At 42.8% G+C, this 288,358-nt stretch overlaps 1 protein-coding gene across 1 annotated transcript; it reads right to left on the bottom strand.

Annotated features, from left to right (window-relative positions):
• Positions 1-50,141: 50,141 nt before the first annotated feature.
• Positions 50,142-262,341, bottom strand: FBXO47 (F-box protein 47). Its single transcript, XM_063456603.1, has 12 exons — positions 262,333-262,341; positions 255,648-255,828; positions 238,275-238,433; positions 140,956-141,032; positions 131,039-131,116; positions 103,606-103,714; positions 96,121-96,297; positions 90,671-90,817; positions 86,961-87,103; positions 69,220-69,379; positions 68,854-68,859; positions 50,142-50,251 (listed from the first exon to the last, which is right to left on the bottom strand). The coding sequence occupies exons 1-12, from the start codon at positions 262,339-262,341 to the stop codon at positions 50,142-50,144; spliced, it is 1,356 nt and encodes a 451-aa protein (XP_063312673.1).
• Positions 262,342-288,358: the final 26,017 nt, after the last annotated feature.

Below are 288,358 nucleotides of genomic sequence, written 5' to 3'. Positions count from 1 at the left end.
GTCCCCTTAACTCTGCAATGTAAAACATTGCAGTTTCACTTCCAGACAGCCACTAGAGGTGCTTCCTGTATTTTAATGGAGTTTAACTCTGTGAAACTACTTTGGACATCCTCACACTTTGCATAAGGACATTCAGCATCTTCAAAATCCCCACAGGAAAGCACAAATTCAATGATTTCCTATCTGGAAGTTCTAATGCTTGCCGCGCATGGGCATTTGGTCCTCTATCAGTCGCTGGAGGAGACTCAGCCAGTGCTGGGGGACCACTGCGTTAGAATTAAGGCAAGTAGTTAGGACAAGATGCGTATAGGTCATCTCTTGCATGGTTTTCAGGGATCCCCGAGCTGACTGTCATATGCTTAGTAATTGCTTTGTTAATCTATTAACTGTATAAATGTTTACACTTTGTACAAACTGGTTGAAAACGTCTTTGTATACAACTGTTGTGAATTCAAAGCAGATGTGATATATGCCGCTGTCCTCTCCCTCCACCTCCCTTTTTCTTTTCTGTACCCCCTTCATAATTGTGGTTTTTATGGTATTCTTTACTTATGCCAAATGTAAAAATAAAATACATTGGAAAAAGAATTAAGGCAAGTGCTAAATTGATTATTACCCTTTTCAACACCGGGGTAAGGCCAAGGAGGCAGAGAGACACCATAGCTTTAGTAATACAGTTTTGTATTTCTAATGCTTTTAATTTCCAATTCCTTTATTCCACCATAAAACTGTGAGGGAACAAAACAGCCCAATGAATTTTGTGCATTAGCACTGTTTCAAAGGTTGAACCTTATTTTTCCTGTGGGATAAAGAATTTGTGATATTGTATGATCTTTGGGTAAACTGGGATGAGTGATCAGTTTTTAAAAAAAATGTATGCTGTATCCTATGAAGAGGGGGCCCAGAATGTCTAATCTTTCTCTCCTGCAGCTGCATGTCCTCTTGCGACCCGCATGAGTGTTGCCGCGGGTTGCCATAGCAATGCTGCGCATGGCACATAATGCACTTTGGAGCATTGCCATGGCAACATTCTTGTGGCTCGCGAGACTAGAGGACATGAAGCCACAGAAGGGAATGATTAGACTTTCTGAGCCCCCTCTTCACAGGACATGGTAGCGGGGGCCTGGAACAGTAATGTATATTTATATATGCATATATATGCAAATAGGCGGTCCAGGCCCTACAGTAGGCACCTTAAAGTGTATAGGGTCATCAAAATGCCACCCCTGTTAAGGTGCCGCTTGGAGCCATGGTCCCATTGGACCAATGGATGGGCCCGTCCTTCTTGTCTATGCCTTTTCAGAAGTTAGTAGTGATGTGAAAATGTAGTTTTAATAATTAAAATAAAAAGATTTAAAGATATTAAAATTGTAAATGTGTTAGCCATTTTTTTATTTTAATATATTCCACTTTTTGGCACTAGTAATATATGTGAATATATTTTGTGGAAATGGGTCACCCTAAAGTTCACTGGTATTGATCATGTCCAGATTTTACAAAAGGGCGGAGATAGGGACTTGGAATTACTCAAAAAAGAAGCATATTGGAATTTTATGCTGGACATTGTGTCACTGAAAGGCCTCAAAGAGAGGAATTTGCTTCACTGTTTTGTTTTTTTACCTAAAAGATAAATGATTTGATCTCACGTTTATATGTATATTTCATGCCTGCGGTCTGTGTGTCACCATTCGCTGGTAATGTATGAATTTAGTTAACAGTTTAGATGCTTGCTTTAATGCCTTTACGTAGGCTGAAAAGTGACATGCGTCACTGAATGGCTGTCAGATATATCATTGGATCAAGAAGTTGTTACCCCACAAATTAATATGTTCCACCGTTACATAAAGCGTGGAGAAAGTAGGGGGCACATTCTCATTTTAATACAGTTTTCTGTAGGCGTGTGTGTGTGTGTGTGAGAGATAGAGATATATATACACACACACACACACCTCAAACTCAAGTCAAGGACAGGTAGGTAACTATAAAAACCCCAACCAAGCCTCTACTTGATGCAATGCAAACTAAAAAAAAATCCACATACTTGAAAAAGCAAATAATGGAAAAGACGAATACATATAAATTGTATAAAATTGTATAAAAAAAATACAAAATGGTAAAAGCGCTAAAAAAAGGTATTCAAAAGGAGAGAAAAAAATGTGAAAATGTGAAAAACATCTTCTTAAGAAGTGAACATACAGGTGTAATAATATACTTTAAGGCACACTATGGTAAAAAATATATTTAAAAAATGCGGCTACGGGGGCGGGGCCGGACCGCTGAGCTGGACGGTCGCAGGCTACAGGGGCTCCTGCTACACAGCTCGAAATACGCTGAAAAATGTGATTTTCTTCGAAACAATTGATCGTAAACCACACTGCCCATAGCAGAGGACCTGCTGGTGCCAGGGTGAGGCTGGCCTCTCCGGCTACAGTCCCCTGGAGGAGGAAACTCTGTCCCGACTGAGGCTTCTCCGGCGGTGAGCGGGGCGGACGGCCGCCGCTACGCTATCCTGCCACACAGCGCCCTGACTGGGGCTCAGGCTCGAGCGGACCCGGCCCTGTCCCCCCCCCTGTGGACCGGGGGGGTGATCCCGGTCCTCGCATGAGGGCATGGCAGCTGAAACACCAAGGCGCCGCCGGCACACTCGAGGGCCTCACAGCACCATGCAAGATGGCGGCTGCCACGCGCGCCACAGTAAGCAGATGGGTGCACATAACTGTGGAGCACTGAACACACAGCATCACGACCGGGTCAGAGAGGCCAGAGGAGTTGAAGGCTCCACCACACCGTTGCCCCTCAAACGAGCTCCTACAAGCGACAGTAACCTGCCACGAGATAGGCGGGCAACAATGGAGGCCTACCAGACCCAAAACGGCGGATACACCAACACGCGCCACACTCATAACCCTGCCGCCAAGCGAAGAGGGCAGCATGGGGAGGCGATGGACTCAACACTGCTCCTGGAAAACACCCTTACCTCAGTCCCCAACAGAGACTAACTTAAGAGCCACATCTGGAGAGACATTGCTAGCACCTAAGCCTAAAAGGACGTTTGCATCAACTCAAGCCGACAAGCTGGAGCAGGCATTGACCGACCATCTGTCCTTTAACATCCACGCAGCGTCGGACCCACCAAGACAGCGGTACCTGAAACATTTACAGACTTACGAACTATTGATCTATCTAGGTGACAGTATGCTATACATGTTGATCGATGTCTGGCCTGAACACACTTAAGTTTGTACACTGAGCCACGGACCACAGCGTATATCTCTCCCAATGCAGCCCGTAACTAAGCTAGCATAAAGGGCACACTAAAAATGCAGGGTTTGCCAACCCACTTTCACTCCTGCCTAGCTAACAAAGGGAAATCTCCAATCCAATGTGTAAACTGGGTGTATACCCACTGTAGCGGGCACCCTGCCCTCCCGGGCAAGCAACATAGGAGCAATCCCAGATAGGAGACGCCATCACACAAAATAGCACATGCCCTGGCTACCTCTTACAGCACTACACTAGGAATTGAGTTGCTTAGGGCACTAGTGAGGTTAACTAGCTATTGGGACACTGCTGTTAATCTTTAGTTAACTTGATATGTCATAGCAATGTTAACATGTCCACATTGCCCAGCGGATCTTTACATGTGTCCTTAAGACACACTAGCAAGGTTTAACAGCTTGAACTCAGCAAGCGTAACTTAATGTAAGAGACAACAGCTAGAAGTAGCCTGTATTACTCACTTTACATGTGTTGTTTTTATGTTTCACAAGCGTGATGGTCATGCAGACAAGTGGAAACTTACTGGCTTATATGCCCATATACCTTATATGATAAGCCTAAGTTTGAGTTTCCCTTAGCTACGCGTTTACTTTTTCTTTAATCTTTCTATTAATTGTTATAACATGCCCAGACCTATATCGGTATACTAGAACGTAGGCGGCTTATGTCTGTACATGTCTCAACTGATGGGCCTTATCTTTTCATGTCTTTCATTATTTCTTCCTATAAGCGAGGATATGCAATAGAAATGTTCACCATAATCTACTTTTAAGAAGCGAAGATGTAACTCAATATAATTAATGTGAAGAATCTACGTATGACTAGCCTGTTTTACTAATATAAAAATGTGCATGTTTCATCCAAATGCCACATAACGTTTAACAAATCTGTATGTACAAACGCTAGATTCTGCTGTTGTGGCATTGCTGACAAGCGGTTTTTCTTCATGCACAATAAAAATAAAGAATTAAAAAAAAAAAAAAAATGCGGCTACACACTCAAGTGCTGGAGCCCCCAATGGTGATCAGCACAAATAGAAGATAAAGAATATAAGTGGAGCGCATAAGTAGGTAGTGGTCATAGACCCATGGTGCAAGTAAAGTACAAATATAAATACTTAATATTGCTCAGAAGGGGTTCCATGTAGAGTAATGTACATAAAAGCAAAAGGAAGATAATAGTATAGTCTGTATAGCAAAACTGCAAATAAGTGTCATAAACATTTATTGCAGAAAAATAAACAAATAAAAGCATCGATAATACAGCAGCTGCTTACAAGATGAGAGTAAGTGAGCTTATGCGGTTTCCAAATACCGCTACTCACGCAAGCCGGTATGCCAAATAGCCAAATGCAGGGAGAGGTCTTTCACACTGCCAACCTGGTCCGAGCGTGGGTGAAGGATTCCGGTGACTTGGTGTTAGTCTATCAGCCCTCTCTGCTACTCAATAGGCCAACAGATGTAGTAAGTAACAAAAGCTCCCAGTGGAAAATTTGTGGGATTAAAGCTTCGCCCACAGCGTGACGTCAGTGCATTGTGCATCTACGTGCTTCGTCAGGACGTAGGTGAGTATTGGCCATTGAGAAACTGGAGGTATTTTAAGGGCAGATTGCATCCTACCCTTATAATTTAATTGGATAGTCATATAGTCTATCATTAACAAATATTACAGCCCACAACTCACAGTATATATTGATACAATAGAGATAAAAACAATTCTACACAGATTTAATAAGCAAATACAGACTATTGAATAATAAAAAGGTAATGACTAGACACATACACCCTAATAGAGCATACATTATAATAAGGACATAGTAGACAAGTAAAATCTCAGGCTAAAATAGGAAGAGAGAATAATATGAATATTGTATTATGGTCATAATAAACATTTAATAGAGAACAAAAAAACTGTATTACTAGATAAATAATTGGTAAGGAAATGTGTAAATACCATATATAATAATATAACAGCTGGGGCATTAAAGAGATAGAATATAAATTGGGGCTAGATAATATATAATAAACACAAAATCATGACTAAAAAAAAAAAAGATATAATTAGAAAAAATATATATAAATCCCAAAAATATAGAATTACTCTATAAAAATGGAGATAATAACCATCAGAAATAAATAGTAAATGATATAGCCTCTAATTCATAAAATGGCAAAGCTCAAAATCTTTATTGAGCCCATGTGGAAGTAGAGTGTTAAATTCAAAAATATATTTCATCTCTATCTGCCCCAGCTTGTTAATAAAATCGCCACCTCTCCAGTCATGGTTCACCTTTTTGAATGCACTTAAACTGCAGAAGCGAGGGATCAGCATTATGGTGATCCTTAAAGTGTAGGGATACCTGGTGTTGTTCAAATTTACGTTTTATGTTGTACACATGCTCCGCTATTCTCGTGCGTAACGGTTTAGTAGTGCGCCCAATGTAATTGAGGCCGCACGGGCATGTGAGTATGTAAACAACTCCGCTAGAGTGACAAGTAATGCACTCTCTGATAATGTCGTTCTGGCCATTAACTACATATTGTGTAATCTGGCACCTTTTGGAATTTGGACTCTTTTTACATTTTGTAGACCTCTGTGTACAATTTTAGGAGATGGTGGTAAAATCTCTTTCAATATTGGGTCATTCAACAGCAGATGCCAGTGTTTCTGAACAATGTTCCTAACTCTGGCATTGTCGTTGCCTGAAAATTGGCAGATGAAGGGCACTTGGTCAACTTGATTGTTAAGATCTTTAATTTTATATTTTAGTATATCATCCCCTTCAATATTATCTACAGAATTTAATGCCTTTCGTAAAAGATGATCATTGTAACCCATTTCTATAAACTCTTTTGTAATTTTTGTTCTTGGCTCATAAAGGTTTCTCTTTCTGTACAATTAAGTTTAAGTCTGATAAACTGACTCTTTCGTACGTTATTGAGCCATGGGCTAAAATGACAGCTGTTTTTTTTCAGTATAGCTATTTACAAATTGCAACCAAAGTGTGTCACATAAGGTTGCAAAAGGTTGTTAGAGAACATCACAGACTCATACAACCACAGTGACATGCAACAATATAACTGCACAGTGACATGCAACAATATAACCGCACAGAGACATGCAACAATAAAACCGCACAGTTAAGAGCATTCTACAGTATCCAAGTGCCATCTAACAACTGTATTAGGATTATGAAAATATGTGGGGCTCTAGGATCATGTGTATATATATATATATATATATATATATATATATATATTGTGACCTGGGACCATACAACGACACTGTCTTAATTATAGGAACACCACACAAATCGTATTTCTTGTAAATGCAGCCTTTTTCTTTATTAAGAGGTCTGGCAATTTAAACAAAAAGAAAAGCCTTGCTCTTCTGAGCACTAACTGACAGTTTTTTTCTCTAACTGCTATTGGGCGGCTTACCCGCTTCCAACAATACAAAATAAAAATTTAAAGGGAAACTCCAGTGCCAGGAAAACAATCTGTTTTCCTGGCACTGCAGGTCCCCTCTCCCTCCCACCCCCCAATCCCCGGTTACTGAAGGTGTGAAAACCCCTTCAGTAACTTACCTGAGGCAGCGACGATGTCCCACATCGCTGCTTCTTCCTCCGCCGCCGCTCCTCCCAGTGATTGCCTCGGCCGGTGGGCGAGACTGATCCCGCCCACCGGCCGGGGAGACCTAATGTGCATGCGCATTAGCGCTCCCCATAGGAAAGCATTGAAAATGCTTTCCTATGGGGAAATGAGCGACGCTGGAGGTCCTCACACAGAGTGAGGACGTCCAGCGACGTTCTAGCACAGGTTTCCTTGCTAGAAATCAGGAAGTGACCTCTAGTGGCTGTCTAGTAGACAGCCACTAGAGTTGGAGGTAACCCTGCAAGGTAATTATTGCAGTTTATAAAAAACTGCAATAATTACACTTACAGGGTTCAGAGTAGTGGGAGTTGGCACCCAGACCACTCCAATGGGCAGAAGTGGTCTGGGTGCCTGGAGTGACCTTTTTTTTTTTTCTTCTTCAAAATAAATGTTTTCTTTCTCCTTCAGAATATGAAGACTCTTGTAAGGAGCAATGCAGTCTCACACACTGCTTGCCCTTCTCCCTGTGAATCCCTGACAGGGAAATTTATAGCAGTCCTGTGCTAATCATTGCCAATAGGTGAGCAACTATCTGGGTGATCCAGAACTCCCCCTCCCTAGCTCACCTGCTATGCTGTATGTAAACTGTGGAATGGAGCACTGGCCCTTCCTTCACTCCAAATGCTCCACCCCAGGAATCCATATCAAATTGCAAAATTGCTCTGACTAAAACAGACAGACCTTCTTCATGGGGCTGTTAATTTACATATTCCAATACTTTTGGAGAAAGATACACTCTATCCATAACAATGCATTGCACTCTGTCACAATATATATATATATATATATATATAATATAAATCAATATATGTAGCGGAGCAGAAGTATTAAAATAATATATCTGCTGTTACACTGTAGAACATCAAAGAGAAGCGCAGTGTAGCAACGTAATCCCAATTTCCCCAGTAACCGGACAATACACAGTTCTGTGAGTCAACTGATTTTTATTCAGCCACAGCTGGCTTTTATGCAACTCCCCATGCAAGGTGTTTCTTAATTTACATTCCAGGGGTTTTCCCCTGGTGGACCTGAGTGGAGACATGGAACAAATAAACATTTCCCAAACTCCTCCTCTGTACCTGGGAGATGATTGAGTAAGAACAACTCTTTAATTACATTATCTCCCAGGTACAGAAAAAATATATATTTATACATGATAAAATATAAATTTTTTTACTTCAGAACTCCCCGAAAGTTACTTTGTCGAATAGCTGGGATATGAGCGCCCACTTTGTCAAAATATACCTGAGATGCGTTCGGTGGTTTCGGAACGCCATTCGAGTAAAGTTCAGACCGGTCGACCACGAGAAGAAGCCCCAAAACAGTTCCAGAGATTACTAGGTTTCAACCGGTCTTCTTTCAGGAGTATAAAACATAGAAAATAACAAATTAAACTATTCATATAGCAGGAGATTGTGTGCCCCTTGAATGCCGCTCTTTCCAAGTGAACTGAACCGAACACACAAAGGGGTGGTAGTTCAGCGGTGTTCGCGACGTTGAGTGTCCGATTATAGTTCCATGCACTCAACAGCTGTCTGTTTTCATGGACAAAAATGGCCTCCGCCACCTGTTCGGTCATACGAACGACAGCCACCCAGCAGACTGCCTAGAATCTTGCGGATTCTCGGTGTGAATAGAGTCAATTTGAGGCACATGACTCCCCTGGGTGGTCCAACTGTTCGGTCAATGGTTCGGTATATGAACAAAATACAGCTCCAGTCTGTTCGGGAAACCATAATTGTCGAACCAGATAAGCCACAATTATGAACATAACAGTCTCCTATACAAATAGGTGGCTGGTTCTGCCAGAATATATATGCCATGGCAGCAAGTTCCTTAATAAAGAGAAACTGCACTTGAACAACTGCAAAGCTACATAGCAGAAATGTGAAATATCTGCGCTCCTTAATGCACTGCAGCACTAGAACAAACATACGTTAACATACAATGGAGAACTCTTTCCTTAAGTGCCAAACAAAATGATTTATCTGTACCCTTTTAATCCCCATGTGATGTCCAATAACAAGGACTGTAATGAGGGCATTCATAATGAAAGTCCATACTATACTGCTCATACAGTACCTTGTTCTCTCGTTTCAGGAATTATTCCTCTTGGCAGCAATCCCAGTTCAATTTCTGAGCTTATCAGATAAATGTAACTGCCTGCTGGCATGTCTGTGTTTAATAGGTGTACGTTCACTCAGGAACATTGTCTTGATAAAACAGCAAAATAATGAATTCTGGCGAGTTGCGAACAAACTTAAATATGTTAATAATACTTTTTTTCTTTTACATTTTAAGGCACCCATTAAATGTATTAACCTAGGCTCCCTTGTGCAGCACGTCTAATAAAAAATAAACATTTATTACTAGATCAATTCTGTGGCCTTAATGTTGTTCGCACCTTTCACTAACCTAATTAGCTACCTGGGCATGAAATTAAATGGCACTGCGGCAAACCTTCAAACAGATTTTTTTTTAAGGGATACCCCGTCTTATTTTCAACATTTACAGGAGGTACTGAATGCATTGTTCTACTGGAGAAATATTTCTGAACACTGATCATTTGCTCTATTTTTATTATTGCACATCGACTACATAGCAGTGAATGGACTTTATTGTAAACTGTGGATCTGGCTATTTTGTTGCACTCTTTGCTGACAGATGTATAAAACGAAGCACAGACTCTATGGACAAACACTGACAGTACTGTGACCAGTTCATTGCACAGTCCCATGATGCCACCTTCCTATAAATTATTTGGAAATAATACGAAAGCTTCCAAAAGCCAAGACAGGGATTGCACATACAAATTGCGTGAAAGGATCAAACCTATGGGGCCTCATGGACTGGGGAGACTACATAACCCATAGGCATATTACGTAAAAACAAAAAGTGTCTAGGCTAAGTGTTGGCTGCGTGCGGAGTACTTAGAATATAAAACTTTGTCATCAGTTACAGTACTTACCATCAAGTTACTATTACTACTTCTGCAAGAAACATCTTGCCGTACCATAAGAACTAGTTTTTTAGCCTCATGAAATGAGTTTCCATGGCGGAGAGAGCTGTGCACAAGCCCAAGATCACCAAGCTCAGAGCTAAACGTTATCCAGAATGAGATAAATGCTGCACTCTAGAATAGGGTCAGAACATTCCCAGGGTTGTAAATAACTCTTTTTCACCTGGCAGTCTGGGCATGGTGGGTGTGAGGAGTATGCTACCTGTTTCAATGCATAGCACCAAATGTAAACTATGACCAGAGGTAGATAATTGTGTGGATTTTCTACCATGGTTCAATTTAAATCCACACTTTACAGCCCATTACCAATTATACCAATCCTCTTATGACACACAGACAGCCCATTACCAATATTACCCGTCCTCTTAAGACACACAGACAGCCCATTACCAATATTACCCATCCTCTTATGACATATAGACAGCCCATTACCAATATTACCCGTCCTCTTATGATACACACAGACAGCCCATTACCAATATTAACCATCTTCTTATGACACACAGACAGCCCATTACCAATATTACCCATCCTCTTATGACACACAGACAACCCATTACCAATATTACCCGTCCTCTTATGACATACAGACAGCCCATTACCAATATTACCCGTACTTTTATGGCACACGGACAGTCCTTTATCATATTACCTGTCCTTTTTAAAATATCAGGTACCGAGGCTTTGTCTATATTGAGAATAAAAACATAAACATGCATTTAAATACATGGTAATTTTTTAAAACTTAACTTGCATGAATACAGAAACAGATGGATTGATGACTGAATGGTTAATGTACAAAATAAAATGGAATTGTACTAAAACAATTAGCTATCACACGTTACTGATATTCAACAGATGACACTGGAATATATCCAATTAACCACTTGCTGTAAAATTGTAGATAGTCAGCATTAGTGTTTTATAATTATCATTGTCTAATGTGTATTATAATGTGTATAAATTATCAGTATTAACTTTTTTTTTTTAAAACCATAATAACTTTAATGTGATTTGTAAATAGCAACGAAAGCTCTCTAAAGTTCTATAAACTTTGTGTTAATTATTCCTTTGTTGATTACCATTTTATTTGTGCTGCCAAAGAATTTAAGGATTTTAAGATGCAGAATTAAATTTCAGTGGCTATTGAGGAAAACCAGTCAAAAGATAAAAGAAAGCAAAACACCCCTGTTGGTTCAAATTGCAATCAGACTAATCCAGTAACGCTTACTTCCCCACCGTCCACATAAATTGTACTGCTTTATAATCAAGGGGTGAAAATATATCTGGTTTCAATACTCGAACGCAAGGAATGTAACTACTTTAAAGAGCATTACCTTGCAATTTAATTTCTTTGCTCATATGCTGAATCACTTAGTGGTTTATCTTAAGCTGTTTAATGTTAGTGTGCGTCATTACTTGGTATAACACCTGGGTCTGTTTTATTATTACTTTCTGACTTTTCACCAGGTTTTTTTTTTTTTTTTTGGCTGCAGAAATATTATGCCATTTTTAACAATGATTTTTTTTCCAAAGCATTACTGCATACAGACTGCTATTATTATTAATGCTTGCAATCTTTATATTCAGTACCGTGCAAAACACAGGTGTGAAAAAATTTTTCTTTAAAAACTAAAAATGATAATAGTTGATTTTTATCAATTAAAATGCAAAGTTAGGGGCGGGGCTAAGCGGCCACGCTGAACGGTCGCACATGAAACGAGCTCCAGGCCAAAAAGCTCGAAATCTGCTAAAATCAGGGCAAAAACCCGACAAAAGATGAATAAACGACCTGGAGAAGGAAACCCTAAACTACGGAGCCAAGCACCAAGCATCCCGACCAAATTCAGAGGCTCCTAACCGGGGATCGACCTGAGGCCTACCAGAGGCCTACTCGGACACAGCAAGGGAGGCGGCCGACCCCTAAGCTGACCGCAGCCACTCACCTGGAGGTCTCCCCGGCACACTCCCCCCCCCCCCCCCCGCCGGTGAGGGTTATCCCGGCAACCACAGCTGGAGACACACACAGGAGCAAAATTGTAGCGATGACTGGCAAACGAGCAACCACGACTACACAGCCAGCAGAGACACGGAGCAGCCAGAGCTCAGCCAAGATGGCCGCCAAGCTAAGGCCACAGAGAGGGAGCACGGGCAGCCATTCACACACTCACTCCCTGAAGGCCCTTGACCGGCTCTGCGCGAGCCTATGCACGATACTGTGTGACGGCGGAATGCCATACCATCAAGCAGCCCGTGTAGTGGCTTCATGGATACGTCCGGTGACCCGCCGGCGCTACTATGGACTCCCTCTGCGGACCTTCAAGGCGGCCATTCAGCCACGCAAGCACCGACGACCGCAATGGCGGGACAGGGATCCAAGCAACCCGGGTGCTTGCACCCACTCCCACGCACACAGGAACGGGACCGCCGGGCAACCCCAAAGACCAAGCGAGGCACCCAAATACAGAATCTCAGGCCTGAGTGTAACCACTCTGCACTCCAGGGCTAAAGAGAACCGCCGGAAAACCAACGCCCCGACCCTCATCTTGACCTGGGGCAAACCGCATGGTGGGAAACAGAGGGGTCGTTACCTGCCGAGCACTACCACGCTGGACCACCCCCAGACGCACACCAGCGGCATCGGACTGACCAGCCACAAAGGAAAGGTCGAAGACGACAACGCCCGAGCTGAACCAACAAGGGGTATCGGATAAACTTGCTCGCTGCAACACACTGGTATTTATAGCACAGACTGCCCAGAGCTCTTGCACCAGCTAAATACCCAATCTCAGTAGCCTAAGACTTGCTCCACACGGACTATTCTGACTCCCTCTGCGCCTCTCATGCTGCCTGGTACACGGACTGACCTGAGACAAACCCCAAGTGAACCCTACCAGCATCGATCCAGCCTATGGTTTATATTTGACACCTCATAACCTAGATAGCAATGTTAGCTTGTTAATTATCCTTTGTGTCTTAGGCCTCATTGCGTTGTTTAGCCCAGCATGTTAGTAGTTAAAAATTCCTGTTACACATAGCCTGCCGACAAACCATGCCAAAGTATACAGCAAAACAAGCCCAGTTACAAAACTAGCTTGTAAAAATATAGCAGCTCCATTAGAAGCTAGAGAAATAATTTAGATGGTATGTAATCTGATGTAAAGTGCTAGCTGCATTGGAATGACCAATTCAGCAATATTAAGCTTTAAAAATCGTTGTTTTTTATTATTGTTTGCCTCCTATACTTTCACTTAGATGTTATAAATGTTTAGTTAAGCGGGACAAAAACTCAGAAAAATGTGCATATTCTCATGCCACTGTCTAACGTGTACTGATCTTGATATACGCTGTTGTGGCGTTAGTTCACTCCATCCCAATTGTGCAGACACATGTACTTAACATAACATACTGCAGTTTAAAATGTGTTGAGCAGAAAAACGTGTTAGACTATAGAACGGTCTCACCAGATAGTTTCTCTCCTGATATATATAGCCACCCACCTGGTTCAACTACTGTTTAATACTTATTATTTAGTTCAAGCTACTGTTTAAAACGTATTATTTAGTTCAAGCTACTGTTTAACACTTATTAGAGGAGCTCCACGCTAACCTTACATGTAACCCACTGTCATCTTCTACTTAACTAGATTTGTGGTTAGCATGGTTATTCTCCTTCGTACTGCAGACCTATGACAGTGACCCAGATCTGTGACTCCTCACTCATGCAACAATACTGCGTACAGCGACACTTTACTGAGACTTTACCCACATGCCTAGCTAGCCTCTTTAATTCATGTAAACGTGATTTCCTACCTAGACATGTGGAACTAGCCTGTTATATTAATTTTACTAACACACTTAAACTAAACGAGAACATACACTGTTAACATATAGATCTCATTTACTTAAAAATTTTGTGCTGTTTCACAACTGCCATGATGATGTCTTCCTCTACTGTCATTATTGTACTTGCCCATGCTGTCGTGGCTGTGCAAGCTCTTTTGTTATAACATGCACTACAAAAATAAAGAATTAAAAAAAAAAAAATGCAAAGTTAGTGAACAGAAGAAAAATCTAAATCAAATCAATATTTGTCTTTCATTTCAGGACTTCGGCAATTCGGCACTTCAACACTTCGGAACTTCGGCACATCAGCACTTCGGAAATTCGGAATTTCGAAACTTCGGCATTTCGGAACTTCTCTTGCAGGCGCTTAGTAGATAACTCCCTAATTCCCATGGTATTAGTATTAGTAAATCTTTCCCCTACTCTCTATACTGCGAGTAGGGGCATGTCTATTAAACAGTGAGCAGCCTGTGGCTGCTCACTGTTAAAAAAAAGAAAAATTCCAAAGAACTTTCCCACGCTGTGTAAAATGACACAGAGCACTCTGATTGGTGGATTTCAAGCCAACCAATCAGAGTGCTCTGACAGGTAAATAAAGAGACTGACAGGTAAGTCTCTACATTTACCTGTCACAACACTCTGATTGGTTGGCTTGAAATCCACCAATCAGAGTGCTCTGTGTCATTTTACACAGCGTGCGAAAGTTCTTTGGAATTTTCCCACGCTGTGTAATTTGACTCATAACACTCTGATTGGTGGATTAAGTAACGGTGGATTAAAAGAGTCAGTCTCTTCATTTACCTGTCAGAGCACTCTGATTGGATGGCTTAAAGCAAGGCTTTATAAGCCTTCCCCCGCCCTGCAGAGCTCAGTCTGCGTGGAGCCCTCCATGGGTGAAGACGGATTATTATTATTTTTGCGCTCGTTTTTTTTTTTTTTTTAAGTGCATCAGTTATTATAGATTTTTTATTTGGCCTTTTTTGGGGCTGAAAAAAAGAAGATTTTAGAAGAAAGAACACATCAAATGGTTTTATTTTTTTACAGGTACTTAGTTGAAGCTCCCCCCCTCATTATTTTTAGGGTGAGGGGGGTAGGTAGGGGTACATTTTTTTTGAGGGTGGAGGGGGTGACTAGGGGTTTGGGGACCCCTAGTCACCTGGGGGGTTAACATTTTTATTTAGGGCCCCCACCCACCGCTCAGGGGCGGGGGCTAGGGGGGAGGACATTAGGTTCCCCCTCTTATTAGTATTTAGGGTCCCCACCCACCACTCAGGGGTGGGGGCCAGGGGGGGGTACCTTAGGTCCCCTCCTTTTTTGTATTTAGGGCCCCCATCCGCCGTTTAGGGGTGGCGCCAGGGAGGAGGACATTAGGTCCCCCCCTTTATTAGTATTTAGGGCCCCCACCCACCGCTCAGGGGTGGGGGCCAGGACATTAGGTCTCCCTCCTTATTAGTATTTAGGGCCCCCACCCACTGCTCAGGGGTGGGGGCCAGGACATTAGGTCCCCCCCCTTTTCTAATTTAGGGCCCCCACCCACCGCTCAGGGTGGGTGGGGGCCCTCACCCCTTATTTCACTATAGGTCCCCCATCTGCTGTTCAGGGGTGGGGGCCGTAGGCTGCTCACTGTTTAATAGACATGCCCCTACTTGCGGTATAGCGAGTAGGGGCATAATTTACTAATACTAAGTAATCCTTACTTAGTATTAGTAAATTTGGCTGAAAGACCAATTTAGGTCTTTCAGCCTTTTAGTAGATAGCTCCCTAATACCGTGGGAATTAGGGAGTTATCTACTTATTCATTCCTGTCATTACACTGACTGGCTAAATAACTTACATTTTATATGAATGTATGTTACTTGATTGTTGTAAGTGTTGCAAATGCTTACAGCTGAATCCTGGCTATGTTTGTATACTTTTTATTTAAAATTGTATACAGTGTAACATTATTCATTCTTCCATTGGGTAAGTATATTAGTTCTCAATAATGTGCTTTGGAACTTCGGCAACTTCGAAACTTCGGCAATTCGACACTTCGGAAATTAGGTCATTTCTGGACTTCAACCATTCAGCAATTCATCTATTCGGACATTCGGAAGTACCTGAATGTCCGAATTGCCCACAATTCGTACGAATTCACATTAGGACCGATAAGAATTGCACATGTTTAACATTTTGTGCAATCAGATGCCTTCCTCATGGTATTGCGTGATGGATAAGTATTTGCCTGTACTTCTCAGCATTGAGCAAACCATTCATTATTACCAAATCCCAAACTCCATTTGCAGAGATCCAGCACCAAATTTGCAAGAAACCTACACCATGCTCGATGGTTGTCTGCAGACACTCATTCTTGTACGCTCCAGCCCATCAGTGACTATTTTGCAAACTATTTGAATATTTCAAACTTTGCATCAACAGTCCAGAGCACCTGCTATCATTTTTCTGCGGTCCAGTTCCTGTGTTTTAATGCATAACTGAATTGCTGGGCCTTGCTTCCACATTGGAGGTATGCCTTTTAAGCCGTATGTCTCACACGAAGACCACTTCTGACCAGACTTAACCGAGCCGTAGATGGATGTACCAAGGTCACGCTGGTTTCTGTCAATTGTGGCACTGCTGGACAACTTCCGATTATGAAAGGAAGTAAGGATGATGTGTCTTCCATCTGCCTCACTAGGTTTCCTTGGTTGGCCACTGCATCTATTATTCTCAATGTTGCCCGTTTCTTGTGCTTCTTCATGAGCTTGGATAGCACATCTGTAAATGTCTGCCTGGAGGAGACCTTGCTGATGCAGTATAACTACCATGTGTCTAGTTGATGTGCTCAATTTTGCATGATTCTTTTTACATTAAACAGTCTTTGGCAACCTCAACTTGCTTGCTAGAGTTTGGTTGCTCCTCACCCGGTTTTATTCCTCCTACATAACTGTTTGCTTTCCTTAATGATTGAGTTTCAACCTCCCTATTAAGTTGGTGATCATGCATGCCTGTTTGGTATAATTGTTAAATCACGCACCTGACTATATACATACAAAAACAATCCCTGTCTTCAAGTGTATTTATATATAATATGCATTGTGCATATCTGTCTGCCTGACACCATCAGGTACCAAATGGTGTATACACAAAGAGCTAATATAAAACCTTGTAACCATAATTTGTAAACATTAACAGGGGCTAAAAAAAAGTACTTGTCCATGGCAGTAATGATTTGCAATAAATTTGGTATAATGATACTTAGGCGTGCAAAGCATGTCAATATAGAAACATTCTGGTGGTCTAAATGCAATAGAATATCCTTTCCAAGTAGGGAACGGTAAAGAGTGTGAGAACTTGGAAATCATTGGGTCAGGGAAATGTCCACCTCATTGTGGGTAAAGCATAGCCAATAAGATGGGATACTGTCATCAGGATATTCATATATAAGTATTATATGTATTCTGAGGCCATGCACTGTGCCCAAACCTCCGCAGTGCAAGCTTGGGATTAATAAGGACATTAAAACTAAATGTATATCTTTCACCTTTTTGCTGTCTTGCTCATGTGTCAGAGGTGTAAGGTGTGCTGGGATATAGACTACAAAAACTAATGCTTGCAGGCTATGTCTGGTAGTGGATAAGATTGAATGGTCTGAACATAAGAGATGTTTGACCTTTGATAAAGCAAACAGTTCCTACTTATTTTGTTCTTGCCGACCTAGCCTAAGCCAAGGGGCAAAGCAGTTATAGTAGTTTGGTGACCGGCACCAGGAGACACAAAGAGACTTTGAGAAGCTATGCAAAGATTTGGGCGTTGGAGTATGATATTTGTCAGTTTTAGGATACATTAACCAGAACAGATGAGGATGCATGCATCTGTCTTTGCTCGACCGTTGCTCTTATTTTTTATGATGTCACAAGAACCCATAATAGCATTATTTTGCTAAAATTCGTAGTTCACCATCATATATATATCCTAGATTTAGTCGGCGACATTCAGACATCCACACACATGTATGTATGTATATTAAACTAGAAAATATTCTTTTATTATTAGGTATTATTTTATCTTTCATTAATTCAGTTATCATCTACTATTTTTAGTATGTCTTTTATGATTTGTCCTTTTCCTTTTCTTAGTGGAACAGTGCCACCATGTGTGAGATATGTAAAACTGCAGTGTGGATAACTATTTCACAGCATTTCTACACCAGCGTTTATTCAAAGAAGAGAATCCATAACAAAATAATAAATGGTAGTTTAGCGCTATAATAGGGAAGGGCATGACCCTATTTATAAACTAATAATATTCCCCTACTTAATTACACATAAGTATTCCTTCTATATAAGCTTTACATAATTCTGAACACATCTTTTTTAATTATAAGTAGCTTGTATACTGTAAGTAAAACGAACTTAGATAGCAATACTATTGTTTATAAAATGAACAAGCAAACTCAATGTAACTCCTAATCAGGGTTTTATAGGATTGGTTAATGGCTCCAATACAGTATACAGTATGACATTCACAGCTAAAATGGCAGACGGAAATACAAATTTAAAAAAAAATCTTATTTTCTCACCTTTTTTTTTATTTTATTCATAATAAATTATGTTCCATATATGAATAGTTAATGATAGATTAAAGCCCTGTTTCTCCTGAACAAAATGATATATAATAAGTGTGGGTGCATATAATTTGAAAGAGGGGAACTACGGTTGAACAGACATATAGCACAAATTCCAGTTTTTGTTTACGTTTTGTTTTGATCAGAACGTGCACTATTGACTCCGTCCTGAAGGGGTTAAGGACCAGAGCAGTTTTAACACTTTTGTGGTGTTTGTGTTTAGCTGTAATTTTCCGCTCTCTCATTTACGGTTCCCATACAAGTTATATATTGTTTTTTTCACGACAAGAAGGGCTTTCTTTACATACCATTATTTGTATTATGTCATATATTGTATTTTTTAAAAATAATAAAATATGGTGAAAAATAAAAAAAAAACATGTTTTTGGACTTTTACTTGAAAAATCTTTTACTTATCTACAAAAGCTAATGAAAAAAACTGCTAAATAGATTCAAAATTTTGTCCCGAGTTTAAAAACACCCAGTGTTTACATGCTTTATTGCTTTTTTTTGCAAGTTATAGGCCTATAAATACAAGTAGGAAATTGCTGTTTCAATATATATATATATTTTAAATGTATCAATAGTGACATTGTAACACCGTTATCTGTCATAAATCCCCGAAACACACCTAACATGTACATATTTTTTTAAAGTAGACAACCCAGGGTATTCAAAATGGGGTATGTCCAGTCTTTTTTAGTAGCCACCTAGTCACACACACTGGCCAAAGTTAGCATTTATATTTGTTTGTGTGTTAAAAATGCAAAAAAACGCTAACTTTGGCCGGTGTTTGTGACTAAGTGGCTACTAAAAAAGGCTGAACATACCCCATTTGCAATACCTTGGGTTATCTTCTTTTGCAAATGGAATGCCATCATGGGGCTAATTCTCATTCCTTGGCTACCATACGCTCTCAAAGGCAACCTAACCAATCTGACAAATTTCAATAAAAAAAAAAAGTAAAATCAAGCCTTATATTTGACCCTGTAACTTTCACAAACACTATAAAACCTCTACATGTGGGGTACTGTTATACTCAGGAGACTTCGCTGAACACAAATATTAGTGTATCAGAACAGTAAAATGTATCACAGCAATAATATCCTCAGTGAAAGTGCTGTTTGTGTGTGAAAAATGCAAATAACTTCACTTTCACTGACAATATCATCGCTGTGATATGTTTTACTGTTTTGAAACACTAATATTTGTGTTCAGCGAAGTCTCCCGAGGAAAACAGTACCCCCATGTACAGGATTTAGGGTGTCATAGAAAGTTACAGGGTTAAACACAGTGCTAGCAAATTAAATTATCTGGACTTTCGCCTGGGTTGGCAGGCAGGTCCCTCAAATTGCAATCATTAAAATTACTTAATTAGGTAAAAATATTACATAAATACGCACGTAGAATTTTAATATATACATATATAGATATATATATCATTACATTCTAAGGGTATTTTGATATAAATATATATATATCAACATCAAAATACTGCTAGAATAAAATTGCATATATATATATAAAAATGTTTTAATTATTAAAAATTATTTTTATTTTTTGTTATTTATTTTTATTAACATATTATTTGTATTTTATAATAATATATATATACCATATATATAGTTATTATATATATTGTATATATTCGTGTGTAATTTAAATATAAGTGTATTTTTATATTAATATACGTATATATAAATATAAAAATACACTTAGTATGACATTATATATATGATATATATACATATATTATATATAAGTATATATAGATATAATACATGTATATATATCATATATATATACACATATTATTATTATTTTTTACACTGATTGATTTTATTTCACTTTATTTTATGATTTTACAGATGCAGGGAGACTGCCTGTCAGCACAGACAGTCCCCCTGCAGGCAGATACACAGGCACCTATTGCGGTCATGTGATCGAGTGATCACATGGCCGTGGGGTCTTGATCTGCCGAGGGGAGACTGCCCGGGCAGACAGGCAACCCCCCTGGACCGGGAGGAGAGCTGATCGCCGCCGTGGGACCGACGGCAATCAGGTAAGTAGCCCCAGACCGTTATGACGGTTCAGGACCATCAGCGGTCCAAACGCACGTTTTACCGCTGACGGTCCTGAACCGTCAGCGGTCCTGAAAGGGTTAAAAAAAAATATCTTTATTTAAGACAATTAGCCATCATAAGAGAGTAATACATGGGTTGCATGTATAAACAGGCACAAGTGATGTATAATTTTACAATAATTCCTTATAATCTTGAAAAGCAAAGTCATCAAGGAGTGGTGTTAATTCCATTATGGATCTGATTGGAAACCTGTGGATCTTCTTCACTGAACGTTTTGATTTCAGTCTTTTTTAATATTAACAAATAACCTTATAACAACATAATAATAATAATAATAATAAGAGAATTCAGCTATGGTAGTGTTATGGGTCAATGGGTATGAATGGGCATTGGGGGAATCGATCTAGCAGTCTTAGTAGAGTGACCATACCACATTCCTAGGATCTTGTGCCATAAGGCGCCATTGGCTGGGCCATTTTAATCAATATCAAGGGCCAGCCACTGGCCAAGGGCCTAGCCCACCAGGGCATCCTAAATGCAGTGCCTGTGAAGTGTCCCACAGCCAAAATTCCTTTATGGGCGAAAGCTTTGACCTCAGCCATAGATCACCAGAGGCCCATGTCAGATACCAGCAGTGCACCCTCTCAGCCAGTGAATTAAGACAAGTGGTTTATCTGCAGTAAATGCAGAACATTGCTACGTGTCCGATCAAATGTAACTCTCCGGCATGTCCAGATTCATGCCGTGTGTCCCTCCGTGCCACGGTGTCAAGTGCAACCGGTATCACAGAAGAAAATCCTGGGCAGAATACAATCCAGCGTAGGGAAGGGGAGGATGGTAGGGGTGGAGCACGCTGCAACATGTCACCTTTAGAAAGATAATCTAGCCGATTTAGAGCCCTTCCTCAAAAAAGCTTAGTAACCTGCCCTTGGTTTCAGCAACCTCCACCTATTATACTTTGTGTTCTAACCACACAGTGAATTTCATATGAACTCTTACATATTCACCACCAAATGTGGAAATTAAAATGTATCATAACTTGAGGATGGTTTATGCCTCCTCCAAGATGGATGCCAGGCATTCCCAGTCACCTTTTCTTGTAGCTCTGCACCAGAACTGTACAGGTGGGTACACACATTGTATATGTTTATTTCTAGATTACCAGTGCAACAAACATGTAGAAAATGAGTTAAATGTATTTAACCTCTTCACTCAAAATTCCCTATACTCGTTTTTTAATGTTAATCGTCTAATCTTGCCATAGTAACAAAAAAAGAGAAAAGGTGGCGCTAAAATTCAATATACAAATGAGAATAAAACCCAGTGCAGCTATAAAATCACCTAAGCGCTTTGTCACTAAAAACACTTAATACGTAAGTAATATGTGAATAAGATGATTGCGCACACAATGGTATGTAGAGTTCTGGATATAAATAGTAGATAATTCCTATGCACTGTGAACATAAAAAAAAACATCATAGGGCAATATGTATATTGTAAAAACATTAATAAAATAACTTAGAACACAATATTTAGAGCCCATATAAGTCGGCTCTAAACTATGCAGGCACTCTCATCAGTTATCTGATGTTGAGATGAAGGTTTTGTCATCACCCTGTCCTCCAGAAAGCAGCCAAGACTCTTCTGTTTAGGAAATCAGGAACCAGGTGAGTATAAGAAAAACTTTTATTGACAAACCAAAATAAAGGAAAGCACAACGCGTTTCGACTGTAAACAGGTCTTCTTCAGGTACATGTAGCTGTTCATATGAACCAATGTCCTTATATACCCTTACATATTACTAAAAACAATACAGGTGTATTAATTTAATTAAAAACCTGCCCCTGTCCTGCAATTTTCCGCCCCACCAAACATGGAGAATAGACTATGCTTTCCTTCATAGACGCGTATGACCTTCCCTAGATGAATCTTGCCATGTCTACTTAAACTACAATTTGTTATAACTAATACTATAAAATGTACACTGGTCAACCACAACATTAACACCACCTGCCTAATGTCATGTAGGTCCCCCTAGTGCTGCCAAAATAGTTTTGATGCGTCAATGCATGGATTCCACAAGACCTCTGAATGCATGCGTGGGATAGGCATAAGGCTATCCTAGCTATAAGATAAGGCCACGGACTAATGAAAGTATTTCGCAAACTGGGCAAACTAGATGGGCCGAATGGTTCTTATCTGCTGTCACATTCTATGTTTCTGTACCTTGAACCCGTTTAGTGCATTCCTTGTTCTTGTCTGATTTTTTCATGTATTGACCGTGGCTAATTTTTTATTTATTTTTTCATTCCAAAGGTTTTTATTAAGCGTGCATGGACATTTTACAAGCATGTTTAAGTATGTCTTCAGTTGTTACAAAATATTCATAACATTTATAAAACATAGTAATCCAACGTTAATGGTCGGGTAGAGGAACATGTCATTATTTTGTCATTATGTTTTGTAGTAGCGTGTCATTGGAGAAGGTTGCACATTCCCAGGAGTTTTAAGCACAGCTTCTCTGTGGTCTCGGTTAATTTTTTACACTAGTTCTGTAACCCATAGTGACTCCAGCTAGATATTAGATTATTCTGTCTCTCGGTAACCATGACCTTGGCTTGTATTTGACTACGATTTCTCTCTTATGTACATTAAGCTAAGCCACTGTACAGTCCGCTATTGTTATTCTAGTCTCTGTGTGTTAGGATATCGTCCCATGATATCATTGTAGCTTAGTAAAACAGTCATAGATGACTAATTCTAAGCACACGTTGTTTGGAAGTTTATGTAAATGTAGCAGTGATAATGTATTGTGGTGCCACTAAGTGGTCATTTTATTAAAGGGCCACTGTAAGCACTGTAACAACTGCATTAAGTACTCTACACTCTCTCTCTACTATGAGAGTACTGCGGCTCTGACACACCCAGCCACGTGACCTACTAATGGCTTTTAATTGTATATTGAATGGTGAAGGCTTTGGGTGAGATGGGAAAGTGTGGTCAATATATCTTTTATGATTGCGGGTTGAACCTTCACCCTGTGGTACAGTAAAGTCGGCCTGTTGTGTGGACGTGACCCAGCTATCTCACGATTCAGCAGAGGGCTATGACAGTTGCCAAACTTCAGGCAGCATGCATTCATGCGTTCTAACCTGCAACAACACCATTATTCCCACGCAGGTAGAAGCCTGGATTGGACAGAGTTGTGTCTTGGCTCTTGGCTTATCTTGCAACCTGAGGGCTCTGTGGTGGTTGCCCCTACTTATCTACTGTACCCCCAAAAGCTGTTCCAGCTCCTTGGTTCTCGCTCGGTTATGGACTGAAACCTAAAACCTACACGTTTTCAGGTGCTAATTTTGAGAATAATGTGCTTGCTAGCGTTATCTCCCTTTAATTTGTGTGTTTATAGACACTCCTGTGGATGTTAGCTTTCACTGAGTCCTATATTATATCAGATTTAGTAGCACTGCTTGTGCTTTATATAATGTATATGTTGATGCACATATGCAGCTCCCATTACTTGCAGTCATCCGCTAGTTATCTTGAAATTCAGCATTGCATAGCAAGATATACAGATGGACAAAGACGTACAGGTGTCATCCTTATGCAGCTGCTATGTTAATCCTATGTTCTCTGTCCTATGAACGGTATTCTTAAATCAATTTACATCAGTATACCTTATAAAATATCCATCTGTTTGAGACATTACCTGTAATGAATTGTTGAATTTTGTAAAAAAACTCAAGGGCACTATGAAAAAAAAGTGTTAAGTAAATAAATGTGAGTATGCTGCACCCTGCAGGTGTAATTAGATTATAGCAGACCTCAGACTCAGAAAACCAAGGGTTGTGTCAGTTGTGTTCTGTACATAATTGAAAACAAGAGAAATCTCAATGTATCCATCTTGGTAAAATATTTCATAAATCAATCAATAAATACATATTAGTGACACTAGAATCAGTTGTGTAGGGGCTAATGAAATTGTTGGCATAGGGCATCATCTTTACATAACATCTGTCTTGTATTTATCTGGGCAAAAAGTGACATACAACTGGAATCTTTCTCGAAAAAGGGTCAAATAGGCTTCTTTAGAATTCAGGTTTCTGCCAAGTTATATATTCTCTTGAGGTACTTGTAGATAGTGGTCTTAGAGGTTTCTCACTCAGAAACATATAGGTCATTTACACCTACTTTCAAGTAATATAATTATTTTTTATGAAATGGGATTTCCAGAATAGATAATTTTTTTGTATTGTACTGCTCCTTTGAGCAATAACTGCAATATCTTAGTCTAATGCATTAACTTCAGAAATATAAGGTAAATTGTAATCTGTAATATTAGTGGAAAAGAGAATAATTCCTAAAAGCAAGCAAAGTTTTCTGAACAGTTTTAAATCTCCCCCAAATCCTTGTTGTACTAACAGTTAAATCAGTTAGAAGGAGCATTTTATTTTTAATCTGATGAATTTTCAGTGAAAATTTAAAAATACTAAAAATCAATGAGCTGTTTTATGAGTGAGTAAGCCAGTTTAGGACTTCATACGAAATCTTAGCTTCATTTAAACTTATACTCTATGGAACAGAATAGACACATCACAAAAAGTTAAAAGGTTACTTCAAGCACCATGACGCACTTTTGTGATTTGAAGTAGTCATGGTGCCTGGAGTCTGAATGTGCAGCATCTCGCTTTGAAATGCCGCACATACTGAGTTTAATCCCTCTTCCCAGAGGCAGGACCGGTGCAAGGATTTCTGCCGCCCTAGGCATAGATTCATGATGACGCTCCCTCATGTCACTCACTCACTGACAGACACACACTGGCAGTGGCGTAACTAGGGGGGTCCAGAGGGGGCCATGGCCCCCCTACATCATGCTGTACCCCCCCTTGTGCCCCTCCAAAGGCTGGCCATGTGCTTACATTATATTCCCTCGGACAGAGGAGCTGGAACGGTGCTGGGGCCGGAGGGAGCACTGACGAAGCCCCACCTTCCACACATAAGCCCCACCCCCGCTGTTAAGCAGCAGCAATTGCTGCTGCTGGAAAGGCCAGAAGATGGTTGTCTGACCGCCCAGCAACAGCCTCCAGTGACAGGTATGCTTGATGTGTGTGTGTGTGTCTGTCTGCTAGTGAGGAAGCTTGTGTGTGTGTGTGTGTGTGTGTATGGACTCAGCAGTGTATGTGTGTGTATGGACTCAGCAGTCTGTGTGTGTGTGTATGGACTCAGCAGTCTGTGTGTGTGTGTGTGTGTGTGTGTGGACTCAGCAGTCTGTGTGTGTGTGTGTGTGTATGGACTCAGCAGTCTGTGTGTGTGTGTATGGACTCAGCAGTCTGTGTGTGTGTAAGGACTCAGCAGTCTGTGTGTGTGTGTGTAAGGACTCAGCAGTCTGTGTGTGTATATGGACTCAGCAGCCTGTGTGTGTGTATAAGGACTCAGCAGTCTGTGTGTGTGTATATGGACTCAGCAGTCTGTGTGTGTGTATGGAGTCAGCAGTCTGTGTATGTGTATGGAGTCAGCAGTCTGTGTGTGTATGGACTCAGCAGTCTGTGTGTGTGTATGGAGTCAGCCGTCTGTGTGTGTCTGTGTGTATGGAGTCAGCAGTCTGTGTGTGTCTGTGTGTATGGACTCAGCTGTCTGTGCGTGTGTCTGTGTGTGTGTATGGACTCAGCAGTCTGTGTGTATGGACTCAGCAGTCTGTGTGTGTATGGACTTAGCAGTCTGTGTGTATATGGACTCAGCAGTCTGTGTGTGTGTTTGTGTATGGACTCAGCAGTCTGTGTGTGTTTGTGTATGGACTCAGCAGTCTGTGTGTAAGGACTCAGCAGTCTGTGTGTGTGCATGGACTCAGCAGTATGTGTGTGTGTGTATGGACTCAGCAGTCCGTGTGTGTGTGTGTGTGTGTGTATATGGACACAGTAGTCTGTGTGTGTGTGTATGGACTCAGCAGTCTGTGTGTGTGTGTATGGAGTCAGAAGTCTGTGTGTGTGTGTGTGTGTGTGTATGGAGTCAGCAGTCTGTGTGTGTGTGTGTATAAGGACTCAGCAGTCTGTGTGTGTGTATGGACTCAGCAGTATGTGTGTGTGTATGGACTCAGCAGTCTGTGTGTGTATGGACTCAGTAGTTTCTGTGTGTGTGTAAGGATTCAGCAGTCTGTGTGTGTATGAACTCAGCAGTCTTTGTGTGTATAGACTCAGCAGTCTGTGTGTGTGTGTGTATGGACTCAGCAGTGTGTGTGTGTGTATGGACTCAGCAGTGTGTGTGTGTGTATGGACTCAGCAGTCTGTGTGTGTGTATATGGACTCAGCAATCTGTGTGTGGGTCTGTGTGTATGGACGCAGCAGTCTGAATGTGTGTATGGACTCAGCAGTCTGTGTGTTTGTCGGTGTGTGTGTATGGATTCAGCAGTCTGTGTGTGTATGGACTCATCTGTCTGTGCATGTGTCTGTGTTAGTGTATGGACTCAGCAGTCTGTGTTTATGGACTCAGCAGTATGTGTGTCTGTGTGTGTATATGGACTCAGCAGCCTGTGTGTGTGTATGGACTCAGCAGTCTGTGTGTGTGTAAGGACTCAGCAGTATGTGTGTGTGTGTGTGTGTATGGGCTCAGCAGTATGTGTGTGTGTGTATGGACTCAGCAGTCTCTCTGTGTGTGTAAGGACTCAGCAGTCTGTGTGTGTAAGTACTCAGCAGTCTGTGTGTATGTCTGTGTGTGTGTGTGTGTGTACGGACTCAGCAGTTTGTGTGTGTGTAAGGACACAGCAGTCTGTGTGTATGTCTGTGTATGGACTCAGCAGTTTGTGTGTGTATGGACTCAGCAGTCTGTGTGTGTGTAAATGGACACAGCAGTTTGTGTGTGTGTATGGACTCAGCAGTCTGTGTGTGTCTGTGTGTATGGACGTAGCAGCCTGAATGTGTGTATGGACTCAGCACTCTGTGTGTGTGTATGCACTCGGCAGTCTGTGTGTGTGTATGGACTCGGCAGTCTGTGTGCATTCAGCAACGCCTGTGTGCATTCAGCAGTATCTCTGTGTTCGTATTCAGTGTACTGTGTGTATGTACTCAGCAGTCTATCAATAAGTAAAAATGTTATTCCTGTGAGTTGTTGTGTAGGAAGGGCCCCAGTGCACCGCTGTTAAGATGGTACTGCTTGTGCGTGTCAGTGAGCTTCTATTTAGTGAGCATTAGTGATGTCCCGAACGGTTCGCTGGCGAATAGTTCCTGGCGAACATAGCGTGTTTGCGTTCGCCACGGACGGCGAACATATGCGATGTTCGGTCCGCCCCCTATTCGTCATCATTGAGTAAACTTTGACCCTGTACCTCACAGTCAGCAGACACATTCCAGCCAATCAGCAGCAGACCCTCCCACCTCCTAGACAGCATACAATTTAGATTAATTCTGAAGCTGCATTCATTTTGTTTTGTTTGTGTTTATTATACATTATCCTCCATAGCCAGTAACCTGTGTTTATTATACATTATCCTCCCATAGCCAGTAACCTGTGTTTATTATAACCTGTGTTTATTATCCCCCCATAGCCAGTAACCTGTGTTTATTATACATTATCCCTCCCATAGCCAGTAACCTGTGTTTATTATACATTATCCCCCCATAGCCAGTAACCTGTGTTTATTATACATTATCCCTCCATAGCCAGTAACCTGTGTTTATTATACATTATCCTCCCATAGCCAGTAACCTGTGTTTATTATACATTATCCCTCCATAGCCAGTAACCTGTGTTTATTATACATTATCCTCCCCATAGCCAGTAACCTGTGTTTATTATACATTATCCTCCCATAGCCAGTAACCTGTGTTTATTATACATTATCCTCCCCATAGCCAGTAACCTGTGTTTATTATACATTATCCCTCGATAGCCAGTAACCTGTTTATTATACATTATCCCCCCCATAGCCAGTAACCTGTGTTTATAATACATTATCCTCCCATAGCCAGTAACCTGTGTTTATTATACATTATCCCCCATAGTCATTTATCGTTGGACCTAGGCAGCATGATGTCTTAGGCCGGCCCAGAGAGTGAGTGAGTGAGTGAATAATATAATATATATGTTCAGAAACATATTAGTAATATATGTAAATCGGGTTCATGCAAAGAGGGTGAAAAGGTATTAAAGAAAAACACACTTATTGCATCAAATTTACAAAGCCAAACTTTTAAAAGCTTTCCTCATTTCTTTCTCGGGATGAGGAATATATTGGTTGTAGACTGAGGATTTCCATCTGCCCAATCTTTAATAATATGCACTGGAGTGTCAGTGTTGAAGGAGACCGAAGCTGCCCCTATTCTAAATGAAAGACCCGAGACATGTAGTGTTCTGATGTAGAAGATGAATTTAGCCGTAGTCAGAGGGATTCAGTGAGAGTAGTGGTGAAATGAGTGCGGCATGACTGAGTGTGGGTAAGTAAGAGTCAAGTATTTTAACTGGGCACCAGTTCTAGGTGGGATAAACTGGTATAGCGGATGGATGAGTAGTTTGGTTCGTTTTAGAGGTTTGTAGAGAAAGTATATAGTGATCATGATTTTTAGCGATATCCAATATTTTTAAGGTGGTCCTAGTGCCACCACTGATATCTGGTGTCACAATAGCTTGCATTTAAAAAAAAACAAAAAACTTTTTTGACTGTAATATAATAGCAGTCAGTTTCCTTCACACGTGTGCGTTTCAGGGCCTGCCAGGGCACAGTGTCACACCAGTGCAACTCATATCTGGTGTAACAGTAGTGTACATTTAAAAAAAAAAAAATACAGGGGGCTTGTTGTCACCTCTCGGGGACCCTTGGTGTTGTACGTGGCTGGGTGGAGGAAGAGACCTTCAATGACATCAGTGAGGACAAGGAACGGGACATGGCTAGCTTGGTATACAACCTTGTGCAAATGGGGAGTTTGCAGTTGGGCAAATGGACTGCTTGCGGTTGTTTGCAGTGCGTTAAACTGGGAGTTTGGTCTGTCACTGTGAAGCGGGCGTAACCCTTACACTACCTGATCGATACAACATCATACCTGATGTTTTAAAGCACGTTATTCCAAACAATTTAGGAATGTTAGGTTATTTATGACAGGGGCCAATCAAATTAATTACTAGGGTATTTATACTTACCTCTCCCTTAACTCCCTGCCCTATCGTTGTTTCTGTTTCAGTTCCCTTTAGCGCTTGTCGTGTTCAGTTGCGTATTTTCGTACTTGACCTTGGCTTCGTTTCTGACTCCGTTTATCTCTTTATCCCTGTTTGTACTGTTTGCCGGCTTACTGATTACTGTGTACAAGACCTTGGCTCGTTCTTGTTTTCGCTGTCTCTTTGTACCCTTGACCTCGGATCGTTTCTGACTCTGTATTTCTCTCCTCTACGTCTAGTCCGGCCATTCTAAGGTCCGGTAAGACGTATATCTGCTCTATCTTGTCAATTGTTGGATTAAATCTTGCAAGTTGGGGTAAACTACCGTGACACACACACACAGAAACTCACTCACTGACAGACACACACACACACACACATTTACTGACATACATACACTCACTCACTAAAAAAACACACACAGACACTGACTGACACATACACTCACTCACTGACAGACACACACACACACACACACACACACACTGACAGACACACACAGGCAGACACTCACTAACATACTGTCACGATTATTATAATACCCAACATGCAGAACTATGTAATACACAATAAACAAGGATAACGTATACCGGGCCTTAGAATGGCTGGACTTAACGTAAATAAAGAATGGTCAAAATACTAGCCGAGGTCAGGGACACAGAAAGAGACACAGCGAGGAAACAACCAAAAGTCAAGGATAACTGAAATACGGGGAAGTCAAAATACAAGCCAAATTTAAATACCAAAAAGAACTAGAATAGGAACACACTCTCTGTTAATCAACTAGTGGAAACCACGACAGGGCACTGACCAAATGCTATTTTGAGTTTAAATAACCCTCCTAAGGCTATTATTGGTTGTACATAGCCTTTGACCCCAAAACTTACGGCACCATCTTTGTTGCGGACGGAGGAGGGGCTACATGGATGCATGAGACATTAGAACGCCGCACTGGTCGGGGATCGCTCCACAAGGGTGCTGAATGGCAAGCTGATTTGCCTTATGTAAGTTTTTATTATTTTTAACAGCATGACCGCATCAATCGGATGCGGCCACGCTGTATGGAAGCGCGGGGGACGTGACACACACTCACCGACACACAGTCTCAGACATCCAGCCTCCTTACCTCCCTGGGGCCCAGTGTGGGGCAGCTCCTCACTCTTCCAGCGCGTTGTTTAGTATGCCGGGGCCGGAATGACACCACCGGGCATCACAGAGGGCGCGCGAGGAAGGAGTGAAAAGCTGAGAAGAGCCTCCCTCGCCGCCCACACTGCCCTCGCCTGCCTCCTCCATTCATTGGCAGAGCAGACACCTGCCATCAGGATAAGTAGATGCCTGCTCTGCCATACTGAAGGACAGCTTCGGAGGTGCCCTGTCTTGGGCCCCATGTGACAGGGCTTCTCTCGGCATCCTCATTTTCAGGCACCTGGGGCCAAGGACAGGGGAAGCACACAAGGAAATATCCCGGTGGATGCCATCTTAAAACTAAAGTTCCAGGTTGGCTAATGTTAATTTTTTTTCTTTTTTTTATTCTTTATTTTTCTTGTGCATAGAGTAACAGGTTATTTTGCAGCGCCACTACAACATAGGAATGCAAATCAGGAACAAACCAACACATGGCAAATGAAATGGCACATTGTGCCAGTGTCCCGTTCCCCTCTGAGGATAAAAGGAGGTATGTTGTCAACATCCCAGACTCTTTAGGGTGGTGTCACCGGGTCCAGCATAGGGAGGCCCAGGGCCTGTAAGAATTGTGGGCCCTCGGATGGGTTGGTTGCTTTGAAGGATTTTCCCTCTTTGGTGCATACCAGTGCTCTTGAGCCAGTCCATCTGTAAGGAAGGCCAGCGCTTTGCAAGGGCTGTGTGATGGGGCGCATTGTTTTTCGTCACAGGAGTGTGGCCTTGCTGAGATCCTGATAGAATGTAAGTGAGTGAGTCTCAAACTGGAATGGGGTTTTCCCCCGCAGTGCCTGTAGCAATCATTGTTTGTCCGCGTAGGACCGGCAGCAGAGTACAATGTCCCTAGGCTGGGCGTTTGGCATTTGCAAAGGTGTTGCAACACGGTAGAGCCCGTCGTAGGTAAACTGTTTGGCGTGTTTGGTTGGGAGGATGGCTGCAGTGAGTTGCCTGATGAAATGAGGTAGCTCTTCTGCAGTTATGTTGTCATCAACGCCTCTGATCTAAATGTTATTTTGTCTGCTCTTGTCTTCCAGAGCATCCATTCTGGCTGCTAGTTGGCAGTGAGAGGTTTGTAAATGCTGTATAGAGTCCCCTTGGGAGTTCATACTGTGCTTTATGTCAGCAGTGCCCTCCTCAGATGCTCTGAGGCATTCTGTGATAGCTTGCATTTCGGTTTTAACCAGGTTGAGTTCTGCAAAGAACATGTCCTGGAAGTGTGCCAATAGATCATGGATGTCCCACTTTGTCACGGGTGGTTCTGTTCCAGGCATAGCCTGCGCTCCATTCTCAGGTACCTTTTCCACCTCTGGGTGTAGTCTCCTGCCGGGGTGATGATGACTCCCGCGTGCAGGGCGTCGAGGCCAGCATCTGGCTGATGTCGTGGTTGGATGCAGCAGTAGCCGGAGCGGGTTTCTGGGATTTTTGGCCCATTGTGGATTCTAGTATGTCCCAAGGTAGGTTGGCTGTTTGAGGGGCTGTGTCACAGTAGTCTCCTTCCCAGGATGTGATACGCGGCTGTCGCAATAGTCTCGCCCGGTAGGCCCGAGGCACTTTGCGCCGGGTTTTCATGCCTGATTGGCATAAAAAAGGCATCCACATGTCCGTTGTGTGGTCCCCAGTGTGAGGATCACTATTGCGACCCTGGTTGGTATACTCTTCGCCGGTCAAGGGTTATTTCTCGGGCGAAAATGCAGGAGCTGGGCGAAATGGCATCTGCTCTGAACGCCGTTAGCTCTGCCCCTCCGGCTAATGTTAATTCTGTGCAACATTTGTTGCACAGAATTGCATTCATTGGCTGAGAGTGGTAAGCTAACACTCTCAGCCAATGATTGCAGATGGCTGCGGCTTTTGAGGAAGCCGGAAGCACATAACACCAGGGAGCATAATAGCCTGGCAGAGACCTAGCTAACAGTTGCTACATTGTTTGTTTTACTGGTGGGGAACCGGGCCAGGGTGCTCTTGGCATAATAAACACTACAGTGGGCTGTGGTTATGATGCCTGTAGTAACTCTTTAAGTATTCTTACCTATAAAAGTAATTTTTCAGGCATTGCATGAAGTAGTTCTTTGTAGAAACCATGTGAAAACATAATTTATGAACTTCTCAAATTAGTAAGGGGAATTACACAACTGAATTGGCTTGACTGTATACACAGAGTTATAGTATTTAATACGCATGGGTTGTTTATAACACATCTGCCTCTTTGTTCCTATAGGAGTTGAAGCTAATGGCAGCTGATATCTTTCTTTCACAGAACAGTCTAAAAACCAAAACCACCTTATACGTATTAAAGTGGTGTTGATGCATGGATCATACACCTGCAGTGTCATTGCTCAGTTCTCTACTGTTTAGGAGTTAAATGACTTTATTTATGTAACCCTAGCCATGCCTCCCCTGACTATGGCTCACGCAACCTCTCTTATCACATCGTGAAAATAAGTGTTCAGTTTGGAACCTATTTAAAATTTGGTCACTGCACAGGAAGTAAGTGTCACGAATGCACCCTACTCCAAGAGTGTGTGTGACGTAGATGTGGTGGTGAAAGGGTTAAAGTTTACTATTTGTCTGAACTAGACCGTAAATAATGATAAAAATCCCCCTTAACACCACCCACACTTAACAATAATAATATAATAAATATTACTATTTTAACGCTGTCACCACTAAGACAATTTATAAATGGGGTGCCTTGGTCCCCCAGGTAACTTAATAATAAACAAAACACAAAAAAAACCAACTTAGCACAATATTTAAGCAATTACAAAACACGAAATAGTCTCTTCAGATAACGTGATTCTTTACCAGACAAAGGCAGAACTTAATAAAGGAATATTTATTATGAGCAAAAAATAGTCACAGAGCATACAAAAAAATAGATGATAAACAAATGATTTACACCAACAACAGATAAAAACAAAAAGGGATAAAATAACAGAAGTCCTAATCACTTACTCAGGTTTTCAAAGTAAAACTTCTGCCCAGGGGGTCTCCGGTAAGGAAGATGGTTACTCATTCAAAATTAGATTTTGGCCCCAAGTACAATACACATTTCAGTATCATTAGATATATACCCTGTGGATTACCAAGCCCGACCCAGAGGTGGAGATAAGGTGTACTTAGAGACAATAGGTGACCACCCCTTTGTGTTCCAGACCAACATCAATTCAAATGGAACCATTTGGTTCTTTCTCCTCTTATATACTTGCCCCAGAAATAACAATTGCTTATATGAATTTGTTACCATTTTGCCATTCCATAGAATGTCACACTTCTTACTTGTGACCCAATATAGGAGAACTTCACAATTCCTTTCAATATGGTTAAGTAACGCAAATCATGTTTAGGCTTGATTAGAAGATTGTGCTTGTCCCACTCTAAATATAATAAAAATTAGGCTTAATTATTCATCTGTGGGTAAGTATAAATGTTTCTTTTGGATATGATACTGGAACACAATGTGTTTTTTTTTTCTTGAAAGCTAATGACCATTTACATCAAAGGACTCCCTATCTCAGAGGGAATCAAAACATATGGCAAATTATAGAGTTAGTTTATACTGAAACCAGACTTCCAGGCCACTTATGTGTGACTTCTCACACCTTACAGAGTAGCTCTGCTGGGGTCACAGCTTTAAAGAGGAATTTAGGTTGTAAACCCTCTGCCCTCCCACACAATCAAATTAACCCCTTTTGGAACTGACAATACCACCTCTACCAAGCAGCTAGTTCATCTATGTACTACTCAAATTATATTAAATGACAATATTCCATAGTGCAAAAATTAATTATGCACCTTTGGCGTGACAGTACGTACTGAGCAAAAGAGTGGTGAGAAAGCTTATCTGGAAAAGGCAAGATTGGATTCAAAGAAAAGGTATTTTAAGCAAATAGTAAAGGCATTTTGGAAACTATTTTGGAAAACACTTAAGAAGTGAATTAAGCTTGAAAAGACATATAGCTCATATTCTAGGGTTTACATTTTAGTTTTGATCAGAACTTGTACAATTGTCTCCAACCTTCAGGGGTTAATTTAGTGTCAGAAACACTGACACTAATGCTGCACTACAAAACCAATGGTTAAAATGCACATTCCCAAAATAGAATGATTGATCATAGAAGCACCATGGTACTTCATGAAATTATATAACATATGTTGTACACCCAATATATATTACAGATCTTTTGTTAGGTTTAATGCCAAATCAAGTTTGCTAATGCAGACAGTGTTTTGGAATTCATTGCAATGAGATTGCTAGCACAAGGTTGGCAAACTGCATGGATGGTGTCAGTAATTGGGTTCTTTCCCACGGAAAGGCAAACACTTTTGTGACTTTTACAGTGTTTCCACAGTTCTCCAATAAAAGCCCTTCATTGACAACATCTGAAAACTACCTCAGCAGTCTGAATTATTGTCTTTTGAAAAGAGCAACAAAGACATAATTAAAAATGAAGTTTCCACAGACAGCTCTCTAAGGCTAATGTAATTTAGTGTTTGAGTAAAAGGCAATTTTTCTATAGCAAATGTCTAAGTGGTTTATTTTCTAAATGATGGAGAGTGGTGCATTGCAAAAGAAAGTCTAAAATAGCTGAGTTGGAAAAGTAACTTTTACAGTTTGGCTAATCTGGCCTTATTATGTAATGCCCTTGATAACTGTATTGATTAAACCTCTGTATCAAAATTGTATAACTTCACACGTGCGAGCAGTGTCGTCATGGTCTTCAATAGGGAATCATTGCATGGAATTATTCTCTATGGCAAAATTGTAGGTGTTACAGAGCCCAGTACTAAGGCTGAGTACCTCCGTCTATGGCTGAGTACCTCCGGGAGAAAGTCATGCTTCAGTGTATATAGCTCCCTACAGACACTAGATGACACATTGTGCTGAGGACAACAACTGGCTTTATTGTCACAAACCCCTGTAATTTTAGGGACAATAAAAGCAGTGGGTCACACACAAGAACAATGGATTACCACCCTGGCGAGTCTAGGAGATAAACTAATTAAGGAGTGTTAATTCTATTAAATGTCAGAATTACTAGTTGATCGAGAAAGTAGAATTGTGTCACACAGATGACTAATAGGTAACATATTACCGGGCCTTAGAATGGCCGGACTCAACGTACCAAAGAGTAGTCAGGATACTTGCCAAGGTCAGGAGATACAGAAAGAGACACAACGATAAGGGAAAGCCAGAAGTCAGGGATACCAGAATACAGGCAAGTCAAAATCAAAGCCAAAGTCAAAAACCAGAAGAAACTTGAATCAGGAACGCGCTCTCGGACAACCACTAGGGAAACCACGACAGGGCACTGGGCAGGATGAGTACTGAGCCTAAATACCCCTCCTCTGCATCTGATAGGCTGTAATCGGCCTTTGAACCCAAAGGCAGTTACCAGGTTCCCATTTGCATAATTGCTGCTCAGCACAAACCCTCCTGTGGATTTGATTACTGCTCGGCACAACTTTTCCTGTCAGAACAGTAAATGTCATTAATCACATTTTTATATGCGGATGAATACGTGACATTAAGTCCCCAAGGGCAGCCAAATAATAAAACATATAACATCATCCCTTAAACATAAGTTAACCTGAGAAATCGTCGACTTATGTTTGACCAAGCTATGGTGACATTCAGATCAGGTGCGGAGTTCCAGGCGGTCATGGGTAAGTGCTGGTCATCAAATTCAGGGCCTGCCTTAGGCCTTCATGCGCCTTGTGTAAAAAATCTTAACAGCGACCCCCCCATCCATGTGTATAGGGGATTTATTAAATTAATAATTATTTAAAAACAAACAAATATTCATCCCCTCTTCCCTGTCCTTACCTTGCATGGAGGGGGGCATGCTGATCTCTGGTGATCCAGTTTGCTAGGAATCTGGTCAGTGCCTTCACTGGTTGCAGACCATCAGTAACTGTCTCATGAGCTCAGGTATTTACAGTATCAGAGCTTTCCTGTGGTAATCCGCGGCAACGTTCTGATTGGCTAGAACTCGGAAGACAGCTACATTTATCATGTGTGTCAGACGTGATTGTGTGATGTGTTGGCTGTGTGCCATATTTGTAATGGGTGTATTGACTGTTTCTGATATATGTGTGTATTGATCGTGTGTGATTTTTGTGCAGGGTTTATAGGCTGAGTGTGATGGATATTTCATTCAGATAAAAATATGTATGTAGGCCCATGTGTGAATGCAGGTGTGCATTTTTGCAGAGTAACATGCACACAGCCCAGGCACATAGTCACAAACACATAGTCTCACACACACCGTTACAAGTATATACCCACACATAGTTACAGGCACATAGTCACACACACAGTTACAGGCAGTCACACACATGTACAGGCAGACAATCACACATATTTCCAGGCAGCCACACGCAGAGGTAAAGGTAGCCACACAGACACACACAAAGTTATAGGTAGTCAGTCAAACACACACAGGTACAGGCAGTCACACAGTCACAGGCAGACAAGTAGTACACACAGTAACAGACAGTGGTACACATAGTCACAGGCAGCGGTACACACAGTCACAGACAGTGGTACACACAGTTACAGACAGTCATACACATACAGTTACAGTCATAAAAACACAGTTGCAGACAGTTGTTCAGACTGCTGCCACACAGTTAGAAGCAGACAGTCTCACACAGGTACACGCAGAAAAACACAAACAGATACAGACAGACAGTCACAGGCAGACAGGGGCACCGTTGAAGTAGATGGAGGATTAGGGTCACTGTGGCAAATGGGGAGCAGGAGCACTGTAGCAGTAGATTGGGGGAGCAAGGGCACTATAGCAGTAGATGAGGGGAGCAGTGGCGCTATAGCAGTATATGGGGGAGCAGGTGCACTATGGGGAACTATAACAGTAGATGGGGAGCAGGGGCCATGGGGTAGATGGGGAGCAAGGGCACTAAAGCAGTAGATAAGGGGAGCAGTCGCACTAGGGTAGACGGGGAACAATGGCAATATAGGGGTAGATGGGGCACTATGGGGGCAGATGGGGAGCATGCATACTATAGGGGTAGATGGGGGAGCATGGGCACTATAGGGGTAGATGGAGGAGCATGGGCACTATTGGGGTAGATGGAGGGAGCAGGTACACTATAGGGGTAGATGGGGAGGCACTATAGGGGAAGAAGGGGGAACAGGGGCACTATGGGGTAGATGGGGAGCAGGGGCATTATAAGGGTAGATAGGGAACAGGGGCACTAAAGGGGTAGATGGGATGCATGGGCATTATAGGGGTAGATGGGGGCCAGGAGCTCCACAATCACTCACACAACGGCCCATGCCCACGGTTGTTGGGTTGCCGGCAGGAGTGTCTGTATGTGAATATGTGTGTCTGTATGTGTATATGTGTGTCTGCATGTATGACTGTATGTCAATCTGTGTGTGTGTAGGTGTATCTGTGTGTCTATATGTGTCTGTATGTATGCATGTGTATCTATTTGTGTGTCTGTGTATCTACATGTGTCTCTGTATGTGAACTTTTGTTCCTGTATGTGTATCTGTGTGCATCTATGTAATACTAAGAAAATTAGAATGCAAACTAAAAGACCTAAAAGGAATAATAAAGGAAAAATCTTTATTCTCCGCCACTAAGGCGATATTAAACAGATATTCTTAAAGAAGATGTTTGCTCAAAAAAACCCAACAATGATAAACATAAAAAATAAATTAATTAGAAGTTCTTCTTAAGTTCTGTTCAAGTTCCTGTTATATTCTGCCAGCAAATGACTTCATGATAGTAATGCGATAACATGTAGTAAAACCACTCCTCCTCTGAGGAAAACAAAATGACGGTTATAAGGTCAGACAGTGTTTGAAAATATGACAGTTATTGGGTCAGACGGTGTTTGAAAATATGACAGTTATAAGGTCAGACAGTGTTTGAAAATATGACAGTTATAGGGTCAGACGGTGTTTGAATGTAACAAGGTATTAAGGGTTTAACTGGTGTTCTAGGAGGGGGGGGGACGGACAAAACAGTCTAACCAAGTCCATAAAACAGGGGTTTTCTTCACACACCCCAAGGGTCATAGTCACAGGGCAAGAGGCTGGCAAGCAGGCCTCTCCAAAACCCAGTGGCGAGGTTATTTTCGCCACATATCTCCCCCTCCCAGGGAAGACTAACCAGGTACCTGACCTCACGCCGGTCGGTACCTGAGTTAGTCTGGAAGCCCACCCACAACCAAATACTGGACCTGGTGAATTTGGTAGCCTGTCTCTGTCCAGTGAGTCCATCAAGGTTGTGTTGGTATCTGGTACTCCTGGTCTCTGGGTGGCTCACTGGCTTGCAGTGGCGGTTACTTGGGGGGCAGAGATCAGCGGTGCTCTGCCCTGGGGCCAGCGCTTGAGCTGGGTAAATAGGGTGCACAGTCTGGCTCTGTAGCAACGGGATAGGTAGGGCAGAGGCTAGCGGCGCTCTGCCCGGATGCCAGCGCTTCTGCTGGAAGGGGGTCAGTTTATATCGCAGACCCATCCACTGCCCCCAGGACTCAGTTGGGAATTAGCTGGGGAGAGGAGGGCTCGATTACCTCCTCCTCCTGGTATCCCTGCGGGGATGGTTGGAGATCTGGACCGTCTGTCCAGCATCCCTGTAGGATTGGCACAGAGACCGTTGTTAGGTTAGGGTTGCTTTCCCCCTGTAGTTGAGGTGAGGGACCAGTTGTACCCTCTCCCGGTATCTCCGGACTCTGTTGGAGGCTGAGGTTGGTTGCCTCCACTCTCCTGGTTGCTGTAAGGTGGAGGGATCGACCACCTCCTCCTCCTGGAACTCAGGCCGCCGCTGGGGAGGGAGACCGACTGTCTCTTCTCCTAATAACACATGCTGCCGCTGAGGAGGAAAGGGGACAAACTTCTCTCCCTGGGATGCACACTGCCGCTGGGTAGAGAGACCGGTTGTCTCCTCTCCCTGCAAGGAAAACTGCCGCTGGGGAGGAAGGATGACACCTTCGGCTCCCTGTACTGGACACTACCGCTGGGGATCTGGGCTGGCTGCCCAGCTTCCGTGTAGGGCCGGTAGAGAGACCTCGGTCCCATCTCCACCTGCCATCTGTGGGTCTTCATAAGGACCACCTGCCTCCACACCCGGTAACTCCGGCCGCTGCTGAGGATCTGGGCCGGCTGCCCAGCATCCCGGTGGGCCCGATGGAGAGACCTGGGTCCCATCTCCACCTGCCTGTTGGGGGTCCTCCCATGACCAGTCTATAAAGGTCCGCTACCTCGGGTACCTCTGGTTGCTCCTGGGGAAGGAGACCGGTGGTCTCTTACCTCTGCACGGTGCACTGCCGCTGTGGAGGGAGGTCGCTTCTCTCCTCTCCCTGTGACTCGGTCTGCTGCTGGGGAGGGAGACCGGTTGTCCCCAGCCCCAGTCTCTACAATCTGAACTCACATTCTCGTGCTGCTCGGTTCTCCTCATCCAACTCTTTCATGATTCGGACAATCACCTCTTCCGAAGGGTCTGGGCCATACTGGACTAGCCGCCTCTTTACCTCCGCAATGTAAGCATCGCCCTCATAGCAATGTCATGTTTGCCCGGCCCCCACTATGGGCCACTAGCACTCCGATCAGCGCCTTTTGGATTCTCTATAGACAGGGGTGCTGCACGAGTGCTAGCGTTGCCCTCAATTATAGATCTGTAGCCGTAACATTACCAGTGTCTCCAGGGTGCTGCTCTTCGCACTAGGACGCCGCTTGCCACCAAATGTGACGGTCCAACCCTCTCTGACCGTCTTGGGTTCCCTTTCTCCCAGTAGTTATTGAATAATCGTTCCAGGCAGAGTGTAGACACAAGCATAGCATAACTCCTCACACATGAGCCGAGCCTTAATGCTGGGTATTGATCTGTTTAATGGCACACAAAGCAACAGTATTCATGAAGTAAAACCACTCCTCCTCTGAGGAAAACAAAAATGACAGTTAAAAGGTCAGACAGTGTTTGAAAATGACAGTTATTGGGTCAGACGGTGTTTGAATGTAACAAGGTATAAAGGGTTTAACTGATGTTCTAGGAGGTGGGGGGGAGGAACAAAACAGTCGAACCAAGTCCACAAAACAGGGGTTTTCTTCACACACCCCAAGGGCCATAGTCACAGGGCAAGAGGCTGGCAAGCAGGCCTCTCCAAAACCGAGTGGCGAGGTTACTTTTGCCGCAGTATAAAATAAACTTTAATTTGCCAAAAGATAACAAAAACAATATATAAATAGATTAAGGAGTCCCACTTTTTTTACGCGTTTCGTCACAAAAAATGGCTTCTTCAGAAGTGTGGTAGAGTCCTTACTGTCCAGTCTTAGAGTCCATTGTGTTTATATAGGGTGTTCCTAAATTGAGATTGCTTCCTGGGGTTGCTAATTTCCTCTTTCCTGTCACCATTTTGGAGTGAAGCGGCGGGTTCCCTTCATAGTATTGGTTAATTGACTGTATGCGTTCCACGGTCGAAAGCATATGTCGCCGAGTGGAAATACAATTCTATCCACAGTGGGATAGTAACAAGTCCATGCCATGTGAATTCTTTGAGTCCTCCCTCTTTAGAGAGATAACTGTGGTTACCCATGAAATAATGGGGAGGGCGTTGCGTCACAGGGGAATTGACGCAACGCATGGGTTTCTAATATGGCCCTTCTCCTGTAAGTGGCTGGGCGGCCATATTTCATCAGGGCAAGAGAAAGGAAAAGGAGTATGTGTGAGATGGGAATACATATATGGAAGTCTATACAGTTGAAAAGTTTGGTAATGCTATATACAGATTAAGACAGGATAAGCATTATAAGGTAGAGAGTATAGTAATTTGTATCAATGAATATAAATATAAATTAATACACATAAAAAAGGGAAAATGTGAGTTCATAATAAAGGTCCTATCCAAGAATTGATAAGAAATTGGTTGTATCTGTGACACTTACTAAAGACATACTCTTTCATAAATAAGGTAGAGAGGAAATAGGGATAGTGTCAAAAAGGGGATATAGGACAGCATGGTGGCACTCTAAATGCTGATATATATAAAAAACTACAATTTAAAAAAAGGGATTTTTGAGGGATTATACACTAAACAGTGTATAAAAAGTATGTAAAATAATATTAAGAAAAAATATTAATAAATATACATATGAAAAATGGAAAAATATATATGAATATAAAAATACTAGTGAAAAATAAAAACAAATACAAATATGAAATATAAAAGGACATATAAAAAAGCTAACTAAAATATGGAAAAAATAAATTTTGGGGAGGAAAGGCTAAAAATAGTTATAAAAAATAAAGTATAAAATACATGTTTTATATTATATTAAAAAAAAGTCATAAAAAGTTGTATAAATCAAATTCTGCATTTAGGCCATATAGTAGACCCACTCCACTTCTGTTTTTCCTATGTTTTTTATAAAATACCCTCCTCTCCGATGGTTGTGTAGAAATTTTATACCCGTGAAGGTGAGGTGTTTGGGATTATTCTCATGCACAGAAGTGAGTTTATACGGAGTGAATTTTAAATCATTTCTCAATATTTCTGCAATGCTCTGCAATTCTAAATTTGAGGGGTCTAATGGTACGTCCTATGTATTGGAGGCCGCAGGGGCACTCTGATAGGTAAATTACATTTTTACTGTTGCAGGTAATTATGTCTTTAATATTATATCTTTTACTGGTTTTGTTTGACTTAAACGTCCTTTTTACTTTTTTTTTTTAAATCTTTATTTTTTCTGTGCATGAAAGTAACAAGCATTTGTTATGTGCCACAACAGCACGCATAATTTATGCATCAAGATTTGTAGGTTGGCACGAAAAGGACTGCACAATTTTATTTTTTGTCGTCGTTGTCACACGCTATTAACATTTTTAAACATTTGTAGATTGATATCTGAGCATAACAAGATAGAAGAGTAACCACTGTACAAAGTGTAATGCATACAAGGCTTTTGAGTGTACTGCACTATTTTTTAGAAGTGGTATAAGGTACAAGCTGGTCCTAGCATGTCTATTAAGAGTATTCATGGTACGCATCTACGTCACACAGGCAAGTTCCTAGACATGTGGTTATTAAACAATAGAGTTAGTTATAAAACAAGCTTATGGTTAGTTACTAGCTATAGTTAGGTAGTTTGACACGGTTATATTATCTGAGTGAGAGTAGAGGAGCAGAGGATACAATCCATGTGAGTGAGCAACAATAAGGGCTTAACAAAGCTAATTTAGCCACCTCAAAACAGTGAGCCCTTTGTATTAGGCTACACATCGGTTATGTGAGAAAACAATATTAGTAAAGCAGTGCACCGGATAGTATATAGATGAACATAACACATTATAAAGGCGCTGCGCAAAGTCACATTAGGAGTGCGTTTTAGGCAACTAGATCAACGGTATCTGCATGAGAGAGTCTCAGTGCGAGTGTGTAGGGCTTGTGTACCCATCTCCCGACCTGCCTGCATCTCGCGGTGGGGGGGCTGGTGCCTTGATGGTGTGGTCAGTTCAGCCTATACCCCGCGGAGTGTCCAGCATGGCGATGATCTGCCAGTCCGTGGCTCTCCCGTTTGGCGTGTGGGTGCCTAGGCCCGGTCTGCAGGGGGGGGAGGTCATGGGGTGGCCTCACCTCGCTGCTGCTGTGGATAGGGCATCCACCGTCGGCTTGTTTTCTCCGCCGACAGCTTTGTTTCCGCCGCTTTCTCCTCTGCAGCACTGTCAGGTTAGTGTAGGGTATTCAGAGCAGTAGTGTCCAAAAGCCATCTAGCCGGGCCCCCAGTGCAGCGGTTGTAGGGCCTGCTGGGGCAGCGTGCGATAGAGATAGGCCTCGTGTCGCTGAGTCTGGTGCGGTCGCCATCTTGTGAGGCACCATTCCTGCACTTGTGTAGCTCAGCTTTGTTTTGTGCGGCTGCACGGTTTGGAGCTGGGTTCGCCGTCTCTCCATGTAGCACGGCCGGGATGTTGGAGCCACCCTGTTGGTTGTGAGCAGGAGATGGGAGCAGATCTTCCCTTTGCCGTCGGTACACATGGCGTCCGCCATTTTAAGTGTGGCGGGCGGACTCCCTGGCCTCAGTTGCCGCGTCGCGGTCAGTGCCACCGGGTGAGGACCGGGATCACCCCCCCCCGGTCCAGAGGGGGGGGAAACGGAGCCGGACCCACTTCGATCTGCACCCGTGGCTGGATTCCGTGGCGCAGGATAGTGGGGCAGCGGCTGTCTGCCCCACTCACCGCAGGAGAAGGCCCTGGTTGGGGCAACATGCTTTTCTCCCCCCGGGGGACTGAAGCACGGTAAGCCAGCCTCTCCCCGGGTCCAGCAGTCTCTCAACTCCGGGTAGCTGCTCTGGCGGTCTGATTTTTAGGCGGTGAGACTTGGTTTTAGAGGGTAAATATCGTAGGTTTGCAGGAGCTGCTCAGGCATGCGACCGTCCAGCTCGGCGGTCCGGCCCCGCCCCCCAAACGTCCTTTTTACTTTATTAGTTAGGTTTGTTTTTTTGCAAGCTGAGCAACAGTTACATTTATAGAAACCTTTTTTGCCCTCAGTCATAAAATTGTTTATCTTACGTGGGCTTATTTTGGTGTAGTTCTTTGTAAGGTGCATTTTTAAGTTAGGTGTGCCCCTAAACACAATTTTTGGCATTTTTAGAATTATATTTTTTAGTATTTCGTCTTCTTGTAGTAGGTGCCAGTGTTTGTTTAGAATTTGTTTTAGTTGTTTATTTTTATTATTATAGTCTAGTATAAAGGGCAGAGAGGAGTTTTGGTTTCTTTGAGTTTTTTCTTGTCTATTCGATGCTAATGTTTGGGTAATGGTGGACTCTATTCCTTTGTCCTCATAACCCTTTTGTTTAAAACTTTTCTTTAAAATCTTAGCTTGTTTCTTAAAAATGGGGGTCTCAGAACAATTTCTTCATAGCCTCATCATCTGGCTTTTATGTATACTTTTTAGCCATATATGGTTATGGCAGCTTTTGGTATCTATATGGCTATTTACATGAACATCTTCAAAGTGTGTTTTTGTGTTTATTTTATTGTCCTTTATATAGATGCTTAAGTCTAAGTGACCTCAGTAAGTCTGAGTGACCTCAGTATTGCTAAAATCTGCGGTTACAACTATACCTTCCTTGTTTGAGTTTAAAAATGCTATGAAATCTTTCGCTGATGAAATAGATCCCTTTCAAATAAAGAGGAGTTTATCGATATACCTTGAATAGGATACCAGGTTTTCCGTCCAGCCATGCCCCCTCCAAACACAGCTTTCTTCCCATTCTGCCATGTAGAGGTTGGCATAGCTGGGCGCAAACCTGGTATCCATAGAAGTTCCAGTTTTCGGTGGATAAAAACCATATTTAAACCAAAAGCAATTATTGTTTTAAATCATATCTATGCCTTCAATCAAGAAATCGATTTGATCCTGAATCATAGAGCCATCTTTTTCTAGTATAGACTTAACTGCCTGGCAACCCTTGTCGTGCTGTATTATGGTATATAAGGATTTGATATCACAGGTAATTAACATGAAATCTTTTCCCTAAATAATATTGTTAAGTTTCTTTAGTAGATCCATGGTATCTTTAAGGTATAACCTGGTTTTAGTCACATATGGCTGCAGCAGGATGTCAATATATTCGGATAAATTTGACAGAAGAGATCCAATACCAGAGGCAATAGGTAGTCCGGGTGTTTTTTCTAAGTTCTTATGTATTTTGGGCAGAAAAATACCTGGGGTGTAGGATGTTAATGTAATGGAGTTTTTTTAATCCAGGATCCCCGCATCCACTCCCTGTTCAAATCGTTTTTTAATTTACCGTATATACTCGAGTATAAGCCGACCCGAATATAAGCCGAGGCCCCTAATTTTACCCCCAAAAATTGGGAAAACTTATTGACTCGAGTATAAGACTAGGGTGGGAAATGCAGCAGCTATTGGTAAATATCTAAATAAAATTAGATCCTAAAAAAATTATATTAATTGAATATTTATTTACATGTGTGTATATAATGAATGCAGTGTGTGTGTATATGAATGCAGTGTGTGTGTATGAATGCAGTGTGTATGAGTGCAGTGTGTATGAATGCAGTGTGTATGAATGCAGTGTGTATGACTGCAGTGTGTGTGTATGACTGCAGTGTGTGTGTATGACTGCAGTGTGTGTGCATGACTGCAGTGTGTATGAGTGCAGTGTGTATGTATGAATGCAGTGTGTGTGTATGAGTGAGTGCAGTGTGTGTATATGAGCGAGTGCAGTGTGTGTATGAGTGCAGTGTGTGTATGAGTGCAGTGTGTGTGTATGAGTGCAGTGTGTGTGTATGAGTGCAGTGTGTGTATGAATGCAGTGTGTGTATGAATGCAGTGTATGAGTGCAGTGTGTGTATGAGTGCAGTGTGTGTATGAATGCAGTGTGTGTTTGAATGCAGTGTGTGTTTGAATGCAGTGTGTGTGTGTGTGTATGAGTGCAGTGTGTGTGTGTATATGAGTGCAGTGTGTGTGTGTATGAGTGCAGTGTGTATGTGTGTGATGCAGAGCCTTGGTGGGGGTGGGGATTTTTAATATTGTTTTTATTATTATTTTATTTTATGTTTTATTATTTTTTTCCCATTTTTATTATTTATTTATAATATTATTATGTTATTATTTTTATTTCTTTCCTTCCCCCCTCCCTGCTTGATACATGGCAGGGAGGGGGGCTCTCCTTCCCTGGTGGTCCAGTGGCATTGGCAGTTCAGTGTGGGGGGGGGGGGACTGTCAGAGAGCACTTACCTCTCCTGCAGCTCCTGTCAGCTCCCTTCTCCTCCGCGCCGGTCCGTGCAGCTCTTCTGTCAGCTCACACTGTAAGTCTCACGAGAGCCGCACTATGACCCGCGGCTCTTGCGAGACTTACACTGGGAGCTGACCGAGGTGCTGAACAGACCGGCGCGGAGGAGGAGGGAGCTGACAGGAGCTGCAGGAGAGGTAAGCGCTCGCTGCCAGTCCCCTGTCTGTATTATGGCAATTTAAATTGCCATAATACAGACAGTGACTCGAGTATAAGCCGAAAAATGTGCTGAAAAACTCGGCTTATACTCGAGTATATACGGTAATTTCGATCTCCGGAGTTGGATTGTTGGTCAGTCTAGTGTATGTATCTTGATCATTTAATTGGTTATAGGCCTCGTCTTCATACTGCTCTTTAGACAGGATAACGAGGCCTCTGTCTTTATCGGCAGGTTTAATTACTCTAGATGTGTCATTATATAAATCTTTTAGAATTTTTCTAACTCTATTGTTCATATTAAGTTTGTCTCCAGTTCTATTTTCTAGAGTTTTCAATTCTTTACAGATTTTTTTCCCCCATATGTCAAGAGCGCTGGATTTGTAGTGTACTGGATAAAATGTAGACTTGCTTTTTAAGTTTTTTTTTATATGTATATTTTTTCTATTGGTTGTTCCCTGGGGTTCTTTCTACATTAATTTGTGTATTCTTAATTTTAATTAAAAATAGAACCATTTTAAAGTAGCGTTTCTCACAAATGTATTTATGTCTACATATGTAAGGAAAAAATTTAAAGGTTTGGTTGGGGTAAATTTCAATCCTCTCTTTAGAGAGAACTAGAATTCGGTTTAACCAAGGAAATGAAACTCAGGTGGGAAATTAATGAAAAGTCTAATTAAAGTCAAAAGTGAAAAACTAACAAACTTAGACAAGAAAATTAATGCCTTAAGAGAACAACTCATTCCTTTTGCAGACACAGAAGAATATTTCAATTCTTCACAAAAATAAAAATGGTAGAAAAAATAGAAACAGACACAAAGAAAATCAAAATTAACAAGTATAATAGGGATAGACACAATTATGCACAAAATCAAGTACGTACATACAACATTAGAAAACCACAAAATACAAACAGGTGGAAAAATAGTACTACACATCAAAATCCCAACACACATACCTTTCCAGACAAATTCAATTTTAGACCCGGACGCCTACCAAGCAGAGATTTTGGTGAAAGACAACACCGCACATTAGGTCACGATATCAGAACAATATCCCAAGAAAATATTTAGAAAGACACAACATAAATGATAAACAATCGCACACAAAATATTATGATCAACACAAAGAGAAATCACGAATCAACACTAAACCTTCAGGTTTCAAAAGAGACACCAACACTAGTTATCACACAGACAAAGAAAAAGAACAACGTACAAATAAACATTACACACAATAAAAAAAAATAAGAATCACCTCTAATAGTGAGAACAAAAACTCACAAATTCACATATGCACCAACATCACCCAAACTAAGAAAGATAGAGAACAAATACTCCTGGGAAAAAGTAACTACAAAAACCCATAAAAGACACGAAGAAGGTAGAATTTATTCACCTAGTTAACTAACCAAAACTAACTGATACCATGCACTATCAATCTGCGAACCATTTGACAAGACTTCTTTTTCTCGAATCGAGAAAGACAATCAAATCACCTAAACATTACACCCATAAAGATTCGCAAAACAGATTTAGAGGAAGAAGATCTGGTTGAAGAAAACATAAATGGAAGACTAGAGAGATTTTAAACCAAAAGCCCAATAATTCACCTACAAGCATTTTTAACTCATCACACAAAACTTTAGATAAAACTCAAATAAATGTCCTAAAGAGAGACTTGAAATTTGCCAAAACCAAACCTTTCAATTTTTTCCTTACATTTGTAGACATAAATAAATACATGATTTAACTACATTATTTGATTCTTTTTTTTTCTTCTCCCTTTTCTATAATATTCTGTCCTGCAATTTTTATTGTTTTCAAGGCAAATCATGTCTAAGATAAAAATTAAAGACCCTGAAGTTAACCCCAGTTCCAGTCTCATCTCTGACCTGATCAGAACCATGACATTACCAACCTTGGTAATGTGATGTGGTCCAAACCTCCATGTGATGGTCGGCATTCATCACGGCGGACACTCTCACCTGGAGCTCCGTCGTGTATGTTGCCGGTCACAGATTACTTCCTTGTGTTTCAAGCCTCTTTCTGAGATAACAGTGATGTCATCTTTCTGTGGGCTTTCAATCTCGAAAGTCTAAATCGTCCATTTCTGTGGTTTAGACAGGGTTCCTCCGACAGTTCTTTAACTTTAATGTCCTTTTATACAAGAATATAATGAGGTTATGTTGTGATCTTAAAAGCTTTCGTAGATATTTTGAACGATATATATATATACAGATTGCTCAGTTACTTTGTGGTCTAGATATATAGGTTATTGGTTTACTATGATATATTCTGTCTACTATTTGGACTCTGACCATTGGCCTATCATAACCCTGCTACTGGATTAACCCTTGTGTATCTTGCTTGGAACATTGTTGCTAGAACTCTGACTCTAGATCTGACTTAACTCTTCTATTTTGGATTGCCACTTGTGTACCTCACTCTGACTGCTGCTACTCTGGACTCATGACATGACCTGACCCATGACATGACTTTACTCTGCCCTTAAATTTACCATTGTGTGTTGTGCAGGAACTTATATTGAAACTCCACCAAATCCAAAAATAAATGTGAGAAAAGGTAAATAAGATACTGAACTAGATTGGAAAAATAATTTACTGTTCATGAATGGTTATTGACAGGTTGCATAAGAATGTTCCACACAATAACAATAAAACACTGTAAAGTAGCCAACTCAAAATACATGTTCTGAGTACCATTTTAACGTGCACATGGAAAGCTCTTCTGCCATTACTTTGAAACTAAAATAGCACTTCCACCAACTACAAACCCAGAAGTTAAACCTAAATAAGTATATTAAATATACTAAGGCAGTAGAAGCCATAATAAAAAATAGAAATATACAATAACTAGCCTTTTCTAATATGGTACCTCTGACAATTTGTACAGTCGGCCTAGCGCTCTATGCTAGTAGGTACACTTAGGGTTTATGGAACTATCTAATGACTTTCTCATGGGGTTTTACGTTTCTAAATTACCAGTTATTATTCTTCCACTTGCTACAGTATGTCGAGAGAAAAAAAAAATCATATGCTGCGATTAATAGCAAAGACACATTGAGGATGCTGAGCAAGTTATTATAGCCTCATATTTTGACAGATGAATATATTATCTAATGTACAGCATTCAGTTATCTGAGAAAAAAATATTAATTGTACCTAGAATATACCTAGATCCTCTGGACTGTTGTTAAATTTTAGTTATTTTGCTGAATTATGTCACAAGGAGACAATGTTTCAGCTCTTCAGCACAGCAAGCCTCACAGACCTAGAAGCAAACAATCTAGTGGTTCCGAAGAGCTGAAGCGCATAATTCCTGCTTTGTCAGGAGTTGAAAAAGAGTCCTGCAGTTTTACATTGGTAAAGGATGTCAAAATGAAGGGCTGTTGAGGGTAAGGTAAAGGATTTCCTTGTGGAAATTTGCCTGGGCATTGACCAAATGGAAAAGATTCAAGAAACTGCTATCCTCTTCATCACGCCCTCCTGCAGGACAACAACAGAAGGCTCTTATAACTTGCATCTGAATAGGAGAACAGAACATGCACACAGGCACTGCTAATTTTCCACTGTAAAATACTTACATATGTAAAGGTTTAGTGAATTGAAAACCTAATTTTAAACTTCAGATCTCATTTGCCAAATAAGGAAATGTTTTCATTAGATGAAGTCAAAGATTGGCTGAGCTTTGCAATTCAGTTATCATTTCACTACAATTTACTGTTGACTGTGAAAAACATTTTCATCTGTTTGTTATATGATTATACCATCTAAAACTGCTTACAAAATGTGAAGTTCGTATATTTGTGCTTGGATTATCTGACTTATATGTAAATGTACTCACAACAAGAAAAAATATATATTAAGATGTCTTCCTTGATGACATCACTGAAATAAATCAGTAAGTAAGGGTTGTTGACCTTCAAATCAATAGAGCATACTCTACCATTAGTCTTAACAGACAGTATGAGGGATTAAATAGAAATGTTGCAATATTGTTTTGAATGAAATGTCTAGTGACTAAACGTCATGGCTATTTTCTGCTAAATTAATTCAGGAAACAGCAGTTGATAATGGAAGGGAAAAAACTATTTAAATTAAAGGGATTTCGTAAACACCAAAATAACTTTAGCAGAATGAAACAGTTCAGGTGTTTGGGATCATGCCCCTGTGGTGTCATTGCTCAATTCTATGCCATGTAAGGGTTAAATCACTTTGTTTTTGCAGCACTAGTCACACCTTTTATGGTTGTGACTTACGCAGCCAAAGAAATACTGGTTCATTTTTAGATCTAATATATGAGTCAAGTTTAAAAATTAGATCTCTATTAGGACGTTTTTAGGGAGGTTTTGTGCGTCACATCCATGGGTGGCGTAACTATGGCTACATAAAAAATTTTTAAACTTCTAAATCGCAGAGAATTAAGCAGAATTAAGCAGTAAGAATGCAGAGGCATGATCTATACACCAAAATTACCTATTTAAGCAAAAGCCCTTTTTGGTGCTTAGACAGTCCCTGTAATGCAGAGACATAAAAATGTGCACACAATCTTGAGCAATACATTGTAGCTACAAGGGCTTAGATTTTACATGTTGTCATGACACTATAGTGAAAGTTCATTTCACATTGCAATATAAAATGTTTATCAAATGTAAGTGCAGCAAGGGCTACCTACCAGTGTCTGACTGCTAAAGGTGCCTACCCCGCCTCCAAAAGGAACTTTTATAAGACGAGTAAGCTGCCCATGGTGTAGTGGCGATGCTATGTGAGAAAGATCACATGATGCTATTGGTTGTAGAAACCCCGCTCTTCTGGTGTGTGTATGTTTGTGTGTGTGTGTGTGTGTGTGAGTAAGCCTTAGGTAACAAAAACAGCCATGAAACTGTCCTGTCATAAACACAAACAATGTAAGTGACAAACTCCTCTTCCAAGTTAAAGGATCACTATAGTGTCAGGAAAACAAAGCGGTTTTCCTGACACTATAGTGCCCTAAGAATGCCCCCACCCTCAGGGTCCCACTTCAGCCACTTACCTTAATCCAGCTCCGGGCTCCCTCGGCGCTGGTGACCTCTCCTCCCTGCAGACGTCAGCGGAGCCGAATGCGCATGCGCGGCAAGTGCCGCATGAGCATTCAAAGTGTCCATAGGAAAGCATTTCTCAATGCTTTCCTATGGACGCTCTGCGCTATGGAGTTTCTGTGAAACTGCTATGTTTGCATCTAAAGGGTTAAAACCTGAGGGACCTGGCACCCAGACCACTTCATTGAGCTGAAGTGGTCTGGGTGACTATAGTGTCCCTTTAAATAAATGCAAAGATCTTGTGAACCCAATCAAACATCTCTGGAGAGACCTGAAAATGGCTGCTCACCGACAGTCACCAACCAACTTGAGAGGATCTGCTCATATGAATGTCAGAAAGTAGCCAAATATTGGTTTGCAAAGCCTGTTGTGTCATACCCAAAAAGACTTGAGGCTGTAATCGCTGCCAAAGGTGCCTCAACAAATCACCTTTGGCAGTCTGAATACGAATGTCAATGTGATGTTGATGTTTAAGTTTTGTTTAACCCATTAAGACAGCAGGACGTACTATGCCGTCCTTATTTGGGTGGCTCTAAACGCCGCAGGACGGCATAGTACGTCCTGGGCGGTCTTACCCCCCACGTGGCCGGCGGCACATGGCCGCTGCAGATCGCGGTCGGGGGGCATGCCTGGCCCCCCAGGCAGCCCCCCTGTGCCTGGGGACCGCGGTCTGCAGCTTCCGATCGCAGTGACAGGCTGTCACTGCGATCGGTATTTACCATGTGTCAGCCGATTTTAAAATCGGCGACACATGGAGCCGCGGCATTTTTAATCTGCAGATCGCGGTCGGGGGACATGCCTGGCCCCCAGGCAGTCCCCCTGCGGTCAGTGACCGCGATCTGCAGAGTATGATCGCAGTGAGAGGCTGTCTCTGTGATCTGAATGCAGAGACAGCCTCTCCCTGCGATCTGATCGCAGTGACAGCCTGTCACTGCGATCAGAGTTACTATGTGTCAGCCTATTGGCTGACCCATAGTAACTCCAGGCAGGATCCCCCTGCAGATCACGGTGGGGGGCATGCCTGGCCACCCAGGCACTCCCCCTGTGGCCAATTACTGTGATCTGCAGGAGGTGATCACAGTGACAGCCTGTCACTGTGATCACTGATCCTGTGCGTCAGCCAGTGATGTAAAATCACTGGCTGACACAGTCTCTGCCCCTCTCCTGTAATAAAAATAAAATATTAGTTAAAAAAATAAATAAATTACAGTTACACATCAAATATACTTAGATCATTTATATATATATTATATATATGATCTAAGTATATATATATATATATATATATATATATATATATATACACACACTAAGTGTATTTTAATATTTATATATATATAATTATATATATATATATATATATTAATACCAAAATACACGTAGAAGGATATTGATTAAATATATACATAATTATAATTATATATATATATTTTATAATAAAAAATATATAAATACGTTAAAAAAAATAAATTAAAAAATTAAAAAAAAAAATATATATATATATGTGTGTAATTTCGTTCTAACTGTATTTTGATATTAATATATATATATTGATATCAAAATACACGTAGAACGAAATAATATATATATATGTATATACCTAAGTATATACGTATACATCACTATATGTATACCTATATATAAATAAAAATAATTGTAAAAAAATTATATACATATATATATATACATATATATATCCACACACGTGGATATATAATAATTTTACATATATATTTATGTAATAATTTTACATAATTAGGTATCCTAATTAATTACAATTAGCGGGACCTGCCTAACAACCCAGGCCGAAAGTATAGGGAATTTAATTTGCTAGCACTATATTTAACCCTATAACTTTCCAAGACACTATAAAACCTGTACATGGGGGGTACTGTTTTACTCGGGAGACATCGCTGAACACAAATATTTGTGTTTCAAACCCGTAAAATGTATTACAACAATGATATCGTCAGGGAAAGTGAAATTTATTGCATTTTTCGCACACAAACGGCACTTACACTGACGATATTTTTGCTGTAATACTTTTTACTGTTTTGAAACACAAATATTTGTGTTCAGCAAAGTCTCCTGAGTATAACATTACCCCTCATGTACAGGTTTTAGGGTGTTTTCAAAAGTTACAGAGTCAAACATAAGGCTTGCGTTTCAGTTTTTTCACAATGAAATTCGCCAGATTGGTTACGTTGGCTTTGAGACCGTTTAGTAGCCCAGAAATAAGAATTACCTCCATAATGGCATACCATTTGCAAAAGTAGACAACCCAAGGTATTGCAAATGGGGTATGTTCAGTCTTTTTTAGTAGCCACTTAGTCACAAACACTGGCCAAAATTGGCTTTCAAATTTGTTTTTTGCATTTTTCACACACAAACAAATATTAACGTTAACTTTGGCTAGTGTTTGTGACCAAGTGGCTACTAAAAAAGACTGGACATACCCCATTTGCAATACCTTGGGTTGTCTACTTTTGCAAATGGTATGCCATCATGGGGGTAATTCTCATTCCTGGGCTACCATACAGTCTCAAAGGCAACGTAACCAAACTGGCAAATTTCAATGTGAAAAAACTGAAAAGTGTAACATGCTTTATTTGACCCTGTAACTTCCCAAAACACCATAAAACCTGTACATAGGGGGTACTGTTTTACACGTGAGACATCGCTGAATACAAATATGTGTATTTTATTGCTGTAAAAGCAAACAGTATTATGACATTCACAGTTAGAATGTCACATAGAACTAAGAAAATTTTAAAAAAATCTTATTTTCCCTCATTTTTTTATATTGTATTCATATTAAGTTATGTTCCATACCTAAATATTTGATGTTAAATGAAAGCCCTTTTTCCCCTGAATAAAATGATATATAATAAGTGTGGGTGCATTTAATATGAAAGAGGTGAATTACGGTTGGACAGACATATAGCGCAAATGCCAGGTTTTGTTTACGTTTTTTTTGGATCACAACTTGTACATTTGGCTGCGGTCTTAAGGGGTTAATATATTTGCAATAGTGTCAAAAATCTGTTTGTTTTTATTTGCTTTGTCATTATGAAGTATTAAGTGTAGACCAATTTTTTCAGTTGTGAAGATCATAACCCACTGTTTGAACATTGTTCTAATTACAATAAATATTAATATTGTGGAAGCATTGCCTCTTTAAAGTAACTTTTGCTAGCAAAGAAATCCTGTCAGAAACAGAAATTTTTGTGAATAAAAGATATATACTTTTTCATAACATAACACATAGTCTCCAAACCCTGAGAGTATTCTAATCTGCATGTGTGTAGACACCAGAGATCAAACCCGGGACTTAACAGGACCCGAAATTTGGGACTGTCCTGGCTTTACATTTGTATGCATTCCAGTTACACAAGTTACACTACAGACACTAATTTGCACACTGTGTTGTAATTTTATAGCAAGACAGGAGGCTTCATATTTGCTTATCTTTCTTTACTGTAACTCCCAGCAGCAAAGAAGTTAACAAGGTTGTAAAAAAAAAAAAAAAAATTCAAACAATTATAACACATCATTGAACAATATAGTGCTGTCAGACTCCTCCCACTTCCTCTTTCTTTGCTGCTTTCCTCCCAGGTGAGTCTATTCTAATTACGTTGCCTAGTTTCATTAATTGAATTTTACCTTGTCATAAATTGTTTGATGGTTTTTCCATGACTAATCCTGTACTGGTGTAACCCTAATTACAGGTTCATGGATTCCTTGTGTTACAGCCACTAACAGAAGTTTTTTATTTCACCTGTTTTATATGTATTGTGACCTTTATGGGCAAAGCAACACAGTCCTCTAGGGTAACAGGCATAGAACAACAGTCTCTGGTGCAAAAATGGTGTGGTTTATTTAGAGCGTGCACAAAATCCATACAGCAATCCGTTTGTTCAAAAACTGCAGCACAACAGAAAGGAAAATCTACAAAATAAATCCTAGCTCAAATTTGAGCACTAACTAAACATAAAAAAATGCCCCTTACTAACCAGGGTAATAAACTACACAAATCAAAAATAAGCATTGGTTTCACCAACTTTTAGCACTTTGTTTAGATGCTGCTCTGCACAGACCTGCTCTCTCTCTGCAGGTCAGATTGTATCTGACTCTTTCTGCTCTGAGACCTGCTAATTAAAGCCTCAGAAGTTGCTAATTGGGCAGGTGAATGAGTATAGACTATGGAGGATTCTGGGTCCTAGATATCTTCCTTCTATTACCCTCCCATAGACTCTGTCACATATCCCCCCGCCAGCTTAGACCCATCGGTCGTAGCGACCTTTGACAACAAACAATGGACTCTGGATAAACCATCTGCATTCCCCTGGTCTTTACCAGCTCTATGCTCCATAGAGAAGTTATATGGCTGAAGACTAAGGAACCACCTAGTTACTCTGGCATTTGTTTCCTTGTTATGTCTCATTCACGTCAATGGCGCATGATCTGTGACAAGTTTGAACCTTCTCCCCAACAGATAAAACTTAAGTGTTTCCAGTGCCCATTTTATAACCAAGCATTCTTTCTCAACCACTGAGTATCTCTGTTCATGGGGATTCAGCTTCTTGCTCAGGTACATAATGGGATGTTCTTCTCCCCTGTGTACCTGAGAAAGAACCGCTCCTAGGCCCACATCAGACGCATCTGTCTGTACCACAAATTCTTTTGTAAAGTCAGGGGCAACCAAAATTGGGTCAGCACACAAAACCTCCTTCAGGGTACTAAATGCCTTCTCTACCTCGGGAGTCCACTTGATCATAACTGGGCCTTTTGCCTTAGTTAGCTCTGTCAACGGGTTTGCGATCGTAGCAAAGTTAGGTATGAATCTACGGTAGTAGCCCACTAAGCCCAGAAATGCCCGAACTGTTTCTTTGTCACAGGACGTGGCCAATCCACAATAGCATCTACCTTACTTTTCTGTGGTTTCAGGAGACCCCTCCCAATAGTGTAGCCCAAATACTTAGCCTCCTCCAAACCTATCATACATTTGGATGGATTGGCAGTTAGACCTGCATCTCGTATAGACTTTATTACTGCCTGCACTCGGGGAAGGTGTGTTTCCCAATCTGTACTGTGTATAACCACATTGTCAAGGTAGGCAGCCGCGTATTCACTATGGGGCCTAAGGATTCTATCCATCATTCTTTGGAAGGTGGCAGGTGCACCATGCAACCCAAAAGGTAAGACTTTATAGTGAAATAAACCATCTGGTGTGGAAAAAGCGTTTTTTTCTTTGGCCCGCTCCGTTAAGGGAACTTGCCAATAACCTTTAGTCAGATCTAATGTAGTCAGATATCTGGACCGTCCTAATCTCTCTATTAGGTCATCAACCCTAGGCATGGGATAAGCATCACATTTTGATATCTCATTTAATTTTCTGAAATCATTACAGAATCTGATTTCTCCATTTGGCTTGGGTACCAACACTATAGGATTACTCCATTCACTTTGTGATTCCTCGATAACCCCTAGCTCAAGCATCTTTCGGACCTCTGCTTTGATGGCTTCTTTTCTGGCCTCTGGGATTCGGTAGGGTTTTAAGTTAACCCTTTTTCCAGGTTCCGTAATTATGTCATGTTCAATAACATGAGTCTTTCCGGGTACTGGAGCAAACACATCCCGATTTCTAAGAACAAACTCTCGGACCTCATTTCTCTGATGAGGTGCTAGAGTGTCAGCAATGTTAACCTCTGGTACTTTGTCTACTTTGGTCAGAGGAACTTTGTCTGTCATGGCCATCAAGGCCTCTCTGTCTGTCCAGGGTTTAAGTAAATTTATATGGTATATTTGTTCGGGCTTTCTTCTACCAGGTTGTCTCACCTTATAATTAACATCATTGACTTGTTCAATGATCTCGTATGGGCCATGCCAGTTTGCAAGGAATTTACTTTCTACTGTGGGGATTAGTACCATAACCCTGTCTCCAGGTTGAAAGACCCTAAGTCTAGCATTCCTGTTATAACTAGCTTTCTGGGCTTCCTGAGCTCTCTCCATATTTTCCCTGACAATTGGCATTATGGCCTCAAAAGACCCTGGAAAGGGAATAGCGCTACTGCGGGTAAAGGCAAAGCTCCTGCAAAAATGTTTAAACACTCCCTGCCTTGCACTATGCAGGATCCTACAGATCCTCTTGAGGGATCTACTTCCCGACTAGCTGGCCATATTTTAAATGACTATGACCCCTGATGAGGATTCCACGGCGAATGTGCCCCAGGATTCCTCAGCGTCGGAGTTCATTAAATAAACTTCTCAATATTTAGGATGCTAAGGGTGGCCCTCCATCTAAAGAGCCTGCCTCAGACATCCTTCTGGATGCTTCAGGCCTCCCCTTTTTGATCCAAGGGCGATTCGTCACCCAAGATCTGCAGAATGGGCCGCTCCTGACCATATTGCCAATTTCTGCAAAATGTGGCTTTGCAAGCCCCTCGAGAAAGAAATTAGAAATAAATTAAGGGCTGAATGCCCAAGACCAACTATTCCAGGCAAAGTTGCCTCTACCCCTGAATTTGAGCCTATGCTTGGCATTTACTTAACTAAATCTGGCAAAGACCCTCGTAAGGGTATTGAACAAGGGTTAAAAACGGCCCAAGACAAACTTCTGGACATTTCAGGTCCTATAATCCAGATTTTTATCCTGGCAGATGAGGCACTCACTAGCGGTGAATTTGACCCACACACCGTAAGAGAATGGGCTCAGAGAGCTCTATGCCTATTGGGCAACGCCAATGTGGCAATGTCGGTAGAAAGACGAAAAGCAGCACTCTATAAAATTGATGCCAAATTGGTAGACTTAAGCTCTAAAGAGTTGGGACCAGAAGCCGATGGTCTATTATTCGGCGACAGGTTTATGCGAGACCTCTCCAAGCATGTCTCGGTTTTTACTACACTAAATAAAGCCAGTCCTCATTACGCAGGGTTTTCCGCTCCCAAACACAACGTTTTTCTGGGAGAGCTGGTCGCTACAGGGGCCGAGCTACCAGTAGAGCAGCCTTTGCAGGCTACAGGCCCCAACCCACAGACTATTGGTCCTCAGGACCCACCCAACCCTATCACAGACAGCTCTTCAACACCAGAGGCTCTATCCGAGGATGTGGTTCTGCATCCCTGCGCGGACGCACTGCTTCAGGTAATGGACCTTACTTATTTAAAAAAATTACCAATTGCTGGTCGATTAACCTATTTTTTTCCAACAGTGGAAACTACTTTCTCAGGATCACTGGATCCTTCATACAGTCAGGGGTTTCAAGATAGATTTCCTCACACAACCCATTCAAAACTTTCCTCCGACACCTTTAGAGATGTCGAAAGCAGACAAACTAACCTTAAATTCAGAGTTACACAAAATACTAGACAAAGGGGCGATCGAACTTTCGCCTTTCCCTCACACCTTCCTCAGCAACATTTTTCTTGTACGGAAAAAGACGGGAGACCACCGTCCAATTATCAATCTCAAAGCACTGAACCAATTTATCACATACCGTCATTTCAAGATGGAAGGTATCCATCTTCTCAGGGACCTACTCTGCATGGAAGACTGGTTCTCCAGATTCGACCTGAGGGATGCCTACCGGTCCCAATCGCACCGAGTCATCGTGCCTTCCTGCAATTTCTCTGGCAAGACGTAATTTGGCAGTTCACCTGCCTTCCTTTCGGACTTTGTTCCGCCCTTTGGTTTTTCACCAAGTTAATGAAACCGGTCATGGCACTGCTCCGTTCTCAGGGAGTACGTTCCATCATATATCTAGACGATATCCTGATTATGGCCCAAGACCAACATTTGCTCCGCAAACACACACACATGACCTCTGCTCTCCTTCAAAACCTTGGTTTTGTCATAAATTTCCAGAAATCAGATCTGGAACCCTCTCAGATAGTCCAGTTTGGGCTTTCAAATAGATTTGGTTCAGGCGACTTTGCAGCTGCCTTACCCCAAAATCGAAAACATAAAGAAAGAAATTCAAAAATTATTCTCTTCACAGCGACCTCGACTCTGCGATCTTGCACACATTCTTGGACTCCTGTCCGCATCAATTCAAGCTATATTTCCCGGGCCTTTGCACTACAGAGCAATGCAACAGTTGAAAACCTCCTACTTGCATCGCTCAACCTCTTACGACCAATTCATATCTCTGACAGACGAAGTTCTCATTGAACTCCACTGGTGGCTTCGCAATATGGAAGCCTGGAATGGGAAAGCGATCTTCGGATCTCAACCAAATTTTATCCTGGAATCCGATGCAAGCCTTCTGTGTTGGGGCGCTACATGTGCCCGAACCTCCACAGGGGGTCTTTGGTCCCCTTCAGAACAGGCACTCCACATAAATTGTCTTGAACTCATTGCTGGATCCTTCGTGACCCACAGCTTTGACAAGGACGCCTCGAACTGCTCCCTGGTACTACGGATGGACAACATCTCTGCAGTGCGGTATGTAAAGCGCCTCGGAGGTTCCAAATCCAAACTTCTGTCCGATCTCACCAAGGAGCTGTACCAATTCTGCCTGGACAGGAATCTGTCCATTCCAGCGGAATTGTAGCGGAGAGCCGATCTTGCACAGCTATTCTCCACTAGAGATCCCAGTGAGGCTCAGGAACAAGGTGATGTTAAGTCCACAGGCAAGGTTTCCAGCAGGTAAAGTAATACAGCAGTATCCCCATCGCAATCCCAATAACTGGACGACACACAGTTTCAGGAGTAGAACTGACAAGCTTTATTCCACAGTTCCTTATAAAGCCCTCTCCCATGCAAGGGAGGAGGTTCTATCACTTAAGACATTATCCAATCTCTAAGTAGTAACCTCCCACAGATCTCCTCCCCTCCTCCAGCATCATAATCCCCTTATCGTTTACACAGTTTTCCCCGAGTTTTGGATGTACCCTAAATACTTGGGGTACATCCACAAATCCAACATCCCCAGATAGCTCTATTCTGGGGGACCAACATACTTAAAAATTAGCCCATTCGGATGAAGCGTTCGGGAGTTATGGGACTTTGAAGTTTGGACCGACCGCAGAGGTAACGTATCCGAAAACAGTTCCATGTATTCTGGCCCTGCGGTCGGTCACAAACAGGCGAATGCAAAGGGGTGAAATATTACTGCTAAGTGGCCTGACTGGGATTCGGATGAATCCCCTAGTTTGTGGGGTTCTTTCTACCGAACGGCGGGCCGTTCGGTAGTTTCCCCACGAAGTATTAGGAGTCTGGAGGTCTCAGCGGTGTTTGCCTAGTCAAGTGTCCGATTTTGTTTCCAGACACTCGACGGCAAAACACCGCTGTTCGGCAGTTTAAGATGGCCGCCGCCACGTGTTCGCATCCCGAATGGCGGCCACCCAGAGAACAAAGACCACACTGCAGGAATAGGTAATTACCCGTTTGCAACATTGTTGCAAACGGTAATTGAAGGCACACTTTACACGGGGTGGTCTGGTTGTTCGGTAGTTTCATTCCCTTGTTTTATTTGAATGATTCTACCGAACAACTAGAGGAATACAATTCTTTACATACATTTAACTGTCATTATAACCGGATACCATGATTTCTATACATGTTCATACACATTAAACCAGCCATATGACCAAATACACTTATTCTCATACATGTCGTGGGACAGCCCGGTACCAATCCGCTACACTGCTCCCCCTTGCCCACAAGCCGGCATACACAGTCTGATCCAACACGGATCGGCTTGGGGATGTCCGGGGGCTCACGGATCATTTCTCTAAGTCAGTTTGTCTTGACAACCCGTCAGCATTTCCATTCTGCTTACCCGGCCGGTACGGGATATTTAAGTCAAAAGGCTGTAGCGCCAAACTCCAGCGCAGCAGCCTGGCGTTGTCTCCAGCCACCCGGTTCAGCCAGACTAACGGGTTGTGATCCGTGAGCAAGGAAAAGGGCTGTCCATATAAATAGGGTTGTAGCTTCTTTAGGGCCCACACCACAGCCAGGCATTCCTTTTCGATGGCGGCGTAGCTTACTTCTCGAGGTAACAGTTTGCGACTGATGTAAGCCACTGGATGTTCTCCGCCATCGGCCCCGACTTGACTCAGTACTGCCCCCAATCCAAACATAGAAGCGTCTGTGTGAACAAGAAAACGTTTAGTTGGATTGGGAGCTGCCAAGACAGGGGCATTTATCAGTGCATTTTTCAATTGTTGGAATGCCTGCTCACACTCCGGGGTCCAGTTTACTTGGCGGGGAAGGTTCTTACGGGTCAGGTCAGTGAGGGGTTTGGTCAGGGCGCTATAATTGGGAACAAACTTCCTGTAATACCCTGCTGTCCCTAGAAACGCTAAAACCTGGGTCTTAGTCCTAGGGGTGGGCCACTGGGCTACAGCCTCTACTTTGGCGGGTTCGGGTTTCTGTTTACCGCACCCTACTCTATGTCCCAGGTAGTGTACCTCAGCCATGCCGATACTACACTTGGCCGGCTTCAAGGTCAGACCTGCTTCCCTTATCCTATCTAGTACAGCTCCGATGTGAGCTAAGTGTTCCTGCCACGTATTGCTAAAAATAGCAATATCGTCCAGGTAGGCACATGTATAGTCCTGGAATCCATCTAGGAGTCGATCCACCATCCTTTGGAAGGTGGCTGGGGCGTTTTTCATCCCAAATGGCATGACCTTAAACTGGTACAAGCCAAATGGGGTGACAAAGGCCGACTTCGGGATGGCGTCTGGGGCCAGGGGGATTTGCCAATACCCTTTACACAAGTCAATAGTGGTGAGGTATTGGCCCCTGGCCATTCTGTCCAGTAACTCGTCTATCCGGGGCATCGGATAGGCGTCAGATACAGTCTTCTCGTTCAATCTCCTATAGTCCACGCAGAAGCGGGTCGTACCGTCTCGCTTTGGTACGAGGACTACAGGAGATGCCCAAGGACTGTCTGAGGGTTCAATCACCCCCAGTTGGAGCATTTCGTCGATCTCCTTACGCATGTTTGCCCGTACCGCTTCTGGAATGCGGTATGGCGTCTGGCGCATGGGTAGTTGCCCTGGGGTCTCGACCCGGTGAGTTGCCAGAGGCGTGTATCCAGGTACATTAGAGAACGTGTCGCGTTTCTCTTCTAATAGTTGCTGTACCTCGATCCGCTCCTGTGGGCTCAGCCGATCTCCTAGCGCAACCTCCCCTAAATCCCCGGACAGCTGCCCATCCCCCAGCAAATCGGGGAGGGGTAAGCTGTCAAACTCTTCCGTGTTAGGGGCACAGATGGCGGTTACCTCCTCAGTACGCTCGTGGTAGGGCTTCAGCATGTTCACATGGAGCATGCGTCGCCCCCCAGTCCCTGTGCAGGGGCCGATAATATAGGTGGTATCGCATCTTTGCTCCACCACCTTATATGGGCCCTGCCAGGCGGCCTGTAACTTATCATGTCGGACAGGTTTTAAAATTAGTACCTTCTGCCCGACCTGAAAGCTACGGTCCCTGGCTCCCCGATCATACCATGTACGCTGGCGGGTCTGGGCCTCCTGAAGGTTTTCCCTTACCGTCTTGGTCAACGCTTCTAGGCGGTCCCGAAAGGCCAACACATATGGTAGGATGGGAGTGCCATCTGTGCTCCGGTCTCCCTCCCAATGCTCTCTAATAAGATCCAATGGGCCTCGGACCCTCCTTCCAAACAATAATTCAAACGGGGAGAACCCTGTGGATTCCTGCGGCACCTCCCGGTATGCGAATAGGAGGTGCGGCAGGAATCGTTCCCAGTCCTTGTGGGTCTCTGCGAAGGTTCGGAGCATCTGCTTCAAGGTACCATTGAATCGTTCGCAGAGCCCGTTCGTCTGGGGGTGGTAAGGGGCACTGATAATAGGCTTAATGCCACAGATCCTCCAGAGGTGTTGGGTGAATTCTGCGGTAAACTGGGTACCCTGATCCGAGATAATCTCCCTGGGTAATCCCATCCGGGAGAATATCCGCATGAGGGCATCCGCGACCGTCTCAGCGTGGATGTTGGTCAGAGCCACTGCTTCTGGATACCTGGTGGCATAATCTACGACCGTTAAAATATACCGTTTTCCTGACGGGCTAACTTTATTGAGGGGGCCTATCAGATCCACCGCTATTCGGCTAAAAGGTTCCTCTATTATGGGTAAGGGGTAAAGTTTAGCCTTCCTGCGATCCCCCCTTTTTCCCACTCTCTGGCAGGTATCGCAAGTCGTGCAATATCTGCGTACTTCCTGGCTAATCCCTGGCCAGAAGAAACTCTGGGTTAGTCTGTACCTGGTGCGACTAACCCCTAGATGTCCGGATAGCGGAATATCATGCGCTATCCGGAGTAATTCAGCCCGGTACCGCTGCGGTACCACTAATTGTCTCCTCGCTATCGGGTCTAACCCCGTAATCTGTTTGGTTGTTTCCCTGTACAAAAGTTGTTTATCCCAGATAAACTTCTCTCCCTCCGCCCCGGGGGAACCCGTGCCAACCTTGTCCCTATACACCTGAAGCGTGGGGTCTGTTGCGACTTCAGCTACAAATTCATTAGGTGGAGCCCAGGGAACACATTCTAGAGGGGGGGTAGGGTTGCTTACCTGGACCTCCGGCAGTGTGTTGTGGTCCTGGGTGCGGGCCTGTTGTCGGGTGACTACAGGGTTGACCTCCCCTGTGGTGGGCGACTGGGGCTCAAAAGCAGAAGTGAGCCTCCCCAGATCGTTCCCCAATAAAACCTCCGCCGGTAAATGCGGCATCAACCCCACCTCCACTTCCCCAATGTAAATGTACCCTTGCTGTAGGTAGCCGGTACACTGCTCCCCCAGCTACCCGGACGGCAACAGTTTTGTTCAGTTTTGCCTGCTCTGAAATCAGGTGGCTCTGTACCAAAGTGATGGTGGCTCCCGAATCTCGTAATCCCTGGACTGCTGTACCATTCAGATATACCGTCTGTCGATGGTGCCGTAGATTATCCACATTGGCCTGGACCGGATCTGCCTCGTGCAGTACCTCCCATTGTTCCACAGTAGTAATGGGGACTGCGGAACCATACGGGGTGGTGACTAGGTCCTGGTAGTGGTGGGCTGCGGCCGCCCTGGGTGGAGGTGGGCCTGGACGAATCCAGGTGGAACGGTCCCGTAGCTGTGGGCATTCCCTTTTATAATGTCCCCACTTCTGGCAGTGATGACAGGGGCCAGCGGTGGGTTGTCGGAACCGGGGCTGTGCAGCGGGTGGTGGTGGTGGTGGTAGTGGTCTCGGTGGAGCTGGGGTGTAGGTGTTTCCCCCGAATGTTTTAAAGGTTGCTTTTGGAGCTGCAGGTTTTTGTGACCTGCGTGCATCCAGGTAGTCATCCGCTTTCCTAGCAGCCTCGGTAAGGGAAGTAGGGTTTCTGTCCCTTACCCATTCCTGGACCTCATTGGTTACTCCCTCATAGAACTGCTCCATCAGCAACATCTGTATTACATCCTCCATAGAACGTGCCTTGCTAGCTTGCACCCACCCGAGCGCTGCCCCCTGTAATCGGCATGCCCACTCTGCGTGTGAGTCCTTCTCTGTTTTCTTTAGATCCCGGAACCTCCGCCGGTATGCCTCGGGTGTTATAGCATACCTGGCGAGTATAATTTCTTTCACTTTACTGTAATTCCTTATTTCGTCATTAGGTACAGTCCGATATGCCTCTGCTGCCCTCCCGGTTAACCTTCCGGCCAAAATAGGTACCCAGTCCTCTGCGTTAATTTTATGCAGTGCACACAGTCTTTCAAAGTCTTGCAGGAAAGCGTCTATATCTTCCTCTGCCTCCACATATGTTTTAAAAGCCTGGTATGGTATTTTAGGCTTACCTTCCTGTGGCACATTAATTGCAGAGCTTTGTTCTGGTGCCTGTGTCCTTAGGATGAATTTCTGTTGGGGGGTTTTCCGCATAAAAGGATAGCCTGAACTGAATCTGCCTCTGGAATTCCGATCCTTGTGGTGTTCCTCCCGGCTCCCTCTGTGCCGGAACTGAATCGCCCTCCATTCTGTACTCTGCCATGAGTTCTGTAACAAGTACTGCTTTCTTCTTATTGCTGGCTTGTATACCCCTTGCCTCTAGGAGGTCCTTTAGCGTGGAGCGTTTTAGCGCAGAAAAATCAATCTCCATCCGTACTCCATTTACGCTTGTTCCTCTGTGAGTTTGGATCCCACCGCTGCCACCAATGTAGCGGAGAGCCGATCTTGCATTCTCCACTAGAGATCCCAGTGAGGCTCAGGAACAAGGTGATGTTAAGTCCACAGGCAAGGTTTCCAGCAGGTAAAGTAATACAGCAGTATCCCCATCGCAATCCCAATAACTGGACGACACACAGTTTCAGGAGTAGAACTGACAAGCTTTATTCCACAGTTCCTTATAAAGCCCTCTCCCATGCAAGGGAGGAGGTTCTATCACTTAAGACATTATCCAATCTCTAAGTAGTAACCTCCCACAGATCTCCTCCCCTCCTCCAGCATCATAATCCCCTTATCGTGTACACAGTTTTCCCCGAGTTTTGGATGTACCCTAAATACTTGGGGTACATCCACAAATCCAACATCCCCAGATAGCTCTATTCTGGGGGACCAACATACTTAAAAATTAGCCCATTCGGATGAAGCGTTCGGGAGTTATGGGACTTTGAAGTTTGGACCGACCGCAGAGGTAAAGTATCCGAAAACAGTTCCATGTATTCTGGCCCTGCGGTCGGTCACAAACAGGCGAATGCAAAGGGGTGAAATATTACTGCTAAGTGGCCTGACTGGGATTCGGATGAATCCCCTAGTTTGTGGGGTTCTTTCTACCGAACGGCGGGCCGTTCGGTAGTTTCCCCACGAAGTATTAGGAGTCTGGAGGTCTCAGCGGTGTTTGCCTAGTCAAGTGTCCGATTTTGTTTCCAGACACTCGACGGCAAAACACCGCTGTTCGGCAGTTTAAGATGGCCGCCGCCACGTGTTCGCATCCCGAATGGCGGCCACCCAGAGAACAAAGACCACACTGCAGGAATAGGTAATTACCCGTTTGCAACATTGTTGCAAACGGTAATTGAAGGCACACTTTACACGGGGTGGTCTGGTTGTTCGGTAGTTTCATTCCCTTGTTTTATTTGAATGATTCTACCGAACAACTAGAGGAATACAATTCTTTACATACATTTAACTGTCATTATAACCGGATACCATGATTTCTATACATGTTCATACACATTAAACCAGCCATATGACCAAATACACTTATTCTCATACATGTCGTGGGACAGCCCGGTACCAATCCGCTACAGGAATATCTCCCAGGACCCGACAACTTAGTCACAGACTGGTTTTCACGTCATTGGAGAGATGCCAGCGATTGGCAATTAGACCCATTCCTCTTCCACCACATCCACCTATTACGGGGGCCCCTCACACTCGACCTCTTTGCGTCTCACCTGAACCGTCAGACGGACGTTTTTTTCAGCTGGCTACCAGACCCTCTATCTCTGGCAGTCGACGCTTTTCTGCAACCTTGGCCGCGGAGAGGAGCCTATGCTTTCCATCCTTTCTCGATGATACAACGGACCCTTCACCAGGTCAAAGCACAAATGGTCAAGATAGTAATAATTACTCTACTATGGAGGGCCCAGACTTGGTTCCCCACCCTCCTAGAACTATCAATAGACTACCCCATCCCACTACCTCGCTCCTTGCGGGTCCTCAGGAACCCAGCGGGCGATTACCACCCACTCGCCCTTCAGGGCCTTCTTCAACTGGTAGCTTGGACAGTTTCAGGGGAGCCTGGCATGTCGCGGGACTTTGTGGGATTCGTGGGCTCCAGGAACCAGACGAACCTATTTCTCCGCATGGCGGATTTGGGTCAGCTGGTGTCTGGAAAGGGACCTTGATCCCGTTTGAACATCTCTTTCATCAATTTAAAATTTCTTATCATCCCTCTTCGATCAAGGTAAATCATACCGATCGATTAATATTTTTCGCTCTGCCATTTCGGCGGCCCATGACACTATTGATAACTCCTTGGTAGGAAAAAACCCTTCAGTGTGCAGGCTCCTACGGGGCATAAGTTTGACAAGGCCACCTGCCGCTAAATACTCTAACTTCTGGGATATTTCTAAGGTTTTCACATTGTTGGATTCCTGGCCTTCTAACAAAGCCTTATCCCTACGCCAACTCTCTGCAAAACTGGCCCTGCTCCTATGCCTGGTGTCCTTCCGCAGAGTTTCAGACGTTCAGGCCTTTGACTCTCATGCTGTGACCTTTGCGCCAGACAGTGTCAGATTTACTATTACTAGACGCACTAAGACTAACTCTTCCTCAGTATTTTACCCATACTTTCCCGACAGACCGTCTCTCTGTGTAGCCCTGTGTACCCGTTGCTACATTGAGAACACTATCTCTTTATGTTCCACTACTGGACCACTTTTTGTCTCTTACGTTAGACCTCACAAACCGGTCTCTTCTCCCACGATCGCATGCTGGATAAGATGGTTACTTACCCAAGCAGGAATTGATCAATCATTCGTTGCCCACTCCATTAGAGGAGCGGCCGCATCTTCTGCCTTTCGTGCAGGCAGCTCGTTGGCGGATATTTTATCCTCCGCAGATTGGTCAAGGGAATCTACCTTTTGAATTTTTTATTTCAAACCTACATCACACGTGGCTTGTTCCCTTATTCAAGAGCGTTAAAACAGCAAATATGAAGCCTCCTGTCTTGCCATAAAATTAGGGATTATTCTAGTTTACAGTGAACAAATAATCTAAATTTTATGAAAGACAGGAGGCGAATATTTTCCCTCCCTTCGTTCACTGTGGAACCCACCGCAAATGGTAAGTCTCCGTTTTCTATTGTTATTGCATTGTACATTCTCTTGCAGTTTGCTTATTGTAAGCATAAGGTTTTTGCTAGCCTGGATACCTAGTCCTACATCACACTTTATCTCATTGATCTTTAAATCCTTACCAGATAATCTGAGCTATCACTTTAAAGTGCGTACTTGTAAATTTCTCTTGTCTAAGAGACCATACTTTCCCGAAGTTTCTCTTCTTCTCTACTAGTGTGAAAATCTTACGTTGAGCTACTCGACATTGACTTCATTGCGTTACACCAAAATTACGGTTCCAGAATGTTTCCAGTTTACACGGTTGATTCTACTACTGATCGGCACCACCAAGAAAGAAGAAGTGGGAGGAGTCTGACAGCACTATATTGTTCCATGATGTGTTATGATTGGTTGAATTTTTTTTTTTTACAACCTTGTTAACTTCTTTGCTGCTGGGAGTTACAGTAAAGAAAGATAAGCAAATATTCGCCTCCTATCTTTAATAAAATTTAGATTATTCGTTCACTGTAAAATAGAATAATCCCTAATTTTGGCTCATAGAGCAGTCACAGTGTAAGTGCAAGAGTCATATGAAAAGATTACTGTATATTTTACCAGATATCACAGAATGCAGCATATTTATGATAATGCGGGCAAATGCATTCTCCACATTTTGCAAGAAGTTGGTCCTCTCAGCACGTGTACCAAATACTTTACATATCTTCTGCATCATTTTCACTGCCCAGTCCATGCAGTACAAGTCCTTTTCACATACCTAGCACAGACATATTGGATATAGGAATTATTTATTACTGTAGATGTGATGAATGGAATGGTGTGTTTTTTTTATTTTTAATTTGTTTTATGGTTAATGGTTGAAGAACACTGTATGCGATTGTTCACTTTAATAAATTTCCCAATATCAATCCTCCTTCCTCAATTAAATTACAATTAAAGTAAATTGTGACATTATTAACCTTTGTATTTTACTATATTGAAGTTACATGCCAAATTTTCTATAACGGCACAATTTGTATATTGGGCAGACTACATGGGCCGAATGGTTCTTATGTGCCGTCACATTCTATGTTTCTATATTTGAGACTGCTTTTCCATGTTCACTACCATGGACACCATGCCTGTTCAATGTTGTCCAAGATCCAACCAATTCCAATTAAGTCTTAAGCTGTCACTATAGGGCAGTATGCCCTTAACGGCTACTGCTATGGAGAACAGCCACAGTACTTAATCCTATCCATTTATAAACAATTTATCTAGCAGTGGACAGATTAATATAAAGGCTCTTTAAGATAACATTGTAAGTCCTTCCAGCTATATTGCAGTACAATTATTCTTGATAATAGGGTCTCTGAGAGATCTTTTTGCAAGGCATGGTTTCACATCAACAGATTATTTTTGTGAATAGCCAACTGAAACTGTTTGAGTGTTTTTTATTAGTCAAAATAGCTCTAACCCACAACTCAAACATTGTTTCAATAATTGGGCACCAGGTTTGTCAATTTCAAACTCTAATTGGCTTTTGTTGACCTCATTAGCCCAGGGCTTCACATACTTTTTCCAACCTATACTGTGAATATTTAAATGATATAGTCAATATGTACAAGCACAATACAATAATTTGTGTGTTATTAGTTTAAAAAGCAACATACACATGAATTTGTTTACTGCACCTTACATGAACATCAAACCAGATTTTAAGACAAACCTAAACATAAATACAGTCATTTCTAAAGAGTTCACATACTTTTTCTTGCCGCTGTATGATCAGCCACAACATTAAAACCACCTGCCTAATATTGTGTAGGTCCCTCTCATGCTGACACAACAGCTCTCATGTTTTTAGGAATGGACTTCACAAGACCTCTAAACATGTCCTGTGATATCTGGCACCAAGACATTAGCAGAAGATACTTTAAGTCCTGCAAGTTACGAGACGGGGCCGACACATATTGCATTTGATGTTCCAGGACATCCCACAGAAATGTAGGAAATTTGGAGGCCAAGGCAACACCTTGAACCTTTTTGTCATGTTCCTCAAACCATTCCTGAATAATTTTGTCACTTTTACATTTTCCTGCTGAAAGAAGCCACTGCCAGGAAGGGGTGTACATTGTCTGCATCAGTCTCTAGGTAGATGGTACGTGTCAAAGCAACATACACATGAATTTGGTTTCAGAGTTTCCCAGCAGAACATTGCTCAGAGCATAACACTTACTCCACCAGACTGCCTTCCTCCCATAATGCATTCTGCTAACTTCTCTGCCCCAGGTAAACAACACACAGCCATCCATCCACCTGATCTAAAAGAAAACATCATTCATCAGGCCAGACAACCTTCTTCCAATGCTCCAAGGTTCAATTCTGACACTGACATCCCCATTGAGGGCACTTTCAGCAGTGGACAGGGTTCATCATGGGCACTCTGACGTGTCTGCGGCTATGCAGCCCCTTATGCAACAAACTGTGATGCACCGTGTGTTCTGACATGGCCAGCATTACGTTTTTGTTTTTTTAGCAATTTAAGATACAATAACTTTTCTAGGTGATCAGACCAGACTAGCCTACCTTCACAATGTGAATCAATGAGCCTCAGGCACATATGACCCTGATCCCAGTTCACCAGTTGTCCTTCCTTTCACCCATCTCAAACCTCACCTGCCTAAACAATGCAACCTCCCTCTACAACTCCACTCTCCTCTTAACTAGACATTGTAACATCCCCTACATTTAAAAGCAGCAAGCGCCCCCAAATACAACCCTGGCACACTAAGCGGACCCGAATGCTGCTGGAGAAAGTCTTACTTTGTGTCTGACTTTCTCCACTATACATTTATGCGGCGCTCCTATAGTCTGGCTCTTTCCTCTGCAAAAAAAACGACTTCAATATGCTCATAACCACATTCTCCTGCGAACCCCTATTTCATATTTTTAACTCACTGCTTCACTCTGTTGTGCCTCCTCCTCCGACCAACTTGACTGCCACAAACTTTGCAACTGTCAGGATCGGGACAGGGATCCAACACGCAGAGTACAAACAGTAGCCAGATACGTATACCGGACCTTAGAATGGCCGGACTAACGTAAGTAGTACCGTAGAGAATGGTCAAAGACAAGCCGAGGTCGAGGGTAACAGAAGACAGGTAAGCGAGAGACAAGCCGAATCAAGGGAGACAGAGATAAGCAGAGTAGAGCAAACAAGCCGGGTCAAAACCAAAAGGGATAACTAGAAAACAAGAGCACTGAGTGACTAGCAAGCTAGAACCACGACAGGGCAATGAGCAACAGGGCGAAGTATGTTTAAATACCCTGGCTAGAGAGTATAGACACGCCTCCGACGAGTCCTGATTGGTCTCCAACGGATTGAGTGACAGGTCGTTCCGGATTGGCGTCATGACGTCGGTCTCCGGGCACCATGCTACATAAGGAAGTAACTCCCTCGCGGCCGGCGTCTATGTGAACGGGTCGACCGCGAGGAACAGGAGAAACATGGCGTCCGGACGGATAAACGTCTAAGTCTCTACCTCTCACGGAGGTAGAGACCTCAGGTACCCTGACAGTACCCCCCCTCTCAGATACGCCCACCGGGCGGAAGGAACCGGGACGAGATGGAAAGCGGGAGTGATAAGCCCTGCAGAGACGAGGAGCATGAACATCCTCTTGAGGTACCCAACTCCTCTCTTCAGGACCATAACCCTTCCAATCGACCAGATATTGAACCCTCCCCCGTGAGATTCGAGAATCAATAATAGAGTTAACCTCATACTCCTCCTGACCCTCCACCTGAACAGAGCGAGGAGGGGCTATTGTGGAGGAAAATCTGCTGCATATAAGTGGTTTCAGCAATGAAACATGAAACGAGTTAGGGATGCGTAAGGTAGCAGGAAGCGCTAGACGGTGCGCAACCGGATTGATCCGAGTTAGTACCCTGTAAGGACCAATATAACGAGGAGCGAACTTCATGGAGGGCACTTTTAAACAGATGTTCCTTGTGCTCAGCCATACCCTATCACCTGGAACAAAGACCGGAGCCGCCCTTCTACGTTTATCAGCGTGTTTCTTAACCAGCATAGAGTTGTGCATAAGGATTTGTCGAGTTTGGTCCCACAACTTCCTCAAATTGGCCACATGAACATCAACCGACGGCACCCCCTGGGAAGGAGAAGCCGAAGGAAGAATAGACGGATGAAAGCCATAATTCATGAAGAAGGGGCTTGAATGAGTAGAATCGCAGACGAGATTGTTGTGTGCAAACTCCGCCCAAGGAATCAAACCGACCCAATCGTCCTGGTGTTCAGAAACGAAACAACGTAGATATTGTTCAATCTTTTGGTTGGTGCGTTCAGCAACTCCATTGGACTGAGGATGGTAGGCAGACGAGAAATTCAATTTGATGCCTAGTTGAGAGCAGAAGGATTTCCAGAAACGGGAAACAAATTGGGAACCTCTGTCAGATACAATTTGGGAAGGTATCCCATGCAACCGGAAAATCTCCCTAGCGAATATCTCCGCTAATTCGGGCGAAGATGGGAGTTTAGGTAAGGGAACGAAGTGAGCCATCTTAGTAAATCTGTCCACCACAGTGAGGATAACAGTCTGCTTTTTAGATATAGGCAAATCAACAATGAAGTCCATGGCCAAACAGGACCATGGCTTTTCAGGAACCTCTAAAGGGTGCAGAAATCCGCATGGAAGCGAATGGGGTTGCTTGGTCTTGGTACAAACCTCACATGCCCCGATGAAATCTTTAATATCCTTACGTAACTCAGGCCACCAGAAATCTTTAGAGATCAGAGCATACGTCTTGCGAATGCCAGGATGTCCAGCCACCTTGCTGTTGTGGAAACAACGTAACACTTCTAGTTGGAGAGTAGAAGGAACGTAGTGTCGATCCCCAGGAGCCTGAAATTTCATGATCTCGGCAAGCAACGGAGAGTGAATCCTGATATTCGTGTTAGCGATGATATTACCCTTAGGAACTATGGAGGAAAGAACTGGCTCAGTAGTAGTGACCGGTTCATATTGACGAGACAAAGCATCGGCTTTAGAGTTCTTAGAACCAGGTCTATAAGTAAGTACATAATTAAAGTGAGTGAGGAACAAGGACCAACGAGCCTGCCTGGCGGATAAGCGCTTAGCCTCCCCAATATAAGACAAGTTCTTATGATCTGTTAAGATAGTAACAGGGTGTAATGTCCCTTCTAGTAAATGTCTCCATTCCTTTAAAGCCTTAATGACCGCTAACAATTCCCTGTCGCCGATGTCATATCTGCTTTCTGGCCCAGATAATTTCTTAGAGAAGAACCCACAAGGGTGTAACGGTTTGTCCACCCCTAACCTTTGAGACAGAACAGCCCCAACTCCCGTCTCAGAAGCATCGACCTCGAGTAAGAACGGCAGAGTTGTATCAGGGTGGACTAGAATGGGGGCAGAAGCAAACCGTTCCTTGAGAGTCTTGAAAGCAACAAGAGCCTCCGTAGACCAGGTCTTAGTATCAGCCCCTTGTTTGGTCATATTGGTAATAGGCGCAATGATAGAAGAGTATCCCTTAATGAAGCGCCTATAGTAGTTGGAAAAACCAATAAACCTCTGAATAGCCTTGAGTCCTTTGGGTAAAGGTCAATCTAAAATAGATTGGAGTTTGTCAGGGTCCATCTTAAAACCTTCCCCAGAAATCACGTAACCAAGGAAGTCTATCTGAGACTGGTCAAAGCTGCATTTCTCCAATTTACAGTATAGGCCATGTTGCAGGAGTTTGTGTAATACCCTTCTGACTTGTCTATGGTGAGTCTCAATCTCCTTAGAGTGTATCAGTATGTCGTCCAGGTAGCCAATAACACAATCATGTTGAAACTCCCTAAGTACCTCATTAATCAAATCTTGAAATACTGCAGGAGCATTGCAAAGTCCAAACGGCATGACTGTGTATTCATAGTGTCCATACCGGGTATTGAACGCCGTCATCCACTCGTGACCATGCTGGATTCTCACCAAATTATATGCCCCTCTGAGATCTAACTTGGTGAAGATCTTGGAGCCCTTAAGACGATCAAACAACTCGGTAATCAATGGAATAGGATAGGCATTTCGGATAGTTATTTTATTCAAACCTCGGTAATCAATACAAGGTCTCAGTGTGCCATCCTTTTTCTTAACAAAAAAGAACCCAGCCCCGGCAGGAGAAGAAAATTCTCACGAATATATTCCTCTAGAACAGAGTTCTCCTGAACAGATAAAGGATATACATTACCCCTCGGGGGCATAGTCCCAGGTAGAAGCTTAATCTTACAATCAAATGACCTGTGTGGAGGTAAAGAATCGGCATTCTTCTTTTCGAATACTGCCTTTAAGTCTTGGTACAGGAACGGTATCTGTCTCTCTGTGGACTGAGTAGGACTACCAGATGTGTTAATATTAGCCAATGGAGAAACCTTGCGTAAACACCTCTCCTGGCAGCTCTGACCCCACGAGAGTATCTACCCTAATTCCCAGTCGATAATAGGGTTATGTTTCTTCAACCATGGATACCCCAGAACTATGGGAACAGAAGGGGATGAAATGAGCATAAGAGATAAATTCTCCACATGTAGGATACCAACATTTAAGTTAATGGGTATGGTCTCTCGAAAGATAACAGGATCCAGTAGTGGTCTACCATCTATGGCCTCAACGGCCAAGGGTGTCTCCCTTAACTGGGATGGGAAATTGTGTTTAGTGGCAAAAGCTTGATCGATAAAATTCTCAGCAGCTCCGGAATCTATCAACGCCATAGCCTTTACTACTTCCCTCTCCCACGTTAAGGAAACTGGTAGCAGAAGCCTGTGATCTTTATAATTAGGAGTAGAGGACAAAATAGAAACACCCAAGGCCTGTCCTCTAGAGAAACTTAGGTGCGAGCGTTTCCCGGGCGGTTGGAACAGTTCAAGAGTAAATGACCTCTGGCTCCACAATACATACATAACCCCTCCCTTCTCCTGTGCTGTTTCTCCTCCTCAGAGAGGCGGGTATAGCCTATCTGCATAGGTTCAGGAAGCAGGGAGACCGTGGAGTCAGGGCTTGGAAATGCGGAGGCTAACCTAAAGGAAGATCTCCGGTTCCTCTCTCGAGTGTTCTGTCTCTCTCTTAAACGTTCATCTATACGAGAGATGAAGGAAATTAAATCCTCTAACTCTTCAGGAAGTTCTCTAGTAGCAACCTCGTCAAGGATTACCTCAGATAACCCATTCAAAAATACATCCATATACGCCTGCTCATTCCACTTGACTTCTGACGCCAGAGACCTGAACTCTAGTGCATAATCCACAAGTGTTCGGTTCTCCTGTCTCAGGCGCAACAGTGATCTGGCTGCATTAACCTTTCTACCTGGAGGGTCAAACGTTGTTCTAAAAGCAGCTACAAATGCGTTATAGTTATATACTAACGGGTTATCGTTCTCCCATAGTGGGTTGGCCCATCTCAGAGCCTTCTCAATGAGTAAAGTGATAATAAATCCTACCTTTGCCCTATCTGTAGGATAGGAGCGAGGTTGCAATTCAAAGTGGATACTAATTTGGTTTAAAAAAACCACGACATTTCTCAGGAGCCCCACCATAACGTACTGGTGGGGTAATGCGAGAAGAAGCACCTACTGTGGCTACCTCTAGACCTGAACTTACAGGAGAGATGGGAGTAGTACGTATCTCCTCTGGTGGGTTATTGGCACGAGATAATAACGCCTGAAGCGCTAGCGCCATCTGATCCATGGCTTCAAACCTAGGATCATGAGAAGCCAGCTGACTGTTTGTACTTGCAGGATCCATTGGCCCTGTCGTAATGTCAGGATCGGGACAGGGATCCAACACGCAGAGTACAAACAGTAGCCAGATACGTATACCGGACCTTAGAATGGCCGGACTAACGTAAGTAATACCGTAGAGAATGGTCAAAGACAAGCCGAGGTCGAGGGTAACAGAAGACAGGTAAGCGAGAGACAAGCCGAATCAAGGGAGACAGAGATAAGCAGAGTAGAGCAAACAAGCCGGGTCAAAACCAAAAGGGATAACTAGAAAACAAGAGCACTGAGTGACTAGCAAGCTAGAACCACGACAGGGCAATGAGCAACAGGGCGAAGTATGTTTAAATACCCTGGCTAGAGAGGATAGACACGCCTCCGACGAGTCCTGATTGGTCTCCAACGGATTGAGTGACAGGTCGTTCCGGATTGGCGTCATGACGTCGGTCTCCGGGCACCATGCTACATAAGGAAGTAACTCCCTCGCGGCCGGCGTCTATGTGAACGGGTCGACCGCGAGGAACAGGAGAAACATGGCGTCCGGACGGATAAACGTCTAAGTCTCTACCTCTCACGGAGGTAGAGACCTCAGGTACCCTGACAGTACCCCCCCTCTCAGATACGCCCACCGGGCGGAAGGAACCGGGACGAGATGGAAAGCGGGAGTGATAAGCCCTGCAGAGACGAGGAGCATGAACATCCTCTTGAGGTACCCAACTCCTCTCTTCAGGACCATAACCCTTCCAATCGACCAGATATTGAACCCTCCCCCGTGAGATTCGAGAATCAATAATAGAGTTAACCTCATACTCCTCCTGACCCTCCACCTGAACAGAGCGAGGAGGGGCTATTGTGGAGGAAAATCTGCTGCATATAAGTGGTTTCAGCAATGAAACATGAAACGAGTTAGGGATGCGTAAGGTAGCAGGAAGCGCTAGACGGTGCGCAACCGGATTGATCCGAGTTAGTACCCTGTAAGGACCAATATAACGAGGAGCGAACTTCATGGAGGGCACTTTTAAACAGATGTTCCTTGTGCTCAGCCATACCCTATCACCTGGAACAAAGACCGGAGCCGCCCTTCTACGTTTATCAGCGTGTTTCTTAACCAGCATAGAGTTGTGCATAAGGATTTGTCGAGTTTGGTCCCACAACTTCCTCAAATTGGCCACATGAACATCAACCGACGGCACCCCCTGGGAAGGAGAAGCCGAAGGAAGAATAGACGGATGAAAGCCATAATTCATGAAGAAGGGGCTTGAATGAGTAGAATCGCAGACGAGATTGTTGTGTGCAAACTCCGCCCAAGGAATCAAACCGACCCAATCGTCCTGGTGTTCAGAAACGAAACAACGTAGATATTGTTCAATCTTTTGGTTGGTGCGTTCAGCAACTCCATTGGACTGAGGATGGTAGGCAGACGAGAAATTCAATTTGATGCCTAGTTGAGAGCAGAAGGATTTCCAGAAACGGGAAACAAATTGGGAACCTCTGTCAGATACAATTTGGGAAGGTATCCCATGCAACCGGAAAATCTCCCTAGCGAATATCTCCGCTAATTCGGGCGAAGATGGGAGTTTAGGTAAGGGAACGAAGTGAGCCATCTTAGTAAATCTGTCCACCACAGTGAGGATAACAGTCTGCTTTTTAGATATAGGCAAATCAACAATGAAGTCCATGGCCAAACAGGACCATGGCTTTTCAGGAACCTCTAAAGGGTGCAGAAATCCGCATGGAAGCGAATGGGGTTGCTTGGTCTTGGTACAAACCTCACATGCCCCGATGAAATCTTTAATATCCTTACGTAACTCAGGCCACCAGAAATCTTTAGAGATCAGAGCATACGTCTTGCGAATGCCAGGATGTCCAGCCACCTTGCTGTTGTGGAAACAACGTAACACTTCTAGTTGGAGAGTAGAAGGAACGTAGTGTCGATCCCCAGGAGCCTGAAATTTCATGATCTCGGCAAGCAACGGAGAGTGAATCCTGATATTCGTGTTAGCGATGATATTACCCTTAGGAACTATGGAGGAAAGAACTGGCTCAGTAGTAGTGACCGGTTCATATTGACGAGACAAAGCATCGGCTTTAGAGTTCTTAGAACCAGGTCTATAAGTAAGTACATAATTAAAGTGAGTGAGGAACAAGGACCAACGAGCCTGCCTGGCGGATAAGCGCTTAGCCTCCCCAATATAAGACAAGTTCTTATGATCTGTTAAGATAGTAACAGGGTGTAATGTCCCTTCTAGTAAATGTCTCCATTCCTTTAAAGCCTTAATGACCGCTAACAATTCCCTGTCGCCGATGTCATATCTGCTTTCTGGCCCAGATAATTTCTTAGAGAAGAACCCACAAGGGTGTAACGGTTTGTCCACCCCTAACCTTTGAGACAGAACAGCCCCAACTCCCGTCTCAGAAGCATCGACCTCGAGTAAGAACGGCAGAGTTGTATCAGGGTGGACTAGAATGGGGGCAGAAGCAAACCGTTCCTTGAGAGTCTTGAAAGCAACAAGAGCCTCCGTAGACCAGGTCTTAGTATCAGCCCCTTGTTTGGTCATATTGGTAATAGGCGCAATGATAGAAGAGTATCCCTTAATGAAGCGCCTATAGTAGTTGGAAAAACCAATAAACCTCTGAATAGCCTTGAGTCCTTTGGGTAAAGGTCAATCTAAAATAGATTGGAGTTTGTCAGGGTCCATCTTAAAACCTTCCCCAGAAATCACGTAACCAAGGAAGTCTATCTGAGACTGGTCAAAGCTGCATTTCTCCAATTTACAGTATAGGCCATGTTGCAGGAGTTTGTGTAATACCCTTCTGACTTGTCTATGGTGAGTCTCAATCTCCTTAGAGTGTATCAGTATGTCGTCCAGGTAGCCAATAACACAATCATGTTGAAACTCCCTAAGTACCTCATTAATCAAATCTTGAAATACTGCAGGAGCATTGCAAAGTCCAAACGGCATGACTGTGTATTCATAGTGTCCATACCGGGTATTGAACGCCGTCATCCACTCGTGACCATGCTGGATTCTCACCAAATTATATGCCCCTCTGAGATCTAACTTGGTGAAGATCTTGGAGCCCTTAAGACGATCAAACAACTCGGTAATCAATGGAATAGGATAGGCATTTCGGATAGTTATTTTATTCAAACCTCGGTAATCAATACAAGGTCTCAGTGTGCCATCCTTTTTCTTAACAAAAAAGAACCCAGCCCCGGCAGGAGAAGAAAATTCTCACGAATATATTCCTCTAGAACAGAGTTCTCCTGAACAGATAAAGGATATACATTACCCCTCGGGGGCATAGTCCCAGGTAGAAGCTTAATCTTACAATCAAATGACCTGTGTGGAGGTAAAGAATCAGCATTCTTCTTTTCGAATACTGCCTTTAAGTCTTGGTACAGGAACGGTATCTGTCTCTCTGTGGACTGAGTAGGACTACCAGATGTGTTAATATTAGCCAATGGAGAAACCTTGCGTAAACACCTCTCCTGGCAGCTCTGACCCCACGAGAGTATCTACCCTAATTCCCAGTCGATAATAGGGTTATGTTTCTTCAACCATGGATACCCCAGAACTATGGGAACAGAAGGGGATGAAATGAGCATAAGAGATAAATTCTCCACATGTAGGATACCAACATTTAAGTTAATGGGTATGGTCTCTCGAAAGATAACAGGATCCAGTAGTGGTCTACCATCTATGGCCTCAACGGCCAAGGGTGTCTCCCTTAACTGGGATGGGAAATTGTGTTTAGTGGCAAAAGCTTGATCGATAAAATTCTCAGCAGCTCCGGAATCTATCAACGCCATAGCCTTTACTACTTCCCTCTCCCACGTTAAGGAAACTGGTAGCAGAAGCCTGTGATCTTTATAATTAGGAGTAGAGGACAAAATAGAAACACCCAAGGCCTGTCCTCTAGAGAAACTTAGGTGCGAGCGTTTCCCGGGCGGTTGGAACAGTTCAAGAGTAAATGACCTCTGGCTCCACAATACATACATAACCCCTCCCTTCTCCTGTGCTGTTTCTCCTCCTCAGAGAGGCGGGTATAGCCTATCTGCATAGGTTCAGGAAGCAGGGAGACCGTGGAGTCAGGGCTTGGAAATGCGGAGGCTAACCTAAAGGAAGATCTCCGGTTCCTCTCTCGAGTGTTCTGTCTCTCTCTTAAACGTTCATCTATACGAGAGATGAAGGAAATTAAATCCTCTAACTCTTCAGGAAGTTCTCTAGTAGCAACCTCGTCAAGGATTACCTCAGATAACCCATTCAAAAATACATCCATATACGCCTGCTCATTCCACTTGACTTCTGACGCCAGAGACCTGAACTCTAGTGCATAATCCACAAGTGTTCGGTTCTCCTGTCTCAGGCGCAACAGTGATCTGGCTGCATTAACCTTTCTACCTGGAGGGTCAAACGTTGTTCTAAAAGCAGCTACAAATGCGTTATAGTTATATACTAACGGGTTATCGTTCTCCCATAGTGGGTTGGCCCATCTCAGAGCCTTCTCAATGAGTAAAGTGATAATAAATCCTACCTTTGCCCTATCTGTAGGATAGGAGCGAGGTTGCAATTCAAAGTGGATACTAATTTGGTTTAAAAAAACCACGACATTTCTCAGGAGCCCCACCATAACGTACTGGTGGGGTAATGCGAGAAGAAGCACCTACTGTGGCTACCTCTAGACCTGAACTTACAGGAGAGATGGGAGTAGTACGTATCTCCTCTGGTGGGTTATTGGCACGAGATAATAACGCCTGAAGCGCTAGCGCCATCTGATCCATGGCTTCAAACCTAGGATCATGAGAAGCCAGCTGACTGTTTGTACTTGCAGGATCCATTGGCCCTGTCGTAATGTCAGGATCGGGACAGGGATCCAACACGCAGAGTACAAACAGTAGCCAGATACGTATACCGGACCTTAGAATGGCCGGACTAACGTAAGTAATACCGTAGAGAATGGTCAAAGACAAGCCGAGGTCGAGGGTAACAGAAGACAGGTAAGCGAGAGACAAGCCGAATCAAGGGAGACAGAGATAAGCAGAGTAGAGCAAACAAGCCGGGTCAAAACCAAAAGGGATAACTAGAAAACAAGAGCACTGAGTGACTAGCAAGCTAGAACCACGACAGGGCAATGAGCAACAGGGCGAAGTATGTTTAAATACCCTGGCTAGAGAGGATAGACACGCCTCCGACGAGTCCTGATTGGTCTCCAACGGATTGAGTGACAGGTCGTTCCGGATTGGCGTCATGACGTCGGTCTCCGGGCACCATGCTACATAAGGAAGTAACTCCCTCGCGGCCGGCGTCTATGTGAACGGGTCGACCGCGAGGAACAGGAGAAACATGGCGTCCGGACGGATAAACGTCTAAGTCTCTACCTCTCTCGGAGGTAGAGACCTCAGGTACCCTGACAGCAACTCACTTCACTGAGAAGATTTTTACAATCAGGAAAGAAATCTCTCATCTCTCTCCATCCCCTACCAATTTTCCCCCCAACCACAATCCCTCTGCTGTGCTATGCTCATTTGCACCCACTACAGCAGAAAAAGTTTCTGATCTGCTCTTGTCCTCTTGCCATAACGCCTGTTCCCTGAATCCTATTTCTTCGTATATAATCCGCACTTTGTGTCCTTCTACTGCTCTGCCTCTCACTTAAATTTTTTATTTCTCCCTCTCCTCTGGCATATTTCCTCTACCTTTCAAATATGCAACTGTAACCCCGATTCTGAAAAAGCCCAACTACTGCCTTATCTCGCTCCTGCCATTTGACTCCAAGAATCTTCAGAGAGTTGTGTATGCGAGATTGACAGATTTCGAATCCAACTCTTTTCATGACCCGCTTCATTCTGGTTTCTAGGCTTGTCACTCTGTTGAAACAGCTGTGACCAAAGTATACAATGATCTTATCACTGCAAAATCCCGTGGCCACTACTCTATCCAAATTCTCCTTGACCTTTCTGCTGCTTTTGACACTGTTGATCATAAACAGCATCCTCCTTAATCTCGGTCTACGAGATACCACTCTCTCCTAGTGCTCTTCCAACCTCTCCCAGCGCTCATTTAGTGTTTATTTCTCTGGCTCTACCTCTCCTTCCCAATCCCTCTCTGTTGGTGGTCCCCTATTGTTCTGAATCTATACTGTCTCCTTTGTTAAATTCATCAGCTCCTTCCAGTATTGTTTCTATGCGGAAAACAGGCAAATTTACCTGTCCTCCCATAATTTCTCACCACCCCTCTTGACTTGGGTCTCTGACTGCCTCTCTGCTATTTCCAACTGGATGGCTGCTCATTTCGAAAACTTAACCTGTCCAAAACAAAAATTCTGGTCTTCCCTCCCTCAAGCGTTGCTATTCCCTTGTCTGTTTTTCTCCAGGTCAATGGTGCTACCATTAGCTCTCTCTCACACTCGCTGCCTAGGTGTTCTCTTTGACTTCGAACTCTCCTTCACCACTCATGTCCAACCAATTGCCAAATCCTGTCGCTTTCATCTCAAAAACATAGAACGCATCCGCCCCTATTTAGCGCCTGATACAGCCAATGTTCCTGTCCATGCTGCTGTCCTCTCTCGCATTGACTACTGTAATCTGCTTCTCAGGTTCATTTTTTTGTCCACTCGCACTTCCCACGCCTCCCACCTCTGTCAATCTCTACATTGATTCCCGTGAGATATAGGGCTACATTTAAGATCCTGATGCTTGCTTACAAATCTCTACACGATGCTGCTCCAACCTACCTATCCTCACTAATACACAATGTCCCATCTAGGTTCCTATGCTGTGTCGAAGACCTACGTCTAACTTCCGTTCGTACTCCTGCCTCTGATGCTCATGTTAAAGACTTTGCTAGGGCTGCACCATTCCTATGGAACACCCTTCCCCTCTCTATTAGACTTTCACCCAGTCTCCACTCCTTCAAAAAATCTTTGAAAACTTACTTCAGATAAGCATATCAATTAAGCTGTGAACAGTCCCTCCCCGCACCCTGATTCCTCTCCTAAAACAAAACACTAAGCACTCAGTGAATATTATCCTAGCAACCTACTTTTCAACCCTACGCTTATACCCCACTGCATCTAGCATGTAACTGAATGAGCAATCCTTCAGTTCCTGTGGGTCCAGCTCGTCTGGGTGTCTGTTAGTTCACCCATTGTACAGCACTGCGGAATTTGTTGGCGCTTTCAAATATTATTAATAATAATAATAATAATAACACTTTTGGTGGGTACTAACCACTGCATACCAAGAACACCCCACAAGACTTGCCATTTTGGAGATGCTCTGACCCAGTTGTCTAGCCATCCCTATTCGGCCCTTGTCAAAGTCCCTTAGATCTTTTTTCGCTAGCCCATTTTATCTGCTTCCAACTCTTGACAAGAATGACTGTTCATTTGCTGCCTAATATGTCCCGCCCCTTGAGAGGTGACATTATAATAATATAATCAATGTTATTCACTTCACATCAGTGGTTTTAATGTTGTGTATATATATATATATATATATATATATATATACATACACAAGGATACTCAAAAAAATTTGTATACAAATACATCCAGCCATGCTCTCACACTGACATACAAATACAACATATACACTCATACTTGAACTTAGCATAGCAGACAGACATACGACTGTGCTGTTCAATGACAGAAAAAACAGCTGTGCTCACATTGACAAACACACATACACAAACAGCCAAGTATACAGGGAGTGCAGAATTATTAGGCAAATTAGTATTTTGACCACATCATCCTCTTTATGCATGTTGTCTTACTCCAAGCTGTATAGGCTCGAAAGCCTACTACCAATTAAGCATATTAGGTGATGTGCATCTCTGTAATGAGAAGGGGTGTGGTCTAATGACATCAACACCCTATATCAGGTGTGCATAATTATTAGGCAACTTCCTTTCCTTTGGCAAAATGGGTCAAAAGAAGGACTTGACAGGCTCAGAAAAGTCAAAAATAGTGAGATATCTTGCAGAGGGATGCAGCACTCTTAAAATTGCAAAGCTTCTGAAGCGTGATCATCGAACAATCAAGCGTTTCATTCAAAATAGTCAACAGGGTCGCAAGAAAAGGGTCGCAGGGTCGGACAAACCAAGGCACAAAATAACTGCCCATGAACTGAGAAAAGTTAAGCGTGCAGCTGCCAAGATGCCACTTGCCACCAGTTTGGCCATATTTCAGAGCTGCAACATCACTGGAGTGCCCAAAAGCACAAGGTGTGCAATACTCAGAGACATGGCCAAAATAAGAAAGGCTGAAAGACGACCACCACTGAACAATACACACAAGCTGAAACGTCAAGACTGGGCCAATAAATATCTCAAGACTGATTTTTCTAAGGTTTGATGGACTGATGAAATGAGAGTGAGTCTTGATGGGCCAGATGGATGGGCCCGTGGCTGGATTGGTAAAGGGCAGAGAGCTCCAGTCCGACTCAGACGCCAGCAAGGTGGAGGTGGAGTACTGGTTTGGGCTGGTATCATCAAAGATGAGCTTGTGGGGCCTTTTCGGGTTGAGGATGGAGTCAAGCTCAACTCCCAGTCCTACTGCCAGTTTCTGGAAGACACCTTCTTCAAGCGGTGGTACAGGAAGAAGTCTGCATGCTTCAAGAAAAACATGATTTTCATGCAGGACAATGCTCCATCACACGCGTCCAAGTACTCCACAGCGTGGCTGGCAAGAAAGGGTATAAAAGAAGAAAATCTAATGACATGGCCTCCTTGTTCACCTGATCTGAACCCCATTGAGAACCTGTGGTCCATCATCAAATGTGAGATTTACAAGGAGGGAAAATAGTACACCTCTCCGAACAGTGTCTGGGAGGCTGTGGTTGCTTCTGCACGCAATGTTGATGGTGAACAGATCAAAACACTGCCAGAATCCATGGATGGCAGGCTTTTGAGTGTCCTTGCAAAGAAAGGTGGCTATATTGGTCACTGATTTGTTTTTGTTTTGTTTTTGAATGTCAGAAATGTATATTTGTGAATGTTGAGATGTTATATTGGTTTCACTGGTAAAAATAAATAATTGAAATGGGTATATATTTGTTTTTCGTTAAGTTGCCTAATAATTATGCACAGTAATAGTCACCTGCACACACAGATATCCCCCTAAAATAGCTATAACTAAAAACAAACTAAAAACTACTTCCAAAAATATTCAGCTTTGATATTAATTAGTTTTTTGGGTTCATTGAGAACATGGTTGTTGTTCAATAATAAAATTAATCCTCAAAAATACAACTTGCCTAATAACTCTGCACTCCCTGTACATCTACATACAAACATGTTTACACATAGATATACAAGTATATAATAGAACTCCAGTTCATAGTGCCCCTTAAAAGCATGTTTAGTGGACATTGAGGAGGCCAAGGACCTAATTTTGCCTAGGGCTTGACTGCTGCCAGTCTGTCCCTGGCAGTAGACATTACCAACAGGGTGTAACAAATGGTAATCTTGTTGAAAAACTGTTAGCAATAAATGAAACATAGTTTTGCAAAGTTTTGCGTTCTTTTTGCAATTCTTTTGGATAAAGTTTCTGGAGGCCTCTCATTTGTGGATTGTTAAGTTGATACGTGTGACCAGAATTTCTCTATCCAGTATGAGTGGTGATAAAAGCTGCACTTTTATTGGATTGTGTGGCGGAACCAACCTCGCCACTGAGAACTGGAGAAGCCTGGTTGCCTCCTGCCCAGTGATTATGGTCCCTGGGAGATATTGCCCTTTAAGGGACTGAGTTGGGGCTTATGGACTGCTACCATAATGCACTGACCCTTTAAGAACTACTTTTGGGCATGTGGATTGTAGAAGACTGTCCCTAGCCCTTTAAATACTTTGGGGAAAGATTGGTACTTTTGTATATGGCACTTCGGACACAGTCGAAGCAGTCGAAGCAGTCGAAGCTGTCGAAGTTGTCGAAGCTGTCGAAGTGCCGAAGTTGCCGAAGTCGTCGAAGCGGCCGGCATCGGACAAAGGACCACGTGGCGGCGGCCATTTTAACTTCGAACACCGCCGACCCTTACCATCCCCTCCACTTCGACACTTCGACTAAAGTCGAAGTACAGGCACACTTCGAATGGGACTTAGCCGTTTATATGCCAGTAATTGACCGACCGCACAGCCCAAATCCATGGAACTGTTTTGGGCAGGAAAATGTGCTTGCGGTCGGTCGTATGGTTCCTATTCAACTGTCTACAGCATTCAGAGGCTTGAGAGGATTCATATGCTTCTCTGATTCGGTGATTGTGGTGTCTGCCAGAGTGCTTGGAGTCCTCAGGAAGCGCTAGGAGCATCCTTTAACGGAGGTACCCAGTCGGGGTGCCAGGCGATCCGTTACAGATTGTATTGGTGGCATACCTCTGTAAGTCTTTAAGCAAGAAATAAAATAAAAAATCATTATTTTCTACAAAATGCATTTTGGTTTTTTTCTGCAATGAATGCTATGGTGTTTTTTCCTGCTATGAAAACCTATGCAGGCTAGTTGGCAACCAGTCACAATTCACTAATGTTAAACTCCTAGATCACAGGTACGTGTTATCCTTGTGAATACTTACCAAAGCAAGGAAAACCACCGTTCTGGCCAAGTCAACTGTGTTTCCATTCACTGCTTTGCAGGCCATGAATGCAAAACAAATACCATTCCCACTGAGAATAAGAAGGCGTGCATTGTTCTCCAAAAGCCATTCTTGGGGAATCACTGATTTAGGGAAAGAAACATATAAGTACCTCAAACACGTGATAATTCCAAGCAACAAATGTTTCAACATAAGTTAATTTTATTTCAAGGGTACTTGTCAATAATGGTGTCATAATTGATGACCATATACATGACTGATGTTTGCCTTAAAGACTTCTCTAGGGCTGCACCATTCCTATGGAACACCATTACCCTCTCTGTTAGACTTTCACTCAGTCTCCACTCCTTCAAAAAAAATCTTTGAAAACTTACTTCTTTAGGAAAGCATATCAATTAAACTGTGAACGGCTTTCTCTCCCCGCACCCTAATTCCTCTACTGCAACTGTCATCAAAACAAAACACTAAGCCCTCAGTGAAAACTATTCTAGCAACCTACTTTTCTACCCTACCCTTACCTTTTGTGTCACTCTAACCCACTCCCTCTAGCATCTAAGCTCATTCAGCAGGGCCCTCAATCCCTTTGTTCCTGTGTGTCCAACTCGTCTGGTTACAAATACGTGTCTGCTAGTACACCCATTGTACAGCGCTGCAGAATTTGCTGGCACTTTATAATGAATAATAATAAGAATGATCAAAGATCTGACTATCACAAACAGACAACTAAATCCTATTACATGCAAACAGTCTACCCATACCCTTTTCCCTAACTGGGACTTATTGGACATATTTGCTGATATGATCAGATAAATACCAAGAAAGCAAGCCTTAATTTGCTATGAAGTAAACAAAATACAATAAACTTTACTTGTTCTTAATAAAAGCAAACGTATTGCCATAAAGGAAGGGGGGCCTTACATGTTTTGTGGTCATGTAACACTTTAACATGCACTTATACATAGACACAAAACTCATAATACTTCAGTATGTTCCACTTCATGCCATTATGTTTAATAATAATAAAATGTATTGAAATTTACTCCATACCAAATTGAGCTTGGTACAAGAGCTAAGTATTATATAGAGATGTCCATACAATACTCAAATCACATATACTTGTTAGTACTGTAATAAAATAGAATATTGTACTCAAGCATAGATAGACCTCTCTCTACAGGCAATTAAGGGTACACACACCCTCATACTCCGTATTTACGATCAAATCATTATGAAGAAGCATACTGCATGAATGTATGAAAATGTATGTGGTGTCATCTAGTGGGAACCCCACTTCTTGTCGGGTAGCGGACCGTAAAAGATCAACAAAGTTGAGAGTATAGGAAGAGGGTGTGTGTACCCTTAATTGCCTGTAGAGAGAGGTCTATCTATGCTTGAGTACAATATTCTATTTTATTACAGTACTAACAAGTATATGTGTATATCCTAGGTATTTGGGGTCTAAGTTACATTTGTTATAAATATGTAATTACAATTAACACGCTATTATAAATGATTATAAACGGCATATTTATAAATATATGAACTTACTCTGATGTGTTATATACATTTCATCCAAAAATCTTTGTAGTTCCTTTTTGGTAGAGTTTTCCTCAATGCACAAGTAGCATTTCAGTAGGGTGTATCTCTAATTAAGATCTCCTATATTTAGATTATTTACTTAAATTGACATATATTTATTTAGCCTTTCCCCTTAATACACATAGGAACATCTTATTAAGATAGAGTTTCCATAATGACCTTTTGCATTGAGAACATTTATAATTGTGCCAAACTAATAACCTCATTCTCCAAGATGATTGAATATAAAACAATTTACACATTGGAATTGATTGTCATGATAATATATATATATATATGTATATAGTTTAATTATAAATAAAGTAGCTTGAAGCTTCTATACAACAGGGACAGTGTATTGATACACATCATTCTGAGTGGGCCTGCACTTATGGGGACGCAATCCGGTCTGAGAATATGGATATTGGAAGCGCACATGCATACACTGAGAATGACATCACATAGGCGCGACACGCGAAAATGGCGGGCGCGCCACAAATACAAGCAATAAAAGCCGTTAATGTTTTGTAATTGAACTAGGGCCTTCGAAGGGACAGACAAGGTCTCAAGCGCGCAGCCCAGGCATCCCTCACAAACAGCTTCATATTACAGAAATCTCTGATACGACAGCTCTGCACAAGCATTGCCAACATCATAGCTTCATCTGTTTACATACAACAAAGGATCTTCAACCGGGTGAGAGCTGTCCTTTTGGGGATTACCCTTTCATCAAAGCATATGGATAAAGAGCTCTGTTTTTTTTTTCTCGTTTTTTTTTCTTTTTTACCTTTTGTTGTATTAGAAGTGTCTACACACTAGGACCAACTAGTATGAACTTTGGGACACTGCTTGACTTCATATGATATTTTTTCTTTTTCACAATTGTTTATTTTTTACTGCTTTTTAATTTTTTGGCCATTTTTTCATAGGTCTTTTGATATTTGTTATTAGATATCCCAGACAAGTCTAATATAAATTAAGAGATGTACACAGAGTGATTATGGAAGCATATTTTAATCACTGTTCTGTGTGTTTAAAAAGTTCAGATACCAAGTTTGTTGTGACCAGGCTAACTTTTGATATGCAAACTTGCCTTGTATATTATTTGTGATAGTGTTTAGAGACTCTACAAACTAGTTTTCCTGGCACTATAGTGCCCTGAGGGTGCCCCCACCCTCAGGGTCCCACTCCCGTGGCGCTGAAGGGGGAGGAAGGGGGTAAATACTCACCTTTCTCCAGCGCCGGGCTCCCTCGGCGCTGGAGACTCTCCTCCCTCTTCTGATGTCATCGGCTGAATGTGCATGCACCACGCGCGCATTCATCCAGTCCATAGGAAAGCATTCTCAATGCTTTCCTATGGGGGCTGGCATATTCTCACTGTGATTTTCACAGTGAGAAGCGCCTCTTGCAGCTGTCAATGAGACAGCCACTAGAGGCTGGATTAACCCTAAGGTAAACATATCAGTTTTTCTGAAACTGCTATGTTTACAGCTGAAGTGGTCTGGGTGCCTATAGTGGTCCTTTAACTGTCCCTTTAAGCATAATGGAGGGGGAAGGATATCAGGGAAGACATGATAGGGGAAGACTTGGCCGGCATGTGGGTGGGAGAGCCAACCTTTGGTTGTCTGTCACTAACATGCTGATGAAAGACCCCAAGACATTAGATAGCCTGAAACTTTCATTCTGGGCTTCTTAATGATGCTGTCAGAGCTGGGGTTACACTTCCACCAGCAGCAACGGTCTTTAACTCTTACATACAGACTCTGAGCAAAATGGCTTGCAAAGTGCAAAATACAGTTGGGTATTTCACATTAGAAATATTTTCACTTTTTTAATTCGAATATTACTCATTTTTAACGTCTTTAATTTTTATTACCATGCAGGCAACTGGCCCTGCTCAACGCTACAATGTTACTTATTTTCTGACAGGTTGATAATAGCCATCCACCCACATAACTCCCTTTGTATATAATCAGCAGAAAAATTGTACGGGGGGAGCTCAAAATCCCCTGTATACTAGTTAAAGAGTGGGTCATTAGTCTCTCTGCCCTGTTATTCCCACCAGCCCTACCTGGTAGTCTTGTCTTTATTGTGCTCAAAAAGATGTCTACCTGACAGTTCATCCACCAAACTGATAACATTATCTGCAGTCCATTCTTTGGCTTCGGCTCCATACAGCAACTTCAGAGCATCAGCAAGTCTTCTTAGGCTAGAAACGTCTGCCATCCCTTCTGTCATGCTTGTCCATGATACATGTCCTAATGAAAGTTTAGGAAATCGACTATTAAGAACAAATAGACCAAGATGGAAGCAAGAAAAAAATGTAAACATTCTACAGATCTTTGAAAGTGATTCGTTCTTGGTGGCTGGCAACATGGAAACATTAGTCTCTAAGATCCAGCATTATAAATACTAACCGTTGCTATCAAAATACGGTTTCAAAGTTTTCACAGTGTGGTGTAATTTTTAGTGGTTTATAGTGGTTTATTGAGGATATACAATGTTTTGGCCTCAAACCTTAAAGGGACACTCCAGGCACCCAGACCACTTCTGCCCATTGGAGTGGTCTGGGTGCCAACTCCCATTATCCTTAACCCTGCAGCTGTAATTATTGCAGTTTTCATAAACTGCAATAATTACATTGCAGGGTTAACTCCTCCTCTAGTGGCTGTCTACTAGACAGCCGCTAGAGGGCACTTCCTGGTTTCTAGCTAGAGCGTCGCTGGATGTCTTCACGCTATGTGAGGACCTCCAGCGTCGCTCAATTCCCCATAGGAGAGCATTGAAACCATTTCAGGAGAGGCCTAATGGCGCGAGCGGCATTGCTGCACATGCGCATTAGGTCTCCCACGCCGGCGGCCGTGCATGCGCGATCGGTCTCCCCCGCCATCCGGGTCACCCTTTCAGCAACATGGGATTGGTGGTGGGAGGGAGAGGGGACCTGCAGTGCCAGGAAAACAATTTGCTTTCCTGGTACTGGAGTGTCCCTTTAATCATGTATACAGAATAGACCGTTGAACATATTTATACCCACCCAAACATCTGTCTCAATGTGATCATATGACATCAGGGGATGTGGGAACAATGTGAAAGACCTAGGGGAAGGGCTCAAGGTATGTGGGGTTGTCATGGAAACCAAAGAGTGCCAAATAAATACTGTGCAGCAAACAAAAAGAAGAAAAATAAATTCCCCATCAGTGTAATGGAGATAGGAGTAAAGAGAAAATGAGCATAAGGTGGACAATGTAAAAAAACAAAGTATATGTATACCAACTGCAATCTGCCTGTAATGTGTGCCAAGAGGTCTAAGCAAACAATACAAAAGTGGAAATAGAGAAAAACACTAGATTGGTTATGCTGAGCTTGCTCAGTCTGATCTCAGGGCCAGATCGCCAGCCAATTGCAGGTTTACCCTCGAATCTGCCCAAAGGGAATGCAGTGTGTGTACTAAATGTGGTGTGTGTATAGTGGATTTAGAATGTGTGTAGTGGATGCAGAGTGCGTGTGTAAAGTGGATGCCGTGTGTATAGTGGATGCAGATTGTATGTCTGTGTAATGTATGTAGTGAATATTATATGTAGAGTGTATGTTTGTGTAGAGGATGTAGTGTGTATATAGTGAGTGCAATTTGTGTGTTTGTGTATACTGAATTCAAAGTGTGTGTTTGTGTAGTGGAAATAGTGTGAATAGTGACTGGTGTGTTTATTTAATGAATGCATAGTTTGTGTAGGGATGTAGTGTGTATAGTGAATTCAGTGTGTATTTGTGTAGTGGATGTAGTGTGTAGAGTGAATGCAGTGTGTGTTTGTATAGTGGAGGTAGTGCATGCATAGTGACTGCATAGTGTGTGTGTGTGTGTGTATATAAAATAAGGGCTGCAAATAGTGGGGGAAGGGGAGAGCATTTTTTGTAACATATCTCTTAAACAACATTTTATTTTATTCCCCCTCCCTGCTTCTTACCTGTGGCCAGGGAGGGGTGGGGGATCGCATTCGCTGGTGGTCCAGAGGCATAGTGCTCAGAGCCGGGAGCTGTTCACTGCAGTGGGGGCCCGCAGCACACTCAGTCTTCCCATTCCAGCAGCTCCGTCTCTAAATCTCGCAAGACAGGCCTGCGTGCTTTGCGGAGCTTTGCCATGGTAACCCGTGGCAACACTCTGACGGCTGCGGTGCTCGTGAGAGTTAGAGACAGAGGAGCTGCTGGGAAGGGAAGACTGAGTGTGCTGCTGGCCCCCACTGCAGTGAACAGGAGCCAGGGGTCCACAATTGCACATATATATAGCGTAAATCGCTATATATTTGCACATAGGGAATGTGGGGCCCGGAACTCCGAGAGCAGTCTGGGCCCTTCAGGACCGCCGAGCCCACGACAACCGTCATGGTTGTCATGCCTTGATGGCAGCCCTGCCTCCTTGTATTACCTTGCACTGTTAAATCCATTAAAGGGGTACTCTATGCAACATAGCTTTCTCTCACCAGTTGCATTGATAATGTGGAATTTACACTTCTAAATTATAATGACAATTCCAGTCAAACCGAACAATAATGATTGACTAACCCACTTCCTGCACTCGCAGTTTAGAACTGATGTTTTGGTTGGGTGGAATTTACATTGAAAGCTTTAAGTTCTAAATTAATTTATGAATGCAACTGAGAAGGGACATTCTCTGGATGCTGTGGAGGGCCCCATCTTTTGCCAAGCCACTTCCAAACAGTATTACATAAAACCTTAGCGTGCCACAGACTCTTGGAACCGCTACACTGAGCTAAATGGCTATAGTACATACAGTGCCTGCAAATGCATATGTATTTCTCATTTATTGCAGTGGGGGCCAGCAGCACACACAAGTTTATCACAAGTTACTGATATCAGGGGTACTATAAAATGTTCTGCCATGAAGATGTGGCATAATTATAGTATCCCTTCTTTGACATTTTTACATTTATAAATGTTCTGAAGATAAGTACTCCTAAGTAGAACACACTTTGTTTTCTTTATAGATAATGTTTCCTAAAAACCTAATGTATTGTTTTTCAGGATACAATTATGCATGTGACAATTTATTTTAATGCCTTACCATACCTAATGTTCAAATGCCTTCCCAGAAATCCACTCCATTCTATGTGAAATAGTACTTCCTCCCTCGGAGTTACTCACTAAAGCAGGAATAGCTGACATGGACATTGCAAATTGTATATTAAAACAGCAAAGCAAAACAGTTGGAGATGTGTTCCCATTGTGGATGCTTACCATGCTAGTTCTCCATAATTCTTGTTTTAGGGAAAAATAGTGATGTGACATGCCCCACCATTGGGTTGGTCCCAAGGTGGACCTGATGGGTTCTGATTTCCCTTCGTTCTGCGTGTTCCCGAAGGGTCCTCTAGAGTTCTACTGCGCACATTGTGCTTGTCCATATAAACTCACTATATTTTAGAGACAGATTGTGAACTAAATACGAACTTGCTAGCAACCCCTCACCAATGGCATGAGACCGCTTGACTTGGAAACTTAGAGATAACAGGCATTCAAAGATATTACCATTTATGGACAAGAGAATCGGATGTCAGGATTTAAACTAGAAGGCACACTTGATGGCTAGTGATTTCTTTTGTTGCCTTCAACTTTGGAACTTCGCCCAAGCTTCATCAGCAATGTCCTCCCTCACGATTTTCAAATGTGTACGCAACATTCGGAAATACAGTAAGGGTGGGAGGAGGTCTGGCAAGCATCATCCAAAGTATCTGTATGTGTCCTATCGTAGGAACAAATGTATAAAATACTGTTCTGTTGGTATGCAACACCCTTTCTGTTATGCAACATTGGATTTAATCTGACTGACCTTTGCAGGCAACTATGTGGTCATAGAGGCACATACCTACATATGTGGTGAGACTGCCCCAAGTTATATGGAAATACAGGAAGGGTGGGAGGAGGTCTGGAAAGCATCATTCAAAGTATCTGTATGTGTCCTATTGTAGGAACAAATGTATAAAATACTGTTCTGTTGGTATGCAACACCCTTTCTATTATGCAAAATTGGAATTAATCCGACTGACCTTTGCTGGCAACTATGTGGTCATAGCTACATATGTGGTGAAACTGCCCCAAGTTACATGGATTCTGGAAGAATGTGCAGTATCTTGCTGCTGCAATTCTTCAGAGGCTAACTGACCTCTCCCCTTGGGATTTACTGCTTTCACGTTCAATTGATGGATTACATAAATATTCTTAAAAACAACTGCATTTGATAACTCTAGCTGCTTGTAGGGTCCAGGCAGCTGGATGGTTTAAGGCTGACCCACCCCAATAGAGAAAAGTTATTTTAAAGATAGAAGACAATTTACCATAGATACTCGCGTATAAGCCGACCTGAATATAAGCCGAGGTACCTAATTTTACCACAAAAAACTGGGAAAACTTATTGACTCGAGTGTAAGCCTAGGGTGGGAAATGCAGCAGCTACTGATAAATTTCAAAAATAAAAATAGATACCAATAAAATAACATTAATTGAGGCATTATTGGGAGCATTTTAAAATGTGTAATATCCTGTGTACAACCTATGAGTAATATCCTGTGATGTAGCTGACTCCATCATGATGGTGTAAGTCAACAGACATTCTGTGACTTGTCATTTACTTTTAATGCATTGTACTTCTATATCTTGTCATTTACTTTCAACACACTGTACTTTTATATAACACATGAAAGCACAGTAGAGCAAGCATATCAAAACCAGAAGGGGAGAAGGAGAAATTAGAAAATACCTAGTAACAGCGTGTTTATTTACCTCTTGACTGAGAGGTTAGTGTTGAGCATGAGGGTCGGCACCTGTGGGAAACAAGGCTCTAGCATCTTGGAGAGGAAAGATAGGCGTGCTTTCACTCTTTTGCTTTGAACTCGCCTTGTCTTCTGTCACATCTCACTGCTATTCCGAGGTTTGGAACGCAGCTGTGCGCCCCAGTCACACCCACAGAGGCTGCAGGCACCCGCAGATGAGCGAGAGAGACTGGAGAACAGGTAAGTGGGCCCCTTACTCAAGTATAAGCCGAGGGGGGCTTTTTCAGCATAAAAAATGTGCTGAAAAAGTCGGCGTATACTAGAGTATATACAGTAATTATGGATGAACTGGCTTCAAAGGTCAGGCCTTTTTCTTCTGCCTTCTTCAACGTCTGGGATCCTTGAAGGGAATGTCTCCAATAGAAATTAGACATGCAGTTTCTCTTGGGGTTTGGTATTGCGTGTTGTGACACTCTTCTTCATCCCCCTTTCCCCACTCTCCTCCCTCTTCCTCTCCATCCTCATCGCTTTTTCTTTTTTCCCCTTTAATAAAAATCCTTGACTTTTTTTCTTTATATTTTAAAATACTAATTTCTCGAGATTACAATTTTGCATATTTGCTTTCACCTCTCTCTTCCAACATTTGTGTTACACATGCAATGTTTGTTGGCATAGTTCTTATTTTATTTTCAATATATCATATTAACACAATGTATCCATTGAATATTGTGGATAACCTACCCCTGCTCTGGATCAACCCTTTTGTTGAGATATCTGCTTACCATCTGCTGCAGAGACTGGTCCAAAAATAATGAATAGCAAACGAGCCTGGTGAACTATAGGCCATGGTTTGAGCAAACGTGTAAGCCAAAAGGCAGAGTCGCTACGATGAGTCCAGTGATCCAGAAGCACATTTCGGAAAAAAAGCCGCACATGAAGCTCCAGCTTGCGTGCAGAACCTGTAATAGTAGTTATATAGAAAGCATATTAAAATCACTGATGAAGAGATTACAGGGACATGGCACTTTGAAATTGAAGTAAATGTTCCCAGATTATAGACCAATATTCTAATCTCCATGACACTAAAATCTCAAATTAGCAATAATGTAAATGTTAACATTCCCTGTCTTTGGTTTCTCTCTAGGTATGCATAGATGCATCTATAATGTGTAGAGGTTGTCTGGATGTTTAGCAAAGCCTTGATCCTTCCACTGTTGTCGGATGCCCAGATACTCCATTATTTTTTAGACTTTTACTTAAAATCATTAAAAGCTTTTATTCTTATCTACTTGTGCCCACTTGGTGCCAAGATAGTTGTTGAATTGGAATCATATTTCCTTCTGTCAGATCTAACAAATCTTTCTTTTTTTTTGTTTCCAAAATGCCAGTGCCCAATTTTGTTCATCACCTGTCCTAGCAATTAAATACATTATCACTTTGGAACACGCTGCCGATCAAACTGGATCTTATACCTTAGCCTTGATATTATGAAACTCCTTCCCTCGGGCTTGGATAGAGTTTGCTTGTAGGACACCTCATCTTGAGACATCATCTCCTAGCTTTACCTGCTACTATACTTGTTCTTATATTCTTGCCTTTTACACTATATCTCTCGTTCAGAGAGAGATCTTGGAGAGACACTGGATGTAACAAACTGGTAAGATGTACAGGAAATAACATCCAAAGCCTTGATCTTAGTTGCTCTTCAGGAACACTGCTGTAAAATTCTCCATAGACAGTATATGAACTGAAGCACTTTTTAGCCAAACACAGCTTCATCAAGTGCAAAAACATCAAAACAGTAGGAATGACCAAATGTCTGTCCTGAAAATCTGCTTCATGAAGGCCTCATGTTGGAAGGCCCAGAAGATGGAAGAGTGGTGCCCCTGTCAGGCACTGGCTTATTCTCCAAGAAATTAACTTGTTTGATGGTGAACTTCAGCCAAAGAGCAAAAGCACAGCCATGTAGGAGACTGCACGGTTACAACTGCACACAGCACTTTCCAGCCAAACATAGTGTCAATTGAAGATTGGTAACCCTGTTAGGCACCTGCTTGTTGTTCTAAGAATAAACATATTAGATAAATGACTTTCTTTTTCTAAAAAGAAAAAGAAAAAAGCTGAAGCCTTGGGACCCCTATGTGGTCCAGAAAAATGGATAGAGAGAACCTCATTTACACAAAGACTCCATGCAAAAACCTGAGGGCTCTTACGACATCCAAAGATTGAAGAAGCCACTCCCTACTGTTAGTCGTATTCCAACAGAAGGAAGCAATCACAATCACATAGAAGTACAGAAGGCTAGATTTCAAGAATTCAGATGAAAGAAAAAACATACATTTTGGTTTCTGACAAACTGTTAAACTAAAAAGGAACAACAAATTCTTTAAATGAAGAAAGATAAGAGTGGGACAAATTTTTTTTTTTAAATTAAAAAAGTTTATCTGCATAAATGACCTAAAGAAAACAAAAAAGGACAAGATGAAAAGTGTTCAGTATAAAAAAAAGTTAAAAGGTTTGACCTCCTAAAACTAAAAACACTTACTAATTGGCTCTCTAATCTAATATTGTGCCCTAGGGAAGGGCTGTCCAACCCTAGAAAATCCCAGCACTGTGGTTTCACACAGACAAGGGGGCCCAGACGACAGGCCGCATATAATCCAACAGCAGCCGGTGTTTTGGATAGCCCTGCCCTATATATAATTCTCATAAACTGGAAAGCTTAAATCCACAGTACTCTCAAACCACAAGGGAGAAAAAACTGAGAAGGTCTTCAGGCTGACAGAAAGTTAACAAAAATGCCACCTTCCAAGGCAGATATTAAAGGTCCGACAGCTGCATTGGTTCAAAAGAAAAAGGCTGAAGCACCTTAAGAACCAAATTCAAAATGCAAAGAGGAGTATCCGGGTGAACCACCTGTCACATCAAAACTAGGGCTTCAAAAAGTAATGTGCAAGGAAGATGTTATGGTGTGAGGAAGTCCAGTCCTGGTTGTTGGCTTACCTCAATGGCCTAAAACATCAATGAAAGTTTGACCACAAATTCCCTGCACTTTCACTCAATGTCCAAGGCTCCAATCAGGAAGCCTTGGACCCAGTGCCCTGCTCATGGGCTGAGAATATCAGCTGATACTTTCAGCCTACAAGTAGCTTTCCATTGAGAAAAGAGCGTGAAAAAGGTACGTATCTTTTTCAACAAAAAACTGCAGCCAGTGCAGTGTTTTAAAGTTTGTTTTGGGATTGTAGGGAATGTTATTTTTTAAATTCAATTAATGCTCAGCTATTATTTATATTGTGTACTGTATTGTGAACTGACTAATCAATTAACTAAATAATATATTTATATAAGAGGCAGGGATGTCACTATTCTTCTATTCATGACGTCCTGTAGTTTAAAGTTTAATTAAAGAGTCATTATGTATATAATGTCTTTTATGTCTCACCACTGTATGTTAGGCCAGTTTGCTGGGTATAAATCAATTTGCCTGTTCCTCAATAAAGTCAGTCCTACTTTCAACCTTAACCACGTCTCGACTGGTTCTTGAGTGGAACTGCATTTCCCCGCATCAAGCTACGGGCTGATGTCTTGGTATAAAAATGATACTCTGCAATAAAGCCTATAATCACTGTGTTTGGATCCTGGTGGAAGACTTTGGAGCCAGTGAATAGCGAGAGGAAGCTGTGGCTGGCGGAGGTACCCAGACGGGACACAGGAAGCTCTGTTACAAACACATGCTTAAATTGAGAAATATGTGCACAGGTGAAACACAAACTACACACAACTGGCTGGTCTGCTATTTCCGTGGGAAAATAGATCATACAAACCCTTTAAAGGGCAATACCACAGGACCATAAAGCTCAAACAATAACCTTGTGTTAATTAGAGCGTTTAATTTTTTTATTTTTTGTTACCCCTTTTCCAGCTTGCAAAGTTTAATTACTTTTTCCTGGCATTGTTTAGATTGTTCTCATACTTGAGATGAAAGCTACTTTCCTCCTTTTATATATCATGGAAATAGGAATCTATAGGATTTTACACGCAGCTGGTAAATATTCACATAACACAAGGCTGGTGTGGGTTGTTTTTCACGAACTATACTTTTTTGGATCACGGTTTAGAATTTGTCAGTTTTTTTTGCAATCAGGTTTTTTTTTTTACTTTCAAGAGTTGCGTCTCAAGATTGTTTTTTTGGGGGGGGAGGTGGGGGTGAGGATAAGAATATTTACAAGAAAGAAGACTTCAGATGCCATGTATAATTTATATATATTTTACAGGTAGTAGTTTCTTGTTGTTTTTCATTATAGTATGAGACATTATGTCACATAAAATGTCAGACATGATGGCCATAGTGAGGTCCAGATGGGGTCAGGTTCCAGTTGAATTTCTACAAAAATGCCTCCTAGATCCTACTTTTGTTTACCTCAAATCAGTGGGTAGGTCTACATGGTGACAAGTCTCCAGTTTAATATTCGCTCCTGCACAATGAATTCTATATGTATCTATATGGGCATGTCCACTCCCCATTGTATAATATTTTATAGAGCCCAAACCCTATTCTCCCAAATTTTGTTAAAATGAGTGCCGACATCAGTGCCTAATGAGTGCCGACATCAGGTCCCCTTAGAATTATAATAGCCCCCACCTACCGCTAGTGTTTGGGGGCTGAGGTAGGGACATTAGGTCTCCTCTTCTAATAAGCAACAGGTTTAGTCAAAGGGTGGGGGCAAAGGGGCATATACAGATGCCCTGTTTTTAAAAGTTTTTTAGCATCCATAAGTTGGCGTATGGTGGGGTCAGTGGAGTGGACAGCAATCAGATTTATGGGACATGAATGTACAACATATGCTTGAGCGTGGAGAATGGGAGGCCACCTCCAAAGTGTGCATTTTGTGTTACCTTACAACAAGCATGTCAAACTCGCGGCCCTCAAGGACCATTTTTGCGGACCGGCGAGCCGCGAGTACATGCCTAGTGTAACAGCAGAGTAGGCACCAGCTTTCCCCATATTGCAGGTGCCTACTCTGCTAACACTTACCCGCCCTGGCGGTAAGCGAGGGAGCTCAGTGTTCCTGCTCCTCACTGCTCCCTCGCGCACTGTCTGAAGTGAAGCTGGGCGCCAGAATATGATGTCATATTCTGGCACCCGGCATCACTAAACCGCGCGAGGGAGCAGTCAGGACCCCATCGGCTCCATAAGGTAAGGAGCAGTAAAGTATGTGTGTGTGAGTGTGTGTGTCTGTCAGTGTGTGTGTCTGTCAGCAAGTATGTGTGTGTCTGTCAATGTGTGTGTGTCTGTCAGCAAGTATGTGTGTGTCTGTCAGCAAGTATGTGTTTGTCAGTGTGTGCGTATCTGTCAGCAAGTATGTGTGTGTCTGTCAGTGAGTGTGTGTGTGTCTGTATGTGTGTCTGTCTGTGAGTATGTGTGTGTGTCTGTCCGTGTGTGTGTTTGTGTCAGTATGTGTGTGTGTCTGTCTGTGAGTGTGTCTGTCAGCAAGTATGTGTGTATGTGCGTGTGTGTCTGTCTGTCTGTCTGTGAGTATGTGTGTGTGTCTGTCAGTGAGTATGTTTGTGTTGGTCAGTCAGTGTGTGTGTGTGTGTCTGTCTGTCTGTCAGTGAGTATATGTGTGTGTGTGTCCCACATAAACTTAAACCTTGTTTATGTGGCCCGTGCCACACTGAGTTTGACATGCTTGCCTTACAAGAGCAGATGTATAAGACTATCTTTAAATGGTATATCACTCCTGTCAAGATGTTTCGTATGGACAGGTCCATCACTGACTTATGCTGGAGAGGATGTGGCAAACAGGGGACTTACCTCCATACAGTGGTGGGTCTGCCCTTGGGTGGTCTACGTCTGGGAACGAACTAGAGATCTTTTCTCCAGGTTGATAGAAGGTCTCCCTTCCCAAATATTCCTAGCCCCTAGGCACAGGGTTGGGGAGGTGATATAGTATACTCGGAGGATATGGTTATACTTTAAATTAAGGACACTTATGTAAGCTCACAAACTATGTAAAACATTCTATGACATCTTTTCTTAAGGTTTGGCAGTTGTGGGAGGAAATCGTGGGTCATAATTATTGGTAATGCAAGAGTTAGATGCTCCTCATGAGGGCTCCGCTGGAAGACTTACTCTTCCTCCCTCTTTAGCCTTTTTCTCTTTCTATAATCTTTTTTGTTTTTTTCTTAGGAGGTTTACCCATATTCTTTAATGTGAAAAAGATGTAGAGGAATAAAAGTTGTATTTCTGCCAACACTTATAATATATATTTTTTTAACATTCTTTATTTATTGAATTTTGTATTTATAATTGACAGTATCGTCAAGAAAGAAAGAATAGGAACATTCAGACGTTAGTCATGAACATAGAACAAGTTGGCATTTCCATGAGGCAGTTTGCGTACAAGGCGGTCATTATACCAACAATATCAAGTAAGAAAGGTACATAACAGAACCAATTTATCACGGTGGTTGTTCAGGTTGTTAGAGGTTGGTTGTTGCAATATGGCGTGCGAACAGTTAAGGTCGGAACTGGGCATTTAGAACGCGGCCCCGTTCAGTGTGTCCCAGGAGGGCTGGGTTATGTAGATGGTCTGGTTGTGTGGACATGCCCTCTTGGGGTGCCATTACTATAATGCATGTTTATCACGTTTGTATCAAATAATTCTTATGATAACCTGTGTATCTTATCTTGCTAATAAATTAAAAAAGAGTTTAAAAAGCAAGTGAAAGATATTATGCAAATATGCATCCTGCCAGGTGCATTCAGTTCCAAATTTTGTTAATATCGTCTCTTTGTGAATCTTCAGAATCCTATATTTTGTATAGGGTTCAGATGCAAAAGCACTGACTTTAATATGGACACCAAATGCACCCAAGTGATTGTTGTTGATTCATTTAGCCTGACTAAATTTCAATTATATTTGGTTTTAGGAAATATGGGAATTGCCACTGCAGTCAGAATTTACTTCTCATTGGATTTTTTTTTCTTATCCAGACAGGTTCCATAAAATATAAGTGAACTAGGGTTAAGAAAAAAACAACCCAGTCTAAAAGTCTTTGGGAAGAGTAAACTTAGTAGCTGGTCAAGCTGCTTCCTGCAGACAGATACTTTGTAGGCCTCTGCATCTTTTACCATATCTTCCGTAGCTTCATGGTAGCTAGCAACTTTGTCTTAGAAGTACACAGTCTTGTCTTATGAGCAATACTGGTTGTTCATAGTTTTGTCTCCAGGCCATTTAGCTACAATGTCCCTTATAATCAGAGTTAGTGCAAACAAAAGCATGAGATGCGTGTGTGCATTAGTGTGAGTTAATAATTTGAAAATGCAGTTTATAGAGTTATTAAAATAAATCACCTAAACATAACTTGATCACGACTGTTACTGTCTAAAGATGACAGACCTGGCATAGCACTCAATATAATATATGCATTCCATGATCACTGAGCAAATGTTAATATTGACTACTCCGGAGCTGAAGCAGTAAATATCATCCAATTAACATACCAACAAAAATCTAGGGAATTATATTATCATATGCTATGACCTCTTATGGGTATCTTGACAATGTCTCAATACTAGGGAACAGTGTGGATATGTCAGTTGCTGACATGTCAACAATGCTCCTAAAAGAACCAGAACATTTGCATATCAAACTGATCCCACCCAAAAGGGTAGAACAGATCCAAAATGCAGGACGCCTCTCTCTGCACGAGAGTTACAGCAACCTCAGACGATCGCTTCCGCTACACCTCAAGGCTCAAAGAAGGCCAAAACGATCATCTGGGGTTGCTGTATCTCTCATGCACAGAGAACTTGCTGGCATTTCGGTTCTGGACTGCCCTTATGGGTGGGATCAATCTGATATGTTCTCTCTGTAATGGCACAAGTGAGCAAAAAATATTTTGAGATCTGAGCAGGGATTTACCAACGTTCTTATATCCTTTGTTTTTGTTGAAAAGTAATTTAACGCCTAACTGGCAGAGAATTGAACCATGAGACTGAAGGTAATGATCTAAGACTATACACCCAAACTGCTTCATTGAGCTAATGTTTTTTTAGGGCCTGCAGTGTCCCTTTACTGAATTACATTTAGGCTCCTCAATAACATAAAGTATGTGGCATTGTATACATTGAAACCATCATTATCTGTCAAGATATTGGAAAGTGCAGAGAAGTGGCCTTAACATCCAACAACGATGTGCAGATGTAAAAATATGAGAATCATTGGTAACAATATACAATCAGTGCTCCTTAATGAATTTACCTGGCTTGCCATTCACCACACTTTGCACCCTACGAGTTAGGTTATTGAAATCGCAGAGAAAATTGTAGACTCTATAACACTCCAGTTCATCCCAGCCAGCTGTCAATATCTACAGAAGAGATATCAGATATGTCAATACACACCAAACAATGTAAGGCAAGGAAAATTAGTTTAAAGGAATATATCATTATTGTATTGCCATATATTTAAACGAGAAAGGTTTGAAAAGAACAGGTAGGCAGCATTTAAAGGCAATAGTAAAACCTTCTGTGTACTGTTGGCTCAGACTGCATTTGAAATATTGTGATTATAATGTAAAACTTGTATTGGAGATGGAGACATTTCAATGTTAAAATTTCAGGATAAGTTTATTGTCCTCTAAAATTTTCAACCCAACAACTGATTTAATGAAAGGCACCACTGTCATATTTTCTTTTCTTTTCTTAAACCTCCTGAATCTTATCCCACTCCATTGCATCCTGCCTTTATTTATAGTTATTCTATTTTATTTCTTGGATTGGATCTTAATACATGGGTACCTCTATTTTGTTTTCCTCTGTCTACTAAGGCTGCAGTTTGGGCTCATGTGGAATACTTTTGAGCGATGGATTGTGCTTAGCAACTAAAATGGAACTTTGCATAAAGCTAATGCTCCAGACCCTATAAAGATCTTTAGCTTGATGAAGTGCTTTACGTGTGAAGACTGTGTCCTCTTTTTCTGTTTACAAAAAGTTCACATTTAAATAGAAATTGGTACTTTTGGTTCTTTTAAATTAACCTTTTTTCCCCCCAAGCTGTCATTCAGACAACTGGTTCTGTTACTTCTTGGTTGCTTAGCTCAGTGGAACTAAACTCAAGAGGCAGGCAATTGCTCAGAGCATCGCACTGAGCTCTCCTATGGGGATTTTGAAGACACTGGATGCCCTCATGCACAGCGTGAGATCGTCCAGCATCGCTTCATGTAGTTAAATTTTATGGAGTAAAACTGAACATCCAGCAAGTGCCTCTAGCGGTTGCCTTAATGTTTACACTTGTAGGGTTAAGGGGACCTGGTTACTGCATCAAGACCACATCAATGAGATTAAGTGGTCTGGGTGCCTATATTGTCTCTTTAACCCTTTAAGACCGGAGGGCGTACTATTACGCCCTATTTTAAGCGGCTCTAAAAGCCGCCGGGCGTAATAGTACGCCCTCCGGTTTTTTGTTACTTACCCGGTCGCCGGTGATCCCACGCCGGCAATCGCGGTTGGGGGGGGACTCCCACGGAGCCCCCCGCAGCATGTCCTTCCTCCTGGGGGGACCCCTGGCCATGTGAGAGTGAGGTCCTTGCGAGGACCTCACAATCACATGGCCAGGTTAGCTGGCTCAGGCATTGCCAGCAGGGGGACTAGCTGTAATGACAGTTAGTCCCCCTGGTGGCTGGAAATAAAATAAAATAAAGTTAAAACAGTGTAAAAATAAATAAATATATATATATATATATATATATATATATATATATGTATATATATATATATATATAAAAAAAAGAGATAAACTTGGCACTCACCCTTTTCAATTTTTTTTTCCAATATTCTTGCCTGGGTGCAGACCTCAGCGTCAGTATGAATATTCCAATGTTGTAATAAGGTGCACTCACAGGACTTTTTTCAATAACTTACTTTTATTCTAAGAAGTGAATTACATGTGAAGAAAATATCGTAAATCGACGTTTCGACCCCTATAGGGCCTTTTTCAAGATCAATCTTACAGTGTACAACCATGCATATATATAGGTGATTACTAATAGTCACTTACCTAAACGGTGTGTGTGAACAAAGCTCCCGCTCGAAAATCCGAAACCCGGAAGTGATTCTGTGTCACCACGTGACTGCGCGTGATGACGCGTGTGCGTCGTTGCCAAGCAACGGGTCTAAACCAAAACATAGCATCCAATGGAATATCTATTCCGCGGGCTGCGAACAGCTCTAGGGGGGCTCGAAAGTGATCCTAAGTGCCAGTGACTGAGTGGTACCTGCCAATAGTAATTGGCAAAGTCAACCCCTGCTTCCCCATGGAGGATTACTGTAAATCATTCTCTAGACTGTCCGAGAGTTAATCGAGGACTGCAAACTGAAGTGACATCACACGTGAAAAATTGTGAAAGTGACAGTGCTAAAACATAAAAAATTAAAAATAAAAACGTCCTACCAAATCCTCCTCGGACAGTCATACTGAACATAGCTCTAGGAATAATATGGTGCCTATTCTTATATATGATGCTAAGTGCATGTATAATGCCCCTTTATAAACATGTATATTGTATCCTAATACATAAGTGGAGCGTATATTACGTGCTAATGTATAATAACAACTTAATATGCATATTTTTACAAATAATCAATATTTAAACCATATAATATTGCCCATCCAACCTTATGGACAAAATGTTCACATATCGTACTGCAGAGTGTATACTGATAACCAGTATAAAGCCATAATGCACTTCTATTATGGGCCTATTAAATGTGTAATCATAAACCCAGTTAAACTATACTAGACTCTGTGGTATGCCTAATAGATGCCTTACCTATTATTTAATTTTATTACTTAAGATAACGAGTCAATTGTTGATTCAATTAGTAAATTATAGTATCTATTAGAAGATTATTTACAAACATAACCCCAACGGTGGCGGGTTTTTTGGTGACAAGCGGTGCCTCACGGCTAGACTACCAAAACATGACACAGATATATGCCTATAATTCACAGAAACATAGAGTATGTGTTATATTCGTTCAAGCCACGAGGTGTGACAGTGGATGAGCAAGACAACATAATACTGGCCACATTAGATGTACAAAGTTTGTACACTATTATACCCCATGGGGGGGGGGGGTATAAAAGCCCTCAGAGAAATACTTGAAATATCAGAAAAATATCATGGACCGCCAATAGAGTACCTCTTAGAATTCTTAAGTATTGCACTTACTTGCAATTACTTTAAATTCGAAGATTTATTTTACTTACAATTGACTGGAACTGCAATGGGGGCGGCTATGGCACCTTCCTATGCCAATGCCTATATGTCCCAATTCGAACATCAACATATTTTGCATCAATCATCGGACAAGATCTTAGCCTATTATCGTTTTGTCGACGATGTACTTATGATATGGAAGGGCTCGTCTAAAGAATTGGAAGACATGGTAGCCAATATCAATCAATTAACATCACCAGTTAAGTTCACACTGACATATAGTGATGAAGCAATCCCTTTCCTCGATGTCACTATATATAAAGATGGGAATAAACTTGGATATACACTTCATCGCAAGAAAACCGATGGAAACACACTACTCTCCAACACCAGTTATCATCCAAAGCATTTCAAAGACTCCCTACCCATATCTCAATATATGCGTGTCCTTAGGTACAACAACGACGCAAAGAATCGAGAGAAACAATTGAATGATATGACCCACAGATTTCAAGAAAGAGGCTACCAGCCAAAAACACTTGAGAAAGCCAAAATTCGGGCATTTGAAAAATGGACACAGGAGACCAATGAAACACAAGGGGAAGCTAGTATTGATATACCCAAAATGTACTTACCACTTACTTACCATACTGGATCTACACAAATCCGACAATCTATAGAAAAGCATTGGGACATACTGGAGTCGGACAAACAACTACCTATCATATTCAACAAGAAACCCATCATCAGCTACAAAAGAAATAAAAATTTACGAGACATCTTAATTCGGAATGACCCTATACAAAGCTATAAGAAAAATGTCATACATAAGAAACTGGGATGCTACAGATGCAGTGGTTGCGTCACGTGTAGCCACATGAACTCTGGCAACTCCTTTGCCCACCCTCATAGTGGCAAAAGAATTAAAATTCCACACTATATCACGTGCACTACAGATCACGTCATCTACCTAATAACCTGTCCATGTGGATTATCCTATGTAGGGAAGACGGACCTTACCCTACGAGATCGTATCCGAGGCCACAGATCTGGCATTATGACAGCCTTCAGGGATCAAAAGACGGACAAACCGGTAGCAAAACATTACCTTGCAGCATCACATAGACTTCCTACACTCAGATTCATGGCTATAGATCATGTCCCACCTTTACCTCGTGGTGGGGATAGATCTAAAATATTGCTTCAAAGAGAAGCATATTGGATTTTTACTCTGGACACTGTCACACCTCGTGGCTTGAACGAATATAACACATACTCTATGTTTCTGTGAATTATAGGCATATATCTGTGTCATGTTTTGGTAGTCTAGCCGTGAGGCACCGCTTGTCACCAAAAAACCCGCCACCCTTGGGGTTATGTTTGTAAATAATCTTCTAATAGATACTATAATTTACTAATTGAATCAACAATTGACTCGTTATCTTAAGTAATAAAATTAAATAATAGGTAAGGCATCTATTAGGCATACCACAGAGTCTAGTATAGTTTAACTGGGTTTATGATTACACATTTAATAGGCCCATAATAGAAGTGCATTATGGCTTTATACTGGTTATCAGTATACACTCTGCAGTACGATATGTGAACATTTTGTCCATAAGGTTGGATGGGCAATATTATATGGTTTAAATATTGATTATTTGTAAAAATATGCATATTAAGTTGTTATTATACATTAGCACGTAATATACGCTCCACTTATGTATTAGGATACAATATACATGTTTATAAAGGGGCATTATACATGCACTTAGCATCATATATAAGAATAGGCACCATATTATTCCTAGAGCTATGTTCAGTATGACTGTCCGAGGAGGATTTGGTAGGACGTTTTTATTTTTAATTTTTTATGTTTTAGCACTGTCACTTTCACAATTTTTCACGTGTGATGTCACTTCAGTTTGCAGTCCTCGATTAACTCTCGGACAGTCTAGAGAATGATTTACAGTAATCCTCCATGGGGAAGCAGGGGATGACTTTGCCAATTACTATTGGCAGGTACCACTCAGTCACTGGCACTTAGGATCACTTTCGAGCCCCCCTAGAGCTGTTCGCAGCCCGCGGAATAGATATTCCATTGGAGGCTATGTTTTGGTTTAGACCCGTTGCTTGGCAACGACGCACACGCGTCATCACGCGCAGTCACGTGGTGACACAGAATCACTTCCGGGTTTCGGATTTTCGAGCGGGAGCTTTGTTCACACACACCGTTTAGGTAAGTGACTATTAGTAATCACCTATATATATGCATGGTTGTACACTGTAAGATTGATCTTGAAAAAGGCCCTATAGGGGTCGAAACGTCGATTTACGATATTTTCTTCACATGTAATTCACTTCTTAGAATAAAAGTAAGTTATTGAAAAAAGTCCTGTGAGTGCACCTTATTACAACATTGGAATTTATATATATAAAAATACAAGAAATGTTGCACTCACTGTGGTTACTATTTCACTGCCGGGTGCTTGTCTGGCAAAAATATAAAGAAAAAGTAGATAGCACTCCACGGACTCACTTTGTTTAAAAATAAAATTTAACTTTTAATGCTCCAGGTTAAAAAATCGACGTTTCAGTCTGACCAATCAGACTTTCATCAGGACAAGGTTAGCAATGTACAAGATTCCACCTATATACCACACCAATAACCCCTAATCAAACAGTGTACTTACCACACCTGGCTGGGTGCAAGCCCCCACAAGCCGTCCGGTCAATTTCCCCGCCGAAAGTGCCGGTCGCGTGTGGATGACGTCATCACACATCGCCCACGCGTCCGTCCGGCGCACGGCACTGAGGGGAGCGTCTCCATGGCAACCAGACGCTCTCCTATCTTAGCGGGCGCGGACAGAGGCTTACAGGGTCTGCCTCCCAGTCAGGCAAAATGTGGTCAGATACACATACTACCCGGATAAAACAGTGTCATAAAACACACATGAAAAGGCACTCAATAATATACATAACACATATTATACATTAAAACAAATATTACCGCTGGGGGACTGGCTGAAAGGACATGCAGGGTATGGCTACTCCCTTAAAGGAACATATAATCCTTAGACATTAAAGGGTAAACTATCATTCTACATTTTAAACACTAACAATCAAAGGAGAAAGTGGCCACATTAACACACTTCTATCTGTTATAGTCCTGTCAGTTACTTCAACTGACAGGATAGTAAATAGTGTGGAACTATGCAAAACCATATGTCTACTTTTAAATATATCAGCACTAACAACCCTAGTGGATATCCTGCTGTACTTCCCCTAGCCACTAAGCATCGCACAAGGCGATTAGTTATTTAACAAAGAAGACTATTCTATTTGATGATATGGATCAACTATAAGAATCTGCGCTTAAATCTCATTATTCTTTGCTGGCATTATCCAGAAATAAAAAAACCCACCAAATAGGTCCTAATCAGGCCGCCTCTTATTGAGGGAATGAGACAGTGGGACATATGGATAGCCCTGAATAAACGCTGATCATTTCACCTATATCTGCTGAGGAAAAAAAAGGCACTGGTTAAAGTTAGGATCCCTGCCCAACTGTATACTTCAGACCCGTAGGGCAATATTTACTCCTCCATACTCTGAAGGCTCATAGCCTATCCCCCAGGGTGGGCTCCTGAGTTAATTCAGAGGTATTCTGGATTCATTGTAATATAACTTAGACCCAAACAAATCAAAACAATTATAGAAATACTGCTAAAGAGTATTTCTCATTGAGTCCCTTTGGTGCAATCGTGTCCAGAGTTCTGATCCAATGGATTTCTCTCTGTAAGAGCATTTTCTTCCGATCTCCCCCTCGCCTTGGTAATGGAATATGGTCAACCGCCATTAATTTGAGTGACGGGAGCGTATGTCCTAGTTCCAAAAAATGTCTAGAAACTGGAAATTCTGATACCCCATCACGGTATGCGACCCGAATATTTGAGCGGTGGTTTCGAATCCGTTCCCTTAGCGGTAAGTCAGTTTTGCCTATATAAACCAGGCCGCAGGGACATGACAGCTTGTAGATGACGAAATCACTGGTACAAGTTAAGCGATGTTTAATAGTATACTGTTTCCCAGTATGAGGATGTGAGAACGTGCGCCCTGGGACCATGTGTCCACAGGTAACACAACCCAGGCACCGATAGCACCCGTAATTGCTCTTAGTTGTTTTGATGTCATAACAGTGGGAAGGATCCGTCTTCACAAGTAAGTCTCTCAAACTCTTGTTTCTCTTAAAGCTCATCATAGGCGGAGAAGCAAATTCCTTAGGAAGGCTGGTGTCATTGCTGAGTATCCGCCAGTTCCTATTCACAGCTCTTCTTAATGCTAAGGAGGCCGTATTGTAAATTGTTGGAAACACCAAACGTTGGGTTTTGTTGTTAGAACTTGCCTCCTGCTGCTGGCATTTCAGTAAGGCTTTATCCAGGATTGCTTTCTTGTAGCCCCGTTCAAGGAACTTGTCCCTCATGATGTTGATTTGTTCCTGTGCTTTCAAAGGGTCTGAGTTGTTCCTGAAGACCCTCAGGAACTGAGAATATGGTAAGGAAGCTTTCAGATGGCTTGGGTGGAAGCTATCGGCATGTAAGAGTGTATTACGGTCAGTAGGTTTGGTGAACAGGGTATAAATGATCCTACTGTTTTCAATCCCCACTCTCACGTCGAGGAAATCGACGGTGGTTCTACTGGCTGTCATGGTCAATTCGATATTGGGGCTCGCCTTGTTAATTATGGCTACCATGTCGAAGACGGTATCTGGATCGCCTCTCACTATGAAGAACAGGTCATCAATGAAGCGTGCATACAATAAAATTTTGGTCTTAAATGGTTCCAGAATATGTTCCGTCTCAAATTTATACATATAACAGTTGGCATACATCGGTGCCATGGCTGCCCCCATCGAGGTACCCGCTATCTGGCGATACCACGTATTCTCGAAGCGGAAATAATTACATGTTAGCACTGCTTCTAGTAGTTCCATTACAAATTCGATGGGTGGACCCTGGTAGTGTGAAGATTGTGCCAGTACTTGTCTAGTAGCAGCTATGCCGTCAAGGTGAGGAATGACAGTGTACAAGCTTTTGATGTCGCAAGTCAAGAGCATCACTGGTTCAGGAGGTAAATCCACTGCGGAGATTAATCGTAAAAACGAAGGTGTGTCTTTCAAGCATGTTGAGAGGTTGACCACTGTCTCCTTCATGAGAAAGTCAAGCCAGGATTCCTTCTTTGGCTGACACAATGGGACGACCGGGGGGTCTTTCGACATTTTTGTGTACTTTCGGTAAGGTATACAGGATGGGTGTCCTGGGATTTGATGGTGTCAGAAACTCATATAGTTCCTTTGTTAGATAGTCGGCTTCCAGACCTCTTCTGAGTATCCTCTCCAAATGGTTCTGCAATTGCATCGTGGGGTCCGTGGGGATCTGAAGGTATGTTTGCTGGTCACCTAGTTGGTTAAGAATCTCTTCCCGATAATCCACATAGTTCATAACAACTATGCCTCCCCCCTTGTCAGCTGGTCTTATAACGATTCCACTGTCGTTGGACAGTGATTTGATGATCTCTCTGTCCCTGACCGTGCAATTGGAATGTGACTTATGCTGTGTGCCAAAAATATCTCTTGCTTCCTTCTCCACTGAACGTAGAAAAGTTTTGATCGTGGCCTGGTTGGATATTGGGTCAAAGGTACTCTTAGGTTTAAACTTTGATCTTTGATCTGTCGCCTGTGTTGGATGGTTTTTAAAGAAATCTCTGAGTCGCATAGTGCGTCCGAATTTGAATAGTTCACTCTCCCACTGGAGTTGATTAGGTCCATTGGTGGGGACAGCGAGTGACTTTTTTCATGGAGGATTTTTTTACCCTAGCTGGGGGACTGACCGAACAGGCCGAACTATGGCAATATAATGACATTGACGCAGAAAGGATTAGATGGTCAGAAACTACGACAGATTTACCCAGTACTACCACGTTACGGGAAATTTATTTTGAACTACTCAGACTGAAGAAACGTGAGACTGATCTGGATTTACACGGATTATTCTTATCAGAGTATCATAAGAAACTACAGATCCCGAGGGGCTTCAGGGTGAAAAACGTCCCTACTATTGGGAGACTCAAGCCGAAGGTATGCAGGAAATGGGTGGCCGTACTGAACAAATGTTCTCTCGACTTGATGCTGGTGATCATTGAGGATGTGAGAGAGGATCTGGTCCAAATACGGAGAAGAATTACAGAGCTTGAGACACAACAAACAATCCTCCTGTCATCTGTAGAAGCCGCACCAACCCTATTGAAATTGGAGGAAAATGTGAAACAATATAAAACGGATCTTGTACGCTTCAAAAGAGAGAAACAGGAAAAAGTAGCGGCTGATTATAAAGAGCACACTGTGTACAGGTGGCTGAGTGGACACAGTGAACGTCCTACGTTTGCAAGGAAACGCAAGTTTATACGTAAACCACGACAATTCACTATAGATAAAACGTCGGGGGAGTCGAATTCGGAGTCTGACACCTATCCTGAGAGAAGTACTACCTCTGAGCCTTTTTTAGAAGGGGCACAAAAAGAATTTACAGGGATACGGACGAGGAACCAATATCGGAATCTGGCACCAGAAAGAGGCTCATTACGAGACGGGGCCAGAAGGGGAGAACCTTCTGGGGGAAGAGGGAGGCCCCCAAGATTCCAGATGTGATACCTGTTTTCAACATCTCATCCAGAAAACTCCTTCCTGACGAACTCAATTTACTTAGCAAAGGGTTATCCTTTGTCCCCACCAATGGACCTAATCAACTCCAGTGGGAGAGTGAACTATTCAAATTCGGACGCACTATGCGACTCAGAGATTTCTTTAAAAACCATCCAACACAGGCGACAGATCAAAGTTTAAACCTAAGAGTACCTTTGACCCAATATCCAACCAGGCCACGATCAAAACTTTTCTACGTTCAGTGGAGAAGGAAGCAAGAGATATTTTTGGCACACAGCATAAGTCACATTCCAATTGCACGGTCAGGGACAGAGAGATCATCAAATCACTGTCCAACGACAGTGGAATCGTTATAAGACCAGCTGACAAGGGGGGAGGCATAGTTGTTATGAACTATGTGGATTATCGGGAAGAGATTCTTAACCAACTAGGTGACCAGCAAACATACCTTCAGATCCCCACGGACCCCACGATGCAATTGCAGAACCATTTGGAGAGGATACTCAGAAGAGGTCTGGAAGCCGACTATCTAACAAAGGAACTATATGAGTTTCTGACACCATCAAATCCCAGGACACCCATCCTGTATACCTTACCGAAAGTACACAAAAATGTCGAAAGACCCCCCGGTCGTCCCATTGTGTCAGCCAAAGAAGGAATCCTGGAACCGATAGCCCAATGGCTTGACTTTCTCATGAAGGAGACAGTGGTCAACCTCTCAACATGCTTGAAAGACACACCTTCGTTTTTACGATTAATCTCCGCAGTGGATTTACCTCCTGAACCAGTGATGCTCTTGACTTGCGACATCAAAAGCTTGTACACTGTCATTCCTCACCTTGACGGCATAGCTGCTACTAGACAAGTACTGGCACAATCTTCACACTACCAGGGTCCACCCATCGAATTTGTAATGGAACTACTAGAAGCAGTGCTAACATGTAATTATTTCCGCTTCGAGAATACGTGGTATCGCCAGATAGCGGGTACCTCGATGGGGGCAGCCATGGCACCGATGTATGCCAACTGTTATATGTATAAATTCGAGACGGAACATATTCTGGAACCATTTAAGACCAAAATTTTATTGTATGCACGCTTCATTGATGACCTGTTCTTCATAGTGAGAGGCGATCCAGATACCGTCTCCGACATGGTAGCCATAATTAACAAGGCGAGCCCCAATATCGAATTGACCATGACAGCCAGTAGAACCACCTTCGATTTCCTCGACGTGAGAGTGGGGATTGAAAACAGTAGGATCATTTATACCCTGTTCACCAAACCTACTGACCGTAATACACTCTTACATGCCGATAGCTTCCACCCAAGCCATCTGAAAGCTTCCTTACCATATTCTCAGTTCCTGAGGGTCTTCAGGAACAACTCAGACCCTTTGAAAGCACAGGAACAAATCAACATCATGAGGGACAAGTTCCTTGAACGGGGCTACAAGAAAGCAATCCTGGATAAAGCCTTACTGAAATGCCAGCAGCAGGAGGCAAGTTCTAACAACAAAACCCAACGTTTGGTGTTTCCAACAATTTACAATACGGCCTCCTTAGCATTAAGAAGAGCTGTGAATAGGAACTGGCGGATACTCAGCAATGACACCAGCCTTCCTAAGGAATTTGCTTCTCCGCCTATGATGAGCTTTAAGAGAAACAAGAGTTTGAGAGACTTACTTGTGAAGACGGATCCTTCCCACTGTTATGACATCAAAACAACTAAGAGCAATTACGGGTGCTATCGGTGCCTGGGTTGTGTTACCTGTGGACACATGGTCCCAGGGCGCACGTTCTCACATCCTCATACTGGGAAACAGTATACTATTAAACATCGCTTAACTTGTACCAGTGATTTCGTCATCTACAAGCTGTCATGTCCCTGCGGCCTGGTTTATATAGGCAAAACTGACTTACCGCTAAGGGAACGGATTCGAAACCACCGCTCAAATATTCGGGTCGCATACCGTGATGGAGTATCAGAATTTCCAGTTTCTAGACATTTTTTGGAACTAGGACATACGCTCCCGTCACTCAAATTAATGGCGGTTGACCATATTCCATTACCAAGGCGAGGGGGAGATCGGAAGAAAATGCTCTTACAGAGAGAAATCCATTGGATCAGAACTCTGGACACGATTGCACCAAAGGGACTCAATGAGAAATACTCTTTAGCAGTATTTCTATAATTGTTTTGATTTGTTTGGGTCTAAGTTATATTACAATGAATCCAGAATACCTCTGAATTAACTCAGGAGCCCACCCTGGGGGATAGGCTATGAGCCTTCAGAGTATGGAGGAGTAAATATTGCCCTACGGGTCTGAAGTATACAGTTGGGCAGGGATCCTAACTTTAACCAGTGCCTTTTTTTTCCTCAGCAGATATAGGTGAAATGATCAGCGTTTATTCAGGGCTATCCATATGTCCCACTGTCTCATTCCCTCAATAAGAGGCGGCCTGATTAGGACCTATTTGGTGGGTTTTTTTATTTCTGGATAATGCCAGCAAAGAATAATGAGATTTAAGCGCAGATTCTTATAGTTGATCCATATCATGAAATAGAATAGTCTTCTTTGTTAAATAACTAATCGCCTTGTGCGATGCTTAGTGGCTAGGGGAAGTACAGCAGGATATCCACTAGGGTTGTTAGTGCTGATATATTTAAAAGTAGGCATATGGTTTTGCATAGTTCCACACTATTTACTATCCTGTCAGTTGAAGTAACTGACAGGACTATAACAGATAGAAGTGTGTTAATGTGGCCACTTTCTCCTTTGATTGTTAGTGTTTAAAATGTAGAATGATAGTTTACCCTTTAATGTCTAAGGATTATATGTTCCTTTAAGGGAGTAGCCATACCCTGCATGTCCTTTCAGCCAGTCCCCCAGCGGTAATATTTGTTTTAATGTATAATATGTGTTATGTATATTATTGAGTGCCTTTTCATGTGTGTTTTATGACACTGTTTTATCCGGGTAGTATGTGTATCTGACCACATTTTGCCTGACTGGGAGGCAGACCCTGTAAGCCTCGGTCCGCGCCCGCTAAGATAGGAGAGCGTCTGGTTGCCATGGAGACGCTCCCCTCAGTGCCGTGCGCCGGACGGACGCGTGGGCGATGTGTGATGACGTCATCCACACGCGACCGGCACTTTCGGCGGGGAAATTGACCGGACGGCTTGTGGGGGCTTGCACCCAGCCAGGTGTGGTAAGTACACTGTTTGATTAGGGGTTATTGGTGTGGTATATAGGTGGAATCTTGTACATTGCTAACCTTGTCCTGATGAAAGTCTGATTGGTCAGACTGAAACGTCGATTTTTTAACCTGGAGCATTAAAAGTTAAATTTTATTTTTAAACAAAGTGAGTCCGTGGAGTGCTATCTACTTTTTCTTTATATATATATATATATATATATATATATATATTTGTGTACGGCACATTACGAGGACGTTAGGAAATGATAATAAAAGAAGCAGTATTAGTAATAGCAAGTCAGTTGAGGTGTGCCGAAACTGACGTGAGGTTAGGCCTGTAAAAGAGGGCCCACCTAGGAGAAATGTTAATGAATTGAGGGTGCGGTGGGAGGGGCACTTCCGGGAACGTCGTATGACAGGTAAGCTGGGTAGTTGTGCGTTATATAGGGCAAGTTGTACCTCCCACAATTCCAGGCCAAGCCTTCTATTTGTGTGCGGCACACTACGAGGACGTTAGGTAATGATAATAAAAGAAGCAGTATTAGTAATAGCAAGTCAGTTGAGGTGTGTCGAAACTGACGTGAGGTTAGGCCTGTAAAAGAGGGCAAAAATTATTAGAAGCGATTTCTCAAAACACACATAAGTTAATTTAAATACAAACATTATTTAGACATATTATGGAAAGCCATTCTTATTTTTTTTTTCAGGGTTAGGAATGTACCTATTTTATGCAGACGATTTCCATCTTCCCATGTTTTTAATGATGTGTGTCGGTACGTGGTTACCTGAGGCAGCTGAAGCTGCACCAATGCAAAAGCAATGACCTGTGAATGCGTGTGGGTTATGTCCAAGCCTGAGCAATAATGTACGAATGTAATACATAAATTGTTTAGTTGTTAGGGGCTTCCCTTGAATGGCCAACAATCTGTGTTGGAAGTGATTTGGGACATCAATAGTTTATCTAAAAGCAGGACAGGACACCATTTGGTAAAGGTAGGATAGTATTTAATTTCTACCGGAGGACCTGTTTGGCTTGTTTTGGTATGGCTAATGGATAAGATATAGTGGTCTTGTTCTTTGTTTAGGTGTTTCTTTCTCCAATGAGAATTCTTTGGGTCTCCAAAAATCATAGAAAGCCAAGTAAGCTGCGGATTTTATAATTAGGTTTATGGTGTGTTCAAAAGGGGTCGTGTCGAGAATATCGGAGATACTTTTAAATAGTTTACTGTCTATCGGAAGTCTCTTGATGGGATTGTGTGCTGATAATCTGTGAACCCCTCTTAAGATGCTTTTTACTGGGTAAGACGTTAGGAATGGAGTTTTGTTGGGATGGCTGGTTAACATGTAGTGTTGTATGCCTGTTAAGTAGAGTTTGATAGTGTTGTATGCTAAATTAAGAGAAATATGGCAAAAAGTTGTGAATGCAACAACAGTTTCAACAGAAAAAAAAATGTATTATGTGATAATCACGAACAAAATCTTTAAACAATTTGTAAGCTCTAGAGTAGGCTTTCCTTGTATTAGTGGACAAGCCTGCTTGTGCGAGAGATCTACTATGCTGTAAAAGAGAACTTATATCATAATTAGTTCTGTGAAGCTTGGAGATCCCCTGGGTTGCGGGTTTGCTGAAAAAAATCCTGTATATTCAAGCGTGAGAGAGCATCAGCAGCGTTATTTTGAACACCCAGAACGTGAAAACATGTTATGCAGAATTGCAGGTTAGCCTCTAGCCAGGTCAGTCTCCTTATTAATTTCATAATTGTTAGTGACTGAGAGCGGCCTTTGTTAACTATATCACAGGTAGCTATGTTATCTGAAAAACATCTGACTGACTGTCCACTCCATTCTTTACCCCAGACGTGTGCGGCTGCTACTATAGGATACATTTCAAAAAGAGCGGAGGTGTTATTGAAATTTTCGAGTGAGGTGGTCTCAACTGGCCAAGAGTTCACCGAAAATGGCTGCATACCCTAATGCACCTGAAGCATCGGTCCAAATTACAGGGGAATCATCAGATATGGGTGGAACAAATAGCGATCTGCCATTCCAAGAAGATAGGAATAGCTGCCACATTTGTAGATCAGCTCTAGCTGATTTGTCAAGGGAAGTTGTGGAGTCGTCGTCGGGGAGGCCGTGCAATAGTGAGAGGATTCTGGAGATGAAGGACCTACCCTGAGGAATTATTCTCATAGCAAAGTTTAGTGAACCGAGTAGTGACTGCAGTTGTTTCCTTGTGCAAGTGCCTTGTGACGTGCAAGTGTTTATGTAAGAAAGTATCCGGTCTACTTTCTCTTGAGGCAGGCTGGCTTGCATAGAAACTGAATTGAGTGTAATACCCAGGAATGTGATCACCGTGTTAGGACCTTCAGTTTTGTCTTGTGCAACGGGGACTCCTAAGTCTTTGAAAAGAGTGAGCATGTGGTTAAGGCTGTGGGGTGTGTGTTGGTGAGGTTCAATGGTGAGGAAGTCGTCTAGGTAATGAATGACTACTGGACATCTGCAAGAGTTGAGTAGGAGCCAGGTTAAAGTTTCAGCAAATATATCAAATAACTTGGGGCTACTTTTGGACCCGAAGGTCAGTCTTGTCACGAAATAGTAGCTTCCTTCCCACTTAACTCCATGCAGATGCCAGAGTGACTGGTGGATGGGAAGCAGTTTAAACGCGTTTGTGATGTCTGATTTACTTAACCAAGCAGCCTTCCCAGCATTAATGATTGCTTGGATGGCATCGTCGATTCTGGCGTATTGCAGGGAAAAATCATCTGCAGGAATCAGAGCATTAAGGCTAGGTGTTGGGGATGAGTGTGGAGCGGAGAAGTCAATAATCAGTCGCTTTTTATTGTTATATTTCCCTGTTGCGATACCTAGTGGGTTTGTCCTCCAGGAAGTGAAAGGAGGAGTAGAGAAAGGGCCTATCATAAAACCATGTGTGATTTCTTTCTGTAATAGTTTGCGTATACTGTCTGGATCTGTAACTGCCGATTGTAAGTTGGGGCACCCCTTTGGGGAGTGACACGAACCCTGTGTGGAACCCATTAGTAAACCCCGCCGTGAGAAATTCAACCAAATGAACAGAAGGATGATTAGACAGGTAGCGTTGCAACTTAGGTACGTTTATTGGTGTGGAAGATTTGTTAGGGTACAGTCTGTTGGGGCACATCGTTTTGGCATGTGCTCTAAAACACATTGAGCATACGTGCAATAGCCTACAAGAACTATAACTGCAACCACCTGCATTAAAATTGTTGCAGACCTGTGCTTTACCTAGAAAAACAATAGGCCTACCAAGTTTGTCTCTCACTTCCCTCTGTGATGTGTTGGATTGATAACCAGAATTGGCGCTACTGGTAGAAGGGGTCGCTACATTTTCGGGACAGAAGTTAACTGAAGGAGCAGCAGAAGAGCATATAGCGCAGGAAGGGGTTTTAAGGCCTGCAAAATGCATCAGAAACAATTCTGTGTCTAGTTGTGCCCAATCAGTAATCATATTGTACTGGGAGAGAGAAGCAGCGGATCTTGAAGAAAATGACTTATGATAGTCATAAAATGCATAGTCGCCGTACTTATATGCTTACTCAATCACTTTATGAAGGTATAAGTCAAGCTCTTCTCTCCGTAGTGGGAAAGCTGTACAGATCACATCTCTGTACAAGCCAAATGCGAGGACAAATTTGGGGATATTGAGTTTCCTATTAAGTCTAGGATCTCTAGATTTCATCACTACTGACAGATCCTCGAAGGTATAGGCCCTGTTTTCTACCACGTCTTGCGAAGCAATCAGTAGTGATGCTAAGTTTATGTCCTTCCCCTCTATAATGTCCCGTCTTAGAGACTGAGGAATGAGATGAATGGGGTTAATGAGATTAGTAGCTCTACTAGCTGGTAGAGGGTTATCTTTACCTCGTGGGTTAGGTGTGGGCTGAGTAACTGGCACTGGAACCTCTGGAACGGTTGTGATATTGTTTGACTCCAGATTATCCAACCTATTGTTAATCGTTGCTACTGAGGAAACCAGGGAGGCCATCATGTTGTGTAATTCTGCCAGGCTATTTTGCACATTGAAATCAGAACTGGGGCCTGGCCTTTCGTTGTCATCAGTAATATTTAACAACCTAAACAGTTCAGCTTTCCTGGCTGTAGCCTGGAAAGGAATATTCCTCTTTTTAAGTTGAGGTGATCTTGGGGATAGTCCAGGAACGATAGCTGGAAGCTGGACTTGGTGGGTCGGTTTGTCTCTGTGAGCCTGATCTGAGTGGGGTGCTGGCCACCGACAAATCACCTCCTTGTGTAGACTCGTTAGATATGCTACGGAAGTGAGGTAGAAGGGGTAAGGTTAGTATAGTACCGTATAGAACGGTAGTGACCCAGCTTACTAGGCTAGTGCCTACGGGCGAAATTGTATTAACTAGCTTAGTTTGGTGACAGGTGAAGCCCTGACTACTTTCCAAGTGGCTATGAGAGGCTCTACCTATGATTTGGCTCGTGGGGCCTTTGTGCCACTGAGGTGGGTGGCGGGGTGTTGGCCTCTCGGTGACGATTAACAGAGAAATAACGATTGGCCGTGACGGGTGAGGCCCTAACTATGACTTGGTGCAAGGCTCTAACTATGAAATGGGACGATTGGCCTGAACCTCTGAACGTAGCGGTAGATGGTATGCCTTGCGGGACCACTTGATTGGTAGGCGAAGAGGCCTATGGGATTTACCTAATTTGGCGAGAGATTAAAGGGTAACCTTGTTTGTGTTTGACCCGTATACATACCTGATAAATGACTTGTCTGACGTATACTGAAGTAGTTAACAATTCTTACTTGAACCTAGAATATTTCACAAATTTAAATGACCACCTAATCCCTGGGAGCAGCCGAAGAAATGTATTTCATTATTTATTTTTCAACAAATGTATACTACCCGTATGCGTGGAAAAAGATTTAAAGAAGATTTGGCGGGTGATAGCCAGCACTTTAACCATGCATTAGTTGCTTTTAGTCAAAAGTTCCGCTTGTACGCTGTGTCGTATATAGTGTTTTTTTTAATGGAGGGGAGAAACATATAAAACAACGTCATTTAAACAATATTGTATAATGTAGTTATTAATACGAAAAGCACGAGACTGTAAATAACTGTCCGTAGTTAACCATGGGCACTTTAAGAACCCCAATTGAAGGTACTGCGTAAAGAACCCATATATAAATACACACATATATATTAAGCCTTTAGCAGCATTTACCCGCTTGAGCTTTGGCCAACCACAAGGTGGTGATAAAGCCAATACCAACCAGGCTACGCCACATATGATTGATAACATATAAGTTATTTTAAATGGAACCTGTAATACGTGAGTGAAATGTCAACTTGAACCAACAAGCGTTTATACCCCACGAATTGCTAGTTTGAACGAACGGAGGGGTAAATGTTTAACATGAAATGGTTAATAGCAATTTATTATTATTATTATCATCATCATCATTATATTATTATTATCATCCTAAAAGAGTATAATTATCAGAGTATAATGTTTGAGAGGTTTGAACTGACTGCCGGCAGGCGGGAAACAAAAGATAAGACAGAGTTGAACATAATATAAGCTATATAACAATTAATAGATTAAATTACAGAATTGTAATAGTGACGTGTCTAATACCGGCGTGCGAGTGAAAAGAGTAGCAGGTTAAAATGACAGTCAGTTTATAACCCATCTGATAATTAAATTCAGTTTTGACACAGTGTACAATTTGAAAAAGTACATGAAAGTTATACAAACATTTAAATGAATGAAACCAATATATATTGACCATAGCCACAAGGTGGCGATATTTAGCCCCACATACTGAGTAAATGACATTCTGACAGTTAAAACCAGCCTATATGCAGGGAAAAGCTATGAAAGAAAATAGCCGAAAGCAGCCCCGAATAGGAAGATGTTACCTCGAACAAGGAGCGCACGTAAGTATAGGGAGGTAATGTATTGCAGCGTCTGAACGGTAAAACAAAGCCGGTACGCGGCATGAAAGCAAGTATGCACCCTTTATGTGCCGTGCCCCCTGTGAGTACGTGGGGGGTCCCTTTGAGCCTAGCACGTTGCCGGGGAGCCTGAGGGACGAAGGGGTTCCCTAACTAATGCTACTCGTGGCGTTGGATGCGCCCGTGCAGTAACTCACTGTTTTACCCGTGGGACAACCTTGTAGAGCGGTTAGGCTTCCATTTACCGGCCCGAACTCGATATGCTGACACTATCTCGCTTGCCCGCGCATCCGGAACACGTGAACCGGAAGTAGAACGAAGCACTTCCGGGAACGTCGAATGACAGGTAAGCTGGGTAGTTGTGCGTTATCTAGGGCAAGTTGTACCTCCCACAATTCCAGGCCAAGCCTTCTATATATACACACATACATATACATACACACACACATACACTGTCTAGGTGTATTTTACTGTTATATATATATATATATATTATATATATATATATATATATATATATATATAATTAATATCAAGTTACACGTAGACTAATACTGATTAAATATATATATATATAATTATTGTTATATATATATTTATATATCATATAAAAAAATATGTAAATACGTTAAAAAATAAAATTAAAAAAATAATTAAAAAGAAATAATTAAAAAAATATATAGATGTGTGTTATTTCGTTCTAACTGTAGTGATATTAATATATATATATTTATATATCAAAATACACGTAGAACGAAATAATATATATCTATATACATAAATATATACGTATATATATATACACACACACACACATATATATACACACACATATATATATACACACACACATATATTTATGTAATATTTTTTACATAATTAGGTATCTTAATTAATTACAATTAGCGGGACCTGCCTGACAACCCATACCGAAAGTAAAGGGAATTTCATTTGCTAGCACTATATTTAACCCTATAACGTTCCAAGACACCATAAAACCTGTACATGGGGGGTACTGTTCTGCTCGGGAGACTTCGCTGAACACAAATATTAGTGTTTCAAAACAGTAAAATGTATTACAACGATGATATCGCCAGTAAAAGTGAAGTTTTTTTGCATTTTTCATGCACAAACAGCACTTACACGGACGATATAATTGCTGCAATACTTTTTACTGTTTTGAAACACAAATATTTGTGTTCAGCTAAGTCTCCCAAGTACAACAGTACCCCTCATGTACAGGTTTTATGGTGTTTTCAAAAATTACAGCGTCAAATATAAGGCGTGTGTTTCATTTTTTTCACATTAAAATTCGCCAGCTTGCTTACGTTGCCTTTATGACCCTATGGTAGCCCAAGAATTAAAATTACCCCTATGATGGCATACTATTTGCAATAGTAGACAACCCAAGGTATTGCAAATGGGGTATGTCCAGTCTTTTTTAGTAGCCACTTAGTCACAAACACTGGCCAAAATTGGCGTTTTTTGCATTTTTAATAAGCGCACCACTATGTCAGTCAGCATTTGAAAAATGCAAAGTTCTGTAGTTTTTATTTTAAAAAGTATACCCATATAAACAGACAAAACCAACTACAGTAACTACTAACAATGTTATACTTACCAACATTCAGCACATTTATTGGAAGGAAAATAGAAAAACATTGCGAATCAATGTGGGAGGATGAATGAATTCTGCAACAAACCTTGTGTAGAGAGAATAGACTGCTTGGAGGTTGTCTATACTGGTTGTAATTGTGTTTTTTCTGTTTGAAATTAACACAAATCTCATGGATCAAGATACAATTAAAGTGAAACAACTGGCAAAAATGTACCCCACATTTATATGTGTGTGTATATGTATATGTATATATATATTTATATTTGTAGTCGGGGACAAAAGCCGTATACATGATAAGTTAGATATATGAGCAAGTCGGTTGTGGTGTGCCAAAACCGACGTATCGGGTAATAAAAGAGGGCCCACCTGTAATAGTAATATGTATAAGGGGAGAGGTGGGAGGGATGAACCAGGCAGCATCAGCCCTGTGGTGTAGGGGGCCTGAGTCTAAATAGCCGGGTAACCCCTCCCACAACTTCAGGCTATGCCTTCCAATTTGTAGTCGGGGACAAAAGCCGCCTACATGATAAAGTTAGATATATGAGCAAGTCGGTTGTGGTGTGCTGAAACCGACGTATCGGGTAGGCCTGTAATAAAAGAGGGCAAAAAGTTGAACAAGATACCTTATTACACATCTTTACGTTGCAAGATTCGTAAAGGCTTGTCCTACTCAACTCTAGCTTTGGTTGTGGAATGTATCTAGTAATATACTGTGGATTTAGAGGGTCCTAATGTTTATGGTGTGAGCAGGGACATTTGTCTGGAAGCAGCTGATGCTGCCGTGATTCTGGAGGAATGTCCCAAAAAGGCATTGGGGTTGAGTCCCCGCCTAGTTAAGAGGGTTCTGAGGTATATTATGAATTTAGCTGTAGTGAGTGGTTTGCCCTGCAGTTAAATAGGGGCATATTGAGATTTGGTCCAGTGAGTGATAACCTGTAAAGGTCTGACAGTTTGACCGGCACCTTATGTCCCTACAGATTACATTTGGTAAGAGGATGTGAACTGTTTGGTACTAGGATAGGCACTTAAGATATGGTGTTGTATTCCAGCCAGGTAAGTTTTGTAGTGTTAAGATAGATTTTTAAATTGTGTGGACAAAAAGGAGAGGAGTGTCGCATTGGCGACTAGTGAACGAATATTGGTATTATGTTAATCGGTGGTAAACTTGTTGTAAAGGTGAAATCTCTATTCTATGCTCGAGATGTATAATCAGAGAGGGCAGCTCAATCCAGAAATCTGCCAAATGCCATGAGACGAGTTAGTGCAGGATTAAGCCATGGAATGTGGGTATAGCCAGCTGCTTTATTGTCAGAGAAGCACTTGACAGGTTCCCCTATTTACTCATTCCTCCCCAGGCCTTGAAGGCGGCCGCTATGGGGTAGATTCCAAAGAAATGTTGACGAGGAATGGAAAGATTTTTTTTCCCCTTCTTTCAAGAGACTTAACTGACCAGGCATCTCAGAACCAAAAGTCACCAAATTGGCTGTGAAATCAGTGTGTGCGGACGCATTGGTCCATGTAACTGGGAAATGATGAGAAATGGCGGGAATAACCTAGCCTCCTATTCCAGTGTGGTATGAACCTGAGCCATATGTGTAGGTCTGCTTACAACTAGTGCCAGAATGCAACGGTCGGTGGGAAGAAGACTCAGAGGTCGGGAAATAAATGTGCAGAATAATTCTCATGGCGAACTTCAATGTGCCCAGTAGGACTGTAGATCCATTCCCACCCCCCCACCCCCACCCCCAGCGTGTTCTTCAGAAGAAAAGGTTCCCCGGACTCCGATGTGCTGTACCTTCTCTGTAGGTGGACATGTTCTGTAGCATATTATTGTCAAGATGAATGCCTAAGAAGGTCAGTTTGTGAAAGTGGAACCCCTAGTGATGAAAAGTGCCATTGTCTTGTGAATACTAACCAAAGCGGGGTGAGGGCGTTCTATGGCGAGGAAGTTATCTAAGATAACGGGTGAATGCAGGACATTCGCTAATATTGAGTGTTAGTCAACATAGTGTGTTAGCAAATAAGACAAACAGCTTGGGGTTACTCTTTGCTCTAAAAGTTACACGTGTGGGAAAGTCATGACAATCCCTCGATAAAATGCCACGAACATGCCCTCGAGATGGCTGAATAGGAAGAAGCTTGGAGGCATAGGAAATGTCTGTCTTGCCCACCCAAGCTCTGGTCAACCCCTTTGGCATAGTGCTGGGAGAATTCCTTAGAGGAAATCAATGAGTTGAGGCTAGGGGTGGGTAATTAATATGGTTGTCAAATACCTTCTTAAGCAACGTGATTGTGTTGCTGGGTCTATTAATGCGGACTGAAGGTTCTGACACTCCTGAATACCGGACAGGAGTGTGACCAGACCTGTGTGGAACTGGTGTGTGGAAACCTTGATGTAGAAGTCGACTGAGTGACGGAAAGGGTGTGCTTAGAGGTAAAACTCCAGGTTGTCGATGCAAACCTTCTCTATGGTGAGGAGAAGTAGAGCTACTTACGTCACGAAAGTCTGAAGGCTAGGATGAATTCTGGGATAGTGAGTTTCTGATTGAGTCTGGGATTCTGGTGTATAGAACGACCTACAGATCATCGTAGTAGTAAGACTTGTACTCTAAGACATCGTGGGAGGCAATCAGTAAGGAGACTAAAATTAACCTTTCCAGATGTATTTGTGTAAGGTCAGGGACACAAAGTACGAGGGAGTTATAATGTAAACCGATGTGCTAGGGGCGGGATTTGAAAGGATAACATAACCATGAGAGGGATTTGGGAGTCCTGTGGCTGGGATGTGCGTCAATGCCTGTGGAGATTCCAGTCTCTGTAGTCCATCGTTGATGTTATGTATGGAGGCAAGTAGAGTGGATATCAACTGTTTGACTTCATGTGATTTGGACAAGAGGGCAGGGGCCACTGAAAAGTGTGGCAAGAACGTTGGCCTCTCGGGGACTGTAAAAAGAGTCAATATAAGAGGCCATGCTGGGTGAGGCCCTAACTCGTAACCTAGAGAGGTTGATGTGAGGTGTTAGCTATGTTTTGGGCCGAGGGGCGTATACCTCCATATCCGGATGAAGATGGGTGTTGGCCTCATGGAATTGATAAAGATAAGGCTAGTTACTGGCATAGCTGGGTACCAGGCCGCCAGTTGACATACCGGATCCGAGAATGGGACGGGTGATGGGTTGTAGCGAGGTGGGTAAACATACCTTGCTCGAGGTAGAATGTGGTTTCCTTGCCAGAGGAATGAGATATTGGAGAACCTAAAGGGAAATGATGGTGGGAGGCAAGTTAGAACTGGAATTGGGCTTGACTTGCTGTGAACGAAATACGCCTGTATAATCGGGGTGGTTTTTCTTGAGGCTGGTCTATGAATAGGTAACCTGAGGACATAGTTGTTAGAATCCTGACCCTACGATGGCGAGTACAAGCTTCATAGGACATAAATCAAGTATCCCTATAAGTGAGTAGGGTGAGGATCCTAGGCCACTACCAGAGACCATGGGGAGTGTTTAACCAATACTGCAACAATAATGGGGGATAGGCAGAGTCATGAGTGACCGTTAATTGGTCCTGTGACTTCTGCAGCTAAAATACATATAGGGAGATATGGAATACCAAGCTATGAGGGCAGTTTTGAGCTATCCCGGTAGGACTTAGAATATTTAATTATGGTCGTGCCAGCATGGGAAGGGGGGTGTATGTGTGGGGAATTAAGGATCCCCGGGTGTGGGCCTGTGTACGGCCTGGCGGAGGAATTGCGTGCCAGCGTTGGCTGGTGTAACATAGAACAGTTAGAGTGGAGTTGCTGTAGGTTTGGTGATACTATGCCTGAATAGCAAGGGTCGGTTAGGATGATGAACTTGCTTGAGTAGAATATAGCAGCAATGAGTAAATAACCTTTAGTGAATAATACGTGACTATTTTGATGTAGAGTCAGGGAGAACATATGATGGTATGGTAAAGCCTGGTACACTAGGGTTTGTCCCAGGGAACATGACAATACATATACTGAACATAGGAGTGTGTCGTGTTGCAAAAAAGGTTTAGCCAATAGGTGGTCGTCCTCCAAATAAGTAATATACCTATCATGGGAGCAAGTATATAGATTGGCCATAATACATGGTAACAAATGTGAACGTGATGACTGCCTCAGAACAGTACCAAGTACATGAGTGATAAAATAAGACATATGCGATATATGATGGTAATGCAATATACGTAGTGAATATTAAACGCCTACCAGAGCTGAATTAGTAATGGGAAACTGACAATATCCATGCACAATCGTAAATAATAACAAGAAACATAGCAAGCACAACCGAACTACAGGGGGCAGGTTAGTAGCAGACTAAATACTTTCAAAAAAGAACCTGGACATTTCATGTATCAGGGAACAGTGTAAAACTAACGAATTGGTACTATGATTGTGGTGGCCGCTCGATGGAAGCATGTAACTGAGATAGACTGGAGACTAGTTCGGTAGAAATTTGATGAAAAGAAACTAGCGAATAGGAATGGAACAAAGAGCAGGCAGGAGTAGGTGAACTGACTTAAGTCCTGAACGGGAAAAAGTCCAGAATGGACAGTATGTAAGAACGTAAACGTGTGAACAATTGTGTGTTCATGGATTTGGCCCGTACAGGCAGACTCATGGATTTGACTGGTACAGGAAACAAACAACTTGACCCGGAAGCTTGCGGTGAGGTGAGAGGTCAGCTATGCGGCTGGAAAGTACCCAGACTTGGTGGACACAAGGTTTGGTCCAGGAAAAGGCCCGGGAAGCTGGTAAGGGGTCTCATAGCGCCGGCGGGAACGAAACGCCAGTTCTGGAGAGGAGGTGAGTAGTCTCTGACTGCGTGTGGCTGGAACAGCATGATGGGAGTTGTTGGAGCCGGGAGAACTCTAAAATGGGCAGTTTTATCACACAGCACTGTGCCACAGAAGTTTTGAGAGCGCGTGCAATTGACATGCTGACTAAAGGAATGTCCACCAGAGCTGTTGCCCGTGAATTGAATGTTAATTTCATGAAAAATGAGGGCAAAAACAAAAGTGTCACGTTTATAATTTTGTTCAGTGTATATATATATGATTCACAGAAGGGTCAGCACTAAATGAAGTTACAAAATTATTTTAGGTGAATAGTAGTATAAGGCAGCACTCCTTAGAATGGTAGGGGGCTCCCTCTTGATACCCCACAGTTGTCAAGAGAAAAAGATGCAGGGATATAAGGATGCGCCTATATATATATATATATATTATACGTACAACATGTAGTATAACAAACGATCCTATAGTTGCATTACTAAGAAAGGCAATACTATTAGGAGCTTGCACTGCATGGGGAAGGACATTCAGAAAGACTGGTAAGTAAAGGGGGTAGGGGAAAGCTGCAATTGGCCATCTGACAGCAACTCCCAACTGATTCCTCTCCTGCAACTGTCATTTATATAAAAAAATAAAAACACACTGTGGCGGTACCAGCCTTGCCACTGGGCATTGGAGAAGACTGATTGCCAGCCTCCTGCCATGTGACTATGGCCCCTGGGATGTATTGCCTGCTCTCCTGTACTGCTGAGGATTGCTACCCCTTAGGTGGATTTGGCTATAGAGCTTGTGTAGTGCCCTCTGTTGGTAGCAACAGTAATATGCACTACCTGAATAGCAAGACTGGTAATTTGCATATTCGGGTAGATTTGCATATCGCTAATTCTGCATGCAGGAGAGACATTTGTGTTAATTATGGTCTTCCCCACCTATTTATAAATATGTAATTATGTTATAATAAGTCACTGAATGTTGCCTGCTATGATTTGACTGTTTGTAATTTTATTGAGTTTTCACAGCAATGTTAATGTAATGACCAAATGGGCTAGTCCCAAGTAAAATAAAGATTTTGTCAGTTCTACTTCACCCTCAATTTGGAGTCCTGTCTCTTATTGGGGGAATCTGCTACAAGGGATTGCTATGCTCTGCATATTCCCTTGCTATAATCACTCCTAAGCTCTTTTAAGAGCTCGGTCCTGCTTCGCTCTGGAAGGAAGAGAGGTTCGTCCTGCGGTGGTTCTGTTGTCGGCTAGAGTGCTTGGAATCCTCAAGAAGCGCTAGGAGCATCCATCAACGGAGGTACCCAGTCGGGGTGCCAGGTGATCCGTTACACACACTCAGGCTTCAGTGAACACTATTCTACCAATCTACTTCCCTAATACTACCCTTACCTTTTGGGTCACTTTACCCCACTCCCTCTAGCATTTGTCTGGTTACAATTAAGGGTTTGTTAGTCCACCCATTGTAAAGCACTATGGATTTTTGTGGCACTCTATAAATAATAATAATAATAAGACATTATCCAGCCTGGAACTCCCAATGTTACACCTCCAGCAGCAGGCTGCTATATCTCTGTATACAGACTCAAAGCACTAGGACCACTTTAGATTGCTGATTGTGTTTGGAGTAACCTTTTAACTAATCACTAGTTCATATGTGATTATACCTGCAATATTATACTCTTTATTTAAAAAGACAGTAGCACACCTGACTATGGTAAAGTAAAACCTGATGATGCCTGGGACAAATTGTGCTCAACCAGATTGTACTGTAAACAGGCTGCATGTATAGTACCCCAGTGAAAGTGACTTACGTAATTTAACACTTATCATGCAGAAGATAAGTATTTTTTTGCAAATAAAGTTCCATTTGATCAGGGGTGCCCAAAAGGTACCCCTGATTTAAAACTACAGCACCCATGATGTGTTGTCATTCTAAAAACATTCTAGATGCATGCAAAGCATCATGGGAGTTGTAGTTCTACAACATTTGGGAATCTACCTTTTGAGCACAACTGCCTTAGATATATGTTTAGATTCATAAACAGCTTTTAATCTCTAGTAACTATAGTATTGATTGTACATTAAATTGTGTCACAAATGAACACTGATTGTAAAAATCATGGAAACTATTTACAAAGTGTATACACAGACCTTTAAAAATGCTCCATAACAATGAAAACCAAGGCACTGCACAGGTGCAGAACATCCACACAATTTAAAACAACGAACCTGCAAGGAAAATAAAGTGACCATTAAATTACCCCATGAGAAAGAGAGGATAACTATAACAGAAATGTATTTACAATAGAATAATTGCTTTGACAGCTTCAATACTTAGCAGTGGTAAAACCAAAACACAGAAAACATAATAAAAAGTTGTATTCACACAAGGTGCAGTCTTTAATCATCTTATATTAAAAAATCTTACCTGAGAATGACTTTTCTTTGCATAAGAATATGTACAACAGTGGTTAGAGGACTATTCAGAAGATTGGTAACATAAAAAATGTGGGATATTAAAGGGACACTATAGTCAAGAACAACTACAACCTAATGTAGTAGTTCTAGTGTCTACTGCCTGTCCCTGCAAACGTTTTAATATAAACGCTGGCCATTCAGAGAAAAGACAGTGTTTACATTACTGCCTAGGAACACCTCTAATGGCATGTTAGTCCTACTTGGCAACTAATTAAGCGTTTTGCCATGCATGTGCAATAGCCCCCAATGCTTTCCTATGGCAAATCATTGAATTGGCTTAGATCATCAAGTGGAGCAGGGGTGGGGCCAGGTGCGAGACCAGCGCGATGCTGGAATAAAGGTGAGTAAAACACTTTTTTAACAGGGGACAAGGGGGCTGGGGACCTAAACAGCACTATTAGAACTATAGTGTCAGGAAAACGTTTGGATTTCTGACACTATAGTGTTCCTTTAAAGGGACACTATAGTCACCCGAACAACATCAGCTTAATGAAGTAGTTGTGGTGTATAGAACATGCCCCTGCAGCCTCACTGCTCAATCCTCTGCCATTTAGGAGTTAAATCCCTTTGTTTATGAACCCTAGTCACACCTCCCTGCATGTGACTTGCACAGCCTTCCATAAACACTTCCTGTAAAGAGAGCCCTATTTAGGCTTTCTTTATTGCAAGTTCTGTTTAATTAAGATTTTCTTATCCCCTGCTATGTTAATAGCTTGCTAGACCCTGCAAGAGCCTCCTGTATGTGATTAAAGTTCAATTTAGAGATTGAGATACAATTATTTAAGGTAAATTACATCTGTTTGAAAGTGAAACCAGTTTTTTTTTTCATGCAGGCTCTGTCAGTCATAGCCAGGGGAGGTGTGGCTAGGGCTGCATGAACAGAAACAAAGTGATTTAACTCCTAAATGACAGTGAATTGAGCGGTGAAATTGCTGGGGAATGATCTATACACTAAAACTGCTTTATTTAGCTAAAGTAATTTAGGTGACTATAGTGTTCCTTTAAGCAACAGATAAGCATCTGGATCAGCAGTTTTATTAAGCAAATTTTATTTGTAATAATGTAACTGTATATGCTCAATATATAATCAAAGAAACTAGGAGACTATCCAAGATCTTGACAAGATTGATAATCTGCTAGTGCTTCCCTGAGTTCTAATACTGCATGCAATCAAACAGATCTATTTATAAAACAGAAAGACAGGCTGCCTTTGCAAACTGAGGTGAATAATGGTGAGTGGACATCCCATCATCTTCATTAGTCAGTTGATAAATCACCCTCTGAAAACAATTTCAGGGTTAATTGTAGTAAGACAAGGCACACTGTCAAACACATAATAAATTAAACTAAATTAATGTAAAACATTAGCAAAAGTCCCCAGAAACCTATTTAAATCACATGGCAGTTATGTAACTGCCTCTGAACCCCAATGGAAGCCTTAATAGCCTGAAGAATAGTCCTAACATTGTTTTACTCAATGTATAATGGTAAGTGGATTAATAAAACAGAACTTGTATCTACACATATGCATGTCACTCCTTCTCCATCTGGGGACTTGAATGCTGTTAAAGCATTTGGAGGCCTCTATTAACAAGGGGATAAAGACTATAGTAAGTGCAGGCAGGTAAAGGTGCTATAGAAGGGTAATGGGTGTCGTAGTGTGTGCAGGGGGTAATAGGGGCCGTAGTGGGTGCTCCTTCCGGCCGGCGTAGGGGCATGTATTAAACTCTAACACAATAGAATGAGAGGGACCAAGTTCTTCCTCCTCACGGACGGCATCTTTGATCTCCTCACTGGCCATGAAGGGGGGTCAAGGCACAATATCCATAGGACAATTGACCCACTATAGCGACACCTGTTCGTACTGTTGAATTGGAGCTCCAATACACCCTCTAATTATACATACAACTCATCCCATCCTGTGAGCTGCAAAACGTCGGGAAACTGGGAAAGCATATCGGTAGGATGTGAGACAAAATCTGCCTGTTCAGTGGACATGAAGAGTGGCAAGGACAGAACCCCTCCTTCCCCCCTATTTTGATTGTAACTTGTCATGGTGTTTATGTAAGCAATGTAGGGGAAAGGTAATCCTCAGGGTTAAGTTATGAGCATGGACTTGGTGGTAAATGGTATGAAAGGTGGTCAGGTCCTCTAGGACTGACTGGCAATTAGGTGATATTTAATAAAAAAAGTTTATGCTATATATTAGTTGGTTAATTGTTTTAAAGTGTATGCTTGTTATGCCCCCTTGAGCTTTAAATAAAACACCATGGCCTAGCCCAATAAAATAAACAATTTGTGTCTGTTTTCACGGTGTGGTTTGTTTATTCAAATATATACTATTGCCTCCCATATAAATGAATCACAAAATGGAAACGTCTGATTGCTCCCTGTTCGCGCCCGCCTATTTTGTCATTTTGATTAAATAGGGGGTGCGACTTCACAAGGCTCCCGGCGCTTGAACGAGGTGAGTAAAAAGGGCTGCCTGGAGTGTCCCTTTAACACCTTAAACAAATATACAAACCAAAATAAAGAAAGAAAAACTTTAAAAAATATGTAGAAATTTACTATAAACTTGGCCAGATTGAATTACTGGGGAGTTAGGGGAATTTATTCAGCCTACCTCCCTCTTTTCCACTCACCTCAGTTTAAGACCAGTACATTAAATGTGGAGGAGCAGGAGAGAGAAACCCAAAACTGGAGTCTGCTCTGCAGGATTACACTGTTCACACTCTCTCTCCTGTCCCTCTGTCAGGATGTTGCAAGTGCACATGTGTAAAACTGTCAGACATGCCCAATGCACTCTTCCAGCATTCCTATGGATAGGACACTCATTGGTTGGATCAGTGCCCCCACCCCAAATGTTGGCCTGGGAGGGCGTCCAGGACAGCCAGAGTTAGCTGCCCCTGTGAGGTGACAGTGACTCTGGATGTTCGGTCGTCTCCTGTGGGTTCCGCTTTTCTGCCACTGTGGGGGGTGTCTTGGGAGGTAATCCCCATTGATTTGTAGGAGGTGAGTCTGCCATTTTGAGAGGGGTGGCAGGGTAACAGGCTCCCGCAGTTTCAGCTGTCTGCTGGATAGGTGGGTTAGCTTAGTGTGGACTGGGATGACCCCCATCAGTCCAAGGGTGGGGGGGGGGGGGGGAATGCTTCCCAGCTGCTGCTTGTGAGCCCGGAGAGCAGCCGTCTCTCCGTAACTCAGCTTTGTGTAGGCCACAAGCCTCAGTTCGTCAATCCATCTGTGTTGGGGCTTGGGAAAGGTACCGTCTTGTGCAGCAACCTCTCCTGTGTTCGATTAAAGGGACACTCCAGGTTTCCAGACCACTTCTGCCCATTGGAGTGGTCTGGGTGCCAACTCCCACTACCCTTAACCCTGCAAGTGTAATTATTGCAGTTTTCATAAACTGCAATGATTACCATGCAGGGTTAACTCCTCCTCTAGTGGCTGTCTATTAGACAGCCACTAGAGGGCACTTCCTGCTTCATAACACAGGTTTTCTGTGCTAGAGCATTGCTGGACGTCCTCACGCTGTGTGAGGACCTCCAGCATTGCTAAAATCCCCATAGGAAAGCATTAAAATTATTTTCAATGCTTTCCTATGGAGAGGTCTAATGCGCGTGCGCGGCATAGCCGCGCATGTGCATTAGGTCCCCCCGCCGGTGGGCGTGATCGGTCTCTCCCGCCGGATGATGTGGTGACGGGGAGGAGAGTGGGCAGACCCAGAAGCAGCGTCGAGGGACATCGGTGGGGTCTCAGGTAAGTCACTGAAGGGGCTTTGACCCCTTAGCAACCGGGAATGGGAGGTGGGAGGGAGAGGGCACCTGCAGTGCCAGGAAAACGATTAAAGTATTGTTGTATCCATTGTTTTAACTGATTGTTATTTTGAGATTATTCTAAAAAGTATTCCTTTAGTTTCCATTCAGGTCTTTTCCATGTAAATTGATCTTTTAAATCCATATAGATCATATTATGGTCAGACCAAGAAATCTCTAAACTTTGGGCTTTTTTAACTCTTTGTTCGCTATTGAAGTCGGTCAAAATATAGTCAATTCTTGAATAAGCAAATAATCAGACTCTGTGAATATCTCGATGGATAACTTTTATCAAAATAGGTGAAGAACCATTTTATTAGATCAAGGTTATGCAGCCTTTGTTACTTAATTATTAGGATGAGTGTAAATGTTTGATTGTTTCCCAGGGAATTATGTCGAAAATATGCTTATTAACATAGGTGAAAACAAAAACAAATATAGGAGCGACAGATACCCTTGTGGTTGCCATGGAGTTTTGATATCTAATGCCAAAATATGAAAAAACAATGCCAAAATACATTAAGGCAGAACACAAGGAATGCCACTACTTAGATCTGGTTTAAAACCTGCAATGAAAAAGTACATTTTTTTAAAAGTATTTTTAAATGTATCAAGAATGGGCTGCCAGTTACAATCAAGGGTGATAATATAAGATGGCAGGGCCACTAATTAAAAAGTTGTGGTCTCCTTTTTTAAACCTACAAGTACATTGTATGCAAGTCTGCTCAATTTTGATACACCGTTAGGCAAGTAATTAAAGAGATATAAAAAGTTTAATATTCAGTTTAAAGAAAAATGTTTTAACTGGCTGTATGTTTTTCCTCAAGTTGTACCATGTCACCCACACCTCTAGGAAGTAGACCATAAGGATGGCCAAGAATTTTGCTAATTCGATACTGTGAATTGCTGTGTTCCTGTGCAATAGCATATAAAAGGATTCATGTTATGTTAAATATTTTTTTTAATCTGACCTTGCATGATTTAATTTTCCAAGCTAAAATGTATTTTCATTTTTATTTATTTATTTTTGCTGTTGCCCACATGCACTTATTTTCTTTTTTAAAGAGGGTTTTGAGGGTGATGACAGAATAAATGTGACTAGGTGATGACAATGCAAATGCTTGCTAAAATCCGCCATTAATATGTCATGCTTTACAGTGTGAGACAGAACGAACAAAGGAAAAACTGACTGAAACAATCATTAATATGACACATTTTTAGAAACACGGCTCTATCACAAATAAAGTATACCAACTAGCATCACATGATCCCATTAAAAATAGAAGAGATCCTTTGGGATAAACCAAGAAAAATAAAACAAAAAAGGTTTAGATATTAGATTAGGTGTAGATATCTTCTTTATCAACATCCACACTATCCATATGCATAAAGGTGTTAAGAGAGATAAAGGTCAATAATAACTGCGCTACAGCCAAAGCTGATTGCAAGAGTAACTTAATGAATGGCAAAGTTGATTTGTTCATGAAAAATCTTGAGCAAGGGCCTTGACTGATATGTGTGAATCTGTATAATTCATTGATAATGTAACAGTTGTAACTGATCCAATGTTTCTGCATTTCTCGGGCAAAAAATGCCAGCAGTAAAACTTCAAAGTATCTGTTTTTTCCATCTGTAATAAATTTATGGAATAGATAATGATCTCTTTAATTGTGCATCTTCAATTGCCATAACCAAGTGAACTGCAATCAGTCGTCCAAAGGAAATAGTAAATCTATATTATCTATATTTACCTGTTAAATATTTTAGTTTACTTTCAAGTGATGGTAAAAGGCCATAATCACATAAGCAAGGTGCCACTGATTCAGATGGAAAAAAACCTACCTAAATTATTTTTCTGACAAATGCAGCATATATGGATGCAAAACAGGTAAAACTAAGTGTACATGTGCAGGAAAGGCCAGGTGGTTGCCATGCAAATTTGTTCTATGGAAGCTGCATTGTGAAATCTCAAATAGGTAGCCACTGCTGTAGTTGAATGCACAGTAATCTTTCCGAGTCATGGATTTAAAAAAATACAAAATAAATAAATAAAAATTACTCTTAAGTAAATATACCCCAAATAGAAATTTGCATCCATTGAATTATGCATTTTTTTCATTGGAGTTATATCTAGAAACACCTTGCAAAACGGAGAATTCTATGCAAGGCAGGTGATCTGGGCAATTGCTGCCTCTTGAGTACAGTGCAAATAAGCTAACCAAATCAGGAAGTAACAGGACCTGTTTGCTTAAAAAGCCAGGGAGGGTAGAACCAGTATAATTTATAAAAGTGTTAATTTCTATTGAAATTTGCACTATTTCCAAAAAAAACAAGGGCACACTTGCTACCAATAATAAATGAAAAAATGTTGGCTTTATGCAAAGAAAATTCAAAGTGCACAAAATCACACTGTGTTATGGTAAAACTAAGTGGTACTCTACACCTGTGTGGAATCCCCTTAACCCACAAACCCTTAACCCACAAACAAACAAAATAAAAACATACAGACAATAGGTGGAGCATCTCACTAGTACAATATTGTCTGTATGAAAACGTATTAGAATATATATAAATATCACTCACAAAATTATAGCCAGTATTTCCTATGTAACGTACACACAGAGTGAAAACCCACCAGAATAAATAGAGACAGAAAGAAGGTCCCTAAACCGGTCCTTTGGGTGGTGGGATAATAGAATAAAGGTGGCCGGATTATAGAATAAACTTCAAGGAATGTCAGAACAAGCCACGGTTAAGGGAAGCCTACAAGAGACAAAAGTCGAGTCATGGGAGCTAGAAATACACAAGTACAAGTAACAAAGCCGAGTCAGGGGAGCCAGAAAACAGAAAATTTGAGCGAAAGCCGGGTCAAAACCAATATATACCAAAAGGACAAATGAACGTGCTATAGGGACACTAGTAACCACAACAGGGCACTGTGCTTTGGGCAGACAGATTCTATATGGTTGGGGCATGGTTACCATAGCCACACCACCAAAAGGTGTTTAGAGCTCTTCTGACATTTGATGCTGGCACGCGTGCGCCGTGTCACAAAAAGAAGGCGGGCGCACAGCGGCCGGCATCAACGAGGCTTACTATAGCATTATGCAGCGTGGGGGGGCGGTGGTTCAGCCGGATCGGAATGCCGGCTGATCGGCGGACCATGAGGGTAAGTACAGAGGGGCTGACAAACCGACTGAGCAAAGGATATATAGGCTTAACAAATGGAGGCTGATGGAGTCACAATTTGAGACATTATATATCTCTGCAACCTCCATCAATAACCTGTGCAGCATGATGTATTTGAATTTGTTTCCCTTGAAAACACCTCCACATGCTCTTACAGAATAGTCAGCACATTGTATGGCAGTCTTCTGGGAAATAAGCCAGTGGGTCAGTCTAGACCCGGAGCGTATTTTGTTTGTGGGCCACCGGCCCAAGCTTAAACTGACAGAGTGCTGGGATAGCAAAGGCCCTGCACAATTCATGTTTGCTGTCTCCTTCTGAAGTATATCGCTAACAGGCATTCTATCATAGTTCCAACTCTTTGTAATCAGCAATAAAAATGTGCTGTAAAGCTACAGCCCACAGTCTCTGTATGTTATCGATCAAGGATACAATTTCTCACTTCCCTTCCATGCCCTGCTATCCTCTATACATTGATTGGGGGAAAGAAAAGTTAAATATTTATTTTATTCATTTTCATATCCAATAAATACTTGGAGGCTGCTCCTTTAAATAATAATATGAATCTTGCACAACTCCTATGTGGGCTCTTTGTTAGAAAAAGGTTAAAGATGACTTACTTTGGGGGGGCGGAGCCAGCTCTCGGCATGAACGGTCGCACACTCACTGCTCTCCGACGACCGCAGCCCAAAACGTCCCAAAATCGACCGCAAAAGACACTCCACCAGACAGCGGACAGCCTGCTAACACTCCTCCATAGATGGGGAGAAAAACTAAAAAAACGCGCCCGGTTCACGGACGATATAGGCGACTTACTGAGGAGACCTCATGGTGCGGCGGCACCCAACATGGCGGCCGACTATGAAGATTATTCTGAGAGCTCGGATGACACATCCCTTCACTGCCCTGAGACACTGGGCTACAAGGGACCTCCCAAACCTAAGCAACAGCCGATGGGTTCTCCAGTCATCACGGAGATACTTACCTCTCTTTTGACCGACCTACGCCAGTCGCTCTCCACGGAGATCTCCCAGGTAAGGTAGGATGTTAAGGGGTTCACTGATCGCCTCTCAGCAGTGGTGCAATCCACTCAGACACAGACAGCACAAATAACAGAGCTACAGAATCAGGTCAAAGACCTCTCCCCACATCACACTTACCCACCAACTAGCAGCTATGGAAGACAAAAGGAGGTGGAAGCATATTAAAATCAGAGGCCTTTCAGACGCAATATCCCCGGCCGAGCTTCCCCATCTTCTAAGACGGCTCTTCACAGCCCTCCTGTCCCCTAAACAAGCTAAAGGGGTGCAGCTGGATGGCATGTTCCGCCTGCCCAAACCACCACAACTCACAAGCTCAGCAACAAGTGACCTCCTGGTCAAATTTCAAAATGGGCAAGACAAAGCTGCTTTAATGGGCGCCATCAAAGGGAAGAATCCATACCACTTTGAAGACATGGACTTAACGTTTTACTCTGATCTCTCGCGCACAACCTTGCAATGGCGTAAATCTCTCCGACCACTTACAGCGGCATTGACAGGTAAGGGAGTGAAGTATCGCTGGGGACCATCACACATACTCCTCATCCAACACCAAGGCAAGGAATATAAAGCAACAGACGTCGCGGAGATGGACACTGTCTTGACAGATATGGGAATCCTACCCTCTTCGACCACTACTGCTTGGGATCCAGCCAAGATTACCCCATTTGTTCCAGCATCCAGGGGAACACCTGCAGTGAAGATCCCCTGAACCGGGACTTTTGTGTTGTTTATATATTGCTTTCTGTTCTTATGTTCCCCCTCTTATCTACGCTACCGTAACATAAATGTTGATTACAGGGCACAGGCCCCTATGGTTGTATAACCCAGAGCTTCCTGCACACACATAGCAGGATTGCTACACGGCGGCTATTTACCGCCGAACCGGGCAGACCCTGGACTAGTTGGCTCCTTTAACTACCCAACCCCCCCAGCTCCACCCCAACTACTTCACAACGTGGTCACTAACTAGGAGCTGCACAAATACCTCATCAGGTTACGCGTCAGCATCCTCCATTAACCCCTCTCACATACGACAACCTAGGCTATGCACAGCCCTCACCTTTCACACTACCATACGACGACCCACATGGCCTACAAATGGAGTTTCCATATGCCCCACAACAAAGGTGTATCGACATGCTCCCTTAGAGAGCAGGGTCCCAACTCAACCTTGAAGCATGCGACACATAAGCGCACACCTTGCCCTCAATTACAGGCTTATTCCAGGCCACAAGCACATACGCCAAAACTAACCCTACGGCCAGAACGGAAACTGCTCTTTTTCTACAATGCCTTCTGTTGTTAAATTCCGTAAATTCTCTTCTATTTTTTTTTTTTTTAATTGTGCCGTCGCTCAAAATGCCATGCTATTGTTATACTCTATTGTTAATAAGCTTGCTATAGCTGTCGTGGCTATTCAAGCATGTTAATGCGTGCACAACAAAAAAAAAAGAATAAAAAAAAAAAAAAAAGAATGTATATTTATTCAAAATAAATATATATTTATTTGTGCCATTAAAAAAAAATAAAAAAAAAATTGCTGACTTACTTCACATAACATCTTCTGAATATATTTCAGTCTCTCTTTCGTGGGCAGCAGCAATGTGCACCTCTTAAATAACAAGCCTGTGACAAAACAAACTCTGCATTAACTGAATACAACACATGTTTTATGTGAGCACAGATTTATAAAATAAAATTTGCATTTGCAGAACTTTTTCATTTGTTTCACTGCACTAATACTTTAATGCGTTTTACACCATGACAGACAGACATACACACTCACCATAACAGAAATACACATACACTCACCATAACAGAAATATACACACACACCATGACAGACAGACACACACACAAATACTATGACAGACAGACATACACTCACACTGACAGACTCACCATGACACAGACCCACATACACTGACACAGACTCACACTGTATTGCTTGTTTTAATACCTGTGGGGCCCAGCTGGCGATTGTGGAGGCGGGCGACAAGCTGGGGGATTCTAGAGACAGCTGGGGCATTGTGCAGGCGGCTGCGGGATTGTGGAGGCGGGCAGCATGCTGGGGAATTCTAGAGACAGGCGGCATGCAGGGCAATTGTGAAGGCAGGAGTCAAGCTGGGTGGTCATGGAGGCGGGCGGCTGGGTCTGTGGTTTATGTTTCCAGGCGGCGAGGGAGCTGTGATGTCCCTGCTCTGCTCCCCGCACGCCGCTTAGTGAGGCTGGGGCTATGCCATCATATTCCGGCCCTGGCCTCACTAAGCGGCGCTTAAGGGAGCAGGGACATCACAACTCCCTCACCACCCAGCCACATAATGCCTCCACGACTCCCTAGCATGCCGCCTGCCTCCACAATCCACCAGCTTGCCGTATACATCCAAAATTCCCCAGCTTGCCGTCTGCCTCCAAAATTGCCCATTCGGCCACCCGCTTCAGAGGTAACAGGCTCACATATCCCTGGCATATGAGATTTGTCGAGGCCTGACGTAGGCATTGTCACTACCTGTTTGTAGATCTCTATCTTCAGCCAGGTTGTGACTTAAAAGCTGCTCACTTGGCTACTATACAAATGCTCTACTTCACGATACACAGTCGCTAACGCTTTTCAAGATCTCTATTGTTATAATGTTACTGGCTGTAATTTTGCTGGCAATATGTAAATGAACATGGAAATCGTGATTGTACAAAGTTATGATGGTACGCACTGTTATCTTGTTATGTACGCATTATTTTTGTTATCCTGTCTCGGAATAAATAAATAATAAAAAAACAAAAAAGCTGCTCACTTGGTGCTGTTGGTGCCGAGACTATTAGTGCATACTTTTGATAGGAAGTATTATTGACATGAGGAGTTTGGCTATGGAGGCAGGCTTACGGTAAAGGATTCTGCAAAACTTTTTTTGTGCACATTTTTTAAATTAATTTTCAGTCTATAAAAATATGTAAAATAATCACTGAGGTTTGCCTGCAATACCTACCCAAAACTTTATATACTGTATGTACTGTAGGGAGCAGTGGTTACAAATGAGAAACATTGCAACTGAAATTCCAAAGTAAAGTAGGACAAACTCATGTCCTGGATGATTCATTATTTGTCATAAATTAGAAAACAGTTTTCAGTCACACTTACAACTCAAACTACACTCGTTTCATTACAGTAAATGACCACTGTAGTGCCAGGACAACAAACTTGTTTTCCTGACACTATAGGATCTTTAGGTCCCCCCCACCCTCAGGGTCCCACTCCCGCAAGGCTGGAGGGGGAGGAAGGGGTTAATCACTTACCTTTCTCCAGCGCCGGGCTTCCTCGGTGCTGGGGAAATCTCTTCCCTCTTCCGACGTCAGCGGCGAATATGCATGCGTGGCAAGAGCCGCGCACGCATTCAATCAGTCCATAGGAAAGAATTTCTCAATGCTTTCCTATGGACGTCAGCGTCTTCTCACTGTGATTTTCACAGTGAGAAGTGCGGAAGCGCCTCTAGCACCTGTATGTGTATCTTTGTGTGTTTGTATGTGTATGTGAAACATAGAATGTGACGGCAGATAAGAACCATTCGGCCCATCTAGTCTGCCCATTTTTCTAAAAAAAACTTCCATTAGTCCCTGGCCTTATCTTATATCTAGGATAGTCTTCTGCCTATCCCACGCATGCTTAAACTCCTTTACTGTGTTAACCTCTACCACTTCAGCTGGAAGGCTGTTCCACGCATTCACTACCTTTTCCTTAAAATAATACTTCCTGATATTATTTTTAAACCTTTGCCTCTCTTATTTAAGACTATGTCCTTTTGTTGTAGTAGTTTTTCTTCTTTATAATAGTCTCCTCCTTTACTGTGTTGATTCCCTATTTGTATTTAAATGTTTCTATTATATCCCCCCTGTCTCGTCTTTCCTCCAAACTATACATGTTAAGTTCCTTTAACCTTTCCTTGTAAGTTTTATCTTGCAATCCATGAACCGGTTTAGTAGCCCTTCTCTGAACTCTCTCTTTAGTATCAATATCTTTCTGGAGATACGGTCTCCAGTACTGCGTACAATACTCCAAGTAAGGTCTCACCAGTGTTCTGTACAATGGCATGAGGGGTATTTCTACTGCAAATACCTCTCCCAATACAACCAAGCATTCTGCTAGCATTTCCTGCTGCTCTATTACATTGTCTGCCTACCTTTAACCCCTTAAGGACACATGACATGTGTGACATTTCATAATTCCCTTTTATTCCAGAAGTTTGGTCCTTAAGGGGTTAAAGCGGCACTGTCATGCCGAACTTACCTTTCTTTAATCGATTCCTCTTCTCTCCCTCTCTCAGGATCCGTTCTTCATTTCTTCCTGTCTGCTCTAGTTTTCTTTAAAAACATAAGACAAAGTAGGGACTATTTGCCTTATGGAGTTTTCCTACGCCTGACCATCTCTGACCAGCGGAGGAGCAAAGTGTGCTTCATTTCCTAAGGTCAGAGAAATCTTCCCACAATTCTAAGCTTTCCTCCTTGTTCCCGCGATGCTTCCTATCACTTTTCCTGAACGTCCTGTCACTTAGACAGAACGCCGGCGAAACTGACGAATTGCATCCTAACAGTGGGGGCTATTAAACTGCCGTCCAAGTGAGGGCTATTAAACTAAAGGGGGGACCTAGAGCCCCACGGCCCCCACCCCTGAGTGGCGGGTGGGGGCCCTAAAGGATAATGAGGCGGACACCTATTGCCCTCCCCCCCAAACACCCACCCCTGAGCGGTGGGTGGGGGCCAGAAATAACAATAAGAGAGGGCCGGAGCTATTGTCCCCCCCTCCGGCCCCCACCTCTGAACAATGGGTGGAGATCCTAAAGAATAATGTGGAGGGGGGACCTATTGTCCTCCCCGCTGGCCCCCACCCCTGAGCGGTGGGTGGGGGCCATAAATAACAATAAAGGGGGGGAACCTATTGTCCTCAGACCCAGGCCCCCACTCCTACCCCTTAAACCATAAAAATAGTGAGGGGGTAATAAAAGAACTAACTACCTGTAAAAAAAAAATAAAATTTACCATTTGATGTCTTCTTTTTTCTAAAATCTTCATTTTGCAGCCCCCAAAATACCCGTCGAACTTGTAAGTGTGCACGGCACAGATTGAGTCAGTCTCTTCATTTACCCATCAGGTGGGAGGCGGTGGGTGACTAGGGGCTTGGGGACCCCTAGCCACCTGGGGGGGGGCATTTTTATGTAGGGCCTCCACCCACTGCTCAGGGATGTGGGCTGGGGGGGGGGGTTGACCCCCTATTGTTATTTATGGCCCCAACCCACCGCTCAGGGGTGGGGGCCAGGGAGGAGGAAAATAGGTCCCTCCCTTATTGTTATTTATGGACCCCACCCACCACTCAGGCGTGGGGGCCGGGGGGGAGGACAATAGCCCCCCCCCTCATTATACTCTAGGGCAGGGATAGGCAACCTTCGGCACTTTAGATGTTGTGGACTACATCCCCCATAATGCTCTTACACCCATAATGCTGGCAAAGCATCATGGAAGGTGTAGTCCAAAACATCTGGAGTGCCGAAGGTTGCCTATGCCTGCTCTAGGGCCTCCACCCGTCACTCAAGGGTGGGGGAGGACAATAGGTCACAATAGGTCCCCCCGTTATTGTTATTTATGGCCCCCACCCACCGCTCAGGGGGCCATAAATAACAATACGGGGGGGACCTTTTGTTTCCCCCCCCCCCGGCCCCCACCTCTGAACAGTGGGTGGGGGCCCTAAAGCATAATAGGGAGGGGGGACCTATTTTAGGGTTAGAGGGGTAGGTAGGGGATTATTTTTTATTTGGGTGGGGGGGGGGGCTGACTAGGGGCTTGGGGACCCCTAGTCACCTTAGGGAGGGGGCTTTGGGGGAGGACAATAGGTCCCTCCCCCCTTATTGTTATTTATAGCCCCCACCTGCCGCTCAGGGGTGGGGGCTGGGCGAGGACAATAGGTCCCCCCTCTTATAGTTATTTATGGCCCCCACCCACCATTCAGGGGTGGGGGCTGGGGGGAGGACAATAGGTCCCGCCCCCTCATTATCCCTTAGGGCCCCCACCTGCCGCTCAGGGGTGGGCGCCGGGGGGAGAACAATAGTTCTCCCCTATATTGTTATTTAGGGCCCCCACCCGCCGCTACGGGGTGGAGGTAGGTGGGAGGACAATAGGTCCCTCCCCCTCATTATCCTTTAGGGCCCCCACCCGCCGCTAAGGGGTGGGGGTATGTGGGAGGACAATAGGTCCCTCCCCCTCATTATCCTTTAGGGCCCCCCCACCGCTCGGGGTGGGGGCCGGGGGGAGGACAATAGGTCCCCCCCCTTCTTGTTATTTAGGCCCCCCGCCGCTCAAGGGTGGGGGCCGGGGGAAGTACTAGGGTTTTGTTTTTGTTTTTTTAAAACAGTGAGCAGCCACAGGCCCCCATAGAGTGAGGGAGGACATGGGGGGCTTAGGAAGTGGATATTTAGTGTTTGTTTGTTCATCTGACATTACTATTCATTCGTCTTTCTGACGATGTGTCTTCATCTACCCACACAAAGATGGCAGCGCTCAGGACCTTGGTCGAGGCAGAAAATAAAGATAAAAAAGTAGGTAATATGGGGGACCTAGAGGCAGACTAGGGGGTCAATTAGATCTAGTGGAGTCTGGATGGGGGTTAAAAAAAAAAATGGGATTCGGCCATGACAGTGCTGCTTTAAGTCATCAGAAATTATCACCCCTAAATCCCTTTCCTCAGATGTTGAGGTTAGGACTCTGTAATTCTGTACTCTGCCCTTGGGTTTGTATGTCCAAGATGCATTACCTTGCACTTATCCACATTCAATTTCAGTTGCCACAACTCTGACTATTTTTCTAGTTTACCTAAATCATTTGCCATTTGGCTTATCCCTTCTGTAACATCAACCCTGTTACATATCTTAGTATCATCAGCAAAAATACATACCTTACCATCAAGACCTTCTGCAGTATCACTAATAAAAATAATAAAGAGAATGGGTCCAAGTACAGATCCCTGAGGTTCCCAACTGGTGACGGCTGCCAGGTGAAACGTGCGTAGAGTGCACACTCTGGCCTTCCTTAGAGCTGGTGGTTTTTTCACTTGATTTTTCATAATTTAGCCAAACTTGCACGCCCCTGCTCTGGACTCCATTTAGACTTTTTATAGACTTAGTTTATCTTAGATACTAAGTTTAGGAACTGCTACTATATTGAACTGCTACTATAGTAAGTTTGACTCATTTGAAACAACTGTATCTTATAAGCAGGGACTAGTAAATCATTTTTGGCTAACTTAAAACTATTGCAGGGACCATGCGACACACGCACCCTTCTTGGGATCCTAAGCAAGCAGATTCAGGCGTTTCACTGAGCTGTTTTTTTTTTTTTTCTTACATTACAGTTACATCGGTACCACCTAGCTCAGAACTACACTTTAACTGTTACTTTATTTAGTTCTACCCGCTTTTTAATATGGGTTACCCACAGGGGGGAGCGTGTGTCGGCTGTTAAATACATAGGGACTAGCATATCATTATGACTAACTCTTTACTAGTACAAGGACCATCCAACTCACATACCCTTCCAGTGATCCTATATACAGACAGACAGTTTTCTGCTGTTTACACCCCCAGCTAGTCCACAGTCTATACCAAACGATAATTTTGGGACTACAGTCTGGGAGTACTGGTTTATATTATACACTGGTTTACGCTTATTTATTTTTTGTGCATACATGCTTTCAGTGGACCTCCAGCCCACTTGGTGTAGTACAATTTTACCACACCATTAACTGACAGCATGTTGGCATTAGGACCTTTGGAAGATAGTTTATTATACAGCTGCACACTATCTGCACCATAATATTTGGTCCTTTTATGCCACTTTTTCCATAACACTGGGTAACTCTATTCCCATATAAATCACATGTACTGGCATTTCAGATTTCAGCCCTTAGTAATTTTCGATTCATCTGGACTACCTTGACTAAGAATTTCCAGTTACATGGGTCTTATCTTACCAATGACAAGACATTTTAATTGTGTTGTATTCTTTAGTTCCATTTCTTTCTTGTTTTCATGGTGTATGGTTATGTTTTTTTCTTTTGCATTGATACTCTAGAGTACTCCATCGCTGTATTTCCACATACAATTGTTAGACAGTATTTTATCAATTCCAATAAAGATTATATTTTAACAATCACATGTGTTTCATAATATCTTTTGTTTCCATATCTATATTTGTTTGTGTGTGTATCTCTGTCAGTGTTTGTATATGTATGTGTGTCAGTGTCTTTATCTGTATGCGTGCCAATATGTGTATCTGTTTGTGTGTCAGTGTTTGTATTTGTGTGACTGCGCCTCTGTATGTGTGTTACTGTTTGTATATGTGTGTCTATGTATCTGCATTAGTGATGTACCGAACTGTCCGCCGGCGGACAGTTCCCGGCGAAATTAGCTTGTTCGCGTTCGCCGCGGCGGGCGGACACATGCGCAGTTCGATCCGCCCCCTATTCGTCATCATTGGGCAAACTTTGACCCTGTGCCTCTCGGTCAGCAGACACATTACAGCCAATCAGCAGCACTCCCTCCCTTCCACACCCTCCAACCTCCCTCCCAGCATCCATTTTCGATTCATTCGGAAGATGCATGCTTAGTGAGAGGAGGGAAAGTTTAGCTGCTGCTGATTACATAGGGAAATTGATAGCTAGGCTAGGGTATTCAGTGTCCACTACAATCCTGAAGGACTCATCTGATCTCTGCTGTAAGGACAGCCAGGGGTGTATCTATCACGAGGCAAACAAGGCATTTGCCTTGGGCGGCACTTGTCAATGGGGCGGCAAAATGCCTTGTTTGCCTAGTGAGAGATACATATTTCAGCTTTAGATAAAAGCTGTAAGAAGAAAAAAAAAAACGATCACTCCGACGCCCCCTCGCACTTGCCACTCTCTCTCTGCTCTGCTCTGTCCCTGCTTCCTGATTAATGTCTGTTGCCATGGAGAGCAGAGAGCCAGCCGACCTCCCACGAGAAGCAGCATGCACCCCTTCAGAGCCTCCTTCTATTCTAGCCAGGCAGCACATGCGGTCCGTGGAGGAGGAGTGCAGACATGCTGTCTGAATAGTGGAGCTCCGCTGAGCTGTGACAGGGAGAAACCGGGAAAAGCTGCAGTCTGTGGGGTTTTTTTTTTACTCTGCAGTGTGGGTGAGTAATTTAAATTTAACATGTGAATGTCTTTTTTTTATTTTAACAGCACTAAATCCCCCATATGTATGGCACTGTTTAAAGAACAAACCCCTTATTCCAAAAACATGTATTTTATAAGTATTTTGTAGTAATGCAATTTTTTCCCCCTATTATTATTAATTGTATTATTATAGAATTATAATAAAATGTAATTTATAATTATTATATATTATTTTTTTTATTATTATTATTACTACTTTTTTTTTTTTTAAAGGTAAATTGACTGTCCTCAAAAGTCACAATAGGTTCTCGCCTGATTGTCCCCATAAGTACCCCCTGGCCTGCACAAATTTAGTCAGGACATCCAGACATGCTATGTCTGTTGAATTTTCACTCTCGCTATATCTGTTGATTTTCACTGACGCTACGCCTGTTGGCCGATTTTCACTGACGCTACGCCTGTTGGCCGATTTTCACTGACGCTACGCCTGTTGGCCGATTTTCACTGACGCTACGCCTGTTGGCCGATTTTCACTGACGCTACGCCTCTTGGCCGATTTTCACTGACGCTACGCCTCTTGGCCGATTTTCACTGACGCTACGCCTCTTGGCCGATTTTCACTGACGCTACGCCTCTTGGCCGATTTTCACTGACGCTACGCCTGTTGGCTGATTTTCACTGACGCTACGCCTGTTGGCTTTCACTGACGCTACGCCTGTTGATTTTCACTGACGCTACGCCTGTTGATTTTCACTGACGCTACGCCTGTTGATTTTCACTGACGCTACGCCTGTTGATTTTCACTGACGCTACGCCTGTTGATTTTCACTGACGCTACGCCTGTTGATTTTCACTGACGCTACGCCTGTTGATTTTCACTGACGGTACGCCTGTCGATTTTCACTGACGGTACGCCTGTCGATTTTCACTGACGGTACGCCTGTTGATTTTCACTGACGGTACGTCTGTTGATTTGAACTGATTAAGGGGGTGCCCGAGTTTAGTCTCGCCTAGGGCAGCAAAAAACCAAGATACACCACTGAGGACAGCACCCCAAAAAGCCCTTTTTAGGGCTAGAACATCAGGCTGCTTTTTTTTTTTTTTTTTCCTGTGTAATGTAATTGCAGGTGCCTGCCTGCCAGCCTGTGTGTCAGGCTCACAGCATATACTGTGCCCACTTGCCCAGTGCCACCACTCATATCTGTTTTAACAATCGGTTAAGCTTTACATTTAAAATAAATATTTTTTTTTCACTGTAATAGAAGAGCAGTTGCCTGCCTGCCAGCTTCTGTGTGAGGTTGGATGCCTTGCCCATTTGCACAGTCAGTGCCACCACTCATATCTGTTTTAACAATCGGTTAAGCTTTAGATTTAAAATAAATAATTTTTTTTCACTGTAATAGAAGAGCAGTTAGTTGTCTGCAAGCATCTGGGTGTCAGGCCTACTTCAGCGTGTGCCCTGCACAACCCTGCCAGCGTGCTTTGACAGTTGCCAATCATATCTGCTGTCTCTTTAGCGTGCTTTTACAAAGAAAAAAGGTTTCCAGTGTAAGCTAATAGCAGCCAGTCAGTGTCCTTCAAGCGGCTCTGTCAGGCCTTCCTTCAGCGTGTGCCCTGCACAACCCTGCCAGCGTACTTTGACAGTTGCCAATCATATCTGGTGTCTCTATAGCGTGCTTTTACAAAGAAAAAAGGTTTCCAGTGTAAGCTAATAGCAGCCAGTCAGTGTCCTTCAAGCGGCTCTGTCAGGCCTTCCTTCAGCGTGTGCCCTGCACAACCCTGCCAGCGTGCTTTGACAGTTGCCAATCATATCTGGTGTCTCTTTAGCGTGCTTTTACAAAGAAAAAAGGTTTCCAGTGTAAGCTAATAGCAGCCAGTCAGTGTCCTTCAAGCGGCTCTGTCAGGCCTTCCTTCAGCGTGTGCCCTGCACAACCCTGCCAGCGTGCTTTGACAGTTGCCAATCATATCTGGTGTCTCTTTAGCGTGCTTTTACAAAGAAAAAAGGTTTCCAGTGTAAGCTAATAGCAGCCAGTCAGTGTCCTTCAAGCGGCTCTGTCAGGCCTTCCTTCAGCGTGTGCCCTGCACAACCCTGCCAGCGTGCTTTGACAGTTGCCAATCATATCTGGTGTCTCTTTAGCGTGCTTTTACAAAGAAAAAAGGTTTCCAGTGTAAGCTAATAGCAGCCAGTCAGTGTCCTTCAAGCGGCTCTGTCAGGCCTTCCTTCAGCGTGTGCCCTGCACAACACTGCCAGCGTGCTTTGACAGTTGCCAATCATATCTGGTGTCTCTTTAGCGTGCTTTTACAAAGAAAAAAGGTTTCCAGTGTAAGCTAATAGCAGCCAGTCAGTGTCCTTCAAGCGGCTCTGTCAGGCCTTCCTTCAGCGTGTGCCCTGCACAACCCTGCCAGCGTGCTTTGACAGTTGCCAATCATATCTGCTGTCTCTTTAGCGTGCTTTTACAAAGAAAAAAGGTTTCCAGTGTAAGCTAATAGCAGCCAGTCAGTGTCCTTCAAGCGGCTCTGTCAGGCCTTCCTTCAGCGTGTGCCCTGCACAACCCTGCCAGCGTGCTTTGACAGTTGCCAATCATATCTGCTGTCTCTTTAGCGTGCTTTTACAAAGAAAAAAGGTTTCCAGTGTAAGCTAATAGCAGCCAGTCAGTGTCCTTCAAGCGGCTCTGTCAGGCCTTCCTTCAGCGTGTGCCCTGCACAACCCTGCCAGCGTGCTTTGACAGTTGCCAATCATATCTGGTGTCTCTTTAGCGTGCTTTTACAAAGAAAAAAGGTTTCCAGTGTAAGCTAATAGCAGCCAGTCAGTGTCCTTCAAGCGGCTCTGTCAGGCCTTCCTTCAGCGTGTGCCCTGCACAACCCTGCAAGCGTGCTTTGACAGTTGCCAATCATATCTGGTGTCTCTTTAGCGTGCTTTTACAAAGAAAAAAGGTTTCCAGTGTAAGCTAATAGCAGCCAGTCAGTGTCCTTCAAGCGGCTCTGTCAGGCCTTCCATCAGCGTGTGCCCTGCACAACCCTGCCAGCGTGCTTTGACAGTTGCCAATCATATCTGGTGTCTCTTTAGCGTGCTTTTACAAAGAAAAAAGGTTTCCAGTGTAAGCTAATAGCAGCCAGTCAGTGTCCTTCAAGCGGCTCTGTCAGGCCTTCCTTCAGCGTGTGCCCTGCACAACCCTGCCAGCGTGCTTCGACAGTTGCCAATCATATTTGCTGTCTCTTTAGCGTGCTTTTACAAAGAAAAAAGGTTTCCAGTGTAAGCTAATAGCAGCCAGTCAGTGTCCTTCAAGCGGCTCTGTCAGGCCTTCCATCAGCGTGTGCCCTGCACAACCCTGCCAGCGTGCTTTGACAGTTGCCAATCATATCTGGTGTCTCTTTAGCGTGCTTTTACAAAGAAAAAAGGTTTCCAGTGTAAGCTAATAGCAGCCAGTCAGTGTCCTTCAAGCGGCTCTGTCAGGCCTTCCATCAGCGTGTGCCCTGCACAACCCTGCCAGCGTGCTTTGACAGTTGCCAATCATATCTGGTGTCTCTTTAGCGTGCTTTTAGAAAGAAAAAAGGTTTCCAGTGTAAGCTAATAGCAGCCAGTCAGTGTCCTTCAAGCGGCTCTGTCAGGCCTTCCATCAGCGTGTGCCCTGCACAACCCTGCCAGCGTGCTTTGACAGTTGCCAATCATATCTGGTGTCTCTTTAGCGTGCTTTTACAAAGAAAAAAGGTTTCCAGTGTAAGCTAATAGCAGCCAGTCAGTGTCCTTCAAGCGGCTCTGTCAGGCCTTCCTTCAGCGTGTGCCCTGCACAACCCTGCCAGCGTGCTTTGACAGTTGCCAATCATATCTGGTGTCTCTTTAGCGTGCTTTTACAAAGAAAAAAGTTTTCCAGTGTAAGCTAATAGCAGCCAGTCAGTGTCCTTCAAGCGGCTCTGTCAGGCCTTCTATCAGCGTGTGCCCTGCACAACCCTGCCAGCGTGCTTTGACAGTTGCCAATCATATCTGGTGTCTCTTTAGCGTGCTTTTACAAAGAAAAAAGGTTTCCAGTGTAAGCTAATAGCAGCCAGTCAGTGTCCTTCAAGCGGCTCTGTCAGGCCTTCCTTCAGCGTGTGCCCTGCACAACCCTGTCAGCGTGCTTTGACAGTTGCCAATCATATCTGGTGTCTCTTTAGCGTGCTTTTACAAAGAAAAAAGGTTTCCAGTGTAAGCTAATAGCAGCCAGTCAGTGTCCTTCAAGCGGCTCTGTCAGGCCTTCCTTCAGCGTGTGCCCTGCACAACCCTGCCAGCGTACTTTGACAGTTGCCACTCATATCTGGTGTCTCTATAGCGTGCTTTTAAAACCAAAACTTTGTTTCCACTGTAATAGAAGAGCAGTTGCCTGCCTGCCAGCTTCTGTGTGAGTTTCACAGTGGATACTGTGCCCTCTTGCCCAGTGCCACCACTCATATCTGTTTTTACAATAGCTTAAGCTTTAGATTTAAAATAAATAATTTTTTTCACTGTAATAGAAGAGCAGTTAGTTGTCTGCAAGCGTCTGGGTGTCAGGCCTACTTCAGCGTGTGCTCTGCAGACCTGTGCCAGTGTGCTTTGACAGTTGCCACTCATATCTTGTGTCTCTATAGCGTGCTTTTACAACCAAAATTTGTTTTTCACTGTTATAGATTGAATAGCAGTTACTTGTCTTCAAGCGGGTGTCTCAGGCCTACAGTGTGTGCTCTGCAGAACTGTTACAGTTCACATTGCCAATCATATCTGGTCTCACAGTAGCTTGCACGCATAGTACCACTAATCCCCCAAAAAATGACAGGCAGAGGCAGGCCACCCCGCAGGGGCCGTCGTGGTCGTGGTGCTGTGATTCCCTTTTGCCCTAGAATAATGCCCAGTTTTCAGAAGCCACGTACCCTGAACTTGAAAAGTTCTGAGGACATAGTTGACTGGCTAACACAGGACACCCAATCTTGTGCAGCCTCCACTCGGAACCTTGACGCACCATCCTCCTCCAGCTTAGCTTCAGGCACCTCTCAAGATAGCACTCACCCGCCTGCCGCCACCACCAAAACTAGCACCACAGCCGCTTTACTTGGTATGTCAGAGGAGTTATTCACACACCCGTTTGAAGAAATGAGTGATGCACAACCATTATTGCTAGAGGATGTAGATAACAGGGATATGTCTCAGGCAGGCAGCATTAAACACATGGAGGTACGGTGTGATGATGATGATGTTGTACCCGCTGCTGCTTCCTTTTCTGAATTGTCAGATACAAGCGAAGCGGTTGATGATGACGATGCGTCCATGGATGTCACGTGGGTGCCCGCTAGAAGAGAAGAAGAACAGGGCGAAAGTTCAGATGGGGAGACAGAGAGGAGGAGGAGGAGACCAGTTGGAAGCGGGGGGGGGTCGTCGCAAGGAGCTAGTGGCACAGTCAGACAGCATGCATCGGCACCCGGGGTCAGCCCGACAGCACGCCAATCAACGCATGCTGTGTCCACCACCAGAATGCCGTCATTGCAGAGCTCAGCAGTGTGGCATTTTTTTTGTGTGTCTGCCTCTGACAACAGCGATGCCATTTGCAACCTGTGCCAAAGGAAACTGAGTCGTGGGAGGTCCAACACCCACCTAGGTACAACTGCTTTGCGTAGGCACATGATCTCACATCACAAACGCCTATGGGATCAACACATGAGTACAAGCAGCACGCCTACTCTAAGCCGCCATCCTCCTCCTGGTCCAGCATCTTCAGCCACGTCAACCACTGCTGTCCTTCTTGCCCCCTCTCAACCATCCACCACTCCGTCTCCCGCCTTGAGCAGTTCCCGCTCATCTGCCCACAGTCATGTGTCTGTCAAGGACATGTTTGAGCGTAAGAAGCCAATGTCACCAAGTCACCCCCTTGCCCAGCGTCTGACAGCTGGCTTGTCCGAACTATTAGCCCGCCAGCTTTTACCATACAATCTGGTTGAGTCTGAGGCGTTCAAAAAATTTGTAGCTATTGGGACACCGCAGTGGAAGGTACCCGGCCGAAATTTCTTTTCACAAAAGGCAATCCCCAACTTGTACTCGATTGTGCAAAAGGAAGTCATGGCATGTCTGGCACACAGTGTTGGGGCAAGGGTCCATCTGACCACTGATACCTGGTCTGCAAAGCATGGTCAGGGCAGGTATATCACCTACACTGCGCATTGGGTAAACCTGCTGACGGCTGACAAGCAAGGAATGCGTGGCATTGCAGAGGAGTTGGTGACACCGCCACGAATTGCAGGCAGTCCTGCTGCCACCTCCTCTACTCCTCCTACTCCATCCTCTTCCATAACCTCCTCGGCTGAGTCCTCTTGTGCCGCTGCTTCTTGCTCCACATCAACGGCACCCCCCCCAGCTCCCCAGGTACTATTCGACATCCCGGATACGGTAGTGTCACGCCGTCTTGGGTTTGACTTGCTTGAAAGCAGAGAGTCACACCGGACAAGCACTCCTGTCCGCCCTGAACGCACAGGTGGAAAAGTGGCTGACTCCGCAGCAACTGGATATCGGCAAAGTGGTGTGTGACAACGGAAAAAATTTGATAGCGGCATTGAAGTTGGGCAAGTTGACACATGTGCCGTGCATGGCACATGTGTGTCATCTGATCGTACAATGCTTTGTGCATAAGTACATAGGCTTACAGGACGTCCTGAAGCAGGCCAGGAAGGTGTGTGGCCATTTCAGGCGTTCCTACACGGCCATGGCTCACTTTGCCGATATCCAGCGGCGAAACAACATGCCTATTTGTATGACCGGGGTGCTAGGACAGCCTCTGGGGAGCTGGGAATTTTTTTGCCACGTTACTGGACGCTCATGCGCAATGCCTGTAGGCTCATGCGTCCTTTTGAGGAGGTGACAAACCTAGTCAGTGGCACCGAAGGCACCATCAGCGACATCATACCATTTGTTTTCTTCATGGAGCGTGCCCTGCGAAGAGTGCTGGATCAGGCTGTAGATGAGCGTGAAGAGGAAGAGGAAGAGGAAGAGTTGTGGTCACCATCACCACCAGAAACAGCCTTATCAGCATCGCTTGCTGGACCTGCGGCAACGCTGGAAGAGGATAGTGAGGAAGAGGAGTCAGAGGAGGATTGTAGCTTTGAGGAGGAGGCGGAGGAGCAAGACCAAACACAACAGGCATCCCAGGGTGCTCGTTGTCACCTATCTGGTACCCGTGGTGTTGTACGTGGCTGGGGGGAAGAACATACCTTCAATGACATCAGTGAGGAGGAGGAACGGGAAATGAGTAGTTCGGCATCCAACCATGTGCAAATGGGGTCTTTCATGCTGTCCTGCCTGTTGAGGGACCCTCGTATAAAAAGGCTGAAGGAGAACAACCTGTACTGGGTGTCCACGCTACTAAACCCCCGGTATAAGCAGAAAGTGGCGGAAATGTTACCCAATTACAACAAGTCGGAAAGGATGCAGCATTTGCAAAATAAATTAAAAAGTATGCTTTACACAGCGTATAAGGGTGATGTCACAGCACAACGGGAATCTAACAGGGGGAGAGGTGGAAGTCATCCTCCTCCTCCTCCTCCCACGACCACGCCGGCAAGGACAGGACGCTTTAAAGACGTGTTGTTGATGGAGGACATGCGGACCTTTTTAAGTCCTATGCATCGCCACAGCCCTTCGGGATCCACCCTCAGAGAGCGACTCGACCGACAGGTAGCAGACTACCTCGCCTTAACTGCAGATATCGACACTCTGAGGAGCGATGAACCACTTGACTACTGGGTGTGCAGGCTTGACCTGTGGCCTGAGCTATCCCAATTTGCGATAGAACTTCTGGCCTGCCCCGCTTCAAGTGTCCTGTCAGAAAGGACCTTCAGTGCAGCAGGAGGTATTGTCACTGAGAAGAGAAGTCGCCTAGGTCAAAAAAGTCTAGATTACCTCACTTTTATTAAGATGAATGAGGGATGGATCCCGAAGGGACTGACACTGGGCGATACATTCGATTAAAAAAGGCCTGATGAGATGAGCTGCCTTGGGCTAAAAATTGTCCACACGCTGCTGTATTTTAGCTCTGAATGACGTTTGACTTGCGTGACTTATCCGCCACCAACTAGGGTTCAAGCCGCCATGTTTTAGGGCACTTTCTGCCTGTGAAACAAACATCAATTTTTCTGGACGCTGCTACAGCAGCGGCTGCAACAATACCACATTTTTCAGGCATGTGTACATGCCTAATTTTTAGGCCCACTGGTGCAAGTGGACTGATTACAATTACAGGGCCTCTAAAGAGTCCTGTATTGTTATTTGTCGTCACTACCTTCCCGCGTCGGGAGTGGGTCATTTGCGCCCCTGCTGCCTTCCTTGCATGTGGTAGCTGTTTGTCAGGGATTTGTCAATCCATATCTGCCAAGTGACCCTATGTAGGGGTAACAGTCCCTATTCTGCTCTGTGTCAGTGTGTATCATGGTCTCTGTGGACAAGGAACAGTCTCTATTCTGCTCTGTGTCAGTGTGTATCAGGGGTTTTGAGGACAGGTGTCAATCCATATCTGCCAAGTGACCCTATGTAGGGGGAACAGTCTCTATTCTGCTCTGTGTCAGTGTGTATCAGGGGTTTTGAGGACAGGTGTCAATCCATATCTGCCAAGTGACCCTATGTAGGGGGAACAGTCTCTATTCTGCTCTGTGTCAGTGTGTATCAGGGCTGGGCTTTGAGGACAGGTGTCAATGTTAGGTGATGTCTGCCCTTTATGGATTAAAAGCAGACTCTGCATCAACTGTGCAATTTTCCATGGGAGTTTTGCCATGGATCCCCCTCTGGCATGCCACAGTCCAGGTGTTAGTCCCCTTGAAACAACTTTTCCATCACTATTGTGGCCAGAAAGAGTCCCTGTTGTTTTTAAAATTCGCCTGCCCATTGAAGTCAATGGCGGTTCGCGCGGGTTCGCGACAACACTAATCTGCATGTGTCAGTATATATGTCTGTATCTGCATGTGTGTTTTTTTGTATCTGTGTACCTAGATGTGTGTCAGTGTTTGCTTCTGTGTGTGTGTATCTGTATCTGTTTGTCTGTGTATTTTCATGTGTCAGTGTGTGTATCTGTATCTATGTGCTTGTTTGTGTGTTACAGACCAAGGGTAACCCGACCAGTTACCTCCGCTAATTCTCTTCCTTTGGGAACCCTTACAACAAGGATGCATCCATTAATCCCCCGCCCCCCCCCCCCCTCCAGTAACTTGAAAAAAAAATAGTTCTAGAGGTTATCACACTGACTGAAGTTTATTTTGTTACACATGGTTTTACAGACACAGGCCCCTACATGTGGTCTCCAACACAAAACAACAGGGGTTTCAATCCCAAGAAGCTGAAGGGGGAGGGAGGAATTAAGGACAAAAACATCTAGGTTAAACTGGGCTGGAAGTGTCTCTGTGGCAACATCCTGCTGTGACATGAAAAGGGAGGAGGAAGGGGGAGAGATACAGACAGACTATGCAATCACAAAAGGAAGGGGGAGGGGCACAGAACAATCAATTTCACTTACTCTACTTTACAGAGCTGCTGCATATACAGGCACAATACACGAAAGGCATAGAAAATACATGTGGACACACAGAGGGATCACACGATACAAGGGGAAAAGACGCAAATAAGCAGTGTGCATGATACTCAGTGACGGCAGTACGTCACATTGTGCATGTCTGTGATCTGCATGTGTCAGTGTTTTGTCTGTCTATGTATCTGTGGGTCTGTATCTGTATGCATGTCAGTGTTTGTATGTGTGTAAGTGTGTGTGTCCGTATGTCTGTGTATCATTGCATTTGTGTTGTGTGTACATCTGAATGTGTGTCAATGTTTTTACCTCTGTGTGTCAGTGTTTGTATATGTGTGTCTGTGCATCTGCATGTGTGTTAGTGTTTATTTCTGTGTGTCTGCATGTGTTAGTTTTTTGATTTATGTATATTAGCAAGTGTGTAAGTGTGTGTCTGTGTATCTGCACTGTCTATACTACAGAGGAGTAGCAGGGATAGCCTGGAGAAGCAAAAGAGGCCTGGGCAGAGGAGGAACAGGGAGAGCTTGGGTCAGAAGAGGAGAAAGTAGAACCTGGGGGAGAAATGGAGCAGGTAGACCTTGGGACAGAGGAGGATCAGGGAGAGCCCGGGGCAGAGGAGGATCAGGGAGAGCCCGGGGCAGAGGAGGATCAGGGAGAGCCCGGGGCAGAGGAGGATCAGGGAGAGCCCGGGGCAGAGGAGGATCAGGGAGAGCCCGGGGCAGAGGAGGATCAGGGAGAGCCCGGGGCAGAGGAGGATCAGGGAGAGCCCGGGGCAGAGGAGGATCAGGGAGAGCCCGGGGCAGAGGAGAAGCAGGGAGAGCCCGGGGCAGAGGAGAAGCAGGGAGAGCCTGGGGCAGAGGAGAAGCAGGGAGAGCCTAGGGTGGAGGAAATGGGAGATGATACAGACACACTCACTCACTGACAGACAGACTGACACACACATTATTTAACACAGTCACAAATAATTATTAGTTGTTTTATTTGAATTTACGTCTACCCAGCCTCCCCACCTTTGGGAAAACTGGAGTGGATCCTTTCCTTGGACTCCAGTGGAGCTTCTATGATCCTGTAATCTTCAAGCTCTTCTTGCTCTGCTCTCTCGCTCATGGTTTAGTGATGCCACAGCTGTAGTGACATCATATCCTGGCTCCTAGCATCAAAGTAGGGCGAATGAGGGAGCAGAGCAAGAAGAGCTTGAAGATACAGCTCCCTCGCCACCTGCTCCCATTCAGCCTGGGGGGTTCTAATGTGGCCATTGCTGAACAGGCTGACAAACACCCAGGTGCCAGGACAAAATTCCTAGTAACCATAGCGACCTGGTGCCTGGGATTGGTCAAGCTCTCCTTGCCACTATAGGCTCTTCCGCAGAAATAGTGGAGTAAAACCAGGCTTTTTCAATCAGTGCTGTGTTTTGCCGCACGTGCGCACTAGCTTCTCAGCGCTTTCCAAGATTGATCATCTCAGCCAAGGAGGCAGGGCAGTCATAGTGTGGGAGAAACGATAAGTTTTTTTATATAATTCTTTATTTTTGTTGTGCAAAGTAACAATCAAGTGTGTATGGGCAATGCTCAATAATATGAATGACAATGAAAAGCTGTTGGTGTAACATGAGATGTTAGAAGTACTGCACATTTTTTTTTATATAAGAGATAGGAAAAGACATCAAAAGAATAATTCTATTGATTGAAGTAGAAAGAGAAGTCAAAATGTTATAGAATAGAACTGTAGGTAGTTTTATTAAGTAAATACCACTGGGCTGCCAGTTTAACCCCTTGAGGACGCTAGACGGTTCAGGACCGTCATCGGGATTTTTCCCTTGCCGACCGACGACGGTCCTGAACCGTCCTAAATTTAAAATGTACTTACCCGATCGCCGTCGTTCCCCCGGTGGCGATCGGCGGTGCTCCCGGTGTGGGGAGACTGCCTGCAGCCCAGACAGTCTCCCCATGGCGGTTTAGGACAAGTGTATAAAAATACACTTATAATTAATTTACACACGTATATATATAATATATATAATAACTATATATATTGTATATATATATATATATATATATATATATATTATAAAATACGAATAATAAATAATTAAATTAAAAAAATTAAAAATAATAATAAAAATTAAAAAAAATTATATATCTATACAAAATTTTATTCTAACTGTATTTTGATAATATATATATATATATATATATATATATTTATATCAAAATACACTTAGAATGAAATTGTATATATATCTATGTATATATATAAATAAATAAATAAAAAGAATGCGAACTATTCATATGTCCATATACAAAATTACATAAATAATTATATAAATATACACGTAGACTTCAAATATATAAATATGCACATATATTTAAATTCTACGTGCGTATTTATGTAATATTTTTACATAATTAAGTTATTTTATTGATTGCAATTTAAGGGACCTGCCTGCCAACCCAGGCCGAAAGTCCAGAGAATTTAATTTGCTATCACTGTATTTTACCCTGTAACGTTCTACGACACCCTAAAACCTGTACATGGGGGGTACTGTTTTACTCGGGAGACTTCGCTGAACACAAATATTAGTGATTCAAAACAGTAAAACATATCACAGCGATGATATTGTCAGTGAAAGTGACTTTTTTTGCATTTTTCACACACAAACAGCACTTTTACTGATGATATAATTGTTGTGATACATTTTCCAGTTTTGAAACACTAATATTTGCGTTCAGCAAAGTCTCCTGAGTAGAACAGGACCCCCCATGTACAGGTTTTATAGCGTTTTTGAAAGTTACAGGGTCAAATATATGGGTCAAATATTTTTACATTGAAAATGGCCAGGTTGGTTACGTTGCCTTTGAGAGCGTATGGTAGCCCAGGAATGAGAATTACCCCCATGATGGCATACCATTTGCAAAAGAAGACACCCCATTTGCAATACCTTGGGTTATGTCCAGTCTTTTTTAGTAACCACTTAGTCACAAACACTGGCCAAAATTAGCGTTCAATTTAGTTTTTTACTTTTTTCACACACAAACAAATATGAACGCTAACTTTGGCCAGTGTTTGCGACTAAGTGGCTACTAAAAAAGTCTGGACATACCCCATATTGAATACCCTGGGTTGTCTACTTTTAAAAAAATATGTACATGTGGGGTGTTATTTAGCAATTTATGACAGATAATAGTGTTACAATGTCACTATTGATACATTTTAAAAATGTATGTTTTGAAACCGCAATATCCTACTTGTACTTATAGCCCTATAACATGCAAAAAAATAGCAAAAAGCATGTAAACGCTGGGTATTTTTGAACTCGGGACAACATTTTGAATCTATTTAGCAGTTTTTTTTCATTCGCTTTTGTAGATGAGTAAAAGATTTTTCACATAAAATTCAAAAAACGTGTATTTTTTTCAATTTTTCATCATATTTTTTCATTTTTTTAAAATTAAATTACATGAGATTATATAAATAATGGTATGTAAAGAAAGCCCCTTTTGTCCTGAAAAAAACAATATATAATTTGTATGGGAACAGTAAATGAGAGAGCGGAAAATTACAGCTAAACACAAACACCACAAAAGTGTCAAAAAGATGCCTGGTCGCAAATGTACAACATCGCAAAAAAAGTCCGGTCCTTAAGGGGTTAAAACAATGCAGGGGATCACTTAGGGCACAACAACAGAATTAGTAGAAATAAATTATGAGTAATGCAGTGCCAGGGTATGGTACTGACATTGTGCCTGTGAGAATAAACATGTTTAAAACAGAAGTAAAGTGCCATTAGGAGCCACCAATTGATCAAGACATCACATAAATCAGAATCCCTCATAGCTGCAGTCCTTTCGTGGAGGCATTTAGCTGATGCCGTGGGTGGGAGGACACTATCATTTAGGCTCAAGAATCCACAGGGTCTTGGAGGAGCTCCCCAATAGATCTGAAGGCTGATGTGTTTCTGTTTTATGCCTCCGCGGGTCCCGCAGTGTTCAGCCTTATTAGCAGGGTCCCAGGACCACCTTGAAGCACGCGGTAGGCCTTGCAGAGCGGGAGTCTTCCGATATTACAGAGTTCGCTTGCTGATCCGCCTCCCTCCCTGCAGGATCGCAGTGGTGGGGTTTAGTGGCTGGCTTACTGTGAGACCGTCGGTCTCTCCAGCGCTCCATCAGTGTAGCTTGTGTGTGCTCATGGATTCTCATCCAGAAGTTCTGGAAGATGGCATCCAGGCGAAGAAGGGTATTTGCAAGAGAGCTGCTGTGAGTATCTTGGGATGGGCACGTGCCCTGCTTGTTCCTCATGAGGGAAATCACCATCTTGAAAGCAGAACCCCGCGATATGTAGTAGGCCGCAGCACAAGACAATGTGAAGAGTAGGTGGTCTCCAACAGCACAGTGAGACTGGAATACCCCTGCCGGTCCATGGGGGGGGGACCTGCACTGCCAACTTGAGGGGCATCTGTGAGTGGGTTGTGCAGCTTTATAGTTAGGGTTTATGCCCCAAATTCAGCTCATGTTTTGGGAGCACAGGCACCACATGTCTGATCCGAATAACAGCTAAGCTCCGCCCCCCAAAACCGCTTTTATCCCTGGTGTGGAGGCTAGTCACGTGACTAGGACACTATAGCATTAGGGATATACATTTGTATTCCTACTGCTATAATGTTTATTTAAAGCCCATGAGCAGGTTATTTTTCTTTTTTTTTTCAGTGTGTCTAAATAGATTATAAATGTTGTTTTTAAATAAACTGTAAAGCAATCTGAATAAGAGCTCTATATAAAAATTGATAAGTAAAAACCAACAAAAATGAGTAAACTGGATATGTGCATATCCATCTCACTGGTCTCCTTGAAGGAGGTTAAAAGACATTCATGTAAGCATTTACATTTACTGATGACACAAAAAATCATAGGCCTGTGCACACACTAATCCCGCGGCACACCTATGTAGTGAGACCGGCAGGGGAGATCTCAGGATCTCCCCTGCCGGCTCATGCAGAGCCGGCGCTATCCGATCGCCAGCTCTGCTCTAAGCCTCCATGGGCCGGTGGGGAGATCAAAGATCCCCACATGCAGGGAGGGAGGCAGGAGAGGACCCGGGGAACTAAAGCCAGCAGCTCCGCAGGGTTCCTCTCGCAAAATCTGAGCGTTGCCGCGGCGAGAGTAAACTCTAGCCATGCAGGGTAGAGTTCACTCTCCACTGGACCACCAGGGAAGGCAGCAGCAACAAGGATCCCCCCTCCCTAGATAAGGTAAGAAGGGAGAGAAGATATTAAGTAATCTGCCCCCACCTCCACTGGACCACCAGGGAAGGCAGCAGCAAGGTCCCCCCTCCCTACAAAAGGTAAGAAGGGATGGGGGATATTTATTAACTAATCTGCCCCCACCTCCACAAATCACCTAAACATACAGCACCCACACACATCACACTAACAGCACCCTCAAAGATCCTTGTCTGCAGGTAGCACAGTCCTCTAGGGTAAACAACAGGCAGTCCTTTTAATTGCATATAATCCAGGCACTTTATTTGTAAGTCCACACAGGAGACAGCAGCAAATGAAAACATAAATATAATACAAATCCCTATAAACAAAAACCTAGCTCGCCTGAGCACTTACTAACATCCGGTTCCCTATCTCTCAGGGGTTAAACTAGAACAAAACAATATTGGTTTCACCAACCTAGTGTCTTTTTCAGCGCTCTGCACTCCAGTGCTTAGTCAGCCTGTTGCTTTCCTTTCTACACTCCCAGTGCTCCAAGCCAGCCTTGACTGCTTTCCTTTTGCACTCCCAGTGCTCCAAGCCAGCCTTGACTGCTTCCTTCTGCGCTCCCAGTGCTCCAAGCCAGCCTTGACTGCTCTCACTGGAGAGAACAGCCTCTCTCCTACCTGCTTCCAGGGAGCAAGCCAGCAATCCCCATTTACCTGCCTAGCAGGGAGTTGTTTATTCCCACTGTTACAGCTGATTATCTGCAGCTGAGCAGTGGGTTGGAGACAGTCCAAAAAACCCTGGCCTGGATCTATGTCTCCGAAGAAAACCACTAAACTGTGGAGTGGAGCATTGGCCCACCCTGCTCCTCAAATGCTCCACCCCAGGGGCCCATAACTAAACTTAGCTTTGTGTTGCTCACCACACATACAACACGTCCTCCCCCTGGGGTTAAATGTTAAAGGCCTCTCTGCCTTCACTTTAGCACAATATATATATACATACATACATATACACGAGGCGTGTGTTGTGCTTTAGGGTGCACACCCTAATGCAATAGGCTGCGCACGCCTATGCAAAAAATATAGAGCATTTTTCCATACTGGCTTGAAATAATAATTGTACCTGCTACAGCAAATTTCTGTCAAACATATGATACGTAGTATTTCTATACTTACTTCACAGCCCGAACCTTTATTTATGGAATACAGTTCTCAAAATATACAGAAGTAAGTCTATTTATTTGTTAATCATGACAATATAATTCAGAGTTAATATTATTTATGAGTTACCTGTGCTGCACACCCTAATCCCGCGGCACGCCTATGGAGAGATCTCCCCTGCTGGCTCATGCAGAGCTGGCGCTATCCGATCTTCGGCTCTGCTCTAAGCCTCCATGGGCCGGCGGGGAGATCAAAGATCTCCCTCACCGACCCACATGCAGGGAGGGAGGCAGGAGAGGACCCGGGGAGCTAAAGCCAGCAGCTCAAAATTAATATTATTCATGAGTTACCTGTGCTGCACACATTTCAACTTAGAAAACACTTATATGTTCAAATAAAACAAACATAAAAGAGGAGTTATGTCTAGTGATGTCGCGAACATAAAATTTTCCGTTCGCGAACGGCGAATGGGAACTTCCGCAAACGTTCGCGAATGGGCGAACCGCCATAGGCTTCAATAGGCAGGCGAATTTTAAAACCCACAGGGACTCTTTCTGGCCACAATAGTGATGGAAAAGTTGTTTCAAGGGGACTAACACCTGGACTGTGGCATGCCGGAGGGGGATTCATGGCAAAACTCCCATGGAAAATTACATAGTTGATGCAGAGTCTGGTTTTAATCCATAAAGGGCATAAATCACCGAACATTCCTAAATTGTTTGGAATAACGTGCTTTAAAACATCAGGTATGATGTTGTATCGATCAGGTAGTGTAAGGGTTACGCTCGCTTCACAGTGACAGACCAAACTCCCCATTTAACGCACCGCAAACAACCGCAAACAGTCCATTTGCACAACCGCAAACTCCCCATTTGCACAAGGTTGGATACCAAGCTAGCCATGTCCCGTTCCTTGTCCTCACTGATGTCATTGAAGGTCTCTTCCTCCACCCAGCCACGTACAACACCAAAGGTCCCCGAAAGGTGACAACAAGCCCCCTGTATTTTTTTTTTTTTTTTAAATGTACACTACTGTTACACCAGATATGAGTTGCACTGGTGTGACACTGTGCCCTGGCAGGCCCTGAAACGCACACGTGTGAAGGAAACTGACTGCTATTATTTCACAGTCAAATTTCTAGTTGTTTTTTTTTTAATGTACACTACTGTTACACCAGATATGAGTTGCACTGGTGTGACACTGTGCCCTGGCAGGCCCTGAAACGCACACGTGTAAAGGAAACTGACTGCTATTATATTACAGTCAAAAAAGTTTTTTGTTTTTTTAAATGCAAGCTATTGTGACACCAGATATGAGTGGTGGCACTGGGACCACCTTAAAAATATTGGATATCGCTAAAAATCATGATCACTATATACTTTCTCTACAAACCTCTAAAACGAACCATCCGCTATACCACTTTATCCCTTCTAGAACTAGTGCCCAGTTAAAATACTTGACTCTTACTTACCCACACTCAGTCATGCCACACACATTTCACCACTACTCTCACTGAATCCCTCTGACTACTAAATTAATCTTCTACATCAGAACACTACTCCTAAGATTGGGTTGTATCCATGTCTCGGGTCTTTCATTTAGAATAGGGGCAGCTTCGGTCTCCTTCAACACTGACACTCCAGTGCAAATTATTAAAAGATTGGGCAGATGGAAATCCTCAGTCTACAACCAATATATTCCTCATCCCGAGAAAGAAATGAGGAAAGCTTTTAAAAGTTTGGCTTTGTAAATTTGATGCAATAAGTGTGTTTTTCTTTAATACCTTTTCACCCTCTTTGCATGAACCCGATTTACATATATTACTAATATGTTTCTGAACATAAATATTATATTATTCACTCACTCACTCTCTGGGCCGGCCTAAGACATCATGCTGCCTAGGTCCAACAATAAATGACTATGGGAGGGATAATGTATAATAAACACAGGTTACCGGCTATGGGAGGATAATGTATAATACACACAGGTTACTGGCTAACGGGGGGATAATGTATAATAAACACAGGTTACTGGCTATGGGGGGATAATGTATAATAAACACAGGTTACTGGCTATGGGGGATACTGTATAATAAACACAGGTTACTGGCTATGGAGGATAATGTATAATAAACACAAACACACAAAAAAATGAATGCAGCTTCAGAATTAATCTAAATTGTATGCTGTCTAGGAGGTGGGAGGGTCTGGGAGGGATGGTCTGCTGTTGATTGGCTGGAATGTGTCTGCTGACTGTGAGGTACAGGGTCAAAGTTTACTCAATGATGACGAATAGGGGGCGGACCGAACATCGCATATGTTCGCCATCCGTGGCGAACGCGAACACGCTATGTTCGCCAGGAACTATTCGCCAGCGAACCGTTCGGGACATCACTAGTTATGTCATTTCTCAGCTTTTAACTAATACAATTGCTGGTTATTTTGCAACACACTGGGTATACAATTTTACAATTTTTATGATTCACAGCATTTGTGGGTGAAAGCCAGGTCCACTTTAATGCAAAACACAGTTTATTTTATTGTTACAAACTGAACTTTTATGTTTATCTTAAGTGAGTAGTGATAGGTCATGTATGCTGTTACAGAACACATTTATATTTTGCAGGCACATAAAAAGGACAGAATGGTTTGTTGCATGATATATCATTTCTCATCCAATAAATATTATACAATGAGCAATGTGATATACCAGCAATATTATTTATAACAATCATATCACTGCACAAAACAATGAGAAGTGGCAAACACTCACTACAATTCAAGATGTAACAACTATTTGGAAGCCAAAAACATAGATTTCCCCCAAAACACCTCTTCAGTTTTGGCTGTACATATGTATCTCACGTCTTTATGTCAAAACATACATCATATTGGCTCTTCACATTCATTACAGCTGTAGGAGTTGTTTTAGGACAACCTCTACATGCACTATTTCAGTGTTGATATAAGATGTGTTAATGCCAGAAGCAGAATCCTCTAACTTTTTGTCTAGTTTTTCCGGTTTATAAGCAAGAGACCAGACCAGCACTACGCAGGTAATACAACTGTTCCATGTCCAGGAATAAATATATAAAAATAACAGTGCCACAATAACACAACAAAACAATTCCTGTTCCAACGCCTTTGAATAATAGAAAAGTTATATCTGTACATATCAGGAAACTATCCAAGTCCTTTTTAGTACAATTTATGTTTTTTTTGGATAAAGGCCACACTTTTTGGAACCTAATGTGGAAGCATAAAATCTTGGAGGAAATTCTAACTCTTACAACATTAACATGCTACATAATAAGTCCTCAATTCTACTCTATGGTAGAACATAAAATGGAAAAAAAGTATTTTCAAAGCTGAATAGAGGGTTGAAGCTATTCAATTCAACAATTGCTAAATTATATAACATCTGATATATGACAGGTATAGGATGCTTTGACAAAAATGTAGGAACCTGAAAAAAATATAACATTGTAGCTCTTATCAGTGTTAACACGTATATATTTTGTATGAGTCACAAGGATGCACACAAGGCTGTTTATTAAAGTGAGAAAAACGCAAGGTCAAAACATCCAAAGTAGAAAAGCTATGTAGTAAACTATGCTTTCAGTTCAGCTGATCTGTCATAAATTTGAAATTTACTTTAAATTAGAGTTAAAGGAGATTTTGCATGATTTCCTTAATGCCTTATTAAAATTTAAAGAGTTACTCCAAGCACCATAACCACTTCAGTGATTTGCAGTGGTTATGGTGCCCGGAGTCTGTATGTTTGGCATTGAAACGCTGCACATACCTGTTTAAAACCCTTGCTACCAGAGTTGCAACTCCACCTCCAACAGCATCATTGGGGTGTCATTAGCCAGCCCGCAACAAGGGTTCTGGACTGGCTGTCATTTTTGTGCAAATGTTTTGCGGTATTCCATTCATTGGTTGAAAGCAGTCAGCTAACACTTTCAGCCAATGAATGGGGAAAGGAGTGGCTTCTAGCTTCTGCAGTTCTGATGAAGCCGGAAGCACATCAGTCGAAAAGAAAGGAGCCTCAGAAGCAGACAAGGACTCAGATAAGATGAAAACCATTGCTAAAGAAACATGTAAGGGTACTATTGGCTTCAGAACCACTACATACCACTGTAGTGGTTATGATCCTTGTATTAAACATCTACGTGCAGTCTAAATTACTGTGAAAACACATTTAGAGCAAAACAGCTGTCAGGCTTAAAGGAACACATCAAACATCTCAAGCATCTAAAGCTTGCTGAAGTGCTTTATGTGTGAAGACTGTTAGTGTTTTATTTATTCACCTTTTTTACAATATTTTTTGCAATATCTTTATTTTTAATAGTAACATCGAGAAATAATGGAGAGTTTTTTGGCCATTTGTGGGGCTCAAGATAAGAGGATTTAAGGAGAAAAAGACAATGGTATGTCTACCCCCTTATATAGTTTATTTGTAGCCCCCGCTTGCTGTCGATGGGTGGGGACTTGAGCAGAACAACAACCCCTGTTTATTAAACTTAAAGTCTCCACCTGCCATTAATGGGTGGGGGTGGGGGGGCAATTGCCCTCTTATATCTCCCACCTGCCTTGTGTAAGGGCATTTTAAAAGTCCCCACCCCACAGACAAAAATCCTCTCATTCTACTACAACACGCTAATAGGGGAAACACAACCACTACTCTGGGGATTTCAGAAGGAATGGCACAAAGACCTGGGGAGAGTATTGTCACCTCAAGAATGGAGCATGGCATTTACAGCTCACAATGGCGTAACGGGGTGTGCCTCACATCTGGAAACGTCCAGGAAACTATTATATAGGTGGTACCTTACACCCGACAAACTCGCCAAAATGTATAAAATGGTTGACAATAAATGTTAGAGATGCCAGGGCTCACTGGGTGACACGATTCATATATGGTGGACACGCCCGCGAATTCAATAAACAAATATAATATATATTATAAATATAATAAACAGTAGCTCTGGAACATGGATTCCAGTATCAATAGAAACGTTCCTGCTCGACATTATACTACAGACCCTTCCAAAACCTGTTCGTAAACTGGTATACCATATTATTATAGCAGTGAAAATCATTATAGCAAGAAACTGAAGATGAACTGCGATCCCCTCCAAACAGGAGATATTAGACCTAATTTCTACAAATGTATCATATGAACGGTTCACAGGGATGCAAGGCCGTACGGGCCGCACAAATATATTAACGTACACCATGTGGCGAAACCACATAGATAAAGCCCACACAGGGGACAAAGCAAAAATCCCATGACAGGGAACAACACACAGATCTAACCGAAAGCAAGAGCTTGGAAAGCTACAGCTGCAACATGAATAGTTATGTAACCCAGACCCAATGTAAAGGGCACCAGATAAACATAAGATAGACCCGCTTGACAGACGTGACGAAGGCTGAGCCAATAGGGAGTCATGATGAAACACAAACAGACCATAGGTTGTAAATACGTTCATGTTTTCTAACATGTATGTTCTACTATGTTGCTCCTCTCCACCCTATTATGTATATGTTGCATAATCCAGAATTCAACGTCGACCACAGAAGGTAACATCACACAAAAGTCAGTTTTATTACTAATGATGTGTAAATCTTTGAAAAGTTGCTATGTATCACAATATGCAAAATTATCCCTCCCCTATTTTCTTCTGTATCCCGCCCAACGTTACTTTCTTGCAAAATATGAAAATAAAAACTATCAATTATAAAAAAAAAGTCCCCACCCACTGGCCATGTTAGAGGATGTAGGGGAACCTGTCCACCCCCCTTTCTTGAATTTAAACCACCACCCAGTGCAAGGTCTGACCATTATTTTCGTGTGAGGAACTGCTGGCTTTTCACTGTTTTGTAGACTAATGGCATGGTTAGTGGGGCATAAGGGAGTTAAAAACTGTCTCCTCTCCTCCCTGCCCTGGCTTACAGTATGAAAGGGTCCTGGTTACACAGTTTAGGCACTGCAGCACAACTGGGCTACTGAAGACACATTGACTTCAGGTGGCCCTAGGAGTATGGGCCTCCTTGGTGTGTGTACCTTGGTGTAGCCACATCAGTGGTAGTTCTGCCACTAGTTACTGGTAAGGTGCCTGACTGTTATTCCAACCTGGGTTTCATGGTTTTAAGGCAGTGATATTCCATATCTAGCAACAGATATTTGTTGGAGATCCTGTGGCCTGAATGGGTTATAAGCTCATATGTAATGGACATGCTCAAAAATTGCTCCTTACTGGGAAGAAATCTGAAAGTTGATTTTCCATCCTTTGACCTAGATTCATGGACTTTCCATCTCTCTTATCCCCTGGGGGGTTTACCACCAATTAGCAAAAACGTATAATTAAGATTACTCTTATGGTCTCTAGGGCCCTGGATTGCACGGTTATATCCCCCTCCTCTCCCCCCCCCCCCCACACCCCCACTTCAATCTGTAAGTATAGAAATGGTTAATGACAACAAACTCATGGATGAACTTAACAACATGGTCCATAATGTTTGAGATACATAGATAGAACATTTTGGAAATAATTGGCCTTAGGTGGGATAGCATTTGTCTCTGTCTCATTATATTTGTCTTTGTGTCTTTATACATAATGTACTACATCTATTGACAAGTATGTGGGAACTGACTTGGCTGAATAAAGAATTAAAAAAAAAAAAGTACCAATATTTTTTCTTGTATAGCCCAAGCTGTGTTCCAAATCACTACTATATTTATATCTGTGTCAGTGCACTGCAGAAGTTGCATCAGTGCGTAAATCTTTCTTGGATTTTGTTAAGGAATTTATTATTGTTCCACAGAAAATATTAATGTACAAACTGAAAGCAAAACAATAAAGTTCAACAACTAGTTATGTAAGACTTTCCAAGTTAAAAAACAGTGGTAAGAACGATTCTGTTCTAGGTACACTTCTCTTTAATCTGTTTACTAAAGGGCTTAAACTGAAACCGTACGTGTGAGTGCTCCTCCTCCATTGTGCCATCATACAGCACAGTGTTACACAGTGCAACAGTCAGGTATCATGTCTAACGCTGGACCTCCTCTACACCATTTATAGTGCTCCATGCCTATGCAACAATTTTGACACATGGCCTGATGAGTTGTTCATGCATCATCATACCCGAATTCATTGCAATTATGACACTAACCAATACCAGTGTTGCACTTTTCTTTTAAGCCCCCACCATGGATAGATCATTGCACAAACACGGTTAACCTTTTTGTATACAAAAGTCTGTTTTGTGTTTGATTGATTCATTTGTATCTAACCCAGCCAGTCCTCAATTGATCTGTTGCATGTATTTTTTCTTTGACCTTGGCTTGTGTTCTCATTTGCATGATACTCTATATACCTTTGACCTCAGCTTCTTGTTTACATTGTCTTTGCCTGTTTTTAGAATGTTTTACCTATCTTGCCACTGCTTTTGGCCTGGCTATTCTAAGGGAGAGTAATACACATTTCTTCTACTTATTCTCATCTTTGGATTGGGTAGACTAAAGTTATTTGTTAGTGTCATATATATTAGGACATTATACCAGGTACATGGACCCTGGTATACAGGGTCTACATTGCCATCTACATTATAAGTCTCTACTGTTACAGAAGGTGCATATTCTTCTGGGTATTGGGTACACCTCACAGCTTAACCTTCGATAGGGAGTTGACCCTATAAGTTACAGTATTTACTGAGTCCATCCATTCAATAACTCTCTTTGATTCTAAATGTGATTCTAAATGTGATTATCGGGGGCGGAGCTAAGCAACCAAGCAGCCCAGACGTGTCCAGCAAGAGCTCCCACGTCTGGGGACAAAAAAACAGGGATTTCTGCCCAAAAATCAAGGCTGACAACCAGCAAACCACGACGACTGCAATTGGGAGAGGCTGCTGCATCGATCGGTACCTCTCCCAAGCTCAGGCACAATCCAACGGACAAGCCGAGGTTTGCGGCCTACCAGGGACTGAGCTGCGGGGAGACGGCAGCTCTCCGGGCACAGACACGGCGCCTGCGACCTTGTACATACACCTCCCCCCCCCCCCGGTCCAGTGGGGGTTATCCTGGACCATATAGACCCGCAGTAGAATACATCTCGCACCAGCATCCAGCAAACGCTCGCCTCGTGGCACATCCAAGATGGCGGCTGAATACTCACCGCACACTCGAAACCACTTGCCCAGTCAAAGCAATGCCACAGACATCCTGCAACGCCTCGAGGAAATCTTCCTCCGGTTCTGGGAAAGGCTGGACCAGCGCATGCAGACAGCCCAGACCGACTCACGATCCAAGCCATGCGCCGGTGAGTTGGGGCACAGGGAGAGAGGAGGGTGTCCTCGGGCACAGCGGTTACACAACCACGCACCCCTACTCCACGTAGCCCGCCTGGGCTGAAGGCCACCAGGGCTAAAGCCCGAAAGCATCTTCCACAGCAGCGGAGGTCCCAGCGCCGTAAACGGCAGCAAAACATCAGGCCCTCCAGCACTCCCACAAGAGGAGGAAACTCGGACTCTGGCAGTCACCGGGTTTGTGGCACAGTGATGCAGGCCTGCTCACCAGCCTGGGGCTGGAGGATCACCTCTCCCCACACCCGCACAGCAGAGGCCCTACACAGCCCGCCGTCGTGCACCAGCATTTCCCCAGAGACGACCGCCAACCGCGAGAGGCACACTCCTGCACTGGGTATAGGCTGAGACCGACTATTCTACTAAGGACATGCCGTAATTGCACTTAGAGGGCACATTTACTGCCGCTGCGGCATGGACTCTTGATCCAAGCAACGTACAACTGTAACTGCATAGACAATGGGACTCAGGAACCTCATGATGACTGTGCATATAACTTGTCTCACCCTTGCCTTAGGGCCTTGGGTTAACGCCCGCCATTTTTCTATCGGTGTACCCCCTCGCTCTAGCAGATACATTCTCTAGTGGACAGCCTAGCCTAACATAGATGGTCTTATCGGTGCCTTATCGCTTTTAGTTCTGCATATTGTGTCCTCTAGCATATCTATACTTAGTCCAGCTCAGTTGACTTTATCAATGCCTAACTGTGTTCTTTAGCATACTCGTATGATTTTCTTTAAACGTGACACATGCCTTAGTACTGTCCCGATATACTCGGTCCTAACATTACTACGCCTACCCTCCACCAAGCCTACACACTCACGTTTAAACGTGGGATAGAAAGTAGCTTAGAGTAGGTACCCGGTATGCCATCGGAATCAGCGATGAGCCTCCCGCCATTGTTTGTAGTGTACACCTGTTTCCCCAGGGACACTCATACACGTTCAACACTCAGCCATCTACCAGACAATGCTACAATATTGTAAAGCACCACCAAGTTTAGTCAGCACACACACTACAAGGTCTAGCAAATTTTTCACTGCTGATTATAACATGTATTTCTCAACCATGTACCTGTTCTGCGTATAACCTGTTACATGTCCTGGTATTTTATCAACCAAGCTTGTATCATTATGTTTACATGACGATTTTACAAAAAAAAAACAAAAAAAACATGGCAATCTTTCTTTGAGGTGCATTGCACACCATCTTGTTATCATTAACTCATGTTACCCCACAATGCCTCCTCTTTCTCTTTTGTACCCCATAACGCATATGCCATAATAAAAGAAAGATTTACAAAAAAAAAGAAATGTGATTATCAAAAGGCTATACCCCACATGGACACAATGGCATCCTTGTCCATAGAAGAAATTTCTGAGTTGTTTCAACATTTAATGGTTCTGGGCATTCACAAAACGCAATCTAACAAGGACGTATAATCTGATAGTCATAAAAGAAGGGCATGAATGAAAGACAGCCGTCAACACACTTAGCAAGAATTACAAGTATACTGTAATGTCTTTTAGTTTCTGTAATGTTTCATCTGTCTACCAACACCTTATTAAAAATGTGGTTAGGGAATATCTGCAATATTTTGTGACAGTATATCTGGATGACATTCTCATTTATTCCCCTGATCTTGAAACACAAAATAAGCATATTAGACAGGTGCTGAAGAAACTTTTACAAAATTGCTTGCACTGCAAACTAGAAAACTACCTATCTGAACAAACCGAAGTACAGATCCGAGGTTATGTGGTCTCTGCATCTGGTGTCCAGATGGATCCTATTAATCAAACGGCTGTAGTAGATTGGCGTTTCCCCAAAGGACTTAAATCAGTGTTTTAATAGCTATGCTAGCTTCTAGAAAATTTCACAAAAAGGTATTCTTCAATCAGAGTTCCAATCACAAATCTATCTATGAGCTAAAACCCACATTTGGTCTCCTGCTGCCATACAAGTTTTTGAATAGCTGAAACAAATCTTTGCGTCTGCTTCTATACTCAGTCATCTCAACACTAAACAACCTTTTCTCCTAAACTAGATGCATATCAGATAGGAGTAAGAGCACTGCTATGCTATCACATAGGGAGATACTAGACAGACCTCTGCACCCTTGTGGCTTCTCTTCCAAAAAAATATCTAAAACAGAACAAAACTACAACATAGGCAATGTTTGCTTTTGCATATTCTCACTCTTATGGAATGGAAATTGTTATTGGAGAGTTTTAAAAATCAGGTTATAATAGTAATGGATTACAAAAATCTGTCTTAAATCAGTAAAGCCAAGCGACTGTCCTAGTCAGACTAGGTGGCCCTTTTTTTCTGTCATATTTCAATTATGTTATGACATATTGACCCGGTGTATGTAAATTCAAAGCAGATGCTCTTTCCAGGCAATTTCAACTGCATTATACTTTTGAAACTAATCTTAGTTTTATTATCCATGTAGAAATCAAATCCAAATGAGGCTGCCAGTTCATTTCTAGATTCTGGAGCGGTTTCTGCTTGGAGATGAGTATTCGATTGTCTTTCTTCTCAACATATCATCCTCAAACCAATGGCGCTGCCAAGCATTCTAGTCAATCTCTGGAATAGTATTTGCACACATAACATAAGTCTCTTCTTTAACCTCTTAAGGACAGTGGACGTATGAGGTACGTCCGACAAAAAAACCTTATACGTACCTCATATGTCCGCTGTAAATTTGAGCACTGGAAGCAATCGCTTCCAGCAGCTCTAAAGGGCATTCTCCCCCCCCCCCCTACCCCCTTCCCCCTGCTCATTTCATTTCCTCATTTATAGATAGTCTCCCACACAACTTTGATTCTCCTGAAATGACAGGTGTAAACACTGATTAGCACATCCTTCCAATCTCAAACACCCTATCTCCCTACAAATAGCTATATATCACACACCAATATTATATACTTTTGATACCGGAGAAACTGACGGAAGCCAAGCACAGAGAAGTGGACACAGGTTTCTTCAGGAAGGAAGAGATTCTTTATTCGATTCACCGACCGGGGCTCAGAGGGACTTATGTCACCAAAATACAACAAGATCTGAGCCCAGAACTGACTGTGTAAATGCATGATATACATATAGCTCCTCCTATAGTTAACTCTACCCACATATACTCTTTACACAATCAGCTGAACAAAGCCTAACTTCCCTTACCTGTTAGACCACATGGCTCACCCAGAACAATGGAGGAGGGGAAGTGTTTTCAGTTTCTGCATTCCTGCATTTGCTCAATACAGTGTTGATTGTATCTTAGCTACGTGTAACTAACTAACTGATACAACATTTACACATATGCCACATGGCAATCTTGTCCTAGTAAATTTATTTTTACTGAGATTCCACCACACTTTGATTTAATTTTGTAATTTTTATGTTTCACTATTTGTGTTTTATTTTCATCTACACACCTCATACCACTAACATGAATCCAAATATGACCATACTGTTATTCTTAATAACCCTTTTCTCACTCCAATTGTGTTAACATCACTACCACCATAAGCACACACCTCAAACTGGAAAACAAGTTATCATACACAATGGCCTTCTCTGCTGAGTGCTGGTGGAGAGTTATAAAAATAGCCCTCCTATCCCCACCTCACAAAATTATTATTTTTTTTTTTTTTTTCAATCTTTCTTTTATTTAAGGCATATATGATGGGGTACAGAAGAAAAAATATGGGAAACGTACCGGGAAGTTACATCAAAGGGTAGTTACATCGGTATTGGCATAACAGTACAGTTTCAGAATAGTGATGCCTCAATTTTTTTAATTTTACGTTAAACATAAGCTAAACTATTGCATATAAGTGTCTTGTATGCTGTAACATGCTTGTCTGGGCTTTAAACGCGTGCTTCAGGGGTGGCTACAAGTGTAAATGCTAGTGAGTTACCGGAAACAAGCTTGGCTTAGTTATGGGGTTCATACGTCAGGAATACAGTGTAGTACATGCTTAATTTGTTAACATCTTAGGTGATTGAAGGGCAGTAAACCATAGGTAGTGTGTAAAAACAAGAAAAAATATAATGTGATAGGCCTCATTATTTATCAGCATATGTAAACAAATGCCTCACAGAGAAACAAAGACATAAACTTAGCATAGCATATAGGGCATATAGGCCTTTTAAGTTCCTATTTGTAAACATAATGACAATATTGAAGTTAGATTACTTAAGAATTCCCTGGTATGTAACTTAACTTATGATAACTTGGCTGTAACAGATTTATTTAGCAAGAGCTATGTAGGGTTAAGAGAGATTAGAGTCTTTAACAGTTAAAACGAACAAGTGTATCAAGTCTTTTATAAAGGGCAGGGTGGTATACTGGGTATTTAATGTTGTGCTGCACGGCTAGTGTCCACAGCGGTGGGTCCGCAGACCGTCATCCGATGCCACTGTTGTGCTTCAATAGGTAATCTTTTGCGTTTGCCGACCCAATGTCCCCTCTCACCCTGTCGCTGATCCATGTCGGGCGTCGGTCCTTGATCGGGGCCATTTCTATCAGGTATGATGTGGAGACTTTTGGGCATCCCCGCTGGTTAAGTCTATGCTGGCTGTTGTCTGTACCGACATTGCAAACTGGAGATATCTCTTTCACAGCGTGAGCCGGAGTGCGGACTCCACCGCTGCGGGCCTTGTGCTTGCCGGTCATCCGTGATCTCACTGATGTGGGTCGCACGCCTGAGTGCTGTTTCGTCTGCGTGGAGCTATGTCGTTTCGGAGGTGGGAGTCCCCTTCTGCCCCGGGGTTGCATGAGGGCTGGTGCTGGTAGGCCACAAGCCTGGAGACCATTGTGGGCCAGGTTCGACCCTTTCAGGGTGGTGCGAGGATTCTTGGCAGGACGCTTGGGGCTTCGCTTGGCTGTTCCTCGCACATGTGGCCGGCACCTCAGGGGCTCGCCCCTTATTGCTCTCAGCCCGGGAGGGCATGAAACTTGGGAATCGGGCGCTTGGGTTGTGGTGGTGCCCTGAAGCGGACTCTCACTCACCCGACTGCCACCAGCTCCGGAGGTAGCAGAGGAAATCCGGCGTGGGACTTCGGTCCTTAAGCGTGCCTCTAGCTTGGCCCAGAAACGTTCAAAGGCAAGCGTTATGGAGTCACTTGCTTGTTCCCAGGTGCACATTGCATCTGGTTGTTCTCGTAGCTTATCGGATATTGATGGCTGATGGTGAACCGCCATCTTGGGTGTTCCCGTCACCGCATGTCTCTTAGAGGTATTAGTGCCTGTCGTTTGGTGTTGGGTTCGGGACACTCTGTCCGGCGGGGACCGGGATATCCCCCACCGGTCCACAGGGGGGGGGGGGTGCACGATTTGCTCTCGCTTGTCGTGTTCCGCATCGGGCGGGAAGGCGGCCGTCCTTCCCCCGTGCGTCCGCTAGGCCCCAGTCTATTGCCGCGGTTCCCGGTCGGGATTGGTGCCGAGTCTGGTATCGGTGCGTTCCAGAGTGCCTCCTCTGGCCGATAGGCTGACCTGTGGAGGCGTCCCAGTGTTTTTACCCGGGTTATCCGTCGAGTTTGGGCCATCACGGTAGGAGCTCTGGTAATGTGCGTCTAGTCAGGTTTCCCGCTCGGCTCCGCCCCCCACCTCACAAAATTATTAAGTATCCTGTTCACTATATGGCCAAACAAAAATGATGTCCAAATTCCTATTCCTTATGTTACTTGCTCTTGCAAATTATGTGGAGTCTAACCCTGGTCCCCCAACTAATTCTAGTCCTAATCTACCCACTCAAAAAGGCCTCTCTTTTGGGCACAGCAACACCCATAGCTTATTCCCTAAACTGTGCTCTCGGAATCATGGTAACGACTAAAAAAACAGACTCTGGCATTGCAATACAGGGTTATTCATGTTTTAGAAATGACAGAGCAAAGAGAGGAGGAGGCATTGTTATTTATGTTGACAAGTCCATAAAATGTACTCCTTTAAAAACCTATAACTCCCTTTCTGCCTTTCATTTCCTTTCTGGCACAATTGAGATCTCTTTCACTAAAACTATCATTGTTGCTGGTATTTACCGTCCACCTAGCTCTCCGGTGCACTCCCTTTTTGACAAAGCCCAACTACAAAGTGAAACTGTAGCTCAAAACCAAACAAGTGAATTGTTGCTTTTTGGAGATTTTAATATTGATTGGCTGAATCCAAAAAATAATAAATCACGTAGGCTGTTTAAGACTTTGCAGCTAACACAATTAATTTCCTCCCCAACTCGCATTAATATTAAAAGTCAGAGCCATACCTTACATAGTTACATAGTTACATAGCTGAAAAGAGACTTGCGTCCATCAAGTTCAGCCTTTCTCACATTTGCTTTTTGCCGTTGATCCAAAAGAAGGCAAAAAACCCCAGTTTAAAGCACGATTTTGCAACAAGCTACGAAAAAAATTCCTTCTTGACCCCAGAATGGCAGTCAGATTTATCCTTGGATCAAGCAGTTATTACCCTACATTGAAAGATTATATTGGTAAATAGTCTGTTTTTGCAAGTATGCTTCTAGTAGCTGTTTGAACATCTGTATGGACTCTGATAAAACCACTTCTTCAGGCAGAAAATTCCACATCCTGATTGTTCTTACAGTAAAAAAACCTTTCCTTTGCCTTGTCTAAACGCATGGCCTCGTGTCCTATGTGAAGTCCAGTTTGTGAATAGATTTCCACACAATGGTTTGTATTGGCCCCGAATATATTTGTATAATGTTATCATATCCCCTCTCAGGCGACGTTTTTCTAAACTAAATAGGTTTAAATTTGTTAACCTTTCTTCATAGCTGATATGTTCCATTCCTTTTATTAATTTTGTAGCCCGTCTCTGCACTTTTTCTAGTGCCATAATATCCTTCTTTAGAACAGGTGCCCAAAATTGCACAGCTTATTCAATATGTGGTCTTACCAGTGATTTATAAAGAGGCAAAATGATATTCTCGTCCCGAGAATGAATGCCCTTTTTCATGCATGACAATACCTTACTGGCCTTGGCCACTGCTGCTTGACATTGCACATTGTTGCATAGTTTGTTGTCTATAATAATACCCAAGTCCTTTTCGTGTGTTGTTATCCCTAATTCGTTTCCATTAAGGGTATACGTTGCTTGTGTATTCTTTACGCCGAAGTGCATAACTTTGCATTTTTCAACATTAAATTTCATCTGCCTTTTGAGTGCCCAGTCCTCCAGTCTATCTAAATCCCTCTGCAGCAAAGTAATATCTTGCTCACATTGAATTATTTTACAAAGTTTTGTGTCATCTGCAAACACTGAAACATGACTTTCAATGCTGTCTTCAAGATCATTTATAAACATTCTCGATTGGATTCTCTTCAGTTGTCCTGACAGAATCCAGGAGGCGGACGTTCTCCCTAACAGTTTCAGTGACCATTGTCTAGTGTACTGCATACGCAAAATAAAGGCCACTAAATCCCCTCCCAAGATTATAATCACCAGGTCTTTAAAAAAATGTAATCTTGAATCCTTTTTAAATGATCTCAAGAACATACCATGGCACAGATTAGGTCAAATACCAGATCTAGACTCTGCAATTGCATTTTTTCAGTCCGAGCTCTTGCTTGTTTGGAATTTTTATGCCCCTCTGTGTAAAGTGCAACTAAAAGGGACACACCTGCCCTGGGTTACAGCAGACCTCATTCAAATGTACCAGTTTAGAGATTCACTGTGGTCAAACCTTAAGCGTACTGGCTCCATGAACGATCACTGTACTTACAGACATTGGCAAAATGCATGCAACAGTCCCCCTGAAGCACCTCGGCCACCCTGGCCCTCCAGGGTCATGTAATCCCCATGATCACATTGCCGGAATAGGACCCTAGGAGCTGCCAGCAGGGGTCTGTCTAAGCTTTCAGGCAGTCCCCCAGGCTGCTAAAAAGTAAAAAATTATACATACACAGGTGGTCCTGATTTAGCGACCTACCTGTTTTACGACGGCTCGCACTTACGAGCAGGCATAAGTGCAAGCCGTCGCGGGGATTCCCTGCTCTGGTGAACATGTCTATGTTCGGGTAAACTTCCCCCAACACAGATGAACACGCAAGATCAAGGAATCCCTCAAATCTATGTTCGGGGAAAATATGTGTGTGTATATACATATATATATATGAAGGTCATTTTGCAGGGCTCTGGCGGTGCTCCTCCTGTTCCTCCTTGCACAAAGGCGGAGGTAGCGGTCCTGCTGCTGGGTTGTTGCCCTCCTACGGCCTCCTCCACGTCTCCTGATGTACTGGCCTGTCTTCTGGTAGCGCCTCCATGCTCTGGACACTGCGCTGACAGACACAGCAAACCTTCTTGCCACAGCTCGCATTGATGTGCCATCCTGGATGAGCTGCACTATCTGAGCCTCTTGTGTGGGTTGTAGACTCCGTCTCATGCTACCATTAGAGTGAAAGCACCGCCAGCATTCAAAAGTGACCAAAACATCAGCCAGGAAGCATAGGAACTGAGAAGTGGTCTGTGGTCACCACCTGCAGAACCACTCCTTTATTGTGGGTGTCTTGCTAATTGCCTATAATTTCCACTTGTTGTCTATCCCATTTGCACAACAGCATGTGAAGTTGATTGTCACACAGTGTTGCTTCCAAAGTGGACAGTTTGATTTCACAGAAGTGTGAGTGACTTCGAGTTACATTGTGTTGTTTAAGTGTTCCCTTTTTTTTTGAGTAGTGTATATATATATTGTAACGGACCGTTTCAGCATAAAAGGGGAAAAATCAGTTTAGGCGATAATCCCCTTTAGATGGACCAGCAGCTACCATAAGCACCAACTTCCCGAACTCCCAAACTGCACGAATTCACCAACTCTCGAACAGCAGACACACTAACCCTGGAAGCAGCCGAACAGGAAAAGCAATATGGACAGCTTACACTCCTGGCAGTCGGCATACAGTCCCCTTTCCCCCCAAGAAAGAGACACACTCCAGCTTCAGGGTTAAACAGCAACAACACTGATTTATTCACACACAGGCTTATATGAGATTCTCCCATGCAAGGGAGGGGTTTACAGTACACCAATCCAGTTTAAGGTACAACCCACACATCTCCTCCCTCCAACATATCTGTTAATACAATTAACAGGGACATATTTTTACCCAAGTTTTGGATGTACCCTAAATACTTGGGGTACATCCACAAATCCAATATCTCCAGATAGCCCTAGTCTGGAGGGACAACATATGTTAAAATCAGCCCATTCGGATAAACGGTTCGGGAGTTATGGGACTTTAAAGTATTGACCGACCGCATGGGTAAAGTATCCGAAATCAGTTCCATGCATTTTGGCCCTGCGGTCGGTCACAAACAAGGGAATGAAAACAGACGAATTGCCTGTGTTATAGAGCCTGGAGAGGGTTTGAATGAATTCCCTTGTTTGTGGGGTTCTTTCTACCGAACGAGGGGTCATTCGGTAGTTTCCATACGAATTTCTGGAAGTATGGAGGTCTCAGCGGTGTTTGCCTAGTCAAGTGTCCGATTTCAGTTCCAGACACTCGACGGCAAAACACCGCTGTTCGGTAGTTAAAGATGGCCGCCGCCACGTGTTTGTTTCCCGAATGGCGGCCACCCAGAGGACAAAGACCACACTGCACTGATTGCCAATTACCCGTTTGCAACATTGTTGCAAACGGTAATTGGAGGCACACTTAGTCCTGGGTGGTCTGGTTGTTCGGCAGTTTCCTCAATACAATGAATGGAGTGATTCTACCGAACAATCAGATGAATGCTGCATATATATATAACCCAGGTTAACTGCATACATAAATGCATATACAATATACAGGCAGTACAATAGAACATGCTTCACAGTCTTAAAGGGACAGTAGTCCCAAAATGTCCATCGCTGATTTTAAAGGGCCAGTAGCAGCAATATAAATTATACATGCCAAAATATAGTCTTTAAAGTGTAATATGTCCAGGGGCCATAGTCAGCGGGCAGGAGGCTAGCAACCAGGCTTCTCCAGTTCACAGTGGCGAAGTTGGTTTCGCCACATATATATATATATATATATATATATAAATACCTGTGTCTTATCTACACCCCTGTATCACAACTCTTTGAATTCTATGTGTCGTCTTGCTCAGAAATGCTTCAGACTTGAGAAAGGGAGATTCTCCCGAAAGCTTGTCATTAAATAATTATGTTAGTCCAATAAAAAAGGTATTACAAGATAAACATTTTATCTGTTTCTTACATCTACCGTATATATATATATATATATATATATATATATATATGTATATATGTATATATATACACACACACATTATATTATATATAATATAAATTGGGGAAAAACAAAACACATTCATAAAAAAAACAAATAAAAACACTAACTATTTTAACTCCTCAACACCGCAGCCAAATGTACAAGTTGTGAACGAAACAAAATGTAAACAAAACCTGGCATTTGCGCTATATGTCTGTCCAACCGTAATTCACCTCTTTCATATTAAATGCACCCCCCTTATTATATATCATTTTATTCAGTGGAAACAGGGCTTTCATTTAATATCAAATATTTAGCTATGAAACATAATTTAATATGAAAAAATGGGAGAAAATAAGATTTTTTTTTTTTTTTTAGTTCTACATGACATTTTGCCTGTACTGTTTGCTTTTACTGCAATAAAATACACATATTTGTATTCAGCAAAGTCTCACGTGTAAAACAGTACCCCCTATGTACAGGTTTTATGGTGTTTTGGGAAGTTACAGGGTCAAATATAGCGTGTTACATTTGAAATTGAAATTCGCCAGATTGGTTACGTTGCCTTTGAGACTGTATAGTAGCCCAGGAAATAAATTTACACCCATAATGGCATACCATTTGCAATAGTAGACGACCCAAGGTATTGCAAATGGGGTATGTCCAGTCTTTTTTAGTAGCCATTTGGTCACAAACACTGGCCAAAGTTAGCGTTAGTATTTGTTTGTGTGTGAAAAATGCAAAAAAAGCCAATTTTGGCCAGTGTTTGTGACTAAGTGGCTACTAAAAAAGACTGGACATACCCCATTTGCAATACATTGGGTTGTCCCTATTGCAAATAGTATGCCATCATAGGGGTAATTTTCATTATTGGGCTACCATAGGGTCATAAAGGCAACGTAAGCAATCTGGCGAATTTTAAAGTGAAAAAAATGAAAACACAAGCCTTATATTTGACGCTGTAATTTTTGAAAACACCATAAAACCTGTACATGAGGGGTACTGTTGTACTCGGGAGACTTCGCTGAACACAAATATTTGTGTTTCAAAAACAGTAAAAGTTTAGTAGCAAATTAAATTCCCTTTACTTTCGACATGGGTTGTCAGGCAGGTCTCGCTAATTGTAATTAATTACGATACCTAATTATGTAAAATTATTACATAAATATATGTGTAGAATTAATATATGTATATATATACATATGTGTATATATACGTATATATATATATATTTTTTAATATTTTTATTTATTTATAGGTATATATATAGTGATATATACGTAAATATTTATGTATATAGATATATATATTATTTCGTTCTACGTGTATTTTGATATAAATATATATATATATTAATATCACAATACAGTTAGAACGAAATAAAACACATCTATATATTTTGTAATATTTTATTTTTAATTATTTATTTTATTTTATTTTTTTACGTATTTACATATTTATTTTTCTTATATTATTTATAAATATATATATAACAATTATATATATATTTAACCAGTATCAGTCTACGTGTAATTTGATATTAATATATATATATATATAATTATATATATATTAATATTAAAATACACCTAGACAGTGTATGTGTGTGTATGTATATGTGTATATATATACTTAGATCATATATATATAATATATATATATATGATCTAAGTATATATATATATATATATATATATATATATATATATATATATATTTTTTTGTCAATCTCTTTTTATTGAAATGTTATTTTAATCATACCCATGCGGGTCATGAAACACAAGAAACATATAATACACATAGCATTATGAAGCATATCATGACAAACATTTGCGCTACTGCACAATCATGTATTAGGGAGAATGGACCTGCAGAGGTACGTTATCAGGCGTGTGTGGACTGCTTCGGGAGAATGGATGATTGGCGATAATGGTCTTAGGGTAACCCCAACGGGTTTTTGAGTTATGGCCTTCTTCTATATGTACCCAGGTCCCAGGAGGGCCTGGGGGGGGGATAGGTAGGTTTGGAGCGGTCACTCCCTCTTTGCAATGGGGGGAATGGGTGGACTAGGTGTGGATCTGGACCAACTGGTAGTGCGTAGCTGTAACTGTGTAACATAGTCCATGTTAGGTATAGTCTCTGTTGTTCCTGGGGAGATCAGGCCTCAGGAATGGGTCACTGGACGGTGTCCTGGGTGGGTGTGGGGATGCCCAGTGCGTGACAGAATGTCGGGAACTCTGCAAGCGTGGAGAGTTTGTGGACAGTTCCGTGGTGTGTGACCACCAAGAATCTGGGAGACCTCCAGTGGTATTCTATTCCCGCTTCTCTGAGGGTGTTGGTTACTTGCTTCAGCGATCTACGCCATTGTATCGTTGATCTGGTGAGGTCTTGATAGATGGTGAGCTGTGCGCCTTCAAATGTTAGTGGCGTTTTGCCCCGGAGAGCAGTCATCAGGATTCTCTTTTCTTGGGAGGTAGCACAGCGGACTATCACATCTCGGACCAAGTTTGGAGCTGTTCTGCCTGAGGGTGGAAGACAGTACATCCCGTCTGTGTTAAATTTCTTGGCCTGTGTGGGTGGCAGGATGGCCGCCACTAGACGCCTCAGGTAGTGGGGTAGTTCGTCGGACGAGATGGCGTCTGGCACTCCCCTTATTTTTATGTAGTTGCGTCTTGTTCTGTCGTCGAGGGCAACATAATGGAGGGAGAGGGCTTGTTGTTGGGTCTGAAGGGCCATTACGGTGTCTTGCAGGGTTGTTAGTCCCTGTTTGATGTTAGTGACATCGTCCTCCGTGGTCTGCACCCTGTCTGCAATTGCCTGCACATCAGTTTTAATAGCTGCTATGCTGGTCGCCAGGAGGTTTTTTATTTCCCCAATTAAATGCTGGAAGTCCCGCTGGGTGACTGGGGCAGACCCATCTGTGGTTCCCCCGGGCGTTTGTGCCTGTTCTGGAGGTTGGGCAGGCGGAATGGGACCCCTTGGTACCTGCACGGTGTCATGATCCGCCGCTCCCGCCATTTTGACTGGCGGGCGTTGTTGCTGCAGCATGGTGCCTATGTCCCTGGACCCTGGTGCCATCTCCGGTGGAGGTTTTTGGGACCGCCGGCCCATCTCCGCCTGGTGAGGTAAGGGTGCTGTGTGGGGGTCGTCCACTGCAGTCTGTGCCAGTTCGTCCAGGAGAGCCGACCAGTCGTGGGCTGCTCCAGGCTTGTAGGCCGCGGGTCTGTGCTTCCGGCGGTTCACCCGTGCCGGGTAAACGAACGCATTGGGAGGTTGCAGGGGTGAGTCCAGACGGTGCCCCCGGTCAGGAGTGGGTCTATTGGGGGTGTTAATCCCTTCTAGTCAGGCTTTATTGCAGGTTTCAGTCGGGAGCCGTGCTGTGTTGCGACCGCTCCGGCTCGTGGTCAGGCTCCGCCCTCTATATATTTTTTTTTTACACTTATTTTATTTTATTTTAATTTGATTTCAGCCAGCAGGGGGACTAACTGTCATTACAGTTAGTCCCCCTGCTGGCAATGCCTGAGCCAGCTATACCGGCCATGTGATTGTGAGGTCCTCGCAAGGACCTCACTCTCACATGACCGGGAGGGACCGGAGGAGGAAGATCTGCCGCGGGGGGGCTCCCTGGGTCCCACGCCGGCGACTGGATAAGTAAAAAAAAAAAAACGGAGGGCGTACATTTACGTCCTGCGGCGTTTAGAGCTGCTTTTAAAAGGACGTAAATATACGTCCTCCGGACTTAAGGGGTTAAATACCCTGGGTTGTCTACATTTAAAAATGGTATGCCATGATGGGGTTAATTTACATTCCTTGGCTATCATATGGTCTCAAAAGGCAACATAGACCTAGCCAATCTGGCAAACTGAATCGGGCAAGCCCTATATTGACCCTGTAACTTTTCAAAACACCATAAAACCTGTACATGGGGGGTAATGTTATACTCGGGAGACTTCGCTGAACACGAATATGAGTGTTTTAAACAGTAAAACTTAGCATGACGATGAAATTACCAGTAAAAGTGCAGTTTTTGTGTAAAAAACAATGCAAAAAAACAAACATGAATGCTAACTTTGGCCAGCGTTTGTGGCTAAGTGGCTAATACAAAAGACTGGACATACCCCATTTTTAATACCGTGGGTTGTCTACTTTTACAAATGGTATGCCATGATAGCGTTAATTTTTATTCCTGGGCTGTTATACGGTCTCAAAGGCAACATAGGCCCAGCAAACCAATCTGGCAAATTTCAATCTGCAAACATGGAAAAGCCCTACATTTGACCCCTGTAAGGTTGCAAAAACCCATAAAACCTGTACATTGGGGTACACTATTGTACTCGGGAGATGTTACTGAACACATATTGGGGTGTTCTTTGTCAGTAACACAAAACAGGAACTGAGAACCTATGCCTAAAAAAATTACTACCCAAAAGTTTGACAAAGACTGGTGGTAGAATTAGTGCATGGAAAGTGTTAAAATACCACCATTTGAAATACCCTAGAGTGTCTACTTTTCAAAAATATATGGTTTGATGGGGGTAAATTACATTAATAGGATGTATGCATGATGACCAGCTGTGAAAATTCCAAGTTGGAAAACCGGAATGCGCACCCTCCAAATAGGGTCTTTAAGCCCCCAGAGAACCCGACACACCTATACATGGGTGGTATCACTGTACTCAGGAGATGTTGCTGAACACATATTGGGGTGTTCTTTGGCCGTAACCCTTAAAGGACCACTATAGTGCCAGGAAAACAAACTAGTTTTCCTGGCACTATAGGGTCTTTGGGTCCCCCCCACCCTCATGGCTGATGGGGGCTGAAGGGGTTAAACACTTACCTTTCTCCAGCGCCGGGCTCCCTCGGCGTTGGGGAACTCTCCTGCCTCTTTTGATGTCAGCGCTGTATGCGCATGCGAGTCAACAGCCCCGCGCGCATTCAATCAGTCCATAGGAAAGCAATGCTTTCCTATGGACGTCAGCATCTTCTTACTGTGATTTTCTAGAGGCTCAATTAACCCTATTGTAAACATAGCAGTTTCCATGTTTACAGCTGCATGGTTAACCCTAAACTGGTTAATGGATTGCAGAATAAAACTTACCAGGAAAGGTTAAAGGATCTTAACATGTATAGCTTGGAGGAAAGACGAGACAGGGGGGATATGATAGAAACATTTAAATACATAAAGGGAATCAACACAGTAAAGGAGGAGACTATATTTAAAAGAAGAAAAACTACCACAACAAGAGGACATAGTCTTAAATTAGAGGGACAAAGGTTTAAAAATAATATCAGGAAGTATTACTTTACTGAGGGGGTAGTGGATGCATGGAATAGCCTTCCAGCTGAAGTGGTAGAGGTTAACACAGTAAAGGAGTTTAAGCATGCGTGGGATAGGCATAAGGCTATCCTAACTATAAGATAAGGCCAGAGACTAATGAAAGTATTTAGAAAATTGGGCAGACTAGATGGGCCGAATGGTTCTTATCTGCCGTCACATTCTATGTTTTTATGTTTCTAGATGGACCCGGCAACCAGACCCTCCATTGAGCTGAAGTGGTCTGGGTGCCTATAGCGGTCCTTTAAGGTTCTCCGTACATGTATTCTTAAATTGCTATGTGTGTCAAAAAAAATCTCAAATTATTTTTTTTAAAATTTGGATTGGTGGTACAATGGTTGCATGAAAAGAGTCAAAATACCCCAAGTTTAATACCTTAGGTTGTCTTCCTTTAACAAATATATACAGTTGCAAGAAAAAGTATGTGAACCCTTTGGAATGATATGGATGTCTGCACAAATTGGTCATAAAATGTGATCTGAACATAATCTAAGTCACAACAATAGACAATCACAGTCTGCTTAAACTAATAACACACAAAGAATGAAATGTTGCCATATTTTTATTGAACACACCATGTAAACATTCACAGTGCAGGTGAAAAAAAGTATGTGAACCCCTAGACTAATGACATCTCCAAGAGCTAATTGGAGTGAGATGTCAGCCAACTGGAGGCCAATCAATGAGATGAGATTGGAGGTGTTGATTACAGCTGCCCTGCCCTATAAAAAACACACACCTGTTCTGGGTTTGCTTTTCACAAGAAGCATTGCCTGATGTGAATGATGCCTCGCACAAAAGAGCTCTCAGAAGACCTACGATTAAGAATTGTTGACTTGCATAAAGCTGGAAAGGGTTATAAAAGTATCTCCAAAAGCCTTGCTGTTCATCAATCCACGCTAAGACAAATTGTCTATAAATGGAGAAAGTTCAGCACTGCTGCTACTCTCCCTAGGAGTGGCTGTCCTGTAAAGATGACTGCAAGAGCACAGCACAGACTGCTCAATGAGGTGAAGAAGAATCCTAGAGTGTCAGCTAAAGACTTACAAAAGTCACTGGCAAATGCTAATATCCCTGTTAGCGAATCTACAATACGTAAAACACTAAACAAGAATGGATTTCATGGGAGGATACCACAGAGGAAGCCACTGCTGTCCAAACAAAACATTGCTGCACGTTTACAGTTTGCACAAGAGCACCTGGATGTTCCACAGCAGTACTGGCAAAATATTCTGTGGACAGATGAAACCAAAGTTGAGTTGTTTGGAAGAAACACACAACACTATGTGTGGCGAAAAAGAGGCACAGCACACCAACATCAAAACCTCATCCCAACTGTGAAGTATCGTGGTGGGGGCATCATGGTTTGGGGCTGCTTTGCTGCGTCAGGGCCTGGACAGATTGCTATCATCGAAGGAAAAATGAATTCCCAAGTTTATCAAGACATTTTGCAGGAGAAGTTAAGGCCATCTGTCTACCAGCTGAAGCTCAACAGAAGATGGGTGTTGCAACAGGACAATGACCCAAAACATAGAAGTAAATCAACAACAGAATGGCTTAAACAGAAGAAAATACGCCTTCTGAAGTGGCCCAGTCAGAGTCCTGACCTCAACCCGATTGAGATGCTGTGGCATGACCTCAAGAAAGTGATTCACACCAGACATCCCAAGAATATCGCTGAACTGAAACAGTTCTGTAAAGAGGAATGGACAAGAATTACTCCTGACCGTTGTGCACGTCTGATCTGCAACTACAGGAAACGTTTGGTTGAAGTTATTGCTGCCAAAGGAGGTTCAACCAGTTATTACATCCAAGGGTTCACATACTTTTTCCACCTGCACTGTGAATGTTTACATGGTGTGTTCAATAAAAACATGGCAACATTTCATTCTTTGTGTGTTATTAGTTTAAGCAGACTGTGACTGTCTATTGTTGTGACTTAGATGATGATCAGATCACATTTTATGACCAATTTGTGCAGAAATCCATATCATTCCAAAGGGATCACATACTTTTTCTTGCAACTGTACATGTGAAGAGTTATTCAGGAATTCCTGACAGATATCAGTGTTACAATGTAACTTGCGTTAATTTAGAAAAAAAAATGGTTTGGAAATAGCAAAGTGCTACTTGTACTTATAGCCCTATAACTTTCCCAAAAAAAGCTAAAAACAAGTTAACATTGGGCATTTCTAATCTCAGAACAAAATTTAGCATGGGTGTTTTTTGGCGGTTGTAGATACAGAACAGATTTTGGGGGTCAAAGTTAGAAAAGGTGTGTTTTTTCACATTTTTTTAAATCATATTTGAAATTTGTTTTTTTTAGTAAATTATAAGATATGATGAAAATAATGGTATCTTTAGAAAGACCATTTAATGTTGAGAAAAATGGTATATAATATGTACAGTGCAGTAAATGAGTAAGAGGAGAATTACAGCTAAACACAAACATAGCAGAAATGTAAAAAGAGCCCTGATCCTTAACGGTGAGAAAATTAAAAAACGGTCTGGTCACTAAGGTGTTAAAGAGGCCCATGCCCTTGAGCTAAGTTTGTATTATTTTTGTGCATGTATGATGCACCAAACAAGATGCAAAAAGATAAGGTTGGTTCGGGGTCTAAATGATGTGACCAGAACCTAGTAAAAACTACCTCGTCGACACAGCTAGGATTATGACCAGATTGAAGCAGCGGTGTCAATAGGCTGGAATTACAACTGGATTGACGTGAATGCATCAGTATTAGTAAATCTGTCCTTACAGTGAGGAGATTGTAAGAATTCTTACATATAGGATTCTTTATAGTTTAATTTGTCAGAGGTCTAGATCCTTTTTTTTTTTTTTTATTAAACAGAATACTCAATCAGGGTTCAAAATGTATCCATTAGCCATTGGTGACTAGAAATGTACTCCTGCTGAATGTCCAGACTTTTAGGCATATCTAGTAGTAGTAGACTTGAAATTGTGAGCCCTGATTCATTGATATAACAGTTAAAATTAATTGATCCAAGCTTGTTGATTCATTTCAGAGTGAAGAATGTATTGTTTCTCTTGTTTTGACAGAACTGGAAATGTATTATTTCAAATTTGTTTATTTGCACCATGACAATGTAAATCACTACGAACTTCTTTACATTTACAATTTTTTTTATATGTTATTTAAACAAGCAATACTCATTTAACATACAAATATGGCTCTATTGGTATTACAGATGGTTTTCATTGCCACCGAAGGTGGCAATCTTCTCTCAGGTATCTTTGCTTCCCCTCATGTGTCAGTGTCCTGGCAATTGTTGTAGCCTCCCACAATCTCTCCCTAGTGTCTTATACTTCCCTTAAGGTCTTAATTTCCCCACAGCAGTCTTACACTCCCTCTCAAGTGTACTATCCTCCCACAAGTATCTTACCCCACCACATGTATATCCCTTTCTCAATGTTTTAGTTTTGGTTTCCCATTTCCCCAATGTCTTACAGTTGTCACAGTCTTAACCTTCCCAAGTGTCTCTATGAAAATAAATATATAAAAAATATACAATCCCTAGTCTCTTCAGCTACTCCTTTTTAAACCAACATCATGTGTTTTTATTGAGCTCCCAAAAATTCCACCCTCCCTACAATATCTCCCTTTTAAATGTTTACCTGTCCTCATCGTATGAATCCCCTCTGAAGTGTCTTACCCATTACTACATGGACCAGCTTGCTTCCAAGTGTCCACCTCCACACTACATTTTACATTCCTTTTGTGGTATCTCACCCCTTTACTCTACCCCGAGTATTTCAATCAACCTAACAAATGCTTAAAATTTCACCATATTCCAATGTCTCAATCTTCTTCCAAAGTCTCACCTACCCTTCTTGTGACTTTCTCCTACTCACCCCAATGCATCAATCTCTTCTTGATCCCAATGTCTCACACAATAGGGGATCTTCAAAGTCTGAGTTAAAATGAACTTTTTAAGAAAAATCAACTCACCCAAAATACACTGAATACGTTAAAAGACATTCAATGTAAAATATCAAGATATACACAACTCAATTCCAGCACTGCCATCTTCTGAGCTTAGTGTGTGTTACTCTTCATTTGACACACATCTACGATTTATCCTCAGTTCTCCTGATGTCCTCAGTGATTTGCTCTGCTTGGGGATGCTCCTCAGTGATGCTGACACACTGGCTTAGTTGCCAACATTCCGGTGTCTGAATGGTCAGCAATAGCAGAGTCACCTACTGAGTATTCATAACAACAGCAGTGCATGTGCAAATGTTTCTGCACTTGGGAGAGCATAAGGACTGCCTGTGGGTGGTCTTTTCAGCTCTCCCTTGTCAGTCAAATTGTTGGCATATAGTCTATGCCGAAAATTTGACCAGAAGGGGGAAAAATACCTATTTTTAAATAGATTTGCCTCCCAATCTATAAGTTTGCTAACACATCTGCAAGCACAATGTATAGATGAAATGCCATGCTCAAAATAGCATACATGGTATGGGCATGATAGACACGTGACCTGACCTAGGCTTGTAGGTGACTACGTTTTCTCTCTATTGTATGTTAAACTCAGCCAATCTCAGGATCGGTAATACATCTATTTCAATCCCGTCAGTTACTTTTATTCTCTCTGAGTGTTGAGGATTTCCTCATGTCATTGACGAATCCAGATTGAATATAGAGTACATGTGTATGAATGCCTGAGTGAACTGTAGCTTGACATGTTAGGGTAATTTTGTTAAAGGTGGATATGTCGTCCTGGCTGGATTGGAGAGAGAATACCTTTAGTAATATAGGTCTACAGTTGGATGTAAAGGACGTGTTATTTCAACAGTTGCAAGTATCTAAGTCAGTAACTTCTTTCTAGTTCACCAGCACTGAATTATAGAAACCTGATATAGGGACTGGTGCCTTCTGCAGAGGACACCCATTTTTTCACCTGAGCTTTTCAACAATTTATTGTGAAGAGACAACAACATACACAGCAGACAGTAAGGGTGATCTCAATTTGACGCAGAAGATAAAACCATTAGATAAAAAGATAAAACCATAAACAGATCAAAATAATCAGCCAGAAATCATGGGAGTTGGCAAAGATGATATGTTCTGGGCAGGCTTTAAACTGGCTTGCAGCATACTGATTCAGAACTTTTGCTTTAGACACCCAAGAGACTCGCCCCTACGAAATCTCTAGGAAAGACATTTAAGAATCCCTTTCAAAGTATACAAATATGAGATTTAGCCTACATATGGCTTGAACTGAACTAAAACATATTGTTTACGTGTTGTACAGCTCCACATAAGCACACACACACTACATGAATAATAATTATATCAGCTTGCCAGGTTCTTCTCTTTGCAACAGAAAACAACAGAAAACATTGCTTTATTAGAAAGCCAGAGGATGCATGCATTAATCCGTTTTTTGTTGTTTACAAAAGACTCTCCCACGAACCACATGACATGACTTGAGAAGCTTTAGTAAAAACAAAACAAAAAAACCGTTTGGGTTAAATAAAACGAAAATTAAGATTTAATTTTGCTCCTTACTAACAGCTGTGAGCAATATTCAGATCAGTAGAGACAGGTTGGAAGAATCTCAAGATGTGCTAGTAAAACCTTGTTTATCCATGACATCTTGGAAAACAAAGCTTCCCTGAATTCTTTAGTGAAACCGCATGCACAGCGAAGGACACCACAAGCTCCATTAATGTAAAACATTGTTAGGATGTAGTGTTGATACAACGTAATGCATATCTGGCCAAGAAACAAACATATAAACTTCATTTGTCTTTGCAAACCATATGTGTTTTGGGATATGACTGCCTTGTGACTAAGTGATTAAGTATTACAACCATGGAGTATTCTGCATAATGAAAGGGTCACCATGTTACTACACAAACCACTAAAAATATATATTTTAAAGCTTAAAAAAATAAATGATAAACTATAGATGTATTTGTATATATGTTATTGATTCTTTTGTGATGTGTCTTAAAAGCCCTTTCAAAACCAGAAAGATTAAATTAACACTACAGCGTTACGAACTCAGACATATATTCCTATTATTTTTATTATTATTATTATGATTTTTATAGAGCACCGTCAAATTCTGCAGCGCTTTACAATGGGTGGACGAATAGACATGTAGTTGTAACCAGACAAGTTGGACACACAGGAACAGAGGGGTTGAGGGCCCTGCTCAATGAGCTTACATGCTAGAGGGAGTGGGGTAAAATGACACAAAAAGGTAAGGATAGTATTAGACTAGTGACAGTTGCAGAAGAGGAATCATTTGGGAGCTATTAACAGTTTCATTGATACGCTTTTATGAAGAAGTGGGTTTTTAACGATTTTTTGAAGGAGTGGAGACTGGGTGAGCATCTAACGGAGGAGGGAAGCGAGTTCCACAGGAACGGTACAGCCCTCGAGAAATCTTGAAGGCGAGCATCAGAGGTGGGAGTATGGACAGAAGATAGACGTAAGTCTTCAGCAGATCGTAAGGGCCTCAACGGGACATACTTGTGTATAAGGGAGGATAGATAGGTGGGAGAAGCATTATGTAGAAATTTGAAAGCAAGAACCAGAATTTTAAATTGAGCTCTATATTTTATAGGAAGCCAATGTAGGGACTGACAGAAGGGTGAGGCATGGGAGGTGCGAGCGGACAGGAAGATGAGCCTCGCCACTGCATTCATTATGGACTGTAACGGCACAAGTTGGGAGCACGTAAGACCACTGAGAAGCGGATTACAGTAGTCAAGGCGAGAAAGGACAGTGGAATAGACCAACACCTTAGTCGCATCTGGTGTTAAGTAGGGGCGGATGCGCGCAATGTATTTGAGATGGAAATGACAGGATTTAGCGATAGATATATATATATATATATATATATATATATATATATAATGCTATATGATCTGCTATCTGCTTACTAACCCCCCTCCGTGACATAAAAAGGAGGTTTTCTCTACAACCACCACAAATCGATGGCTGAGATAATCTATCCTGATAATTTCAGCCAAACCATTGCTTCTTAATTGGATATGGAAGAATTGAGAGGCTAGTATGTGCCAATCAAATGCTGCTCTAGGAGCAGCAGTTGACTAAAAACCATGTTTGACTCGGTTCTCACAGTAAAGCACCTCAAGTGACAATCACTAGAGGTGTGTTTAACCCACCATTAAAGACATTGCACATTATACACCTAGTTTCTGTGCCTACTGCACCCAGTGGCTTTAGTGGTCCTTTAAAAGTCAAGTTAAATATTTAAATCAGAGGCGTGTCAAAAAATTAAAATAGGGCAAGATGTTTTATTACCAGTATAATATAACAAAGCACAATCAATAATTTTTTTGAACAATAAATTACATTGATTGCCACAAACTATAATTTTTTTATAGAGAGCCAGCAGATTTGTTAGCATTATAAAACATCAGAATTGTATCTGCCTGCTATGACAGGAAGAGACATATCACATTCATCAAGTCCAAGCACAATACAGTGTTTACAACAACAACACTGCCTTTCTTAGCACAGTGGAGACTCTTATGACACCATGTAGAGTTTAATGAATATGTTTAATTTTTAGTATATATTTTACTAAAGTAGAAGAATGACTCAATGAACAAATGTTACACTTAAAGAATGGGTCACCAAACTAATCCCATTTACATCATTTGGATCCCTGACTACTGGTAAACCCAATCCATCTACCCAGGAATTAAATGTCAAGTAGGGTGACATTATAGGTCCCTGCCTGTAGATAACATTTCCTTTAGAATAAAGAGAGACAGAATAAGGGAGACAGACTAAAGAGAGACAGAATAAAGAGAGAAGGGACAGAATTAAAGAGAGAACGGACAGAATTAAAGAGAGAAGAGTCAGAATAAAGAGAGAAGGGACAGAATTAAAGAGAGAAGAGTCAGAATAAAGAGGGACAGAATAAAGAGAGAAAGGACAGAATAAAGAGAGAAGAGACAGAATAAAGAGAAAAGAGACAGAAGAAAGAGATCTGCGGCAGAATAAAGAGATGAAATGAAGAGTATGCAGTTTGCAATAAACTTTGCATAAAATAGTTTATTTGCATTCAATTTTAATGGTTCAAAGAATGTCAGGCACAATGGTTGGCGCTCACGCATCTTTACTTCATCAAATCTGGCCCTCTTTGAAAAAAGTTTTGACACACCTGCTCTAGAATGCTCTAGAATGACTATGCTTATGAGAGTAACTGCACTGTTATAGCAACAGATCTGACAGATTATTAGGCTGGAAGAGCACATGGTTTCTAAATCACTTTCAAGAATTGAAGTCATAATCAGATACATGTGTGACTACTACCAAGAAAAAACAGATAATGGAGAACAACATCTTCAGGCTAAGGAGCTAGGTGGTGCCATTTGAAATATCTGTATGTGCATCTCAGTGTTTCAATTTACTCCTGTATTGTGATTTTGAATATCAGTGATTCCTTGCTTACCCCCTTTCTAATACGCTGCTAAGGCAGCAATATATATCATAATAATTAATAAGTATATTTGCCAGAGTAACTAGTTGGTAGCGCTGTTACAGATGTGGATAGTTAAAGACTGAAATACAATTTGTCCTTTTACTTTGCATATGAGTAACTGACTCTCTGAATCTAACAGACAGTTTGTTATTTAGTATTACCAGTAGAATTTAAAGCGTCACCACATCCAGTACACTTTATGAAGACATGGTGCACAGAGTATTTGTGTTCCATTATTTATTTCCCTGACAAAAACAGGACTCTCCTAGCTCCCAAGGCTTGGCCTCTCTTCTGCTGCTTGGTTACTGTGGAGCTGACAAGAGTTTATTCAAAGAAATTGAGTAAATTTCCTGAAGGAAAAGCATTACAGTGAAAGCAAACGGACATGCATTTCTGCCAAAAGGAGGCAAACGCAGAATCTCAGAGAAAATGTTCTGTCTACTGCTCCTGGAGTTTCATACACCAGAAGCCCACATTGGTTCAGTACTTTCGCTAAAGTGTGAGAGTACAACACTAATGTCTATGGAAGATCCCGCAAGAGCATGCAAGGATAATATATCGCAATGAACAATATAATGCCTTATGCCGTTGGTGACAGCTGGGGAAAGTGACAAACCTTGATTGCAGTAGCTGCACTTTTTGTCAAGGTAGGAATTTACCATAAAAGAAAGTAGTAATATCTTTTGACACCATTAGAATTTGAACAAAATTTAGACACAGTCTTTACGAGCATTTCAGAAAGATTTTATTTTTTTGAAATTATCATTTTTTTTTATTTTTTTATTCTGGTGGCTGCTTTAGCTTTGGATGCAATTCTAAGGATATGAATGTACAATTTTCAATGAGATGTAATTCATAGTGATGTCTCATCACTATGAATTACATGTGACTTATTATCACTAAATGAATGTATATACATTTGTACAAATGTATCTCAGGCATATGATATACAGGGGGAAAATGAGACAGTGACAAAGACAGAGACAGTGACAATGAACCTGAATATAAATCTGAATAATAATACAGGAAACTTAAACTTTAGTGTATCTCTGATTCAGAGAATCATGAAGAACAAATCTAAGCATTATAACTACATGCATCTAACAAAATAGCAACCAAGAGAAGGAAAGCTCTTGGTGAGTATACAAATGTTCACAAGAACAAGAAAGAAGAACCCAAGGAGAAATCACAGTCTGAATATCAACTACAAGAAGAATAATATTTCTCTGAAGACTGGCTAATAATATGTGGCGGTATATCCACGAGTAGCTGGGTTGTCACCGCCAAGTCCACTTTCCCTTGTGTTTATAGCCCAGAGTGATTAAAGATCCTTGCCGCTGTCTTATAGCTGTCTCACCCAAACACTAGCGAAGACTTACACAAACACTAGTGATATAGTCTTTTTAGAAGAAGGTGGCAGTTGGGAGATATGTACCAGTCCTAGGGAACCTGACGGTCTATCACACTGCTTCCCCTTTGTACCTTTCTCCGACAGACACGCTTAACCCTTTTAGGTCAATTTGGGGAGTCACAAGTTCGGTCTGCCGGGACAACCCATCAGCATTCTCGTTCTGCTTACCAGAACAGGCGGTCTTTTACATAATATATGATACTTAGGGCTCTGGTCTTCAGCATTTACCTGGTGATCAAGGTTTATATGTTTACAAACCATCGTTATAAATTCATGCGTTTAACCCCTTAGTGACCAGACCGTTTTTCAATTTTCTTACCATTACATTTCTGCGGTGTTTGTGTTTAGCTGTAATTTTCCTCTTACTCATTTACTCTACCCACACATATTATTATGGATGCACCGAAATGAAAATGCTGGGCAGAAATCGAAAATTCAGGATGCCCTTGGCCGAAAACCGAAACCAACTTTTTTCCTATAGTTTTATTAATATTAGACTTTTTAATGAATTTAATGAATCTAATATGAAAAACTACAAGCAAATTGTGACAAACTAAACCTCATTATGGGTTCTTGGAGGGGCCTGCAGGCCAGCCTCTTACCTATGGCCCCTGTGTTAGACTTTGGTTCAGGACTATGGAAAGGCTTTGTTTGTGCCTTTTACCTTGTCTGGTTCGGTATATAGGGTTTACCAAATGGATTATACTTATGCTGTTGGTATGCCGAACCAACTACCGGAAAGTTGAACGACCTGGAAGTGGAGTGTGTCGCTTGTTAACCCTATTGACCTTGTTAACAACCGACACACATACAGACGGCGCGAACACTGCTGGGACTTCCACCTCTTCATATGTTCGGCTAGATTCACTTAAGAAGAGCGGCGTTCGGTTTTATTGGTGATGCAGCAGGACTGACCTTAGCCGCTCACCGTTTATGTCCGCGGTTTCGTATGGTCCGCGCATGCGCGACCGCTCATTTTACAGCTTTCCCCTTTCCTAACGGTCGCGCATGCGCAGTTCGTGCCGCGGCGGCCATCTTTTTGGTCTCTGTTGCAGCATATATATTTTTACTCGCGGCGGCCATTTTAAGTGCAATTTTCGGCGGGAAATTGCTGCGGACCGATGCTTAAGGTGGATAACTGTCTCTCCTACCCTCCTGGTGCACTCCCAGACCCATACTGTGCATATTTGTTGTTTATTGCTGGTCAAACTGTAAGTGTTGGTGTGGAGGATTACTCTATCCTGACACCCTTTTTGTTCTTAGCCGTAGGTAGTATTATTTTCCCTACAGGTCACTTCAGATAATTTTCTTCTTAACCATTCAGCTACTAGTAGTAGCATTACTTAATTGGGCCCAGTAATTTTGACCCTGAGTGTACTTGGGTATATAATTCCCTGTGGGCTAATATTATTGCTAAAATGCCAGATCAGAATGAGAGACCTGCGGGGTCTGTGTGTCCCAAACCAGGGGTTTCCCCCTCAGGCAGGGAATGTAAGGATGACGCCAGCCTCATGGCATCGGAGGAATTTCAATCCCTCCTCGATTCTACCATGGCGCAATCCATCAACAAGGCGTTGGCCTCCGCGATGGGGGTCATGTCATCCTCTATCACACAATCTATAACAAGAGCGCTGATGCTGTCTCAGAGTAGTGGCCCTCAAAGCACACAAAACCCGGGAACCACTAATGTGGTACAGCCGGGACGCAAAGCTTTGGCGAAAAGCAAACATATTGCTTCCCCTCCAGAACTGCAGGTTCAGCCTGCACTGACTGACATGCCTCAGGCTGTCAAGGATGGCGCAATACCACTGCAATAGAGCCCCTGGCCGGGCAAAATCGGCCAGATCCTGGAAGCGGGCACGTGCCCACGAGGACTCATCCGATTCCGGAGTTTGGAGGAGGAGTATGATGATTTATATATGGATCATTATGGTGTGGAATATTCCGATTCTGGGTCTGAGGTGAAAGCAAACACTGCGACCCAGAAGGTTACTGCTCAGGGCACTGAGCCTGCCGAATCGGGCGAGGGCGACGATTTGCGGGACCCTCTGGGTAACCCGTTGTTTGACCCAGATAACTTCCGCCACCCTCGCTCAGCGGAATGGGAGCCGTCTGCGCACATTGCGAGATACCTCACACTAAGAGTAAGGAAACCTTTATCTAAGGAAGGACGTAACAAACTATGGGCGGAATGCCCACGGCCCATCCTTCCAAAAAAAGGGGAAAAACCCTCACGTGGATCCCCAATTGGTCCAATTTTTAAATAAATCTGGTTGTAAACCGAGGAAAGGCTTAGATTTTTCTCTTCGGAACTGCTAGGACAAGTTCCTGGACACTTTGGGGCCCATCTCTAGGCCATATGAGTTAGTGGAATCCGCCCAATCTGGTGAGAGTGACTTCGATTTCAAAGTAGCGAAAGGCTGGTTGCAGAGGTTAGTCTGCGTGTGTAACGCCAATACGGCCATGGCAAACGAACGCCGCAAGGTGATTCTCCTGAAAATAGAGCCCTAACTGGTCAGTATGGCGACCAATGAACCGGGGCCAGACGCTTAAGGCTTACTTTTTGGTTAATCCTTCATTAAGGATCTTGGGCTGTACATAAAAACATTTACAGCAATTGACAAAGCTCAGACTTCTCTTAAGAGAGTATTTGTACCTCGGGTTTTTGGAGAGGCCGGTAGGGGTAGGAGCCGTCTATCGGGCCGTGAATATCGAGGCTCATTTATAGCCGGCAGAGGCTCCTTTAATACCGGTACAAGAGCGAACCTATACCCAGTTCTTCCCATGTGGACGCCCCTGGGACTCCCGCGGACCGTGGAGGTCTGTCTCAGGCAGACGACCTTATGGTGAGTACCGAGTATCTCCATTTTTCCCATATAAAAGTGGGGGGCAGATTGGCACTGTTTCACCATGCTCGGAAAATTCTAACCTCAGATGTTTGGGTATTAAATACAACACAGGGGTACATAGTGGAGCTAATCTCTCACCCTACATGGCCAACGACCACCACACGATGATCTCGTCAGAAATCACAGATTTAGCGTCAAAACACGCTATTCAACAAATCCCATGGGACACAGAAGGGTTTGTGAGCAACCTGTTTCTGGTCCCCAAGAAAGGGGGCAGGATATGCCCAGTAATCAATCTCCGACCCCTAAATGTATTTGTCCAATATCACCATTTCAAAATGGAGGGTATTCATTGCCTTCGGGACATCCTACTACCATCAGATTGGATGGTCAAAATAGATTTACGGGATGCTTATCTGACAATCCCTGTCGCGGAAGCGCACCAAAACCTACTGCAGTTTCAGTGGCAAGGAACGAAGTGGAGGTTTGTATGTCTACCATTTGGCATGTCCTCTGCTCCATGGTGCTTCACAAAGGTACTGAAGCCGGTGATTGCCTTCCTGCGCACACGAGGGGTGAGATTAATAATTTACCTAGACGATATCCTTCTCCTGTCTCAATCTCAATCCCAATTACGTGTTCACTTGTCTTGGACAACCCACCTTCTCCAGAACTTAGGATTCTTGGTGAATTGGGAGAAATCAGTTCTTCAACCATCCAAATGCATGGAATTTCTGGGATTTCAAGTGGACTCTGTACAACAGAGGTTGTGTCTACCCAAAGACAAAACGATTTAGATCAAGAAAGATCAGACGACTTATGAATCGTACCACCATTTCCCTCAGACAACTTGCGAGGATCATAGGGCTATTGGCATTGTCCATACAAGCAATCTTCCCGGGCCCGTTAAATTATTGTGCCTCATATCTGCGCTCTGGACACTCGAAACCTGTGTTACACTGGACAAAGATTGCAGAGAGGAGTTGACATGGTGACTAGCCCACATGGAGGCGTGGAACGGACGGGCGATATTTGGGTCTACGCCAGATCTGGTCATAGAGTCAGACGCCAGCTTACACGGCTGGGGCACGCACTACGGATCAGTTTCCACCGGTGGCAGATGGTCCAACGAAGAAATGTTGCTACACATCAACTGCCTAGAACTGTTAGCGGCACCCTTTGCCATTCGCAGCATGACCCCCACAGGCATCTCATGCTCTATTCTAATCAAGATGGACAACGTCTCAGCTGTGCGTTATATCAACCACCTAGGAGGAACGAAATCTAAAGTTCTGGCACTGATGGCTCAAGATTTTTGGCATTATTGTCTGAAACACAGCATTTCGGTAATAACGGAATATATCCCAGGACGAAACAATGCACTGGCGGATTGGAATTCTCAATATCTTCGAGACACAGGGGATTGGCATCTCCACCCAATGATCTTCCAACGTCTCTCTGTCACGTCCTGCTCTGTTCTGTGGAGATGTCTGGCAATGGCTTCTGGTATCCAGTACTCTTGTTACAAGTCTTGTTTAGTTTTTCTTGGTTTTATGGTTTTCTTTTTTTTTATATAAAGTTTTTTTTATTTTTGTAGTTACATGAATATCATTCACAAGTTCAACAGTTAGTTACATGAATATCATTCACATAGTCAAACAGTAATTGGACCTTAATTACAGGTACCTGTTATTACAATATTTGGACCTTAATTACAGGAATCCGTTAGTACAACATGACAAAGCAAACATAAAAGTTAAACATAGTTGTAAAAAGTGACACAGTAATATGCAATAGGATATCAGAGTTGAGAATAGAATTGAATCGGTTTTACTAAAGTAAGGGAAGGATGCAAGATCGCCTAAACATGTATTTATTGAATAGTCACTTTTACTGTGGGCTGTGTGGGGAGAAGTCGGGGGGAATAGAAGGGTTGGAGCTAAGTTTTGTCTCTGCTGTTTGATTAGCTATCCTTGGTATTGCTTATGAATTGTGACCAAGGTTCCCAGATGTTAGTGAAGTATTGGTGGTTTTTTGAGGTAGCGTAGGAAATTGCTTCCATTTGTTTGATACTTTCTACCCTCGTTAACCACTCTCTGATGGTAGGAGCTTGTGTCTGTTTCCAGAGTTTGGGAATCAGCTGGGTGGCCGCCATAGTTAAGTGTTTAAACAATACGACTTGCGGTTTTCGCAGTCCCGGAGGGGGTTCTAAGAAGATAAGATGTATTGGTGACAAGGCAAATTTAATGCCCACTATCATTTGAATGAGTGTGTGTATTCTGCTCCAGTATTTGGAGATGTGTGGGCATTGCCACCAAATATGGGCATGGTGTGTGTCTGTATATTGGCATCTCCAGCAGATACTAGATTCTGTGTTGTGTATTGTTTTGAATTTTGCCGGCGTGTAGTGCCATCTGGTAATACGCTTATAGTTGCTTTCTTGGGCCAGTGGAGAGGTGGAAGCTTTGTGTGTAGATGGTTTTCTATTCTATGTCTGGTTTTCTTTATGCTGGGATTTCTGGGTTCATTCCTATAATCCATCCCTGGGATTCCCAGTCTCCAGGTTTCATTTAAATGTTTGTTTTATGTTGCCACACCCGTTTGTTTTCCATCATTCCCTCTGTTTCAGAGTTCCTGCAGGCAGCTCCTCAAGGCTTCTGCCCTTTCTTGCAGGTAAGTGCTAAATATGTCTTTGGTTGTTTTAGCGTACATTAGGCAGTGTAGGACCTGCCAGATATGGGGTACATTGGCGTTGTTGGCAGGCTTATGCAATGTATGATCATATAGTGTGACTAAATCCCCTGATTTCCATATGTAGTACTTAGTTATTTCTCCTCTTGTTTTGCCTATGTTATCTTGTCTTGTTTTAGTTTGTATATCCAGTCCACGTACAGTCCTGTCCAGTCATGCCCATGTTATGTTCATGTTTTCCTCATGTCTTGTGTATATGTTCTGGGTTTAGCTTACTATCTTTCTCTGGTTCTGGGTTCTATTAGTTCTGTCTTGTTTTCATGTTTGGTGCCTATCTCTAGTCTTGCCTTGTTTCTAGTACTGGATACAATCTTGTTGCAGAGCCTCCCTATTCAGCTCCTGGGAGGTCTGCTTAATTTCCAAGCTCCTAGTTCCTGGTATCCGCTGAAGCTGATTCAGGGTCTTGGTATGTGGCTGCACAAACGCTGGTGCTCAAAAAATTATAACATGAAACTAAATAAGAAGTGAAAAAGAAAGTGTAGGGAAAAAAAATGAGAAAATATATAGAGTCGAGAAAAGATAAGAGGAGAGAAGGGGCGGGGCTTCCCTTCTTACAGTGTTTTAGCCATGTTCTCTGGGGGGGCCTCTTTTAGTTACCCGAGTCCATTCTCTGATCTGAACCCTGTCAGTCTCCACTCGAGCCTACTGGGCTGTTGTCCCATGGTTCCCAAAGTTGTTGGAAAGACACCGTCGTTCCCTTTACCCTAGCTGTCAAATCGTCCACAATTCTACATTCTCGTATCCTGGAGATCACTCCTGGGAATTCTGGGCCCTCTGGTTTTAGCCACGCAGTCGCTATTGCTCTGCGCGCACTTAGAGTTATTTTATGTATTAGTTTCTGCTCTCTCCTAGTCCACCCATCTACTGTTCTGTTTAGCAAGTATATCCAGGGGTCCAGCTTCAGGGGTCTTTCAAAAGTTTGTTTCAGCAGATCTTCCACCGTTTTCCGAAAGCAGCGTATCTTCGAGCAATCCCACCAGATGTGGATGTACATTCCGCGGTCTCCACAGCCCCTACAACAGTCGTCCGTAACCAGTTTATGCATTTTGTATAGCTTTACAGGTGTAGTATACCACCTGAACATAGTCTTACATGTCTGTTCCTGGAGTGTGACACACATGGAAACATTTTTATTCGCCTCCCATATCTCCTGCCACTCGATTCCTTCCAAGACCTCCCCTAGGTCCGCTTCCCATTGCTCGGTGTATGTCAATCTCCCCCACTCTTTATTTTCTGTGCTAAGGTGGGCATACAAAAGTGTGATCATTCCTTTAGGTGCCACTTCGTCCGTGCATAATTTCTCAAAAAAAGTCAGCCTTCTCAGGGCTGCTGCTCTGATATGTGGTCTTCTAACAAAATCCTGTATCTGGATATATCGAAGAAAATCTGCTGGGGTTAAATGGTTGCCTTGTTGTATTTCCCTAAACTGGAGGATCTCCGCGTTTTGATATAACTGATGGATCCGCTGTAGTCCGGTTCTTTCTATGTTTCGAAAGTCCCTTGGAGCCATTCCGGGTTGGAACTCCCTGTTTCTAAGTAGAGGGGTGAGAGGGGAAGGGGTCAACATCAACCCGTACTTGGCATTAGTCGTATCACAAATATGTAGCGAGTTGAGTATGGCCGGACAAGTCACTCTTATCATAGGAAGTCATGATTTTATTAATGACACGGATGCGAGTATTATTCCCACCCACCCTACCCAGGGTGATGATTAAGTTACAGGTCAGTCATGGGGCCTTTTGAATGACACGATACGTTAGGTACAATGTCATACACGACACGAAGGTGAGTAAGGTATGCGATGAATATACTTATATGATACTTATAGTGATTGCATAACATAGTGGACGTGTTGGATAGTTGTGGAATAGCAGTCGCAAGTTTCGATATTACCATATATTTCTTCTTTTTTTAGCTTGAATACACCTGTGAGAGTTAGCGGTTGAAGCTGTTCCCTGTTGAATTTCCGGTTATGGTTTTGTTTCGGGAATTCGTGTTTGTTGGAATATTTTGGAACTTACAATATGGTCTTCGGGATCTACGCAGAAAGAGAAGGAGTCAAGGAGCACCACACCCATATGGATAGTACTGGATGCTGATTGGTGCCACTGTTACCAAGCTGTTATGTTTTTTCTATGATTCTCTAATACTTCCTTTTCTTGCTGCTGGGAGTATAATAAAGAAAGAGAATGCATAATACTTGCCTCCGTGTCATTAATAAAATCATGACTTTATGCCATGTTAATAGTAAAAGCTGGGAATTATCTCTCATGCACAGGGGAGGGATTACCTTGTATTGTGTGGGAGTGTCTTGGACCTGATAGCCGATGTAAGTAAAGTGCGTGCTTTGTCATAGTCCCCTCTCAGGTCCAGTGGGGAATGCCCCTGGGATATGTTAGAGTAAACTCCTTGCATGGGGACCTGCGTATAAAGCCAGTTGTGGCTGCCATCAAACTAGTTCTTGCTTACCCTCAACATAGAGTTTCAACTCATGTGTGGGGGGGAACAGCTGTATCTACCTTGGGGATTGCTATATCACTATAAACGCCTGGATTATAATAACTTGCTCTTGTAAGAGTTATCCTGCTATCCTCTCTGGAGTAGGAGAGGTCTACCCACTGGAAGCTGGATACTGGTCTTGGGTCCGGGGTGGGTGGAGGACAACGAAACCCCAACCAAGCTGTAATGCTGAAAGTGGGGACTACGGTGGTTATGGTGTCGGGTGCGGTGCTCATGGTACTCAAGGATTACTAGGAAGTAGCGATTGGCAGAGGCACCCGGTCGTGGTGCCAGGCGGTCCGTCACATTTGGTGGCACCAGTGGGATGGCTTCCTAGTGAGTATAGAAGCATCCTGGAGACACCGGTTGAATGTTACAAGTAGAGGGTAATGCTAGCACTCGTGCAGCACCCCTGCCTGCGGAAGAACTCAGCAAGATGGAGCGAGCTGGCCCTCGGGCAGTCTCCACATACGAGGATGAGGAATTCCGTTGTGTAATACATATGCGATTATCCTTTTCGGCTTGGATGTGACAGTGGAGATTATCCGGTTCCTCAAAACCCTAGTCCGAGCTGATTTGCAACACAGGAGAGAACACGAGCGTGTGATGGCCGAACTGAGGGCAGAGATTGCATGAGAGGGGACAGTCGGTCCTACTCCCCAACGGCAACTAGCGTTACTGGGAGAGGAGATTGTAGGTCCCTCATCCCCACAGCAGCAGACATCAATGGAGGAAAGGACAGCTGGTCCCGTTTCCCCAATACAAAGGGACCTTATAGACTGGTCCTGGTAGGACCCCCAAATGGCAGGTGGAGATGGGACCGAGGTCTCTCCACCTGCCCTACAGGGATGCTGGGCAGCCGGCCCAGATCCCCAACTGCAGCTGGAAGCACCAGGAGGAAGGACAGTTGGTCCTACTCCTTAGCGGCAGCATACTGTACAGGGAGAAGGGATAATTGGTCCCTCTCCCCAGCGGCAGCCGGAGATACTGGGAGTGGAGACGACCGGTCCCACTCCCTAGCCGCGGTGCTTGTTGGCCCAAGACAGGACACCGGAAAAAATTGGTGCAGATGGGACAGAGGTCTCTGAACCAGACTAACAGGGATGCTGGACGGCCGGTGCAGATCCCCAACCACCCCCGCAGGAATACCTGGGGGAGGAGGTAGGCGAGTCCTCTTCTCCACAGCAGATTCCCAACCAGGTCCTGGGGGTAGTGGAGGGGACTGTAGTCTCCACTAACCCCCTCCCAGCAGAAGCGCTGGCATCCAGGTAGAGTGCAGTTGGCCTCTGCCCTCCCCTTTTCCTTTGTCCAGGGCCTGACATTACACAGGTCATCCCGGCAGAAGAGCTGGCATCAGGGCAGAGAGCAGCTGGCCTCTGCCCTACCTGTCCTCGTATGGTTGAGCCTGAGACCCAGCAGGCTCCTGCAGCAGAAGCAATACCTACAGGACAGAGCAGCACTGGCCTCTGCTCTACCGGTCCATGTGTACTGAGACCAGACGAACCACTGTCCTACCTGGCTGTAACGCTGGCTACGGGACAGAGCGTCGCTGGCCTCTGCCCACCAAGTAACCACAATGCTATACCTGGGAGTACTAGAGAGACCGGGGGTGACAGACACCCATTCAGCAGGCTTGGACCTGTAGGACAAAGCCGGGCACCAGAGGTCACCAGGTCAAATGGTTGTTTATGGGTGGGCTACTCGACTAACTCAATTACCGACCGACAGAAGGTCAGGTACCTGGTTAGTCTTACCTTGGGGGGGGGGGAATGTGACAAACTGAACCTCGTCACGGGATTTGGAGGGGCCTGCTAGCCAGCCTCTTACCTCAGGACTATGGCCCCTGTGTTATACTTTGGTTCAGGACTATGGAAAGGCTTTGTTTGTGCCTTTTCCCTTGTCTGGTTCGGTATATAGTGTTTACCGAACGGATTATACTTATGCTGTTCGTATGCCGAACCAACTACCGAACAGTTGGACCACCTGGAAGTGGAGTGTGTCGCTTGTTAACCCTATTGACCTTGTTAACAAGCTCTAACCGCAACATTCTAAATAGACGGCTTGGTGGCCGCTGTTCGTATGGACGAACACGTGGCGGCGGCCATCTTTAGCCGCGAATACATACATCGGTGTTTGGTCGTCGAGTGCATAGAACTATAATTGGACAAACAACGGCGCGAACAGCGCTGGGACTTCCTCTAACCGCAACATTCCAACCGACCGTTTAGAATGTTGCGGTTAGCGCTTTTTAACGAGGTCAATAGGGTTAACAAGCGACACACTCCACTTCCAGGTGGTTCAACTGTTCGTAAGTTGGTTCGACATACGAACAGTATAAGTATAATCCGTTCAGTAAACCCTATATACCGAACCAGACAAGGGAAAAGGCCTCGAACAAAGCCTTTCCATAGTCCTGAACCAAAGTCTAACACAGGGGCCATAATCCTGAGGTAAGAGGCTGGTCAGCAGACCCCTCCAAGAACCCGTGACGAGTTTCAGTTCGTCACACAAATAAAATAACCACACCTTTATTGAAAGTAACACACCAAAATTCGACAGAAAATGCATAACTTAAAAAATTTAAATCTACATTCAGTTAAGCAGGGTGAATAAATCTACACAGCAGTGAGAATTAACAGTTTATGACAGTTCATTTTCAGTATCAGTTGTGTTGCCAAGTAAAACATTACAGCTCATGCAAAAAAAAAAGTATTCACTAGCCATACGTAAGGCTAGTGCTATAGTTTATGTGGAATGAAGGCATCCTAAGGTACATATCTTAAACCAAAATAGTAGCATACAAGTGTATATTGACATTTTTAGGGATTTATATAGGTGGCAGAATTGGCAATAGCATTAAACTTTTACCTATTTTTTTTTTTGATTAGCCAAAGAAACAGATGTGAGGATGGTTAAATTTGATGGACTTTTTTTTGAATTTGAATTTCAAAGTTTTTTATTTTTTGTTACATAAATCAACAATAAACAAGTGTTACATTTGTTGACAAAAGTGACTGGTTTAGGATTAAAATAATGGTACATAGAGGTAAAATACATGTTATCCATATCGGTATTTAACATTAAATCGGTTAGATGGAGGCACTGGAATATTGGATATTTGGTCACGTGTGTACATGGAGCATTGTCATTGACACAAGAGAGTAATACGGTGTATTGTAAACCGTTTGTTAAAAGTAGAGGTAGGAGCGTTAAAGGAAACTAGTTGTGCGTGAGCATTATTTAGATAATCACCTCTTTAACCTAGTGGGTATGTTTTGGCCCTAGTTAGCGTGTATCGGTGTTGGGGGAGGGGGGGGAAGGGGGGACGGGCGGTTAAGTCTGTGATTGCTTTGATTGTGTGTGTGTGGGCTTCCGGTTATGTTGGCTAATCGGGTTCTGAGAGATAGTCAGGAGTGCGCTTCCTGTTTCCTTTGTCAGGAATTTAGTCCAGGGTGTACAGATTTTGGAAAATGTTTCGTAGTTTTTGGTTTTAGCGTATGACCGTTCTTCCATAGTTTTGACTTATTCGACTCTCGCGAACCATTCCTTGATAGTCGGGGTGATGATTTGTTTCCAGTATTTGGGGATAAGTTGTGCAGCAGCCATAATTAGGAAGTTGAGGAGGGTGGATTGTTCCTTTCAGGGTGTTTTAAGGGAAGAAAGAAGATGTATTGTTTAGGGTCCATGGCGAATCCGCTCTTAATGATTATTTGGTTAATTTTTTATTTGTGTATCCTAGTCCAATACCTTGATATTAGTGGGCACTGCCACCAAATGTGTGAGTGATGGGCTCTAATTTCCTGGCATCTCCAGCATGTGTCCGAAGATGTATTGTATAGTTTTTGGATTGTCATTGGTGTGTAGTGCCATCTGGTGATTCGTTTGTAGTTGCTTTCTTGGGCTAGATTGGAGGATGAGGATTTGTGGGCAAGTTTGAGTATGGTTTTCCATTCTTGTGGTGAGAGGTTCAGGTGCAATTCATCTTCCCACTGTATAGTAAATTTTGCCAGGTTTGGATCTTGTAAGTTGATGGACTTTTTTGTTTTTATTAAAGTCGCGATTACTGTAAGGGTGCTCATTCAGATTGACCAGAAACAAATCTTTATGTAAAACACATCTTAATAATTAAACCAACACATGGATGCTTTGTAATTGTTTGGCTTCCTTGTTTACTTTGTTCATATTTTTTTTTTAACTAACATATTCTTAAAGGGACACTATAGTCACCAGAACAACTACAGCTTATTGTATTTGTTCTGGTTAGTACAATCATTACCTTTAGGCCTTTTGCTGTAAACACTGTCTTTTCAGAGAAAATGCAGTGTTTACATTACAGCCTAGTGATAACTTCACTGGCCACTCCTCAGGTGGCTGTTAGAGATCCTTCCTGGGTCATGGCTGCCTAAAATGCATCCAAACATTCAGTATCTCCTCCCTCTGCATGCAGACACTGAACTTTCCTCATAGAGATTCATTGATTCAATTCATCTCTATGAGGAGATGCTGATTTGCCAGGGCTGTGTTTGAATCATGCTGGCTCTGCCCCGATCTGCCTCCCTGTCAGTCTCAGCCAATCCTATGTGGAAGCATTGTGATTGGATCAGGCTACCACTTCTGATGATGTCAGCAGACTGCTTGTTTTTCTGAGTCTAACAGCCTGCAGAGTTACAGCTTCAGGCTTGAATACAGTAAGATTTTTACTATATTTATGGAGGCATGAAGGGCCCAGGGGGGCTAGATGGTGGTTTTAATACTATAGGATCAGGAATACATGTTTGTGTTCCTGACCCTATAGTGATCCTTTAAACTAAAACAAATATCTGAAAGCCAGGAACATTCAAAGCTAATGATTGCTCTCTTTTTAATTAAAGAGATAATGTAATTTAAAAAAATGAACAAAACATATAAAAACTATTACCTCCTAATCCTGGAAATCTTTTGCAGTCAGCCCTTGACCATGGGTTCTCAACGGAAGTGTTAAGAGTATGCCATAAATCCAACCTCTGCTAAGGAATGAGTTTGCTGGATATATCAGCACTCTACAGTAGTTTCAATCATGAGAAGACATGAACAAAATCACTACGCAAGCTAAGAGATTCCTTGGCATACGACAGATAAGATGCAGCTGCATTACTGAGTCTGTACTTTAAATAGTATGTTAAATAATTATTTTGGTATTTGCCCACACAGTATATAGATAAAACAAAGCACTCCTTAATATGCACCTTGATCAAAATCACATGATGACACTTTAAAGAAAATACAATTTAATCCATATATTGTGCTAGTCAAATTGCTATCAAGATATGTTATACCATTTTGTACTTATTTTGCTTTACTGTTATGCCGCACACACTGTTGGCATAGCAGCAATGACCAAAAACTTGGACACTATTTATTTCATTTACAGAGATAGCTTCTCGGGCTGAGGGGGAATCCAGGATGACTCCCGGTCACGGCTCACCATGGCTCCGATGATGCGGGCTGTGATGAGAGATATGGCTGGGCGGTGTGTGGTCGGTCCGGTTCGTGGGAGGAGGAAGCGGAGGTTGCGGCAGGTCTTGGGGCGGGAGCACACCGGCAAGGAGCGAGTCTGAAACGTCGGAGCCGGGACAAGGTTGAATAGGAGGACTCGGGCCCCTCCCCCTTCACAGTGACATCACTACGCACACGCGCGGCCACCATTTTTAAAGAAGCAAAAAACAAATGCGCTTCACTCCATGAAGGCGAACGGGGAAAGCTCCTGGAACGCTCCTCTCACGAGCGCCATGGTACCCCCCATGTATAGGTTTTATGGGGTTTTGGAAAGTTTCAGGGTCATATATACGGCTTATCCATTTATGCTTTTTCACCTTGAAATTTGTCAGATTAGTTTGCAGTGTCCAGGCTGCCTTTGAGACCGTATGGCAGCCAAGAAATGAAAATTACCCCCATCATGGCATACCATTTGAAAAAGTAGACATCCCAGGGTATTCAAAATGGGGTATGCCCAGTCTTTTCTAGTAGCCACCTGGGCACAAACCCTAGCCAAATTTAGTGTTTTTATTTTTTTTTTGCATTTTTCACATCAAATCTGTACTTTCACTGATAATATTATTGTTAGTATATAGTTTACTGCCCTGAAACACTCCTAGTTCTGCTCAGTGAGGTCTCACGAGCGCCATGGTACCCCCCATGTATAGGCTTTATGGGGTTTTGGAAAGTTTCAGGGTCATATATACGGCTTATCCATTTATGCATTTTCACCTTGAAATTTGTCAGATTAGTTTGCAGTGTCCAGGCTGCCTTTGAGACCGTATGGCAGCCAAGAAATGAAAATTACCCCCATCATGGCATACCATTTGAAAAAGTAGACATCCCAGGGTATTCAAAATGGGGTATGCCCAGTCTTTTGTAGTAGCCACTTGGGCACAAACCCTAGCCAAATTTAGTGTTTGTTTTTTTTTTTTGCATTTTTCACATAAAATCTGTACTTTCACTGATAATATTATTGTTAGTATATAGTTTACTGCCCTGAAACACTCCTAGTTCTGCTCAGTGAGGTCTCACGAGCGCCATGGTACCCCCCATGTATAGGTTTTATGGGGTTTTGGAAAGTTTCAGGGTCAAATATACGGCTTATCCATTTATGCTTTTTCACCTTGAAATTTGTCAGATTAGTTTGCAGTGTCCAGGCTGCCTTTGAGACCGTATGGCAGCCAAGAAATGAAAATTACCCCCATCATGGCATACCATTTGAAAAAGTAGACATCCCAGGGTATTCAAAATGGGGTATGCCCAGTCTTTTCTAGTAGCCACTTGGGCACAAACCCTAGCCAAATTTAGTGTTTTTATTTTTTTTTTTGCATTTTTCACATAAAATCTGTACTTTCACTGATAATATTATTGTTAGTATATAGTTTACTGCCCTGAAACACTCCTAGTTCTGCTCAGTGAGGTCTCACGAGCGCCATGGTACCCCCCATGTATAGGTTTTATGGGGTTTTGGAAAGTTTCAGGGTCATATATACGGCTTATCCATTTATGCATTTTCACCTTGAAATTTGTCAGATTAGTTTGCAGTGTCCAGGCTGCCTTTGAGACCGTATGGCAGCCAAGAAATGAAAATTACCCCCATCATGGCATACCATTTGAAAAAGTAGACATCCCAGGGTATTCAAAATGGGGTATGCCCAGTCTTTTGTAGTAGCCACTTGGGCACAAACCCTAGCCAAATTTAGTGTTTGGTTTTTTTTTTGCATTTTTCACATAAAATCTGTACTTTCACTGATAATATTATTGGTAGTATATAGTTTACTGCCCTGAAACACTCCTAGTTCTGCTCAGTGAGGTCTCACGAGCGCCATGGTACCCCCCATGTATAGGTTTTATGGTGTTTTGGAAAGTTACACGGTCATATATACGGCTTATCCATTTAGGCTTTATTACATTGAAATTTGGCAAAGTGATTTTCTGGGCCTATATCGCATTTGAGAGAGCATGGCAGCCTGGGTAATAACATTTCCACTATTATGGCATACCATTTTCAAAAGTAGGCAACCCAGAGTATAAGAAATGGTGCATTGCAAGATGTTTGGTCTAACCACTTTATCAGAAATGAAGGGCCCACATAGGGGTTATAGCTTTATTTGTGCATTTTCACGCATATGAACTCCATTTTCACAGGACATTTCATATTACTGATATGAGTTATTGCAACAAAGCCTCACTATTTGTATTTAACATTGTCTCCTGAATGTAACAGTACCCCCATGTACTAGATTCTCTGTTTTGGGGGGGAAGTCATGGGGACAAAAATATTAGATGTCCTTTTCAAAGTTGGCAATTTAACAAAGTGATTTTCTGGGTCTATCTCGCCTTTGAGAGAGCATGGCAGCCTGGGTAATAACATTTCCACTATTATGGCATACCATTTTCAAAAGAAGGCAACCCAGAGTATAACAAATGGCATAATTTGAGATGTTTGGTCTAGCCATTTTAACAGAAATGCTGGGCCCATGTAGCGATTTCTACTTTGATTTTTGTCTTTTTAATCAGATAAATAGCATTTTCACTGGAAATGTCATAATACAGATATTAGTTAGTGCACTAGAGACTTGGTATTTTGATTTAACACTGTCTTCTGAATATAACGGTACCCCCACGTACTATTATTTCAGATTTTACTGATAAGTCACAGGGCGAAATATATTAGATGCCCTTTCAGCTTGTAAGTTTGCCAAAATTATTTTCTGGGCCTATGTAGCTTTTCAGAGAGTATGGCAGCCTGGGTAATAACATTCCCACCGTTATGGCAAACCATTTTCAAAAGTAGGCACCCCAGAGTATAACAAATGGCATAATTTGAGATGTTAGGTCTAGCCATTTTAACAGAAATGCTGGGCCCATGTAGCGATTTCTACTTTGATTTTTGTCTTTTTAATCAGATAAATAGCATTTTCACTGGAAATGTCATAATACAGATATTAGTTAGTGCACTAGAGACTTGGTATTTTGATTTAACACTGTCTTCTGAATATAACGGTACCCCCACGTACTATTATTTCAGATTTTACTGATAAGTCACAGGGCGAAATATATTAGATGCCCTTTCAGCTTGTAAGTTTGCCAAAATTATTTTCTGGGCCTATGTAGCTTTTCAGAGAGTATGGCAGCCTGGGTAATAACATTCCCACCGTTATGGCAAACCATTTTCAAAAGTAGGCACCCCAGAGTATAACAAATGGCATAATTTGAGATGTTAGGTCTAGCCATTTTAACAGAAATGCTGGGCCCATGTAGCGATTTCTACTTTGATTTTTGTCTTTTTAATCAGATAAATAGCATTTTCACTGGAAATGTCATAATCCTGATATTAGTTAGTGCACTAGAGACTTAGTATTTTGATTTAACACTGTCTTTTGAATATAACAGTACCTACATGTACCATGTTTCCAGGTTTTTATTATATCACATGAATAGAACAGTACCCCACATACACTTTGATCTGAAGGCAGAGAGAGGCAGAGAGAGGCAGATAGATCTTTGATATCACCAGGGCCGTCTTTAGCACGGGGCAAACGGGGCAGCTGCCCCGGGCCCAGTTGCTCCTGGGGGGCCCCAGAGCAGCTGCTCCGTGGGCCCTGCGATTTGCGCAGCCCCCCTTGGACCCAGTGGTGCGGCTGCACAGAGCCGCACCATCCCGCATGCTAAAGAGGGCCCCCGGGTGGCCCATGCACTAAGGGCCACCCGGTGGACATGTGTCAGCAGGGGCCCGGTCGGGCGCTGTTACGCTTAAACAGCGCGACCGGGCCCCTTCCTGTTCGTCAGCCGGCTGGGAGGAAGTGAGTGCCGCGCGTCACTTCCTCCCACCGGAGATCAGAGCCGCACCAGGAGAAAGGCAGGGAGGAGGGGAGTTTAAGAGAAGAACTCCCAACTGCCTCAGCCTGCCACTGTTCCCCAGGGAAACCACCCTCCAGAAAAGGTAAGGGCGGTTGGAGGGTGGCTAAATGTATGTCAGTATGTTTGTGTGTGTATGTCTGTCTGTGTTTCAGTGTATCTGTGTGTGTATATCAGTATGCCTGTGTGTGTCAGTATGTCTGTGTGTGTGTCAATACTTCTGTCAGTGTGTGTGTGTGTGTGTCAGTATGTCTGTGTGTGTCAGTATGTCTGTGTGTGTGTCAATACTTCTGTCAGTGTGTGTGTTTGTGTGTATATCAGTATGCCTGTGTGTGTCAGTATGTCTGTGTGTGTGTCAATACTTCTGTCAGTGTGTGTGTCAATACTTCTGTCAGTGTGTGTGTGTGTGTCAGTATATCTGTGTGTCAGTATGTCTGTGTGTGTGTGTGTGAATACTTCTGTCAGTGTGTGTGTCAATATATCTGTGTGTGTGTCAGTATGTCTGTGTGTGTGTGTGTGTGTGTGTGTCAGTATGTCTGTGTGTGTGTGTCTGTGTGTGTGTGTCAGTATTTCTGTCTGTGTGTGTCAGTATGTCTGTCTGTGTGTGTGTCAGTATGCCTGTGTGTGTCAGCATGCCTGTGTGTGTCAGCATGCCTGTGTGTGTGTGTCAATACTTCTGTCAGTGTGTGTCAGCACGTCTGTGTGTGTGTGTCAGCATTTTTGTCTGTGTCTGTGTTTCAGTATGTCTGTGTGTGTGTCAGTATTTCTGTCTGTGTGTGTGTCAGTATGTCTGTGTGTGTGTGTCAGTATTTCTGTCAGTGTATGTGTCTGTGTGTGTGTTAGTATGTCTGTCTGTGTGTGTCAGTATGTCTGTGTGTATGTCAGTATGCCTGTGTGTGTCACTGTGTCTGTGTGTATGTCAGTATGCGTGTGTGTATCAGCATGTCTGTGTGTGTGTCAATACTTCTGTCAGTGTATGTGTCTGTATGTGTGTCAGTATATCTGTCAGTGTATGTGTCTGTGTGTGTATGTATGTGCGTCTGTGTGTGTGTGTGTGTGTGTGTCAGTATGTCTGAATGTGTGTCAATATGTCTGCCAGTATATATTTGTGTGTCAGTGTATGTGTGTGTCAGTATGTATCTGTGAATGTTTTAATATGTCTGTCTGTGTGTGTGTATGTGTCAATATGTCAGTGTGATTGGGGGTTGGGCGTAATTGGGGGGTTGGTGGATTGAGAGGGTCACAGGGCCGAGGGGGCCCAACAAAATTCTTTGCCCAGGGTCCTATTCATATTAAAGACGGCCCTGGATATCACATAGAGAGTCACTGTGCGAAAAGTTTGAGAAGTAAAAAAAACGAAAAAAAAAACTTTTTTGTAACCCTTTCAGTGCTAATCACAGCATTAACCCTGTGATCAGTTTTTTATTGGGAAGTCACATTTCAAGTACTACAAATGTAGTATTTTGAGTTGTTTGGTGTAGCCACTTTAGAATGGCTAGCGTAAACAGGGACAGGCCAAGGTCAGGGGAATCCAGAATTCAGAGTAGTCGGTAAAACAAGCCAATGGGTCGGTACAGGCAGCTAACAAAGCGTAGTCAGGACAAGCCGAGGTCCAGAAATCCAGGTAAATCAAGCAAACAAACTGCCAAAGTCCCATACAGAGTGATTCAGAAATTCAGCTCTGTATGGTAGACTTTGAAACAGTCTGTTATGCAGAGGGCGGGTAGAGATGGGCAGGTTGGACAATAAAAACTGGAGTCCTTTCGGACTCCTTTCTTGTAGCAAACACGGCACTTTCTTTGGGGAGCTTTTTTACTAGGGGTGGATGGGATTCGGGAAGGGAAGTGTTTGCCACAAAGTCTTTGGAGATCTCCTGATTCCAAAGTGGGATTGGGGGGCTGGGTAAATAACATACGGGACAAAATGCTTAATGGGAATTCGAGGAAAGGGCAGGGCCTACCTATGACCTCTTTTGTATAGAGGACATAGGCATTGAAAATTGCAATCTGGCTCACGTAGATTGCAATTTTCTTGTACCAGGTCCTAGTTTTTCGGTTCACCAGATAGGGCTGTATGCATTGGTCAGCCAAGTCTACTCCCCCCATAAACTTGCTGTAGTCTACAATGCACTTCGGCTTTTCCAGATGCTCAGTGCTACCTCTCACAGACACTGGCACTGTACTTTCGTCATGCATCGTAGACAGCATGTATACATCTTTCCTATCTCTGAAGCGAAGAGCAAGCAACTCATCCTGGCGGAGAGCTGAAGAGGAACCTCTACTGCTTCTGCCACTTGCCAGGGCTTGGGGGAAACCCCTGCGATTCTTCCTCACTGTGCCACAGGCTAGGGTTTCAAAACAATATAAATTTTTAAATAATTCTATACTGGTATAATAATTGTCAACCCATAGCCTATATCCCTTATTCAACAAGGGAAGGATTAGATCCCAAACTATCTTGCCACTTGTACCCACAGAATCAGGGCATCCTGGTGGGTCAAGATGGCTATCCTTCCCCTGGTAAATGCGAAACGCCCATGTGTAACCAGTACAGGATTCACATAATTTATAAAATTTAACGCCATATCGGGACCGCTTCGATGGAATATATTGCTTAAATAGCAGTCGACCTTTAAATTTCATAAGGGACTCGTCAATTGAAATATCTTTATCGGGGACATAATTTTCAGAAAATTTGTCTGACAGGAGTTGAATAAAGGGCCGAATTTTATATAGCCTGTCAAACAGTGGGTCGTTTCTAGGGGGACACAGCGAGTTATCATTAAAATGAAGGAATCGCAGCAGTTGCAGGTAGCGATCCCTCAACATAACCTCAGGGAAAAGAGGTGTAGCCAGGATACGTTGCTTGCTCTAGTAGGACCTGATACTGGGCTTTTTTACAATACCCATCATTAGGGTTAAAGCCCAAAACCGCTTCATCTCTGCGACATCCGTGGGTCTCCACATATTCCTGCGACCATGATGGGACCCCGGATGTGCAGAGAGATACTGCATAGCAAACAAATTCGTTTGCTGAGCCATGAGCTCAAATATATCGTCTGACATAAAGAGCTCAAAAAAACGAATTGGCTCGCAGTCGTCCACTGTTACAGTGATGCCAGGTGTAACAGTGAACGGCGGTATTTCTGGGGCCATCATATTTGGAGGCACCCAGTCTCTGCCTGGCATTGGGCTTGCTGAGCGTCCTCTTGTGAGTGGTGGTGGGGCACCATCACTTGAGGTCTCACTCAGAGGCTCAATGTCAGAGGCAGTGATAGTGTCACTGTCTTGCAGAGTGTCACTATCACTGCCTGCCAGAATGGCATACGCCTCCTCGGCTGAGTAGCGACGTGCCATTCTAGGGGGACAAATTAATTAATATACTAAAGTGGGTAATTAATTATCTACCTGCCTAACACCTACTACCCGCCCTCAAAAAATAATATAAATGTACTGATCACAGTATAGGCAGCTGCAATCAGTACACTGAAAGGGTTATTTTCAGATCTATAAAAATAACCCTAAAAAAAAGTCAGTCTGATCAGAGAGCCCTCTGATCACAGTGATCACTGATACAGTACTGTACAGCAGATAAACTGTACAGTTTAGTGATCACGGCAGCGGGGAAAGGGTTAAGGGAGATTTGGGTTGCTGCGACTGACACAAAGGGTCAAAAAAAATTAGAAATAATTTTTTTGACCCAAAAAAGTTTTTAAAACTGAAAGGGTTATTTTTTGATATGTAAAAATAACCCTAAAAAAGGTCAGTCTGATCAGAGAGCCCTCTGATCACAGTGATCACTGATACAGTACTGTACAGCAGATATACTGTACAGTATAGTGATCACGGCAGCGGGGAAAGGGTAATGGAGATTTGGGTTGCTGCGACTGACACAAAGGATCAAAAAAAATTAGAAATAATTTTTTTTTGATCCAAAAAAAAAATTATAAATAAATACCCTAATCAGGTTGATCACAGTAATATGCTGTGATCAGCACTGAAAGGGTTAAATAAAATATAAATTTTAAAACTTTAAAAAAAAATTTAAACTTTCTTTTTCCACAGGAGCTGCAAAAACCACGATCTCTCTGCCTCTCTCTCTCAGATCGAAGTGAGGTGAGGAGAGGGGCAGAGACAATGTGTCAGCCAGTGATCTGAGATCATTGGCTGACACATACTAACAGTGATCACAGTGACTGGCTGTCACTGTGATCACCTCCTACAGATCGCGGTAATTGGCCACAGGGGGATGCCTGGGAGGTACAGGCATGCCCCCACCGCGATCTGTAGGGGGCTAATGGCTGCAGTTACATGTGTCAGCCAATGGGCTGACACATAGTAACACTGATCGCACTTACAGGCTATGGCAGCCTGTCAGTGTGATCAGACTGCAGCCTGACAGTTCAGATCGCGGTCACTGACCCCAGGGGGGCTGCCTGGGGGGCCAGGCATGTCCCCCGACCGCGATCTGCTGCAGAAGAATGCAGCCGGCTCCATGTGTCAGCCGATTTCAAATCGGCTGACACATGGTAAATACCGATCGCAGTGACAGTCTGTCACTGCGATCGGAAGCTGCAGACCGCGGTCCCCAGGCACAGGGGGGCTGCCTGGTGGGCCAGGCATGCCCCCCGACCGCGATCTGCAGCGGCCATGTTCCGCCGGCCACGTGGGGCTGAAGACCGCCCAGGACGTACTATGCCGTCCTGCGGCGTTTAGAGCCGCCCAAATAAGGACGGCATAGTACGTCCTGCGGTCTTAAGGGGTTAAATAAGAACAACAATCAAAATAAACTTACAGATCAGCTGTGTATGGGGGCCGGCCATTCCAATCAACGGACACATGGGCAAACACCATCTGAAGTCCATGTCTCATTGCGCGCTGTGTACTTCCGTATGTGGGCTGGTTGCCAAGGTGATTATGACGCAAAGCGCCTGCCTTTCACTCATTGGCTTATTCCCCAAGCGCCAGCGTTACTTGTAACTACGGAGATTCGAGCGCATGCGCATGAATTCCGATATAGTGTTAATTCCCGGAACGGATCAGAAATATAGCCTGTTGCCCGACCAAATACCTAATCGCTTCATAAAAACAGGGATACATAACAGCCCTAAGCCCTTCTCCCATCTCTGGCTAAGTGTTGTGGTACCATATACATAATAAAACCAACATGACTAATCTATTTCGTGAGAACTGTGTATTGTCGAGACTGTAACACCGAAAAGTCTGCTGGGCACAAGGTAAAGCCTGACCTCTCTATGGGCAGGGGTGTTCCTATAAGAGTACCCTGGTGTGCCTAGGATACATTATACGATCAGGAAAAAAGAGTGTAATACCGGACAACCTGTCCTTGGTATAGCTGGAGAAAAAAAGAAACTAAGTGAATAAATGTGAATTAAATTTAAACAGTGACAAATATGTCTATGATAGACTACTGGTGCTATAACATGTGCTAACAATATTGACCAAAAGTCAGTGCTATAAGTGCTGTAATATTCATCATCTAATTGTCTGGTATAGTGGAGAATGTCTATAATAACCATAATCTCCATCCCTATCAGTCAAAATAATGATATAGTACGAAATCAAATGAGAGGATGAGGGGAAAAGGGCAACAATATACCCCAATTGAAATATAGATAGGTCAGCATCTGTCTAAAGTCTATAGTGACAAAAAGATGTATATGTATGTTGTACACTCAAAATTATTAAAAACGTAGTTATATAGTAATATAAGCTTAAAAGTCTGGCACCTGGACTAAAGAATAATATTAATGAAGAAATTCATATATATTCATATAAATTCCTCCAATCTGATACTTAATATTTAAAGAAAAGAAATGTATGATAATTTTTCATTAAGTCCAGCAGGAGCAAGCGTTCCCAATTTTTTAATCCACCATGTTTCCTTCTGCAACAATTTCTCCCGTCTGTTGCCTCCTCTTCTTGAAAGGGGAAGATGGTCAATCGCTACACATTTCAATGATGTTAAAGGATGACCTTCCTCTAGGAAGTGGCGTGCCACTGGTTTGTCCGACTTATTATCCCTGTAGGCAAGCCGAATGCTCGACCTATGGCCCCTTATTCGTTCACATAGGGCAGTTTCAGTCTTGCCAACATAGTTCAGCCCACATGGGCATGATAATTTGTATATAACGAACTCAGTTCGGCAGCTTATCCTGTGTTGAATTTTAAACAGCTGGCCTGTGTGTGGATGATTAAAACTTTTACAGGGAATGAGGTGTCCACAAGTGACACACCCCAAACACCTCACACATCCATTATTCACGATATTCTTGTTGGTCGGCATATAACTTTGAGTCGGATCTGTGTGGACCAGAAGGTCTCTCAGACTCCTGCTGTTTTTGTAAGAAAACATCGGTTTCTTTCAAGGGCTATCAGGAAGACTAGGGTCACTTTCCATGATGTGCCAATTCTTGGTCACTGTTTGGCAAAATCGAGTGGTAGAAGTATTATAAGTCATCGGGAAAGGAATCCTAGATTTACTCTCACGCGGTTGCTTCTCTTTCCCTGCTGTGTGGTCCCTCACTTTCTTGAGTGCTCTATCCAAAACTTTCCGTGTGTAGCCCCTGACCATGAATTTGTTGTACATTTGTTGTAGCTGTATTTCACGCTGGGCCACTTTGGAGTTGTTCCTGATAACTCTCAGAAATTGTGAATATGGCAAAGAGTCCCTCACATGATTGGGATGAGCACTCTCGTAATGAAGTAATGTGTTTCGGTCCGTTGGTTTTGTATATAATTGATATTCAATTATTCCCTGGTCGAGCATGATCTCTAGATCCAGGAATTGGATTTTCTCACTATTAATGTTTGATGTCACTCTGATAGTTGAATCCAAACCATTGATGTCTTCAACAAATCTTGTTGCATCTTCTGGACCGCCTTTCCATAGGATTAAAATATCATCTATGTACCGAAAATATTTTAAAATATGTCCTGAGTACTTCTTAAGGATATGTTCTTTCTCATACTGGTACATATATGAGTTCGCGTACATAGGGGCCATAGCCGCCCCCATGGACGTCCCCGCTCTTTGTAGATACCACTTGGTCTCAAACCTGAAATAGTTATTTTCCAAGGCCAAGGCCAACAGATCCAAGGTGAACTCTATAGGAGGACCTTGGTAATGTTCAGTCTCACACAGTAGTTCTCTCATCTCTCATACAGGCTGGACACATCGAGAGTGATTAGAGTAATTCGTTCATCAACAAATTTTATCTTTTTCAATTCTTCTATCAATTGTACCGTGTCTCTTATGCATGTTGGAATAGCATAAACTGGAGATTTGAACAGGAAGTCCAAGTACTTAGCTATAGGCTCTAATATTCCATCCACTGCCGAGACAATAGGTCTTCCAGGAGGTTTGGTGGAATGCTTATGGATTTTCGGAAGTGTATAGATGACAGGAATCCGAGGATTGCTTTTCTCCAGAAATTGAGATAGTTGTATATCAATATATCCGGCCATCAATCCGAATTTGAGAGTTTCATGTATTTTCTGTGCTATTTCTTTCGTTGGATCACATTTGAGGACCTGATAGGTATTTGTATCTTCTAGCTGTCTGTAAATCTCCAGAGCATAATCCTTATAATTTTGTATCACAATTCCACCACCCTTATCTGCCGGTCGTATTATGATAGAGGCATCTTTGGATAGTTGTTGGACGATCTCTCTCTGTTTTTTTGAGAGGTTGGAATGTGTTGGACGCTGATTTATTAATATTTCCTCAGTTTCAGTTTTCATTAGTGTGAGAAAAGTTTTTATAGTAGGATGACAAACAGGCGGATCAAATTTGCTTGCAATTTTGAACCTTTGTCCCATGCTCTGTTCTTGTTCCTTTGGTTGGTCTTTTTGTGACTTATGAAAAAAATCTTTTAATCTTAAATTTCTACCGAATTTGAAAAGTTCCACGTCCCATAGGAATTGGTTAGGTAGTGTGGTGGGGATAAAGGAGAGACCCTTGTTGAGAATGTCAATTTCTTCCTTTGACAATTCTCTATCCGACAAGTTAAAGACTGGAATTATTTCCGGAGGGGTGGTTTGTCCCTGAGTCCAGTGGGGATGCCCCCCCTGGCCCCTCCGTGTAATGTGTCTCTTTCGTTTCTCAACGTACTCCTGGTGATTTTGCGTGGAGGAGATGTCGTTTCTGTTTGGTCGCTTATCCCTAAAAAAGTAACCGACTTTTGTGATGTAGATCCCTCATTTTCCGACGCCGACTCTCCCGAGGTGACATCTATAGTGGAGATGTTGGGCTTAATGATTCTTTTATTCTTTTGGTCAATATTGTTAGCACATGTTATAGCACCAGTAGTCTATCATAGACATATTTGTCACTGTTTAAATTTAATTCACATTTATTCACTTAGTTTCTTTTTTTCTCCAGCTATACCAAGGACAGGTTGTCTGGTATTACACTCTTTTTTCCTGATCGTATAATGTATCCTAGGCACACCAGGGTACTCTTATAGGAACACCCCTGCCCATAGAGAGGTCAGGCTTTACCTTGTGCCCAGCAGACTTTTCGGTGTTACAGTCTCGACAATACACAGTTCTCACGAAATAGATTAGTCATGTTGGTTTTATTATGTATATGGTACCACAACACTTAGCCAGAGATGGGAGAAGGGCTTAGGGCTGTTATGTATCCCTGTTTTTATGAAGCGATTAGGTATTTGGTCGGGCAACAGGCTATATTTCTGATCCGTTCCGGGAATTAACACTATATCGGAATTCTATGTTTCATGCGCATGCGCTCGAATCTCCGTAGTTACAAGTAACGCTGGCGCTTGGGGAATAAGCCAATGAGTGAAAGGCAGGCGCTTTGCGTCATAATCACCTTGGCAACCAGCCCACATACGGAAGTACACAGCGCGCAATGAGACATGGACTTCAGATGGTGTTTGCCCATGTGTCCGTTGATTGGAATGGCCGGCCCCCATACACAGCTGATCTGTAAGTTTATTTTGATTGTTGTTCTTATTTAAACTCAGTTTGTGCATCATTTGTTTGTTGCTTGCTGTCCTGATGAAAGTTCCCTAGAGGAACTGAAACGTTGACATTTCGGAATAAATAGAAGTTTGTTTTTCTACAAAACCTGGGAGTGCTGATTATCCTTTACACATATTGAATAGTGCAATCGAGCACCGGGTCATTAATATTGTAAGTAGGAGTGCAAGGTTTTTCCCCTTTTTTCTTTTTTTTATATATATATATATATACACACAGATACATATATGTATTTATAACGTAATTCTAAATGCATTTTGATTTAAATGTATATGTATACAGCCCCTCTGCGGAGGAACTACCGCAGAGGGGCTGCCTGGGATGGCAGGCAAGTCCCCACATCACGATCGCCGGCGGGGGGATCGCCAGCGATCAGGTAAGTACATTTTTGGGATCGGATGAACCAGGTACATCCGCGGTCGTTAACAACAGTTTTTTTTTTTTTTTGTCAGACGTACCTGGTACGTCCGAGGTCGGAAAAGACTTAAAGGAACACTCAAGGCTCCAAAACAACTTCATTGAAAGTTCTCTGGCAGTAGATCTCCTTTAGGACATAAAAATTATACTAACAGTTTAACCCCAATGTCTCCACTCCAGTGGCATTTTGCTTTGCCCCCTTTAACATCCGCTTTCTGAAAATCTTTAAAACGGAAGCCTCAGACTGCTCTAAGCCAATCAGCGGTGCCCATGCCGCTGGCAGTTCGAGGCTTCCATTTTGTAGATTTCCAGAAAGCAGATGTTGCAGAGGGCAGTATGCACAACAATGCTTGAGAGGAGATTTTGGGGTTAAACTTTTTTTACGGTTTAATCCCTAAAAGTAAGCCAGTTCCAGGGACTTCCTGGCAGCATAACAACTTTATTTCAGTGAAATTATTATGGTGCCTATACTGTTCCTCTAAGAAGCCAGATAACTGGGCATCAAATTCTGAACTACCATCTGCTTGTTGCAAAAATCACGATTCTGTTGTATATGAAACATCATAGGAGATCAAAAGCTTCTGAGATATTAAAACCACCACGACAGGCACCAACAATAACTCCAAGGTCAAAATAATTTACTCCAAGATCAAAATAATTTACATAATATTGTTTCCTTGTTGTGATGTTTGGTTTGAACAATAACTTAGCCTCTCGGCCATGTTTGTATGCTTTATGCATTGAGTTGCTGCCTTGAGATTGGCTGATTAGATATTTACAGGTACACCTAATTAAGTGGCAACTGAAAGTATACATCATAGTGCCTACTGGGATGAACAAACATTTGGGATTATTCTCTAAATGGAAATAGTGGAACACTTTTATCAAGCTGATAAAATACCTGATATTCTTAATTTTCCTCTTTGGATATTGTGACCTCAAATATATTATTTGTCTATTCTCCACAATTCCTCAATAAAGTAAATAATTGAAAATTTAACAATGAAAATCAAAATATCAGTTTTACGTTAGAATACCTCCTGTTTTTCTTCCATACCAAAATACAAGATTGGATGCTATACAAAACTCACTCACATGGTAAATATTTCTGGCAATGAACAAGTTAAGACAGCTGGTTTTATAAATATAGACCCAATGCCACAGCTATACCACTAGCACCAAATGTTAACACAACAGGTTACATTTGATTTTCATTTTATCTTGCTTCACATGCCAAACAAGCAGATAGAGCATGAACTGTGTCTCTGATACTGGGTCCAGGAATGGTGACCTAGAAATTGCGCTTAAAGCTACATAAAGGTTTATTGAAAGGAAAGTCTGTATTTTGTCTTACACATAGAAGTAGTTTCTGGCTTAATTCAGTAGTGGTTATTATTTGAATTAATATATAGTACTATTTAAAGGGACAATATAGTCACCAAAACAACTAACTTCCCCGAAAATAGATTAGAGGGATTCCCTGCTCTGTTGTGTTCGTCTATGTTTGAGGAAATATCCCCAAACATAGAAGAACGCAGCAGAGCATGGAATCCCTCTAATTCCCACAACAGCTCACACTTACCAACCCGCGAGAGAGCTGATAATAAGTGCGAGCTGTCGTAAAACATGTAGGTCGCAAAACGAGGACCACCTGTATAGATCATATCTCAGAAGTTTCACTGTTCAATTCACTGCCATTAAGTAGTTAAACCACTTTTGATTTTGTTTATGCAGCCCTAGCAACACCTCCTCTTGTTGTGACTGGCACACCCTGCATGAAAACAAAATGGTTTCATTTTCAGTCAGATGTAACTTACTTTAAAAGTTTGTATTTCCTGCTATGTAAATTAAACTTTAATTACATACAAGAGGCTAATGCAGAGTCAATGAAGCTATTAACTGTGCAGGAGATACAATTTTACAAATAAAACAGAATTTGCAATAAAGGACGTGTAAACATTAGATGACTCTTTGCAGGAAGTGTTTAGGAAGGTTGTGCAAGTCACATGCAGGGAGGTGTAACTAGGGCTGCATAAACAAAGTGATTTAACTCTTAAATGACAATAAAGTGAGCAGTGAGACTGCAGGGGTATGATCTATACACAAAAACTGCTTCATTAAACTAAAATTGTTTTGGTGACTATAGTGTCCCTTTCATATTTACTGATTTGAATGAGCAAGACATATTTTAGAAGCTAAGGAGGAGGTGAAGTGTCTCAAAAAATCCTGTGTCCTTAACTGTGCTGGAAATAGCAATGTGTAATAATTCTACCGTTTGAGTGTTAAACATTTCCCCTTGCCTCTGTTTTAATGCAGGAAGCAGGATAAGTTTTGCTGCTTCCTGAAATATATATATATATATATATATATATATATATATATATATATACACACATGCCAAAATACCAGAGTATTGCAGTATGCAATTACACCTTTTTTAATAGTGTAGATTGTAGTGTTATAGTGTAGATTGTCTATATATATATATATTGTGACAAAAGTACTCCTTTCCCTTGGTACCTTGTCCTGGGATTGGGGTGTTACACACAGTCTTTTCAGGCTTTAGAGATACTTCACACGCTGGATGAGGTAAATTAACTTGCTCTTTTATTGAGGTTCCAAAATAAATGCACAGTAAGGTATAAAGGTAACAAAATATATAAAACAAAAGCCTTGCTCTTCTGAGCACTAACTAAACAAAATAATCAGCTAACTGGGTTGGAAGGCTTGTCCATTTCCCAACATAAACATAAACAACCTTACTGTTTCAGGGTTTTCAGCTCTCTGTTTCACACTCACAGAAATCAAACACAATCTCCCTCCTTCCTTGGCAGGGGAGTACTTAATAGCACTGGTAATTGACAATCCTTTTCAGGTGAGTTAAATTAGGATTCAAACTCTGGAACTGGACTTCTCACCTGTAGGTTCCAAGCAACTTCCAAAATGTGGAGTGGAGCACTGGCCCACCCTACTCTGCAAGTACTCCACCCCAGGGCCCAAATATACACATATTTAAAGTGCAACATTCATTATAACATTACACATTTCCCTGGGGCTAATTACACAAAGTAGGAACCTTGCAAAATCTGGGGAGGTATATAGATTCCCTCCAGCACAATTCCTTGCTTTCGGTCACACATCCTCCCCCCCAGCTCAGACCTATTGGGTCGAGCGACCATGGACATTAGCGAGTGCATCCGCGAAAGACCATCTGCATTTCCCTGTTTACTCCCAGCCCTATGCTCTATGGAGAAATTATAGGGTTGCAAGCTAAGGAACCAGCGGGTTACTCTACTATTTTTCTCCCTGTTTTGGCTCATCCAAGTAAGGGGTGCATGGTCTGTCACTAGTCTGAATTTTCGTCCCAAGAGATAGTATTTAAGTGTGTCTACTGCCCACTTTATAGCCAGACACTCCTTCTCAACAATGGAATAGTTTCTTTCTTGGGGATTAAGCTTCCTGCTTAAATATAATATGGAGTGCTCCTCACCCTGAATTTCCTGAGAGAGAACAGCACCTAGTCCTACATCAGAGGCATCTGTCTGTAAAATAATATCTTTAGAAAAATCAGGTGTTACCAACACTGGTTGGGCACAAATGGCTTCTTTAAGCTTTCTGAATGCTTGTTCAGTCTCTGGGGACCATTTTACCACTACTAGAGCATTAGCTTTAGTAAGGTCAGTTACATAGTTACATAGTTAGATAGCTGAAAAGAGACTTGCGTCCATCAAGTTCAGCCTTCCTCACACCTGTTTTTTGCTGTTGATCCAAAAGGCAAAAAAAAACAAAAACAACAAAAAAAAAAAAACAGTTTGAAGCACAATTTTGCATATAATATGCACATAGGGTCCATCACAGGGTCCGACCATGCCCCACTTATGATAACCATGAAAATGCCCCACCCAGCCAGGGGACTTAATGAAGGCCTCCAGGATGTCCCAGAGCACCTCCTCAAACTTCAAACCCACATAGTTACAAAGTTACATAGTTGAAAAGAGACTTGCGTCTATCAAGTTCAGCCTTCCTCACATTTGTTTTTTCTGTTGATCCAAAAGAAGGCAAAAAACCCAGTTTGAGGCACAATTTTGCAACAAGCTAGGACAAAAAATTCCTTCTTGACCCCAGAATGGCAGTCAGATTTATCCTTGAATCAAGCAGTTATTACCCTACATTGAAAGATTATATCCTTGAATATTCTGTCTTTGCAAGTATGCATCTAGTAGCTGTTTGAACATCTGTATGGACTCTGATAAAACCACTTCTTCAGGCAGAGAATTCCACATCCTGATTGTTCTTACAGTAAAAAAACCTTTCCTTTGCCTTAGACAAAATCTTCTTTCTTCCAGTCTAAACGCATGGCCTCGTGTCCTATGTAAAGTCCGGTTTGTGAATAGATTTCCACACAATGGTTTGTATTGGCCCCGAATATATTTGTATAATGTTATCAGTTAATGGGCTTCCAATTGTAGCAAAATTGGTTATAAATCTCCTGTAATAGCCAATGAGGCCAAGAAATGTTCTCACCTGTTTCTTAGTCAGTGGTCTCGGCCAATTTTGTATGGCTTCAATTTTAGCAACTTGGGGTTTCACTAGTCCCCTACCAATAGAGTAGCCCAAATATTTTGCTTCCTCTAGGCCAATTGTACACTTATTGGGGTTAGCAGTTAAGCCAGCATTTTGTATTGAGTTAAGGACAGCCTGTACTTTTGGAAGGTGAGATTCCCAATCCTCACTGTGTACTACAACATCATCCAAGTATGCAGCTGCATAGCGCACATGCGGCTTTAGTATTCTTTCCATCATTCTTTGGAATGTAGCAGGGGCACCATGCAAGCCAAAAGGCAAAACTCTGTACTGAAATAGGCCATCAGGAGTAGAAAATGCGGTCTTTTCTTTTGCTCGCTCTGTGAGTGGTACTTGCCAATAACCTTTGGTTAAATCTAGTGTAGTGAGGTACCGAGCTCTCCCAAGTCGTTCTACTAGCTCATCAACTCTAGGCATGGGGTATGCATCAAACTTAGAAATAGCATTCAGTTTGCGATAATCATTACAAAACCGTACTGTATTATCAGGCTTTGGTACCAGCACAATTGGACTGCTCCAGTCACTTTGTGACTCCTCAATGACTCCAAGATCTAACATTTTCTTAACCTCTGCTCTGATAGCTTCTCTGCGAGCCTCCGGTATTCTGTATGGTTTGAGATTGACCCTTTTTCCTGGTTCTGTCAAAATGCCATGTTTAATCACACTAGTCCTTCCTGGGACTGGGGAGAATACCTCTCTATTTAATCTAATAAACTCCTTAACTTCCCTTGTCTGGTGTATTGACAGGGTGTCTGAGATATTTACTTCGGGGTCAATTTTACACTTATCAGGGAAGGTTGAAGCCTCTGTAGTAACCAGAACTTCCCTTTCTTTCCATGGTTTTAGCAAATTGACATGGTATATTTGCACTTCCTTTCTTCTACCTGGTTGCCTTACTTTATAATTTACCTCTCCTACTCTTTCAATAATCTCATATGGCCCATGCCAAGTTGCCAGGAATTTGTTCTCTACTGTGGGAACCAGGACTAATACTCTGTCTCCTGGTTGAATTACTCGAATTCTAGCATTCTTATTATAGCTATTCTGCTGATTTTGTTGAGCCTTTTGCATGTGTTCTCTGACTATTGGCATAATGGCTTCAATACGTTCCTGCATCTGAGTTATGTGTTCTATTACACTGCGATGTGGGTTTGCTTCTTGTTCCCAAGTTTCCTTTGCTATGTCAAGTAATCCCCTGGGGTGTCTGCCATATAATAATTCAAAAGGTGAGAAACCCGTAGAAGCTTGGGGTACTTCTCTAATGGCAAACATTAAATAGGGCAATAGAAAGTCCCAGTTTTTCCCATCTTTATCAGTTACTTTGCGCAGCATAGCTTTTAACGTTTTATTAAATCGCTCAACCAAACCATCGGTTTGTGGGTGATAAACAGAGGATTTGAGGTGTCTAATGTGAAGGAGCTTGCAGAGTTCCTTTGTAACCTTGGACATGAATGGAGTACCCTGATCTGATAGGATCTCCTTGGGAATCCCAACCCGGCTAAACATCATCATTAACTCTTTAGCAATAGACTTTGCTGAGGTTGTGCGCATAGATATTGCCTCAGGGTAACGGGTAGCATAGTCTAGTACTACTAATATATACTGATGCCCCCTACTGGATTTTACCAGAGGACCCACAAAATCCATACCAATACGTTCAAAAGGCACTTCAATAACAGGCAAGGGTACTAAAGGGCTACGGTAAGCCGTAAAGGGCGCAGTGACCTGACATTCAGGGCATGACGAACAGTAGTTCTTGATAGCTGCGATTACTCCAGGCCAATAAAATCTCCTCAAAACACGCTCTCTTGTTTTGTCAACCCCTAGGGGACCCCCCAAAACATGGCTATGTGCAAGGTTTAACACAGTGCGCCAATAGGCTTGTGGTACTAATAGCTGCTTTGTAATAACGGACTCTTTTTTCTCAACTCTGTACAACAGATCATTATCCACTTCAAAATAAGGGTAAGTAAGAGAATTCCCTGGATTGACAGGGGATCCATTCCTTATAGAAATATTATTCCTGGCTACCAATAATGTTGGGTCAGACCACTGTGCACTTCTGAAGTTACCAGGCCTAACCTCTAAATCAGCTAACTCTATATCTGGTTCAGAGCTTCTAGAAGGTCCCGCATTAGTTTGTTCTGGGTTTTCACCAACTAATGTTTTTATAGGGGGATGCTGCATATTGTTAGGCTCATCATCATGATCTCTCTCATCTGCCAGAGTATTTGCAAAAGGAAATTCATTCTGTTCACCTGATGGGTTTTCAAAACATGCCCATAGGTCTAGAAAATGGGGAAAATCCCTTCCAATAATCATCTCATGTGCCAGTTTTGGTACCAGCCCCACTCTGCAGTTTACAGTACCACACTGGGTTTTTTTGTTTTTTTTTTATTTATAAATTCTTTATTTATAGAGTGCAAAGAGATAACACAGTGTTTGGTAAGCCACAACAGCTTCCGCAAACAGAAAGCGAACATGACATTCAAAACAGTTTTGTGGCATGCGCATACGTGGCACAATTTTTTAAAGGTTTTATAGTACGCTTAAGGTATAGATTAAACAGCATATGTCTGGAAACATTAGTGGCTAAACTTTGCATGGTCATAGACATGTTGTTGAAACTATGAAAGTAAGTAAAGCCTGAGGCTAAATGGTAGTGAAAACATGCTGTACGGTCTCATTAAACAGTATTGCTGTCTAAATAACAGCCTGAGATGAGTTTTAGGGATTATAACAGGCTTGGACAACTATTCTGAGTACATGCAAGGAACAACACAATATGCATAGTCGTTAAGGTATGTCTAATGCTTTTCTATGCTTGAGTAGGATACATAATCAGAAGAGGGACATAGAGGAAAACTTAAGATACAGGCTAGAGTATCTGACTATGTAGCTTTGACAGGTGAAAATTATCCGATGCCCATGCTGACAATTAGAGTCTCATAGTGAGACAGAGTCCCGGCAGTCCATAACATGCCACTCCATTGGCCCCCAGTCTCCATAAGAGCCCCCTTGCGGTTCCCACTGGCATAGTGCAGCTGGTATTTTTGGAGGGTCTGCAGGTTAGTAAGGGACGTGCCTTGTCGTCTGGTCAGAGGCCCCCGCTGGCCCCGAGCTTGTGTGAGAGCTGGCATGCGTTGTCCACCGATCAGGAGACATTGCGGTGCCCTCTGGGGGCAGTCGTGAAGACCAGGTGCCTTTCGCTTAGTGCGGTAGGTCTGCAACCGGCGTGGGAGATGCGGTGAGGCAATACCTCTTGAAGCCCTCTGCCCAGGTAGGATTATAGTCGCGGGGTGAGACGCTTGTGGGCTCGAGCTTCCCCGGTGAGGATCCTTCTTTCCCCGTTTTCTGTTTCGGCGTTTGTGGTTGCGGCCTCTCCTTTGGGTGATGCCCGATCTCCCAATGTGTTTCCCGCTCAGCCGCCATGTGGGAATCTCTGATGCTTGTGGGGTTGCAGACTCTGGGAGGTGACCCCGCTGTGGGTTAGTGCTCGTCAGTGGTGGGGTGGGTGGGTGCATCTTGTGCATGAGCTGCCGCCAGAAATTTCGGAAATGCTTGTCCAGCCGGGTGAGTATATCGCTGGGATCTTCGTTTGGTGATGGGAGCCACGCGGTATACGCCATCTTGAGTAGGCCGCGGTTTGGTTGGTCCTCGTTCGTGGGCGATCGTGAGCGAGTCAGCACTCCGTTGGGGACCGGGATAACCCCCACCGGTCCAAGGGGGGGGGTGACGGGCTGCAGGAGAGCCTCAGCGAGGCGTGTTTACCGGGTCGGGCGATCGGCCGTATCCCCCAGATTCCGGACACACCAGACTGTAGGCCTCAATCAAGTGTCTGTCAGGCCTTTTCCCTCCTTGCAGAGGTTGGTACACGGAGTTAGGGTGTCAGTCCACAGGGGTACCAGGATGATTACTGCCGTAATTGTGGGCAATTTGGCCGTGATTTTAGGCTTGGATAGCCGGAGCTATGTGAAAATGCGTCCGGCCATGTTGAGTGCCTGGCCCCGCCCCCCACCACACTGGGTTTTAACAAGTATATCTGCAGTAGGGTAGTTATGTATATCCCCGTGCACACAAGCAATATCAACTTTTCCAGAGTTAACAATATGAGTATCCTGTAATAAGGATTGGTCTAGAAGGGTAACCATACTCCCTGAATCTAGCAATGCCTGTATATTTTTTCCCTCCACATTCACGGTACACCCAGGGTGACTATTCAAATAACCATTTTTTTTTCCACAGAACATACAACCTGTGAATAAAGTGCAATTCCGTCCCAATTATTACCAAAATTACACTCCCTTGGTTCAACATTTTCAGGACAGTCTTTTGCAACATGTCCAAAGTTTCTGCATTCAAAGCATTTTATACCATAATTAGTACTTTTTGATTCATTTGTAGGCTCTTCCCACCTCCCAAAGTCTTTTTCTCTTTTAACAATGTCTCTTGGGTAATAAAACCCTGTTCTCTCATCAAAAGACCCCCTTTTCCCTGGCACAGTCTTACCAGATTTGCTGGGGCTGTAGGTTTTCGGATTCTTGTGTCTCTCTTGGCCAGGAGGTTGAAGCAGTTCTCCCGCTGCTATATACCGTTCAACCAGTCCAACCAATTGGTCTGCTGTTTGGGGATTGCTCTGACCCACCGACGAAGTCCAATAGGTAAGCCTCTTAGGAATCTTTCCATCACCAGTTGCTCCACAATGCGGCTGGGTGAGTTGATCTCTGGCTGCAACCATTTTCTGGCAAGGTGTATCAAGTCAAACATCTGTGAACGAATCGCTTTATCCAGGCTGTAAGTCCACTAATGAAATCTCTGGGCACGGACGGCTGTTGTCACCCCCAGGCGTGCCAGTATTTCTGCTTTCAGCTTCTTGTAGTCACTGGCTTCTGCTAGTTCCAGATCATAGTATGCTTTCTGGGATTCGCCAGTAAGAAATGGTGCTAGCAGACTTGCCCATTGCACTTCAGGCCAACCTTCTCGCTCAGCGGTTCGCTCAAATGCCATCAGGTAGGCCTCTACATCATCTGTGGATCCCATCTTTTGCAAGTAGTGACTCACTCTGATCACCTTTGGACATTGTGATGATTCTGTGGCATCCCTGGCCAGCCTTTGTGATAGACTCTGGATCTCCTGCTGTATGACACATGTGGCATGCTGCTGCTCCTCTCTGAGCAATTGATGAGCTGCTGCCTGTGTTGCTTCAACTTGCTTGAATAAAGCATCTGTATTTTCCTTTTGAGCCAGTACAAGCTGCTGCAGTATTGAAATGCTCTCTTGCTGTATTGCATTAGTCTCTGCAGTCCTCCTGTTTGTCTCTTGCTGTACAGCAGTGGACTGGAGCAAAGCTTTCATGACATCCTCCATTTTCTCAGCAGTCTCTTTCTCCCTACTTACAGACTTTGCCGTGTGCTGCCCGCATTCTCCACCATATGTGACAAAAGTACTCCTTTCCCTTGGTACCTTGTCCTGGCATTGGGGTGTTACACACAGTCTTTTCAGGCTTTAGAGACACTTCACACGCTGGATGAGGTAAATTAACTTACTCTTTTATTGAGGTTCCAAAATAAATGCACAGTAAGGTATAAAGGTAACAAAATATATAAAACAAAAGCCTTGCTCTTCTGAGCACTAACTAAACAAAATAATCAGCTAACTGGGTTGGATGGCTTGTCCATTTCCCAACATAAACATAAACAACCTTACTGTTTCAGGGTTTTCAGCTTTCTGTTTCCACTCACAGAAACCAAACACAATCTCCCTCCTTCCTTGGCAGGGGAGTACTTAATAGCACTGGTAATTGACAATCCTTTTCAGGTGTGTTAAATTAGGATTCAAACTCTGGAACTGGACTTCTCACCTGTAGGTTCCAAGCAACTTCCAAAATGTGGAGTGGAGCACTGGCCCACCCTACTCTCCAAGTACTCCACCCCAGGGCCCAAATATACACATATTTAAAGTGCAACATTCATTATAACATTACACATTTCCCTGGGGCTAATTACACAAAGTAGGAACCTTGCAAAATCTGGGGAGGTGTATAGATTCCCTCCAGCACTTCCTTGCTTTCCCTCCAGCAATTCCTTGCTTTCGGTCACAATATATATATATATACATATATATATATATATATATATATATATATATAAAAATTATGTCCACTATGCTCTAAGAAGCATTTCTTGCCATATTAGCAAAGGAGGGCAAAGGTTATATTACAAAAAAGTATACCTTCCAACCATCCCTATTTAGGAGGGACAGTTACTATGTTGAGCCCAAATCCCTCTGTCCCACTTTTCTATACTAATGTCCCTATTTTCTAGGAGCACGATATTGTTATTGTCTGAGTGGACAGGTGGTCCTCACTTAACGACTTACTTGTTTTACGATGGCTAGCACTTACGACCAGCTCTCTAGCGTGGGAATTCTAGGGATTCCCCATGTTATAAAGCTGGTCTATCTTCGGGGAGTTTTCCCCGAACAAAGATTCAACCGTAGACCATGCTCACTAGCGCATTCTCACTTACCGACTGATTCGTTTTACGACCGGATCGTAAGAACGAAACCTGTTCAATAAGTGAGGACAGCCTGTATAACAGGATTCCACAGCAATAATGCTCTAGTTACTGTGTAATTAAACTACAATAAGTATGATACTTATGAATGTGGGCCTTGTATGGGGGTTTCTTGTGGAATTGTGTGTGTGTTTGTGTCGATATGTCACATGTGACATTTAGTGTATGTATGTAACAGGCAGCTTGTGAGATTGTATGCATGTATGTGGATTGTCAGTGGTGTTTGTGGGACTCTGAGTTTGTGTGAGGGCTGTTTGTATTATTTGTATAAGGGGGGGGGGGGCGTATCCTGCAGCTCTATGTATATCTAGCAGTGTGGGTGGCTTCCTTGGGGTCCAGTGGGCTGGCAAGGTGCAGGTCAAAGGCAAGAGCAGAATAGCCGCTGTGGACTGCTCTTCTCCAATGCGGAATCCGGTTCACAAGTACTAGGAGAAAGTGATCTGAGATCACTTCCTCTAAGTGCTGCAATGCGTAATTTGAACCTGCAATCACTGCTTGGTTTGCAATAGCGGATATCTGAAGTTCCACTGGGACTCCTGAGAGGCCAGAGCCTGTTTGGCTCTGGCAGTCTTGAGTGCCATGCATGGCACACAAGCCATAGGTTGCTGACCCCTGAACTATATTATCACAGGGATCTGAAATTCCTATCTCCTGACACCAGGGACATGTATTTCTGGGCAGGCAGCTTTTTTCTGTCTTAAGCCTTGCTAATGGGCTAATACAGGGGAATTTGGGGGAAATAATGTGAGGGCGCGTGTGGTCTGCACTTCTTACTCAATGAACTTCAGGACCGTGGTCTGCATATGTCGAAGGTGCTCACCACAGGTTTCCCAACTAGACCAGCAAGGAAATTGCCCTTGCTAGGCTACCTGGTAACATATCTTCCTCCCTTCAGAAAGCTGTGAAGGAGGGTGGCAAAACTGAACATACATGCACAAACATATTACACACACCAGACACACACAGCCATTACATAAATTACACACAACCAGTACACACCATACACGTCACACAGCAAGCTTGCACACATATAACTCACAGCCTGCACACATCACAGACATTACACGCAGTCTGCACACACCACACATGCACTCAGCCAGCACACACTAGGCAAATTAAATACAGTCGGCACACACCACACACATTATACACAGCCAGCACATACACATTACACACAGCCAGCAGACACCACAAACAGTCCGGACACACACATTATAGACTACTAGGACACAGACATGACACATAGTTTGCGCAAACACAAACACACAAATTGCACACAGCCCCTACACACACATTATGGGTTGAACAGAGAGAGGGTGACTGTGGAGAGGGGCAGAAGGTGAGAGATAATCACTATAGTACAAATCCAGGCAAAAATCTCACAATCAGGTCCAAATTTACATAAAGGACAAGGTGACAGTGCACAACAGCATTCTGATTGTTTATGCTCATTAAATACATTTCCTGAGAGTTCCATTTGTGAACTGCTAAGATACAATCTAAAACGTAAGATTTATTATGGAGATTTGTTTTTCTGATTCTGTAAGTGGCTGATTCTAAGTACAAGTGGCTCAGTTTATGCAACTATTTCACAAACAGGTCTTTAAAAATATTTAGTGCAGCTCTAAAATAAATTAAAATGGCATGCACAGCATACAGATATTTGACACATAGTTGTAGCTCGTTAGTGTTAAAAAGAAGGTCCACATGTGAATACCTGTGATATACAGTAGTTAACTTATAATACTTGTAAAGTTTTATTCAGTGGGGTAAAGATTACTGATTTTAAGATGCCTGTGTGGTTCGAATTTGTTTACATGCCTATTAAGTTACTAAACAGTTCAAAGTTAAAGGTTATGTTATTCTACCATAACTGATTTGAAAAATTCAACCTTAGATATCACCTAAAGATCTGTAGTGTTCAATTATGGAAGTTCCCCGTTTTTCTGTGGTGTGGAAGTCTTGAAGAACTAGACGGCGGCTTCCCCTTGGTGAAGATATGTAGTTGATGAGATGATTGCTTACAGATTTAGAAACCATGCTGAATATGCTTATATCTCTCACTACAACAAAGAAATGTCAAAATTACATTTAAAAAATCTTTTTAAAAATCACCTAGAGTAGCATTACAAAGTGCACAAAATCTAATGGCACTTCAAAATGCATATAAATAGCATCAATTTGAGCAAGCACAAATGCTAGTAATTGAATAGCAACAAAGTGACAAACCTTTACACACAAACACTATGCACACACACAAAATTTGCAAGCTTGTTTAACCCCTTCAGGACGGAGTCAATAGTGCACGTTCTGATCAAAACAAACGTAAACAAAAACTGGAATTTGCGCTATATGTCTGTTCACCCGTAGTTCCCCTCTTTCAAATTATATGCACCCACACTTATTTTATATCATTTTGTTCAGGAGAAACAGGGCTTTAATCTATCATTAACTATTCATATATGGAACATCATTTATTATGAATAAAAGTAAAAAAAATGTGAGAAAATAAGATTTTTTTTTTAAATTTGCATTTCCGTCTGACATTTTAACTGTGAATGTCATAATACTGTTAGGTTTTACTGCAAAAAAAATGCACATATTTGTAATCAGCGATGTCTCACGAGTACAACAGTACCCCCCATTAACAGGTTTTATGTTGTTTTGGAAAGTTACAGGGTCAAATATAGAACATTACATTTTCAAATTGAAATTTGCCAGATTGGTAATGTTACCTTTGAGACGGTGTGGTAGCCCAGGAATGAGAATTACCCCCATAATGGCATACCATTTGAAAAAGTAGACAAGCCAAGGAATTGAAAGTGGGGTATGTTTAGTCTTTTTTAGTAGCCACTTAGTCACAAACACTGGCCAAAGTTAGCGTTCATATTTGTTTTTGTGTGAAAAAAGCAAAAAACGAATATTTGGCCAGTGTTTGTGACTAAGTGGCTACTAAGAAAGTCTGGACATACCCCACTTGCAATACCTCGGGTTGTCTACTTTTGCAAATGGCATGCCATCATGGGGGTAATTCTCATTCCTGGGCTACCATACGCTCTCAAAGGCAACATAACCAATCTGGCAAATTTCAATGTGAAAAAAATGAAATGCAAGCCTTATATGTGACTCTCTAACTTTCCAAAACACCATAAAACCTGTACATGGGGGGTACTGTTATTCTCGGGAGACTTCACTAAACACAAACATTAGTGTTTTAAAACAGTAAAACATATTACAACAATAATATAGACCATAAAAGTGCAGTTCGCTTGTAAAAAAATGCAAAAAACACTTTTACTTAAAATATCATCGTTGTAATACAATTTACCTGTTTGAAACACGAATATTTGAGTTCAGTGAAGTCTCCCGAGTAAAACAGTACCCCCTATGTACAGGTTTTATGGTGTCTTGGAGAGTTACAGGGTCAAATATAGTGCTTGCAAATTAAATTCTCTGCACTTTCTCCCTGTGTTGTCAGGCATGTCAATCAAATTTTAATTACCGTATATACTCGAGTATAAGCCGACCCGAATATAAGCCGAGGCCCCTAATTTTATCCAAAAAAACTGGGAAAACTTATTGACTCGAGTATAAGACTAGGGTGGGAAATGCAGCAGCTACTGGTAAATTTCTAAATAAAATTAGATCCTAAAAAAAATATATTAATTGAATATTTATTTACAGTGTGTGTATAATGAATGCAGTGTGTGCGTATGTGTGTGTGTATGAGTGCAGCGTGTGTGTATGAGTGCAGTGTGTGTGTGCATGAATGCAGTGTGTGTGTGCATGAATGCAGTGTGTGTGTGTATGAATGCAGTGTGTGAATGCAGTGTGTGCAGGGCCGGTGCAAGGTTATTTGCCGCCGTAGGCAAAAAAAATTTTGCCGCCCCCTACCCCCCATATGTCCTGACTTCCCCTCCTCCTCCCTCAGTGGTCCTTACCTCCCCACCCCCGTGTTCCTTCACCCCCCCAGTGGTCCTGACTCACCCCTCCCCTAGTGGTCCTTACCCTCCCCTCCCCTAGTGGTCCTTACTTCCCCCTCCCCTCCCATAGTGGTCCTTATCCCACCCCCTCCCTCTCATAGTGGTCCTTATCCCCCTTCTCCCTCCCATAGTGTTCCTTATCCCCCCCCATAGTGGTCCATATACCCCCCCTCCCTCCCATAGTGGTCCTTATACCCCCCCTCCTTCCCATAGTGGTCCTTATCCCACCCCCTCCCATAGTGGTCCTTATACCCCCCCTCCCTCCCATAGTGGTCCTTATACCCCCCTCCCTCCAATAGTGGTCCTTATCCCCCCTCCCTCCCATAGTGGTCCTTATCCCCCCCCTCCCTCCCATAGTGGTCCTTATCCCCCCCCCTCCCTCCCATAGTGGTCCTTATACCCCCCTCCCTCCCATAGTGGTCCTTATCCCCCCCTCCCTCCCATAGTGGTCCTTATCCCCCCCTCCCTCCCATAGTGGTCCTTATATCCCCCTCCCTCCAATAGTGGTCCTTATCCCCCCCCTCCCTCCCATAGTGGTCCTAGAGATGATATATTCTCTAATTATTTATACTTATACGGGACACCGTAGGCAATGTATCTGCTTCATCTCATTAAACTGGTTATAGTGTCTGGAGTCCCCTGGTACCATCCTTTATTTCAGCATTAAACAGTTTTTAATTTTTTTATGTTTTAATGCTAAAAAAGAGTCCCCGGCAGTCCATCCCCCCTCTGTGCTGCTTTAGCTTATAAGGAAGTATAAGCCTGAGCAGCAATGAGCAGCTGTGATTGGCTGAGAATGTCAGCTGACTGCTTTTAGCCTGTCAGAGCTCCAACTGATGGTATGAATGGGTATGACAACAAGGAAGTGTGTAATCTCTGCCTTGGCTACACATACAGAAAGTGCTGGACTGTGGGTGGCAAGGGACTCTTATTTTGTGGCACACTGCACAAACATGGTGCAATACTGAATGAAGGGACAGTGCCAGGGCACTCCAGACACTATAACCAATTCAAAGAGATGAAATGGTTAAAGCGACTACAGTGTCCCTTTAAGCAGACCATTTTAGGAGAAGTGGGAAGTGAAACGTTTGTGAAATACTAGACAGGCAGACAGAAATATAAGAAAATATGAGGCATTTCAGCTAGCTTGTCAAACCCGTAATGAGACAGATGGCTTCATAAGACTTGTCTAATCAGGCCACCTGTGAAGTGCACACAACAAAAATGATTTACACACCACCTGACACAGCTGTCCTCTAACAGAGAATGATTAGTTTTCAATAACAGTCATACAAAAATAAAGCATTGTGTAATACAGGGTGTGCAGGATCACAAAAACAATACAAACAATAAACAAAAATAAATATAAGGTATGCATTGCAGCAGAGCAGTGGAACAGGGGTACAATGGAAATAACACAGAAATACACCAGCATAAACCAAATGGTGACTGTATAACTGGAGTGGTTATGTACGCAAAATATGATGCAGTGGAACAATACAGTGAATGTCAATAGTTAAAACAGAGGAGAGCCTGAGGTGTTTAAATTAAAATAGTAAAAGTAAAAAAAAAAAAAAAAGATAACATTTACAATACAAATGGAAACAGCACTAATCTGCATTTTGTATGCAAAACCCATTGCCAAGTAAAGCTATGGTATGCCAAAAATTAATATACAGATAGGAAGACTAAGAGAAGAACCACATGGTAAATACATTTAACCTCTTAAAGATGGAGGCAATTGTCTAAATTCTGAATCAAAACAAAACCTAGAATGTGAGCTATATGTATTTCCAACCATAATTAACCTCTTTTATATTAAGTGCATCCACACTTATTATATATCATGTTGTTCAGTAAAAATAGTGATTTCACATCATATATGTATATATGGTACACAATTTAATATGGGTAAAAACTAAAAAGGTGTGAGAAATTAAGATACTGTGTTATTTTCCAACTTCTGCACGGCATTTTAACTGTAAATGCCATAATACTAGTAGCATTTACTGCAATAAATTACACATATTTGTGTTCAGCAATGTCTCACGAGTACAACAGTACCCCCCATGTAGACAGGTTTCATGGTGTTTTGGGAAGTTACAGTGACAAATATGCGGGTTGCACATTTTAGTTTGTACACACTGAAATCATTCATAAAGCCATACTATTTTTAGCCCACCACTTTTCCAATACGCCAATATCGGTGGGTGCTACACTAATTTTAACATGGGAGATTAACATACTAACTGGGTACTGTGAAGAAGTAGTGGGCTTAACACAATATGGCCTTATGGTGTAATGAATCCCCATATTTATCTGCCAGGGGAATTTAACTACCGTATATACTCGAGTATAAGCCGACCCGAATATAAGCCGAGGCCCCTAATTTTACCCCAAAAAACTGGGAAAACTTATTGACTCGAGTATAAGACTAGGGTGGGAAATGCAGAAACTACTGGTAAATCTCAAAATAAAATTAGATCCTAAAAAAATTATATTAATTGAATATTTATTTGCAGTGTGTGTATGAATGCAGTGTGTGTGTATGAATGCAGTGTGTGTGTGTGTATGAATGCAGTGTGTGTGTGTATGAATGCAGTGTGTGTATGAATGCAGTGTGTATGAGTGCAGTGTGTATGAGTGCAGTGTGTATGAATGCAGTGTGTATGAATGCAGTGTGTGTGTATGAATGCAGTGTGTGTGTATGAATGCAGTGTGTGTGTATGAGTGCAGTGTGTGTGTATGAGTGCAGTGTGTATATATATATTAGTGCAGTGTGTATGAATGCTGTGTGTGTATATGAGTGCAGTGTGTGTGTATGAATGCAGTGTGTGAGTGCAGTGTGTGTGTGTGATGCAGTGTGTGTATGAATGCAGTGTGTGTGTATGAATGCAGTATGGGTGTGTGTGTATTAGTGCAGTGTGTATGAATGCAGTGTTTGAGTGTGTGATGCAGAGCCTTGGTGGGGGTGGGCATTTTTATAATTTTTTTTATCATTTTAATACTAATTGTTTTTTTTTGTTATATTATTTTTTTAATTATTATTTTTTTATTATTTTTTAATATGTTTTCATTATTATTATTATTATTATTATTATTATTAATAATTTTATTAAATTTTTATTATTATTATTAATATCTGTATTCTTATTTTCGTCCCCCCTCCCTGCTTGCTAGCTGGCCAGGGAGGGGGGCTCCTTCCCCGGTGGTCTAGTGGCATTGGCAGTTCAGTGGGGGTAGAGGGGGGCTGGCAGAGCTGTAACTTACCTTTCCTGCAGCTCCTGTCAGCTCTCTCCTCCTCCGCGCCGTCCGTTCAGCTCCCTCTGTCAGCTCACAGTGTAAGTCTCGCGAGAGCCACGGCTCTCGCGAGATTTACACTGGGAGCTGACCGAGGTGCTGAACGGACGGCTCGGAGGAGGAGAGAGCTGACAAGAGCTGCAGGACAGGTAAGTACAGCTCTGCCAGCCCCCCTCTCCCCCTGTCTGTATTATGGCAATGCAAATTGCCATAATACAGACTCTGACTCGAGTATAAGCCGAGTTGGGGTTTTTCAGCACAAAAAATGTGCTGAAAAACTCGGCTTATACTCGAGTATATACGGTAGCTTTGTAAAATGTAAAACTGTATTTTTCTTGTGTTTGGGCTGTTCCCTAATCTATATTTTATATATATTATGGTCTTCACAGCAGCACCGGTACTCAGAAAAAAATATTTTCCAGGTGTGCCCCCAATTTTGACCTTTTTTGGGTAGATTTGGAATCCAGACAAGATTTCTATTGGGCTGAGCATTCCATCAATCCACTATAGGTGCCCGTTTGTAGGCGACTACAGGAAAGCATAAATTGAGGAGAGACTGTAAGCAATTTAAGCAGTAAGTTTTGCAGGCAGTTTTTAATCTCCCATTTTAAAATTATTGTAGGAAACACTGATATTGGGGTACTGTGACGTAGAGGTGGGCTTAACACAATATGAACTTATGGTGTAACTAAATCCCCATATTTGCTTTCAGATAGGTGATATAAGCTGGCCCAGCAAAATGTAAAACTGTATTTTTCTTGTGTGTACGCCAAGCATGTCAAACTCAAAGTCTAGCACGGGCCACATAAACAAGGCCGCAAAAAATAAATAAAAAATACATTTTCATAGAAATGTAGGCTTATTTTGAAAAGTACAGTATAAAAAAAACAAACAAAAAAAACCAGCATCCCCCTCTACTAAACCACAGCACCCCCCCTCGACTAAATCCCGTTCCCCCCCACCACCTCTACGAAATCCCAGTCCCCCCATATACTAAATACCACTACCCTCCTCTAGCCAACAAGCAGACTTAACTCACATTGCCGCTGCCAGTATGCGACTCCGGAGTCCAGCCTCTGGTATACCCCAAATGGCACCGTCCGCACCCTGTGCCAAATCTGATCCTCCCGCTACATCTTGAAACCCTGTGAAGGTGGAGCACGTCGATGTCACGTCGGAATGTGACGTGGCCTTGCGTGCTTCCATGCACCTCCAGGTACTCCACTGTCCAGTCGCAGCCAATGCAACACTGACCAACACACACACACACTCACTGACAGACACTCGCTGACAGACAGACACACACTCATTGAAAGACACACAGACAGACACACTCACTGACAGATACACACACTCACAGACAGACAGACACAAACAGACACACACACACACACTCACTGACAGACACAGACACACACACACACTGACACATACTCACTGACAGACACACACACACACACATTTACACATTCTTGCACACACATCATTTTCTTTATTGCTCCCTACCTTTTGGAGCCGATGTGGGGCTTCTCCATGGGGTCCAGTGGGGATCTTCTATCTGCTCCTCATTGCTCCCTTGTGAAGTTTAGTGATGCCGGGTGCTGGAATATGACGTCATATTCCGGCTCCCGGCTTCACTACAGACGGTTCACGCAAGGGAGCAGTGAAGAGCAGGAACACTGAGCTCCCTCGCTGAACCTCCTCCACGGCCGGGTAAGTTTTAGCAGAGTAGGCACCTGCAATGTGGGGAAAGAAGGTGCCTACTCTGCTATAACACTGAGCATGCACTAGCGGCTCGCTGGGCCGCAAAGATCCCCATTGGGAGGCGAGTTTGACATGCTTGGTGTGCACTATTCCCTAATCTGTATTTTGTATATATTTTCGTCTTTACGGCAGCACCACTACTTAGAAATGCATGTTACGGGTGCCCCCCCAATTTTTTTCCTTTTTTTCTAACAAAATCCCATATAGACATATAAAAGCTGGTACATTTAAAGGGACACTATAGTCACCAGAACAACTACAGCTTATTGAATTTGTTCCGGTTAGTAGAATCATTACCTTCGGGCTTTTTGCTGTAAACACTGTCTTTTCAGAGAAAATGCAGTGTTTACATTACATCCTAATGATAACTTCACTGGCCACTCCTTAGATAGCTGATAGAGATCCTTCCTGGGGCATGACTGCCTAAAATGCATCCAAACATTCAGAGTCTCCTCCCTCTGAATGCAGACACTGAACTTTCCTCATAGAGATTCATTGATTCAATTCATCTCTATGAGGAGATGCTGATTGGCCAGGGCTGTGTTTGAATTGTGCTGGCTCTGCCCCTGATCTGCCTCTTTGTCAGTCTCAGCCAATCCTATGGAGAAGCACTGTGATTGGATCAGGCCTTTACTTCTGATGATGTCAGCAGACAGCTTGATATTCTGAGGCAAACAGCATGCAGAGCTACAGCTTCAGGCTTAAATACATGTTTGTGTTCCTGACCCTACAGTGTTCCTTTAATGAAAACACATTTACCTAACATTCATGATGTTCTACCATTACCTCCTTATCTTAATAAGATCATTATCTACAATGTTCCCAAGTTCCTATGGGTGAGAGGAGACAATATATAATTCGGGGAATATCTACTAAATGTTCAAAAGACAAAAGTGAAAAAAAAAACAAAAGAAAATGACAAAGGGAAAAGGGGAAATGTTTCTCTCTTTTGAAAAATTCCTTGAGTTAGTTCTTTTTTGTTTTATACTATATTTAATTTATATATATTAAATGTATGTATATATATATATATATATATATATATATATATATATATATACATATATATAGTCGAAATAAACATTTGGAATGATGGAATAGTAAATAAATACATACTCAATTATTATAAATTAAGTACTGCATGTGTTCATTAAATGTGAGATCTCTTATATGTCTATACAGATGGTCCTCACTTAACAACCTACCTGTTTTTTTTATGATGGCTCGCACTTACGACCAGCTCTTTAGCGTGGGGATTCATAGATTTCAGCAATTCCTTACACTAGTGAGCTAATTGTCAGGATCGGGACAGGGATCCAACACGCAGAGTACAAACAGGTACAGGATACGTATACCGGACCTTAGAATGGCCGGACTAACGTACGGAGAGTATAGAGAATGGTCAGAGACAAGCCGAGGTCGAGGGAACGAGAGGACAGGTAAGCGAGGAACAAGCCGGGTCAAGGATAACAGAGGTAAACAGAGTAAGTCAAACAAGCCGGGTCGGAACCAAAGGGATAACAGAAAATACCAGAGCACTGTGTGACTAGACAGGCTAGAACCACGACAGGGCAATGAACAAACGGGAGAAGCAAGTTTAAATACCCTGGCTCGGAGGGGGGACACGCCTCCGACGAGATCTGATTAGTCTCTACAGGATTGAGTGACAGGTCGTTCCGGGCTGGCGTCATGACGTTGGTTACCGGACGTCCTGCTACAAAAGGAAGTGACTCCCACGCGGCCGGCGTTTACGTGACCGGGTGGACCGCGAGGAACAGAGGGAACAGCCCGTCCGGACGGATAGACGTCTAAGTTTCTACCTCTCTGGGAGGTAGAGACTTCAGGTACCCTGACAGTACCCCCCCTCTCAGATACGCCCACCGGGCGGAAGGAACCGGGACGAGATGGGAAGCGGGAGTGAAACGCCCTGCGGAGACGAGGAGCATGAACATCCTCTTGAGGTACCCAACTCCTCTCCTCAGGACCATATCCCTTCCAATCGACCAGATATTGTACTCTCCCCCGGGAGATTCGAGAGTCGATAATAGAGTTAACCTCATACTCCTCCTGGCCCTCCACCTGAACAGAGCGAGGAGAGGACGTTGTGGAGGAAAATCTGTTGCAGACTAGTGGTTTCAGCAATGAAACATGAAATGAGTTAGGGATGCGTAAGGCAGCGGGAAGAGCCAGACGATACGCGACTGGGTTAATCCGCGTCAGCACCCTGTAAGGTCCAATATAACGAGCAGCGAACTTCATGGAAGGTACTTTTAAAGTGATGTTTCTTGTACTCAACCAAACTCTATCACCTGGAACAAACACCGGAGCCGCCCTTCTACGTTTATCGGCGTGTTTCTTAACCAGCATAGAATTGTGCAGAAGAATTTGTCGAGTCTGATCCCACAACTTCCTCAAATTGGCAACATGAACATCAACCGACGGTATCCCTTGGGAAGGGGAGGCCGAGGGAAGAATAGATGGATGAAAGCCATAATTCATGAAGAAGGGGCTTGAATGAGTAGAATCACAAACGAGATTGTTGTGTGCAAACTCCGCCCAAGGAATCAAACCAACCCAATCGTCCTGGTGTTCAGAAACAAAACAACGTAAATATTGTTCAATCTTTTGGTTGGTGCGTTCAGCAGCTCCGTTAGACTGAGGATGATAGGCAGAAGAGAAATTCAATTTGATACCCAGTTGAGAGCAGAAGGACCTCCAAAAACGGGAAACAAATTGGGAACCTGTGGCGAAACCAACTTCGCCACTGTGAGCTGGAGACGCCTGGTTGCTAGCCTCCTGCCCGCTGACTATGGCCCCTGGACATATTGCACTTTAAAGACTATATTTGGGCATGTAATAATTTATATTGCTGCTACTGGCCCTTTAAAATCAGCGATGGACATTTTGGGACTACTGTCCCTTTAAGACTGTGAAGCATATTCTATTGTACTGCCTGTATATTGTATATGTATTTATGTATGCAGTTAACCTGGGTTATATATATATGCAGCCTTCATCTGATTGTTCGGTAGAATCACTCCATTCCTTGTATTGAGGAAACTACCGAACAACCAGACCACCCAGGACTAAGTGTGCCTCCAATTACCGTTTGCAACAATGTTGCAAACGGGTAATTGGCAATCAGTGCAGTGTGGTCTTTGTCCTCTGGGTGGCCGCCATTCAGGAAACTAACACGTGGCGGCGGCCATCTTAAACTACCGAACAGCGGTGTTTTGCCGTCGAGTGTCTGGAACTAAAATCGGACACTCAACTAGGCAAACACCGCTGAGACCTCCATACTTCCAGAAATTCGTATGGAAACTACCGAATGGCCCGCCGTTCGGTAGAAAGAACCCCACCAACAAGGGGATTCATACGAATCCCCCTTAGTCTCTATAACACAGGCAATTCGTCTGTTTTCATTCCCTTGTTTGTGACCGACCGCAGGGCCAAAATGCATGGAACTGTTTCCGAATACTTTACCCATGCGGTCGGTCAATACTTTAAAGTCCCATAACTCCCGAACCGTTTATCCGAATGGGCTGATTTTAACATATGTTGTCCCTCCAGACTAGGGCTATCTGGAGATATTGGATTTGTGGATGTACCCCAAGTATTTAGGGTACATCCAAAACTTGGGTAAAAATATGTCCCTGTTAATTGTGTTAACAGATATGTTGGAGGGAGGAGATGTGTGGGTTGTACCTTAGACTGGATTGGTGTACTGTAAACCCCTCCCTTGCATGGGAGAATCTCATATAAGCCTGTGTGTGAATAAATCAGTGTTGTTGCTGTTTAACCCTGAAGCTGGAGTGTGTCTCTTTCTTGGGGGGGAAAGGGGACTGTATGCCGACTGCCAGGAGTGTAAGCTGTTCATATTGCTTTTCCTGTTCGGCTGCTTCCAGGGTTAGTGTGTCTGCTGTTCGAGAGTTGGTGAATTCGTGCAGTTTGGGAGTTCGGGAAGTTGGTGCTTATGGTAGCTGCTGGTGTATCTAAAAGGGATTATCGCCTAAACGGATTTTTCCCCTTTTATGCTGAAACGGTCCGTTACAATTGGTGGCAAGCGGTGGGATCGTTCCTACAACCAGAGGGACAGCTACAGACAACACCATTCCTGGATTACAAAGTGAGGGCAACGCCAGTACCCGTACAGCGCCCCTATCTACAAGGAACCAACTGCAGCAGAGCAAGCATGGCACCCAGCTACACTCAAGAGGCGTATGACAGAGAGGTCACCGCGGTGCTGGCTTTATGCGGACCCAACCTCTCAGAGGATATAGTACAGCGTGTGAAGAAAGCAGTGCGAGGGTACTTGCCGTGGGAATCCGAGCGGGCCAGGGGGTTTGCAGTCCTTCCGCCCCAGCGGCAGTGTGTACCCCAGGGAGCTGATGGTGTCGTCCATCCTCCCCAGCGGCCGTGTGTGCCCCAGGGAGCCGAAGGTGCAGTCCTTCCTCCCCAGCGGCAGGCCGAGTTACAGGGGGCAGAGGTAGTTGTTCCTGCCCCCCAGCAGCAAAGTGATATGCCAAGAAGGCAGTGTGAAGTGAAGGGAGAGGAGAGCAGCGTCCTCCCTCCCCAGCGGCAGTGTGTACCCCAGGGAGCTGATGGTGTCGTCCATCCTCCCCAGCGGCCGTGTGTGCCCCAGGGAGCCGAAGGTGCAGTCCTTCCTCCCCAGCGGCAGGCCGAGTTACAGGGGGCAGAGGTAGTTGTTCCTGCCCCCCAGCAGCAAAGTGATATGCCAAGAAGGCAGTGTGAAGTGAAGGGAGAGGAGAGCAGCGTCCTCCCTCCCCAGCGGCAGTGTGTACCCCAGGGAGCTGATGGTGTCGTCCATCCTCCCCAGCGGCCGTGTGTGCCCCAGGGAGCCGAAGGTGCAGTCCTCCCTCCCCAGCGGCAGGCTGAGTTACAGGGGGCAGAGGTAGTTGTTCCTGCCCCCCAGCAGCAAAGTGATATGCCAAGAAGGCAGTGTGACGTGAAGGGAAAGGAGAGCAGCGTCCTCCCTCCCCAGCGGCAGTGTGTACCCCAGGGAGCTGATGGTGTCGTACATCCTCCCCAGCGGCAGTGTGTCCTGCAGGGAGCAGAGACAGTCAGTCTCGCACCCCAGAAGCCAGACAAGAGAATGAAAGGGGAGACAGCTGGTTCCCCTTTCCACCAGCAGAGAGAGTGCCAGGGAGAGGAACCTGCTAACCCCTCTCCCCAGCGGCAGTTTACCATCCAGAGAGAGGAGCTTGTTACACCCTCTCTCCAGCGGCAGCCTAACCCACCAAGGGGAGATGTTAAGCCCCACATCTGTGCAGACGAATTGCCTGTGTTATAGAGACTAAGGGGGATTCGTATGAATCCCCTTGTTGGTGGGGTTCTTTCTACCGAACGGCGGGCCATTCGGTAGTTTCCATACGAATTTCTGGAAGTATGGAGGTCTCAGCGGTGTTTGCCTAGTTGAGTGTCCGATTTTAGTTCCAGACACTCGACGGCAAAACACCGCTGTTCGGTAGTTTAAGATGGCCGCCGCCACGTGTTAGTTTCCTGAATGGCGGCCACCCAGAGGACAAAGACCACACTGGCGGCCATCTTAAACTACCGAACAGCGGTGTTTTGCCGTCGAGTGTCTGGAACTAAAATCGGACACTCAACTAGGCAAACACCGCTGAGACCTCCATACTTCCAGAAATTCGTATGGAAACTACCGAATGGCCCGCCGTTCGGTAGAAAGAACCCCACCAACAAGGGGATTCATACGAATCCCCCTTAGTCTCTATAACACAGGCAATTCGTCTGTTTTCATTCCCTTGTTTGTGACCGACCGCAGGGCCAAAATGCATGGAACTGTTTCCGGATACTTTACCCATGCGGTCGGTCAATACTTTAAAGTCCCATAACTCCCGAACCGTTTATCCGAATGGGCTGATTTTAACATATGTTGTCCCTCCAGACTAGGGCTATCTGGAGATATTGGATTTGTGGATGTACCCCAAGTATTTAGGGTACATCCAAAACTTGGGTAAAAATATGTCCCTGTTAATTGTGTTAACAGATATGTTGGAGGGAGGAGATGTGTGGGTTGTACCTTAGACTGGATTGGTGTACTGTAAACCCCTCCCTTGCATGGGAGAATCTCATATAAGCCTGTGTGTGAATAAATAAGTGTTGTTGCTGTTTAACCCTGAAGCTGGAGTGTGTCTCTTTCTTGGGGGGGAAAGGGGACTGTATGCCGACTGCCAGGAGTGTAAGCTGTTCATATTGCTTTTCCTGTTCGGCTGCTTCCAGGGTTAGTGTGTCTGCTGTTCGAGAGTTGGTGAATTCGTGCAGTTTGGGAGTTCGGGAAGTTGGTGCTTATGGTAGCTGCTGGTGTATCTAAAAGGGATTATCGCCTAAACGGATTTTTCCCCTTTTATGCTGAAACGGTCCGTTACAGAACCTCTGTCAGATACAATTTGGGAGGGTATCCCATGTAAACGAAAAATCTCCCTAGCGAATATCTCCGCCAATTCGGGTGAAGACGGGAGTTTAGGTAGAGGAACGAAGTGAGCCATCTTGGTGAATCTGTCAACCACGGTGAGGACGACAGTCTGTCTTTTAGAGATAGGCAAATCGACAATGAAGTCCATAGCTAAACAGGACCATGGTTTCTCTGGAACCTCTAAGGGATGCAGAAATCCACATGGAAGCGTATGAGGTTGCTTAGTCTTAGTACAGACCTCACAAGTATCGATGAAATCTTTAATATCCTTACGCAAAGCAGGCCACCAGAAATCTTTGGAGATGAAAGCATACGTCTTGCGAATGCCAGGATGCCCAGCTACCTTGCTGTTGTGGAAACACCGCAACACTTCCAGTTGGAGAGCAGGAGGAACCAAGTGTCTATCCCCAGGAGTCTGTTTAGGAGCCAGATGTTGTAACTCCATGATCTCGGCAAGCAACGGAGAATGAATCCTGAGATTCGTGTTAGCTATGATCTTACATTTAGGAACTATCGAGGAAAGAACTGGCTCAACTATAGTGGACGGTTCATATTGGCGAGATAAAGCATCGGCTTTGGAGTTCTTAGAACCAGGTCTATAAGTAAGCACATAGTTGAAGTGAGTCAGGAATAGGGACCAACGAGCTTGCCTGGAGGATAGGCGTTTAGCCTCCCCAATATAGGACAAGTTCTTGTGGTCCGTTAAAATAGTAACAGGATGTAAGGTCCCCTCTAATAAATGCCTCCACTCCTTAAGAGCCATAATGACCGCTAACAGTTCCCTGTCACCGATGTCATATCTGCTTTCAGGACCAGATAGTTTCTTAGAGAAAAACCCACAAGGGTGTAACGGTTTGTCCACCCCTAACCTTTGTGACAGAACCGCCCCTACTCCTGTCTCAGAGGCATCGACCTCGAGTAGGAACGGCAGAGTCGTATCAGGAAGCAAAAAGTTCCTTGAGCGTCTTGAAAGCAACAAGAGCTTCAGTAGACCAGGTCTTAGTATTAGCCCTTGTTTGGTCATATTGGTAATAGGCGCAATAATAGAAGAGTATCCCTTAATAAAGCGCCTATAATAATTAGAGAAACCAATAAACCTCTGGATAGCCTTGAGTCCCATAGGCAATGGCCAATCCAAAATAGATTGGAGTTTGTCAGGATCCATCTTAAAGCCTTCCCCAGAAATCACGTACCCAAGAAAGTCTATCTGAGACTGGTCAAAACTGCATTTCTCCAATTTACAGTATAGGCCATGTTGCAGAAGTTTGAGCAATACCTTTCTGACTTGTCTGTGGTGGGTCTCAATCTCCCTAGAGTGTATAAGTATGTCATCCAGGTATACAATGACACAATCATGTTGAAACTCCCTAAGAACTTCATTAATCAAATCCTGAAAGACTGCCGGAGCATTACAAAGACCAAATGGCATAACCGTGTATTCATAGTGACCATAACGGGTATTGAACGCTGTCATCCACTCGTGTCCATCCTGGATTCTCACCAAGTTATACGCCCCTCTGAGATCCAACTTGGTGAAAATTTTAGAGCCCTTTAAACGATCAAACAGCTCGGTAATCAAAGGAATGGGATAGGCATTTCTGATGGTTATCTTATTCAAACCCCGGTAATCAATACAAGGTCTCAAAGTACCATCCTTCTTTTTAACGAAAAAAAAAACAGCCCCGGCGGGGGAAGAGGATCTCCTAATGAATCCTTTTTCTAGATTCTCACGAATATATTCCTCTAGAACTGAGTTCTCTTGAGTGGATAGAGGATATACATTGCCCCTCGGAGGCATAGTACAATAATGCCTGTAGTGCTAGTGCCATCTGATCCATTCTGTGCTCCATGGCTTCGAACCTAGGATCAGAAGGACCAAGCTGACTGTTTGTACTTGCAGGATCCATTGGCCCTGTCGTAATGTCAGGATCGGGACAGGGATCCAACACGCAGAGTACAAACAGGTACAGGATACGTATACCGGACCTTAGAATGGCCGGACTAACGTACGGAGAGTATAGAGAATGGTCAGAGACAAGCCGAGGTCGAGGGAACGAGACGACAGGTAAGCGAGGAACAAGCCGGGTCAAGGATAACAGAGGTAAACAGAGTAAGTCAAACAAGCCGGGTCGGAACCAAAGGGATAACAGAAAATACCAGAGCACTGTGTGACTAGACAGGCTAGAACCACGACAGGGCAATGAACAAACGGGAGAAGCAAGTTTAAATACCCTGGCTCGGAGGGGGGACACGCCTCCGACGAGATCTGATTAGTCTCTACAGGATTGAGTGACAGGTCGTTCCGGGCTGGCGTCATGACGTCGGTTACCGGACGTCCTGCTACAAAAGGAAGTGACTCCCTCGCGGCCGGCGTTTACGTGACCGGGTGGACCGCGAGGAACAGAGGGAACAGCCCGTCCGGACGGATAGACGTCTAAGTCTCTACCTCTCTGGGAGGTAGAGACTTCAGGTACCCTGACACTAATCTATGTACGGGGAAGTTTCCGCGCATCCTCACTTCCCGACCAATTAGTTTTACGAATTGGTCGTAAGAACGGAACCCGGTGAGGACAGCCTGTATTGCATTTCCTGAGATAATGAAATGCAAAGATTTTCGTAATGGACAATACTGATAGAGTTATATAAGAGTGAGGAAGAGGAGGTGTCAGAATGCTCTCTGAGGAAGCCCGGCCGGCTGGGCAAAACATGCCAGCAATTTCAACACCAGTAATGTCATCAAGCTGCTACAAAGGACCGAAACTCGAAGTATACTACAGGCAGAAGATCCAAAGTAAGGAGACGGTGGAGAGACTTACTAATTCACTGAACTGAGCCACTGAGCGAATTTAGGATGCAGAGCCTTGTACTGCATGCAAGCTTGAGGGTTTAAAAGAAGGATATTTGCACAAAGTTTATTTAACTGAACAGAAGTTAAGTATTGTTCCACATATAATTAATTGTGTGTATTCACTTGAGGCTGCACATCATGTTTTGAGTGCAGCATATAACACATTGTGGTTTCAGGCACTCACTGGGTAAGGCTGCTAAGTTGGAAAATATAATTTAAAGAAAGGGTGCATACTTTATTTTTGAGGTATATGAAGAACTAACTTTAATACATATACTGATGTTAAGTTTACAGCATCTTGTTCTATAATATGATTGTGTGAACTTTTATTTGTTGTTTGATCACTTTGTGGGGTTGCTGGCAGGTGTGCTATTTAGTGGACACTTTTGATATTAGTTGGACGTTGTATTTGTTTATTGAATTTGGTTTATAAAAACATGCACAACACATTTTACATAAATAGGATTAAAACATTTGACAGCCATTGTGACACACTAGTTTGGCAAATAGTGAGTTGAGTGCTTATTTTTTTTGCTGCGGGGATAGTCAAACACACCATTCCTCCCTTCACTTGGAGAGTACAACTCCCATAAATCTGTGTTGTGTTTTTGGTTAAGTTTAAGTGCAGTGTAATCTGCTAACTTAAGGGAATCCAGTATTCTGTAACCCCAGCACTGTTTGATTTTGAAATGGAAAAAATAAATAAATAAATAAATAAATACATAAAATAATTAAATAAATAAATATTGGGGCATTGTGCACATAATCTTCGCAGAAAACATACAGGAAAGATCACACACTCTCAGCTAGTGTTGAAAAAACAGTTGCTAACTAAAAACACAAATGACAAAAGATTGCATGTAGGTTTCTTATCGTCTATCAAGTATAACAGCATTGTTTTATGTATGCCTACAAAACAGGTCCTTACCTGAAAGGTATTGTAACAGACTGTAAAATATCTCCATTGGCAATGTCCGGAAGTCACCCAAAGTGGCTATATCAACAGATTCTTTTCTCTCACATTTCAGCCTAAACTGACGATTGCTACGTCTAAACTTAAGGTTTGGGATGAGTGTAAAGCTGCTCCCTGAAGGTTCCGCCATCTTAACCTACAGCCCTTGATGAGAATGTGCAAACATACATAACGTTACATACACTTCTTTGGTCACCTCATACTTATACTAAAATCTAAATGTAATTATTCACTGGCATGTAAAATCTTCACTATATGGCGTTTGTGAACTTGTATACAAATTGGAATGCTACATGGAAAGGCTTTTGAAATGATCACTAACCTAACAGATTAGTAATAAATGTAGGTTATGTTATAATTTTTGTTTAAAGTCAACCTTTACGCATAATGCAAAAAGAGACATTAGAATGCCGACACATTCATTTCATTTTGTTTGGCCTTACATATTAAAAAATAATAGTAAAATAAAACATTATCTATACATGCTTACATTGGAGAAGTTGCCAGGACAATCCAGACACTATAAACACTACTGAGCGCCTTCAACAGAATTCAAATCATTGATTGGGAGTGTTCAGCAATCGCTCTCAGCCAATGAACAGCAGGACTGCCATTCTGCAAAACAAATATATATGGGAAACACTGTTAAATCTAAAAAGAACATAAACAAATAATAGTGTAACACAGTTAAACAATATAAAAATGTGCTATCATTGAATGCACTCACAGGATGGAAATGTTAGTTGCACTCAAGAGTACCTCCCACGATGATGTTGGGGGGCTTTAAATCCCACTCCACGGTCTGTGTAGCCCACTTGAAATTAGGACTCCAGATGCAAGTTGGAAAAAATCCACAACTTTATTGCAATATAGAAAGGAATGGATCACCTATAGAATATTGTAAAAATTTGCGAATATGGTCCTACGCGTTTTGTCACAATGAGTTAGGACTTTCTCAGGGTCCCAAGATTAATATAAAATCACAAAACATGCAACAAAAAAAGAAAACAGCCTAACCAAACCCATCCCTTTAAATAGGGCTAATCCCCAATTCCAATTGGTAATTCAGTGGGTGTCATCCGTTCTCTGGAATTCAGTTGGTCCGGAGTTTATCTGTGACACCTGTAGCGTCTCCGTGATTTTCCCAGTCGTTCTATGTTCACTCTTTGTAGACCTGAAGCGTAAATGAGGTTCGTTCGGTACTTCTGTGCGTTCCACTCGTGCGTTCCACCTGGTGAATGCGAATCTCGTGTACTCCATCTAGAGGTCTCCAGAGGGAATCCCATAACATATACAATCCAAAGTAAAGGGTAACAAATCATTATGTATCTGCTGAAGAAACATGATGTTATTAACTGTCAGAGATAGTTTGGTGGACACCAAAAATTAATTGGATCATCATGTAATGATCAAATAATTGATAATGAATAGTACTCGGTTTCATTTATAAAAAAAAATGCAGATTCAACATATGTTATTTTAAAGTGACAAGTGCATAAATTGTAAAACCCCAATTAAAATGTTCATTATTTACAAGGTAATTGTGTTCTTTACTATTATTAGATTAAAAAAAAACAATCAAGTTAATTCAATCTAGATAACCACATATACCTGTCATAAATTGATGAGTTTTCTAATGTCTTATTATGAGAACTAAAAAGCTATATAGAGGGATAATTCCCTGGAAACAAAACCGTATATACTCGAGTATAAGACGAGTTTTTCGGCACATTTTTTGTGCTGAAAAACCCCCACTCGTCTTATACTTGAGTCAATGTCTGTATTATGGCAACTTACATTGCAAGCCGGGCAGTCCTGTTGGGGGCTGGGAGCAAGCTGTTACTTACCTTTACAGCAGCTCCTGTCAGCTCCCTTCTCCTCCGTGCCGTTCAGCTCCACTGTAAATCTCGCAAGAGCCGCAGCGTCAGGGCGTTGCCACGGGTTACCGTGGCAACGCTCCGCGCGGCACTCAGTCCGCGAGACTTACAGTGGAGCTGAACGGCACGGAGGTGAAGGGAGCTGACCGGAGCTGCTGTAAAGGTAAGTAACAGCTTGCCTTCAGTCCCCCTCCTGCACAGCCCATCCATTGGACCACCAGGGAATAATATAGCCCCCCTCCCTGGCCAGGCAACAAGCAGGGAGGGGGGACAAAAAAAATCAATAACATTTTGAATAATATTAAAATAAAATAAAAATGTAATAATATTAAAATAATAATAATAATAAAAAAATAAAAATAAAAATGCCCACCCCCCACCAAGGTTACATACTCTGCATCATATACATACACACACTGCATCACACACACACACACACACACACACACACACTCTGCATCACATACACACACACACTCTGCATCATATACACACACTGCATTAATACACACACACTGCATTATATACACACACACACAGCATTCATTATATACACACATTGTAAATAAATATTCAATTACCGTATTTATCGGCGTATAACACGCCCCGGCGTATAACCTCATTTTCAGAAGGAAATTCCAGGAAATTTCCACCCCTCCTATAGTATTTCCCCCCCCAATCCCATAGTGTTCCCCCCCTTTCCATAGTATTCCCCCCCCTCCCATAGTATTCTCCCCCTATAGTGTCCCCCCCCATAGTGTTCCCCCCCTTCCATAGTATTCTTCCCCCCCTCCCATAGTATTCTCCACCCCCCTCCCATAGTATTCTCCACCCCCTCCCATAGTGTCCCCCCCCTTTCCATAGTATTCTTCCCCCCCTCCCATAGTATTCTCCACCCCCCATAGTGTGTGTCCCCCCCTCCCATAGTGTCCCCTAGTGCACTTTCCCTCTTGTGCCATATTTACTTACCTGTCTTGAAGCGTGGGCCGGCTTCACAGCGCGCCCCGCGGTACTGGAACGTAAATTTCAGGTTCCGGTTTCCGGCGGGACTGAAAGGAAGTGTGCACACAATAGTGTGCACACTTCCTTTCAGTCCCGCCGGAAACCGGAACCTGAAATTTAAGTTCCAGTACCGCGGTGCGCGCTGTGAAGCCGGCCCATGCTTCAAGACAGGTAAGTAAATATGGGATATCGGCGTATAACACGCACCCATGATTTCCCCCCTATTTTCAGGGAGAAAAAGTGCGTGTTATACGCCGATAAATACGGTAATATAATTTTTGGGGATCTAATTTTATTTAGAAATGTACCAGTAGCTGCTGCATTTCCCATCCTAGTCCTATACTCGAGTCAATACGTTTTCCCAGTTTTTTGGGGGTAAAATTAGGGGCCTCGACTTATATTCGGGTCGACTTATACTCAAGTATATACGGTATGTGTTTTCAAAAGATAAAGCCTTTAGCTAGGCTAGATGCAAAAAGTGGAAATTGTACCATAAAAATAACTATGGTAACAGTAATATACCCTCTTTATAAAAAACACAAAGAGTCAAAGCCAACACAAAAAAAGACCCATAGGCAGCATAACTATAAGAAACAAACAAGGTCTATGTCCACATTACCGCCACTCCAGTGTGGTAATACTCTTTCTATGCCAATGCATTTAAAATCGTTAAAAAGTGAAAAGAGGGCATGTGTTACAATCTTAATAACATCTTAATAACATCAGGAAAGGCCTAGAGACACATCCAGTCCCGGTCCACTGTAACACATGCCCTCTTTTCAACTTCAGAGATTTTAAATGCATTGGCATAGAAAGAGTATTACCACACTGGAGGGGCGGAGACTGAATAAAGAAACGATTCCAGCGTGTAACGTTTTGGATAACGCATAAGTTGCAGACGTTAGAACCTATAGGACTGAATGTGGACATAGACCTTGTTTTTTTCTTATAGTTATGCTGCCTATGGGTCTGTTTGTTTTTTTTTGGGGGGGGGGTTACAATCTTTTACTTCAGAAAATAGTGTAGTAGGGAAGAGAAAGCAGTTTTGACAGTGCGTTTCAACATTGCATAATAACAAACATATTCCCACAACAATGGGCTATTCATGAAAACCAGTGCCATTCATGTTGCAGTACTAAAGTGGTGAGGAAGTGGTCTCATCACTGCCCTATGTGAGCTCATGTCCATCACTATGGGCTATGTACGTATTCAGCTCTAAACTTTATATCGCCGTATCAATATCAGGGCCTCTAACTAATGCTGGAGAGGCATCAGGGTGCGTGTGACCCACCTCCCTTGGGGATGGGTCTGTTTTTTTGTGTAGGTTTTGACTTTATGTGTTTTTTATAAAGAGGGTATATTACTGTTACCATAGTTACTTTTATAGTCCAATTTCCACCTTTTGCACCTAGCCTAACTTAAGGCTTTCTCTTTTGGAAATACATACATTTTGTTTCCAGGGAAATATCCCTCTATATAGATTTTTAGTTCTCATAACAAGACATTAGAAAACTCATCATTTTATGATAGGTATACGTGGTTATCTAGATTGAATTAACTTGATTGTTTTTTATCTATTAAAAGTAAAGAACATAATTACCTTGTAAATAATTAAACTTTTAATTGGGTGTTCACAATTTATGCACTTATCACTTTAACCCCTTAAGAACCAAACATCTGGAATAAAATGGAATCATGACATGTCACACATGTCATGTGTCCTTAAGGGGTAAAATTTACATATGTTGAATCTGCATTTTTTTATAAAGGAAACCGAGAGTACTATTAATTATCAATTATTTGATGATTATATGATGTTCCATTTAATTTTTGGTGTCCACCAAACTATCTCTGACAGTTAATAACATCAGGTTTCTTCAGCAGATACATAATATGATTTGTTGCCTTTTACTTTGGATTGTATATGTTATGAGATTCCCTCTCGAGACCTCTAGAGGGAGTACACGAGATTCGCATTCACCAGGTGGAACGCACGAGTGGAATGCACGGAAGTACCGAAAGGACCCCATTTACGCTTCCGGTCTACAATAAGTAAACATAAAACGACTGGGAAAATCAGGAAGACTCTACAGGTGTCACAGATGAAAACTCCGGACCAACTGAATTCCAGAGAACGGACGACACCCACTGAATTACCAATTGGAATTGGGGATTAGCCCTATTTAAAGATACTCGGGATGGGTTTGATTAGGCTGTGTTCTTCCTTTGTTGCATGTTTTGTGATTTTATATTAATCTTGGGTCCTTGAGGAGGACCATATTCGCAATTTTTTTTTATATTCTATAGGTGATCCACACCTTTTTGCAATAAAGTTGCAGATTTTTTCCAACTCGCATCTGGGTCCTAATTTCAAGTGGGCTACACAGACCGTGGAGTGGGATTTAAAGCCCCCCAACATCATCGGGGGAGGCACCCTTGAGCACAACCAATATTTCCATCCTCTGAGTGCATTCAATGATAGCGCACTTTTATATTGTTTAACTGTGTTATTATTTGTTTATGTTCTTTTTAGATTTAACAGCCGTTTCCCATAGAACACTATCTGGGAAGTGATCTCAGGGAAGCTGTCAAATTTTACTATTAGATAAGTATATTTTATACTTATTATACAGTATTCACACTTTGAACATTTTGGTGATAGTATTGTTCTTAATATACTGCTTTTGCAGCTCTGCCTAAATTCTTGAAGGCTCAGTGCTTTAAAAATGCATCAATGCTTTCCTATGGGGATTTCTTAGTCCTGCAATAATTCTCTGAAACTGCAGTGTTTTACATTGCAGTGTTAAGGGAACAGAGACAATGCATCTAGAGCACTTCAATGAGACATGACCAGCAATGGAATGGGCAAGCTGTCTTTTGGTTCCATGGTGATTGCTTGACTTTGAATTTCTGTTAGCCAGCAGCTAATACACACAGGCACAAGCAATGTTGTTTTCGCTGCTGCTCGTACTTTTATAGTTGCTCATATGGTCTATGAGAAAAAGTCCCATCCTAGTGACACCATTGTGATGGCTGTCTAACATCATATGACCACCAATCCAAAGTGTCTCGACCAAGGGATGGGTCTTGTCTTGGAAATTAAATGTCTGTCCATACAAAGAACATAAAAGGAAGTGATTGAACTTTCTTTTCTTAGCTTATAGTCCCAATATAAGGGTGCTACCACCCCAGAGCTGCCTGCTGAGATGTTTCTTTACCTGTGTCTGTAACTCGGCTCCCTGATACTGTTATTCAATGACAGTCCTGGAAGAGGATGCAACAAAAATACTTCTGTTCAGGACTGTCAAGGTTCAGATGCTCCCTTGGAAACTTAATTGTCAACGTCAGAAATCTCTTCCTAAAGGAGATGAAGAAAGCATGTGTAAAGTCTGCTGAAACATTTTTCTCAAAAGTCCTATGATTTCAAATGTAGCTGCTCTGCAGTTTTACCAGACAGTCACTAGTCTGGTAGGGGTGACTCTAGAACTAGAATTCATATACAGCACAATTTAGTTGTATAACACACAGTTAATACAAAGCTTTGCATAATGTACCTTTTAATTTCTGTAATTAAGATTTTCATGGTAACCCCTCCCCCCAGAAAACACTGCCTTCCTATACACTGTATAAACTTTCCTTATTGTACGTTGTGTTTTTTTAGAATGTATTGTCTGCCAACTAAAGCCTACAATACCCCAACATGGTTCAATTAACAGGAAATAAGAAATTCTAAAATAAACACTCTGTGCATTAGAACTTACTTTTTTCATGGAGGTTGTGTGAGTCACATGCAGGGAAGGTGTGGCTAGGGCTGAATAACTAGTGATTTTGTTATGGATAGAAATTAATGTAGGTAAAATGTCTACTTACTATGTATACCTGTATTCAGTATTTACTCAAAATGGCTGCTAGAGTACTCCCTCCCATCGACCAAACACCTTGTGTAACAAGATGGCGTCTCCATCCGGAGTAAAATCCCGAGATGATGGTGACATCACACTTTGGAGGAAGTGCATTAGATAAGACACTTAACACGCCCTCCCTGCCCGCCCCTGCCACGTCTCCCCTCCCCACCCCTATTATGCCCGCCCCTGTCACACCTACCCCATACCACATCCGCTCCTGTCACTTCCGCCCTTGCTATGCCATCACTTTCTGCTTCTGCTCCTTCCCCACCCCCCTGGCATGGCAATCGCTCCCGCCCCCAGCGTCACTTCCTCTCACCACGTAATGAGAATCCCAGAGTCCCCCAGGATGAGAATCCTAGAGTCCAATTTCTTACGGACGGAGCCCCTTTGATGTATGTCTCATTTACCCCGTCCCAGGTCGCAACTCTGGTGGGCTCTCTCCCGGATCCAGAGAAACAGGCCATGCCCTTCTACCGAAGGATTGTCCAGATCCGAAAGACCTATTCCGCTACATGGCGTGACTTGTTTAGCCTCTGTGAAATCAAAGAAGGAGATGCTTACTGGCCCATTATGGAGAAAAGCTTTTCTAGTGCCCGACTCACTAGTGAGCAGGGCCGTCTTTAATATTGATTGGACCCTGGGCAAAGCATTTGCTTGGGCCCCCTGGTACCCTCTCCCCAGGTGTGCAATCCCGTCCTCCACCCCAACGCAGTGGCAGTCCTAATGTAGAGAGGTGCAAGAATTTTTTTTCCCTATCCCTTTTTTCCCTTTTTTTTTTCCCTATCGCACGGGTGATTAAAAGGTAGTTCCCCATCTGTCGTGCAACTCCAGCAATGCATTGACAGCTGGGGCTCTACCATTTACCCATGTTTGAAGGTTTGTATTTAGCACTAAGCTGTTTTTATGTGTTTGAATGTAAACAGGTTTTTGTATGGAATGTATGTGGTGTTGGCGTACTTGCATGCATGTATTTATGTGTAGTGTTGGTTTTTGAATGCAGGGGTGTGTTTACATATAATTTTGGTGTGTGTTTGTACATAGTGTTGGAGTTTGAATGCCGGGTGCATTTGTATGTAGTGTTTGTATATGTGCATACATCTCCGCATTCACACACTCACACACATAGATATTTATACACACACACACACACACACACACACTGAAAAACATGCAGACACACCGATATACACACTGGCACACATGTAGATATACAGACACATATACACACATGCAGATACACAGACACACACACAGATACACCGATACACACAAAGACAGCATACAGATACACACTGATACACATACAGACACACAGATATACAGACACATATAGACAGACAAACTGACACATACATACTGACATATGGATACCGACACATACACAGACACATACTGAGACATACTGACATACATTCACAGACACACACACAGACAGACATAGTGGCACACACACACAGACATACTAATACCCAGGCAGACATACTGGCACACTGACACACACACACACACAGACAGACCTACTGACAGACACACACACACAGACCTACTGACAGGCACACAGACAAACTGACACACATACCTACTGACACACACACAGACCTATTGACAGACACAAACACAGACCTAGTGACAGACACACACACAGACCTAGTGACAGACACACACACAGACCTAGTGACAGACAAGACACACACACACACACACACACACACCTATTGACAGACACAAACACAGACCTAGTGACAGACAGACTGACACACACACAGACAGACTGACACACACTGACACACACAGTCCTACTGACAGACATAAACACACACATACTGATGGGCAAACTGTAAATACACATGGGCAAACTGTAAAGCCCCCCTCCAGTTTCCTACCTTCCCTGGGGTTCAGTGTGCTGCCTTGGGTGGTTGGGAGTTGGGGACTGGCTCTCTTTGCTCAGTCCCCCTCCTCGCTGCCTCCTGGCTCAGCCTCCCTCCCGCGCGGGTCATCATCTCTGAGGGAGGAAGTGACTCCCGGACGTCACTTCCTCCCAGGCTGCCGTAAAGCAGGAGGCCCGGTCGTGCTGTTAAACGGCCACAGCATCCGACCGGGCCCGTGCTGAAAAGTGCTCACCGGGTGGCCCTAAGTGTATTGGCCACCCGGTGAGCACCCTTAGAGTATGGGCCCCGGTGCAGCCGCAATACAAGCACCGCGGGCCCATGGGTAGGGAGGGAATTTTTCTTATGCAGGCTATGGGCGGCGGGGCCACGGGGCAGCTGCTATGGGCCCCCCAGGAGTAACTGGGCCCGGGGCAGCTGCCCCGTTTGCCCCGCGTTAAAGACGGCCCTGCTAGTGAGTCTGATTTCTCCTCAGGTGTTGAATTCTGTGAACAGCTCCAGCTGTGGGTCCAAGATAAATTAGCTGATCAGGCTACCTGTATTAACGATGTCATCCAAGATAAGACAGAATCTGTGGAAAATTATCACTCCAGGTTGTCCCAAATCTTCTCTGACCTGGGTTTCAGTTTGTACAACAAGGCCCACACCCAAATGCTGCCTGCGGCCTTCGTAGCGGGGCTTAAAGAATCCAATTGCAAAAGCCTAATTCTGTCCCGCCCCGAGTACAGAATAATCCCTCTGGCTACCCTCCTGTTAGTTGCTAAGGGCCTGGAGTCCTCCCAGCTACCCCCACCGAGAAAACCAGCCCTACTTATGTTCTCTCGCCCTGCACATCTACCCCCCACTGATCCCTGGGCATGCACCCCTGCCTCCAGGCCTACCTATGAGTCAGCCCTCTATGCCGCAACACAGAAGTTGTTTTAACTGTGGTCAACCAGGTAATTTCAGGAGAGAGTGTACCGACCCTAGGGCCCCTAGACAGTACCAGCGGGATGTGAGACAGCCTCTCACTCCAACCAGTTACCCCCAGCCCCTGGTTACCCCGTAGCTACTAATCCCGCTGCCAGTTATCCTACAGCCGGTTTTCCCCCGACCAGCCAGCCTGCTGCCAACTATCCCCCAGCCAGTCACCCTGCACCAGCCAGCCGCCCCTATATTGGCCCTGACCGAGCTCACCTAGATCTCCTGCAATAGGTAAGTGGCAAACCTGTGTCACCTACCCCTGTCATGGGGATAAGGGTTGGCCCCTAGCCACAGTGGCCCTACCTGTAGCAGGCCACCCAACCAACTTCTTAGTTGACACAGGCGCAGCCCGAAGTGTCCTTAGAGAGCAAGAATTGCCTGACTCCTCTTTCCTGTCTAATATTGATGTCTCTTGCATAGGTGTAGATGGCACTCCTCGGAGTAGCCCATTAACTAAGCCCTTACAAGTTGGTACTTTCCCTGATCTCCTGGCCCGCTTTGTGGTTTCCTCTACCTGCCCAATTAACCTGTAGGGAGCAGATGTCCTCTCCCGCTTACAAGCCTCTATCTCCTTCACCCCAGATGGCCAGATTCAGTTATCCTCCCCCCTGTCCACTGCTGATACTTCGGCCCTCTGCTCCATACCCCTCCTGTTCCACATTGAGACACCGGATAGGGATGCAAGGGTCCTAGACGGTTCCCCAGTGCCTTTGCTAGAATACCTGCCAAGCTATGGTCCACAGGCCCAGAAGACATCGGACGCCTTCAAATTCCCCCAGTTCTGGTGAAGTTACTCCCAGGGGCCAGCCTGCCCGCAAACCACAGTATACTCTGTAGCCTGCTCAAGCCCTCGCTATCTCTCAACAGGTTGAAAGCCTAGTGTCCAATGGTGCCCTGGTCACGTGTGTCTCCCTGCGACACTCCCCTATTCCCTGTGAAGAAGAAGACTGCAAAGGGTGAGCCCGATTAATACAGAATGGTTCAAGACCTCAGGGCTGTCAATGAAGCTACTGTTCTGGAAACCCCCATTGTACCTAACCCTCATACACTCCTGTCAGGAGTCCCACTTACCGCCAAGATTTTCACAGTGGTGGATTTGGCTAATGCTTTTTTCAGTGTACCTCTGGATCCCTCATGTCAATATGTTTGCCTTCACCCATGAACGTCAGCAATACACCTGGACTGTCATGCCTCAGGGAGCTCAAAACTCTCCTAGTCAGTTTGCAAAGGCAATGGATTTAAAACTGGACTCATGGCAAAAAGCCCACACTGATGTGGTCCTGCTCCAATATGTGGATGACCTCCTCCTCTGCAGTGATGATCTCCCAACTGCTGAGAGTGCCTCAGAAGATCTTCTCTGCTATCTTGCTGAACAAGAATGCAAGGCCTCCAAGAAGAAGCTACAGTGGTGCCTACCCTCTGTGGTTTTCCTGGGTCACTGCCTCTCCCATGGCACCCGTCATCTCACCCAGGACCGGGTGAGAGGTATCTCTGCTATCTATCCTCACCCGGCACACAAGCTCCTTCATGCTTTCCTAGGCCTAATCTCCTACTGCAGATCCTGGATACCAGAGGCCTCCATCCTCATGCAACCTCTGTATGATGCCTTAAAGACGGAACCATTTTCCCTGTCTCCTGAGGCCTTACCCAGCTTCTTTGCCTTGCAACGTGCCATTTCCACCACCCCGGCCCTGGGTTGCCCAGATTATGAGAAGCCTTTTAAGTTGTTCGTGTCAGAAAGACAGGGTCATGCCTCTGGAGTCCTCACACAGTCTCATGGCTCCCGCCAGCGCCCCATTGGCTACTACTCCTGCCAACTAGACCCCGTGGCAAGAGGAGGACGTGGTACTTGGACATCACCTCACCATTCTTGCACCCCATGACATTGCTGCTATCATCAGCCAGGTGCAGCCCAAACACCTCTCTGCCGCCCGTCATTTCCGCTTACAGTGCTCTCTCCTGCTACCAGAATAGCTGCATCAGTAACTAAAGAAATCTAGGCACCACTGGGGGTGACCCTTGCATTCCATACACCCTATCATCCACAGAGTAGTGGTAAGGTAGAACGCATGAATGTCACGTTAAAAGCCAGGATGCTCAAAATGGCCCAAGAAACTAACCTGTCCTGGCCAGAGAGTCTCCCCATTGCCCTGTCAGTGTAAGGTACACACCACTAGGGAGGTTTGCCCTGTCCCCTTATGAGATTCTGTTTGGGTCAGCCCCTAGACATGGGTGCTATTTCCCCCAGCAACTTCAACTCCATTCTGATATATTGGTTGACCATGTAACTGCCCTTTCCCGAGCGTTGACCAAAATCCATGCGCAAGTGTTTTCTTCCATTCCAGATCCAGAGTCTGATATCGGCACCCACCGATTGCTTCCTGGTGATTGGGTTTTGGTTAAGAAATTTGTGAGAAAACACACTCTTGAGCCAAGATACGATGGTCCCTTCCAAGTCCTTCTAGTCACAGCCACATCTGTTAAATTGGTCGGGAAAAGCACTTGGATCCACGCTTCCCAATGCAAGAAGGTTCCAGACCCCAAAGAGGCGGACTGTCCTAAGCCATGATTATCCTGTGCATCTTTTCGCTGCTAGGCCTGACAATGGCCCAAGAAGTTGCCATTACTAAAGATAATAATGTTTACACATTTTGGTACAACTCATCTAATCTACATGTGGCCACCTTTACATTTGATTATTGTGATATTGTCAGCTGTACATTCCCACAATCATTGGTAAAAACAGTATACAAAGATATAACTGATGTAGAATTATTTAAAAATCTTTATTGCACCTGTATTGAATTATTGTACTAACTCCATTTTAATCTCACATAACCTCACATTATGACAGACCCTCCATTTTGTCTACATTACATGACAGAATTTCCTAACAGCATTTAGTATAATGAATAGAGACTGTATTTTCTAAAAATACATAGCTGACTCCGGAATTATTGAATCTCCTGTAACATGCAACAAAGTATAACCAAGGCCAGAGCCAAGGCCATGAGAACACTGTACTAATGAAATGTTCTATTCATAAAAAGAACCTTGCACCTGACCACGAGTCTGACATCACTAACTGCCCAAAATGACGCTCAAGCCCCCCTTCCCACCGAGTAAGCCTCATGCTGGGAGAGATGGCGCTTGAGCCATCTGTCCACACCCGTGTCCAGAACAATACCACCTCCCGGTGGGAGGACACCTAGCTAGTCACTCAAATCCCTGAGCCAATTAATAATATTGATGGGTGGACACTGATATAGCCACTTAACATTTAATCCAATTAATGATGTTTATTTGTTATTATCTGATATTCAATGATGATGTCATTTTGCCTTTAAAAGGGTCTGCATACCCGTTTTCTAACCAGATGCCATTAAATTTTCTGAAGTGCTTTTAACCTGAACTGCATGTGTCAGTGTGAACTTACTTCTGCGTATACGCAATTTAATCATCTCAGATTTGGACAGGAACAGATAGACATTTAAACATATTTGTTTATTTCTAAATTAATCTATATCATAACCAACATAAAAGATCCGTACATATGCGTCACAGACGATTATTGGGGACAAGACTGTAGCTCCTGGAGGGCGGTGGGTTGGAACGCAGGACCAGCTTGGAGCTACAAACCACAGAGTGCCCTAGACAGGTTGGACAGAAATGGGGAGGCCTTATTACGCAGAATGACTTTACGGAAACCGGGCGGGACGACTCCAATGAAACTTACCCTAAATATAAGGGGTCTACCGCCCCTCTAAGTAAACATTCCGAAGTTTTTCATTAACCTGAAACTTGTGTCTCAGTGTGATTTACTTCCGCGTGCACGCATCTTATCTTAAACAATATGGACAGGGGCAGATACTCAAATAAACAAACACTTGGTTTGATCCAGAACAATTTAACCCCTAAATTGCAGAGAATTGAGAGGTAAGACTGCAAGGGCATGATCTATACCTCAGAACTGTGTCATTTATTTTGAAGGAACACTTCAGGCACCATAACAAGATCATCTCATTTAAGTTATTAGTTTGCTTGGAGGGCCTCGGTATATTACATTAAGGGGTTAAACTATTTACAAATGGTTAAGCCCCAAAGTTGGCTCCCATCAGCACTTAACCTTGTCTTACAGGTAAGTCCAGGGCTTCAGTGAGGAAACTGTATGAGAAAGGTACGTAATTTTAATTTTTTTTTTACTTTCCATAAGAAAGTTCTGTTAAGTGAACTGAGAGGTTGAATGTACTTTTGACAGAATAAAGGGATTTATTGCTTGTGATGTCTGTGAATGTGGTCCTTTTTATAGTTTATTATTTATGGAGACTCGTAACATTGTGAGGTGAGATATGAAATATATATCTATATATATTTCCCTTAGAATGTAAGCCTGTTTGAGCAGGGGCCTCTCAACACCATCTTTTCCTGTGCTTTAAACTTGCAAATACATGTCTATAAGTAAAGTGCTGCAGAATTTGTTGTTGCTTTATAAATATTTGATACATATATATATATATATATATATATATACACATATACATACACATATATATACAAAGATTTTTTATTTTCCAAAACACTTATTCAGACTTTTTGACATATTTTTTAAAATGTTCCACATACACAGGTCGTTTTCTTTTAATCACCTATTTACAGCTATGCTATAGCACTAGAACATGAAATAAGGGAATGCCAATTTCTCTTTATATTGTATGAAGATGAAGTTAGCATTACCTTATTTCATAAATAAGGTAATATATATAACAATAATAATGGTTTTTTTTTTTTCATTTTTTATACTGCTATATGTAATAACATTACTGAGCATATGTGTGGAACCTACACATTAAATTGTATTTACAGCATTACCTGATTATTATTTTTTTTGGAATGCTGCTGTCATTTCACTTATATCACTGTATTTTTTTACTCTTCCTCTTTTTCTAGTGCAGCTGACACGTGTTGTATTATGATACTGTTTATATTAAGCTGAATTTACCCAGTCTATCTCTCTCTGTCTCAGTGAGTAGATGGGGTGTTGTGTACCCGTGTCCGCACCAGCTCAAGTTGCCGCCCTTTCTCCTCACAGCTGGCCTCGCGCCCCGCGTTTCCCGCGCAAACTCGGTGAGAACCAGAACCCACCAACAAAATGGCGTCCGATGCCTGTCCTGCCCACACAATGATGGGCTCCTATGGGGAAGGTGTCTGATTAGTCTGCTAATCTCTCTCAGAGGGTATGTATCTTTTCCACTGTAACAGGCCGTTCTTAATTAAATACTAATATATATATATATATATATATATATATATATATATATATATATATATATATATATATAATGTCGAATTGATGGTATTGCCTTTGGTATGTGGGAATACATTGCTTTTTATAATGATAAGATTGTGTATACAGTGTGATTAAAGTTAACACACATTTTAATTATATGTTTTTTATTTTTCATTTCCTTGATGCTCGATTTTGGAACTATCTCAGTCTGCCCATTGTAACTCTCTCTTCCTTAAACTGACAAAGCCCTTTCCCAATTTTATGTCTGTCTGTCTGTCTGTCTGTCTTTGTCAGCTCTCTTCCTCTGTTATCACTGTCTCTTGGAAATTTCCCACCTCTGTTTTTGCCTTACTTCTCATCTTCAGGTCTGCCTTTGTATTTTTCCATCATATCCCTCCCTGACTGTCAGCGTGTTTTCCATTTTGTCTCTCTGTGGGGCTTTTAGTTGTTGTTTTATTAAGTGTTCTTGCATAGCAAGACCACTTAATGTTATCTCACATATATATTATTATTAAGTGTTCTTGCATAGCAAGACCACTTAATGTTATCTCACATATATATTATTATTAAGTGTTCTTGCATATCAAGCTCTTCACTGTAGGATTTATAGTTTTTAAAATACGACCATTTGAAGATGGCAACCATCAAAATTCTCTGACCTGTGCAAGGCTGCAGCAGCAAGTGATGTCATAGACAAAGCCTTTTGCACATCTGCTAATGTTTTTATCAATGTATGGTTTAATGTAACTGTGCAACAACATTGCAATTAAATGTGCTATATAAATGATAACAGTTCCTCCGCCCACTCCAGTTGTAGACTTCTGGTGGAGGCAAGAACACTTCACACAATTTCCCCAGAAATTGTAGCTTTTCTAGTATTAAAGCGGCACTGTCATGCCGAATTCCGTTTTTTTTTAACAGCCCTCCCGCCTCATCCAATCGACCCCCTAGTTACCTTCACCGCCTCATCCAATCGACCCCCTAGTTACCTTCAAATGCCCCTAAGCCCCCCACATTACCTATTTTTTATTCTTTATTTTCTGCCCGATCTGTATTCAGGGCGCCGCCATCTTTGTGTGGGTAGGTGAAGTCCCTGTGGGACACGTCATCTACCCACACTACACAGACTGTAAGATTCCCACACATGCCCAGTGAAACACCTGGACATGCGAACGGGAATTTCACCTATTCATTCATTCATCAGACAGACGAATGAATGAATAGAAAAAAATCAGATGAACAAACTAACACTGAGTATCAGTGTTAGTTTGTTTGTTCGGTTTATTACAAGGAGGGAGCTACCGGCGTGCAGCTCCCTCCTTGTAATATGTAACTATAGAAGCGGCAGGGAGCACTGCTCCCCACCACTTCATAAGCCCCCCAGGTCCCCCCCTCACTCTATGGGGGTCAATATGACCCCCATAATAGCACAAGGGAGATTAAAATCTCCCCAATGCCCCTACTCGCTATATCGCGAGTAGGGGCATGTCCACTAAACAGTGAGCAGCCTGTGGCTGCTCACTGTAAAAAAAAACAAAAAAACAGGGTAATAAGGGGGGGGGGGGGGGGGGACCTACTGTCCTCCCCCGCCGGCCCCCACCCCTGGACGGCGGGTGGGGGCCATAATGGGAATGAGCGGGGACCTACTGTCCTCCCCTCAGGCCCCCACCCCTGGGCGGCGGGTGGGGGCCATAATAGTAATAGGGGGGGGGAGGGACCTACTGTCCTCCCCCCCGGCCCCCACCCCTGGGCGGCGGCCATAATAATAATAGGGGGGGGACCTACTGTCCTCCGGCCCCCACCCCTGGCCGGCGGGTGGGGGCCATAATGGTAAAAGGGGGGGGGACCTACTGTCCCCCCCCCCGGTCCCCACCCCTGGGCGGCGGGTGGGGGCCATAACGATAATGGGGGGGGACCTATTGTCCTCCCCCCCGGCCCCCACCCCTGGGCGGCGGGTGGGGGCCATAATAGTAATAAGGGGGGGGTCTACTGTCCTCGCCCCCACCCCTGGGCGGCGGGTGGGGGCCATAACGATAATGGGGGGGGACCTATTGTCCTCCCCCCCGGCCCCCACCCCTGGGCGGCGGGTGGGGGCCATAATAGTAATAAGGGGGGGGTCTACTGTCCTCGCCCCCACCCCTGGGCGGCGGGTGGGGGCCATAACGATAACGGGGGGGGACCTATTGTCCTCCCCCCGGCCCCCACCCCTGGGCGGCGGGTGGGGGCCATAATAGTAATAAGGGGGGGGGGTCTACTGTCCTCTCCCCCCCCCCGGCCCCCACCCCTGGGCAGCGGGTGGGGGCCATAACGATAATTGGGGGGGGACCTACTGTCCTCCCCCCGCCCCCACCCCTGGGCGGCGGGTGGGGGCACTAAGTAAATTCCCCCCCCATCAAGGTGACTAGGGGTGCCCAAGTCTTCTTTTTTCTAAAATCTTCATTTTTCAGCCCCAAAAAAGGCCAAATAAAAAAAAACATCATAGCCGTCGAACTAAAAATAAAATAAAAAACCCGAGCGCAAAAAAAAAACCAGACGAAAAAGAAAAAACCCGAGCGCACAAAAAAATAATCCATCTTCACCCATGGAGGGCTCCGCGCAGACTGAGCTCCGCAGGGCGGGGCAAGGCTAATAAAGCCTTGCCCCGCCCTGCAATTAGCCTAAGAACACTCTGATTGGTGGGTTTAAGCCAATCAGAGTGCTCTGTGTCATTTTACAAGCGTGGGAAAGTTCTTTGGAATTTTCCCACGCTTGTAAAATGACACAGAGCACTGTGATTGGATGGATTTCAAGCCGTCCAATCACAGTGCTCTGTGTCATTTTACAAGCGTGGGAAAATTCCAAAGAACTTTCCCACGCTTGTAAAATGACACAGAGCACTGTGATTGGATGGCTTGAAATCCATCCAATCACAGTGCTCTGTGTCATTTTACAAGCGTGGGAAAATTCCAAAGAACTTTCCCACGCTTGTAAAATGACACAGAGCACTGTGATTGGATGGATTTCAAGCCGTCCAATCACAGTGCTCTGTGTCATTTTACAAGCGTGGGAAAATTCCAAAGAACTTTCCCACGCTTGTAAAATGACACAGAGCACTGTGATTGCATGGATTTCAAGCCATCCAATCACAGTGCTCTGTGTCATTTTACAAGCGTGGGAAAATTCCAAAGAACTTTCCCACGCTTGTAAAATGACAAAGAGCACTCTGATTGGCTTAAACCCACCAATCAGAGTGTTCTTAGGCTAATTGCAGGGCGGGGCAAGGCTTTATAAGCTCAGTCTGCGCGGAGCCCTCCATGGGTGAAGATGGATTATTTTTTTGTGCGCTCGGGTTTTTTCTTTTTCGTCGGGTTATTTTTTTGCGCTCGGGTTTTTTATTTTATTTTTAGTTCGACGGCTATCATGGTTTTTTTATTTGGCCTTTTTGGGGGCTGAAAAATGAAGATTTTAGAAAAAAGAAGACGTCGAATGGTAAGTTTAATTTTACTTTACAGGTTAGCAATTTTATTCCCCCCCTCACTATTTTTTAGGGTAAGGGGGGTAGGTAGGGGCATTTTTTATTTGGTGGGGGGTGGGTGACTAGGGGCTTGGGGACCCCTAGTCACCTTGATGGGGGGGGGGGAATTTACTTAGTGCCCCCACCCGCCGCCCAGGGGTGGGGGCCGGGGGAGGGGAGGACAGTAGGTCCCCCCCTTAATACTATTATGGCCCCCACCCGCCGCCCAGGGGTGGGGGCCGGGGGGGGAGGACAGTAGGTCCCCCCCCCTCTTATTTCCATTATGGCCCCCACCCGCCGGCCAGGGGTGGGGGCCGGGGGGGGAGGACAGTAGGTCCCCCTCCCTTGTTTTACTTTACGGCCCCCACCCGTCGTTTAGGGGTGGGGGGCAATATATTTTTTTATTTTAGTTTATTTTTTACAGTGAGCAGCCACAGGCTGCTCACTGCTTACTAGACATGCCCCTACTCGCGGTATAGCGAGTAGGGGCATATTATTTACTAATACCAAGTCATTATTACTTAGTGTTAGTAAATTTGGGTGAAAGACCAATTTAGGTCTTTCAGCCTTTTAGTAGATAGCTCCCTGATACCGTGGGAATTAGGGAGTTATCTACTAAGCGGCTGCAAGATGAAGCCACAGCAATGAATAGGATCGGAGTTTCATTCATTAGAATGAAATTCCGATCCGAACAAAGTACCGAATTGCATCCTAACACCAATGGAGAAACTCTTCTCATTCTGTTAGGATGCAATTCGGCAGTTTTGCCGGCGTTCTGTCTAAGTGACAGGACGTTCGGCAATACTGACAGGAAGCATTGTGGGAACTGGGAGGAAAGCTAGGGATCATGGGAAAATTGCTCTGACCAGCGGAAATGAAGCACACTTTGCTCCTCCGCTGGTCAGAGCTGGTCAAGCGGAGGAATCCTCCATAAGACAGAGTCCCTACTTTGTCTTATGATTTTAAAGAAAACTAAAGAAGACAGGAAGAAAAGAATAACAGATCCCGAGAGAGGGGGAGAAGAGGAAGAGATTGAGGAAAGGTAAGTTCGGCATGACAGTGCCGCTTTAAGTGTTCTTGCATAGCAAGACCACTTACTGTTATCTCACATATATATTATTATAGCCACATTTGCCACCCTAACGCCTCCCACAGTTTTTACACTACATAGACAAAAATATACCAAAACGTGCAGATTGTTCCCGATCGGATTGCTATTACTTTGTGGAACGTTTCGGCGAATGGTTCTCGGAATATCGTCGTTCTTGTGGCGAAATTTGTCCCATAGGAATGAATGGCAAAGCTAGAGTGGGAGCTGGCAAAAGCTGAAAAATCAGGACATGATTTCTAAACTGCCACTACTCCCTCATTTTCAGGCCCACCTACACAAATCTTATATCAAAACGTTCAGCTATCCCTGCTGCCACTAAAAATGTCCACAGCTAAGCCATAGTCCTGATAGTTTTCACAATATGACCATTTGTTTGCAACTCACGCAGTCCATTGACATTCATTGAAACTCCACTCTGCAAAGCTCACATTTGAAGGGCAATTTCTAAACTGCGACTCTGCCTTCATTGTTAATATCTCAGAGACATACTATACATCAAAATGTAGGTCTGGGTCTTGTGATTCTCACAATATAAAGCTCTTCACTGTAGGATTTATAGTTTTTAAAATACGACCGTTTGAAGATGGCAACCGCAAAAATACTCTGACCTGTGCAAGGCTGCAGCAGCACGTGATGTCATAGACAGGGACTTTTGCACCTGCTAATGTTTTTATAACTGTATGTTTTAATGTAACTGTGAAGAACTTTGGGCAACAACGTTGCAATTAAATGTGCTATATAAATGACAACAGTTACTCCGCCAACTCCAGTTGTAGACTACTGGTGGATGCAAGAACACTTCACACAATTTCCCCAGAAATTGTAGCTTTTCTAGTTATTCTTATTATAGCCAAATTTGCCACCCTAACTCCTCCCACAATTTTTACACTACATAGACAAAAATTTACCAAAACGTGCAGATTGTTCTCGATCGCGTTGCTATTACTTTTTGGAACGTTTTGCCAGATGGTTCACAGAATATCGTCGTTCTTGTGGCGAGATTTGTCCCATAGGAATGAATGGCAAAGCTAGAGTGGGAGCTGTCAAAAGCTGAAAAATCAGGACATGATTTCTAAACTGCCACCACTCCCTCATTTTCATGCCCACCTACACGAATCTTATATCAAAACGTTCAGCTATCCCTGCTGCCACTAGAAATGTCCACAGCTAAGCCATAGTCCTGATAGTTTTCACAATATGACCATTTGTTTGCAACTCACGACGTCCATTGACATTCATTGAAACTTCACTCTAGCCAGCTCAAACTTGAAGGGCAATTTCTAGACTGCGACTGTGCCTTCATTGTTAATATCTCAGAGACATACTATACATCAAAATGTAGGTCTGGGTCTTGTGATTCTCACAATATAAAGCTCTTCACTGTAGGATTTATAGTGTTTAAAATACGACCGTTTGAAGATGGCAACCGCAAAAATACTCTGACCTGTGCCAGGCTGCAGCAGCAAGTGATGTCATAGACAGGGCCTTTTGCACCTGCTAATGTTTTTATAACTGTATGTTTTAATGTAACTGTGAAGAACTTTGGGCAACAACGTTGCAATTAAATGTGCTATATAAATAAATAATAACAGTTACTCCGCCCACTCCAGTTGTAGACTACTGGTGGAGGCAAGAACACTTCACACAATTTCCCCAGAAATTGTAGCTTTTCTAGTTATTAAGTGTTCTTGCATAGCAAGACCACTTAATGTTATCTCACATATATATTATTCTTATTCTTATTCTTATTATAGCCAAATTTGCCACCCTAACTCCTCCCACAGTTTTTACACTACATAGACAAAAATATACCAAAACGTGCAGATTGTTCCCGATCGGATTGCTATTACTTTGTGGAACGTTTCGGCGAATGGTTCTCGGAATATCGTCGTTCTTGCGGCGAAATTTGTCCCATAGGAATCAATGGCAAAGCTAGAGTGGGAGCTGGCGAAAGCTGAAAAATCAGGACATGATTTCTAAACTGCCACCACTCCCTCATTTTCAGACCCACCTACACAAATCTTATATCAAAACGATCAGCTATCCCTGCAGCCACTAGAAATGCGCACAGCTAAGCCATAGTCCTGATAGTTTTCACAATATGACCATTTGTTTGCAACTCACGCCTTCCATTGACATTCATTGAAACTCCACTCTGCAAAGCTCACATTTGAAGGGCAATTTCTAAACTGTGACTGTGCCTTCATTGTTAATATCCCAGAGACATAATATACATCAAAATGTAGGTCTGGGTCTTGTGATTCTCACAATATAAAGCTCTTCACTGTAGGAGTTATAGTTTTTAAGATACGACCGTTTGAAGATGGCAACCGCAAAAAAACTCTGACCTGTGCCAGGCTGCAGCAGCAAGTGATGTCATAGACAGGGCCTTTTGCACCTGCTAATGTTTTTATAACTGTATGTTTTAACGTAACTGTGAAGCACTTTGGGCAACAACGTTGCAATTAAATGTGCTATATAAATAAATAATAACAGTTACTCCGCCCACTCCAGTTGTAGACTACTGGTGGAGGCAAGAACACTTCACACAATTTCCCCAGAAATTTTAGCTTTTCTAGTTATTATTATTATTCTTATTCTTATTATAGCCAAATTTGACACCCTAACTCCTCCCACAGTTTTTACACTACATAGACAAAAATGTACCAAAACGTGCAGATTGTTCCCGATCGCGTTGCTATTACTTTGTGGAACATTTCACTGAATGGTTCTCGGAATATCGTCGTTCTTGTGGCGAAATTTGTCCCATAGGAATGAATGGCAAAGCTAGAGTGGGAGCTGGCAAAAGCTGAAAAATCAGGACATGATTTCTAAACTGCCACTACTCCCTCATTTTCAAGCCCACCTGCACAAATCTTATATCAAAACGTTCAGCAATCCCTGCTGCCACTAAAAATGTCCACGGCTAAGCCATAGTCCTGATTGTTTTCGCACTATGACCATTTATTTGCAACTCACGCAGTCCATTGACATTCATTGAAACGCCACTCTGCAAAGCTCACATTTGAAGGGCAATTTCTAAACTGCGACTGTGCCTTCCTTGTTAATATCTCAGAGACATACTATACATCAAAATGTAGGTCTGGGTCTTGTGATTCTCACAATATAAAGCTCTTCACTGTAGGATTTATAGTGTTTAAAATACGACCGTTTGAAGATGGCAACCGCAAAAATACTCTGACCTGTGCAAGGCTGCAGCAGCAAGTGATGTCATAGACAGGGCCATTTGCACCTGCTAATGTTTTTATAACTGTATGTTTTAATGTAACTGTGCAACAACGTTGCAATTAAATGTGCTATATAAATAAATAATAACAGTTACTCCGCCCACTCCAGTTGTATACTACTGGTGGAGGCAAGAACACTTCACAATTTCCCCAGAAATTGTAGCTTTTCTAGTTATTATTCTTATTATAGCCAAATTTGCCACCCTAACTCCTCCCACAATTTTTACACTACATAGACAAAAATTTACCAAAACGTGCAGATTGTTCTCGATCGCGTTGCTATTACTTTTTGCAACGTTTTGCCAGATGGTTCACGGAATATCGTCGTTCTTGTGGCGAGATTTGTCCCATAGGAATGAATGGCAAAGCTAGAGTGGGAGCTGTCAAAAGCTGAAAAATCAGGACATGATTTCTAAACTGCCACCACTCCCTCATTTTCATGCCCACCTACACGAATCTTATATCAAAACGTTCAGCTATCCCTGCTGCCACTAGAAATGTCCACAGCTAAGCCATAGTCCTGATAGTTTTCACAATATGACCATTTTTGTTTGCAACTCACGCCGTCCATTGACATTCATTGAAACTTCACTCTAGCCAGCTCAAACTTGAAGGGCAATTTCTAAACTGCGACTGTGCCTTCCTTGTTAATATCTCAGAGACATACTATACATCAAAATGTAGGTCTGGGTCTTGTGATTCTCACAATATAAAGCTCTTCACTGTAGGATTTATAGTGTTTAAAATACGACCGTTTGAAGATGGCAACCGCAAAAATACTCTGACCTGTGCAAGGCTGCAGCAGCAAGTGATGTCATAGACAGGGCCATTTGCACCTGCTAATGTTTTTATAACTGTATGTTTTAATGTAACTGTGCAACAACGTTGCAATTAAATGTGCTATATAAATAAATAATAACAGTTACTCCGCCCACTCCAGTTGTATACTACTGGTGGAGGCAAGAACACTTCACAATTTCCCCAGAAATTGTAGCTTTTCTAGTTATTATTCTTATTATAGCCAAATTTGCCACCCTAACTCCTCCCACAATTTTTACACTACATAGACAAAAATTTACCAAAACGTGCAGATTGTTCTCGATCGCGTTGCTATTACTTTTTGGAACGTTTTGCCAGATGGTTCACGGAATATCGTCGTTCTTGTGGCGAGATTTGTCCCATAGGAATGAATGGCAAAGCTAGAGTGGGAGCTGTCAAAAGCTGAAAAATCAGGACATGATTTCTAAACTGCCACCACTCCCTCATTTTCATGCCCACCTACACGAATCTTATATCAAAACGTTCAGCTATCCCTGCTGCCACTAGAAATGTCCACAGCTAAGCCATAGTCCTGATAGTTTTCACAATATGACCATTTTTGTTTGCAACTCACGCCGTCCATTGACATTCATTGAAACTTCACTCTAGCCAGCTCAAACTTGAAGGGCAATTTCTAAACTGCGACTGTGCCTTCCTTGTTAATATCTCAGAGACATACTATACATCAAAATGTAGGTCTGGGTCTTGTGATTCTCACAATATAAAGCTCTTCACTGTAGGATTTATAGTTTTTAAAATACGACCGTTTGAAGATGGCAACCGCAAAAATACTCTGACCTGTGCAAGGCTGCAGCAGCAAGTGATGTCATAGACAAAGCCTTTTTCACACCTGCTAATGTTTTTATAAATGTATGTTTTAATGTAACTGTGCAACAACGTTGCAATTAAATGTGCTATATAAATGATAACAGTTACTCCGCCCACTCCAGTTGTAGACTACTGGTGGAGGCAAGAACACTTCACACAATTTCCCCAGAAATTGTAGCTTTTCTAGTTCTTATTCTTATTATAGCCAAATTTGCCACCCTAACTCCTCCCACAGTTTTTACACTACATAGACAAAAATATACCAAAACGTGCAGATTGCACCCGATCGGATTGCTATTACTTTGTGGAACGTTTCGCCGAATGGTTCTCGGAATATCGTCGTTCTTGTGGCAAAATTTTTCCCATAGGAATGAATGGCAAAGCTAGAGTGGGAGCTGGCAAAAGCTGAAAAATCAGGACATGATTTCTAAACTGCCACCACTCCCTCATTTTCAGGCCCACCTACACAAATCTTATATCAAAACGTTCAGCTATCCCTGCTGCCACTAGAAATGTCCACGGCTAAGCCATAGTCCTGATAGTTTTCACAATATGACCATTTGTTTGCAACTCACGCCTTCCATTGACATTCATTGAAACTCTACTCTGCAAAGCTCACATTTGAAGGGCATTTTCTAAACTGCGACTGTGCCTTCATTGTTAATATCTCAGAGACATACTATACATCAAAATGTAGGTCTGGGTCTTGTGATTCTCACAATATAAAGCTCTTCACTGTAGGATTTATAGTTTTAGAAATATGACCGTTTGAAGATGGCAACCGCAAAAATACTCTGACCTGTGCCAGGCTGCAGCAGCAAGTGATGTCATAGACAAAGCATTTTACACCTGCTCATTTTTTTATAACTGTATGTTTTAATGTAACTGTGAAGCACTTTGGGCAACAACATTGCAATTAAATGTGCTATATAAATAAATACTAACAGTTACTCCGCCCACTCTAGTTGTAGACTACTGATGGAGGCAAGAACACTTCACACAATTTCCCCAGAAATTGTAGCTTTTCTAGTTATTATTATTATTATTCTTATTATTCTTATTATAGCCAAATTTGCCACCCTAACTCCTCCCACAGTTTTTACACTACATAGACAAAAATATACCAAAACGTGCAGATTGTTCCCGATCGGATTGCTATTACTTTGTGGAACGTTTCGCCGAATGGTTCACGGAATATCGTCGTTCTTGTGGCGAAATTTGTCCCATAGGAATGAATGGCAAAGCTAGAGTGGGAGCTGGCAAAAGCTGAAAAATCAGGACATGATTTCTAAACTGCCACCACTCCCTCATTTTCAGGCCACCTACACAAATCTTATATCAAAACGTTCAGCTATCCCTGCTGCCACTAGAAATGTCCACGGCTAAGCCATAGTCCTGATAGTTTTCACAATATGACCATTTGTTTGCAACTCACGCCTTCCATTGACATTCATTGAAACTCCACTCTGCAAAGCTCACATTTGAAGGGCAATTTCTAAACTGCGACTGTGCCTTCATTGTTAATATCTCAGAGACATACTATACATCAAAATGTAGGTCTGGGTCTTGTGATTCTCACAATATAAAGCTCTTCACTGTAGGATTTATAGTTTTTAAAATACGACCGTTTGAAGATGGCAACCGCCAAAATACTCTGACCTGTGCCAGGCTGCAGCAGCAAGTGATGTCATAGACAAAGCCTTTTACACCTGCTAATTTTTTATAACTGTATGTTTTAACCCCTTAAGACCGCAGCCAAATGTACAAGTTGTGAACCAAAAAAAAATGTAAACAAACCACAGATTTTGACTATATGTCTGTTCAACAATAATTTACCTCTTTCATATTAAATGCACCCACACTTATTATATATCATTTTGTTCAGGGGAAACAGGGCTTTCATTTAACATCAAATATTTAGGTATGGAACATAACGTAATATGAATAAAATATAAAAAAATGAGAGAAAATATGATTTTTTTAAAATTTTCTTAGTTCTATGTGACATTCTAACTGTGAATGTCATAATACTGTTTGCTTTTACTGCAATAAAATACACATATTTGTATTCAGCGATGTCTCACGTGTAAAACAGTACCCCCTATGTACAGGTTTTATGGTGTTTTGGGAAGTTACAGGGTCAAATATAGCATGTTACACTTTTCAGTTTTTTCACATTGAAATTTGCCAGTTTGGTTACGTTGCCTTTGAGACTGTATGGTAGCCCAGGAATGAAAATTACCCCCATGATGGCATACCATTTGCAAAAGTAGACAACCCAAGGTATTGCAAATGGGGTATGTCCAGTCTTTTTTAGTAGCCACTTGGTCACAAACACTAGCCAAAGTTAACGTTAATATTTGTTTGTGTGTGAAAAATGCAAAAAACTAATTTGAAAGCCAATTTTGGCCAGTGTTTGTGACTAAGTGGCTACTAAAAAAGACTGAACATACCCCATTTGCAATACCTTGGGTTGTCTACTTTTGCAAATGGTATGCCATTATGGAGGTAATTCTTATTTCTGGGCTACTATACGGTCTCAAAGCCAATGTAACCAATCTGGCGAATTTCATTATGAAAAAACTGAAACGCAAGCCTTATATTTGACTCTGTAACTTTTTAAAACACCATAAAACCTGTACATGAGGGGTACTGTTATACTCAGGAGACTTTGCTGAACACAAATATTTGTGTTTCAAAACAGTAAAAAGTATGACAGCAAAAATATCGTCAGTGTAAGTGCCGTTTGTGTGCGAAAAATGCAATAAATTTCACTTTCCCTGACGATATCATTGTTGTAATAAATTGTACGGTTTTGAAACACAAATATTTGTATTCAGCGATGTCTCCTGAGTAAAACAGTACCCCCCATGTACAGGTTTTATAGTGTCTTGGAAAGTTATAGGGTTAAATATAGTGCTAGCAAATTAAATTCCCTATACTTTCGGCCTGGGTTGTTAGGCAGGTCCTGCAAATTGTAATTAATAAAAGGACCTAATTATGTAAAATTATTACATAAATATATATGTAAAATTATTATATATACACGTGTGTGTATATATATATGTATATATATGTATATAATTTTTTTACTATTATTTTTTATTTATATATAGTTATACATATAGTGATGTATACGTATATACTTGGGTATATACATATATATATTATTTTGTTCTACGTGTATTTTGATATATATATATATATATATATATATATTAATATCAAAATACAGTTAGAACGAAATTACACACATATATATTTTTTTTTTTTTTTTTTTTACGTATTTACATATTTTTTATTATAATATATATATATATATATATATATATATATATATATAATTATAATTATGTATATATTTAATCAATATCCTTCTACGTGTATTTTGATATTAATATATATATAATTATATATATATTATATATATATATATAAATATTAAAATACACTTAGTGTATGTGTAAATGTGTGCGTATATATATATATATATATTATATATAGATCATATATATAATATATATATAAATGATGTAAGTGTATTTTATTTTTTACTTTAATTTTTATTGTTTTTTACTTTAAGGGGTTAATAGGGGAGGAGAGGGGCAGAGACAGTGTCAGCCAGTGATTTTACATCACTGGCTGACACACAGGATCAGTGATCACAGTGACAGGCTGTCACTGTGATCACCTCCTGCAGATCGCGGTAATTGGCCACAGGGGGAGTGCCTGGGTGGCCAGGCATGCCCCCCACCGCGATCTGCAGGGGGATCCTGATTGGAGTTACTATGGGTCAGCCAATAGGCTGACACATAGTAACTCTGATCGCAGTGACAGGCTGTCACTGCGATCAGATCGCAGGGAGAGGCTGTCCCTGCATTCAGATCGCAGAGACAGCCTCTCCCTGCGATCAGACTGCGACCGCGATCTGCACAGTGAAAACGCGGCCGGCTCCATGTGTCAGCCGATTTTAAAATCGGCTGACACATGGTAAATACCGATCGCAGTGACAGCCTGTCACTGCGATCGGAAGCTGCAGACCGCGGTCCCCAGGCACAGGGGGGCTGCCTGGGGGGCCAGGCATGCCCCCCGACCGCGATCTGCAGCGGCCATGTGCCGCCGGCCACGTGGGGCTGAAGACCGCCCAGGACGTACCATGCCGTCCTGCGGCGTTTAGAGCCGCCCAAATAAGGACGGCATGGTACGTCCTGCGGTCTTAAGGGGTTAATGTAACTGTGAAGCACTTTGGGCAACAACATTGCAATTAAATGTGCTATATAAATAAATACTAACAGTTACTCCGCCCACTCTAGTTGTAGACTACTGATGGAGGCAAGAACACTTCACACAATTTCCCCAGAAATTGTAGCTTTTCTAGTTTAATATATATTCCAGTATGTAACAGCCTGAAAATACACAATGTCTTATGCTTGATAACCTACACATCGCAGTTCACGCTGGCTATAGCTGTTGAATATTGCTTGTGAATACTACTACCTGTTTAAATATAAAAAGCGTGCATGTATACTCGACTACCCCACTGTTACATATGTCTCAATAACGCACAAGGACTGCCATTGGGGTACCTCACATGCGTCTGTTACCTTCAAATGCACTGTAAAAATAAAGAATTAAAAAAAAAAAATACAGTAGAGAAATGCAATAAGGGGTTCCCATTTAAAATCTCCATAATACATATTGTTCATATATGTTATATGTTAATTCCCAAAAAGGCTTTAATTTTGGACAATTCCACCAAATTTGGATATAAGAGCCTTCTTGTTGGTCACAACGTCAGCAAAGAGAAGAATATGTGGGAAACATCCTATTAATTTTCGTTGGGGCCAGATGCCATTTAGTTAATATCTTATATTGTAATTCCATAAGATTAAGACAATGTATAGATTTCTTGACTTTTGGTATGATCTTATACCAAACCGATATTTGGATCTCAATTTCAAGATCATTTTTCCACTTGTTTATAATGCTAATAACTGGATCTATTATAAATGGATCTTCGTTATCAAAAATAGGGCTACTCATCAAGGTTCTAATATCTCCATAATTTAATAGGGACTCCAAACCTAAGATTTCATTGTCTTTTTTGCATATAAAGTTTCTCAGATAGCTTTTAACGCTAAGATATGAGAAAACTTCTTTTGGAGGTAAATGAAATTGAAGAGCTAGTTCATGAAAAGGTTAATTATAAGAGCCATTAAGAATATCTATTAAAGCCCCTATACCATTCCTTTTCCATATGGATAAATTAATTTCTTCCATATTATATTCCAAAAGGCTCACACTGCTCTTGGCTCTAATACTGTTATCCCATGTTAAATTATATTCTTTCTTAAATCTGGACCAGAATTTTAAGATTTGATAAGTAAAAAGATGTTTCACAGATTTATTATCTAGGCTCGTAACAATACCCAGTTTCTTTTTTAATCAATCCATAATAAAAGGGAAAGGTCTGATATTCCCATCATAAATGTTTCAAGATCGTACCAAGAGTCTTTAGGTTCTATTTTAAACCACTTAGAGATATGTTTAAGAATAGCAGCATCATGGCATTTTTTAATATTAGGGATAGCTAAACCTCCTTTATCTATTCTTTTCTCGAGTATCTTTCTTTTTTTTCTTGTTTTTTTCCCCTTAGATATTTAATCCGAAAATATTCTTTGGATTTTAAGTAGATTCGATCTGTATAAACATGTAGGGATCACACCAAATAGGTAGTTCCAGATTGGAAGCACATAAGATTTAATGACATTGATTCGTCCCAGCCATGAGTGTTCCAGAGATTTCAACTAATTGAGCAGTCTGGTAGTCTGATTTAACAATACTTCCCAATTGGCCTTAATTATTTTTTTTGCCTGAGAAGTAAGAGTTATGCCTAGATACTCAGTACTATATGTTTCCCATTTAAAAGTATATTCACTTTAAAGTATATCCTTAATAGCCTTATTTAAGTTCCAACTCATAATAATTGATTTGGATGTATTAAGCTTATAATTTGACATATTTCCATAGGTTTCTAATTCTTTGAGGAGGCAACTTATTGAGTTTACAGAGTATGTTAATGTCAATATGACATGATCCGCATATAAGCTTAATTTTGTCAAATTGTATTCCCTTGATGTTTTCATTCATTCTCATATATTGGGAGAGGTGTTCCAAAGTAAGAATATATAACATTGGGGAGAGAGAGCAGCCCTGTCTAGTCCCATTTTGAACCCTAAATTCTAGCTGTATTTTGATATTAATATATATATTCTGGGGACGGAGCCAAGCTGCTGAACTGAATGGCTGCATGTCGTCCGAGCTCCGTGCAGAAAAACTGATGAAACAAATTATTAAAAGGGGCTATATCACTCCAAAAATCTGCAAACCAACTCAGCAACTGACCCTCGCTATATGGGGAGGAGAAATAAAAAACCAAGACCCAAAAAGCCGAGCCTTGGCATGAATTTCGGCAACTTATGGCGCCAGGCCCGGAGTGGGGTAGACCCTGAGATCTCAGATGACTTTTCACTGGGAACAGCAAAAGGACACAATGGTGCGGAGGGCTCTCAAACCTACCGCCTCTCACCCAGACAGCCCCGGTGACGACGGCGATCGTGAAAGAGATGCTCGTGGATCTACAACATACCATCCAAGCCAACATGGCCCATCTCCGACAAGAACTGAACTGAATTGTGGCTCAGAGACAAGACAGCAGGACAAAGGCAGCAAGAGTCCAGAGTTCAAATCCCCAAGTCAGTGTAGTTGTGGCCGGGTGGGTAAGGTGATGGACTAGAAATCCATTCCCGCGCAGGTTCGAATCCTGCCGACTACGAGATTTCTATTTATTTTGAGTTCAGAGAAGGGATACTAAACTGGTTCATGGATTGCAGCCTAAAACTTACAAGGAAAGGTTAAAGGAACTTAACATGTATAGCTTGGATGAAAGACGAGACAGGGGGGATATGATAGAAACATTTAAATACATAAAGGGAATCAACACAGTAGAGGAGGAGACTATATTTAAAAGAAGAAAAACTACCACAACAATAAGACATAGTCTTAAATTAGAGGGGCAAATGTTTAAAAATAATATCCGGAAGTATTACTTTACTTAGAGGGTAGTGGATGCATGAAATAGCCTTCCAGCTGAAATGGTAGAGTTTAACACAGGATTTTAAGCATGCGTGGGATATGCATAAGATTATCCTAACTATAAGATAAGACCAGGGCAGACGAGATGGGCCGAATGGTTCTTATCTGCCGTTACATTCTATGTTTAACTGCACGGCCTAACAAGCCGCATGAGGGCTTTAGGAAGCAACACCCACCAAAACACCCAGCACATAGCCCAACTTCAAAAGGCAGTGCAAAAACTGCAAATCCAACAGGCAAATACAGATCAGAGGTTTTCAGTGGTTGAGGACCAAAGGCGCAGACTGAACCTCAAGATAAGTGGTATTTCGGAGGAGACTGCAATCCCCCAAGCAAGCAAAACAGGTGGGACTGGAGGGGATGTTCCACCTGCAAAAAACAGTGAAAGCACCGACCTCAGCACCGAGAGACCTCTAGCAGCAAGGATAAAGCAGCATCATAAGCGGAACCACTCACCGTACACCTGTGGAGGTATGCAGCTCTCGTTCTATGCGGATCTTTCCTGGAACATTATGGCGTGGATAAGATAACTCCAGACCTTCACGTCGTTACTCCGGTACTTCCATACAGATGGAAACTGCAATGCATGCTGGAGGCTCAACACGGCACCGCAACAGACTCTGTCCGGGATCTCCAGGAAGCAAAAGATCTGCTACCAATACTGGAATTGCCAATAGATGCCCTGGTCACAGTACGACCAAATAATACCACCTCCCCAACCCAGTGCTTCCATTTGTACTCTGGGGGACACAACCAGATGCATATGTGGCTGTTACCGATTGAATGACTCCTGTATTCCTGCAAAGACAGGCTTGTACTATCCCACCTCAAATGTTTCATAGATTTTCTGTTGAAGTTAAGATGTTATAATGTTTTTTATTTTTTTCACTCTTACGGGAAATGATTAGAATTAGAAGTCCAGACATGGACACAGAGGGCAGGGCACAACGACTACATTCCTACTCCTACATAGCACCATGCTGATGCATAACATCCCCTGTGACACCTGCAACCATAGTGTTAAGGGACATACACACAACACAGGAGCGGTGCTCTACCTCTTCTACTACCTAGAAGTGACAAGACTCT

This window comes from Pelobates fuscus, chromosome 5, assembly GCF_036172605.1.
Source record: "Pelobates fuscus isolate aPelFus1 chromosome 5, aPelFus1.pri, whole genome shotgun sequence".
In the NCBI taxonomy this organism is placed as follows: Eukaryota; Metazoa; Chordata; class Amphibia; order Anura; family Pelobatidae; genus Pelobates; species Pelobates fuscus.
Note: the sequence above shows the minus strand (reverse complement) of the source record. Positions and strands in the feature narration are given on the sequence as shown.

Bases quoted from the DNA above. Each gene is read 5' to 3' on its own strand.
- FBXO47 (XM_063456603.1), bottom strand. The intron at 103,715-131,038 runs GTCTGTGTATAC...TCTCTTCTGTAG, and splicing joins GTTATGGAGCATTTTTAAAG to ATATTGACAGCTGGCTGGGA. The intron at 87,104-90,670 runs GTAGACATCTTT...TCCCTAAATCAG, and splicing joins TTTGGTGGATGAACTGTCAG to TGATTCCCCAAGAATGGCTT.